The 241,231-nt window shown below is 36.8% G+C and overlaps 25 protein-coding genes and 2 pseudogenes across 36 annotated transcripts; 15 read left to right on the top strand and 12 right to left on the bottom strand.

The window, feature by feature from the left end:
- Positions 1–1,174: 1,174 nt before the first annotated feature.
- Positions 1,175–7,262, bottom strand: LOC133870453 (glutamate receptor 3.3). Of its 4 annotated transcripts, none has more exons than XM_062307579.1 (8): positions 7,053–7,262; positions 6,733–6,774; positions 6,148–6,541; positions 4,673–6,015; positions 4,304–4,581; positions 3,328–3,359; positions 2,823–3,226; positions 1,175–2,326 (listed from the first exon to the last, which is right to left on the bottom strand). In XM_062307579.1, exons 3-8 carry the CDS (start codon positions 6,410–6,412, stop codon positions 1,889–1,891), a joined length of 2,760 nt encoding a protein of 919 aa, XP_062163563.1. In that variant the 5' UTR covers positions 6,413–6,541; positions 6,733–6,774; positions 7,053–7,262; the 3' UTR covers positions 1,175–1,888. The 4 variants fall into 4 exon arrangements, with proteins under 4 accessions (XP_062163563.1, XP_062163565.1, XP_062163562.1 ...); XM_062307581.1 differs by having other exon boundaries at positions 7,072–7,262; XM_062307578.1 differs by lacking the exon at positions 6,733–6,774.
- An 8,677-nt stretch (positions 7,263–15,939) lies between these two features.
- On the top strand, positions 15,940–20,234 carry LOC133870808 (probable protein phosphatase 2C 27). 2 transcript variants are annotated; one of them, XM_062308033.1, is made up of 5 exons: positions 15,940–16,077; positions 16,455–16,815; positions 17,295–17,489; positions 18,000–18,205; positions 19,365–20,234. In XM_062308033.1, exons 2-5 carry the CDS (start codon positions 16,615–16,617, stop codon positions 19,921–19,923), a joined length of 1,161 nt encoding a protein of 386 aa, XP_062164017.1. In that variant the 5' UTR covers positions 15,940–16,077; positions 16,455–16,614; the 3' UTR covers positions 19,924–20,234. The 2 variants fall into 2 exon arrangements, with proteins under 2 accessions (XP_062164017.1, XP_062164018.1); XM_062308034.1 differs by having other exon boundaries at positions 15,976–16,077; positions 16,488–16,815.
- An 859-nt stretch (positions 20,235–21,093) lies between these two features.
- Positions 21,094–23,908, bottom strand: LOC133871013 (uncharacterized). The gene is made up of 9 exons (XM_062308348.1): positions 23,726–23,908; positions 23,609–23,635; positions 23,442–23,521; positions 23,097–23,169; positions 22,586–22,643; positions 21,965–22,016; positions 21,772–21,796; positions 21,572–21,663; positions 21,094–21,355 (listed from the first exon to the last, which is right to left on the bottom strand). The coding sequence occupies exons 1-9, from the start codon at positions 23,822–23,824 to the stop codon at positions 21,304–21,306; spliced, it is 558 nt and encodes a 185-aa protein (XP_062164332.1). The 5' UTR covers positions 23,825–23,908; the 3' UTR covers positions 21,094–21,303.
- Positions 23,909–29,830: 5,922 nt separating this feature from the next.
- On the top strand, positions 29,831–33,116 carry LOC133871064 (F-box/kelch-repeat protein At5g42350-like). 2 transcript variants are annotated; one of them, XM_062308417.1, is made up of 2 exons: positions 29,831–29,978; positions 31,020–33,116. In XM_062308417.1, exons 1-2 carry the CDS (start codon positions 29,914–29,916, stop codon positions 32,773–32,775), a joined length of 1,821 nt encoding a protein of 606 aa, XP_062164401.1. In that variant the 5' UTR covers positions 29,831–29,913; the 3' UTR covers positions 32,776–33,116. The 2 variants fall into 2 exon arrangements, with proteins under 2 accessions (XP_062164401.1, XP_062164402.1); XM_062308418.1 differs by having other exon boundaries at positions 29,849–29,978; positions 30,939–33,116.
- A 2,209-nt stretch (positions 33,117–35,325) lies between these two features.
- On the bottom strand, positions 35,326–40,664 carry LOC133870476 (U-box domain-containing protein 43-like). The gene is made up of 4 exons (XM_062307610.1): positions 40,326–40,664; positions 38,795–39,366; positions 38,374–38,683; positions 35,326–37,182 (listed from the first exon to the last, which is right to left on the bottom strand). Exons 2-4 carry the CDS (start codon positions 39,347–39,349, stop codon positions 35,606–35,608), a joined length of 2,442 nt encoding a protein of 813 aa, XP_062163594.1. The 5' UTR covers positions 39,350–39,366; positions 40,326–40,664; the 3' UTR covers positions 35,326–35,605.
- Positions 40,665–46,752: 6,088 nt separating this feature from the next.
- LOC133871148 (uncharacterized) lies at positions 46,753–49,261 on the top strand. Of its 2 annotated transcripts, none has more exons than XM_062308523.1 (6): positions 46,753–47,013; positions 47,442–47,559; positions 48,044–48,181; positions 48,291–48,448; positions 48,718–48,805; positions 48,970–49,261. In XM_062308523.1, the coding sequence occupies exons 1-6, from the start codon at positions 46,843–46,845 to the stop codon at positions 49,062–49,064; spliced, it is 768 nt and encodes a 255-aa protein (XP_062164507.1). In that variant the 5' UTR covers positions 46,753–46,842; the 3' UTR covers positions 49,065–49,261. The 2 variants fall into 2 exon arrangements, with proteins under 2 accessions (XP_062164507.1, XP_062164509.1); XM_062308525.1 differs by having other exon boundaries at positions 46,757–47,013; positions 48,393–48,448.
- Positions 49,262–50,066: 805 nt separating this feature from the next.
- Positions 50,067–62,605, bottom strand: LOC133870339 (uncharacterized). 3 transcript variants are annotated; one of them, XM_062307431.1, is made up of 13 exons: positions 62,101–62,605; positions 60,190–61,195; positions 58,134–58,358; positions 57,815–58,041; positions 56,861–56,935; positions 56,088–56,159; positions 55,903–56,001; positions 54,691–54,762; positions 54,493–54,607; positions 52,931–52,999; positions 52,441–52,759; positions 52,231–52,315; positions 50,067–50,734 (listed from the first exon to the last, which is right to left on the bottom strand). In XM_062307431.1, exons 1-13 carry the CDS (start codon positions 62,245–62,247, stop codon positions 50,255–50,257), a joined length of 2,991 nt encoding a protein of 996 aa, XP_062163415.1. In that variant the 5' UTR covers positions 62,248–62,605; the 3' UTR covers positions 50,067–50,254. The 3 variants fall into 3 exon arrangements, with proteins under 3 accessions (XP_062163415.1, XP_062163416.1, XP_062163417.1); XM_062307432.1 differs by having other exon boundaries at positions 52,231–52,312; XM_062307433.1 differs by having other exon boundaries at positions 58,140–58,358; positions 62,101–62,604.
- A 1,110-nt stretch (positions 62,606–63,715) lies between these two features.
- LOC133870104 (putative pentatricopeptide repeat-containing protein At5g43820) lies at positions 63,716–67,837 on the bottom strand. Of its 2 annotated transcripts, XM_062307154.1 has the most exons (6): positions 65,813–67,837; positions 65,383–65,612; positions 65,073–65,157; positions 64,721–64,775; positions 64,423–64,561; positions 63,716–64,151 (listed from the first exon to the last, which is right to left on the bottom strand). In XM_062307154.1, exon 1 carries the CDS (start codon positions 67,615–67,617, stop codon positions 65,914–65,916), a length of 1,704 nt encoding a protein of 567 aa, XP_062163138.1. In that variant the 5' UTR covers positions 67,618–67,837; the 3' UTR covers positions 63,716–64,151; positions 64,423–64,561; positions 64,721–64,775; positions 65,073–65,157; positions 65,383–65,612; positions 65,813–65,913. The 2 variants fall into 2 exon arrangements, with proteins under 2 accessions (XP_062163138.1, XP_062163137.1); XM_062307153.1 differs by lacking the exon at positions 65,073–65,157.
- On the bottom strand, positions 64,047–65,288 carry LOC133871721 (uncharacterized). Its single transcript, XM_062309135.1, has 5 exons — positions 65,259–65,288; positions 65,073–65,157; positions 64,721–64,775; positions 64,423–64,561; positions 64,047–64,151 (listed from the first exon to the last, which is right to left on the bottom strand). Exons 1-5 carry the CDS (start codon positions 65,286–65,288, stop codon positions 64,047–64,049), a joined length of 414 nt encoding a protein of 137 aa, XP_062165119.1.
- A 2,086-nt stretch (positions 67,838–69,923) lies between the features above and the next one.
- On the bottom strand, positions 69,924–73,446 carry LOC133870974 (putative inactive disease susceptibility protein LOV1). 2 transcript variants are annotated; one of them, XM_062308290.1, is made up of 2 exons: positions 70,417–73,446; positions 69,924–70,261 (listed from the first exon to the last, which is right to left on the bottom strand). In XM_062308290.1, exons 1-2 carry the CDS (start codon positions 73,108–73,110, stop codon positions 70,256–70,258), a joined length of 2,700 nt encoding a protein of 899 aa, XP_062164274.1. In that variant the 5' UTR covers positions 73,111–73,446; the 3' UTR covers positions 69,924–70,255. The 2 variants fall into 2 exon arrangements, with proteins under 2 accessions (XP_062164274.1, XP_062164273.1); XM_062308289.1 differs by having other exon boundaries at positions 69,924–70,222.
- Positions 73,447–75,152: 1,706 nt separating this feature from the next.
- Positions 75,153–82,654, top strand: LOC133870975 (uncharacterized). The gene is made up of 2 exons (XM_062308291.1): positions 75,153–75,244; positions 80,249–82,654. The coding sequence occupies exons 1-2, from the start codon at positions 75,232–75,234 to the stop codon at positions 82,531–82,533; spliced, it is 2,298 nt and encodes a 765-aa protein (XP_062164275.1). The 5' UTR covers positions 75,153–75,231; the 3' UTR covers positions 82,534–82,654.
- Positions 82,655–88,215: 5,561 nt separating this feature from the next.
- Positions 88,216–114,816, top strand: LOC133870650 (uncharacterized). Its single transcript, XM_062307814.1, has 28 exons — positions 88,216–88,589; positions 88,949–89,033; positions 89,753–89,828; positions 90,553–90,617; positions 90,714–90,758; positions 90,868–90,968; positions 91,053–91,194; positions 91,785–91,846; positions 91,925–91,998; positions 92,086–92,156; positions 103,592–103,679; positions 103,776–103,848; positions 103,951–104,046; positions 104,223–104,328; positions 104,940–105,033; positions 105,128–105,211; positions 105,292–105,448; positions 105,669–105,859; positions 106,631–106,675; positions 107,208–107,236; positions 107,327–107,448; positions 107,682–107,729; positions 110,656–110,780; positions 110,889–111,181; positions 112,010–112,943; positions 113,104–113,175; positions 114,021–114,137; positions 114,223–114,816. The coding sequence occupies exons 1-28, from the start codon at positions 88,232–88,234 to the stop codon at positions 114,265–114,267; spliced, it is 3,798 nt and encodes a 1,265-aa protein (XP_062163798.1). The 5' UTR covers positions 88,216–88,231; the 3' UTR covers positions 114,268–114,816.
- A 272-nt stretch (positions 114,817–115,088) lies between these two features.
- On the bottom strand, positions 115,089–119,425 carry LOC133870649 (disease resistance RPP8-like protein 3). The gene is made up of 2 exons (XM_062307813.1): positions 115,431–119,425; positions 115,089–115,277 (listed from the first exon to the last, which is right to left on the bottom strand). The coding sequence occupies exon 1, from the start codon at positions 119,324–119,326 to the stop codon at positions 115,436–115,438; it is 3,891 nt and encodes a 1,296-aa protein (XP_062163797.1). The 5' UTR covers positions 119,327–119,425; the 3' UTR covers positions 115,089–115,277; positions 115,431–115,435.
- Positions 119,426–122,857: 3,432 nt separating this feature from the next.
- On the top strand, positions 122,858–125,447 carry LOC133870652 (uncharacterized). The gene is made up of 3 exons (XM_062307816.1): positions 122,858–122,979; positions 123,052–124,278; positions 124,333–125,447. The coding sequence occupies exons 1-3, from the start codon at positions 122,967–122,969 to the stop codon at positions 125,424–125,426; spliced, it is 2,334 nt and encodes a 777-aa protein (XP_062163800.1). The 5' UTR covers positions 122,858–122,966; the 3' UTR covers positions 125,427–125,447.
- A 5,669-nt stretch (positions 125,448–131,116) lies between these two features.
- LOC133870651 (disease resistance protein RPP8-like) lies at positions 131,117–134,065 on the top strand. The gene has a single exon (XM_062307815.1). It carries the CDS (start codon positions 131,169–131,171, stop codon positions 133,749–133,751), a length of 2,583 nt encoding a protein of 860 aa, XP_062163799.1. The 5' UTR covers positions 131,117–131,168; the 3' UTR covers positions 133,752–134,065.
- Positions 134,066–134,699: 634 nt separating this feature from the next.
- LOC133871719 (probable disease resistance protein RXW24L) lies at positions 134,700–138,310 on the top strand (annotated as a pseudogene).
- Positions 138,311–142,091: 3,781 nt separating this feature from the next.
- LOC133870659 (HMG1/2-like protein) lies at positions 142,092–143,936 on the bottom strand. The gene is made up of 8 exons (XM_062307821.1): positions 143,775–143,936; positions 143,637–143,690; positions 143,256–143,378; positions 142,937–142,994; positions 142,789–142,833; positions 142,627–142,707; positions 142,431–142,529; positions 142,092–142,344 (listed from the first exon to the last, which is right to left on the bottom strand). Exons 2-8 carry the CDS (start codon positions 143,681–143,683, stop codon positions 142,327–142,329), a joined length of 471 nt encoding a protein of 156 aa, XP_062163805.1. The 5' UTR covers positions 143,684–143,690; positions 143,775–143,936; the 3' UTR covers positions 142,092–142,326.
- A 5,303-nt stretch (positions 143,937–149,239) lies between these two features.
- LOC133870658 (uncharacterized) lies at positions 149,240–151,407 on the top strand. Its single transcript, XM_062307820.1, has 2 exons — positions 149,240–149,918; positions 150,943–151,407. The coding sequence occupies exons 1-2, from the start codon at positions 149,641–149,643 to the stop codon at positions 151,238–151,240; spliced, it is 576 nt and encodes a 191-aa protein (XP_062163804.1). The 5' UTR covers positions 149,240–149,640; the 3' UTR covers positions 151,241–151,407.
- Positions 151,408–152,732: 1,325 nt separating this feature from the next.
- LOC133870654 (pentatricopeptide repeat-containing protein At2g01860-like) lies at positions 152,733–154,852 on the top strand. Its single transcript, XM_062307818.1, has one exon. The coding sequence runs from the start codon at positions 152,956–152,958 to the stop codon at positions 154,483–154,485; it is 1,530 nt and encodes a 509-aa protein (XP_062163802.1). The 5' UTR covers positions 152,733–152,955; the 3' UTR covers positions 154,486–154,852.
- A 610-nt stretch (positions 154,853–155,462) lies between these two features.
- On the bottom strand, positions 155,463–157,588 carry LOC133870657 (uncharacterized). The gene is made up of 5 exons (XM_062307819.1): positions 157,341–157,588; positions 157,041–157,224; positions 156,618–156,824; positions 155,834–156,025; positions 155,463–155,745 (listed from the first exon to the last, which is right to left on the bottom strand). The coding sequence occupies exons 1-5, from the start codon at positions 157,421–157,423 to the stop codon at positions 155,608–155,610; spliced, it is 804 nt and encodes a 267-aa protein (XP_062163803.1). The 5' UTR covers positions 157,424–157,588; the 3' UTR covers positions 155,463–155,607.
- Positions 157,589–162,866: 5,278 nt separating this feature from the next.
- On the top strand, positions 162,867–168,627 carry LOC133870653 (uncharacterized). Its single transcript, XM_062307817.1, has 9 exons — positions 162,867–163,349; positions 163,912–163,948; positions 164,070–164,148; positions 164,243–164,288; positions 164,374–164,472; positions 166,505–166,573; positions 166,657–167,005; positions 167,141–167,289; positions 167,706–168,627. Exons 1-9 carry the CDS (start codon positions 162,933–162,935, stop codon positions 168,486–168,488), a joined length of 2,028 nt encoding a protein of 675 aa, XP_062163801.1. The 5' UTR covers positions 162,867–162,932; the 3' UTR covers positions 168,489–168,627.
- A 2,365-nt stretch (positions 168,628–170,992) lies between these two features.
- On the bottom strand, positions 170,993–173,641 carry LOC133871718 (putative disease resistance RPP13-like protein 3). Its single transcript, XM_062309134.1, has one exon. It carries the CDS (start codon positions 173,639–173,641, stop codon positions 170,993–170,995), a length of 2,649 nt encoding a protein of 882 aa, XP_062165118.1.
- A 10,575-nt stretch (positions 173,642–184,216) lies between these two features.
- On the top strand, positions 184,217–187,682 carry LOC133870092 (putative disease resistance RPP13-like protein 3; annotated as a pseudogene).
- A 12,382-nt stretch (positions 187,683–200,064) lies between these two features.
- Positions 200,065–202,193, bottom strand: LOC133871942 (glycosyltransferase family 92 protein Os08g0121900). The gene has a single exon (XM_062309416.1). The coding sequence runs from the start codon at positions 202,042–202,044 to the stop codon at positions 200,209–200,211; it is 1,836 nt and encodes a 611-aa protein (XP_062165400.1). The 5' UTR covers positions 202,045–202,193; the 3' UTR covers positions 200,065–200,208.
- A 9,511-nt stretch (positions 202,194–211,704) lies between these two features.
- On the top strand, positions 211,705–215,221 carry LOC133870846 (putative disease resistance protein At1g50180). 2 transcript variants are annotated; one of them, XM_062308089.1, is made up of 2 exons: positions 211,705–213,718; positions 215,007–215,221. In XM_062308089.1, exons 1-2 carry the CDS (start codon positions 212,158–212,160, stop codon positions 215,024–215,026), a joined length of 1,581 nt encoding a protein of 526 aa, XP_062164073.1. In that variant the 5' UTR covers positions 211,705–212,157; the 3' UTR covers positions 215,027–215,221. The 2 variants fall into 2 exon arrangements, with proteins under 2 accessions (XP_062164073.1, XP_062164072.1); XM_062308088.1 differs by having other exon boundaries at positions 211,705–214,815.
- An 11,289-nt stretch (positions 215,222–226,510) lies between these two features.
- Positions 226,511–229,966, top strand: LOC133872068 (disease resistance protein RPP13-like). Its single transcript, XM_062309577.1, has 2 exons — positions 226,511–229,502; positions 229,718–229,966. The coding sequence occupies exon 1, from the start codon at positions 226,914–226,916 to the stop codon at positions 229,494–229,496; it is 2,583 nt and encodes an 860-aa protein (XP_062165561.1). The 5' UTR covers positions 226,511–226,913; the 3' UTR covers positions 229,497–229,502; positions 229,718–229,966.
- A 5,085-nt stretch (positions 229,967–235,051) lies between these two features.
- On the top strand, positions 235,052–238,223 carry LOC133871717 (disease resistance protein RPP13-like). Its single transcript, XM_062309133.1, has 3 exons — positions 235,052–235,522; positions 235,572–237,653; positions 237,822–238,223. The coding sequence occupies exons 1-2, from the start codon at positions 235,052–235,054 to the stop codon at positions 237,645–237,647; spliced, it is 2,547 nt and encodes an 848-aa protein (XP_062165117.1). The 3' UTR covers positions 237,648–237,653; positions 237,822–238,223.
- The last annotated feature ends 3,008 nt before the right edge of the window (positions 238,224–241,231 follow it).

Here is a 241,231-nt window from a genome sequence, read left to right as displayed (position 1 = left end):
GCCTTTTAAAAAAGGGGACGAAATTGGGGTGTTTCAAGTCTTTTTGGCCTCGTTTTGGATCCCATGCATAGGGTGCAATATGTGCAATGGCCAATCTTAAGCGAATGACACTTTAGGGCATTTGAGCCTCAGCTGGTTTGAACAGATGTCCAGATAGCCGGAGTAAAATAAGGCTCGGGTGCTTGAGGTACAAATGCACCTACCCGAATAGAGTGGGGCTGAGTGTCCTCTCACATAAGATTACTCATTGCAATGGATAGCTTCATTGCTCTCAACTCAATCATTGTACATTAACTATTAGTATATATGGATTAGCATTCTAAACCCGCAAAGAAAACATCCCCTAATTTGGCAAAACTTTTGGGTACGCAATGATTCTAGCTAGAATGTTTTTGTGTATGCCATTAAGGGCTCGAACTACTCCTTACACTCATACACCATGAGAAGTATAGTATGCATCAACTTTTATACGACAAAAAAAAAGGATTTAGATTCTCTGGAATTCACCATTAAAATTCTAGAGAATTTGAGCCGAAATCAGAGAGGGGTGCAAGTCCTGGGTGCCCGAGCAAGTCTCCAAGCTGCTCCAAGTGCAGAGCCCACCTATTTGGATACCTTAGGACCCGCACCTCCTTTCTCATTTTCTGTCCAAATTCCAGAGAATTGATAGAAAAACAAAAGATCGACCACCATCATAAATAATCTCGATCAGATTCGACACCATGACCAAATGCACCATGGAAATTTACAGATAGTAGAAGAGACATACCCTGTAGCAAGCACCGGCATTTCTACATTCTAACTGAATTTAATATTTTTCAACATGAACCTTCTAGTACTATTTATTCAAATATTCAAACTTCAAATTTGAGCAGGAATATTTCAATTGTGGAAAGCAAATTGATGCCAAATCCAATAGTTAGGACCATGCATACACAACACCTCAAAGGAAAGGCATAAATAAAGGACTAGAAAAAACAAGGGCATTTGAATATCTACTGCGCGCAACATTTATATGCCGTGGGTGTGTGCATATGTAAATGTCTGTCTGTACAAATCCACTTATGAGTGTGTATTTACATATATACACACGCACGGATGAAGAGTGATATAGTAGGTCGTAGAATTAACACACAAAATTCCCAACTCTTCTCAAAACCAAAAACACAATCAATGATGTGAGTCAAAATAGGAGAAAACTAAACCTCTGAGTGTTTTTCTTTTTTCTTTTTCTTTTTTTAATTGAAGAAAAATAAACATGACATGCAGCCAAAGGCGTCATAAGCGTGTTTATATAGAAAAACAATTCAAAACCCTAGTAGAAAAGCAAAATAAAATGAAACTGTTGAGTCGCGTCCAAATAGATAGAAGTTCCGTTTGAATAGAACCTCGCAATGAAGTCCCGCGGTCGAATAAGCTTCAACTGGCTATCGATGGAACATGTCGGTTTGTCAAAAATTGCAACATTCGGTCGAACGAACGTCGATAGTCACTTGACCGAGCCTCTCAGTAAGTCCCTACAGTCGAACGGAGATCAACAAGTCATCGACCACACAACACACACAAAGTCAGGAACTCGATATAATGTAGATAGATCTTGGACAAAAATGACAAGGTCAGTAATATGAAGTATATTTCATCGTCAGCTTCACATTGGCATTGAAATCCATTGACATGTATAAAACAAGATCTTGGAATAAAATATGCTTCCAGCACATATTCCTACAAAATAAAGGACTTTTTTTTTGTTGTTCTAGACAAAAATAACCGATACAAGCGCATTTAAACAGTTATAATCTATATATATCACGGACATGTAACGTTACTATTAAGGATGGTAAAACAAATGAGTTAATTGCCTGAGTTGATGTAGATCCCTGCAGTCATTTTAATTTGTTTGTCTACTGGGATTACTCCCCAACTCCTTATCATTGTCGGATAATGATCTTTCCACTTTCCTTCTTTTACTTCCACTATTTGAGTGGTCTTCCTTCTCGTCCATTAATGATATCAATCTCCGAACGCGCCCAGAAATTGAGCTATGTGAACCAGGTGAAACAGATTCAGAAGGGGCAGTACGGCATAACTGCAGCATAATCTGCAAGAAATATATGAAGAGTGCAACGAAGCAAGCTATCCCACAAATAAGGAAGAGGCCCCAGAAGCTTTTAAGCTGAAGCTTATCTGACTCAATTTCAGTATTCTCTAAACCGCAAGTGCTTCGTATCAGCCACTTATCACGGATCCGCTGGAGATCACCATTCTCAGACAGTTGTAGAATCGCAGTTGACATGTCAACTGCTAATGGGGAGTCTCGTGGAAATGCCTATCATGTGAAGGACAACAAGAAGGGGGGAGGAGAAAAGAAAAAGAATAAAAGGTCATTTACAATACGCTAAAGTCTAAAAAGAAATTTCCTAAAGTACATCTATCTTTAATCAACTAAATAATACATATCATTTACCATATGCCCTTTCTAATTTTTTCAACAAATCTCATACTACTTGATTGAAATATGGTCTAAGACTAATGCTATATACTACATTTTTATCTTAAAACTATCTCACAATGTTGATGTGATAGAGTCCCAACCAATCCTTGAATTTATTTATTTTTAACGACGACTGATCCAAAAGTTGGTTGAGACTGCCACATCAACCTTGTGGAATAGTTGTGAGATAAAAAAGTAGTTTTTAGCATTACTCTTATCTAATGGTTAGTTGGGATTGTCGCAACAATATTGTGGGATAAAAATATAGTTTCTAGAATGAATCTTTATAAAACTAAATTCTAATAAAGACTCCTGGAAAACAGATACTCACAAAACCCCAGCCGCTTTTGGTGAACTCTTGACCTACAACCCTGAATTTGCACTGACTTGATAGGAAAAGTTCTACATACGGGCGTTCGTCAACAATTGCAGCAACACCGCCTTTTTTAGGACCAAGCTGGAGCGCTGAAGCATATGCTTCAGGTGATCCAAGGGCAACAAGCCTAGATTTGGATATGCCAAGTTCCTCTAAATAGTGTTCAGCAAAAGAACCCACTTGGTACCCAATTCGCTCATCGCTATTCTTTAAGCTGTCAATCCCTTTGATATGGGAGGACAGCTGTTGCACTGTGAGGATTGATGTCAGACTCGCAGTGTAGCTTGAGTTGATTATCAAAACAACAAAGAGCCATATGAGTAGCACCATACGACCGAGGGTGCTCACAGTATTCTCTTCTGCACAAGGAATAGGGAAAGCAACTCAATAAATTAAAAACACTGCATTATGCCCTGCTATTAGCACAGTGTTTACAAAAAAGGACCTGACTTCTACTTACTATGGGCGAAAAACAGAGTTGAGAGGCTAAACCTGCAAGTTTAACAAACAGAAGATGCGTTAGAAACAAATTACTTAGAATATGACGCTGGGCAAAACTAAGATTATTCTGACGGCGTATGATAGCCAGTAGAAACAAAGAATTGAAGATTGAAAAAAGGAAATTCAGAAAGAGAAAAAAATAACAAATAAGGAAGAGAAAGACCTTAATTACCCCAAATAAGCAAACAGAGAAATAACTCTGGAAACTTAATTGTTCAATTGAGTGTGTATCATTTATATAGGGAAAAAACTAAACAAATACTAATTGGAAAAGGAAAACCTCAATCCTTAATGGAAAAGGAAAACCCAATTCTTATTGAAAAGGAAAACTAAAACACATGCATAATTGGAAAAGGAACACCTAATCCTAGTGGAAAATGAAAACTAAAAGACACATGCATAAATAAAATAACACTAATGTCGGTCTTCTCCTGCATCAGAATACTAGGAATATGTTCTATTGCTTTAGAAGGTGACTAATCTAAATACTCTGGTAAATTATGTAACATGATTTAGTGGCCACTTAATATACCTCAACTGGTATTAACAAAAATATGACTAGCAATTTAACCATACAGTAGGAGGCAGGTTAAAGAAAAGAAAAACCAGTAAACCCCACTTCCAACCGCCAAAACATCAACACATTAAATTTCATAATATTTTCCACATGTCAGACCTTGAAATTTTTTAATTTAATGAGCATTTTGGCATGATTGACGTCTCTGCATCTTATCTAGCAGATAAATGTCAAGCATACTACTTATTGCCTGTGGAATCCTTAGTGCATAGGGAAACGATCAAATATTCTGCCACTAACAATCCCCTGCTATACCGCTATTGAGAGCTGTATTATCCTAGTTAATTATAGTCTTTTATGTGCATGTACATTATAAACTTATATATTCTTGAAGTGAATGTATCACTGAATGACTCACCATACAATGGTTATAAATTGTTTCCTAGGAGGGCCCCTGAATTCATCATTTATTCTATGCTCCAGAATCCATACGACTATTCCAATAAGAAGAAAGAAACAAGCAGTGACAATCCACATAAATTTACTAAATGGCCGCAGGAAAGCCCAAGCACCAGAATTCATTTTCTTAAATGGGGCCACAACAAGAAGTCCAGATGAAGCATATGGCTGGGTAAAATCTACAATTCTTGTCCTATTTGTAATAATTGCAATGTCACCGACAGCGGCATCAAACTTCTGTAACAAGGAAATGAGAGATTTAGCATGTGTAAAATAATAAACTTTATAATTTCAAAGTTGAAAACCAAATTTATAATGTAGTACTCACACCCGATATGATCCCATTTACAAGCCCTGTGTAGCTTGGGTTTTCATGACCATCTCCAAAGGGAACAAATCGGTATGGAACAGCATAAGGTAACAAGTTTACAGCTGCTGTAAATACATCTATGCAGAAACCCTTGAACATATCAGTCCCTCGCACTTGTGATACAAATTCCCGGAAACTAGCTCGATTAGGTACACCAATTATCAATACCTTCCCATTGTTTGGAAAAACCCATCCACGGGGCTTCAGTGATGTATCTCCTGGCCAGATAACATCGGTCAGTTTCTGGTTTGCACTTGAATCATTAGGTGGCCTCGCATAGAGCATCTCAGGAGGCACAACTGATAAACCAGAATAGTTTGACCAGTAACCAATCCGTCGATAACCAGTTCCAACCACGTTAATAATATCATATGCAGGGAGAATAAGAGACCTATCTGAGTTAAATTTTATAGGACCTGCCAAGCCAACAAGGTTACTCTGCAAGATGTTCTGCAACAGGAGCATTCCATCATTAAAAATGCTCATTGCTTCAAGGTGGAGATTACCTCCTCCTACAGAATGCAACCTAGAATCATTAGAAAATGAAATTACTCCTCCCTGGTTAAAAAATGCATCAATAGCATGAGCAACCAGCCAAACAGAATCATAAGCATAAAGCCCATACGAATGCAACCCCAGAGAACCACCAGTAATCTTTTTCCACCTAGACAAAAACGCTCTTTTTCTATCTGAATCTGGTGTATGTTGGCGCAAAACAAGAACTCCTTCCATGGAATCCATGGTCTCTGACGGGAGAGGAGAAGAAGAATCTAAAACAGACGAGAGCCAATCTGTAGCTATCCATACATAACCATTGCCCATCATTCCAAGATAGTGTGCCACAGAGAAAAACATGAATCCAGAATCAGGATTTACATGCAGAACAATAATCCGAGATTCCATTAATGCAACCTTAACCAGAATATCCATAATGTCACCCCGATTAACTCCAGACCCAGGGCTAATTCCCTCCTTGTAGGAGATCCTACAGCGCCTCTCCGCCAGTTTATCATCTAATGCTGACACACCATTCCGTCCATAGTCATCATCAATGAAAATTGCAATTACCTCCTTCCAACCATAATAATCAACAACCTCAGCCACTGCCGTCATTTGGTACAAATCACTATGAGTTGTTCTAACAAAAAACGGGAACTGAAGGGAAGCAAGAGTGGGGTCTGTAGCCGCAAATGATAATAGAGGAACTTGGAGTTCATTTACAACATGGGATATAATATGGGCAACTACAGAAGATTGTGGGCCTATGATAGCGACTACATCAGTCTCCATAAATTGCAAAGCTGTAATTCAACATAATAATCAGTATATCTAATTAGGATTGTTGGATTCTTTTAAGAACAGAATTCTTGCCAAAGATAAAGATACACAAAACCAGCAAGCAACTTACAGTAAATTGAGGAAAAATAAAGTACCTTCAACCATGCCCAAAAACCCACTGCAATTGGAGTCTGTCATTTTTACAATAAGTTTTGTTCCATGGAGAATGCTGGAATTGGAGTTGACATCTTTCACAGCTTCATCAATGGCAATCTTGGCAACTCTTCCAATGGTAGAGTTTAACGTAAAAACAGCTCCAATATTCACAACCGCAGGTCTTGAAGAAACATTCTTGCTAAACCCATTTGGGAACAACCCGAAGTGGAGAAACAGTAACAAAATAAACCAAATAAGATTCATTTTGAACAAGTGGAACAGTTATCTTCACCTGCCGCAAGATAAATCTGACACAAGGTTTCCGCGATAAAATTTGTGCAGAATTGAGATCAAAGAATTACCCATCAGAGCTCAGCATAAAGAACCCCCCATCTGAAAAAATAAAAGATAAAAATTAGTGTGCAAAAACCATATGAACTAGTTCAACAATGATGCTTAACTGGTTTCCAAGAGACAGTAAAGGGAAAAGAAGCTCAGTTTTTTTTTTTTTTTTTTTTTTCTCAAATCAAACATTTTCCCTTATTTGGGACCCAAAAACACCACAACTCAACCAGGCGCCGTACTGATACTTGGGTTGCTTGGCATAGGTTTCTTTGAGCTTCCATCTGAAAACCAAATGCTTAAGAATTTCTCATTTATTTTCTTCAGTTTTATCATCAATCAATAATACAATAAGAAAGCAACAAGCACTTAAAATGAAAGCTAGCATCTTATAGCATAAACTAGAATCAGATTCTCTCTTCAAATCAAAGCCTACAGCCCATATATTTCTGGGAATATCTCGTCCTAAAGCCAAGTACTATAATCCTCAGGAAAAAAAAAAAAAAAAAAAAAAAAACCAAAGGAATAGAGGCGAAAATAAAGACCCAGATGACTAACTTACCGGAAAAGGCAAAACTCACATGTAATTAGCCATTAGGTGGACTGAAATCATAAACCTAACCTCCGTGAAGAAAGATCAGCTATGTGGGTTAACTAAAAAGTTCAATAAAAAAGGCGCATTGAACACTTAATAAAGATTAAAAGGTTAAAACCCGGAACAGAACAACAAAACGAGATAGAGGAAAGGAGAAATCCACGTGGGAAGCAAATGAAAGAAATCCACGTAGCGTCTCTGGAAAAGAAACAGACGCTACCATACTGGAAAATGATAAAACTATAACCTCATCATAACTCTCTCACAACCCTACTCACAATAGTGTGAGGTCCATATATGTGAGCTTCACACCATTATAAATAAAGTTTTGAAAAAGTTGTGAAAAGGAATTGTGAGCCAACTTTGACAGTTGACACGACGAGACAACTTTGGACTCGGGGGTGCCCGCAGACGTGTGCTCGTGATCGGTGTGATGCGAGGACTGTACAATGACTTCTCTGTTTCAGTGAGTCTTTTCACAGTGTGCTTTGCACGTGGAAATCACTTGTCTTCTATTTATCTTCTTTTTCAGGGTTCGTAATTTTTTAATTTAATAAAAAATTAGCGTATTATTGGTTTATTCTTTTAATTATATATATATATAATTTATTATATAATTAGAAAATTAAAAGTGCTGAGTTTCTGTTCTGTTGGAGATAAATTTCACTCAACCTGATCCAAGAAGGAGATAGACATTTAGCAACTACTTCAAAAAAATCAGGTATCAATTATCTCAGTAAATTAAGATATGACTCTAATTAGTCCAAGTATATTTTGATCAATAGTCCTATCCCTAGTGGAATTGGGATAAAATTTATGGTCCAATCAGATAAGAAGAATGATTAGATCAAAAGTCTAAGAAGATATCAGATTATAAGTCTAATAAAGGATCAGAGTCCAATTAGAACTCTGACATCAATTTTAGATCTCGATTAGAACTCTGACAGCAGTTTTAAATCGACAAGAAACAAGAATTCTAATCCAGCTTTGACACCACCTCTTTACCTATAAATATGCTCATATCCCAGGTATAAACGAAGACTCGGTTTTTATGCATAAAGCATTATTTTTTTACATAAGCTAATTTAGGCATCGGAGCGAGATCCCCGGAAGTGTCCCTAGCTTTTGTTGTTTTGCATAATTATTGAGAAGAGTGAAGAACATAGAAGAGCGTGCAGATTTACACCATACCGGAAACTGTACCAACAGTTTAGCGCCGTCTGTGGGAATGATTATTTGTTCCTCATAAAAGAAAAGAAGATCTAGCATGGTGGTAAACACACGTTCCGGAAGCCAGACCAACCGAAAGCCCATAGTCCGAATGGAGCCAGTTATTCAGAATAATCTGCAGCCTCCACCGGTCCCTCCCCCGGGGGGTGGAGACCAAGATCGCATAGCAGCGTTAGAAGCCCAGATCGAATCCTTAACACAGCAGAATGCCAAGTTGCTGCGCAGGAAGCCAAAACAGCCCAATCCCGAGATGAACAGGGATGAGCGTGGGGAAGAAGATCACAACAGCAACACTAATCCTCGGAGGGAGGATGACCGCCAAGGAGATTTGAGCAAAGTTATTGCCGAGCTGGAGAGAAGGTGCACGTACATGGAGACGGAAAGAAAGAACAAAAGCAGATCCGTGGTTGTGGATAAGCTCCTAGTGGGTACAGACTCACCCTTCACCAGACGAGTGGCAGACTATCAGCTACCCGAGAAGTTTAAGGTACCCCAAATTCTAAGTTATGCAGGAGACGGAGATCCCCTAGATCACCTAGAGAATTTTCGAGCTCATCTAGACCTTCACGGGACACCCGATGAAGTAGCGTGTCGGGCCTTCCCCATTACTCTTTCGGGGAATACCCGAGACTGGTTCAGAAAGTTGCCCTCGAATTCTGTTGATCAGTTCAAGGAATTGTCCAAGATATTCCTAACAGAGTTCTTGGCTTTCCGGACAAGGAAGAAGCCTTCGGGATATTTGCTATCATTGCACCAGCAAAGCAACAACATCTTAAGGAGTTCATGGCTCGGTTTAACCAAGAGAAGGTAACGGTCGAAGATCCGACCGAGGATATGTCAAGGAATTTCACCCGAGGAGCCTTTGATGAAGAAATTGGTCCGGAAGCAACCGAGTACCTTGCAGGGCCTCATAGATAAGGTAGAAGAATTCATCAATCAGGAAGAGACGCTGAAGTCTATGGCCAGTTCTAGGCTACCTCGAGAGACTGCCCCAAAAAAGAAAATGAAAGAATTCAGGAAAGCTGATGAGGAAGAGCAGAGGCAGGTAAATAAGTTCAAAGATTACAATTTTACACCTCTCAATGCCAAGATATCAGAAGTCCTTATGGAGATAAAAAAAAAAAAAAAAAAAGACCCGACGTTTCGGGAACCACAAAAGATACCAGGTAATCCTCCTTACAGGAATGTAGGCAAGTATTGTGATTTTCATAAACAAGCAGGTCATTACACCGAGGGGTGCGTAACCCTAAGGTTGTTAATAGAAGAATTCATAAAGAATGGTAAGCTGGTTCGATTCTTGAGAGAGCAACTAAACCAGCCAAGAAATAACAGGCCTCGGAATCATCGGGACTGTCTGCCCCGAGATCAGCAGCCACGAGATTATTATCCCCGAGACCGTCCTCAGCCAAACGAAATGGATCAGGAGAATGATCCCCGAGAAGACATAGAAAGAAGAGAGGACCGAGGAAGCAAAAGCCCACGGCGTAGAGAGCCGAGGCAACAACAGAATCTGCCCGTGATCATGTAGAAAGGACTCTCGGGAATTTCAGGCTAGACTTTTATTTTTAGTATTTATGTTTGCAAAGAACTAGACATTTATTTTTAATTCAGACTAGTTATAATAAAATATAAAAAATTCCCCAGATTTTGGGAATAAATATTTTCAGAATAAAAGAATAGAGCTGACTTTAGCATTGGAGTGTTCTCGGTCCCTAGACCAGGAACCCGTTGATGTCGCTTATTTTGCAGGTAAAAAACCTCTCGAATCAATCATAGCCGAAAGCAATAAAAAAGCCTCTCGGATCAGTCATAGCCGAGAGCAAGGCAAAACCTCTCGGATCAGTCATAGCCGAGAGCAAGAAGCAAAGCCTATCGGATCAGTCCTAGTCGAGAGCAAGGCCAAGCCTCTTGGATCAGTCCTAGCCGAGAGCAAGAAAAAAGCCTCTCGGATCAGTCCTAGCCGAGAGCAAGGCAAAACCTCTCGGATCAATCCTAGCCGAGAGCAAGAAAAAAGCCTCTCGGATCAGTCCTAGCCGAGAGCAAGGCAAAACCTCTCGGATCAGTCCTAACCGAGAGCAAGACAAAACCTCTCGGATTAGTCCTAGCCGAGAGCAAGGCAAAACCTCTAGGATTAGTCCTAGCCGAGAGCAAGAATAAAGCCTCTCGGATCAGTCCTAGCCAAGAGCAAGGCAAAACCTCTAGGATCAGTCATAGCCGAGAGCAAGAAGAAAGCCTCTCGGATCAGTCCTAGCCGAGAGCGAGGCAAAGCCTCTCGGATCAGTCCTAGGCGAGATCAAGAAGAAAGGGGGGTCGGATTTAACCCTCGGGTTTTACAGGTTTTTCAGGAGTTAGCCATTCCAAGAGACAGGAAGAAAACCCAAAGGAAAAACAAGAAGGTAATGGGGGGTAAGATTTAACCCTCAAGTTTTGTAGGTTAGCAGGTTTTCAGAAGGAGACAAAGCTCGGGTTTCCTTAAACATAGAATTCTCATTATTCAAGCAAGCTTCTGATAAGGGAATTGGGGGTAACTGTTAGGGATAAATTCCACTCAACCCGATCCAAGGAGAAGATAGACATTTAGCAACTACTTCAGGGAAATCAGGTATTAGTTATCTCAGTAAATTGGGATAGGACTCTAATTAGTCCAAGTATATTTTGATCAGTAGTCCTATCCCTGGTGGAATTGGGATAGAACTTATGGTCCAATCAGATAAGAAGAATGATAAGATCAAAAGTCTAAGAAGATGTCATATTAGAAGTCTAATAAAGGATCAGAATCCAATTAGAACTCTAACATCAATTCTAGATCCCGATTAGAACTCTGACAACAGTTATAGATCGACAAGAAGCAGGAATTCTAATCTAGCTTTGACTCCACCTCTTTGCCTATAAATATGCCCATACTCCAGGTATAAACGAAAACTCAGTTTTTATGCACATAACATTATTTTCTTACAGAAGTTAATTTAGGCATTGGAGCGAGATCCCCGAAAGGGTCCCTAGCTTTTGTTGTTTTGCATAATTATTGAGAAGAGTGAAGAACATCAGAAGAGCGTGCAGATTCACACCATACCGGAAACTGTACCAACATTTTCGTTTAGAAAACATAAAAAAAAAAAAAAAAAAACTATTACATTGAGCTTTTTTAAAAAATTCTCTTTATTTAAAGAAGGAAATAAGTTTTAAATAGCATGTTGCTAATGCTCTAAAATTACATATTTTATAATTAATTGTCTGAATCATACGCTTTATATTGTGTCTACTAGCATAGATGGCCTATAGTCTCCCTTTTTGTGAAAACTATTCAGATTGAATAATTTTAAGAGTAACTTAAATGTTCATTAAGTGTCAATCAACAAATGAGATGACTTTTAAAATTATTATTCGATCAAAATTAATATTTGATTAATTACACGCCCAGTGATAATTTTAAAAATTACCTCATTTTTTTTATAGACGGACACTTTAATGTACTCTTAAAATTACTCATTCAGATTATATGCCTCGTCCAATTATAAGGAATCCTTATTTAAAAGCACGTTTATATATTTTTACACAATTTCATAAAACATAATGCATAATTTTTAATGGAAAAATATGCGAATTAGTCGGAGAATGTGAACCGCTCAAGAAAGTTGAGGAGGGCAGAGGGATGAGGATAATAAACAGTGACATGATCGATGATTCGATCACGTGGAAGAGGCAGGAATACCACGGCACGAGATGCGACTGCGTGAAATTTGAGTGATTTGGCGAAGCAAAGAATAAAGTGGGGCATAAGATGCGACTGCGTGACAACTACAGCCCACCTACTCTTCAATTCAAGTGCATAATCTTTTTTCTTTAATTGACCTTTTTATTACATCGAACAGTCTCTGTCCCGATTACATTGAATTCCTATTGCATGTGGGAGTCGATTATTTCATGTTCTCTATGAAGACGGTTTTCGTTTTGATAAACAATAGAAACATCAATTTCATAAAATCCTCACAAATTATGTACTTATAGATAGATTAAACCTTAAATCCAATATTATTTGAGGGAGAAAGAAATAGCAGTAGACATAAATAAGTTGAATGAAATGAATCTGAGTTGTTTTTCTCGTCTATATATATATGGGCCAAACACTTGTAGAGAATATGATTATTATTGCTTAATTGCAAAGGATAATGATTGTTTGCTTTGAAATTCAGACATCTTTCTTTAATAAAGCAGCATTCCAAATTTGAACCCTACAGACGTACTCCTGTGATCCAACTTATTTGGTGGTCATCTCAATTTCTTTATCTAAAACCTATATATGGAATGGACGGACATAATAAAATTGGTGGGGGTGTTCAGAGACTCAAGAATTGATTAACAATTCAATGAAAATAAAAAAAAAATAAAAAAAAAGAAAATAAAAGGAAGAGGGAGCAGTTTTTTTGCCATTTATTTTAAGCTGGACATATCGTAAGACCCGAATTTTCTGGTTGGGTTTGGGTCCACCTTGGCCCAGTCTAGCCCAGAGCGACGTGTCTTCGTTACCTGGATCTCGTTTTTTCCCGCGCGTATAAACTGTGCTAACGTCCACACCAAGGAGTAAATAATTACCGAAAGTCCATGCAACTTGAACGACAAAACCACCTCAACTCCTCAACATTAACTATTCATAAATAATAGTTAATAGAAGAGTTACAATCACATGCACATTCAGGCAGTAAAGTAACCAAATCAAAACACTAGATCATAAACCTCTATTTTTACAACATCAAATCATTATCTAATTTATCTCCCATTTAACGAAATACATCAAATTTTGAACAAATAGGGGCGGAATTAGAAACAGGCTTTCCGCTTTCCTTAAGTGGTGTCCTCTTATTACTGTTTTTACGGAGGTTATTCTTGCATGTCATTCGCTTTCAAAATGTGTGACGCAAAGTTGAATAGAAGCATCGGAAGATATTTGAGCTTTGTCAAAGATAAAAGTGTTTCATTTTTATCGAATAGACTTTTTGTTTTTCTTAACCGGTGTCCTTTGACTACTTTTTTATGAAAGTCATTTTTGCGTGTTCTCCACTTTCAAAATGTACGACGCAAAGTTGGACAGAAGCGCGCGCGGAAAGAGATTTGAGCTTTGTCAAAAACAAAGGTGTTTCATTTTTATCGAAAATCATTATTCTTTGTCTCTATTATGATTTATGGGACCAAGACCCTTCATCTTTGTCTCAAATCTAGGACAATTATTGGACAAATAATATTCAATGAGCAAGACAGAGAGCGAGATGAATAATCGAACGAATGCAATGACCTTTTTTAGCGGGATAGAAAGATAGAGAGCAAAACAAAGAGTTTAACGTACGGCGCATTGGCATAAGAGGATGAAGGTTATGCGTGAGGTGGTGTGCTGTCGCAGGCACCCAAAAATAAAACCTTACTTGTGAAAATATATATATAGCAGTGGAAGTAAGGGTCGATCCCACGGAGAGTAATTAGCCGAGTTTTATGCTACGTGAACAAGGATGGGGGGGTTTTGAGTATAAAAATAATTTTAAGAAAAATAACTAAGAAACAATTCAAATTAAAATATTAATCAAGTAAAGAAACATTGGTCTAAGTCAACTTCCACCATCGGAATCTGGCAACTGATCATCGATGCAAATATATATCAATTCATGCTTGAATATTCACCGTTGGAACTATTTTCCTATCTCTCCTTAGTCGTAGTTAATTAGTAGACAAGCGCTCTAATTAACCCTAACTACTAAACAACCTAAGACAAGCGCTATAGGTTTAATCTAGTAGCAGCCTTAAGAATTAGAGAGATCGATGAAGCGAAACAACACAAGCACAAGCGGTTGCATTTAATTTCGTCAAATGTTCTTCCTAAGATTTAATAATCACTGAGAAGCAGCAAATCATTAAATCTTAGTTGCTTCATAGATTGTAGGGATCAAACAATTACGGATTTGATATCCAACCCAGCAATAGATTGCAACGAATAACAAACTAGTAGACTTCCTAGCATTTAATGATCGCCAGCGCGGAAACTCAGTCAAATCATTAAATAAACTAGTTGGCTACTAGTGGGCTTCCTAGGATTTAATGATCGCCAGCGCAGAAACTCAGTCAAATCATTAAATCTTAGTCATTAAACGAGACAATCATAAAAATAAGTATAGAAGAACATTTGATACTCAAAGCATAAATCGAACAATGAAAACAAATTAGATCTCACAGTTTTATTGATTCCGAGGCTTCCGTTTCTTTCGACCAATTATGAAAGTTTAGCCACGCAGGGCCATGACTAAAATTTAGAGAAGAGGGGAGAAGATGGAAGATAGAAGATGTCTTGTGTGTCATGGTTCCCCCTTTTTATACACGTTTCATCCCATATGTTAGAAGCCTAGGAAATCTCCTAAAGAAATACTATCCTAAAATAACAATACACAAATCTAATTTATTAAGGAAAGTATTAAACATAAAATAAAGGCTAGGATAACTAGGAAGGTGATGATTTCAATGTGGACTTTTGTTGCCATATACTTTATCGATTCTTTCCTTGTTTAAGTCCCCACAAATCAGCCAAGTATGGAGAGAAATCAAATTGCCTTGTCATGGAAAGAGATGCTCCTTTTATGTTGTCTTCTTCCACGTGGTCCCCACAAATCTCTTCTTTATTTTCTTGATCCTCTACACATCTTTTCCTTCCTTTTCTTCCTTTTGCTTGACTTTGTATTTATTGCTTGGCTTGGCTGGAATTGATTGGATGATTATGAAAAGTCTCAAAGTAAAGAAATTTCCATATCTGAAAACTTCCGCAATTAAACCGCATCAGAACGTCAACTTCAAGCCCGATTTTGACCTTGATTCATCCGGTATCTCTCAAAACACAAAACATAAAAGTTGTAGATCTTTTTCTTGGTGTTCCACAGCATATTGAATCATCTCAATCGGAGATTTTATGAGAGAGTTATGACCAGATTACGAATTGATGTTGAAACTGTCCAAAATCGCCCAATTTGCTTTGTTTTGCATTTAATGCCTCAATTTGTATCCTAAATCAAAATATAAGAATAATAAGTATATTTAGGCATTAAATAAGTATAAGAGATTAAATATTAAGGGGAAAAATATGACATTTTACATTCTTATCTTATCATGAGGCGTTTTATAATTTTATTAAATATATTATTGATTCATTTTGTTTTTTCCCGTTTGATCCACCTTTTTAACGGCATTGTAGACGGTTCCACGGGACACAATGTGGTCATGAGTACTCTCAACTATTGCCCAGCCCCTACTCAAAGAAGTGGAGAATTGGGAAAGTTAAAAAAAGGTGGAGCTTCTATCTTAGCCGAGAAAACTACTTCCTCCCAATCGCAAAGCGACACGTGCTCCCTGAGAATCCGAGGCGGTCGTTTCTTAACGGCGTTTAACTAACCTGACCTCTCACAGTCTGGAAGGGACATCGAGTACAGCGCTGCACCGTCCATTTCCTGCTCCACAGATCGAACGGCTGGGACGCTCTGGTGGCACCGATCCACGAACTAACACGAGGAGCCAGAGCATCCACCAACTGCAGACCACCACGTGTCGGTTCCCCATCTCCACCCCTACAGCTACGAGATCCACTTCGATTACCTGTAATCCCCGGTGGCCAACCACATACCAATAAGTTAGTTCTCTCTTTCTTGCAGAGACCTTTTCTTAGGGTTTCTTGGATTGTATGACAGCGAAGAGAAAGGCAAAGAAGTCACAACCATCATCGTCGTCTCCACCTGTGAGAAATTCTTGAGCTTGACCTCGTTCGGTGTTCAATTCTCGTTGAAGATTTTAATTTTAATTTTTTTATAAAAAAAATTACTGTGATTTTTCCGTGACATTTTGGTAAATTATTGGGGTTAATTGGTTTGATTTGATCTGCTAGTTGATTTTCGGTCTTGTGGTGTTTTGGAGATTTGGGAATTAGTTGGAAGCTTGAAAAGTTCAATTTTTGAGGGTTGCTTTGTGATTTTTGATAGCTTAAAGGAACTCTAAACTGAAAAAAAGAGAGATAAAAAGGTTGATTTGGGCATTTTGTGGAGCGTTTACTTTGCTTGGTGGATATTCTTCTTTCTCCTGTTGTTTGATACTTGAAGGGAATTCTATTTCTTGTAGAGTGAAGTTGGCAAATTTGTGTTGTTTGTGAAGCTTCCGTTTTGGACAGATTCAACTCATTATTGTTGAAGTGGGTTCTGCTTTTGGCTCGTCCGAGACTTGGGTTATTAGGGGATTATTGAAAAGGGGTTGTTTGTCTGAGTTAATTTATGATCTGGGTATGGCTGCGGGTATGGATTTTTCACCTCCGATTACCCTTTTAGAAGGTGGTTGCAATAGGGATAATGTATCAACCATGGAAGATCAGAGCTCAGAGAATTTGAATAATTTGAAACAAATAACAAATGGCAAACCTCCGCGGCACCTGTCGATTATGCGTCATAGTGTGAGCTCTATGAAGCTGCAGGCCACGGCTGATTTGGTAAGTTCATCTGGTCTGAGCCAGCCCTTATACATAGGATGCTTTTAAATGGATGTATCTTCAGGAAGTTTATTCTTTAAATTTTCCATTGTGATTTTAACTTGTGCTTAGTTTTGCAAATCATTACGATTCTGGAGCATGTAAATGTGTGCTCAAAATTTAAGACGACTTAGACTTGTTCTCATTGCCAGGTTGCTTATAAATATAAAATTTCGCCACATTTTTTAGGGTTTTTTTTCCCCTTTAACTGGAAGTTGTCTTTGATGAAAGTTGTTGTGAGATATTATTTGTTAAGGATTGCAATGCTCATCTTGATTGAGTTATGATAATTGTGTTGTTTTTTGCTTTGTGCTGTCACAATGAATGTGGAGAGGAAAGTCAAGTTTAGAACTTCTATGCAACTGCAGTATATATTTTTCTTTCTTACTGCATTTTGGCGAATGAACTTCAACTAGTTTTTCCTTTTTATCCTTCTGCAGGATTTGGATGTCGGTATTGTTGGCAGTAAATCACCTCCTGATGAAAAGTCAGATTTTTTACCCGTGTTCCGCTCAGGAAGCTGTGCAGAAAGAGGACCTAAACACTATATGGAGGATGAACACATATGTATAGATAATCTTATTGAACATCTAGGTGCAACTGCAGACTTCCCTTCTCCTGGGTCTTTCTATGGGGTAAGCATGTTGTTTTTTTACCTTACGTTTTGTACACCTGTTCATTGATTAGAGGATTAGCTTACCAATGGATCTCCTCTTCCGTGAAAGTTATAATTGTTTTGCATATATCTATGTCATTCCTTTAGACTACATGGCATAATTGCTGGTCAATACTCAAAAACATGTGATCCACTTGATGGTCACTCCATCCAAACCATTGTTAAGTTGGATTATGATGCAGTAACATTAGTGCAATTGTGCGGAAGTTCCTTAAACTTCTGAAAACAGCCAATGTTCCTTCAGGTTTCTCTTATGCCACCGAGTAATCGGCTGAGTTTCTACCTCTCTGTTTCAAAATGCTTTCGTACTGTGCTGTTAAATGAAATTTTAGTAGGATAATGGACTATTGAAATAAAGTGGCTGAACGAAGGGAGGTAATAGATATACAGTGAGTTGGGAGGTCGTTTATTTACCACCACCTTAAGCTGGCCATGTTCATGACTGATTTATATTCCTATATTTGGACAGGTGTTTGATGGCCATGGAGGTACAGATGCAGCTTCATTTATTAGAAATAACATCCTTAGATTCATAGTTGAGGACTCCCATTTTCCAATTTGTGCGGAGAAGGCAATTAAGAGTGCTTTTGTGAAAGCGGATTATGCATTTGCTGATGCTAGTACTCTTGATATCTCCTCTGGCACCACTGCTCTAACTGCCCTTATTTTTGGCAGGTAAGTGACCAGAGCTGCTTTTATTTAGTTTTTCTTTGGAGTTTAGATCCAAATACTGGTCGTGCTTAAAATTTTCGTTGGAGTTCTTTTTGTTGTCTTATTTAGGCACAATGTGCAACTCCCAAGTGTCAGACATCCAGCATATTGAGTCAGTGACCTGTAAAGATTGTGTTAGAACATGGCATAATAGCATCATCAATTGTACTTGATTATAGTGTGCTGGGACATGATAATTTAAGACAGATTGCTTCTTTTTCTGTGTTATGGACAATTTTGTGAGCAAAAGTTAAAGAGTTGCTTGAAAATTCTTATTTGCTGTAAGTTAGTCAGATTTTTTGTTGTGTCAGACATCCAGCATATTGAGTCAGTGACCTGTAAAGATTGTGTTAGAACATGGCATAATAGCATCATCAACTGTACTTGATTATAGTGTGCTGGGACATGATAATTTAAGACAGATTGCTTCTTTTTCTGTGTTATGGACAATTTTGTGAGAAAAAGTTAAAGAGTTGCTTGAAAATTCATATTTGCTATAAGTTAGTCAGATTTTTTGTTGTGTCAGACATCCAGCATATTGAGTCAGTGACCTGTAAAGATTGTGTTAGAACATGGCATTATAGCATCATCAATTGTACTTGATTATAGTGTGCTGGGAAATGATAATTTAAGACAGATTGCTTCTTTTTCTGTGTTATGGACAATTTTGTGAGATTAAGAGTTGCTTGAAAATTCCTATTTGCTGTTAGTCAGCTTTTTTGTTGTGTCAGACATCCAGCATTTTGAGTCAGTGACCTGTAAAGATTTTGTTAGAGCATGGCATAATAGCATCATCAATTGTACTTGATTATAGTGTGCTGGGAAATGATAATTTAAGACATATTGCTTATTTTTCTGTGTTATGGACAATTTTGTGAGAAAAAGTTAAGAGTTGCTTGAAAATTCCTATTTGCTGCAAGTTAGTCAGATTTTTTGTTGTGTTAAAAGTGAATAGAATCACCGGATTTAGAAGTTTGTTACTGGACTCCAGGTCTACTATTCTGTCACTGTTCTTGAATGGCTGGAAACATTTTAATCTAAGTTTCTTAGTCGTACGCTTTCAAATGCTTTGTGCTTGGGAATCAGCAGGGGATTATCTCTCACAACGTGTTACTCTTCACAGGACAATGATAATAGCAAATGCTGGGGATTGTCGAGCAGTCCTAGGGAGACGAGGTAGAGCGATTGAGATGTCAAAAGACCATAAACCCAATTGCACATCTGAAAGAATCAGAATTGAGAAACTTGGTGGTGTCATTTATGATGGCTATCTCAATGGCCAATTATCTGTGGCTCGTGCCTTAGGAGACTGGCACATGAAGGGCCCCAGAGGTTCTGCCTGCCCTTTAAGTGCAGAGCCTGAGTTGCAGGAGACACACCTGACTGAGGATGACGAGTTCTTGATAATGGGATGTGATGGCCTGTGGGATGTAATGACCAGCCAGGGTGCTGTGACTATGGCGAGGAAAGAATTGATGCTCCACAATGATCCTGAAAGATGCTCGAGAGAGCTGGTCAGAGAGGCACTCAAGCGCAACACCTGTGATAATTTAACAGTTATTGTTGTTTGTTTTTCTTCAGACCCTCCCCCTCGGATAGAGATACCTCCGTCCCGAGTTAGGAGGAGTATATCAGCAGAAGGGCTGAATCTACTCAAGGGTGTATTGGACTGTAATTCGTGAAAAAGAAGGGTAACGGTTGAGAGACGGATGTACATACATTGGGGTGACAATTGGTTCAGGCCTTGAGAGCATTTTAGCCCTCAAGCCCCTGCTACTGCCATTACTTATGCTGCTGCCACTGCCATTACTTGTGCTGCTGCCACTGCCACTTGCCTTGCTGTTATTGTTGTTGTCCCCTTTTTCACGGCTGCCATTCAGCCTCATTCATGGAAATAATGTTATGTAGGATTTGATTTTCATTCCTTTTGAGTTTTAAATCCTGTACATCTGAGAATAGTTATGTTGTATCAATTGGAAGAATTCATTGTTTATGTTGTTCCGAGCAGGACGATTAGTTGTTTCATTTGGCCCATTCTCCATTTTTTTTAGCATAAAACCTTGAAAAATCATGAGCTACCGTGGGAGCTCTACAAAGGTCTTTTAAGGGACTCTTTTGGATTTCCAAATTATGACAAAAAAATAAGTACGTATATATATATATATGAGGTAGGAGTATGTGTCAGTACCAAAGTTTTCATTTAAATTGGATTTTATTTTCGACTCAATCTATTAAACTAAAACAAGTATTCAAAGTGAATGTGAATTTCGTTTGTATTTTTAATAGAATATGAACGTCAGTTTAATAGTAAAAGAAATTCTTTTTACCCAATTTAGAGTAAAACTATTCACAATCATTCACGAAAGCATGTGTTCCCTTGGAACCATCAGGACGTTGATGGCCGTAGAGTTTGATGAATGATGGTGAATGGTTTCTTCCCAAGTCGCAATTCTAACATTGGTATGGAACAATTCTTAATGCATTTACTGAGACATTGATCGAGGTTTTAGAAGGTGCCATAAATATGCAGATGAACGTAGCAGTAAACAGGGATATTTGATAAAAAGCCACATTTTATCTCATCACTATCACACTGCTAACGTGACAGTGTCAAACAATGACTAACTGATACTGCCAGTGCCACAACAGCGTAATGAAATAAAAGTATAATTTAGCATTACTTGTAACTAACATGAATTAAAATGGAAAATACAATAAACGTAGAATCCCAAAAGCAGAGAACGACCAGCAAGTTCAATGCCAGTAGAGAACATTACAAAAGGAAATGGACCAAAGAGGTCCAGTCCACTGGAAGGGTCGCTAATGAAATTAAAATGATAAACCAGAGAAGCTTTAAAATGGGAAAATGATAATTATGATTTAGAAGCAATCATCGATTGAGTTACTTTGACTTGTATGAAGTAAACACGATGGTACATCCAGCCAGCGGAATAATTTGAAGCAAAATTTGTTGGGTTACAAGTTAAGCATAACTTAGTCAGTCTGAGTAATGATCCGAATTTAAAGTATTAAACTAAGGAAATTTTTTTCTTGAGAGTGAATCAGAGTTCTCCATCAGATCCATGATCATTGGCATCCACCTGCTGGGAACCACTGCAATACATATGAAATTCAGTGATTAAGTCTCCCTCTGTAAGCCCCACTTCTAGGCATTCAATGTCAAAGTTTCAGTTCGTAAATAGGTTCAAACTAGAGGTGGAATAAGAATACATCTACAAGCTCATGCAACTTTTTTTTCTTTTTCTTTTTCTTTTTTTTTTTGAGAAAAGAAAAGGTGGGTTGAATTACAGGTTTGAAGTTCAAAATTACCTCGTCTGACTGCAGTGCTTGCTTAAATCTTGACACAGAACCTTGGTTACACCTCCAACTTTAACAGATCCTTTTTTTATCAATTCCGCCAACTGCAGGAGAACTTATCATCAGTTAAACTGAAATATCCATATGCAATTCATGACCAAAAGTGACCTTCAATTGAGGTTAAAATCAATAAGCAGAGCATTGAAACTTACATCATCTTCTGTCTCCTCAAGTAACCTGTCCCATTGTAAAAACAGGTCAGACTCAGAGATTCAGAATACCTAAGACACTAAGGGGTGGCATAATGCCCTCATTTGTCAGTAGAGCAAAGGGCAAAAAGCATAGAAGTTCAAGGTTGACTTTCGGCCATAAAAGGAGCTACACTGGATCTGTTTGATGTCTCACCTTCCACAATAAGTTGATATAGCTTTTGAATATGCTCGAGCTTCTTGTTTATCTATCATACAAGAAAACAAACAATTGTTCAAAAAGCTTCTAAATTTTTCAAAAGTGCTGAAATAGATTTTAGAAACTAAAAAGAGTGGAAACTTCTGCAGTCTTTGCAAGTGCTATTTCATTAGTTAAAGTAAACACAAAATTCATCAAAAAAAGGGCTCCATATTAGGAAACCAAGCTCTTATCTACAAATTAATTATTTACTGAAATCTTTCCGGCATCCAAAGGATGAGAGGAATATCAATCATCATGCACATCAAGATTCCACATTTCAAGTGAAGATATTAATATAAATTAAGCCTTTTTCTCTTATTGTTCACTTGAAGTCGGAATGTTTGTCCAGATTGAAAAGCAATGAACATCACAAAATGCCTACAGCAGTACACCAGAATCCAAGAGTTTTTAGTTTAGACATATCAGCCAGCAAATAACTTATTTTAAGCAAATACCATTCTTAATTAAAAGGATGACCACCATGACCACATAAGCACAAACCATATTGGATGCTACCATATTAGCAAGAGTGAAGTTTGAGCTTATTAACCCAAGACATTATAGAGCAACACATACCCGTTGTGAGGTCATCCCAGTCATCCACTTTGATCCACTCTTGACCGGTTGAATGTATCTACAAAATGAACACACAAAACTAAACATACTTGCAGCTGCAAATCTAAACATGTCGTGTTATTGCAAGATATTGACCGGCCAATTAGGACAAAGATTACTTCCATTTCATGGTCATGATTTAAAGTTGGTGTATCTAATAGTATAAATGATGTCATATTATTTAATTTTTTTTGAAAGACCAGCCAACATTGACATTATCTACACTATTAAATGCATCAACTTTAAATCTTGACCATAAAATGAATTCTATCAATTCCATTTGAAATGGAGAGCATCCTCTTCCGGCCAAATAATGGCGGCCAGCAAACCTGAATATTCTTACGCAGGAACTAATGCCAATGCCTCAAAGATAGTTTATATACCAAACAAGTGAATATAGTAAGCAATAATATAAGAAAGACTTTGAAAACATGTGTAGCCCATAAAGAAAACGAGTCAAAGTAGAAACTACCTTCTGAAGAGTGTAATCTTGCATCTTTTCGCAAAGGCCATCGAGGAGTTCAACAACTCTGAGCTCGCTGACCCTAATGCAAAATAAATTGCACAACTATGTAGTCAGACTCTGCCACAAGTAAAAAAAACTACAAAAAAACAATAACTTTTACAAATGATCATATATGGAGACGCATTTTTTCAACAAAACTTTAGACAAAAGCATCCATTATGTCAGATTTTCACTCAAACATAAAGATCTAAACCAAAAACTCACAATTCAGTACAATTTCCAAGAGACCCATCAAAGTAGATAATAGGACACGAATTCCAAATGCCACGAAATGGAGATACGAAGCTGTACCTGTAATCAATTACCTTTCCTTTACGTTGACCTTTAGAGTCAAGGCGGTGTCTCATATCTAAATGATTCCTCGGTTTTTCCTGCAGAAAGAGAACACAAAATCATTATTGGTTTCATAAAAATCAAAATTACAATGTACCCAAGTGATGAATGCAAAAGATTATTACATTGGAAAGCCCAATCTCAAGCTCCTCCTGCAAAACCAAACCATAGTTAGAGAGAGACCCAAATCTCAGTTTATGTTCGGAGAAAAGGGATCGTCAAGAACAAAGAATTGAGACTACCGCGACGGCATTGCAAGCTGCGCACTTGTCGTCGACGCAAGAAGCGACGGAGAAGACGGCGAACATCGTCAGAACCAGCCACGCCGTGGACTTCGCCATCTTCTGAGATTTTACAGTAGAATACAACTCCGTTGGTTTTGGCGACGACTTTCTTACCACGAGACCGTTAAGTAAACGCGATTTTACATAGTCTAGGACTGTATATTATATAATATAGACGCGCCTGCCTGCTGATGTTCTTCTGGGCTGGGCCTTGGATCGACTCCGGCCCATTTCGGATGTGCTTCATACATTTATGAAGCTATTTGTAATGTTTTCCCAAACTATCAAGAAATTTCAAGATACCATTTTGTCCAGAAAAGAGACAAAGTAAATTGAATAAAAAAAATTAAAAAAAAAAACAGACAAAATAAATACTCCTATAAATTTGATGAGAATAAGAAGAAGAAAATAAGCACAATAAAGACTCACGACCGCTACTGTGGGCCTGGTGACCCACGGCGAGTATGGGTCTTGCGAAGACCCCCGACTGCTGACAGCCATAAGTTTTTTATTTTTATTTTTATTGAATTTTTTATTAAGATCATTTTTTTGTCACTTGGTATTTTTCTAGGAATATCATAAGAGTAAAGCTTTGGCGTAACTTTGAGGATACTTATCCAAACTCAGTTAGTCACTTTGGTCCGTTTGGATCGTTAGTTTCAAAACATGAGATTTAAAAAATAAATAAATAAAGATTTCAAACACATGAGCATAGTTATATATTTTGATAGAATCGCAAATTGGCTTTGAAAATCACAATTTGTCGTTTAAAATCACATGTTTTTAAAAATGCATTTCTTATAACACCAACATCAACTTTTCTTCAAATGTTTCTCAATTTAAGGAATTAACTTACTTTTTGTTTCCCTATTTAAGTGCACTCCATAATAACCTCCCTTATCATTTCCTTATACCATTTAAATATTATTGAAATTAAATTATAGGAGAAAGAGAGATGAAACAAATAAATGCTAGAGCTAGGAATAAGAGAGAAAATATAAAGTTTTTTTTTTGTATTAAAATAATGTTAAGGGATCCATTTTGCTTTCATAGATTTAGGGTAAAACTTCTGGTTCTCTTGGTGTTTCCTTAGTTTATAGAACAATAAGAGAATCTGATTCAATGAGTTTTTTTTATGAGTTTTCCCTACATCTAAAAAAATGAATGTGATTTAAGGAAGCTGCTGCTAATTCTCTTACATTTGATTCGAAAACGCATATTTTTTTAAATTTTTAAACCACAATTATTTATTTTTTATTTTTTATAAATGCATTCTGAAACAATACACTTCCGCGATTTTAAACAAAATCACACTTTAGCTTGCAAAATTGCAGGGCCAAACAAACTCTGAAACTCCCCCTTAAGGTTAATTAACTCATATAATCATATGTATTTTTTCTCTTGATATCAATACCTAGACAAAACTATGATAGTTTTAGGCCAAAGTTAATAAAGATAATGTGGTCCGAACCAACCAAAGTTCTCCATCATTATTTTAGTTAAAATAGTATACCTGTGTTCCTAAATTCATAATGTATCCACATGCAACCTTTCTTTCATACCATCTCTTTAGGAATTTTATGATGAGTGAACCGATTATTCTCTCCATCCACTACTTGAATGTTGGGTATAGTTTTACAAGCCCATGATGATCATCAATAGCACGATTTTCTTTTTTGTTAAAGGTAGCTGCCAGCGAGAATTCGTCAAAAGGTTGGTGAAGTAATAAATCGACCAATAATTAAATCTTTGTATGATTCCATTTGTATGTTGGGTTCTACAAATTTAAAAATAATTTTGAAACTTTGTTGTATAAAGATGTATAAGAGATATATATTTATTATTTTTATTTTTATATATATTTAATTCGGACATTATTGTAACTCGGAAGTTGAAAATAAGTGTCGAGGTTTATGATGAATACTAAAAACAATATGGTAGTAGTAAAGAAATTGAAAATGCTCTAAGAGCTACATCTTTTACTGTAACTTTTTACAGAATTATATGACAACTTATATAACATTTATCACATTAATTACTTGTTAATTAATTTGACATGTTAGAACAACCTCTTAGCGCGCTAAAGATTGAACCACTCATGATCCTGAATACAAAGACATGGACACCTTCTACCACCACTAAATCACAACCGCCGCACGATCATCCATGCCACCATCAACTACAATATTTGAATTTCTACCGAAATGTGACCATTACATTAACGTTAAAGCTTTTTATGCCAATTAATCCCAAGATTATAGGAAATGGTTTGGCCAACTATTGATTTAGGATGGTAGTTGGGGGTGGTTTAATCACCCTTAAATCGGCTAAAAGGATGGCCGAACCACTCAAAAATAAACTTTCAAGATAATCACGACACTTTGTAAGTATCATATGTGAACTATCATGCAATAAATTTAATTATTTAGCAATGGGCATCATAAATATCAATTTGTAAGAAAGTTGTGCTAAAAATTAGAATGCTCCTTCCTAACAGCATGCAAAAAAATTTACCAGTTGACTACTAAAAGTCTAAAAGAGCCAGCGATAAATTTGTGGACGTTTCAACGTCAACCTCGCCTTCAGAAACTTATTATGGCTCTCTTTTTATCTCGACGTTACAAAATTTTATGCAAAATCGGCATAGTCGATACGGCATGATGAACAGCTGGCGTCACCACAGGTACCATTAAAACGCATGCGCCACATCATCATCCGCTCATCATAACTAGTGAGTTTTAAATGATTTATCTGGAACCATTAATTTTGAAATGAAGAACAGTTGTGAGGTTTATGATTGAAATGAATAATGGATATGAAATCTGAATGTATAATAATGATCGCGAAAAAAAATCACAGTATGAAACTATTCCAGTATGATTCAACTACGAAGAAATAAGAATATATATATATATATATATATATATATATATGCGAAGAAATAACAACACATAAAAATTCAAACGAGTATCCCATGCCAATCACAATAGTAACTGGCGTGTCTAAATTCTTTGGAAGCAACACGTGCTAAATGTGCTATGTCAATTAAAAGAAGGGATTTTTATTTTTTCAATTCGAGTTGATTTTTTTTAATCTAATTTATTATATTGATATTTATCGTTAGCACGGTCACTTGCATTTCTAACATGTTCTAATGGCAAATGTCGCATAATTGTTAATTTTATTATAAATACGTGTAAGAATTACATGCTATAAGTAGAAGATTAAGTTAAAATGATTTATTCCAATTCAAAATGGAGGAAGCTTTATTTTTAAAAAGACTATAATTGTTTTTTGTTTAAAATAAAAATAAAAAATAACTCTTCACTTCTAGCATAGCCGCCGCCGCTGCTACTGCCACCACCTTCCTCATTGTCTCCCATGCTTTCCTTGCCCTTTTTAGTGTCTCAATCCACGATGGGTAAGTGGAGAAAAGACAAATTGTTCAAATTAGTAATACTTGTGGGTTAAGTCTTATCCATAAAATGTGCGTTCGCCAGCAAAGATCTAAACCCAATAAAAGCATTAACTGTCACTACTGTAACAAGTCACACAACGCTTGCTCTCTACAAACTTTTAACTTTTCATGAATCAAATTGGATCATATTCTTATCTACCAAACTATAATGTCTCGTATTTTCGTATGAGACAACCCATAAGCTTATTCTATCAAGGTCTATGTCTACATTGGAAGCATTTTCACAAGATTCTTCATTATTTTCTCCATCCAGTTCAAGAGTGAGAAATATATTTCTTCCTTATAATCCTTTTTTCAACGGCATAAATTTTTTTTTTTAAAAAAAAAAAAAAGAAAAGAAAAAGAAAAAGAAAAGGTCAATGTCCACGGGAATTCGTAAATGGTTAGGAGTAATGCTACATGTCATACCCATGTCCTTCTTGTGTCCCTCTAAAAATGATGTGGCTTTTAAAATCACCATTGAGCTTGTGATTGATCAAAATTGAATTTTGATCACATGGTGATTTTAAAAGCCACATCATTTTTAGAGGGACACAAGAGAGACATGAGTATAACGTTTAAAATTACTCTAACTTTAGAGTTCAGTATACGTATTGTGAAATTGGAATCAAGGTTACTTGTTGCTGTTAAAAGAAGTGGGCAACCAAAAAGGTAGAGTATTTATGGTTTTAGGACCACACCACGTATAGGCCTATAATTAAAGACCACGTGGTCCAACCCTATGGTAACCACATTTTCTTATTGATTGAGAGCTCTATTTCATAAGTTTCCAAAATCATAATGGCATTGGTATTGGCATGTGCTATATTAATTTCGCCCTCATCTACCTCAACTACAAATTTCCAAAATTCTATGCTATCCACAAATTTGTGGGCATTGTCTCTCGTATCAAAAATTAAAACAACAATAATGTTATAAATTATTATTATTTTTTATTATATAGGCTCAGTTATAACTATTTTATAATATTGACGTGTCATTTTCATTTAACTTTTTTTTTATTTTTTTTTTATTAGAGATTGATAAAAGGGATGGTTAGAATAATGAGTATTGTGAGATAATTGTTAGAAAAAATTTCAAACATTATTCTAAAAACGCATTAAAATGATATAGTCAAAGTCGAAATAAAACCAAATTGCCCAGATTAAATTCATAAAAAATCAACCCATATTTCTTATATTTTTTTAATTTTTTAATCCAAATGACACATGTCGTAATATTATTGGTACTAACATGACGCATTAATGGATTTCATCAAATTTACAAACAGAAAATGCATTCAAGAACCTATTTATGTTTTTTACTTACGACATAAAATTTTCAGCTACTTTTTAAATCTTAGAGAGTTATTTGTAACTCACTTAAATCACAAATATTGATTTTTACATTTTTTTTTCCCCTTTTAAAAATGCATTCCCTTTGCTTCTTGCATAAAAACTTATTTATTTTTTAACTTTTCCAAACTGTATATTTTTTTTCAAACGCACTTTTAAACAATATATTTTTTATAATTTTGTTTTAAAAAATAAGTTTGGCCTAAACTAATAGAATAAGGTATTAGATACATATCTTTATAATAAAACATACATCGAATCAATTTGGAATCTTTCTTAGCAAATTTTATGCTATTCATACAGGATGAAGCCAAAATTTTGATATAAGAGAGTATCATCATTAATAAAATCTTAAATTAATACTATTTTTTTTTTTAAACGTCCTTAAAACATATATATATTTTTTTTAGAAATTTGAAGGATTAGGGCTCTCCTTGACCCTGTTAATTCGTCCATACTATTGATACATGAAATTAGCCCATTTCATATAATAATAATAATAATAAAAATTTGGAGTATTATAATTTTTATTATAATTTATTTATAAATTTACGTGATTGTCTATATTTTATGAAAATGAGTATTAAGTAATATGCCGCATGACAATTTATATTTGAGTGATTAACGTCATCAATATAATATAAACTGTCATGGTAATTTGTAAACATAATTATGTAGAGAAAAATTTATTAGAAAAAAAAACGTAAAGATAATATTTTTTTTTTCAAAATAAAATATATACAAAGAAAGTGGGGAAAAAAGAGTAAACGGAGTGTGGAAACAGTCTCCATCAGGCATCATCCACACTGAAATAGGAAGTGGTTGGATTGCATAATGCCCGCTGGACACGCAGACCGTTAATGGGTCCACCCTCTCTAACTACCGAAGAAAATACACTGCCGCTCTTCACACGTGTCACCCCCACTCGTGCCAGCAAAAGCGCCAATCTTATCAAAATAAAACAAAAAGAGCACCACAGGCTCCCAGCCGCTGATTCATCGAGACCCGAGCCCACACTTGAAAAACGAGACGACACCTCGAGATCCCGCAACTGAATCCAACGGCCCAAAATTTATCCATCAGAAAAACCATCAAGCTCGTGCTTGTACCCAATCAGAATCCTGTGAAAGAGAGACAGAGAACAAACAGGAATGCCAAATGAGTCGCTTTTCAAGCAGTGCTCACGTCGCTTTACTAAATTCCAACCAAACCCATTAAATATATATATATATATATATTTCTTTTCTTTTCTTTTCCTTTTTCTTTTCAGAAAAAGACTTTTAAGGTCTCTCGATGATCGATCCCTCTCTGGCCGTCCATTCCTCTGAGCTCCAATGATCGAATCTCATCTCTCAGATTTACTTCGATTTCGAAAGGCAGTTTCACATTGCTTCAATATGTGAGTTTTTGCTGATTTTGTGTTTGTTTGGGCTTTGAATTTCGTTTACGGAGCATTTGGTTGCTGAGGATTCGGAGCAAAAGAGAAAAAAAAAGGAGCTTAAATTTTTGTTCCGTGATGCTCTTTTTCTTCACTTCTCAACAACCAAACATGGCGTGGCTTTTGAATTGCTAGAGAGCTCGTAGAAAATCTTGTTGGGATTTTGATTTGAACGAGTTTGCTGATTCTTGTATTTGTAGCTCACGTAGAGGAAATATCTGCAACCAAATGGATTGCTATCGCTTTTGGTTTTCGTCTTGTTTTGGGTTAATCGGGTTTCCTTTTCAAGATTATGATTTGAACCGTACTGAAATTTGATGAATTAGGATTGGTACTTTTATCAAAGACGTTTCAAAAAATTTAATAACCGATTTTTTTGTGCTTTAACTATAACTTAATGCGGTGGATCTGGTGAATGGTACTGATTAATTTGCTAAAGATTTCGTTTTGGAATTAAATTGCCTTAACACCCATTTATTGTTGGTCTTTTTGTTTTTAAATAAAAAATTAAAAATTAGTGTGTTTTGTTGTCATTTCTTGGATTTGGTAATGGTTGATTCGTTGTTTGCCAGCCGAGGAAGTTGTAGAAAGTAAGGAAATGTTTAATTCTGAATGAATCGCATGCTTAATATGGTTTTAGTCCGTTCAATTCAATGAATAATTCGCTGGCTTGTTGAAATGCCGGAACTAGTTAGTTTCTCTTAGTGCTTGATTTTTTTTCCTTTTCTCTGTGGCCAAATGAATCTGACTAGGTTGCGCGTCTGCTTAGTGCTTGCATATTTTTTATGTGCTTTGGTGTGCTTGAAGCAGATATCGTTTAGGCCATAGTCTTAATTTCAAAGCTAGGTCATATGCCATAGCTTTGAAATTTATGCGTTTCTTCTATGTTGGGTCTAATATTTCTTGGTTGCTTTGTTTTAGATGAATGGTAGAAACCAGGATTGGTGATGGGTATAAGTGCAATTTTCAAGATAGTGATTAGGTGTGTGCTTTTGCTGGCAGAGAACTAGAGAAGACCATGTTTTCTGAGAGACTAGCAGGAGAAGAATCTATTTGTCAAGATTTTGAGGCTTTGAGTGTGTCGAAACGTCTCGTCAGAAGTGTTAGCCAGAAGTTGAAGAAGAAGTACAAAGGTGGAGGAGAGGAAGAGGATGGGGTGCGAGGGGTTTCTATGAGATGTCTTACTTTTTATGGTAGAGGTGGGGGTTGCAAAGTAGGGGCTGACACTGGTGATGAATTTGGGGATCCAAGTAGCAGGAGGCGATCAAGTTCCAGTGAAGAAGGAAAGGGGTACAAAATGATTTGTGGCACTGAGGAAACTGGAGTGGATTGCTTCTCATATGGGGTGAAGGAGAGATTTTGGAAGAAAAATAATAGGAAGGAGTTTGAACTTGAAGAATCAGTAAGAAACAGTAGAATGCACATATTTCTTCCTGATGATATTCTGGAAATGTGCTTGGTGAGGCTCCCGCTGACCAGTCTTATGACTGCCCGCCTTGTCTGCAAGAAATGGCGATACTTGACTACCACTCCTCGGTTCCTGCAGATAAGACGGGAAGGTTCCCATCAGAATCCATGGTTGTTTCTGTTTGGTGCTGTTAAAGATGGCTATTGCTCTGGGGAGATACATGCATTGGATGTTTCTCTAGGCCAATGGCGTAGGATAGATGCTGATATTCTGAAAGGGAGGTTCATGTTTTCTGTTGCCAGTATGCAGGATGATATATATATTGTTGGAGGTTGTTCTAGCTTGACCAGCTTTGGGAGGGTGGACAGGAGCTCATTCAAGACGCATAAAGGGGTGCTAGTGTTTAGTCCCTTGACTAAATCCTGGCGTAAAGTTGCTTCTATGAAGCATGCAAGGTCACTGCCTATTTTAGGGATTTCTGAGGTCAGTTCAGATTTTCCAAGCTATCAGAGTCATCAAAATCGGCAAGATAGACGCTTTTCTAGATCACGGATTGGTGGGGTGTCAGATGTTTATGAGGATCCTCACAGGCTTTCACTAAGACGACAATACAGAAATGCTTTTGATGAAAACGACGCATCATTGTTGCCCAATAGAAAGTCATACAAGTATATTAGACAAAAAAGTGATCAGTTGAACACAAAGGGCTGTAGAAGGTTTGTGCTGATTGCTGTCGGAGGTATTGGATCCTGGGACGAGCCTTTAGATTCTGGAGAAATCTTTGACTCTGTATCAAATAAATGGACAGAAATCCAGAAGGTGCCTGTAGATTTTGGAATAGTTTGTTCTGGTGTTGTTTGTAATGGGATGTTTTATGTTTATTCTGAGACTGACAAACTTGCAGGATATGACATAGAAAGGGGTTACTGGATTAGAATCCAAACGACTCCCTTCCCATCCCATGTTCATGAGTACCCTCCAAAACTTGTATCTTGTAATGGGCGGCTGTTCATGCTTTCTGTCTCCTGGTGTGAAGGAGATGGTCGAATAGGCCGGAGAAACAAGGCTGTTAGAAAACTATGGGAGCTAGATCTCATGTATCTTACTTGGACTGAGGTCTCTGTACATCCCGATGCTCCAATGGACTGGAATGCAGCATTTGTTGGTGACAGAAACCTGATATTTGGGGTTGAAATGTTCAAAATATTTGGTCAGGTGTTGGATTTCTTGACTGTATGTGATGTGTCTGATATGGAGGCCAACTGGAGCCATATTTCTAGAAATCATGTAACTCATGAACTGGATGCTTCTTCCTGCATGACTAAATCACTGGCAGTGCTACATCTTTGAAGTCCGTTGCAGAAAATTTAAGACATCCATTCTACCTCATGAAGTCATTTTGAGCAGACATCAAATTGGTAAAAGTTCTGTTTTGAATTCTTTGGACTTATAATCCTGGGGACTACCTCTGGTCTCAGTTTCTGACTCCGACAGCTATTGGAGGTATGGTTTGCTCATGTATAATTTGATGTAATTTATTCACCACCATTCATAAAATTTATTATGTATTGCTTTTGTCTATTTTGTACCTTTATAATTTATTTCCTGTTAATGTCCAATTTGTGGATTTTGTCCATTGAGGAACATGGTTGCATAAATTTTTGAATGTTTACGTCCTTTATATTTTCGAATGTCAACCTTTTTTAACTTTGAATAAGGTTAGAAATCACATTTTTATCTTATAATTATTTTGCAATGCTGACATGTTAGTCTCTATTATTATTATTATTATTAATTTTTTTTTTTTTTTTTAAAAAAAAATTGATTCGAGGTTGATTAGAACTCTTGCATCAGCAGCAGTACTCTTTTAACTCAAGCTCCTTGGAATTAGTTTGGTCACCTTTTTGGGCACGTTTGAAGTCTCCACCAAAATTCAAACACAAGCTCTTCTTTTAGTCTAACTGTCTAAGCTTTAAGCGTTCCAGAAAGTTTATGTTTTGTTAAGATATGAAGAATTTAATTAGTTTCCTAAATCTTGAATTAGCTTTTTTCTTTTACCGGTTGTAAAATGGCAGAGTTTTTGAGACAATATATTAAGATGAGTAATGCTATAATCCATATTTTTATTTTACAACTATTTCATTATGCTAATGTGGCACTGTTAATCCATCTTGAATCAGCTTTTGTTAAAAAATAAAATAAATAAATAAAAATGAGTTGTCAGTACCACATTAGCATAATGGAATAGTTGTGGGATTAAAATGTGGTTTCTAGCATACACTTTTAGCATACTATAATGTAAGATACTCGTAACTACACTAATGTTGCTAATCAAACAATCCTATTATAATGCATAAACAACATTTGTTTAAATTACTCCTTCAATTTAATATTAAACGAATATGAGAAATGTTATAAATCATATTTTTATTACACAATTATTAGTCTCAATCAACCTTTGATTTTTTTTTTTTTTTTTGAAAAAATAAAATAAAAATAAAACAATAACTAATCCAAAGGTTAGTTGGGAATACCACATAAGTATTGTGGGAAAAAAAAAAAATGCAATTTCTAGCATTATTCAACTACTATTGCTCAAATTAAAACTAATCTCAATAACAGTTCATTTGAGTAGATACGTTAGGTGGCTAATGATTGACAAACGATTTGTCACTTACCAAATACTTACCAAGTATTTGGTAAGTGTTTATGATCCCGGTGGGGCTAATTTGGAGTCGGGCGTTAAATTGGACATGCCTAATATGGAACAGGTTAAGGGTCTGATTTTTCATATTCTATCGGTTGTGAAACTTTTGGCCTAACTATAAACAAATGACCAATAGTTGGACCCAATTGAACGGGTAGTGGGGTGGACCAAATGAACGACTCCTCCTGATCCTTTTGAGTCAACAGGGTTTGATATCGAAGTTCAGTGTAGAGAGCCATGATAGGAAGCATTGTTGAATCAAAAGTGAGCAGTACAAAGCAAGAATGCCCATCAAGATTATATAAAAGAGTTAAGATTAGGTAGAAGATTTGTTTCTGTTGTGTAAACATATCGTGTCCTGTAAACAAGAGAGTTAAAAAGAATAAAAGCAACAAAATAAAAGGTGAACTAGACTGGAGATTTTGATTTTGGACAGCTCGAAATCCGTCATTCTGAGTGCCGGAATTGCGCACAGCCATGTCATGATGAAAATCTCTCTCTGTTGGAAGAGTTCGCTTCCTCGCAACTGGGTCTCTTTTCCTCAAGAAATTGAAGTCCTGGCACACATTTAGAGTTATTTTTTTGTTTATTGGTCCCAACTAACACCCATCCAATACTTAATCAGAAATCGGCCTCCATTCAACTTCAAAACCAATATCATATAGGCCTTTACGACTGCAACCTTCAGTTGCAACAAGTTCATATATGCACAATCACCAATCTCACACCTATAACAGAACAATAATAATTTTCTGTTTATTCACCTCCAAGCTATGGTTGGTAATTTTTCATACAATCCGATTCGAATTCAATACAAAATTAACGAGTTAAATTTAAAAGGTTTGACACGTTTAATTAAATGAATTGGGTTAGAGTTAATTTACATAGTATTATACCCATACCTTGACACAACTCAAACCCAACACACGGCATTTAAGACTGACAATTTTTTATACAACTTGTAAACTTGACACTAAATTAACATGTTAAGATTAAGGGATCTAATCCATTTAATTGAATGAGTCGAAATTAGATTGACTTATATAATTTTATACCTATACATCAACGCGACCAGAACATGACATGCGAATACAATTTGCCACCCCTCTCCCCTCATTTCTCTAAAAAAAAAAAAAAAAAACTTTATTGCTTTATATTACCAAACAACTTTATTTACTTTTTTCTTGCAAAAAAATTATAACTTCTTTCACATTTATATCACATCAATCAATTCTTTCATCCTTTCTCGTCTCCAAACTCTTTCTCAAACACACCCAGTAGGCCAAGTATCTTTAAGAGCAAATCAGCGGCTTTCAAAACCCTCTACAAATGGGAAATAGATAATCTGTATACAACAATATCTACCTTCAACTTGATGCTTTCGAGACCATCTATAGAATGCTGGGGAGAAAGAAGAATCACATACATGTCCTTGTAGATATCAACTTGAAGAGTTAGCCTTTTTGAAGAGGCCTATCCCCTGTTGGGAAAGATTCCAGAGAAGTTTGGTATCTTATCAACATGCTTTAGGGCATGCTCAGCTATCTGCCGGGTTCGATAGTCGCCATGCTGAAATGCATCAACAAGTGCGGTACTCACATTTGGATCTCCAGAAACTTCATAGGCTATATCATCAGTTCGCAAAATTCTCTCAACTGCCCAAACTGCCCTCCTCCTTAGATTGTCCGTTCGTTTCTCGAGTAAAACTTCGAGAATAGGTTTGATTCCCTCAACCTCACAGAGGACCATTACTCCTTGTTCAATATCAACCCCATCCTCCAGCAAAGTAGATAATGCTGCAAATGCTGCCTCAACCACCTTCTCATTTGTGTGGTCTAACAGAGCTACCAACTTTTCCACCGCCTGTCCTTCCAGAAGACAAAAGGATTCTTTTAGGGAACACGTCCCCCGATGAAGCCTACACAATCCAGTTATGACAGGTGGTTTGCTAAAACATGGAAAGATTGAGGCACAAAAACCAGGTGCTGGCAACTCGGGCAATTTTGTTAAATTTTTGGACTCCAGGGACAAGTTCTCCAATGCTGTGGCAGCGACCAGCTGTACATTTTCTAGTCCATTAGCCTGAAGCAGTTCAATAAACAATGCAGCAAGACTGTGATCGCGGCAGAGTGCAACGCAAGTAGGTTCATCTGCCAAAACAAATGTAACCCTTGCAAGTACCCGTACAAGCCCTTCTAGGAATGGCGTGACAAAGCGGCTGCCCCTCGTCTCCCCTCGCTGGATCCTGACCACTCTAGAGATGATCATCTGGAAGGCACCCTCATCTTGTATCTGCCTGGTAAGGCCCAAGTCCCTCTCAGGGAGATCAGCTAAAAGGCCAACAGCTGCAGACTGCTCTTCGTTGATTCCTATATTTTCTGATATGACTTTAATTAGGCTGCTGAGCTGGCCAACCGACCCACGTAGGGCATCAGTCAGTTCCTGACCCATGTGTGGGGAAAGGTTCTGGAGAAGCCTGATGGAAGCTACACGCAACTCTTTCTGTGGAGCCTCAATAAACTGAACCAAACTGATGGTAGCACCAGAGCTTTTGATGGCAGAAACAACGTTAATCACGGTAGTTTGAGAACTAGTGAGCCCTACAAGAACCTGGAGAAGCTTGCACTCAATTGCTGGACCAGTGTTGCTAATGAGATGTAGTAGGTTATGGACTATGTCTTCTGAGACAAGAGTCTGGTCCTCAGGTCCAACAGGGATAGAATCAAAGTCATAACCTGAGTTCACAACATTAGCAAGAATTGTTGCAGAGACCTCTTTTAGTCTCATGGGAAGCTGATTGCCACCAACGGTGAAAAGATCCTTCACAAGAGGGGGAAGTATCCCAGCCTCTATCAACACTTTGGCACTTGCCTCATAAGATGAGATCTGGTTTAGAGCTTTTAAAGCGGCTTCTCTTGACTGAATATTACCACTTCTCATGATATTAATCAAAGATGAACCAGCGGTTTTAGCCACAAGGACTTTTACATCATTGTTCAATACAAGCTCACCAAGGTATGCAGCCATGGGCAGTTTGGTTTCTGGTGGGCCTGCAACATCACAAGGGAACAGCGTTACTTGCATAACATTAACAGCAGGAAAATAGTTTTTCCTCATCGAGTGAGAACAACAACATATAAATTTAAATATCAAAGACAACAAAACTAAAAAGAAGTATAACTCAAACTTGTACAGCAAGCCCAGTGAGAAGATCACTTTTTTTTTTCCCAGGTCTGTTAACACGCCTGGTTGGTCTTGAGCCAGTAACTTCACCTTCCACCTTGTTCTCATGAGGGGAAGGTGCCATTATAGCTAGAGGGTGCCAATAAGCTCTCTACAAAATGCTGCCTGCCCCAGCCCCCAACCCATTCTATTCAGTAAGAAAACAGAAAGATATTGTGTATAACGATTCATAAATCAATGATGACTAATGATGATTGTAAGAATCAGCATTGCAGATCTCTTACAAGAAATCCTCCAATTCTTTTTCATAATATCATGTTCAGAATTTGGAATGTCCGATAAAATTTTCAAGCCAAACGTCAACAATAATTGCAATCAAAAGATGGAAAAACCAAGAAAAGGAAGAAATACAAAAGGACTTATGTTTTATCATGTGATACAACAAAATTGTCTTAGATTGAAATAACAAAATGAGAAGTTAAAAACTGAGCTATCTTATTTAGCTATTATTTTGCCAATGCATACGAGTTTGGTTCATTTGAATCAAGTTATTATTGACTTGCACTTTTGAATACACATTCTTTAACAATTAATTTCAGCAAACAAACAGAATATTCCATGCTCCAGCCCAGCAAGAAGCAGTACGTCTCAATGACACTGACCTACATAGTAGTAAGATCGTGGAGGATACTTGCTTATGATGGCCAAAGAAGAAAATGAGCAAAAAAAATTTAAACTCCACAATTTCTTTAAAACCATGAAATCTCAAGATTAAGATATGGATTGCACAAATCAATTGACCCTATTTTGTAAAAGGAATAATACACATGTATATATGTATGTCTATATATATATGGATTTCAAGCAAATTTAGAGAGCATAGTAATCAACAGGTTGGTAGAGCGAGTTCCAGACATGGTTTGATATAAATTCTACTTCAAGCAAACATGACAAGCAACATTTTTAATGTCAAGTTTTTTGGAGAAGGAAACAAGCCAAGGAGTACGGTTGTGTTGCAACAAATTAAGCAAGCATAAAAGAAAAGACAGTGCAAGCACCTTCAAGGAGTTGTGTCAGAAGAGGCCGCAATCTACCATTTTCAGCCATCTGCCGCACATTGTTCTCACACTTCTCCAGATTCTCCAGTGTTTTATCAGCCTTCTCGACAGTTAAAAGATTCTCTGATTTGCTGCTTGCCATTCCAACCAATATAAGAATTGCTCCATTGACTGAACCAATCTTCTCACACAACATTTCAGATTTGGAGAGCTCATACAGCAAAGAGACAGCTTCCTCCCTCTCTTTGGAGAGCTCGTGAGACAAGAACTTTACTATAGTGCGCACAGTATCTCCCTCAGCCAACATTTCCTGCAAAATTAATAACAATAAAAAAAGAGAAATCATTAGCAAGAGGCTAAGCCCATTTATTCCAGCTGAATCCTTAGAAGCTACATAGAGAATCACAAAACCTGTGACAACCTTATTCTCAACATCATCCTCCACCACAATTCGAAGAGTTTCCAAAGTTATACACCGAACTTTACGGCTGCTGCTCTTCAACATGTCAACAATCAAAGGTATCAAGCCTGCATTACGTGCAATATGCTTATTTGATCGGCTCTTTTGGCAGACATACTGGACACACTTCAAAGCCTGCAGAACATCACCATCTGAACTCCCCAGATTCAATGACCTACGAGCCATGTCAACCTGAACAGCTTCATTCCTAGCAGTCCACTCTTCAATGGTGTTCCGCAAAGCTATACTAGGTTTCAGGTCTGTGCTTTTCAATTCTTTTAGCGTTAATGGGCAAACCAGCTTTCTTCCACTCTCTTTGCATTCCTTGAACCACTTTTCTATTGCTGCTCGTTCAAAAGTTTGTCCATTTTCTAAGGTAATAGGATCACGCATAACTTGCTTTGTCAATGGGCAGACAAATGCATCATAAATAGGCTCAAGGTACAGTCTTTCAAAATGATTGCTCTCATCTGACTGGCTGCCAACGTCATAACTCCCATCCCAGCTATCAGCCATCTAATCTAGATTAACCCCTGCGACAAAGTAGTATTGCAGAAAAGATAAGGCAGTGTACCAATAGCCCTACAGTTAACAGTGGTCAGAGAAGTAATGCAAGAAGATAAAACAAAATCATTTGTGAAAAAAAAAAAAGAAAAAAAAAAAGAACGAAGCTTCTTGACAAGGAAACATGCTACTTGAGGAATGAAACATCGGTGCATGTGAAAGAATACCACAATCTTCATGCTTCATTTTGTAGATGTGGATGACAGTGACCCAAATTAGTTGTAGATGGTTTTTTCTAGTATTGACCCTTCCATATATGCCTAGGGTCCAACAAAGTTTTTCTTTCTGTACATTTTGCAGTAAGCGTGCATAAGTATATACGGAAGGGTCAATAGACTCAATACTCAATAAGATGCGCATTAAGCATGCATTAGCAAGACACCAGAAAGCGTTCATTTCAACCAAAGACCATGTTGGATCCAAACTTTGAGACTTGGAATAAACCACTCAAAATTTCCCCTCCTTTACTAGTCATATACCTGGCAGATTATTCAAACGTCAAACCCAAAACAAATCCTATGATCCCCTGAGTTGCAAAAGTCATTTCAACTATATAAAAGACTGCCAAAGTAAGTCAAACTTTGCCAAAGTTATTAATTCCATTCAGCCACCAGAACAGGTGCTAATCCTAAACATTCCAGTCTAAATTAAATCCCAAAATTTTGTAAATTCAATGAACCACCCCTCAAATATTCAACACAAAAAATGATGGCCCGTTGTTAATCCTAACCAATCCAAATTTAGCTAAAAGCAACTTTTTTAATCTCAAACAATCCAGGCCAAGGTGCCTTCCAGGCAATTCAGATTAAACCCAACCCTAATTTGTTTCTCTGCTTCCAAAGTGACCATGAACAATCCAGACAGCCTCTAAAAATCAAAAAGAAAAGAGAAATGCTAAAAAGCACTAAGAAGGGTACCAAGACCATACCTTTCTGTGAAATTCTTGGCAGACAGACAACCTCCAAGGAACCCCCAATTCTAGTTTGACAGTTTGGCAACAATCTCTTCTAGGTGGAGCTGTTGAGCAAAGAAGAACCCAATACGCAGCTCTGGTTCCATAAATAAGAACTGAATTTATCTCGCTGAGAAGAACCAGAATTAAAGGCTGTTTCTTTGTTGAAGTGGGATAGGGTAGTTTAAGACAGAAGAAAAAGAAAGGGCTTATGGTCGATCAGGAAAGCAACAAGAGCAACAAAACAAAGCAAGAAAAGTAATATGATAAAAGAGGTAAATATCGCGGAAGAGAGAAAAGGTTGACCCAGATGAGAATAGTCACGGCTGATGCAGAGTGTGTGTGGAGCTCAGACACACCCTACGTTGACCCCACTAAAGCCAGGCTGGCTGGCTGGCTGTGGCTGTTCAATGAAAACACGATGATGGAGGGAGACAGGGGTGGACCCTAGTTCCTCGTAGGCATGTGCCAACAACCGGTTATCCGATGAAAGAAAGACAAACATATCATATCATTATTTTGTAGCCCTTTTTCTTTTTGGCGGGTAGTAAGATGTTGGATCATACCTCCAAAACGGTGCGTTTAGGGTGTTGCAATAGGCAAATGACAGCTCAAACAAACCCATACCTTATTCTCGTCGTGAAATTGTACGGACACTTGCATGAGCTGTCTTCTTTTTTCTTTTTTCTTTTTGAGCTGACATTTGCATAGAAAGTCTATAAACCCATATGACCATATCCTAAAGGATATATGATAGGTTTAACAACAATTTTTAATCTGTCGGTGGCTATGAATGACTTACGTGTTATAAAATAGATTTAATGGTTTGTTTGAACAAAAATTGTTGAAGTTGTATAAAAATTATGTCAAGAGTTATACAACAATCATTTATCTATTTGTTATCACATCGTGGAATTATACAAAAAATTAGATCAAGCCTCATTAACATGAAAAAAAGAAAAGAAAAAAAGAAGATAATTTGATGATGCGTCGATGTCATATAAATATGGTGAGATAATGGTTAGATAATAGCGTGGTATTATCTCAAAATTTAATTAAATAATGTTATTTAGTAGACAATTATATAATTGTTATACGATTGTGATATTATGGCAGTGAAAATCAATCAACATTCAAAACATTCTTTTTACATGTTATTGTTGATTTTGATTCAAATGTTGATTTTTTTTTTTTTGTCACGTCATCCCAATTTGTAAGACAGTTGTGTAATAATACTAAAGAACATTAATCTATTTAATTTGGAGTAATGCTATGAGGGAATTACTATTTTGCATTTTCCTAGCATTCTCGATTGACGTGGCATACTCAATCCACCCGTAGATACATTTTAATTAAAAAAAAATTAAAAAAAAAATCAATGGATTTGGAATTGGATTTTTGTAGGTTAAAATAAATGAATTTTGTATTAAGGATTTTTGGGTGCCAATGAGGTTCATATTAAAAAAAAAAAAAAATGGACGATTTGGACCCAAACTGTCTAGAACCAATTTCTGGATGGTTTGGGCCCAAACCGTCCATAACCAGTTTCAGATAGTTTTGGCCCAAATTGTCTGGAACTAATCCCAGACAGATTGAGAAAACTGTACCTAGAATTGGTTCTCGACGGTTTGGGCCAAACCGTCTGGAATTGCGGACAGTTTGGCCAAAACCATCCATAACCCGGGCCCAAACCATCTGGAATTGCGGACAATTTGGTCCAAACAGTCCATAACTCGGATTAGCGACCCATTTTTCTAGACAACAGAAAAAACCGTCTGGACCTTTTTCTAGACGATTTTTTCCAATTTTTGGACAATTTCAAACCGTCCAGAATTCTTGATTTTTTTGTAGTGATGGTGAATTAAGCATGTTGCATCAGTTGAGAATGCTGGGAGAATGCAAAATAACATTTTTCAATATTATATACAGAGACAGATTTAGGGGGGACGGTATAGGCCATGGCTCCCCTCAATTCCAAAAAAGAAAAGAAAATTAGGTAAAAAATAAAAATTTAGCCTACCGACCCCTGCCAACAAATTTTTTTGCCCTTGACCTATGCCCATAAGAGTTTTTGACTACATACTATACCCCATTCTACCCATATCCCATCGGATTGATATGGTAGCGTGATATTTATCGTATTTTCACTTCTAAACAATTAAATTTAATTGTAATTCATATGAGAATAGATAAGAAAATTTATGTAGTGCCCCCCAATTATTTCATTTTAATTTTCTCCAAATATGTCTTATCATGGCTGTGACGTCTCACATCGCTTAGGTATGGGAATAAGGATGTGCTTAGATGTATATTTACACAATTCTTGACACAACGGGTTTTAAAAATGTAATGACTATGAACATATCAGAACTTTGCAGTTAAGTGTGCTTCTGCAATAATAGTATCAAGATTGATAACTTTCTGAAAAATCTGGTTAGGAGGAGCAAAAAATGAACAATATTTTATCGTTGAGGGTGAGTCATTACAATGGCTCATTTAGTCATTTGGGTTGGAATGTCAATTTCAAGGAGGACAACCACATGTGTGTGTGTGTATATATATATATATATATATATATATATAATATCCTCTTCTTTCTTTTTCTTCTCTTTTTTATATTAAAAATTCCTTCAAAAAGTATGGTCACTTCGTATACCCGTCTTTGTCAAATAAACTTAAAACTCCTGCCTAGCATCCCTCTTAGCATGAACCGGTTGAGTGGCACGCTGCTTCGTCCTAGATTGCACTCAGTATATATTTTCCATTTTGTTGGATAAAGAGCCCTTCTATGAAAGAGAGAAGTATATATTTTCCATTTTGTTGGATAAGAAAATTTTGTACGAATTGATGCCAACAACCCAGCAACCCAGTTAGCAGCGCTCATCGATCAATGGCCAACAACCAGTATTTTCCTTTTCTCATGGCTAAGTCAAGTACCAATAGAATGCTTCTTTTGGTTGTGGCTCCATTTTTCTTGAAGGTACATGGGTCACTCCTCTCCATCTTGGCCATCAACAAATTAAAGGTCACCTTTATTCGGACCGGCCGAGTGCCCCTGTTATTGAAGATTGTCTTTAGCAACTCAACCTCTTCAATGTTTGTACCGCATCTAATGTCTTTAGATATGCCAACTTCCGAGCACATTTGATTGCAAAATGGGATGCTTCTCGCTTAGTATTTGGAAGCATTTCTGAAAGCACTCATTTAGTCATTTCTTAGCTTCTTAAAGAATTAAGAGTTGCAAAACTCCTCCTTTTATGTAATAGTTTGTTTCCCTTTTCCTTAATGCATGCGGCCTCTTAAGGGTGTTTCTTAGTATTTAGAGTTGCTTCTCTTTTGGCTTTGACTACAAAATCCTTTGCATAAGCTTTATAAGCTTCAAAGAATATGCTAACATCAAAGAATATGCTAACAACAACCAGATACTTTAGCATACAATAACTTCAGAGATGATCCGAGTTAGACTCGGATTAGGTACGAAGAACATGAGTTCGTACACAAATGAAAATACTGGAATTCTATTCAAAACAACATTTTTTATTATTTATTATTATTATTATTATTATTATTATTATTATTTTTTAAGGTAAGTGCTGAAACTACTAATATTATATGGACTGTCACATCACTTTATAAGTCCATATAACATTTATCACATTAACCATTAAATAATTAAACTTGATTATAACCGCTAATGTGCCAATGCAGCATGAATTATAGATCAGTTGTAATAATTCACAATATAAAGCGTACCATCAAGGTCAAACCATTCTCTTAAAGCATTCTCATTGGATTAGCCAAAGTTTATTTTGGCTAGCCTTGCATTTAAAATTGACAAAAATCAATAATCATTTCTATTGCTAGTCAATTTAGCAAAAAAGATGGAAGATGGGTAGCTGCTATAGTGCTAACCAACTTTGGGCAGCACTCCAGCTTGGATAAGGATTCTCAATAATTTCAAAGATAATTATTAAATTATGTCAATTCAGGCCCTCTAGCTCAACCACGTATAAATAAACTAATAAAAAAACATGTATGATTTTATCGCTTCCTTAAGTACAGTAAAAGTGAATAAAGAAGGGATATGTTTACATTAGTGATGAAAATGTTGACGAATAATAACCGCTCACATATATTATATGCACATATCCGCTATGCATTATATGATATACGCATACGCGGATGTATTTAGCAAAAACTATCATCTGCATATGTGGATGTAGATAACGATTTTAGGATATGCATAATGTCTTTTTGTATTTACCAGAAGCAAGAATTATAATTTCAAGACTTAAAATGCTCATTATCTTTTATGCGAATAGAGGATAATAACCACTTTTAATATCTACAATAACTACACAAATGAGAATAATAATCGCATGATGCAGATATGAATGCAAACAGGGACGAAACCAGAAAGTATTTTGAGCAAAGGCCAAGCCGTCAAGATATGAATTAGTCAGAATTACAAATATATTAAAATATGGATAGAGGTCAAAGCATGAATAATAAATATATTAAGATTAAATATGAAATAAATATATAAAAACGAAATTAGCATCAATTCAGTTTTGACAAAAAAAAGAAAAGAAAAGAAAAGAAAATATACAAAATAAGTTTTCATAATATATCAAATTTCAGCCAAAACACATATCGAAACTCGTCCTTTTTTTGAATCCTAAAAATTATCTATAATTGAATCTATACCAATTGTTGCATCAACTTCTCTTTCGATGTACACCATTAAAAAATTCATCAGAAACTCAATTTTAATTTTGTTGCAAAGCTTAATTTTGACAATATTCATGACTAAAAATACTCATTTTGTAGTTGCGGTAGAAACAAGAAGAATAAACACAAATACAATAACTCATAAAAAGAAAAAGAATAAATAAAAAAGTTAATAATAGAGGGTAGTGATTGGGAGGACCATTGACTGGCTTTCTCTCCCTCCTTTACATTAAAAAATTCACTTTTAATCCACTTTTTATTTTTTATATTATTTTATTCCTTTCTTTTGGATTAAAAGTGGATCCCCCCCCCCCACCCCAACCCCCCCCCCCCCAATTCACTACCCAATAATAGATAGTTGATTGATTATCCGCTTAGATTTTCCTTTGCAAGTCTTTTCAAAATTCTTCGAGTATCCAACTGTAAAGCAACATAGAGTAGCAAATGGCAATGAGTCCTTCTACACATGAGTCTCTCATCCTCCTTTCATCCTCCTTTGCTAATAAAAAAATCGATTTTTATTAAAAAGTTGTCTCTGATGTGACATCAGAGACAACTTTTTCTTTAAAATCAATTTTTTTAAGAAAAAGAGGGTGATGAAGGGAGGATGAAAGACTCATCTTTAGCATTTCTCAATGGCAATTGTAACTCACCAAGCTTTGCAAGTCTTTTCAAAATTCTTCGAGTGTCCAACTGTAAAGCAACATAGAATAGCAAATGGCACTTGTAACTCACCAAGCTTTGCAAGGCACAAGAAGACGAACTCAGCCGAATTAAATAAGTAGTTATACCTTGGCTGTTTGCCGTGCAGCCAAAACCATAGGAATAATCCGTTCATCATCTTTTTCCCTTTCACCGTATAAACGAAAACGCACCTAAGAAGACGAGATTCACCAAGCAAAATTCTCTAGCACACCTAAAACTTTCTCAAATGAAGAATCAAATAGCATTGAAATAAGGCCAACCTCGTATGGATGGAGACTCATAACTTCCCAGATCTCCTCGCCAACTGCTGGATTTGCAGGTATCAACTGTAAAGAAGGAAGTAAACATGTTCCTAAGGCCTTCCTCTATCCTCTTAATACTCTAGCTACTTACCTACTCATGAAAAACCAAGACCAGCCAATCATTCTGAGCTCAAAAGTAAGAAAAAAAACATATAAATAATACTATCATCAGAATATCAGAATGAAACAATGCACCTTCTGAAGCAATATAGTATCAAGGTAAAGATAAAGTCCAGCACAAGCCAGCTTCTGAAATAGCTCACTGGGAAGAACAATAAAAGACCCACGAACTGATGAATTTGGTGTGGACAAGAGGATGATGTATAACATACACATCATCCCTTTGTCTTTCTTTTGTCATCTCAAAATTGATGTGGCTCTTAAAATTACCATTGGATCAAAATCCAAGAGTGATATATCAAAAATTTAATGGTGATTTTAAGAGTCACATCAATTTTGGGGGGACAAAAAGAAGACAAGGGGATGATGTATAGCATTAAAAGCGATAAGCATTATGGCAGATATTACTAATAAACCATCCCCATTTACATTTTTCACCCCTTATTTATATAAAATAACGAAATAGACACGGAGAAGTAAGTATTTTTAAAAAAACAGTCGGTAAAACTACGAGAGCGTGGTAGTTTGCGTCATGAAATGACAAGTCAGTCCCCAAAGGCATCTGAAATTAACGGTAAACTCCACAAAGGCACAGACCGAGGGTGATCGCGTCGTGTTGAAGAGCTGAACCTTCGATGGAAGAACAAGACCAAACACAGAGCTCCGTAGAAGTAGAAGCAGAAGCAGTAGAACAAGAACAAGAACAACAACGAAAACGATTGGAGGAAGATAACGTAGTGCAATTTCTAGATTCGTTGGATGGCTATGTAACCCTATTAGATTCGTTGTCTTCAACAATTCGCCAGGTACCTAACCCTAACCCTAACCCTATGCATATTCCCGTTCCTTCTACTTGCTTGTTCTTAATTGTTCTTCAAAAAAATCAATGATAAACACAGAAAGAATTCAAAGAAAGCAGTCAAAATATAAGATTTTGCTAATGGAGAGTGTTTGTGTTGTAAATCATACCTTTAGATGTTAATAGTTGATGATAGAAGGCTGGCAATGTGATTGGTTTTAGCACAATTTTCGGAAAGCAGAGAATTCATCTCTGAAACATGTTCAACATACAATTGTTATTTTGTGATTCTCATAATTAGCTTTTTGAACTGCTTAGTGAGAAACCTGTGGATTACTCTTGGTTCTGTGCGAATTCCTTTTGGATTTTATTGATGCGTGAAGTGAAATCTCCGGCATAAGGTTTTCGTGACCATCCTTTTATGTTTTTTGACAGGGATGGATGGAGTTGGCCAGTGCTCGACATTCTATGGGTGCGTCACGAATCAATGGTGCTTTTTTGGACATGAAATTTCACTCTGCAGCTACAACGGTGCAAGTAACTGAGCATGACGGTAATTTTATTTCTGCACCTTTCCCGTTAAAATCATTTCTATGAGTGGGAAATTTCAGCTATTAAGGGTTTCCATAAATTGAACTGAGACGCATTTGTAGTATTGCTTGGACACTGATAGTTTAGGGTCACTTGGCTCCAAATTCTTATCAACAAATAAGAAAGGACATGGAATCTAAATGGTTTTGTGGGCAGTTCTATACACATAGTTAAGGAGGATGTACTGGCACGTAACTGATGAATGGTGGGATATATTTGATGCCTTCTGGTGTCACCGTCTATAATATAATATGAACAAGGTTTATGACTTGGCATTCCGACGGAAAATTCTAGGTTTATAACGGCCCCAACTTGATGCCCCAGATTGTATGATTTTTATTTATGCATGCGCACTCTCACACATACATATAGAATTAATGATTTACTCATTTGCATTACTTTGTATTTATGTCAAAGTAACTTTCGTGATATATGATCTGTTGTAGAGCAACCGCATTTTGCATTGTGCAAATGGGCATCCTCCAAGAATGGAAAATGCTGTTCTGGAGAAGAAGAATTTGGGGAGGACAAGTTGCAGATGATATCTGATGGTCCCCAGCTAAGACACCGTTCCCAGTTTTCTGGTATAGTTTTGTTGTCCCTGTATGAGGGGAGGATACAGTTTAGTTATCATTTTGACCATAATATAGTTTAAGCGGGAGCTCCTACCAACCGTTTTACTGTGTATACCAGATAACCAGAAAATGTCTTTTGTATTGCTCAGCTACTTCTGCCATGACAACTCTGAATTGAGCGTATGCTGTTTTAACTTCTGGCTTTTCTATATGTGTAAAGGAACTTTGGGGAAAACTCCAGCAAAAAATGGTACTCCTCTTATAGTTGACGATCAAGTAAGTTTCTTGCAATCAATAATGTTTTCTGATCTACCATGACAAGGAGATTTGTATTTTAGCATTTGCATTATTGGATTCTTTTTCATGCGCTAGAACCCTTCTTTTGAAGTGTGAACCACCTAGTGTTAAGTTCACTTAATGAATAAATTCTAACAACTGACTTTAGAAGGATCCTGGATACACTCTTCAAAATGTGCAATCTGTGAAATTTGAATGAAGAGAAGTGTAAATGGAGTAACTTTCATATCTTATCCCTGCTGTTCTAGGTTCAAAAGGAGCGATCTAAATCACTATCAATGTTTGGGACTTTGGTTTCCCCAAAGCTTCGAGCTGCCCAGCTTTCATTTGAGACAGGTGCATAACTCTCTCTCTCTCTCTCTCTCTCTCTCTCTCTCTCTCTGTGCAATAATATATTTTACAGCATTATATTTTTGCTACTTGTATATCAATTTGGTTTTCAATTACATGTTTTTGGAGATGCTGGGAGATGACTCACTCCAAAAATTACTTCCATTCAGCTCTTGAAACACTCGTAGAAATCGCAAACATGCGTTCAACAATGCTATCTACTTATGATCAAGTCCGGAAAGACTTGGAAGGCACAAAGGGATGACAAGAACAGGTATATACAAAGATGGTGCCTACGTGCATTTTTTTATGGTGTTTATGGAAGAAAAAGAATGACAGAAGTTTTTGAGGATCGAAAAAAGTCGATGGATGAGATTTTATCTTTATTCTTTAGAACATTATATGTGTGGACAGTTGCTTATGTAACTCTTTTGTCAATTAGTTATAGCGTTTTCCTTAATCTTTTTGTTTCTTCTAGTTAAATGTTTCATTTTGTATATTTCCTGTGTACTTAGGGGTGCCTTACACGTTTAATGATATTGTCGATTACTTTTATATATATATATATATAAAAGAAAAAGAAAAAAAAAGAAAAAAAAGAAAAGAAAGAGACAAGGTCTATACAATCTTATTTGCATGAAAGTCAGATGTCTTCCCTCCAACAAAATTGTCATCTTAAGCTGTGGGTAGGTTTTGTCTGAAGGTTTAATTTGATCAATGCATTATGGACTTGAGATTCCACACAAGGTGAAACAAAATCTTTTTGTCATGTCCATCATGAGTACTGACGCGTTGAAACTTATGTTTGTGCACTGAAATGAAATCTTCTACGTTTTGGTAGTCTTACTACCTACATACCATTAAATTTACTGCCTGAACTCTGGGATCCAGTCCGTACTTGGAATCCAATGTAGATCTACCATTTGTGGCTTGACCAAAGATATGTTACCGCTAAAAGGCTGTTAGAAGAGAAAATTTTATTTGGGGAAATATTGGGACTAATGAAGCAAAATACAATGTAGTTACTTGTCTGAGCCGACCTGCTCAGACAAGTAAATTTAATAAGGACCTTTTCTCAATTGGCTGCAATTCTAACTGCAAGGATCTCGATCCCTTCCAGAAACCTTCGAGAAACAGCGTGATAGTGCAAGTCAGAATGATTTGAAAGATCCAAAGTGTGATATTTAAAAGACGTGCTTTTTGCTTAAAAAAAAAATACAAGCTCTTTTTTTTTTTTTTTTTTGCCTAGTGCTTTTTCAGGCGCACACGCTCAACAAACCAAAAATACATTATCCTCGAAATAATACAAGAAGACCATACCATACAAACAATACAACTGTCCATATTTAGTCTCAAGCTATACAGCACAATCAAAAAATGACTACCATTAAACACCCCGAAACAAAAAATGGGGAAAGGGAAAGGGACCAGTGGAAAAACAAGTTAAATTGCAGGCTAGAAAGCACTCCAATTATCCGAACTTTTCTTTGGAGTTTGACTCTCGGATGAGACCTTAAAGGGGCCAGAGGAGCCGAAAGGATCGGTGTCATCAAAAGAAAATGCAGCGCTATGGCTGAAATCTTTTGTGCTGTTTATGGAATCGAACCTCGTAAGTCTCTCACGGCCGTAGCCAAAGTCTTTGCTGCTGTTCATGGAATCAAACCTTGAAAACCTCTCCCGCGGGGAGAATGCGCCGCCTTCGTGTGTGCTGAAGGAATCAAACCTTGAGAAGTTGTCAAAGAATTGATCCCCTGCCTCACTGTACCTAGGAGAGTTGCCAAACTTGGACATCGGAGTCCCGGGAACAGAGTCTTCAAAAGCAAATGGGCTCTTCGTCTGAAAGATGCTTTCTGCATGTGAGGATCCTGTTCGTACTGGGTTTATGCCAAAGTCACTAGATCCAAAGGTATCTTTGTGCCTCTCAGTATCCGAGTCCTGCAGAATGAAATCATAGATGGGGAAATCAAACATAGTGCATTAAGATTGAAAATGCTTGAAGTATTGCAATTTTTCCTATACTTCATTATTTTACTATTTTTTTTTATAAAAAATAATCGAAATGTCATTAAAACCTGGGTACATAGGAAGTATACGAGAGAAACACTTAGCTAGAATCAGAAAAATGAAAAATGAAATCGTGAAAACTAAGCACCATAGGAGATAAAAATGTAGCTGTCCAAATATAAACAATATTAAAAAAATAAATAAAGACCTAAGCATCACCATCGTCCTAAATTGTAAATATAAATGTCACTATCACTGTAATTGTTAATACCACTTAAAATATAACATCAATACAAATTTGAGAACGAAAAAAAAATAGCAATACAACTATTAATGTGGTTTTTCCAACTATATTTAGTATCACATATGTAAGGATCATAGTGGGGATCGCCACTATTAGATACACTACTCAAATAACTTAAATTTTGATAATTAGAAAAATAAATTTCTAGTTCACTTAGAAAAGAATGATCATTGTCAATCTCAATAATTTGATTTTTCAATATCAAAATATATGAAATAACTGTCCCTATTTACTAATTATGGACTGTCATGACAATTTGTAGAATAACTTGTAGTAGAAGTTATAGTAATCCTAACAGCACTCTTAACAAGATACAATATGCAACAAAGTAGTTTGACAGCAAGTACTCATTTTATCAATATAAAGCTATGCAAAGAGTCATTCAAAAATAAAAAATGTGCCTAATCTGTTCATAATCTTTGATGGTCTAGTGATAAAAGAAGCATTTTCTCTCTCCTAATGGAATAGATAAAGAACCTTGAGACTATTCTACAGGTTCTACCAATAAAATTTCCCAGTCAACCATTTATCAAGTGGTTAGTTTTCATTGAGCTCAAACGCTCCCTCATTGGAACATTGATATTAATTGGCCCATAAGTTGGGCCAAATGACCAACACAACTAAATTCAAATTCCAGTAACAAGGGCTGAATCCCGTGATGCAATATATAGCAAGGTAGGTTTTTCTATCCATCTTGAACTGTGGATAAACAACCAGATGTCTTACTGAATGGGGTCGTATATTGGAGGGTAGCATATGTCATGTTGATTAGGATAAGGTGGTAGCATATGTCATGTTGATTAGGATAAGGTGGTAGCATATGTCGTGTTGACTAGGATAAGGTGGAAACAATATAGGCATGAGATCCATCCACGTCTGAGGAGTTTAGGAAACTAACTTATGGCTAAGCCTATGTTGTTGTAGCTGTCTGAGTTGTTCTTCCATATAATAAGGTGGAAACGATTTTCCATTGGACATTGCATGCCTTACGGGGCAATTTATTGTTACTACATAAATTCACTGTAAAATTCGATAAATTAACAAAATCCTAGAGAACTTATTAACAACACCTATTAGGAAAATGTCCAACATATACCCATGTGCTTAAGAGGTTTTGGCTCACCTTGGTATGGCTAGGGTTAAATCCCCAAACTGAGTCCACATCATCGTTATTGTCAAAAGCACCCCAGGTCGATTCGTCAAAGCTTCTGTCACCGTAGATTAAATGATTTCAGCGTCATTATTATATAGAACACGGTCATGAGAGAGAGAGAGAGAGAGAATCACGAAGCTGCAAAGTAGGTGAAAAAAAGAAATGAATCAACACCTATACCTATGTGTTTCTGCATCTGCTTCAGAACCTTTTCCATAATGAACATCTGAAAAATCTTGAGAAGGACTCTCTAAAGCAGTCCTTCCTGCCGGACTGTCATGAGGGCTTCTGGCCAATTCATCTTCACTGTGGGAATATGCAGATTCACTCTCAAAGACAGGTTCACTAGTACCGAAAGAATTCCCTGGCTTTTCATTAGCATATGAATCATGGGTTGAATTATCATCACTGTAAACTTGTTCATTGTGAACAGATGCAGATTTTGGTTTTGAAGAGACAGAGACATTTTTCGCATCAAGAGTGAGATCATTAACAAACCCTGAAAGATTTAAAAGGTATACCCACATAAATAAATAAACATATTTCTTAATAGCTCTGTATTTCTTAAACTGGAAATGCAGAACTGACAGCATTAACTGGAGACAGCAAAGCAAAAGGAAGCATTAACCCTTGTTCTTAAATAAAATAGGCTAGGAAGCATAGAGCATACCTTCGTCTTCAAACTTATCCCATTCTTCATCCCAAAGAGCTGCTCCCACTTGAATTCCAGGTTCCCAACCTTTAAAATCAACAATGGATATTGGAAAATGACCATATATGCTTTGCAGTCTGTGAAAAGATCAGCATGCCCTAAAGTACAAAGCAATGGTAATAAACTGTGGCTACCACTACCATAACCCAACCCCCAAAATAGGAACAAGAAAGCCATCCTGTATCAGCGATTGGACAGCAACACATGACATTTGAGTCCTCATCATATTAGGTAACATTACCAATACACAAGTATTCACTACTTTTTACCGTCTTTCGAAGGTCCGTCATGCATATGGTCTATGAAATAGAAGGTCGTCGTGTCCAAATCCTCAAACGCCCATCCTTGGTGAAGGTAGAATTTAATCCTAGATCTCTAGCATGACCCAGGAGAGTTTGCCAATTGAACCAGCTAGGGAGAAACAGAGGTTTCCTTAAACGGCTATTCAAGCGTGCGTTTGTGATCCAAATACTGATGTGAGAAATGAAATCCTCACACTTAATGTAGAAAAACCAACAGTCATTGTTGTTCTGGATGATTAAGGCTTTAAGAGCATGCATGGGATTGCGTTAAGGAGCTTAAAAAATTCTTTTAGTACATAAAAATGGGTCCATTTGGTAAAAGAACTTAAAAAGCACTTCTGTGACTTTCTTGCTCTAAAAAAGTCCAAAACTGCGGTTTTGGGGAAGCTTGAAAATTAAGTTTTTTCTAAAAAGCTCTTTCAAGCTTTTTATATAAACATAAGCTCTATTTCTTAATACAATCCCAAACAGACTCTAAGCAGGGCAATGAAATCATTGAAATGTAAGACTTTCAACTCTCTAAATCAGGTAATGTTTAAATTAGATGAGGGATGCTAGGTGTACCAAATTCTTTTACCAAAAGATGAGTACCAAATGATGTGGAGCTTATTCATTGGAGATGATCAAAACAATTAATAAAAAGAAATGCTACAAGTACCAATGAATAAACTCCACATCATTTGGTACCCATCTTTTGGTAAAAGAATTTGGTACCCCTATCATTTCTCAAATTAGATAGCCTTCCTCAAACCACTGATAAAAGAGACACGTGCAGAGGAGTAAAGAACAAGAGGAAGGGCAAAAAAAACAAAAGGCAACCACCCCCCCCCCCCCCGGCCCCATTCCTCCTGCTCCTCTTCCCTCTTCCCCCAAAACTCCACCTAGGATACAGTGGTTGATTGTTAATATGCACTTTAAGCAACATTATCTGTTTCAAAGTCTTTCAAGTTAGACAATAAATGAAAGTGGTGGGACCCTGACCCACTCAATGCTTTTCGTTGGAATAAATAAACAACTTAAAAAAAAATATGAGTGCTATCGCAGGTCTCAAGAATTTGGATCACTATGGTTACATTAGAAAAGGAATTGCATATCTCAACACTGCAGGTAAGTGTTCAAAAATCAAATAGCAAGACATTGAAAAGGGCATCAAATTGTATTTAATAGGAAGCCACATGGATGAATTGAAACAAAGAATTAACAAGGGACTAAAGGTACCAATTGGGAGCTCAATCAATGCAGCCGACTTAACATCTAATCCATGTTTCTTGCTGCGTTCAGTTAGAGCCTTCAGTAGCTCCTCAACATCTGATTGAATGCGGTCAGCTCGGACCTACAAAAGCAGCAACATAATGGTGTTGGACAAGATTCAATGGAATCTCCATGGACTCATAATAGCAAATTGGCAACATGTACCTGAAGGATACCATCTGCACTGCCTCCATGTTCCATGTTAACAATTGCTTGATGCAACTCCGTCTTCCTCTCCTAAAAACAAAACAAGTAAAATTCAAAATCACAAAACAAATTTCCTTGAAACAAATTCAAAGAATGCCAAGGTTTAAAAGATCATGTAATCAAAGGCTTTAAAGGATCTCTGAAGTGGAATATATTTTATGTGCAGGACCTTCGGCTTTCACTCTTGAGCAAAGAAAAAAGGAGACAAAAAAATAAAAATAAAAATTGATAAGGAGGTGAACAAGTGGCAAGAGAAAGCAGAAGAAAGTTGAAGAAAAATCGATAAATTAATGATAGATAACAGGATGACTTCCACTTTGGCAAGAAATTGATGTTTTAACTATCTTAAAAAAAAAGATTAGAGGAAGTAAACGGACAATTCATGCTACTTTCAAGTCAAAGAAACTATTATATAGAGTGGGGGGCCCAAAAGACCACCAATTGTGGTGGGGGAAACATTAACACCAACCATTCATATATGTTAAAGTGGTCCTACATCGCCAAGAGATACATGACTTGGGCACTTTATAAGCCATGGACACCCCTTTTCTTTCAAGACATCTTTTGAGAGTAAAGCCCATAGACTTTTACATGGTATCAGGGCGGGTTCGTTGAACTTTGTAGGGCGACTCTTCCTATTGGTCCACGTGTTTGGCCATAATGCCACACATGAGGGGGCATGTCAAAGTATCTCATATTGCCAAAGAGATCATTGTCTTGTGGGCTTTATAAGTCATGGGTATCCCTCCTTTCTCAAGGCGTCTTTTGAGAGTGAGCTAGGCCCATTGGACTTTTACATGGTATTAGAGCGGGTCTCTTACAATAATGGGCCTTTCCCTCCCGATGTTGAACACGTGTTTGGCTAAAAAGTTGTCACACGTTAGAGGGCGTATTAAAGTCTCACATCGACAAGGTTAACTTGACCTGAACACTTTATAAGCCATGACACTCATCTCTCAAGGCATTTTTTGAGAGTAAGGCCTATGGACTTTTACAATATACGCGAAACTATGGCTCTAATTGAGCAATGAGGCAAAAACAAGTTTCTGTAGTATCACATATGTTCATAACTACACTTTCCTGGGTTCAGTTGGATCAAAGAAATCTCAAATACAAGAAGTACAATCAACAACAAAAGTCCTTGGATATTCTATAAGCTCACTGCCTTACCTGAATATCACGAAATCTAGCCTCTTCAATGGTTAACTTTGATGCTATTTCTCCCACTTGCTTGTACTTCTCTTCATACTTCTTAGCCAGAGACTCTGCCTGCAATAAAAATTGTTGATTTAAATACAATAAAATCTAATTCTTGTAAATGAAAGTACCACAATTCTTTACATCTTAGATAATACCTCACGCTTATCAGCAGATGCCCTTTCAGTGATCTCGTTTAGTTTATTATCACATCTGCTTTTATAGAGAACCTGATAACCAGAGAATAAAAATGAACAAAGAAAACTAAAAGAAAGAAAAAGAAAACACAATGAGCTTCACAGTTGCACCGTTTAAGGGGTATACCTATCCCTGGTTACTGTCCACGATCAAATTACAATAATGTTTTCATGACTAGCCATTTCATGATTGAATTCCAATAGTAACTTCATCAAATAAGTTATATTACCAGACTAGTCAATACAGCAAATAAGATACCATGCAGACTTAAAGGTTTTACTAAGGTTAGAAGGAGGTAATTGTATGCATTTAAAATGCAATCTTTTGGGACTTGGAGAAACTCAAAGCCTGAAGAAAATTACACTGCTTTGTTTTTTGGTACCTTTATTATTTTATCAGAAAATCTTGTTTTCATGGTTCCTTTTTTTTTTTGGTAAGTATTTCAATTTTTTCCTCATTATTCCCATTGAATTTGTGATAAATATCAAACTTGGTACAGAATCCCTGAACTGCAAATTGGTCGGGTGATTTTTGATAAACTTCTTTATTTACCCTACACTGACATTCTAGCATCACTAACCACTCCACACATAAAGTAAAGCAGCATGCCTTTCCAATTCCTAGTAGGCCTAGCCTGAGCCAGTTACTAACCACTATTGTACAAAAGAGTAAAAAGGGTTTAGTATTAATGAAAAAACTAGAAGCAAAAGAATAGGAAACAGAAACTACTCACAAGTTCCTGCATTTTGGTGCGGTAGAACTCAAGCTTCTCTCTAGAATCCAATATCACATTTTGTGTTTCTTCAACCTACCATGAAAAAGAAAAGAAAATATTTCTGTATCCCATGGGAAAGTACAAGAACACTCAAAAAGTAAACTTAGTAACTAACAACCCTCAGAAACATAAAAATAAAATCAATAACCGGTGATTTTAAAAAGTTACAGAAGTCAAAGGCTCTGTAAATAATTATCTTGAACTCAACCATCTTGCAAGAAAGCAATAGATATAGAAAAAATAATCACTATGAAATGAACTCTACCATTGCATTTTTTCAGTCTCTTCGAGCCAAAGAAATTTCACTCTTGAAATGGATAAATGAAACTAACGGATATATGGAAACTAAGTTAAAAGCTTTAAATACATATAGACACAAAGATACACATATGAGATCTGACAGGAAAAAAAAAAGCGCACACATACAAATATGTAAACAGTAAAGATAAAGATGCCCGTTTGTATAAGACGGAAAGATAAGAAAGTCAAGTGAATAATGACATACAACATGAGCACTTTATAAGCAAGAAAAGAGGGGAATGGAAGTTTCTTAAAGATGTTTAAAGAAAATCTTAAAAAATCTTTTTGAAAAAAAAAAAAAAATCTGTTTTCAAAATGAGGAACCGGAAGAAAGTAAAGTGCGCCTTTTTAAGAAAAATTATTATAATTTATCAATTTCCAAAAGTAATTTTTTGACAAATTCCATTTACATACACATGCTCGCATGTCATTTTTTCAACATTTAGAAGGTACCGTTTCCATATTTATTTAGTACATTAGGCACCGAGTACTATTCATTTACTTGCTTTTGTCTTGCACAATATTCCCTATAAGGTATGAATATTGTATACCAAACACCTATTCACAATTCAATCAATTTATGGTAAGTGAAGCAAAAGAGAGAAAAGATGCCTTTTTCCCAGCAGTTGTTGCCACTTGAGGCATTGAGTTTGCTGAATTCTGTCCTCCTGTATCAAGTTGGTTTCCAAATGAATCCTCCAATGCAGGTGCTCCCGACTTTTGCTGATTGGATTGCATTGCACCATCAGCCAGGAGGGCACCTACCTGCATTGGTGGCCTCAAACCAGTTGCAGGTGCAATTGGCCGGGTACCTGGCATCCCGGGCTGCTGTCCAAAACCTAATCATAAAGAGAGAAAAAAAAATGCTTCATCAAGAAACATAAATTTGGAAAGAGAGAAGGAAATGAGAAGTATTAAAAGCAGATCTGACCAATACCAGGTCTGGGACCCCAAGCTGCATTTCCATATGAGACTTTGGGTTGACCTGTCATAGCCAGCAGTGTCTCATCAAACATGACATTTGGTGGCAGTGCAGCTGGAAGAGGGCGACCTTCCCTGGATCTTTCCATCAAATAGAGAGCGAAGCAAAATTCCCTCAAAGAAAGCATACTATCATTATCCTGGTCAGATAAGTCCCACACCTGCTTTAAAACCTCTGAAAAAGGCCAACAAAGACATTGAGCATACGCAATCCTAGAACAAAACAAAGGTCCCAAGAAGCTTGCCCACAAGAAGAAGAAGAAGAAGAAATTCCAAAGAAACACAGGAGTGCACCTTACTTCCATAACAAGAACACAATACTCAAAGTGCAGTAAAGAAGAATTTAGCTAAAAAGATCATAGTTAATACATTCTAGTGACACAATACACAAGGTGAGACACATGTCTTGGCAAAAAGATGAAATTTGGCCATTCCTAAATCTCCCTTCATAATAAAAAAAGTTGAAGCTTCATATAGCAAATCAATTACCATGCTGTATATAAATGAAAAGGCAGTATTTAAATGCTGAAAGATAATAGGACAGTGAATTGCATTAACCAAATACCTGCAAATGAAACTAAATCTCCAGAGATATTCACATATCTTCACGTCCAATTTTAAATGTTAGAAATCTAATGATATAGTTTGGTCCAAATCATCATTTCACGGATTAGTCACTAAAAAATTTACTTTATCATTATAATATGACCCAAATCATTTTTGAGGGATAAGCCAAATATAATTCCGAGCTTTAGATTCTCCAACACTATGCACTACACTTGAGGTTGAGTAGAGAAAGTTTGGAATGGCACAATAAGCCCATGGAAACCTATGCTCATGCAGACCTCAGTTGGGAACTCTTTAATAAAGCCCAGATGCATTCTGTTATATAAAGATACATTAATCACAAAGGGAGAACAATCGATTAAGATTATCCTTTATTAAGACTTCAGATGTTATATTCCTAACATTCTCGTTAGAAATATAACAATTTTTTTTTTTTTTTTTTTTAATAAATAATTGAAATATCATTAAAAACGTAAGGTGCTCCCAAGTACATAAGAAGTATACAAGAGAAGCAAATGTGTTAGGAATATAACATTATAGTTAGGAATATGATTAGGACGGAAGGGTAAAAGAAATATGGTGTAACAGTTGTTTTAATTCCACTGCCATTTATCACTTTGGATGCTATATTCCTCAGAAGAATTCTCTTTACACTATTTATCAAAAGTATATGATCCGCAGGAGGGGTAAAAAAAAATGATGCAATAGTTGGGTTTGTTTACAGCAGAATTGCAGGATTTTAGAGAACTTAGAGCATCCGATTGGAGACTGGAAGAATGTTCTGATAAGACCTGCATATTTGTAGCTGTAAGCATGTTGTGATCCTCCTTTTTGTATTTTTCTGGATTTCATGTGCTAGGCATCGACTAGATAAGGAGTTCATAAACTTATTGGTCAGTCATGTTTAAATAGCAGTTGGGGTCTGTAAAAGTTTATAGGCCTTACTCACTCTCAAAAGACGCCTTAAGAAATGAGGGTGTTCATGGTTTATAAAGTGCCCAGGTCATGTATCTTTTAGCAATGTGGGACACTTTAACACACCCCTTCACGTATGGCAACTTTTGGCCAAACACGTGTTCAACATTGGGAGGGAAAGACTCATCATCGTCCAAGGAACCCGCTTTAATACTATGTAAAAGTCCATGGGCCTTACTCACTTTCAAAAGACGCCTTGAGAGAGGAGGGGTCTCAATGGCTTATAAAGTGTCCAGGTCATGTATCTCTCGGTAATGTGGGATACTTTAACAGGGTCTCATCTACCTCTTCTGATAAAACTAAGAAAGCATACGGTGCAACACAGAATATTGATGACTTCACCATGTATAATGACAAATTTAAGAAAATAAAAATGAGAGTGCAGTTTCAGAATCAGCCAACCTGGTAATAGACAAAAAAATCATAGAAACCACAGCTAAACTTCCATACAGAGGAACCCTTACCTCTTGGTAATCTCCAACTCAAAAATAGATTCCGTGCCTGCTCACCACTGATTATCCCATCTCTGTCGGTGTCTACTTCCATAAACACTTTTGTATACTTCTGAACATCAGATGGTTTCATCTTTGGCCAAGGAAGCTGCATATTTTCAGAAGTAGAATTTCCAACTCCAACTGAAATCCCAGATGTTGCAATTGAGGAAGAACCTGGAGCTGAAACCTGTTGACTCGGGTTCAATGATGACTGAGTCCGCTGAAACTGACCACCAGCAGGTTGCATTGAAAATGCACCTTGCAATGAATCAAGTGAACCCTGCTTACCAAAAGTTTGAGGCCCACTAGTAGCAGGAGTGAAGGCCAAAGAGTTGGGATTGCTACTAACAGAATGACTTGGTCCAGAACCAAACCCATTTCCTGAAACAGCTAATGCTTTTGGCTGGGAAGCCATAGAGACTGGAGCTTGCGGCTGTGAAGTAGGCAAGGGCATTGATGGACTAATCCCTCTGGGCCCATTAGGAGCTGCACCAGTCCTTCCACTGAGCCAATCATTGGAGATGTTTGAGTTCTGGACATTGGGACCTAACATATTACCTCCCCTAGTGAGTTGTGGACTTGCAATACCCTGTGATGGACGGGGAGCAGTGACAGCAGGCATGGGTTGAGGTGGCCTCAAGGCCTGATTTTGCTGAGAAGGAACATAATGCTGGTTCATACTTGGGTTTGGAACTCCTTGTGCTCTAAAGCCAAGATTTTGTGATGATGTTGGTGCAATGGCACCCATCTGTGGAGCAGACGATGCACCCATTGAATTCAATTGAGGTGCAGGTATTACTGTAAGATTAATTTGTGGTGCAGGAATTTTAGCTGCAGCCGGACCATATAGTGCTGCCTTGACCATATCTGGGGTTAGTTCTCGCTTACTCTGTGCCACAGTTACAAGTTTGAGAGCATTATAAAATTCTGTGCGACCGAGGAAACCAGTTTTATTCTGATCAGCATGCATCCATATCTGCAAGTCATATACAACATTTTGATTAACATGCATTCCAGTGTCATGCTCAATCAAGTCTTAAAATTCCTTGCAAGAAAAGAAAAATAAATAAATTTACTTCGAAGATATAATCACCAACAAACAAGGACTATAAGATAAAAGATGCTAAAATATAACTTCCACATTGTGCAAAAAGCACAGTAACAATGCACAAAATGAAGTAGACAAACTTAAGAAAACAAATTCAAAGACCGTCTAAAGAATCCTGCTAAAGATCACAAACTCAAAAGTCTGAGATCTGAGACTCTGCTCCCCTCATACTGGGATACGCCTCATAAGCAGTTCAAATGCTTAATGCCGTTACAATTACCCCCAAAACATGAAATCAACCACTTGGAATCATCCTTGAAAGTCTTACCTCTGGCAAATCATTCAAAATATTCATCAATAAAGACATATCTAAAACCTACTAATTTAATTTTTAAACTATTATGGCATCCTTATCCCCCAAACACACATTTACCAGCATAAGCAAACCAGACCATCATAGTAGTGTGCAAGAACATCTACAACACTAAGCAACCTAAATTTATACGGCATATCTCAGATCAAGCAGTGTAGACACTTCCTCTCAATCATCTTTATTTTCTTTGCTTGACAAAACGATAATTACACCAACGACGAGCAATTGCATCTCCAAGATTGATCACAACCCTTTCAAGTCTACTTAACGAGAAGAAGTCGCCAAAACTTATTCAACATATTATCATCAGAAGCACGGCTTTGACCGAAATCAGAAACAAAATACTTTCATCGACCATGAGATAACACGTAAATAAAGCATATCCATCATTCGTTCAAACAGTTTATTTATACAAATATAATATAAAATGGAAATTGGAGGTGTGAAAACTGTGAGGAACCTGAGCAAGGACTTGTTTGGGAAGATTGGATCCTTGAAAGAAACCAACAGCTTCGGCTCCACTGATCCTGCCATCGCCGTCCAAATCCGCTCTCCTAAAGTACGCTTCGAACTGATCCATATTCGGCCCTTGATTTTGCCCCGCCATTTCCTTTTTAATGATTTTCCAAGCACCTCTTTTCGATTCAAATTCCCGCAGATCACAAATTCGCAATTCTATCGAGAAATGAGAAATTTTGAGGAAATGCCAAAATCGAAAATAGTGGTAGTGGACGAATGGGTGTACGGACGAGCTGGGATTCGTTTCGTCGGATCGAAGGATTGGTTGAATTGGATGGTTAGGTCGAGGTGAGACACAGGGAAAGTGTGAATTTTATATGAACTCGGAGATTTTGGAGCGTTGAAACCAAAAAGAGAAGTGAGGGAAGGGAGAGCCTTCGAGCCTTCTCTTTCTTGCAAAAAATGCATAGGATATCGCCTGTTCTGACTACCGTCCGTCTCGATTGGAAGAAACGGAGGCTATAACGGGAAATACCGATATACAGTTTGACATTTATTTATGATTTTCATAATTAACCGCGTCTTATTCTCAGGATTAAAAAAAAAAAAAAAGGAAGTGTTACGACTATTTTTATTACAAACTTATTTTCAAACGGATGAAAGTCTATAATAGGTGAAATAATTAAGTAAAATGTATAACTTATCAATTTTTTTTTTTAATTATTGCAGTAATTATAAATTGTGATATTAATTTATAATAAAAATTTTAATACGTCAGGAATTTTTAATTAAAAAAAATGAAGCATTAGAATTATCAATTATAAGAATAAGACATGGTTAATTATGAAAATAATAACTCAAACTCGCATGTAAATTAATGTTCTAAGTTTTCTTTTATCATACTTGTAATTTTTTACCTTTAGTTTTGAAACCTATATGGATAGGACTTTTTTTAAGAAGAGTAATGATACTTGTTGATACGTGTTAACATATGTTTAGAGCTGTGTCAACTACCAAAAAAAAATATATATATATATATATATATATATATATATATATATATAACACATTCTAATCACATATGCTGACAAAAGTCAAAAAAATACCTAGTTCTAGCATTTTTTTTTTTTTTAAGAATTATCAACTCTTTTTAAGTGATATATTTCAAACTCTTTTTTTCTTTTTCTCTCTTATTTATTTATATGCTGCACTTCCCAAAATAGGACGGAGTTCAACTATTGAGCGGTTCAATTCAGACATGGATGGCTCTATACCCCTTCGTTTTTTTTTTTTTTCACCACAAAATGAGACTAACCACCATGTCATAAAAGCTCTAACAAATATACACCAGATTGTGCCAACAAATAACAAAAAAAAAAAAAAAAAAACAATGCAGATTCAGACCACCAAAAAATTAAAAAAGAAATTGCAAAGATATTTGCGGAACTGTCCTGGACCTGCCCGAAAAGAAAAATGCTCAACACCCAACGGCACCACAACAGACTATTGAGCCATATAGCAACATTTCGGAATGCGAATATCGCTATATCAGATTGCAAACATGTCAAGGACCTTAATATTTTCAGCCGCAGAGGTAGCATGATTGCAGCCCAAAATTCATGATAATAATTGTGGTTTTATCGATATAAGAATTGTTTTTTAAAAAATTATTATAAGATATCAGAGAAATGTTTAGACAGACAAAGGATCCTCAGCAACCAAGAGGCCTAAGCATGTTGTTAGAGGATAATGACAATTGCCAACCGAAAACCCTCATTACTCACTTCAGTTTATCTGACTAATAATGGGTTTGCCATCCCGCCCCTGGAATCACACGACTGTCACGACAGCCTTCCATCTCCAGTAAGGTAGAGATCAGAGAGCATGTGCTCTTTTTATATTTGAACAGCCACAGAACAGCTTCTCAACCAATAAACATGCATGATGTTATTCATCAACTTTTGCAGGAAATTCTGTAGTTTCTCCGCTATAAGTGGCAGCACACAAAGCCTTCCAGATGGGAACCAACAGTTTCACCGGTGGTTGTACTGCCTGCAGAAGAAGTTTTCATGATCCAGTAAGGTAACATAATTTTCCAAATTTCACAAAAATGAAGAACTTCTAAGACTTCAAAGCCAGTTATTATTTTTAACTGTTTAAACAGGCAAATAGGCCAATTATTCACGATTCTTGCCAAATTTCTGTCCATGTGGCATCAGAAGTTTTTAGTGCCTTAACAAGAGATACATTGAGCTCTTTTTAGTTAGGTTTAACAACAATGATATCCAGCTATAAAACAGAACAGCCATGTGACACGTCTTACCTTGAATGCTAACATAAGTTCTTTTTTGCCACGGACAAGCAAAGCCAGGCTCCAGTAACAAGTGAATGGAGTCACATTCTCATTCAGGACAGGTTTCAGTATTTTGTCAATAGGAATAAAGCTACGAACAACTCTCCCACTGTAGATTAACAATAAAAAATTTATAAAATGAAAGGAATAGAAGAAAATGATCAATTACGAAGGGATGAACTATGCGGCCATCTTTTCATGTTTCTTTCATGCTACTCAAAAATGTAATAATACAATTTGTAAGTATCATGTGAGATGAAAGAACTACCTCCAGTATTGAGCTTCCAGTTGCACGCCAAATGCAGGTATAATTACAACAGACTCTGCGTTTGAACAACAATAAGCAGTGAGTGCATGGGACAGCTATATCTACATGTTGATTTCAAATAGTTGGATGCCACCATAGGATTTTAGAAAGTTCAAGAAATTTAAATATTTTTAATTAGTCTATATAAAGCCAGCAAGCAATGCAGTAATTGACTAATTGTTAAGCTAAAACTTTAAGGTGATACTCTTTTTTCTTCTCTTTTTTTTCTAAGCAAAACTTAAGGTGCTACTCCTCACTTTATATTATAGTCCTATATATGATGCGTATACAAGATCAGCCCTTAGCTTTTCACCTTTCTCAATACGAGTCCCATAATATGATTTGACAAGGCAAGCACTGAAAAGAATGAATAAAAGGAAAATGGTACCTAGCGTTCCCTGTCACCAGAAATGACATCAAGTTAAAAATTAACATGCACCAGAAACGTTCCAACAAATTATGTGTATTTTAAAACCATCCCCCCATCAAACATACAAACCGGAAATAGCACTCGGTTGCAATTATGCATATTCAATTTCACTTAGTTCTATCTAGATAGCAAAATCAAGGGAAAAGTTAGGAAGCTAAAGAAGGAAAATGGAGCAAAGTGAGAAATCAATTACATTTATAAAGCAGAGATAGAAGGCCATTGTGAACAACAAAAGAACAAAGAGGTAGGCAAGGAATACACAAGCATAATTCCTTTGGATGACAATATGGTGAATGTCCAGCTGATGAGGCCCTTCACAGCCTTCATGCATGTATCTATAGAGCGGATTGACAAGTTGGATTTTAGTCATTTTGAAGCTAAAGCTGGCAAGCATGTCTCATATAGTCCAATCACAGGACACACCTGCACACAATGAAACCGTATAAGCCAACCTTAGATGATGAAAATGAATGTACCACTGCAACAGCTATTATCCTAGTAAGATGCCCATATATCAGAAAACAAGTTTCTCAAACCAGAAAGAAAAATTATTGCATGGAAAATGTGTTAAAAGTAAACACCAGGTGCTATGGTAAGCGATTAAAAGAACAAGGAGCACATACTTATTAGAAGAATTATTTCACATAGCATCCATGGAACCAGCTGCAAGAAAAGCAAAGCAGGGGATAAACAAACTGCACTTGCTGCCGACAAACGTGCCAGTTTAAAAGTGCCAGCCATTAGCATGCCAATATCTCCTGGCATTGTCATCACGACGAGCATCTTTTATCTTCAAATATAGCTTGTAAGCCCTCTCTACTTTATCTGAAGCCAATAGTTTGTTATTTAGTTTGCTATATATAAGTCTGCCTGGGCAAAAACCTTTACGCAAGCACTCCTCCATAACAAGTACAGCATTTTCAAGATGCCCTATGTTGCAAAGTCCGTTGATGACATATTCATAAACTTCCATATCTGAATAATAACCAGATTCTTGCATATCATCCCAAACATTTAACAACATTCCACATTTACCAAACCTAGAAAGCCGCATAAGCAATAGCTTATAAGCACTAAGTGATATTCTACATCCAACTTTTCTTGCTCTATTGTAAATCATCATGGCAGCATGGGGCGGACCATAGCTGCATAAAGGTTCGATGAAAGAGGTTATAGTCCCTGTACTGGGAACAATCCCACGCCCTAACATCTCATCAAACATTTCAAGTGCATCCGCCACTTTGCGGGCCTTAAGGAAAGCAGCAATTAATTTGGTATAAGTAAAAATATCTGGATCACATTTATTACTCAACATCATCTTATAGTATTTCACAGATTCATCAAAGTTTCCAACAGATATAAAGTTAGATATCATTGCATTGTAAGCTCCAGCGTTTGGCACACAACCTTTCTCTCTCATGCCCTCAAAAACCTGAACAGCATCATCAATCCGACCAGCCCTTCCTAAACCCTGTATAAGATAACTGAAAGTCAAGCAATCCGGACTAAACCCATCTGCTAACATTGCTTCCAACAAACTCTCAATTCCGCTAATACTACCAAATTTCGACCACCCACCGACAATGATATTATACGTCATACTATCAAATGGTATCTTCCCTTTAATTGAATTGAAAAATGAATTTGCAGCAGCAACATGGGATCGCAGACAGAGACATTTTAAAAGCACATTCAAAGACTCGGTGTCACATTTCAATCCAAACTCTTCTAGATTCCCGAAAATTCCTACTGCTTTTGACATGTGATGAGCCCTAACAAAGCTGTCCAACACAATCGATAGCGTCTCCAAATCAAGGCTAATGCCTTCGGTCCTCATCTCACGCAACATTTCCATCATAAATTTCAAGAATTTTCTTCTCCCTAGCGCTTTCATAATCACACGGTAACTACTAATGTCCCTAGGTATCGCCGGCTGCTTAACCGCCCAATTGAAAAAGATAACCATTGCTTCACCACCTAAGTTCCCTCTGTTCACTACTTTAGCAACAACATCAAGGCTCAATTCAACCCCAACGTTTGTCAAAGCGTGCTCAATTGCAGCTTTACCCCTCAGTTTCTGAAGGAAAACCCCTCGTAATTTCTCTTCTGGCAACAGAAACCCATCAACTGCCCTAACTTGTGCTGCTTGTTTTCTTGGATTACAGTCTCTTAATAGGTTCGGAGCGGAAGAGTTACGAGGGATTGGCAAGAGGTCAGAGAGTTGCTCGAGAACGAAGCGTTCGTCGAGATCGGTTTCGTTCTTGATGTGATTCCGTGGTGACTGGTCGTCCAAGGTGTTTGATGGAATATCTAAGGTTGAAAACGGAAATGGAAATAACGAATTTGCTGAAGAGAGGTGGAGCGACTGGTACCTGGTTGTGTTGAAGCGCGCGAGAAGCCCTGGACATCGCTGGGATAGAAACGCCATGATAAGGCCCGCGAGAGAGAACCCGAGGCAAAGAGTGAAGAGAGACTGAAATGGTAGCAGCGTCGGCAAGCTGCGAGTCTGCGACGCCAGTTAGCGTGTGAAAATTTTTGTAGCAATTTCGAATTGAATACTAGCGTCAAAATTTGTTTTCTTGAAAGACCAACGTCGGACGGTCGACCCCCCTACTGTTGCAGTGTCCAAATTTCCTTTAACTGACATGATTATCGGCTTCCCTTTGCCCATATGAATTTGAGAAAGGCTTGACATTCAAGACTCCTTTTTTTTTTTTTTTTTCAGAATTTGGTTTTAATATGATGTATTACAATTTTATAAAATTATTATATATTTTTTAAAATAATAAATTTTGTAAAATTGTAACACATTATATTAGAACCAAATTCTAAAAGAAATATTTAAATATCTAGCATTCTTCTTTTTTTTTTCTAGAAATTGATTCTTAAAATATGTGTATTTTAGAAAATGTGACCCCATCTCCTGAAAACCATTTTGGAGAAAAAAAATTAAAAGGTTGAGCATTTTCTTTTTTTCTTTTTTTCTTTTCTTCTATGTGAGCAAACTTGACCGAAAGCCCACTTCAGAAAAAAAAAAAAAAAAACAAACAAAACAAAACAAAATACAATACTTGACGGAGAGACCTAAGTTGGACAAAAACTTGAGAGAGACAGTATATATCGTTAAAATATTGATTAAACGATTAAATTTATTCATTTCTATTCGATTCAAATTTTAAAATAAGTAGTGATTTAACATGATATCAGAAGTCTTGAATTTAAATTCTAGCTTTGTCAACTCATCTCATTTAATTAAATATTTTACATATTAGGCTCCATCTATTGAAAGAGTAAACCCACATATGAGATGGAAAAAATATTAATTAAATAATTAAATTTATTATTTTATGTCGTCTTTAAGCTTTTAAGATAAAGATATCACATAAAACCTGACCATTTATCACTACAATATAAATAGCAGTGAAATCTAAAAGGTAATCGTTAATTTGGTTATTGTATATTTGAGACAGATCCAGCACAATTTTTTGTGGACAAGTTTTTTTTTTTCCGGTTCAAATGAACGGGAGAAGAGCAGTTGGTTAAAAATAAAGATAAAATTATATTTTTCATATTTTTATAGTAATTTTACCTTTTGGTTCAGAAGATCTAAATGCACTTTTCGTGGATGAGATTGCCGGTGGGCCTGGCGATGTGGAGGACGCTGAGAAGGACAGAGTGGCGGCTGGCTTAGGTGCCCTTGGGCCTTGCCTACGCCCAGGCAGCCCAAGAACACCTAATTTTAGTCCTGTCTTTTTATGGATTCGTTTAGTATACGAATAGCATTGCTGTCCATACAAATTTATAATATTTTGCAATGAGTATTATCTAATGGGCATTTAATAGGTTAGTGGGCCATTAATGGGTCTATCAAGTGGGTCTGTTAGGTTAGGGTCCTTTAATAGTAGTAGTCTTACGTTTTATTTGTAATTGTAGAGAAATTATTATGCGTTTTGATTGTTAGGAAACAGCCTGTCATGGGCTTGTTTGGGGAGAGTGAAAATTATAACTTTATTTTCACTTTTTTTTAGAAACAATTAAATTCAAAACATTATAATTTTATATCACATCAATAATTTTGTATTATTATTTAAATAAAAAAAATTATTACAATATAAATTTTTTTTATTTTTTCATACAAATTAATTTTACTTTATATTATATCTACTACTTCTTACTACTATTCCAAAAAAATTCAACTCACACTCACTTGCCAAACATACCCAAACAGGTTGTAACCGATTGGGTCCATAAGAATTCTTGGAGATACAAGTGTACTTGGTAAAGATTGTTGAATTGATTTTTTTTTAGTAGTAGTAAAAAGTGATTGATGTGATATAAAATAAAAATAATTTGTATGAAAAAGTAAAAAAAATTTATATTGTAATAAATTTTTTTAGTTGAATAGTAATAAAAAAAATTATTGATGTGATATAAAAAGTAAAAAAAAATTAAAATAATTTTAAAAAAAGTGAATAAATAAGAAAATGGTGTGTTGCTTACCAAACATCCCGGCAACCTCAAATATGTATCAACGTCATCTTCGATACATATTTCACCAAATATCCATTTCAATCATATTTTCATACACAAATTACTAAAAATATATATAAAACTAAGAAAAACCCATTACATATTTTCTCTCCCCTCGCTAGTAACTTTGTTAGATAAATCATAAATGCATGTCATCAGAAACGTACTAATCTGAGAGAAATTTCAACTGCTAGAGGATTATTTTGATAATATATTAATACTGCTTCACCGAAAAGGACATAAATGAAGTCTCATACAATCACACGAGAAACAAATCGAACAATCACTCAATGTTCCTAACAAAATAAAGAGCAGGGCTGTCTTAACAACCATGAAAACACAACAGCAGCAGCAGCAAGAACAAGAACAAAATCATTGCAACATCAATAGCAACGACATAAAACAACAATTAGCAAAGGGGGTTCGATCGGGTGGCCGGCCAGCGCGCAGCTCCTTGAGTGATCAACTAGTCTTCCAAGCTTTTAACACAAGCCAGAAATCTCCTGAAAGCAAATAGATGAGTGACCGTACAAGCGTCAAACCTGTAATTAATGTCAGTAAAAACTTTTCTGTGAAAGAATATATTTTTTTCTCTTTCTTCTTTTTCAAGACTAATAATTAACTACATAAAAGAAGAGGGGAAATGAGAAAAGCATTCAGGCAATCGCTAGTAAATGAGGGATTAATGGATCGAAACCTGATTCACATCATCCTGACAGTGACATCGCACAGCTCGCAATTGCTGAGTTTCGAGGATGCTCGAGTATTCCTTGGGAATTTTGGCTTGAACATTGACTAAAAATTCCTTTTGCATGTTCGTTAAAATTATTGTGTCGATGTAGCTCAGATCTAGCTTGCCTGGAAGCTCCTTCAGCTTGTGACAGCATCGGACTTCCAATTTTTCGAGAGACTGCATTGCTCCTTCCGCCACTGTCCACGTCTCCAATTCAACTAGCATCCAGAGCTTCAGAATTGTAAGTGATTGGAAGCCGCCACGCGGGCACACCATTTCCTTCCCAGTGTAGGAATCGGCCAATAGCCCAAGGAAATAAAGTTTTGGCAGCTTCGCAAGGATTGGCATGGGATCTTCCTTCAGCTTTGATACCGACAAAGTAAGAACTAGAATACTCGGCGGAAAGTAGTCATCATAGAGCTCCGGTAAGTTTCCAAGCAAATACAGGTTGGTGAGATTCTTTAGGCCTGATAGAGGCTTTAATTCGAGCTTTGAAGGTCTACCATTCTCGTTCTTGGATCTTAACCTCAAAGATTTAAGGTTTTTCAGACTTCCAATCCACTCATTTAAATTATTTAATTCTTCAACGGAGTCTAAATGAAATGTCAGACCCAATTTCCTGAGATCGGTTGATCTATCCAAACCATTCTTCACTGGAATCTTCTTGTCCACAAATAATCCCCACAACGTCTGGAGCCCAATAAGAGAAATACCGTGCTTTCCCACAGGCTTGTCAAGGCGTATCTCATTAAGACACAGATGCCGCAGGTGTTGCATCTTCCAAATAGAATTGGGTGGAGAGCTTATATTGGTGTGCTTGACATCCAAGGTTTCAAGGGAGGGCAACTCACTAACAGAGTGTGGAAGGGTATCCAAGAAGGTCCATCTTAAACCCAAGTACCTTAAGAGATACAGTTTCCCCAGATTATGTGGCAATTTAGGTTTGTAAACACGTTCTAGATCAAGCACCTTGAGCATTCCAAAGGCTCGATGACCAATAACTTCACGGAGAAAGTTGTATATTTCTTCCGCAGGCGTATCTTTGTTTTGAGTGTTGAAGGACAAGTAAGAGCGCAGATGTTGCATGTGCGAGTCTTTACTGGAATACTTTTTGATGTCACCAGAAACACGGCGAACACCAAACTTGGGAGATGGAGATGCTGCCCGATCACTACTACTTTCGTGATGTGGCGTAGTTGGGTGGATGTGGAGAAGGCCAAATATATCTTCTGCTTTTCGCAAGCAGAGATCATGTAGGATGCCAAGCATTCGGCATGTTTTGGGACTCCCGTCTTTTCTCCATGCTATTTCAATCATCCCTCGGTATGCTAGTTCATCCAGATACATTCCCGCAGTTTGCTCCGGATCCCATTCCAGTGGATCATTTACAGTTGGTTCCCGTGGATCAGTAAGAAGCCCTTCTACAAGCCATAAACGCAATAACCTTCTCACTGGAATTTCGTATCCTTTTGGGAAAAACCCAAAATAAAGCAGGCAACGCCTCATCCCGAATGTCATATCACTATTAATGAAGGCCAGGGTGCTTGAGACCGAGACTTCATTTTGGTTGTCAATTGCATGCTCAAGAACTGCCAATCGTTGTTGGTAATTTTTTGTCGATAGAAAACGTCCAAGCACCACGATTGCCGAAGGTATGCCTTCGCATATATCTCTAAACTTTCCTTTCAACCGGGGTATTTCTGAATCAGAGAACTGAACATTATCTGGTAAGCGTACATTTTTCGAGAACAAATGCCATGCGTCCTCATCGTTTAACGGCTCCAGCTTACAAGGCTTCACTCTTGCATCGCCATAGTCGTTGTAGACGTATCCCCGAGTAGTCATTATCAACCTGCTACCATTACCTTCGTCTGATCGTAAGTCAAAACGTGCGAATATATTGACAAGACCTGACCTCGCACCATCGAACACTACCAGGCACCGTTTCTCCTGCAAATTCTTACGGATCTCCGCTACCAATTCTTTTTCGATAGATTGCATATCGGTATCATCCGTTGAATCTTCAGTGATCGGCGGCGCCCAAATGCTCCGGAAGACATTGCCATTAGGGTCTTCAGAGGCAGAAACCCACTTGCAGAATTTAAAATGACTTTGAATCTCACTACTTTTCCATATTTCCTTTGCAAGGGTAGTCTTGCCCGAGCCAGTCTTGCCTGAGATTAAGAGAAGCCCAAGATCTGCGACGGAAGTGCCAGTTAGCCAAGTCACCAGATTTCCTTTGTCCTCTTCCAAGCCAACGACGTCTGATTCTTCACGTGGATGGCTTTGTCTGCTCACACCTAATTCCTTAATCTTGAGGGGCTCAATAATGCGATTGATCTTGACTACGAACTCCCTCATCTCATGGCCGAAGTCGACTTTAGCGTTCAAACTCAACCTCAGGAGGATGTAAATGTACCTCCTAGCGAAGCCGATTCTCCTTAAATGCATTCTCCGCAAGAAAGGCTTGTCAGCGAAATCCTCCATCTTGTAAACAAGACCAAGAAGATCTTCCAACGACTTAAGTTCATCGTAGCTGAAGACATTTTTAATCCGTCTTAGAGCTTCTGCGACCGCCTCTACCTCATGATTTATCTGATGAGCTTTGAATTGCGTTATGATTGCAGAAACGACTTCCACAACGTCCACAAAATCCATTGATTTTCTCCTGCCACGGAGCTGCCCGCCCCTACAAAAGTTTTGAGAACAAAACTTCTACAAGGTAGCTTTTTAATTTTTTAGGCCTAGCTCGACCGGCTCTCCTTTTTTTCTACCGAGACGTACGTCTTGCCCTTGCCCGCCCCTACTCGTCTATTGAAATTCTGAATTAACAAGAGGTATTCTGGAACGGAGATGTCTGATTTAGGGTTTATTTCAGAAGAAAGGGAGAAGATGAATAGAGGATTCCAGAAGCAAAGCTTTCGATTCGGTAAAGTGAAGAGTAAAGCGTTAAGTTGAAGACCGAGCACGCAGTTCGAGTTTTGTTAGTTTGAGAGCAACTCCAGCAGTGTAGGAGCACTCTTTCTTTCCAGCATATTATTAGCTTTAAAATGCATATTTTTGCAGGATCAACATCCCAACCATTTCAATAAAATTATATATTTTCAAATTACGTGAATTTATATTGTTTTTTTATCTTGAATAAATAACGTAAAAAATATTCTTTATTAAAAAGGTAAAATCATATATTTTAATCAGATGCTTGCGTTTTCCGTCGTAAAGAAATTTTAAACAAAAAGTTGTCTTTTAATTTACTAAAGAATAAATATTTCTTTAAAAGTAAAGAAAAAATATTTTAAAATGATTTTTTTTGGATGCCTTAGTAATTTGTCCAATCTAATTTTTATTAAGTAAAATTTTTCAAACTATTCAATACAAAAAAAAAAAATTAAATTAAATTAACGTAATTCATATATTTACAATTTCAATAAAATTGCAGGACATTTATCGTATAGCAGGTATGTGGACCCAACGTAGCAGGTATGTGTCTTCTCTAGTTTTAATGTATGTTTCAGCTTTTTTTTCTTTTCTTTTTTCCTTTTTTTTTTCTTTTTAAAAAATTTTCCATTTGGTTTTTTTTTATTATTATTATTATTTGCCTTGGTGAATAGCATTATTGTATGGAGAATGGTTGTTTTTTTTAGTCATATGTTATTTATGATACTTCATTGAGAAATGATTAATAATAATAATAAAATATTTAAAAGCAAGTAGATAAGAAAATAGAGAATTTGTTAGATTGAATTAAAAAAAAAAAAAAAAACCAAAATTTTCTCTTAGAAATTTATTCTCAAATGACGTTTTATAAGATTTACTTATTTTGAAAAAGGAACCACTTTTAAAAAAAAAAATCATAAAAATATAGCATTTTCCTAAGAAGAATTCGGTTGTCATGATTATCACGTGCGTGGAATTTTTGTTTTGGCTTTTAGACTTTTCTTTGAAAAGCGATAGCTTTAGATTCGGTTGCCTGGTTGAATGAGGCTAATTGCGGTGGACTCCACACACCATGTGATTGAAACAAAGGAGTCAAGGAAAAATCAAATCAAGTAGAAACTGATCATATTTTGACACTAGCACTACAGAAGTCTGTCTGTGGTGTCACTACCAAATCAATGGGCCGCTAGACATCATATGGTAGTGGAAACCTATGATGTTTTTCTTTCTTTGTTTTTTTCGTTCCCTTTACGGAGCGAAAAGATAGAGCTTTGGAATCATTCCGTTGGCGGGTCGAATGTGGCCAATTGTGGTGGATCCCATCCTGTTGATTAATGAATGTTGGCCAATTGTGGTGGATCCACACCATCTTATTGGATTAGGATTCAGAGAACAATAAAAAGTAGGAAACATTTTTTTTACTTTTATTATTTGACAGGGAAAACTTGAAAGGGAACTTGTACTGAAGTCTTTGGAATCACCTTGCTAGTGTGCGTACCAGCTATTATTGTCATCCAAAAAGAGTGGAATAGGATGCACTCTATTTCAAGTTGAATAAAGAAAAACTAAATTCTTTTTTTTTTTTTTTTCTATTCAATATGCAAAAGGGGAAAAGAGAAATTACATGAAAATAAAAAACAAAAGTGACAGAGCATTCATAAGAGCAATCAGAAATGGATCAAATAAATAAATCCTTATAAACCCCTACACCCAAATTAATATTTTTTTTTTATCCCTAAATTAGAACAAAGTAATACTCAAATAATTGGTCTATTTCTTGCTCCATGCCTGAATTTCATTCCCAAGAAATGCAGTTCACAGATCACAGAAGCTGAACTGAGGATGCTACTAACAGGTAATGCTCCTTCAACCACGAAAATTCAATTACAGTTTATGTTTATGAACTTTTTTTTCTTGACATTAGCAGTTATGCTCTCGACAAATTATTAAATATGGTGTTCTTGCCGAAGTGCATGTCTTTACTTGTGTTGTTTGTTTTCAGTTTTGAGCCGTTGGCTTTTTGTGGACAAGAGGAGACTCGTTGAAGTGTTCCCGGAACGGGTGCGGAAACTATAGGACGATTGGGAGCTACGAATACTGGTTCTCATCAGCCTCAGCTTGCAAATATTACTGATTATGATGGGCAACCGCAGAAAGTACAATCCAAGAGCTTGGCTCAGATAGTGTATTTGGTCAGCCTAGCTACCTAATGGCAGACTGGGTGGCAACTGTCGCGCTTGGTGTCCTCTCCAATAAACAAGGAAATTCCTGCATCTGTGCTGCATCGTTAGTAACCAGTACCAACGATGATGAGCTCATGGCATTTTGGGCACCATTTCTGCTAGAAATTAATCATTAATTTGGTTATTGTATATTTGAGACAGATCCAGCACAATTATTTCTCATCCTTGTCTTTTTATCCTGTGTTCTTTTGATCCCGATGCCAATGTCGCGTGAGACAAATAGATAAGTTAACCATTTACCAAAAACAAAAAGAAAAAAAAAAGTGAATCAGGAGGAGGCAAGTTTTTCGTGGTCAAGGCTCTTCTCCGGTTCGAACAAACGGGAGATGAGCAATTAATTAAAAATAAAACTAAAAATGCGACATGTGTCATTCATAATATTTAATTAGAGTATTTTTCGTAGACTCCTCAAAATGGTTATTTTAGCTATTTGATGAGCCAAATCATTAAAAATCACAAAAATTTCTCCCCAGTAGCCTCATCAAAATGATGATTTTTGTCTAGTAAGTACTATTCACTCACAAAGTATAAAGAGTAATAAAATTTATCTCTACCCGTTTTTTTTTTTTTTTTCTTTTTCCTACTCAAAGCAAACGTTTATTTCTCTTTCTCTATTTGTTTTTTTTTTTATTATTATTTCTTATCCTAATGTTTGTTTATATTGAAAGGATTTTTTAAAAATATGACCATTAGAAAAAAAAAATGATTGTTAGTATAAAACAAATATTTCAAAAATATAATCGTTAAGACAAGATAAATATTAAAAAATAAAAACTACAATCGTTAGAAAAAATAAAATTTTAAACATATGACCATTATAATAAGACAAGTATTCAGAAATATATCTATTAGGAAAATACAAACATTCAAAAATATAAATGTTATAAAATGAGTATAGAAATCTTTGAAAAAAACAAAACATTTAAATGAAATAGTGAAAGTGGATAGCAAAAATAGTAAAGTTGCTGTGGTGGTTTTAAAAAGGGACATAAATTTTCTACAAACTGATAGATAAAATAGTGAAAGTGATTTTGACAAATAAAATTTGATGAGTATAATAAGAATGCTCTTAAGTGTGGCTTTAGTTGAAAATAACAAATAATTTGGTGTTTTTCGTTTTTTTATTTTGATTTTTTTGTTCCAAGATCATTTGTGTCATCCTTTCATTAGAGGAGACAAAAATACCTACTCTGTATCAGGTCTCTATAGAAATTATTTTCTTAAAATGTTCTTTTTATCTACTTTTACTACTGTCAAAGGAAAGAGTTCTTTTTATATCTATTTTTACTATTCTCAAAGAATAGAGATAATTAAATTGTTTTTTTTTTTTTTTTTCTTGGATACAGTAGGAGCTCAACAAATTTTTAGTTATTTTGATTAGTTGAATGTAGAGCTTTATTAAAAAAAAAAAAGTGCTCAAGGATTAGCCAATATATATATATATATATATTATTATTTTTAGCTATTTTGATTGTTCCAATTTCATTGAGGGATCGACGTCGGCAACTTTTATTATACCAAACTACTATCCACCAATTGGCCGTCCCTCAACGTTTTAAGCATGTCGTGAGGTCAAACATGTGAAACTCCATTGTCATTTGATTGACACGCGCTTCTCAGCTTTGGTCATCGAGGTCTTATGGTCTAGCAGCTCTAGCTATTGGTTACTATGGCTGGAAAGATGGTGTTCGGCGTGTAACCTTCACGCGCCAAGGTTTATTGTCATTCTGGGACACGCGTGAGGGCCATGCTCTATTCCTTTTACTGTGGTTCAGTGGCGTCCAGCGACTTTTGGTGGTTGATGTTGATGGGGTGTCTTCCAGATATGGCATGTGTGTTACACGCGCCGTTTCGGGTGGTGTTCTTATTTTTTGTTTGTAGCTTTGTCTGGGTGGCATTTTTATTTTTTGTTTGTAGCTCTGTTTGGGTGGTTTTTCTTGCTTATTGATATATTGGTATGAGCCTAGCTCAGCTTGGGGTACACACCTTAATAGTGTTGTTCTGTGTACACTTGTTGGTGGTGATTTGTATATATTTTAGATAATTAATAAAAGTTCTACTTTCGTCTTAAAAAAAAAAAAAAAAACAACTATCCACAAACAGCCAGCCCAAAAAATATTAACAAACAGTTGCAGAGTCGATAATCACAATTTTCAGAATCTTGTTAAGATTTCTTCACGTGAAGAGCATGTGTTTAGGTGATAAGAGACTTTCTAGATTCCGACGGTCAATTTTGAGAATAAAATATAAAGTGGGTGTCTTTATCCCTTGTTTGAGGTGAAAAATCCGTAAGAATCTAGCTTCCCGTTTAATAATCTCCTTCCCTATTTTTTATAGTAGAATTTTTTTTTAAATGTGAGTAAAGAGTGATTGATGTGATATAAAATAAAAAAAAATTTATATGAAAAAGTAGATATCTTTTGTAGTAAATTTTTTTATTTAAATAATAATAAAAAATTATTGATGTGATATAAAAGATAAAAAAAAGTTAAAATTGTTTTGAATTGATATTTTTTAAAAAGAGTAAAAATAAGAAAAGCAAGAGGAGAGGGGATTATAACGGCCCTAATCTCTTTTCACTAAAACAATAAAACACAAAGCGGGTGTCTTTATCCCGGAAAATGATAGTAGGGCTAACTTGTCAGCCCCAGCAGGTTTTTTTTAATAAAAGAATAATTTTTTAATGAAAAAGCAAAAATGATTTTTTAAGAATCTTGCTCCTTTATCCCTCGTATTTGTTGGGTTGGGTGCAAAAACGAATGATTACGTCCATAACTTCTGCACCCAAAAAAATATTAAAAAAGAATTTGTAAAAAACTAAAAAAAGTCGAGTAAGTTCAATTTTGAGATTAAAATATAAAGTGAGTGTCTTTATCACTTGTTTTGACTTTTGAGGAGAGAAATTCGTTAGAATCTACGAAGTCTCTTTTCACCAAAACATAAAGTTCAATTTTGAGATTAAAAAAAGACACAATTATATTTGAATTTGGACCAGCTATCGGCTGTTGCTCGGGAGCATTTTCACATTTCCCTTGGCAAATATTTAATTAACATTTAGCAAAAGTACAAAATTTTTTTTTTTTTTAAAAAAATAATTATCCATATTTTCAAAGCCCATAATCCAGCTCAACATTTTAACTGTTGACTTTCATTTTTTTTTTTAAATAAAATAAAATTCTACAAGGACTACATAAATCTGACTGAAAAAATCTTAGAGCAGTCTAAATAGGCTCACAAAAATAAAACTTGTACAAATGGAGCAATGTGATATGTTTTAAGTGTTTTTTTTTTTTGAAGTGACTAATAAAAAAAGTCACTCAAAACACAATACGTTAGCTGGGAAAAAAAGAGGAGTAATGCTATAAGAATGACTTATGTCCTCTTTGAGTCTTCCCAAATTAATATAGCTTTTTAAATTAGTATTGTCTCAAAAACTTAATAGTGATCTATCTCTCATTTAATGATGATTTTAAAAATCATATTAATTTTAGGAAAAAATGTAAAATTGATCCATGCAATTGACCTAATTTACGTTCAATTGAGAACTTAATCGGTTGAAAACCACGTCTCATGAAGCAAATGTCACTAGTTCAGAGCCAACAAACTCAATACTAAATCCAAGGAAGAACTTCAACCGAGTATATATGAAGTCGGAAGAAACAAAAGAGAATATTTGGTCATTTTTTTCTATAATGCAGAATACACACGGAAGACGTTTGTATTTATACCAATTTTGTTGTGACTTTCCTTTTTTCTAGATGGGTAAGCAATGAAAAATTGAAACATATCTTGGAGTTAGGAACATAGTGAATGGTGACTTTCCTTTTCCTGAGCTTCATAATTGGATGGTGATTATAAGACTTCTGTTTGAATTAGTTCTTGTCTTCATTTGCTTTTAGCTTTAGGAAGGAGTATATGTTTGCGCTCTTCTGGGAGCTCGAAATCATAGAAGTTCCTGAATGGCAACTAGAGATGCATGGACTCCCATGGGCTTGCAAGAGGAAAAAGAGGAGACGTCAAAACGAGAGATGAGTATACGTTCATTTTTTGTCAATCTTTTTTTAAATTTGACATTAAATATACGGGTGCACATGTATAATGACCCATCTCGTACGACACAAAAGTTCAGACTAATTGATTACTCTGACAAACGATAGATATGTCCAAAACTAAAATTGCTTTAAGTGTTGTTCAAACCCATTTGTCCTAGAGATAAATCCTTACGCCCAAATTAACAATTTTTTTATCTCTAATTTAGAAAATAGTATTACAACTAAGGCCAAATTAAATTTATTGTCAGCAGTAGGTAGCGACAAGCGAGTTTCTTTTTAAGTTCCCCTTTAGGTCAACAGTAAAGCATTTCGTTTCAAATAGTTGGTCTGTTTCTTACTCCATGCCTGAATTTCATTCCCAGGAAATGCAGTTAATTCACAAATCACGGAAGCTGAACTAGCTGAGGATGCTACTAACAAGTAATGCACCTTCAACCACGAAAATTCAATTACAGTTTATGTTTTTGTACCAAAACATAGCCTTTGATATTTATTGAACTTATTTTTCTTGATAAATATGGTGTTCTTGCCGAAGTGTTTTTACTTGTGTTGTTTTGTTTTCAGTTTTGAGCGGTTGGCTTTTTGTGGACAAGAGGAGACTCGTTGAAGTGTTCCCGGAACCGGTGCGTAAACTATGGGACGATTGGGAGCTACGAATACTGGTTCTCATCAGCCTCAGCTTGCAAATATTACTGATTATGATGGGCAACCGCAGAAAGTACAATCCAAGAGCTTGGCTCAGATTGTGTATTTGGTCAGCCTACCTAATGGCAGACTGGGTGGCAACTGTTGCGCTTGGTGTCCTCTCCAATAAACAAGGAAATTCCTGCACCTGTGCTGAATCGTTAGTAACCAATACCAACGATGATGAGCTCATGGCATTTTGGGCACCATTTCTGCTGTTACACCTCGGCGGCCCAGACACAATTACTGCTTATGCTATAGCAGACAATGAGTTGTGGATAAGGCACTTGCTCGGACTAGGTGTCCAGACGGGCGTGGCACTGTATGTCACTATCACGGCCTGGAGTGGAACTTGGCTCTCCTTCCTCACCATTCCCATGCTTTTTGCTGGGTTAGTAAAGTATGGAGAAAGGTCATTAGCCTTGAGATCTGCAAATCGTGAACAGTTTCTTGATTCCTTGCTCGATCCTCCTGATCCTGGCCCAAGTTATGCAAAATTCATGGAGGAATTCGCTTTGAAAAAGGAGGAGGGGTTTAATGTGTTGGCTGATGAGGTGATCGAGGTTTCTCACCAGTCCGATGGTCGCAATGATGGTAACAACAGTACCACTGATACAGGGAAATTATTGCATGATGCGAACAACTTCTTCCAGAGTTTCAAGCGGCTCTTTGTGGATCTGATTCTTAGCTTCCAGGACCGAGACAAGAGCCAGTCCTACTTCCAGGAATCCACTAAATGGGAAGGTGCTTTTACGTTAGTTGAAATAGAACTTGGATTCGGGTATGACGCTTTCTATACCAAGGCACCTATTACATACACTAAGTGGGGATGCATTTTCCGCTTCATCACTTCCTCAATCACTATTATAGTGTTTGTGCTGTTCCTGATTGTTGAGAAACGCAATCACCTGCGGACTGATCTCATCATTACTTACATATTGCTGGCTGGAGCTATTATTTTAGATTTCTATGCTGTCATTTTGCTATTACTCTCTGACAGGACAAAGCTATGGTTGAGTGAGCGGAAATCTCAGTTTTCTCGAAACTTTTGCTGTTTTCAGCCCATGGTTTCCCGATTGATATATTGTTTTCAACCGATCATTTCTCCGTTAATTTCTTGTTTTGGAAACACTGTCTCTAAACTAATCCCTTCTTTTCTACCTTCTGACAAAAAGAGGTGGTCAAATTCCTTGGCTCAGTACAATTTGCTAACTTTTTCCCTTAAACGCAACCCCGTGCCTTTTCTGGATGATAAATGTGCCCAAAAGATTGTGAAACATTTACCACTTTATGAAACATTGGAGAAGCACTGGTATAAATACCGTTGCGAAGAAATCTCTAGCGATATCAAGAAGTTGATCTTCCAGCACTTCCTGAAGAAATCAAAGGACAGCAAAGAAAAAGCGGAGGTCAAGAAAGAAAAAGCAGAGGTCGACAAAGAAAAAGCAGAGATCAACAAACAAAAATCAGAGTACGACAAGAATATCGCGTCTTTATGTAGTGCCAGAGGCGGTCTTGTTTTCAGAGAAGAACAATATAAATGTTCCTCCTCATTCGATTGGAGCACTGAGCAGGTGGAATTCGACCAAAGCATTCTTATCTGGCACATTGCTACTGATCTCTGCTATCACTCAGATGGCGGGGAAGACTTCGCTGCCGAAAATCCGACTTGTCAAGGGAGCAAGAACCTATCGGACTACATGTTGTATCTTTTAGTCTTGCGTCCTTTCATGTTGCCAATTGGGATTGGGATGATCAGGTTTCGAGATACTTGTGAGGAGGCCAAGGAATTTTCCAAGGAAAATGGTTTATCGTCAAAAAATAAGGACAAACTTCCCACAATGCTGCTTGAGGTGTGTACTGAAGTTGAACCAACTAAGGTGAAAGGGGACAGGAGCAAATCCGTGCTATTCGATGGGTGTATGCTTGCAAATCAATTGCAGAAAATGGTGGAGAAAGAGAAGAAGTGGGAGTTTGTTTGTAACGTGTGGATTGAGATCCTTGGTTACGCTGCTAGTCACTGCAGAGGATATCATCATGCTCAACAGCTTTCAAAGGGCGGGGAGCTCCTCACCCATGTCTGGCTTCTTATGGCGCATCTTGGCATTACCGAACAATTTCAAATCAACCGAGGCCATGCCAGAGCCAAGTTGGCTGTGAAATGACTGATCTTTTCTTTTTACATATGTTTTGCATGTACTCAAGTGTTTTGATGTAAAGAAAGACGCATATTGCTTGGATTTAGTAGGTTTTACAACTAAAAGAGTACTGCAATAAGGAAGATTAGAGCCTTCTTTGTGTTCTCTCAAATATCATATGTAACTTTTAAAATTATAATTTGATCAAAATTTAACACCGTTGAAACGCGACGTTGAAGGTGTTCATGAACTTACATCTGTCTCCTCGTCTCCGGATAGTGCCAGGGTGTTGAGCCAGTAGTTTTTTATGAGGTTGATGCATCAGAGACGCAGAGGGTGTAGAGCAGGGGAGCAGTCTACGCCATCAGAGCCTCAGGTTAGGATGTCTATCAGGGAGCATTCGTCCATCAACCAAATACCGTGATTCTAATTATATTTTGTTTACTGGTGAGGAGAAGTCAAAGATATTTTAGGAAATACAATCTCGTAAGGACAAGATGAGAGTCATGCAGAAAGAGATTATTAATTCTTTACAGAAGAATGACACTTATGGGTCGGTAGAACTCAAAGACAAAAAGACGTTGAGAAACAAATGAGTGTTCCACCCGAATAAAGACGATGAGAAGTTGTTTAACTATTTCATAGATAATGTTAGATTTCACAACATTTAGGGGCTATGTGTTATTTATCTTATCACGTCATTTATTTATTTTTTAAATAATGTGACATTATTCTATACACCGTTAAATTATGTAAAATTTAATACCAACTATAAAATAGTTTCGCTCTATTTCACTTAACATTGAAAAGATCCTATTATTAGAGGGGTGTACATTTAACATAATTATTAAAACTAGCATATAAGCCTCGTTAGGGCGAGATTTTACGAATTAAAAAGTGAAAATTTGAAATGAATGTTGGAAATCAAAGTCTCAGAACTTAAACTAAGAATATAATAACATTTTTTGATATTTATTTCCAGAAATATATATTTTGCAAACACGTTAAATAGGCTGTTTATTGTTTGACATTTTTACTATGCTTTTTTATATTCCTTTTATCTTACTCAATAAATAATGAAAAATCCTACTCACTACAAACTACAGAATGAACGATCTGATTCACTGCGTAAGTTTGGCTACATTTTTTTTTATTACTATTCCATCTGTTGAGATGTATAAAGAGAGATTGAAGCGTTTTCCTTTGATGTAGATTTGCATTTATACTGAGATATATATATATATATATATATATATATATATAGAGAGAGAGAGAGAGAGAGAGAGAGAGAGAGTTTGAGATGAAAAGAATGAGGAAGCGTTCGAAGAAAAATGACGGTCATGGCAGAGACTGTTGGTCATGCATGTAGTTTGGATACTTTTTTTTTTTTTGTTTCTTTTTCTGCAATTGAAGTTTTACGAGTGTTTGAACAATATGAATATTCACACAACCAAACATAATAAACATAATCAGAGAAAAAAAAAAAAAACTATCTAGAATCATCCATCCCGCTATCCAATAAACTTGACTCTTTAGACAGATTAAAGAGAAATGATAGAGCATCTCCTTGTCTTCCCTTGGTATTCTTTTATAATAGCATAGATGTAATTTTTTTTATTAAAAAATTGCATTTGTATTCTGTGCCATCCAAAATGACATAGATGTAATTTTTTAATTACATATATGCCATTACAGGAGAACACCAAAAAAATACTGAGAGATATTCTAGCATTTCTCCATATTAAAACATAACTGCACAATCTCATCATTAACTTTTGCCTCCTCTGTAAGAACATTGTCATCAACCTTCATTTCTCCAATAGAATTATCTCTTCTATGCTAGTTCGCCAATCTGAGAAAAAAATTTAGTGTTACTGTCCCTTCTTTGAGCCAAACTGCCTTGATTTCTGTCGCCAAGAATGTATTCCATCTTGGACAGTCTCTCTAATTATGATTTAAGCTCTTCCCTTGTAAACCGCTTCTCTTGATGAATCTGGGTTATGTGTTGGTGATTCTGGGCCGTGCAATCTGGATCAGATGATGTATAGTGTGTGGTGTATGATCAGTCTTCAGCAATTAATCATCTCTAAATTGTGTTTTTGATTTCAGATATTTGGTTCACACATTATAGTTACGAGCATGTAACCCGTGCAATGCACGGATTGTTTTTAATTTTTTTTATTATTATTTTCAGATTTAAATTTACAAAAAAATAACAAAAATAATATACTTAACAATAACCAACCTTTTTCTAAATTGTTAAACAAATTAGACCATGATAAATTATTTGCGTATAACATATATTGTTTCCCAAATCTTAATTTGGTATGAGACTAAGAAATCATTAAATGATTTTAGATATGTCTATTTCAATTCTAACGTACCAAATTATTTTAAAGGGATAGTATAATTAATTTCATGAAGAACTGCCAAAAGTTTAGCATGGTGCTGGATAAGAATTGCAAACGAATAAGACTTCAAAAGAAATAAGTCTTCTAGGTCTATTAGGTTGCGTTTATGAACATCGCCAAACCTTAAGAGTTTGGGAATTAAATAACTTTGAGAGGAATCAGACTATGAAAGTGAAAAGACTCTAATTTTTTCCTAAATAAAGATCAAATTCTATGTATTTTTACTTTTTAAACAATAATAAAATATAATATATGTAGTTTATTTTTATCTATCGCCATCATTTCGCTAAATTCAGTGTAAATTTTATAGAAAGAATGAAAAATAAGCAAGTTGAATTAAAAATAATACATAAATTAAAGGAGAAAATAAGGATAAAAAACGTAAATAGAATAACATAACCACGGGAAATAAAGACAAACCACCAAAAAAAATGGAAAATGCTAATACAATAAAAAAGAATTGTATTTTCTGTATATTTGTATGGTTCTAATGAAACCTTGAATGCTAGTTTTGTTAAGCACCTAAACAATTTGCATTACACAAAGTAAAAAGGAAAAACTACTCAATAAACAGTGTAAACTAAAAAATCATTATACCTCGTACAAAAAACAATCATAAGAAACTCTCTGTTACCATCATTTTTCGGGATTTGGTGTAAAATTTACAAAAGATAAAATAAGCAATTTGAATGAAAAATAATATATGTATTACATAAAAAAAATAAGGACAAAAAGCGGAAACAGAAGAAAAGAATCATATAAAATATAGACAAAAAAATGAAAAATACTAATATACTAGAATAGAGTTATCTTTTATGTATACTTTTATCGTTCATATGAAACCTTGAAAGTCAATATTATCTATCAAAAAACAAAGTGATTTAAATTTACAGTTTACGATTTAAACTCACGGTTTACTTAACGGACTCTTCTTATAAAAAAATAAAATAAAAAAATAAAAACAAAAATAAGGACAAAGGATGGAACCGTAAGAATTATGTTTTTTGTATATTTTTTCCGGTTTGAATGAAATTGATAAGTATAGGAAGAAGTCTTGCCAGAATGAGATTTTTTTTTTTTTTTTTTTTTTTTCTTGAGAGAGAGAGACCTTCCTTCACATATATATCATAAAATAAAGAGTAATGATTCACTACCACCTAAATATACAACTTTTCACCACCTTGCCTATGTGGCAAGGTGGTCCCCCACTACTTTTTGAGTTTTTTAATTTTTGAGTAATGATTCACTACCACCTAAATATACAACTTTTCACAATCTTGCCTATGTGGCAAGGTGGTCCCCCACTACTTTTTGAGTTTTTTTATTTTTTAAAAATAAATTAAAGTGGGGGACCACCTTGCCACATAGGCAAGGTGGTGAAAAGTTGTATATTTAGGTGGTAGTGAATCATTACTCTTAATTTTTTAAAAATAAATTAAGGTGAGGGACCACCTTGCCACATAGACAAGGTGGTAAAAAGTTGTATATTTAGGTGGTAGTGAATCATTACTCTAAAAGAAAATACTTTTAGCACAAAAGTCAATAATAATATATAAATTAGAACATAAAATAAAGACAATAAATGAAAACAATATACTCATATTATAAAAATAATTGTCTTTTCATTTTTTTTGTATGTTTTCCCCGATTCCAATGAATTCATAGCCTCATAGGTATAGTAAGAAGTTATGTCTAATAGAGATTTTTTTTTTCCCGACCATCCTTTGCATATATAACGTTTAAAAAAAAAAAAAAAACTACTTTTAGAACAAAAATAAAAATAATATATAAATTAGAACAGAAAATAATGACAAAATATGAAAATGGACAACATACAAAAACTGGAAAAATACTTCTATAATAGAAAAAGAATTGTATTTTTTTGTATATAAATTAGAACATAAAATAAGGGAAAAAAAATGAAAACGGATGACCAACTCAAATAATAGAAAAAGAATATATATTTTATATTATATTTCTTATACCGATGGTGTAGAATATTTGTGAAAACATGCGTTCTATTCGGGTCAAACAAAATTTTCAAGTAGTGCTTAGAAACAGCTATTATTTTGTTGTTTGCACGTACGGACCCTTCTGCACATGATTTGTAGATGGTAGGAAAACGAATTCCAAGGGAAATTAGAATTGAAGAAACGGAGTGGGAATATGTACTTGTTGAGAAGGCGCATCTGGGTTTGTTGCAAAAAAAAAAGTTTTGACACAAAAATAAGATACAGTTATTTTAGAGAAATGATCCCTACACTCATTTCTCATAACAGCCCCACAACAAGCTGACGTGGCTGGTAATACTTTATTATTTTTTTTGTTTTGTTTTGTTTTCTTTTTGTAAAAAAATAATAAAATATTACCAGTCACGTCAGCTTGTTGTGGGGCTGTTGTGAGAAATGAGTGTAGGGATCATTTATCACTATTTTATAGGGAGAAAAACTGTTTTTACACAAAAATAGGTACATTTGTTAGTTTAATGGAATGCCACTTTTCTGAATATTATGCTTTTACACAAAAATTGGTGCACTTGTCATTTTAATGGAATGCCACTTGTCTTAATATTATACATTCCTCTAAATGATTCCTCTATTATATATATGAATATATATGATTATACAATTATTTTCTAGAAAAAAAAAATTGCTTTTACACAAAAATAGGATACAATTATTTCTTAGGAAAAAAATTGTTTTTACACAAAAATAAAAACACTTGTCAATTGTATGAGAGGTCACTTGTCACAATTATAAGCTCTTATCTTATTAATTCCCTTATATATATATATATGACATTCTCATTTTACTTGGTTGACGTGTTACCGTGATACTGTAGGAGACTAGGAGTGTCAACTAGCTATTCTTTTTGAACACGTGACACTATCATAATTGGAAAATGTTAAATTTACAACACCAATACAACAACCACACAACAACCACACAATAACCCCTCATATGAGGGTGAACCCCACACACTGGAGCCCACCCTCATGTAAGGGGTTGTTGTATGGTTGTTGTAATGGTGTTGTGTATGAATCAAACCCCATCACAATTTACCAACAGTTTAACTGCGAGATCAAGGACCAAAGCAGTGTAGAAGGACTTAAAAAAAAAAAAAAAAAAGAAAAAAAAAAAAAAGAAAAAAAAGAAGAAAAGTAGCGGTGTAGAAAGGAATTTACCGCCTTTATCAAATCTCACAAATCCGAATTCCCGCCAAAACACTCCAAAACCTCCCAAAACGTTCAGTCAGATAAACAATCCCGCTGACAAGCCATCTTCTTCTAAAGATCTTCTTCAGAACACCCAGAAATGGTCTCTGCAACTCTAGGACCAAACCCTAACCCGAAAACCCCCAAAAATGTGTACCACATCGGAGGCATCCAAGTGGAGTTCCCGTACCGGCCGTACGGGTCGCAGCTCGCGTTCATGGGCCGGGTCATATCGACCCTGGATCGCGCCCAGAGAGAGGGCCGCTGCCACGCGCTGCTCGAGTCCCCGACCGGCACCGGGAAATCGCTCTCGCTTCTGTGCTCGACCCTCGCTTGGCAGCAGAACTGTAAGTCGAAGAATCGGTGTGCAAATCCTTCTCACTCGAAGCCTGCTCCGGAGGCGATGACCGATCCTCTGGCTTACGGCGGCGGATTTGTTCCAGAAGTGGAGCCTTCTGGTAAAGGAAGTATTTAAATATTGATTTAAATCCTAATGCATTAATCTCGGTTCTTTATTGGGCAATTACAGTTAAACTTATAGTGTATATTTTAGGGTTTCGAAGAAAGTGAGAAATAAGTCAATAATTTAAAACCTAAAGCGTTAATCTTTGGATCTAGGTTTGGTTATTTCATAATCATAGGAAAACAACATAGAGAAGTCTGCATTATGAATTTTGGTAACAGGGGTTTCTGATTGACGAAGTTTGATAAATGTAGTCAAATTTTTGGGATGGCCAGACAATTCCTTAATCAATGTTTCCATTTCACCATTTGGTCCACCACGCTTCTGACATTGCAGTTTTTATTGGTAATCCAGGGCCAGAAAATTTGGAGCCAGCTCAATCTGCAGCAAACAACAAGAATCAAAAGAAAAAGGCAACACCAACCATATATTATGCATCGTAAAGTTTTATCCTAATCTCATAGCAATTGGGAGCTTCTATTTCTTTGTTTGTGTTGATTGTTTAGTTAGGTAATATGTTGTGGAAAGTTGTGATTTTAGATAGACATAGACTATTGGTTTATAAAGTATGCATGAATGTTTTAGCAGCTCACATAAGCACTGGACGGCTCTCTTCATAAAGCCATATGTTTAGTGAGAACAAAATATCTTAATATTTATTTATATACACCGAAATGTAATAGTTATAAAGTTCATGTTAAAAAACTGCAGTTTATGCCATTAGAAGCATTGTAGTTTTCAACTAGAATTCCATATATTAGGGTGCTCAATTAGTTATTTAGTAGTAATGTTTTGTTTCTGACACTTTTGCACTTCGATGTCAAGATAAGGATTGCCTATTTCTCATGTAAAGTTATAGTTAAAAAAATTTCATATTACAACTGATTCCTTATCTTCTGAATTTCTAATTTGAAATTGTTTGTGAGTTGATGCCAATTTTTTCTTCTGATCATTATTTGAAATAATTTGAGTTGAAACTAAGAATTATAAAGAATTTCAGTCATGTGATGTCAATCATTTTTGTAGTTTCCATAGAATTACTTGAGAAGTTTGACGGAAGATTTTACGAGCTCCCAAGAATCAAGACATTGATATTTTGTGTTGTCAAATGTCGAAGTCATTTCTTAAATGGTTATCAACTATTTTCTGTATTTTAAGGAGGACGCATTCACAAATTTCTCAAGTGATTCGTGAATACCGGAAAACTGCTTATCGAGTGCCAATGGCGGTTTTGGTATGTTTACCTATTCCTTGTCATTTCATGTTTTACAACTTCCTAGGAATTGTACAACGGGAATTTTTGTTAGCCCTCCTGGTAGCTTGTTGTCATCCCAATTTGGAGGGCATGTTTAACGATGCACACTAATGGTTAGCATGTTATATGGATGTTTCCCATGCCTCGCCTCTTCCATGCATTTTTGTAGATAGGTCCTTGCATTTAGCAACTAAATAGGTATTTTTATTGCTTAACATATGTTGGACCATTCGGATTTGTCCAATTTTCTTGCTTTATAGGTCATCGCAGCATAGAGTGCTTGTCTCCTCTCCTTTTATTATCCATATTGCAGCCAAGTGTAATTAACAGTAAAGGTGAAAATAATTCCTAATCATTTAATCATGAAACAAGATGTGTTTTTCATTGGTACAGTTGTTGAGTGAGCATTTATAAAGGAATCTTTTTTACTGCAAGAAAATTTCTCAATGGTTATTAAGTTATTATTGGATATGTGGGTGGAATTTGCACTCTTCTACTCCATGAGGAGGTATATAGCTGTTTGAACAGGAACCTTTTAAAATAATGCCTTTTTCTTGTATTCTTGCTTTTGAATAATGTTCTGTTCTTGTGTTTTTTCTTTCCTTGTTCAAGCTTATAGTGATTGCATACAAATTCTCTCTCTCTCTCTCTCTCTCTCTCTCTCTCTCTCTCTCTCTCTCTCTCTCTCTCTCTCTCCTTCCAGGCATCACGGAAGCATTACTGCACAAACAAGCATGTACGCGGGAAAGAGAATATTGATGAAGAATGGTGCACTTCTGACACCTATGGCTTTTCTGTCCTTTTGTTTTATAAAGAATATTCCTTTCATGTTTCATAGCTGAAAATGGTTTTGGAAATTTCCAGCAAGTTGCTTTTGAGTAATCGAGAAGTAGGATGCCCAGAATTTAAGTGAGTTATATCTCTTGTCCTATATGCTCTGTTAATCTTGGTTATCTTTGTTTACACTATGATGTATTGAGTGACAGTAATAGCAATCATATGTTTTTATTGCCAACAGAAATGTACATAAAATCAAAGGTCATCCATCCCTTCAGAAAGGAGGTTGCCATGAGGCCCATGATATAGAAGATCTTGTAAAAGTTGGACAAGTTGTGAAAGGTTTGTTTCTTTTATATTTTTTTTTTCTGAGGCCCTGTGTCATGGTGCTGCAAACATAATCTTACAACAATTTTCTTCCTTTAGGTTGCTCATATTATGCAGCACGTGCTATGGCAGACGATGCACAATTGGTTTTCTGCCCATACAGCTACATCATCAATCCAGTCATTCGTGGAGCTATGGAAGTAGATATTAAAGGAGCCATTGTGATTCTTGATGAAGCCCAGTATTTTTCACCATCTCATTTGATTAATTTTTACTTTTTTATAACCTTCTCTTTGATAAGTTTACAGTGTTTTACCTAGACTATTAATAAGATTTTTGATTGATAAGTGGTGAATTTCTGATTTGTGAAATGTCATCTTTCCTCGCTGGTTCTGGAAGCATATGCAAGATTGGATTTTTGATTAATTTTTGTAGAGTGCAAAGTAGGTTGCTCATTTTCAACTCTTTTTTTTTTTTTTTTTGCCTGATATATATGTACATGAATTTCATGAATGATTTACTGTGTTGGCACAACTTTTAGGAACAATTTCTGTTTAAAATTTATGCTGTTTTTGAAAGCACAATGTCGTTAATGCAATTTTATTTATTTAAGAACCAGAAATCTCCTTTTGGATCTCTGCAAAAATGATATATATGCTATAGTTAGGGGACATAATTAATTTTCTTCTTATAAGATGTATTGGAGTCAATTCTGTTTTTTTTAGAACATGTATTATAGGATTACCTGAATTAGTTAGTTATTAAGTTTGGATTTCTTTTTATTTTTCAGATCAGTTTATCTGCTTTTAAAGTCAGTTAACTTGTTTGCAGCAACATAGAAGATATTGCTCGAGATGCTGGCAGCGTGGATGTTGAAGAAGATGTTTTGCAAAGTAGGTTATGGAACCATTACCCCTTCTGTTTCATAATTTTTTAAGTTTGTTGCTTATAATTTGTGATACTTTTGAAAGAATTGCAGATGGAACTAGAGCAACTGTGTGTGGTTGATGTTTTAACTTATCAACCTTTATATGAAATGACACAGGTAATTGTTTCAAGCATACTGACAAAAGTTTGTTTAAAAAATTCTTGATGATTAAATGGTCTAAATGAGTGCTAGTAATGTTGTTAGGACCTTATTAATTGGATAGAGCGGAGGAAAAGTACATTAGAAAAGCGTGGATTTCAGCGTCATGTCTCCTGGTGAGTTAATTTGTTTTATGCTTCTATAAATCTTGATTTCTGAAATTGTTCATTTCAAGGTCTTCAAGTTTCTTCAAAATGCTTGTGATGTTGCGTAAGTCCTCTACAAGCTTAATGAGCCATGCTAATTCGGAGCATTCTATGTTTTGCCATAGAGGAGCAGTTTAATTAAAGAATTGATTGGCCCAAAAATTGTAGCATACTTGGTTTCTTTAAGAGATATATTCCATTTTTCTCTATTGAATTCTTTGGACTATTAGAGAAAGAACATTGCCATGGTCTCTTTAATATCATCTGAAGAATAAAATGTTGTTTATCACATGTCCTTCAGTTCAGATATAGGCTGCGAGGATGTTTGAATTTCATAATGCATCTTGGTCACACATAAATTAGCAATTTTGAGAGGTTGGAATGTGTCAAGATTAGTGTATTTCATCACATAATAGAGGCCCGTGATATATATTTGGCACTCACAATCCATGGCTATATATAGGAACAAATATAATATTTTGGAATATGGAGACCTTGCCATATGACATCTCATAGGGGACACGTCACCATAGCCTCATAGGGGCATCTTACCACCTTTTAGAATAGGGACACTTGTCCCATTCTTTCTAACATTCTCCCCCAAAACTGACGATCATATGAGCCACCTTGTAACAAATGAACTCTTGATGACAAAAAGACTTTGAAATAATCAAATTGTTCGAAAACCAAGAAGAATCAGCCAAACACACCACGCAACCGGCCAGAAAGCCACTGAATCATTAAAACGAATTGAACCAGCTGAAAAACTATCAGAACTGGCCGCAACGACACTAAAACCGGTCGAAATATCACCAAACTGGATGAAAAACAATATTAACTGGCCGAAATGTCAACAAACCGTATGAAAAACAATCAAAACAGGCCAAAACATCACCAAACTGAATCGACCGGAAAATGTTTGAACTGGCTAAAATCAACCTGCATCAGCCAAAACACGACTAAAACCGGTTGAAAAAGAACATAACCAGTCTAAATTGCTAAAAAATATCCGGTAAATATTGAACCGACTGGAATCTTGCCAGCAAATAAAGAATCCAACTGAAGCACATCAGAAAATACCAATGCCATTTGAAAGTTTATGGAAAACACCATCACCGGTTGAAAACTCCTTGGAAAATACCAACATCAGGCGAAACTTGTTGGGGAATACCATCACAGGTTAGTAAATCGCCTAAAAACCACTAGAACCAGCAGAAACACGCCATAGAATCATTGTAACTAGCTGAAACTTGTAGAAATCAGATGTAGTGACCGGGTGGATTCATATTTGAATTGAGTATAGGCTTGATTTGGGTGAATAAGATTTGGGTATTGTTAGGGAAATTTATAAAAAAAAACTTTTGGTGACCCCGGACAAGCGCAGAGCCCAACGGCTATAACAGGGAAAGTCCGGAGAGGAAAGGAGGAGCAGTGAAACATTAAATGAAGGCTTTAATGGGGATATCACTTCATAAAAAGCAGTGATCCAGCTGGTCAAAGACAACCGCCGCCATCCAGAAAAGCACGAACTGCAGCGTGAGATGACCATCTGAGACCGTCGAAGGGAATTAATGGGGAAAAGATGAGCATCTCAGAGTAATAAATAGCAGTACGGACTAAGAAGGAAAGGGGATAAGAAGTAACAAACAGAAGGGAGAAAGTAGAGAGAAAAAAACACTCCCAGGTTCTCTGATCTAAGAGATTTTCCACCCTCCATCTTTGAATCCATACTAATTTGACTGTCGGAGGGGGCTCGGCCGGAAACCCCTCCGGTCCTTTTGTTTTGCAGGGTGCGGAGAAAATCGTTCCAAGGTTTTTCGCTCTAATCAACTCGGAGTCCGGAGACCAGTCAGGAGCTGACACGTGTCACATTCGAAATTTGACATTAACACTTTGGCGTCGTCTGTGGGAACGACGTGGTCGCGTGTTCCCGCCAACACAAGCGTGTTTAACACCTCTCATGGTGAGTACGCGGTTAACTCGAAGAAGTATGACTGAAGAGAATATGCGTGAAGAAGCAGGGGCCTCACATGACCCCCAGGCAGAGATAGCCCGCCTGAACGAAAAGGTAGCACGACTCGAGAGGGAGTTGCAGGAACGAGACCGCACGGAACGGCAGGAAATTCAAGAAGAAATGCCGCAGGGCGACCGGAGGAACCTCGAGCGTGATATTGGGCATCCGGAAGGAGCAGTTGGGGATGAGAGTGAGGCTGATAGTGATGTTGAGCTTGCTAACCTTACGAAGGAGGGTGAAAAGGTGAAAAAGAAGTGGGTAGAGAAGTTGGCTAAATTAGAGCAGCAATGTGATTATTTGATGGGTTCCGCTCAAACGGGAGTAAAGGGAAAAGCTTTGTTGACCGACAGTTTATTTTCTACCGCTGTGTCCCCTTTTACTGAACGTATCATGTCGTGCCAACTCCCAAGCAAGTTCAAAATGCCTGAAATACCAGTGTATACGGGATTGGGGGACCCCATCGAGCACTTGGCGAGTTTTCGTGCGCATGTGGCGCTGTACGCTACGCCGGATGAGGTCGCATGTCGAGCTTTTCCCCTTACTCTGGCGGGGAGAGCCAGGGAATGGTTCAGGACCTTGCCACCCTGCTCGATCGCGAATTTCGAAAGCCTTGCTAAAAAGTTCGCGTCTCAATTTATGGCTGGCATTGTCCGTAAGAAGCCTGCTCAATAGTTGATGACCATCAAGCAGGGCCCTCAGGAGTCATTAAGAAGTTATTTGCTCCGCTTCAACTAGGAGAGGTTGGCCGCCGAAAGCCAAAACGAGCAATTTATTCACTGTGCCATCTACCAAGGTATAAGAGAATGGCCTGGCGGATGCCCTTTCGCATATCGGCTCGGGTACAGACCCGGCAGTAACCGTACGAGGCTACAAGATTTTGGTTAAAGCCTGCCCAACGATATCGGCGGATGCAGAAGTGATGCAGCTAAACGAAGCAGAGCCTGAATGGGGAACAGAAATCGTGCGATACTTGAAGACGGGAGAACTTCCCCCTGAGAAGGCGGAAGCGCAGAAAGTCATCCGGAATGTGGCTCGCTATGTCCTAGTCGGGGGGATACTTTATAGACGAGGATACTCTCTGCCCCTGTTGAAGTGTTTGCCGAATGAAGACGCAAACTATGTTTTGAGAGAAGTACATCACGGTGTGTGTGGGAACCATTCAGGAGCGAAGGCGTTGGCAAACAAGATTGTAAGGGCAGGATATTATTGGCCGACAATGATCAAAGATGCGAAGGAAATGGTGAAAGTGTGTGACACATGCCAGAGATTCACCCGCTTGACGAACAGCCCCCCAGAATATCTTCATTCAATTACCTCGCCATGGCCGTTTGCAAAATGGGGAGTTGACATCGTCGGACCCATGCCGCCAGGCAAGGGTAATCGAAAGTTTATTGTGGTTGCGGTCGACTACTTCACCAAATGGGCCGAAGCTGAGTCATTGGCCGCAATAACAACGGAAAATGTTATAAAGTTCCTCTGGAAGTCCGTGATATGCAGATTCGGTATCCCATATGCCATGGTGACCGACAATGGAAAGCAATTTGATTGTTATCGTTTCTGAGAATGGTGTGCCGATCTGGGCATAAGAAAAAGTTTTTCGACCCCCGTATTCCCTAAATCCAATGGCCAAGTTGAGGCCACCAACAAGACGCTGGTCCAAATATTAAAGAAGAAGCTCGGCCCCAAGAAAGGAGCCTGGGTCGAATATCTCCCCGAAGTGCTCTGGTCCTATCGAACTACTGTTAAAATTGCTACAGGGGAGACCCCTTTCGCTTTAACTTATGGAATGGAAGCAGTAGTCCCTGTGGAAGTGGGGTCACCGAGCTTCAGGGTAGCACACTATAATCCGGGGTTGAACGAAGATGGGATAAATCTGCATTTGGACTTGCTGCAGGAAAGGCGCGAAGATGCCCGTGCAACGTCTGCAGCATATCAGAGCCGAGTAGCTAAATATTATGATAAGAAGGTGAAGCCTCGGTCATTCGGGGTTGGTGACTGGGTCCTACGGAAGGTAAACCTAATGACTAAAGAGCCGACTGACGGGAAACTAGGCCCAAAATGGGAGGGGCCGTACCGGATAGTCAGTTCCAGCAAGAATGGGGCCTACTGCCTGACCACAGGACAAGGGAAAACAGTGCCGAGGGCCTGGAATGTAGATCATCTTAAAAAGTATTATTTTTAAAACTCTGTGTCCCCGTAAAGTAATTATTCTATTTCGGCGGAAGTAAAGGCAATCATATGAATGTCCGATCTCGGACTTGACCCCCCTAGTTTCGGACAGGGGGGTGGAAAGGAGCCCGCCCTTAATAGGGGAATAACGGGAGGATGTCCGATTTCGGACTTGGCCCCCCTGGTTTCGGACAGGGGGTGGAAAGGAGCCCGCCCTTAATAGGGGAATAATGGGAGGATATCCGGTCTCGGACTAGGCACCCCCCTAGTTTCAGACAGGGGGGTGGAAAGGAGCCCGCCCCTAAATAGGGAACTAGCGGCAGAACGTCCGACCACTTGGTTTGAATGGAGTGGACTCACCCCTTTCCAGTAACAAATCCCTCCGTCCCCTTTCATCGGGAACGCACAGATTTAGGGGGGAAGAGTAAGGGTAGGTAACCCCACTCCTTGTAGTGTTCGTGCACTTTTATTTGGTTGCGATAGTTAAAGGTGAAAGTGCTCGAGAATAACAGAAGAATAACCTTTAAAGGAAATATTTTGAGACAGAAAAAGAACATGCTTATTGACAGAATACACAGTTACACGTTGCAAAATATTTTAGCCTGGCGTACATGAAGGCAAGTCGTACGCCCACCGGTCATCGGCCTCGTGCCTTTGAACAGCTGGGTTCCCGTCTGTCTGGCGGTGTGCCCAATGCAAAGTTGGAGATTGGTGGCGGAGTCAGACGATGGGGTCCACTGGATGCCAAGGCCGACGACGAGGCGGCAGTGGTTTAATAGAATTTGAACTTCAATGATTTGTATTGATGTGTAGTAACGTATATATAGAGAAAATAGTTACATGATCTTTTGATCAGTTAAGAAAACCTATCTAAAGTTTGAATTTCAAACATAAACCTTATCTAGCTTATCTAGAGTTTGAACAGAATTCAAACTCTCTATTTTAAATATACATAATCCTATCTATTAGTTAGGAGTCTACACTAGAGAGGAGTCTTCACTTGAACTTGAACGAGATTCTGCGGATGCTGAGGTGGCAGCAGTGATATGTTTTACATGGTTGACAAGCAGTGGAATATCTCCGGCGTAAAGCCGGAGATCGCGCCTCCCTTACTCGATAAAGCCGAAGATCGCGCCTCCAGGTGGGTCAAGGTGCTTGAATTGGGGACTAAAGCGCGAAAATAGGGCGCTCTTAGCTCCATGCCTAAGTGCTGGAATCGCAAGAGCATCGCGACCCCAGACCCGAGAAGGCAAGTGTTAGAACTTGAAACGAAAATATGATGGTCAGGGGAGGTCTGGGAACACATATATATACACGCAAAGTTGTTTAATGCGTTCGCGATTCCCGCGATGGCAGGTATACCTAATGCTAAAAAGCTGGATTGGAAATGAATTTGGGCCGGTAGCCATTAATGGGTAAGGCCAGATGAGATGGTTATTAATGGCGGCAATAAATGAAACATACGGATCCCCTTTTCATTGAAAAATGATAAAGTAAAGCAATACATTGACATTTTCAAACAATACATTGATATTTTCAAAAAAGAAAGAAAAAAGTTATCAGGGGTTGCCGGGGGCGCAGCTGGAGGAAGGAGCCCCTTCTCCTCCCGGGTGGGTGTCCCCTCTCTCCGGAGACGGTGCCGCTCCGGACGTAGAGGAAGTGGACCCTGACTCTGAGTTTCCTGCGGGAGCGGGTGCAGAGGTTTTCGGACTTCAGTCGGTTACGTGAGGGAACTGGTCGACTCCTAGCTTGGCCATGGTCTCCAAGGCCTCGTCCGGAATCTGGATGGTACTAATGTCGAGATCCTTGAAGGACTCGTCACCGAGAGGGGCACTTCTGGCGACACCTCTGTAGTGTTCGAAACCCCAATTGAAGCCCACGGCCCATGATGCGTCTCGGAGCTCCGGAACCCGAGAGAGCTCCCTTGTGAGCTCAACCACTTGTAGATGAAACTCTTCTATTCTCTCCACCGCTTCTCTCCTTTCCTCGAACGCACTGATCTGAAGGTCGAGAGCTTGCTTTTTATCAGCGATGGCCTGTTCGAGCTCCGACTTAACCCGGTCCCTAGCGGTAAGTGCTATGCCCTTCTCGGACAACGCTTGATCCCTTTCCCCAGCAAGCTTCTCCTTGTCGAGCAGGGCTCGGTCTTTGGCCGCCTGGGTTGATTGCAGTTCGGATTTCAACGCCGAATTTTCGGCTTGCAGGGACTGGATGGCCGCCCGCAAAGAGCCGGAAGATTGAAGCTCGACCTCTAGTGTAGCCTCAAGTTTGGCCTTCTCGGAAAGTGCGTCCTTTAGGCGAGCTTGGGATGCGGATAGGTTGCTCTCTAGGGCCTCCATGTTGTTGACCATTCTCTCGCAGCTGCTCAGGGTGCTCTGTAGCGTGCTTTCTCGGAGCTCAGATAATTTTTGAAGTCTTAGCCGATGCTTCTCGGACTCAGCCAAAGCCCTCCTTTGCCCCCTGGACTCCTCTTCCAACTCCTTTACGCGAACCTCTAATGACCGAATGGATTCGCGTTGGTCTTGCTCGGGGTTGCGAAGACTCCTCCAAGATGTGGCAACGTCCACGGCGAACTAAACAAGAATATGGCGTCGGCACGTGAATGGAAATGGGAGATAAAGTAAAGCCCAAGTAAAGATTGTCAGAACCACGTACCTGAAGGATCTTTTCGGTAAGCTGTTCGGCGTAGCCTTCCATTGGGAGCTGCCCGAACTGGGGACTATAGTCCGGAGTGACCAGGGAGCTCAGAGCTTCCAAAGGACATCCCGCCAGCCCGTCGGTTCGGAAGTCCTGCCGTCGCCCGGAAGCAGCAGGGGCGGCTGGAAGAACGGAGGTTGAAGCTTGGGGGACCGCGTGGACCGGAACCGGGGCCGGGGACTCGGGCCTGATGGATGAAGCAAGTGACGGCGAGACCTGTTCGAGTGCCTCCCTTTCGGAGGCCACTTCTTCTTGTAATTTATTAAACTCCTGAGAGAAGGTGTCCGGCTCTTCCCTCAGTGGTGAGTGAGTTGGTGATCCACTGAGAGGAACTTCGCCCCCCACAACGACATCAACTCCGGAGGTCGGTTCGGCTTCCGGACAAGCAACGGGATCGACTGGAGGGGACACCGGCGTGGTAGGCGCAGGAAGGGACGTAGTGGTCGGAGGGTTATGGCTGCTCGGGGGAGCGTAAACCTTGGCCATGGCTAAAATCCGGCCGACCATGAACCCGCTATCCCGTTGGGCTCGAAGTTTTTTGGACTCAGGACCCTCATCGGCCCCCGGAGCGACCCTCTTCTCTTTCTGCTGGATCAGGGGCACCTCACGTCGCATAACCGAGCCCTCTGCAGGTTGTGAAGGAAGGTTGGAATCAGTTGGAGAAACGGTAGAGCGCCCGGCCACTTCAATGGGAGCAGCAGCAGTGACCACGTCTTCGACGACATCCTCAAAAGAAATGGGGGGCGAGCGGGCGCTTAAGCCGGGGGAAGAGGGACCTGCCCGAGGGTCTCGAGGAAGGATCTCTATGGCTGGGGAAGAATTCCCCTCCTCTCCCTCGGACGAGGCCTCGGCTACTTCGTCGATCTCCCTCATAATAGAGTCGTCAGAACCGATTGATGAATCAGAAGACGGCCTGTCCGGAAGGGCCTTAGGAGCTCGGGAAGCCGGGGCCTGTGGTTGTTGAACCTTTGAGGCGCGTGTTCTCCGGGGAGACTGATCGGCCTGCCTCCCTGACGTACTCCCTTTTTGGGTGGCCTTCTTCGGAACCTTGCCCGAAATGGGCCTACTAGTCGTTACGGACCACCCAGCTATCGGGGCCCCCCGCTTGTCCGAGATTACTTTTTGCTCCGGGATTTGGTACCTGAAGCACTCGTTCAGGCTTTGAACTGAAACGAGATTTTCGTAGTCGATCGACGACTGGACTGCCCTGGCCGAAAAGGAGAGCATGGTGTTGACTTCTTTGACTTTAGCGATGCTCAGCGTGGGTAGGATCCGTAAGTCGTCGACCAGTGGCCTCCATTCTCTGGGCACCCGTTGGGAGTCCGGAATAACTGACTGGGAAGGGCATTCCCATTCCCCGGAGACCCGGAAAAACTGCTCTCTCCAACCTTTGTTGTTCCCGTACTTGCACTGATCGAGGTAGATGAATATCGGATCTTGGCGCACCCGCAATTCAACGGCCCCGTCCTTGAGTAGATGGACGGTATATGCTGAAGAACTGAGCGGCATCCATCTCAGTTCCGAGGACCTGCCGCCATAGGATAGACGACGCCACTACGTACCTCCAGCCATTCGGTGCTATCTGGCTGGGGGCTACCCCGAGGAACGCACACACCTCGCGAACAATCTTCGGAAATGGAAGTCGTACACCTGCCATGAGCATTCGCTCTGTCAGGGTAACTTCGCCACCGGCAATTCCCAGCGATCCGGGCTCTTGGAAGAAGACGTTGACGGACGGGTCGATGTCGTAGGCCCTCCGGAGGGTCGACTCCAACCGGTCTTCCGGCGGTACCAAGCGAACGGCCCCAGATCTGGTAGTCGGAGGTGGAACAATGGCCAAAGGAACGGGTTCACCGGAGGCATCCGCGTGGCCCCTAATTATTGAATCTCCTCTGCGAGTAATAGTCATACGGCGATCGAAAGAAGTAACGGAGAAATGAAGCTAAAGAAGAAGACGAAAACGGGATAAGCGATGGAAGGGATGACCGGAATCGAGATCAAAAGGAGATATTTATAATAAGGCTGACAGCCTCTGGAAGGTGAGAGGACGTGACTGTCTGACTGATGGCGGCGGGCGTCCATACTGTCAGCACAGTAACCGAAAAGGTACACTTCAGTCATTGAATAATTGCTTATTTTAGGAGCCTCACACTTAAAGGCTGAGTACAATTAACCAGCGCGAAAGCACCCCAACGGCCGTCCGTTTCGGGCGATCGAAATTCCCCATGGTAGAGGGGATGTAAATGCCCACTTTATAGCAGGACAGTGGACGGACGCATCGCTTCCTCATGCAAAGGGGGAGTGGGTACGATACCAGCGAGTAATTGGGATATCTAAGACCCATTACCCGAAATTGCAGCACTGAGGACCTAATCCTCAGAACCCAAGTGTCGAAGAAAGATCAATGTAAGGTCCGACCTCTAGATGTTTCAGAGAGCATCGCCGGAATTCCCGTCTCCTTATGAAAAAGGAGAGAGAATTCGGGGGGTAATTGTTAGGGAAATTTATAAAAAAAAACTTTTGGTGACCCCGGACAAGCGCAGAGCCCAACGGCTATAACAGGGAGAGTCCGGAGAGGAAAGGAGGAGCAGTGAAACATTAAATGAAGGCTTTAATGGGGGTATCACTTCATAAAAAGTAGTGATCCAGCTGGTCAAAGACAACCGCCGCCATCCAGAAAAGCACGAACTGCAGCGTGAGATGACCATCTGAGACCTTCGAAGGGAATTAATGGGGAAAAGATGAGCATCTCAGAGTAATAAATAGCAGTACGGACTAAGAAGGAAAGGGGATAAGAAGTAACAAACAGAAGGGAGAAAGTAGAGAGAAAAAAACACTCCCAGGTTCTCTGATCTAAGAGATTTTCCACCCTCCATCTTTGAATCCATACTAATTTGACCGTCGGAGGGGGCTCGGCCGGAAACCCCGCCGGTCCTTCTGTTTTGCAGGGTGCGGAGAAAATCGTTCCAAGGTTTTTCGCTCTAATCAACTCGGAGTCCGGAGACCAGTCAGGAGCTGACACGTGTCACATTCAAAATTTGACATTAACAGGTATAGATCGGGCTTTGAACTTGGTCGGAAAAGATTGGGCTGGCGTAAAGGTAAAACTGGAATAAAATAAACCTGAAATAGGAATAACCAAGCAAGGAGATATTCCTATTTCATAGTAGGGATAATGTGCACTAGTAAGCAAACAGGGACCTTTGTCTTTGAAGCAGGCCAGAGATTCACTGTCGGCAACCAGACGATGTCAACAACCGCCACAAGAACACTAACAGACCTCATTGAGGTAGAAATCTATGTAAAATCACCCCCAAGTGGACGACAACCACAGCCAACTACCGGCCACCACCTCGACCACCAAAGGTACTATTGACCACTCCTTTAGAGGTGGCCGACCACCACATACGATGCCACAAACAACATAAACGGCTGAAAACTCCACACAGTACCACGATCACAAGAAAACCACTGTCGACAATCACAACTGCTGAGTAGAGTTTTTTTTCTTTTTTCCATCTCTCACAGCCACTTACTAATATTGATGAGGTTGATGCATGAAATCGTCATTGACCTCCACACTGTTACAGACGGGGGGAAACAAGAAACAAAGAAGAAAATGGCAAAACAAGGGGAAACCAGACCTCTCTCTCTCTCTCTCTCTCTCTCAATTTTTAAGCTCTGATACTAAGATTAATGTATTTCACAAAATAGAGAGGCTCAGGATAAAGATTTGGCCCTTCCAATCCATTGAAATATAATATATTTGAAATATGGACGCCTTACCATATGACAACTCATTGGGGACACCTGACCATAGGACAACTTATCACCTTCTAGAATAGGGATACTTGTCCCTTTCTTTCTAACAATATTATAAGGTACATGGCAGATGAGGTGCAAGCTTTGATAAAATGTGGCTCAGTTACTAAATTTAAATGCCCAGGTTTTCCATTATCATGGTTTTCACTCTTGCTGCCTGAGGGGGTTATTGTTGGTTTATTGTAACATTTTGTTCTTGGTTCACCTGATTCTTGCTAACTTATGAACAAAATTCACTTTGCCATTTCTACCTTGTAAAACAGGAAATGCTTGCATACTTTTTAATTGTGCTTATTTAAGTATTTGCTTTTATGAATAAAAGCAACTTGTTTGCTTGTAAGAATTAGTCTTAAACTTAACTGCTAACCTTGAAATATCAGAATATTTTGCCAGGCAGCAACTTTTAAGCAGAATTCCACATGAAACATTTGTACCAAGTAGGTTAATATGCTACAAAAGAATGATAATTAGTTTTTTTCCCCCAAAATAGTGAGTAGATCATGTGACGTAATCCTTATAAAATTTTTCTTGTGAAAAATAGTCCATTTATCTTGTCTTCCTTTCACCATTGAAATTATGGGCACTGGGTTCAAGTAAGAGTGATCAGCATAAATGTTCCTTTTGAGATACCAATAGTAAAGAAAATGAAAGGGTATTTTAAGTATTGATTTGTTTATTTTTATTTTGTTAATATTTGTCATAGTTGGACTGGTGATAAGGCTTTAAGAGAGCTCCAAGAAGCTAATATTTCGCAACAGTGCTTTCCAATCTTGCTAGAATGTGCTGTAAAGGTATTTTCAGCATATGAATTTTTTTTTTTTATCAATTTTGTTTTGATTCTTATAATTTTCTGTTGAAACTTATTTATTTATTTATTTTTGTTTTAGGCAATCAAAGCTGCTTCAGATACAGATTCAGATGTAGCACATTTAAGTGGGCTGTCGGTGATGACCCTGGAAGGTACAAGCTTCATATTTTCATGTTTATGTATCCCTCAGCTTATCTATTGTCCATTGAAGCTTTTACTTTGGTGATTGACTTTTTTCTGATAATGTTACACAGGGTTATTCTCTTCTCTAACTTATTTTTTCTCGAGAAATGGGTGTCACATTTTTGATTATCAGCTTGCTTTACAGCGATATATTAAAAGAGATGCTGGTAAGTGGAGGCGATAATTCATAGATTTTTTGAAAGGTTAACTGTAAAATGATACAAAAGTTTGATAAAATAATTGGCTAATGCTGTAGTGGTTATTGTTTGTCTTAATCACTTTGCTGCTCTTATTGCCATGAAGAGCTTAAAGCAGTTTACCATTGGTTTTGTTATTGTATCAGGAAAACTTAGCAATTGGACACATACTTTAAGTTTGTGGTGCTTGAATCCAGCTGTTGTTTTTAGAGATATTGCTGATCTTTCTTTGTCAGTCGTATTAACATCAGGGTAAGCATACCGCTTCACCACACCTAGGCTGCTAACAGAACTTGTTAATTACTATTGCACAAAGTGGGTTATGCCGCTTATACAATTTGTTCACAACTTTTTGAGAAAGTATGTCCATCAACCAAATGAACTTTATAGTGGCTAAAATTACCTCATTTGGCCTATCGTGGTCATGTTCTTTCCAATAGGGTGATCTTAGTAATCGCATGTTTGGGTGAAATCTATCTTTCAAATACTGTTTTTTAGAAGTCAAATTCTATTAAGATTTTATCCAACTTTTTCTAATTTTGTCTCAGGTTTTCTCCATCCAAACATAATTTCAAAAAACAAATTCTCTCGGTATTCGCTATTTTTCAAAAAATTAAACATCCAAACGAGCCATTAATTTAGTTAGTGTAACCAATGTCATCCAAAAATTCACTTACCTTTTAGTCTCTCCCCAGAAACGTTGACATACATGATGTCTCATACTGTGCTAAAACCTGGGACCCCGGGGGGGGGGGGTTATATTTGATTGTGCTCTTGTTCAGTTTCTTGCAATTTACTCCATTTCCGTGCCCTAAAGTAGGATTTTCATTTTACAATATTGCTCACCTAGTTTGGTGATTTAGGACATTGTCACCAATGAATTCCTTTTCATCTGAGCTTGGAGTTCAGTTTGAAACTTGTCTGGAAGCTCCGCATGTAATTGATGTTGAATCACAGGTTCAAATAACATTTCTTTGTTTCTATAGTGTTCTTTGCTTCATTTTGGTTCACCAGTTGTTCTAGGTACAAGTTATCAACCTTGTCTCTGCAGGTATGGCCTGCTATAATCTCCACTGGTCCAGGTAACTATCCACTGAATGCAAGTTATAAAACAGCAGATGCATATGAATTTCAGGTACTTTTGCATGTTATTGATTTTTAATTTATGATGACATCTCCTCCCACCTGTGCATAAGTTATTGTTTTGTTGTGAAGGATGCACTTGGGAAATCTTTGGAGGAGATTTTTAAGATTGTTCCAGGTGGTTGTCTAGTCTTCTTCCCAAGTTATAAGCTGATGGAAAAACTATGCAATCGCTGGCATGAAACTGGTCAATGGTCACAGCTTTATGCAGAGAAGTCCCTTTTTGTTGGTAATACTTCCTTTTTTTCCCTCATGCTTTTTTATCTCATAATTTGCAAAATTCTTTGGAAATTTGTAATGACAAATGTTAAGTCCCTGTGTGCTCTCTTTAGTGTTGATGCTAAAGTTAGTTCATCTTACTTGGCATTTGTACTTGAGTTGATTTTTATTGTCCCTTATCAATACTTTTAGCTATATTGAGAATGCTTATTTCGCATTGGTTAGTGCAGAGCCAAGAGGAAGCCAGGATGAATTTGAGCTTGTTTTGAAAGGTTATTATGACTCAATTCACGAGGGCAATAAGCCTGCTTTTGGGAGAAAGCGACGGGCTAAGAAAATAAAACTTAGTCACTTCAGTGCAGCAGAGTCCCCAGAAAATTCAAAGAAAGGAGCTGCATTTCTTGCAGTTTGCCGAGGAAAGGTAGACTAATTATATTTTATTCTGACAGTAGCCTTTTATTTAAGTTATAGCTTCACTCTGGTAATAGGAGTCTTAAGCAATGGCTGGCATTGTCTTCCACCCCACAGAATTTCTTTTGGTTGGCACACCTGTTTTTGTATTGGTAATAACATGATAGTCTTGGGTCAATTTGATCGTCTGCTTCGTTTAATTACTGGCATAATATGTGTTTGGGGGCTATGATGCACATATTTACGCACAGAAATCAAAACCAGAATTTGAAATTACACATTTTATTAAATAAATTAAGAATGGTACTTCTAGAATGAATTAATGAGAAAAATAAAGACTTAGATAGGCTAGTATAGACCAAGAAGAATCCCGACCAGAATCAGATCAGTTTGCATGGGCTGAATGGGTTAGACTTGACCTGGTGTGTAGTTTGCAGTTAAACTGGAGTTTCAGCTGGAAGAGGTACTGGGAATGGTATTGTCAATAGTGGTCTAGTCGCTAGATGCCTTGGCAACCTTGCTCAATAGTGGAGTGGTATGTACTGAGGTACTACATGAAATTTAGATGTCGAGAGATAGGGTTTCATTGAAGAAGATTGGTTCCCGGGGATTCTGGTGCTGTTGTTCATAAAACATACTGACAACTTTTTCTATTTTCAATGACATAACGGGACCATGCCATTCTATCACTATAACGGACAAAGTGCAGTGTTATAAATAATAACTCAATACGTCCTGTTATTGAGTCTGCATATGCTCAATCATTAACTTATTCTTGCAGGTTTCAGAAGGAATTGACTTCTCAGATGATAATGCCCGGGTGGTTGTATCCTTTTTGCCCCTTTTGAAGCCTTATAGGCTAAATTTTCTAATTTTTGGGTAGTTGTCTATTGCCGCTTCAGCCCACAGGATATTTCTACTAGATAGTAGTGGAGAGCCATTAACTAATACTGAGAACCACCTAGAGGAAATACAATGAGCTATCCATGAGCACCATTTTCCCCCAAAGTCACACTTTCTCATCCAAAAGCCTTTGTATCTTTGGCCAGGCTTTTGTGTCCCCACTGTCGCTTAATTTTGTCGATTTTCTTGTTCGTTTTTCTCTTTCTAGTTTTGTGTTTCCTTTTGTATACTTCTGGTGTACTTTGGGGCGCCTTACGCTTTTAATAAGACTAATTATTACTTATAAAAAAAGAAGAAGATAGTAGTGGAAAAGACTAAACAACAGCTGTGGTTCAGTGTCTTTGTAAATAACTGCTTCTTTATTGAACTAAAAGCATTAATGTCATTAAGAAGCTTGTCTGCTGTTAGCTTTTATGATTGTAAGGATTGACGACGTATGTTCTTAACTATCTCAGATAATTGTTGGAATTCCTTTTCCCAACACGTAAGAGTTTTTTCCTTTCTTGAATGTTGTGCAGAAGAAGTATCCTATTATATAACCCATGATTTGCTGATTGATTGAACTTCTTATCAGAAATGATATTCAAGTTGCATTAAAGAAGAAATATAATGATACTCATAAATCATCCAAAAGCCTTTTAAGTGGGAATGAGTGGTACTGTCACCAAGCCTTCCGAGCTCTAAATCAAGCTGCAGGTATGCCCTGATAGGGTTCCACTTTGAATGTGCCTAACTGGCATTTGATATTTTTCTGCTGTTGAGGGGTATGAGGTGTTTTATTATTTTATTTAGCTATCATATTTTGCGTCACAATGCTCTTGTATAATAATGCAGATCTGATAATTATTACTCTTGTTGATAATTCAGTATGATGGTAACTGCCTTTTACTTTCTATTGGATGTTGCATAACTGCCTTTACTTTTTATAGGACGTTGCATACGGCATAGGTTTGATTATGGAGCCATCATCTTATTAGGTAATCGTTCTAAGCTTACCGATTTTGTTTTACTCTTACTTAGCTTCATTAATAATTTTCTCTACCCAGATTCTATACATCCTTGAAAAATTAGCTCCTAGAAATATTGGCTTTATTTGGTAATGCAACACCCCCAGCCCATTAGGGCTGGGTTTGTCTACTTGTTCTCACAAAGGCGCAAAGCATTATAAGGTTTACTAGAGCAACTAACTAAATGCTGAATAAAATGCATGTTCAGAAAATAGTGACAAATTTAAACATTAGTAAATGCATAAACATTTGGTCTAAACCATATTGAAAAGTCACTAAAGATGATTTTTGTGCTAGAGCACTAATTTAAAATAAACACGCGTTCAATGAGATGGTTTCTATTGCTCTCCTAAGTCCCCATCCCGGCTTCCTAAAGTATGCTTCTCTAGGTCTGAAAACAAAACATAGTAAAGGTGAGCGAGACAAGTTTAGTAAGAAAATCCCCAACTATAAATTCAGTTAAGTTAAATTCATTTTCTTTTTAAAATCGCATGAAATCATAAATACTGCTTCTCAACTTTTATGTACATATAAATATGAATTCATTTTCGTTCCAAATCATTTCCCGTTTCACTCCCTTAGAGCAAATTTATTTCGTTTAAACATATAGGTTTAAATACCCTTTCTTAAACTTTCTCTTATATGGCCATATACACAATTTCCCATGTGTATTGGAGTTGCGCGTAAATTGCGTAATCCTGAAGGACACCTTCTCACGCCCGCGGTTAGGGGTGAGTGAAGTTGGGCCATAAACCCAAGTTATAAAATAATGTGTTGTCACTAAAATCCGAGTTATAGTATTCCAACAATATGACAGCAGGACCTTTGCTGCTTAAAAAATTCATAATTAATTCACCTTAACTCCAAGTTGCTTCAATCCAATTTTGTAACTTTCCTGACTCGAAGTAATTTCCTTAATAAATTTGTAAAAACCCAGAGATAATTGACCATCTTAAGTTTTTGTCGAAATATTAGGCTTTTCTGCTGCACAACCGAAACACTCTAGATTCTCATTCCTTTTTAGAAAATTCATTTGACCCTACCCGAGCCTATAAAACCACCAAACAAATTCTGATCGATCCCTTAACCGTTAATAATAAGTCCACAAAATTTCCTGGCATAAATCCAACCAGATATCTCTCAAGAAATTCGAAAGTACTCACTGATCAATGTTCTCTGCCAACCCAATGATAGAATACTAATCATAACTTTGAAATTTCGAAACCCATATCAAACGACCTCCAACGATCATGAAATTTTACACACTTATTCTATTTGGTATCAAATAACATTATCCTGAATTTTGTGATTTTTTTGGCCAATGACCTCTGCCCTACACAAATTTTTTAATCTTCGTTGTTGTTGTCAACCCAGAAATTCAAGGTTTACAGCAGAACTCAATTTTGTTATCCTCTAAAACTATACCTAAAACTCACTCAAAAATTAATCCCTTCGAATCTTGAAAACCTAAGACATCATAGGACAAGATTACACTTTTGTTTGCTAAGACCAGTGTCCTATAAAATCCGAAATTCCTCTTATTATCTAGCCAGTGCAGGAATTGTGCAGTGTGTGTTGATACGTATGATCCACGTGTTCTAACTATTATCTTACCTTCTAAATGTAAGTAAAACGACCATATGCAATCCTTAGGGCATAAACTATCATGATGGGCATGTTTGAACATAAAATCAACAAACTTTTTGAAAGAGAAAGGAAGAGAGTTGAAATACTTACAAAGTGTGATTGAGAGAGAACTTGGAGTTCTTCTCGCAAAAGTTTATATGGTTGAATATGAAAGGAACGTTGTGGCTGTTCTGATGGGTATTCTAGCTTCTAGGTTTTCAATTGTTTAAGGGGATTTTGAGAGAACTTGAGGAGAAGTGAGAAAAAGTGAAACTTGCTGGAATAGAGTTTGTGAAAAAAATGAGAGGAGAATTCGTTTTGATGAGAGAACAAAACTGCCATTCAGTTGAGTAGTGGGCACTAGTTGTAAATGTGGGCTTAGAAGTTGGCTGGGATTTGGGGAGTTGGAAGTTAACTAGGAGGGAGGGAGGGAGCAGGTGGTGTTAGTTATGGTGCTGGAAGGGCAATGTCTATGAAAATACTTTTCTGTTTTTGATTTTTTATAAGTAAGAAGTCAAATTTACACTTGCTTGTGTTTTCTGAAAATAAACATGTTTAGGGTGCGTTTGAGATTGCGATTTCATAGACCAAAAGTGCTATTTTAAATCAAATCGCAGAAAATTAATCATTTGGAAATTGCGTTTTTAAAAAATTGCGATTTAAAAACTTAGAAAATTACTTTTTCAAATCGCAGGCAACGGGGCATTTTTTTAAAAATGCATAATTTTAAAGACTAACCTGCGATTTTAAAAGTCAAACTGAAGCGATTTTGCCAAACGCTTAACTATGTTTATAAAAATCACTTTTCAAATCGCACATTTTTAAATCGCTATTTTTAATCGTACTTTTTGGAATTGCAAACCCAACGGACCCTTAGTATTTATTTCTTTTTTTGATAAGTGACCCTTAGTATTTATTTCTTTGAAAACACAATCAAACAATTTTCTTAAGTGGATCCCACAAAAAACATTTTCTCAAATATGAACTCCACCAAAAATACTTCTCACCAGTATATTGCATCAAAACACTCTTTCAAGCAAAAGACAATAAACACTTTCAAAACCATTATTAAACATACCCATTATCTCTAGCCTGGTTCCATGTGTTCAACCAGGCTACTCACCTTCAACATGAAGCTTCTATAATTTTTTTTTTGTTATCTTGGCTAGCTCATGCTTAAATTCAGAATCTCTTCAACTTGTCATGCCAATTTATTCTCTTTTCCATCCAGTCACCTTTGACTTTGAAGGTATTTATTTTTTGCAAGCAGATGAGCGTTATCGGGAAGAAAGGAATAAGGCATACATATCAAAGTGGCTGAGGAAACCAATTAGACAATATGACAGCTTTGAAATTTCAATAGAGGGATTAAAATCTTTTTTCAAAGATGTCAAGGTCTCGTATATGTTGCCATTGTTGGTTCTTAAATACTCCATTTTCTTTTCCTTTCATGATTAAGTTGTTTGATGAGCTATGTATTTTAAGTGGTTAACTTGCTTGCAGGAAAGGATAGGGAAGAATACAGTAAATATTTTAAAGAATTTTGACATTAATGAGGAAAAGTCTGAAAGTATGATCATTATGGGTCAAAGTAAGGGGTTTAGAAGAAAGGAGAATCAGAAACTGAACAAGTCTGATCGAGAAGTAATTTCTGTGTCCAATTATGATGCTTCCCTTTCCCTACTGAAATCTCAAGGTGATGTAGAAGTTCAGGCATCTTTGAGAATGGATGAGGACACTAACAACTGTATAGAATATATTGATGACCCTGAATGCAGTTTTCAGAAAGAATTAAGGTAACTCTGGAATTCCATTGTTCATCATTTTATTAACTATGGTGTTCTAGATAATTGGACTGGCCATTGGTCTTCTGCTAAATGTTTTGTTAGCTGCTTCCTTCTGAAGTTTCTGGATCAAAATTTTGAGTTTCACTACTTATAAGATATGGGCAGTGGAGCAGGAAACTAGCCTCTGCGGTAAAAGAACCAGAAAGTGGTAATGGAACTGAAAGCGAAAAAGTAGAACATATTTAAGGGAGTATAATGTTATGTGATCTGTTTTAATTTTGTTAAATCACTAGTTATCGCAAAAGCGTAAGTTGATAGGAAGAGATGAATTTAATCATTTAATTTATATTTTAGCACTCCTATTCACATGTGGGCTTAAACTCTCTTTTAATAGGTGAGACGGACCCAACATGTAGAATTTTTAATTGAAATTTTGGGGGGGGGGGGGGGGATAGTGAATGAATAAGACAGGGTTCAAACTTAGAACTTATGCTCTGATATCATGTTAAATCACTTCTTATTTCAAAAGCTTAAGCTGATAGAAAGAGATAAATTTAATCATCTAATTTATATTCTACCAAATTTCTTCCTTGTTATGGCTGGATCATGTTAGCATAGTTCATACAATTATCCATTGTGTATAAAAATTATTGATCCATCAAGAGGAGTTTTAAATTTGTGTTTTCAGGCCGCTGACTTGCTTTTCATCATCTTCTATCTAAATTTCAGTCTTTTTAGTAATTAGCTTGATATTTACAAAATATCTTCCTGCCTGGTGTCATTATAATTATTCAGTTACAAGTCACCATGACATGGTAAAAGGCATTTTTTTTGCAGGTGCCCTGAGACTTTATCCATGACATTCTCCCATGAAGATCCAGAGGTATCTCTTGTCAAGGAAACCCCGTATATTACAGCTAGTCCAGGATCCTTCTCGAAGGATGATAATTCTAGTTCAACCATAATTGATGCTTCTACTGAGTTTCAAGATCAAGTATTGCCTAGTTCAATTTGTTTACCTAATCCAGAAAAAGCTCTTTCTGGAACTCAGTGTCCAGTAGTAGTTACTCCTGATAGGAATATCACTATGAACACCTACAGCCTTATGCCAGAAATGGAATCATCTTTGAATTTGAGCGTTAATTCTCATACTCAAAAAAGGAGAAAGTCCATGGGATCTCTGGTTATTGACCTTACACAAGATGAACAATCTGATGTCCCATGTGCTAAATCTCTTGCTTGTACTAGTTTAACGAGAAGCTCAATGGCCAACAGAGATGCAAATCGCAGAATTGAATTTGGTTTTGAGTCTAATTGTGCAGAGCAGAAATCCAAAAAGTCAAATGTTTCTCAATCTCACTCAGAGAATGACTATGTTGCTTCATGTGTGTCTTCTATTCCTGTTATGGAGAAAAGATTACAAATTTCTTGTTCCCACTGCAAAAGCCCATTGGGTCTTCCTGAGAACCATCTATTTGTAATGTGCTCGTTAACTTCCTCATCAAAAGTTCACCTAGCATCTCTTCTAAAAGAAAAATTAAAACATGATGTGGATACACCAAGCGTTCACGTTGTCATGACTGAAACTTCATCTGTTCATCCAGAACTCTGCACTAGAACTATTGAAAGTGCTCCATCACAGGGTATTTGGTGTGAAGAAGATGGATGTGTATTCAATACCATTTTCTGTCCTTTCTGCAGTGACCCCAACAATTTTCTTGGTGTGCAGATTATGGCAACTGACGCATCAAATGTTCAATTACTTAATAAGGTATCCCACTTTACTCAAACTCAGAGGACATTTTATTGTGCTTGAATCTTGCACTTGTTTGATGCTCCAGATTAATGGTACTTGTCTTTTATGCCATTTATCTTGATTTGTTAACTCTTCCCAGTAGAATTTTATTTTTTCTAACTAAAATCATGCACAGATATTGTTTTACCGTGAGCATTTGGAAATTAAGAATCTTGAAGCATCAAGGGAAAAGGTTTCAAATGAAAAGGTAAGTTTGTATCACATGATTTCTCAGTCATTTCCATAATGCTTATATGGGTTAATATTTGGCACAATGCTGAACAGAGAAATAAGGAGAAATTAAAGTAAGGAAGATAAGGAGAAATTGAAATCATTGACTGGTGTATGATGGTAGAAATAGGAAGGAAAGAATAAAAGTGACACCGACTATGAATTTGAAATCCACAAACTCCTGTATCAGGGGGTGTTTTGTCTTGCCCTGTAACTGATGGCTAAGTAGTGTATAGCCAGATGCTGGCTCCTAGAATGTTTGATGAGGAAAAAAAGGTTCCTCGGCTGTTTATTAGAATAGTGATGAAGATTTATTTCACTATTGTATCCAAGAAATATTTTGTTTCCTAAGTACATTGAACTATAAATGCCACAATCCCCTTGGAAAATAGGGTTGTACAGGAGGTGGTGATTAGCAGTTATTGCCTCTAACTGCTAATCGCACCGCTTTAGGTGGTTAGTAGATCTGAGTATCCGCCGGTTAGCAATTATTTATGCCCAAGCCACATTGCGGTAACCGCCTGTTAGGTATAGGCCTTTGGGCCTATTTTGGTGTTTTGAACCTATTTTTACGGCCTGTTTTAGATGGTTTTGAACCTATTGTAGTATGAAACGCTATACCAAAACGACGTCGTTTTGCTATACTATTTTTTTTAAAAAAATATATATATATATATTTAATATATATTACATATAAGGGTAGGCCACTAACCGCCTACCCTACCACCGTCCTAGGCAGTTAGCGGTTATTAACAGTTAATAATTGTCCGCCTGTACAATCTTATTAGAAAGGAAAAATAACATTTCTCAACATGATTGTAGAATTTGTTGCCGGTCAGAAGCTCAAGCATAGAGAAAATAGCCATCTTGGATTCCTTTGATAAATTCTCATACTCCCCAGAGCAGAACTCGGGAGGCTGGAGGACTACAAAATCAAAGGTTAAAAATTAATAGATATTTTAAGCTCTTGATTATGTGACATTTACATGGCTAGAAGCTACATTTTATTTTTGTAATTTTGCAGTTAAGACTACCGAAGAAAGACTTGCTTTCTAGTGCAAAGGGTTAATGCTGAAAGCATACAGGCCTTAGATGGAAATATGATTTTATTGCACATTATCAGATTGGGAAGATGTGCTTCTCCACCCAAGATGTTGCTTCTGGAACTTGACTTTCCAGTTTATGAGCGTCCACTGCTGGCTTGCTTGTGTAGCTTTTGGAAGCTGAGGCATTCGTTTACTGTGTAGTGTGTTTTCTGCTGCCCTGATTCTGTGGTTTTTTAAGTGGAACAACTGGTTACCTGCAGCAGCAGCAAAGTAGCAATCTTCCAATGTCCCTAGAGGGGAGGCTATTTGAGCTTACATTTCATGAGAAGTTGGAGCCAGTGGGATCGGATAAACTGTGGTGTTTCTGATTCTAATTTAAATACTTTTCAAGGTCTGAAATGGGCATGCTCCCCATCTCTGGTTATGGCATTAAATTTATGTTTAATGTGGCCTTTTGCTTGTATCAACAAAAAATAGTCTATTTCTTCCGAGGCATTGGTTTTGTAGCACTTTGTAATTAGTTTACAGTTTAAGATCTTCAATCGCAATGAAGATAAGAGATTGTAGTATCATTCCTATCACATGCAAGTAACGGTGAGGAAACCCAAGAAAAAGAAGTGACAGTCCGGAAAACTTTTAATATTGTAGGTCATTGTGAATGCCATCTTTATTTTTCAAGGAAAACTGTTTGGGAGCTATGTTGGAAATTGTTTTTTGTTTTATGCTTTGAAATGTTTTTAAAAATAGGGGGGCTATATTTGAAAAGGTATTGTATGTGAAGTCACTTCAAAACTCGATTGGATAACGATTTTGATATAGATAAGTCTGGTACAAGAACATGAAATAAAGCGAACAATCGCGCAATGTTTCTAACATGACATAGAGTAGCTCTCTTAACAAATAACCACGAAAACACAGCAGCAGCAGCAACAAGAACAAGAACAGAAAACAATTAGCAAAGGGTGTTCGATTGGGTGGCAGCTCCTTGACTCAGTTTGTCTTCCTAGTTTTTAGCGCAAAGCCACACTATCTCCTGAAATCAAGTAGATGGGTGACTGACCAAACAAGCGCCAAATTGGTAGCGCATGTAAAAGCTTCTCAAGTGAAGATTAACTATTTAAAAGATACGGAGATTAATATGACAAAAGCGGAGCAATTGCTAGTAAAGGAGGCAATGGACTGAAACCTGCTTCACACCGGAGACTTTCTGGTGGTGATTATTTTTTTCTTGTGCTCGTCGGCTTGAACATTTTCTGCAAATCCCTCGGGCATGTCCGTTAAAACTATTTCCTGAATGTTGCTCAGATTTAGCAACTTGTGTGGAAGCTCCTTTAGATTGTGACAGGATCGGATTTCTAATTCTCTGAGATTCTGCATTGCTCCTTCCTCCACTATCCATTTCTCTAATCCCTTCAGCATCCAGAGCTTCAGCACGCGAAGTGCAGTGAATCCTTCACGACGGCACTCCATTTCCTCGCCAGTGTAGGAATCGGCCAATAGCCTAAGGACAGAAAGACTTGGCAGCTGCGCTAGGATTGGCATGGGATCTTTTGCCAGCTTTGAGACTGATAAAGTAAGAACTCCAAGCCTCGGAGGGAATTCGTACCTATCATGAAGCTCCGGTAAGTTTCCAAGTAAATACAGGTGGGTGAGATTCTCAAGGCTTGACAGAGGCTTTAATTCCAGCTTTGAAGGTCGACCACTTGCGTTCTTGGATCTTAATCTCAGAGATTGAAGACTTGCCAGTCTTGCAATCCACTCATTTAGTTCTTGAGCGGAGTCCAAATGATATGTCAGACCCAGTTTCCTGAGATTGATTAACCCATTCAAACCATTCTTCACTGGACTTCTCTTGTCCACAAATAATCCCCATAACGTCTGGAGCTGAGTAAGAGAACGGTGATGCTTTTGTACAGACATGTCAAGGCGTATTTCATTCAGACAGAGATGCCGGAGGTGTTTCATCTTCCAAATAGATTTGGGTAGAGAGCTGATATAGGTGTGCTTCACATCCAAGGTCTCGAGGTAGGGCAGCTTACCAACAGAGCGGGGAAGAGTATCCAAGAAGGTCCATCTGAGACCCAAGTACCTTAAGTGATACAGTTTCCCAAGATTCTCGGGCAATTTGGGTTTGTATACACCCTCTAGATCAAGCACCCTGAGAAATCCAAATCCTCGACGATCAATGACTTCGTTGAGAAAGTTCCCTATTTCCTTGGCGGGCATGTCGTTCGTTTGAATGTTGAAAGACAAGTAAGACCGCAAATGTTGACCATATGATCGTTTGAATGCCTGGTCACCATGCTCAGCAACCCGGCGAAAACCAAGCTTCGGTGATGCACCCGTTTCATCATCTAAAATAGTTCGGTGGGTGTGGAGAAGGCCAATAGCTTCTGCTTTTGACAAGAAGATATCGTGCAGGGCACCAGGCATAAGGCAAGTTTTGCGACTCCCATCTTTTCTGTGTGTTTTTATTTGAATCATGTTCCGGTTTACCAGTTCATCCAGATAGCTTTCCACCATATCCTCTGGAGTCATCGCCGGTGACTGCTTTACAAACCCTTCTGCAAGCCATAAACGCAATAACCTTCTCACAGGAATTTTCTTTTCTTTTGGGAATAGCCCAAAATAAAGCAAGCAAGGCCTCAAGTGGAAGGGCAGATCATAGTAACTCAAGGCCAAAATTTTTGAAAACTTTACTTCATTTCCCTCAAGCTGCCAACTTGGGTGATCAAGAACTTTCGACCATTCTTGATAGCTTGCACTTTTGGTCGACAGAAAACCTCCAAGCACCACGATTGCCAGAGGCAAGCCCTTGCATCTATTTATAATTTTTTCTTTGAGCTCCACTATTTCCACATAAGAGAACTCAACATTATCTGGTAAGCGCACCTTTTTCATGAACAAATTCCACGCATCCTCATCTTTAAGCGGCTTGAGGCGATAAGGGCCATAAGGCCGTGGATCTGCAATCTTAGCGACGTCTTCGTTGCTAGTAGTCAACAGCACCCTGCAACCATTACTTTCTTTTGGCAAGGCGTCACGCAAGTTTTTCAGTCCATCTCGTGTCTGTACATCATCCAACACCACCAGGTACCGTTTGCTCTGCAAATTCTCACGGAGCTTCTTTGCCAATTCTGATTGAGTAGATTCCTTATCAACCGTTGAATTGTCATCAGTCTGCTCCAGAATGCTCCGGAAGATATCTGTAAGGTTATTAGAGGCAGAAACCCATGCGCGGCAATTAAAATGATCTTTAATCTCATTACTGTTATATATTTCCCTTGCAAGGGTAGTCTTGCCAGAGCCAACCTCGCCTACAATTGGGATGACGTCCAGATTATGTCGATAGGAAGTGTTAGTTAGCCTGCTCACCAGCCTTCTGTTGTGCTCCTTGAAGCCAATGACGTCTGATTCTTCATCCACAGAATAGCTAGAACTGGCTTGCTGATTCTGTGTTGGCCCTCCATCTTGAAAGCTTGAAAATGCATCTGTTTCATGATCCAACGTATTTCCGTGGATGTGGAAAAGGCCAGTATCTTTTACCTTTGACAAGATGAAATCGTGTAGCTCGCCACGCAGACGGCATCTTTCGGTACCCCCATCTTTTCTCCGTGTTGTTATTTGAATCATCTCTCGGTTTATAAGTTCTCTCAGATATCTTTCCCCCATATCCTCTGGAGCCCTTTCAGATGACTGCTTTACAAACCCTTCTGCAAGCCATAAATATCTTCGTAAGGTTCTCACTGGAATTTCGTGTCCTTTTGGGTGATGCCCAAAATAAAACAGGCAAGGCCTCAAGTGGAGGGGCAGATCGTCGTAACTTAAGGCCAAGATTTTTGAGAACTGGACTTCATTTCCCTTAAGCTGCCAACTTGGGTGCTCAAGAACTTTCAACCATTCTTCATAGCTCGCAAGTTTGGTCGACAGAAAACCTCCAAGTACCACGATTGCCAGAGGTAAGCCCTTGCATGTTCTTATGATTTTTCTTTTGAGCTTGACTATTTTGGAACCAGAGAACTGAACATGATCTGGTAAGCGTACCTTTTTCAGGAACAAATCCCATGCGTCCTCATCTTTTAGTGGCTTGAGCTGATAAGGCAATCGCATTGGATCTGCAATCCTAGCGACGCCTTCTTTGCTAGTTGTCAACATCACCCTGCTACAATTAGTTTCTTTTGGCAACGCGTCACGCAGGTTTTTCAGAGCGTCTCGTGTCTGCACATCATCCAACACCACCAGGTACCGTTTCTTCTCCAAATTCTCACGGAGCTTCTTTACCAATTTTTCTCGGGTAGATTCCTTATCAACCGTTGAATTGTCGATCTGCTCCAGTATGCTCCGGAAGACATCTGTAAGGTTATTAGAGGCAGAAACCCATGCGCAGCAATTAAAATGACCTTCAATCTCACTACTGTCATATATTTGCCTTGCAAGGGTAGTCTTGCCAGAGCCAACCTCGCCTAAAATTGAGATGACGTCCAGACGTCGGTAGAAAGTGTCAGTTAGCCTGCTCATCAGCTTTCTTTTATCCTCCCTGAAGCCAATGATGTCTGATTCTTCATCCACAGAATAGCTAGAACTGGCTTCCTGATTCTGTGTTGTCCCTTCATCTTGATAGCTTGATGGGCCGCCCACAGTTGAATATTCCTCAATCCTGGGGGGCTGATCACCATGGTATGATTCCTGAACTCTCTGCTTCCAGATATGGCCAAGCTCCCCGATCTTTTTCTTGACCTTCTTCATCTCATTACGAAGGTCTGTACCAGCCTTCAACTTCTTGTGAATGAAAAAGCACCTCCTTGTGAAGCGTATACTCCTTATATGCATTCTCCAGAGCACAAATGTTTCAATGGCATCCTCCACCTTGTAAACAACAGCAAGAAATTCTTTCACCCACTTCTTAACTTCATCGTCGCGTTCTTTTTTATCTTCCGCATCTATTAACAAGTTTTGCATCTGTCTTAGCCGTATTCTGATCAGCTCTACCTCATCAGTCTCCTTGTTGAAGATGGTTGATTCTTGTATGAGCAGGTCTGTGAGTTTCCGTATGACCACAGAGACAACTGCCTCAACATCCATTGATTGTTGTATCCTGCCTCTGCTTTTCTTCTCCTCTTTCTCCTTACCCCAACCAAACCAGGAAATGGTGCTTCGTTTGTTTGACCACCAGTTGTTGATGAGTAGAGCCTGGCTCTTTAATCGGGGCTAGAGCAACCAATGCCTTGACCAATTCGAGCTCGCAAAGGTACAATTTTTTTTTTTATTTTTTTTATTTTTAAATTTTTTTCCTATGTATCCCCCTCCCCTCTGATGTTCTGATAATTCAGCTTGAGATTGATGTCCTGTAGTTGTACCGAATGCCCATGCTGGTGCCCATTCTTAATATATACCTAACCCGCAACTCTTTCTTAACTCACAACACGCATTCAGATTCATAGCTATAGAAACAAACTAATACGATCAAAATTGACTCAACTACAAAGAATATTTCAATTTGTGCTTTGAAAAATGTGTTTAGAATAGTTTAATTATGTACATATCTACTAGTACCATACAGGATCTCTCGTATGTCATCAATTAAGGCCACATGAATGGGTCAATTAAATTTAAGGTAAGCAAGTGGCAACAGTTTTTGTCTATTTTGTCCCTTAATTTTCTTTACGTTGAATCTCCAAGCATATCGGACAATTGACGTTTCTCAATTTTCACACTCCTGCAAGATGTTAGTATATGCCTAAATTCTATTTCCAAGAAACAACCCAACTTATAAAACGAAATTTCAGTTATAACCTTTGATATTTGTGGAACTTCTTTTTCTTGTCACGAGCACTGTCTTCTTGCCGACGGAGACATTTTATGGTTAAAAATTTTATTTTTTTGAGTTTAATAATTTACATAATATCGCGTCTTTTAAAATTTTGATAATATTCATAACGTAACATTATTAGATGCTCTGAAATAAAATCTTAACATAGAAAATGAGATTTCCTTGGTCTTTATTTATTATTTTTATTATTTTTTTTGAAGTAGGTCTTTTTTTTTTTTTTTTTTTTGAACACTGAATCACTTCTTATTAATAAAAGATGGCTAAATAACAGTCTAGAGACCAAAAAATCTCTATGAGATTCAACAAAAACAAAACTAGGCATTTCCTCAACCTAACAATTAGATAAACATTTTGAGGAAGCCTCTTTAGCTAAAACATGGGCAACATCATTAGCTTCTCTACAACAATGAATCCAAGACCAAGAAGAAAACTCAGAAGCTTTCTGTCTAATTGTCTCCACATAATGCCCAATTCGAAAAAAAAAGAAAGAGAACCTGGATCACAAATTCCTTTAATCACTTGCAAAGAATCACATTTACTTACAATTTTAGAGAATCCCATTTCCATACAAAAATCTATAGCAAGAAGGGCAACCATTGCTTCTGCCAACAAAAGACCCGCTTGTACCTTACATGCACAACATTTAGCACCCACAACCAAGCCTTCATCATTCCTTATAACACACCTCAAACCAACAATACCATCTCTCAAATTTAAAGAGACATCCCAATTAACCTTCACAAACCCTACATCAGGAATTTTCCAAAATTTACTTATGTTTAAATTATCAACAACAAGAGTTCTTACTAATTGTTCCTTCATGTTAAACATTTGAAAATCCTCAATATACTTAGAAGCTTCTGTGAACACCATCAAAGGAGAAGAAAATTGCTCCTTAAAAACCGTTTTGTTCCTTCTCAGCCAAATGCTACGAAAAACAGTCACCATTAAACTCAAAAATTCATCATTCAATCTATTAAAACAAAAATGAAACAAGCTCCACTATACCTGTAAACATTGAATGACATTTCTGAAACATAATAGGGCCACAATCCCAAACATCTTGAGTACTAGGGCAATTCCATAAAGCATGGATGATAGACTCCTCCTGAATTTTGCAACAAGGACATAGATCATCCTCCATCACTCCTTTCCTCAATAAATTCTGCTTAGTTGGAAGTAAGTTTTGACAAGCTCTTCAAAGAAATATTTTTGAAGAATTAGGAGCCTTAATAGCCCAAAGTTTTTTCCAGAACTCCTCTCTACTAGAACTGGTGGAACATTCCCCCTTTTTTTACTTCTCATCAAATCCAACCCCAAATGATAGGCACTTCTAACAAAAAACATTCCATTAGATGTACCATTCCAAATAACTTTATTCGGAAGCAAGGAAGGGCATAAAGGGATGCTTTTAATTATCTTTGCCTCATAGGCAGAAAAAGAACTATCAATAAGAGAGCAATTCCATCTCAAAATAGAGACATCAATAAGATCCGACACTTTAGCATCACAATGAAGACTAGACTCAGGAGAAAAACTCAAGGAACCAATATTAGGCAGCCATTTATCTCCCCAGATTTTAATTGAAGGCCTATCTCCAATTCTCCATATGATTCCATGAGAAATAAGCTCTTTTACTACCATGAAACTCCTCCAAATAAAAGAGGGTCTTTTGCCTAAATCTGATTTCAAAAAAGAAGAATTAGGATAATATTTGGCTTTAATAATATGAGAAATCAAAGAGTATGGATTCTGAATTAATCTACAACACTGCTTTGCTAAGAGAGCTTTATTAAACATAATCAAGTCTCTAAAACGAAGCCCCTCAGCAGTTTTCAATCTTCCCATTTTTGACCAACTCATCCAATGAATTTTAGAATCATTATTTAAATACCCCCACCAAAAGGCTTGCATTAGCCTATTTAATTCTTTACAAAGACCGATAGGAAGAAAGAAAACACTTGTAAAATAAGTAGGAATGGCCTGCACAACAGCTTTTAAAAGAATTTTTTTACCCGCCAAAGTTAATAATTCGGTCTTCTAATTATTTAGCTTCCGAATAACCCTCTCTTTAATTTCTTTAAAAGCATAATACCGGTTTTTACCCACCAAAATAGGTGGGTTTATTATAACTTCTATATAATAATCGCAGTGACTGGGTAAAAAAACATATGCTTTCTTTTTCTCCCCATGCATTCCCTCTGATATGTATCACTGTAGTACTGCTTGAGATTGATGCTTCCCTAGTTGTTCGGTTTCTTAGTCTTTCTTTACGACATGGCAGATGGGTTTATTATAGCTATTATATAATAATCTCAGTTAGTTGCAGTAATCAAATCCCAAGTTGAAACATGTGACATTTCGGAAACTTAATCCAATTGTAACTTAAAACTAATTATTTTTTTTTTGGAGTGATATTGTATTTGTAGCTAGCGGTCCTCGTTATAAATCGTATCATAGCAACCCTCTAGGAAAATAGAATATTAAAAGACAATAAAATAAAAAACAATAAATAAGAAATGAGAATACTGACTAATGCAGATGGTTTTATTCAAAGTAGATGGCCAGATGGGACAACTAGTAAAGCTTTCTTGAAGCAAACATAAATTTAACACGCATTGACATTTATAATTATATAACTACAATTGACCGACAATAAAGGCAATTTAACACATCTGCGAGTACCGTATCGGATTTTTAGATGGTTATTAAGGCCAAATTAAATTTCTAAGCAGAAACTAGCAAGTCTTTTTCTTTTTCTTATTTCCCTTTTCGGTCAACGACAAAGCAATTCCCGTTTCAAAGTTCACGCTCTTGGGTCTATTTCTTACTCCATGCGAGAGTTTTATTACCGGGCAATGCAATTTAGAGATCAAAGAAGCTGAACTGAGGATGCTACTTACAGGTAAGTAACCTGCAACTAATGTTATACAGTCTTCTTGCCGAAGTGTTGTAATTGTGATCTTCTTGCTTTCAGTTTTGAGCGGTTGGCTTTACGTGGAGAAGAGGAGGCTCAGCCAGGTGTTCCCGGAAGGGGTGCGGAAACTATGGGACGATTGGGAGCTACGAATACTGGTGCTCATCAGCCTCTGCTTGCAAATATTACTGATTATGATGGGCAACCGCAGAAAGTACAATCCAAGAGCTTTGCTCAGATTGTGTATTTGGTCAGCCTACCTAATGGCAGACTCGGTGGCGACTCTTGCGCTTGGTGTCCTCTCAAATAAACTAGGAAATTCCTGCACCTGTGCTGCATCGTTAGCAACCAATACCAACGATGATGAGCTCATGGCATTTTGGGCACCATTTCTGCTGTTACACCTCGGCGGCCCAGACACAATTACTGCTTATGCTATAGCAGACAATGAGTTGTGGATAAGGCACTTGCTTGGACTAGGTGTCCAGACGGGCGTGGCATTGTATGTCACTATCACGGCCTGGAGTGGAACTCCGCTCTCCTTCCTCACCATTCCCATGCTTTTTGCTGGGTTAGTGAAGTATGGAGAAAGGTCATTGGCCTTGAGGTCTGCAAATCGTGAGCAGTTTCTTGATTCCTTGCTCAATCCTCCCGACGCTGGCCCTAATTATGCAAAGTTCATGGAGGAATTCGCTTTGAAAAAGGTAGAGGGGTTTACTGTGTTGGCTATTGAGGTAATTGAGGTTGCTGAGCAGCCCGTTGCTGAGCAGCCCATTGCTGGCAGTGGCGAGAGCAACAGTGCCGCCAATGCAAGGAAATTGTTGCCTGCTGCGGACAGCTTCTTCCAGAATTTCAAGCGGCTCTTTGTAGATCTTATTCTTAGCTTCCAGGACCGAGATAGGAGCCAGTCTTACTTCCAGAATTCCACTTGGAAAAATGCTTTTACGCTAGTTGAAATCGAACTTGGATTCGGGTATGATACTTTCTATACCAAGGCACCTATAATATACACTATATGGGGATGTATTTGCCGCTTCATCACTTCCTCTTTCACCATTGTAGTTTTTGTGTTCTTCCTGATTGTTGAGAAGCACAATCACCGGCAGATTGATCTCATCATTACTTACATATTGCTGGTTGGAGCTATTCTTCTAGAAGTCTATGCTGTCATTTTGCTACTATTCTCCGACAGGACAAAGCTATGGTTGAGTAAGCATAAACTCAAGTTTCCTGGAAATCTTCGTTGTTTTCAACCCATGGTCTCTAGAATAACCTCTTGCTTTCAACCTATCATTTCTTGTTTTAAGCCATTGTTTTCTAGAATAATCTCTTGCTTTCAACCTATCATTTCTTGTTTTAAGCCATTGTTTTCTAGAATAATCTCTTGCTTCCAACCTACCGTTTCTCGATTGATCTCTTATTTTCGACCGATTACTTCTCTAGTAAGCTTTTGTTTTCGCATTATTTGTAGACTGGTCTCTTCTTTTCTACCGTCTAAGGAACAGAGGTGGTCAAATTCCTTGGCTCAATACAATTTGCTAAGCTTTTCCCTTAAGGATAAGCCCGTCCCTCTTCTAGATGATAAACCCGACCTTTTTCAAAAGATTGTGAAACGTTCACCTATTTATGACACATTTGAGAATCGCTGGTATAAAAGCCATTGCAAAATCTCGGACGATTTGAAAAGGTTGATCTTCGAGCACTTCCAGAAGAAATCAAAGGTCAAGAAAGAAAAAACAGAGTATGGCAAATATATCGCGTCTTTATGTAGTGCCAGAGGCGGTCTTGTTTTTAAAGAAGAAAAGTATGAATGTTCCTCCTCATTCGATTGGAGCACTGAGGTAGAATTCGACCAAAGCATTCTTATCTGGCACATTGCTACTGATCTCTGCTATCACTCAGATGGTGGTAAAAACATTGCTGCCCAAAATCCGACATGTCAAGGGAGCAAGAACCTTTCGGACTACATGTTGTATCTTTTAGTCATGTGTCCTTTCTTGTTGCCAATTGGTATTGGGAGGATGAGGTTTCGAGACACTTGTAAGGAGGCCCAGGAATTTTGCAAGGAAAAAGGCTTATCATCGAAAGAGAAGGAAGTCCTTCAAAACATGTTGCTCCAAGTGAGTACTGAAGTTGAACCAACAAAGGTGAAAGGGGACAGGAGCAAATCCGTGCTATTCGATGGGTGTATGCTTGCAAATCAATTGCAGAAGAAAATGGTGGAGAAAGAGAAGAAGTGGGAGTTTGTTTGTAACGTGTGGATTGAGATCCTGGGTTACGCTGCTAGTCACTGCAGAGGATATTATCATGCTCAGCAGCTTGCCAAAGGCGGGGAGCTCCTCACTCACGTCTGGCTTCTTATGGCGCATCTCGGCATTACCGAACAATTTCAAATCAACCGAGGCCATGCCAGAGCCAAGTTGGCTGTGTACTGATGATTATGTTTTTCTTTTTTATGTTTTGTAATAAAGTTGTTCTTTCTGTTTACTATTTCGATCATAAATTTTTGAGCTTTACACCTTCCAGCAACGGGCACAAAAGTAGTCAGTCAGTTTATTTGTAGTGCTTGGATTTACAGAAGCTTTTCGTACCGGAAAATTCATCCAAATTTCAAATTCAACTGTATTTGTTTTGGGGTTAAATTTATAATTGATACACACGGTATACTTCTTTATTAAGAAGTACCCGAATTTCAAAAAAGTAATAACATTAATACCTGTACTTTACAAATTTATCATTTTGATACCTTCTTCTATCTACAGTCTAAAACTTTATCGAAAATTTTGCTGTGTATAAAAGTTACGTAAGACCAATAAAATGTTATGTGTATAAAATGTTGTCGGGTCGTGTTTTGGTCAAAACGAGTTAAACGTGTTGCTTTTGAATCTAAACAAATCAAATGAGTCGACCTATTTGTGACTCGTTGATTATTAAATAGGTCAAATGAATTATATCATGTCATTGGCAGGTCCTCTTTAAATTGATCCTTAATGGATTGACCTAAATCCGACCTACCAACCCGAATTAGGGTTGCTAATATGAATTTGATTTTTTTGTGTTGCTAATTGACGTTTCAACGGTTAGCTTGTTATCTTCATGGTTTTCTATCGGATATTCTGCTCGTTAAAGATTATTTTCATACTCCAATTACAAGTTGCAGTGTCCTTTTGCGAAATAAATCAAACTTGTTGAATATTGGAGTTGGACACAGCAACGCAGGCTTCAATTTGTAGTGATTCCCAGATCTAATTCACATTGTACCAACAACGTTAGACATTTGTTAATTCTGGTTTAAGTTCACAAGTAATTTTTAAATGTCCATCTTAAACAATTCTAACTTGACTACATGTGTGAATACAGCAATTGACAATTTCTCTTTGGGGGGTTGTTACATCATATCTTAATATCTTTAATGCACGTTTTCATTAAAATCAAATTATTTATGGGATAGAGCTTATAAGCAGTTTTATTGTCTTAATGGAATAAGTTTTGGGTTGCTTGCTCGTCTGTTTGGACATGTGAGCTTGAGGAGTAATTCTATTCATCATTCTCCCAAAGCTTATGTGGCGTGATTCTTTAACTAAAAATTATCTCTATGTACTAAATGTTATGAGGAACCACGCTACATAAGCTTTGGACGAATAAGAGACCAAAGATAAGAGGGTGATGTATAATATTACACTCAGGCTAAAGCTCTCTTATACTTATTGTTCGAATTACTATATTTAAATCCATATTTATATGTGCTATTGTTGGAATTCAAAATCAACTATTTTTTACAAAATAATTATACTTTTCACGCTCATTTAATTGTTGTATTTATTTATGTATAAAAATTAGTTGGTGTGATGTAACTATTTTTTATTTTAATTTTTTTTTTGGTAAGGTTTATAAGAATAAAATTGGTGTAATAAATATAGTTGAAGAGGAGCCTTACTCATGACTTAAATAATCCATCTGACAAAAGTTATAAATGCCATTGAACTGGAAAACCATGACGTTTAAGCCAAACGTCATGGTTTTCCGGTTTTAATTATTTGTACAAACATTAATTGAGGTGTAGAAGCCAAAAAACGTTCAAAATCAATGGCATTATTTATAACTATTGTCAGAGGCATTATGAATTGGGAAATGATAGAATAACAACTAGTGCACCAGTTATGCACCAATTATTCCCCGAATGAATTCCCAGTAGAGCTGATAAATAATTGATTTTATTGAAAACGTGCATTGAAGATACGATGTAACCCCCAAATAAGGATAAGAGTGAGTGTTGGGTGAATGGGATACAGCCTTTTAAATTAATTATTACTTACTCTTTGTTTTAATTAAATATATTACATGTTTGAGTTTTATTTATAGAATATTGAAATATTTATTTTATTAATATTTTACTTTGGAAGAGAGCAATTTTTTGCTTGGGGGTTGGCTTTAATTTCTTTGTTTCTTACTTTATATGTTATTTATTTCTTTTAATTGCCGGAAGGAACTAACAAAAGGACTACGCGTGGATAAGATAGAGCTGATTCTTCAACCAGCGTACAGGTAAATCAATCTAAGAGCAATGATTGACAGGTAAATTTGTTTAATAGTAATTAAAAAAGCCTTGCTAGCTACCAAAGAATTTTTTTACTTCAACATGAGGGTGTCGTCATATATATTTTCGAAAGCTAAAATTCAACAAACGTCATCTTTTGTCAAAAAAATTTAATATTTTGAAAGGGAAAGAAGGGCCAGGATAGAAATTTCACGGAAGACTTGAGAGTCAACTTGGCTATGTCCAACTCCAAGAAATTGACTGATCCTTTTGCCACATTTTTTTATAGGGAGAAATTTCTTGGAAATTCATTCAGCCGGCCAAATCGTGTCAAGCAAATCTCACTGTTCATGAATTTGTGAAAAAATTCAATGAAATATTGGAAAGAGCGTCATCTTCGTTACATGTGTACGTACAAGCATGTAAATTTTTTTTTTTTTTTTTAGTAGCAGAATTTAGCATTGATTGAATTTATTGTGAGAGCACCCTAATTTCAAACAATGAGATTGATTGATTTTAAATTTTTATGTGACTTTTAAAATTATTATTGGATTAAAATTTAATAGTGATCGATTTATCTCTAAGCTAATGGTAAGTAATGTTATAATCCTCTTAAAACTGATGTGACTTTTAAAATTATCATTAGATCAAAATCAAATAATAATTTATCTCGAAGCCAATGATTTCTATCATTACTCATTATGTATATATATACAGTTTTAATCTTTGTATTATATAGAGGCCAAAAATAACTTAACCAAGCAACCACCACAGTATCTACAACTTATCGAGAACCTGAAGCTTGGAAAGTTTTCCTAGAACATTGATGAGACTTCCATTTAACTGACTGGGGAATATAGATACAACTTGCTCAAGAAAGAGAGTTTTGAAAGATCAGATACCTCTCCACTTATACTATTGTTTGATTTGTTAGTAAACATTTGCTAAAAATATTTCCCCGTTATTTCCCGGTTATTTGCTAAAAATGCCGAGCAATTACTCAGGGAATAGGTGGTTTTGGGAAGAGATTCACACCACTCTGAAATTTGTAGTTTTGGGAACAGTAACCCCCTTCAAAACCCTTTGGGACGGTAACACTCTTCAAAACCCGCCGCTTTCAAAACAGTGTCTTCTATTTGTTTCATGTTTGATATGATTCTTGAACTAATGCTCCGTTTGTTTCGACGTAAAATATTTTTTGTCATAAAATATTTTTCGGCGTTTGGCTCGAACGAAAAAATCACCAACAACGTAAAACAGAATTTGGCAACCGCCGCTGGAATCCAGCAACATCAGGTCGCCATCGTTGGATTCTGGCCAAACTGGCCGAAAACTTGTCTGCCATAATTCGGCAAAGTTGCTGGATTCCGGCATAAATTTTCAGATTCTGGTTAAACAAAACAGCCGGAATCTAGCTGTACTGGATGGATTCCGATCGTACTAGTCAGATTCCGGATACTTCGCCGAATTCTAGCCAAACTGGTCGGAATCTAGAAAAAAGGCCGTAATTTGACTGTATTGGTTAGATTCCGGCTAGTTTGACTGAAATATAATCTGCAAACTGGCCAAAATCCCGAAAAAATGTCAGAATCCAGCTGTATTAGCTAGATTCCGTTAGTACTAGTCAGATTCCGACAATCCGATACTAAAATTCTAAGATCTTCGGTGGTAGAGTTGGGTTATCAACAAATTCTAGTGTCCGGCGGTGGCGGATTCCCACAAACATGCGTGCAAGAATAAATAGTTTAAATCCAGAAAACGATTTACGGTTTTGAAAACCATAAATCAAAAAATTAAAGAAGATTTTATGTCAAACTGAAAATGATTTTCGTTGATCATTATTTTCGTCCCTACCAAATACCGAAAACATTTTTCGAAAAACATTTTACCCCAAAACAATTATCGTGACTTTGTGAATTCTTATAAGAAAGTGAGGCTTGGGGTGTTTGTATTTTCTTGGTTATTTTTAAGAATAAATCAACTTTGGAACCTCTCACATTTTTTACTGGACACGAAAAAGAGAGCCTTTTTTATTTGGGGAATAATCCTTGCACAGTTATGCCATTGTTGTGCATCGGATGTGTTTTGTTTTGGCATTTTTTGCTATGTGCAATGTTTGGCTTTTATGTCAATTGACTAGATTGATTTCCCTGTACGCTGGTTGAAGAATCAGCTCTTAGGACACCATACTCCAAAAGAACAAGTACACGTGAAAGAAGGACGATCAAAAGCAAAATTGGCTTTGAGTTTGAGGTGCATTGAATCGCTACTTTTAGTTTTTAGGAAGATATTCGTCCTCACTCTATTAGAATTTGCTACCAAATGGCTACAATTTTACTCGTGAACTCTAAAACTGAGAGAAAATTTAAGTCAGAAATATTTAGGAAAAATCCTTTAACTACAGATTCTAAGATATGTTTGGTAAGTAATTGTGTAATGAAATATTTTTTTTGAATGATAGTAAGAAGTGATTGATATAATATAAAATTTGAGAATATTTTATAAAAAATTAAAAAAAAAATTGTTTTATAGTGAAATTTTTTATTTGAATAATAATAATAAAAAAATATTGATATGATGTAACAAGTATAAAAAAGTTAAAATATTTTTTATTTGACTTTTTTTTTAAGAAAAGTGAAAAATGTGCTGAAAATTTTAAGCTCGCTTGCTAAACAGCTTCCTTAGATTTTAGAGTGATACTTGTGAAAAGTCTATAAATTGACTTTTCAAGGTATGTTATGCAAAGTAAGTAACTTTTCACCAAAAAAATCCGGTATTGAATAAATAACTTTACACAAACAGCTCACATGTTTATTATAACTATAATTAATTATTAAATAGAGAGTGACAGTATGAAAAGTAATAACATTTCATAATTAGACACCCACACCCAATTATTATTAAATAGAGGGTGTCATACTTGCTGTATCAAGATTGGGATAATTATTTTTTAAAACAAATTTTCAACAAATTGATTTGTAAATTTATTTTTTTTTACAAATTAGTATTTAATAGTGACATGTATCCTTACCATGTAAAAAAACTAAGTTAAATGACACATTTCGCTTTTAGAAACTAATTTATAGAAATTTCATAAAAATTAATTTGTAAAATCGGTCACGTGCAAGTCACGTGACCGTTTAAGATAGAGACCCTCCCCAAGTCACGTGACTTGCACGTGACCGATTTTCCGTCCAAACAAACGGTCGATTGGACGGAAGGTTGATTTTGCCACACGTTGGCAAGTTTGGGGGGTCATGTACCAATTTTGATACATTAAGGGGTAAATCGCCACACCGTGGATAAATCAAGAAAATTAAGTGTAATTATCCCATAATTATAATATAAAAATGTAATTTCAAACCTTACTCTTCTCACTTCCAGTGATGGCTTTGGAAGGAGTCAATCTTACTAAAATATATGTATATATATATATATATATATATAGCTAACCGTGACAAAATACAACTGGTTTTATTCTATCCAAGAAGAAAAAAATAAATTGAATAATAAAAAATGAAAGATGTTGACTACAAACTTAGAAACCTGAAAGGGCATTTACAAAACTTAGCTACAGTTTGTTGAAGTAGCAGCACGCGCGTAGACTCATTGCCGCAAAGGAAGACCGATACCAGAAAAAATGGCGGACAGTGTTGTTTCTTTGCTCTTAGAGACTCTGAATCAGCTACTAGACCAAGATGCTGACCTGCTTCTTGATGTGGAGGACGAGATAAGGTCATTTCATGTAGAGCTGGGATTGGCAAATGGCTTTATCAGGAACTCTGAGGGTCAAGGGAATGCCGAAGCGGTGAAAGAATTGGAGAAGGAAATCAGCAAAGCAGCTTATGATGCAGAGGGCGACATCGACACGTTGGCTGTCAATGTCGCCAAGCAAAGGATGAGAGGCAAGTTTGGCAAGTTTTTTCATCGCTTTGGCCACAGAAGCAGGCTTAACGATGTTTCGACAAAGATCAAAATCATCACGAAGCGAGTCAAAGACATTTATGGCAAGAAAGTCTCAAACAACAACCAACCCGGCACCGGTAGCAGCCAGTCATTTTTAACAGGTGACCGGAACATCAAGGAAGTTGATCTGACATGCTTTCCGGAAGCGCTGAAGACTTTGTTGGATCAGCTGCGGAAGGATGACGGGGCGCGTGAGATTATTTCAGTTGTTGGAGAGGTCGGCATCGGCAAGACTGCTCTTGCCAAGAAGATCTACAACGACATTTCGGTTCAGGGTCACTTTGAATGCCTTGTATGGGTTCAAGTATCCCGGGATTGCAAAGCTGTAGAGTTGCTGAACAAAATTTTAGAGCGTTTTCAGCGTCCGGTGAGTGCCGGAGAAATGCATGACATGAAAGAGGAAGATTTGCAGAAGAAGCTGTCTGATTACTTACAAAATAAGCGATATCTAATTGTCATGGATGACTTGAGGAAAATAGATGGATGGGACAAGGTAGAACAAGCCTTCCCTGATGGTGGGAAAGGAAGTAGAATCTTGCTCACTTGTCGACCTGAGTATAATAAGGATCCACAAGGAAGGCCAACCAATTATTCCCTTCCACTTAGTGTGCTCAATGAAAAAGAGAGCTGGATTTCCCTATGTGATGGAATCTTCCCTGCAGGAATATGTGCTCCGAAGTTTGAAGTACCCGGCGAACAGATGGCACAAAAATGTAAGGGTTCACCTCTGTCCCTTGCATTTTTAGGCCATTTGTTAGTAATGCAGCGGCAAAATGTTGAAGCATGGTACAAGTTAGCAAATTATTTAAATACATCATCTACTGAGGGTAGCGAGCACAGCATAGACCTGCTTCTAAGCTTTGTCCATGAAAATTTACCCAATCACTTGAGCCTCTGCTTTCTCTATTTTGGTATGTTCCCAGAAGGAGCTGAAATCCCCGTGAGGCAATTGATCCAATTCTGGATAGCCGAAGGGTTTATTCGTCAAAAGGGTAGTACAAAGATGGAAGATGTTGGGGAGCAATACTTGGAGGAGCTCATCAGACTCAACTTGATCCAGGTGACTGCGAGGAGGACAGACGGTGGAGTGAAGACGTGCGGCATCCATGATCTTTTCCGGAAGTTTTGCATTTCCAAGGGCAGAGAAACGAAATATCTTGAAATGCCAGAGAATTTAAGTGATGCTCAGGAAAAGACAATTAGAAGACTAGCCATTCATGTCACCTCTCCGAAGGGTGTTTTCTCAAAACTCAGCCGGTGTTCAGGCGTCCGTTCTTTCCATTATTCTGTCATAGGTACTGATCATGTTACGCTTCCCACTGCTCGGTGGAGTACACTTTACGAAGGCTTCAACTTGATCAGGGTGTTGAACCTGGGGATGATAGTTGTGTCCGGCCTTCCCAAGGAGGTTGGAAGGCTGATTCATTTGAGGTACTTGAGGATAAGAGCTCCGGATATGAAGAATGTTCCTCCCTCTATATGCAATCTTCTAAATCTTCAAACACTGGACATGAGAGAGTCTAGCTTGAGCAACTTGCCGGATGGGATTTGGAAGCTGCAGCAACTACGGCATCTGTACTTGTTTCGGCTCCGTAATTTTTGTGATCAAGGAAATGATGAGAAATCTCTTGGGAACCTCCAAACCTTGTATTGCATACGTCCCCATAAAGGCATGAAGCGCCTTATGGTCAAGGCCAAGTTCCCTAATGTTAGAAAACTAAAACTAGATAGCCAAAACCGGGAGGAAACGGCTAAATTCCTTGAAAGCCTTGATCATCTATACCACCTCCAGTCACTCAAAATTGTTTCAGATTCTAAACTTCCTGATTCAAATGCATTCCCCTTGACACTCACCAAATTAACTTTGCAGGATACAACTCTTGGGGAAGATTGTGTGAAAACACTAGAGAAGCTGCCTAATCTTCGTGTACTCAAACTACTACAAAATTCTGTTAATGGAGAGGAGATCAACTTCAGTGCAGGTGGGTTTCCTCAGCTCCAAATCCTCCAAATGGTGGAACTGCATATAACTACATGGGCACTAGGAAGAAAAGCGATGGTGAATCTTCGACATCTGGTCATCAGTAAATGTGATCATTTGGAGAAAGTTCCAGATGACCTGAAGAGCTTGGCTAATCTGCAAATAGTCGAGGCCCTTTGGCTCTCTACAAATCTGAGAGAGACCCTTCAAAACATCCTGGGTAAGGATGGGCCTAAGATAATGATAGTACCAGACATGTCTGTTGCATCAACTTGAAGATGTTTGTTACGTGGTCAAGTGGGAGACTAGAAGCTGGCAGAGTAGGAAGCAAGTCGTGCAGTATTTGTATTTGTTTTGGGTCTGTTGTTTTACTAGTGTTATTTGGTTGGGAGACTTATGGATAGCACTGTATTGAGTAGGAATAAATATTTATCTCACCTTGGATGAAGATATACAGCTTATGTTATGTTAGAATTAAGTTGAGTTGTGGTCACTTTGAGGTTCTTTCACATGGGACTCTTTTCATTGTATGCTGTTCTTAAATACTGCACTGTTATGTAATAAAAGTATCGAACAAATATTTTATCAAACTTTGTGTTTGTTTAGGAGGTGAGAAGTCTTCTAATTTCTCTAACAAGGAGGTCTCAAGCAAGTGCCTTAGCCACAACTCATTGTCTGCTAAAGCATAATTGCCGTAATTGTGTCTGGGCCGGCGAGGTGCAGCAACAGAAATGGTGCCCAAAATGCCATGAGCTCTTCATTGATAGGATTAGTTTAGTTGGCAGCACAGCTGCAGGAATTTAATTTGGCCTTAATAATAACATTAATGAATCCTACATGGTACTGGCAGATGTGTACAACTGCCTTTATTTTCAGTCAACTGTAATTATATAATTAGAAATGTCAATGCATGTCAGATTTAAGTCTGCTTCAAGAAAATTTTACCAGTTGTCCATGTACATTGGATAATAGCATCTGCACTAGTCAGTGTTCTCATTCACTTATTGTCTTTTAATTGAGCAATTAGGAAGCATCAATCTCAAGCTGAATAGTGATATATATCAGATCCTAAGGAAAATTGCACCTTTGTGAGTCCGAGCTGGCCAAGGCATAGGTTGCTTTGTCCAATTATTTATCCGGTCAAGCAGGCTCCATAAATGCTCTCTTACAATCACCTGTCCGAATTTGAGATTCTCAAATTCGAACAGAGAATTTGAGGGGATCCTTATCCCTCATCAACAACTGGTGGTGAAACAAACGAAGCACCATTCCTGGTTTGGTTGGGATGATTAAGGAGAAAGAGGAGAAGAACAGGAAAGGCAGGAGACAATCAATGGATGTTGAGGCAGTTGTCTCTGTGGTCAGTAGGAAACTCTGCTCATACAAGAATCAATCATCTTCAACAAGGCGAGTTATGAGGTAGAGCTGGTCAGAATAAGTCTAAGACAGATGCAAAACTTCTTAATAGATGCAGAAGATAAAAAAGAACACGATGATGATGTTAAGAAGTGGATGGAAGAATTTCTTAATGTTGTTTACAGGGTGGAGGATGCCATTGAAACATTTGTCCTCTGGAGAATGCGAGGAGAATAGGCTTCACTAGGAGCCACATGTTCTTCCCCAAGAAGTTGAAGGCTGATGTAGACCCACGCAACGAGGGAGAGATTAAGAAAAAGATCAAGGAGATCAAGCATGAGATAGAGGAGATGAAGAAAAAGATTGAGGGGATCAAGAGCGAGAATGAAGAGCTTGGCTATAGCAGGGCGCAGAGAATTCGGGAATCAAACCATAGTGAGCCCCTCAGGATTGAGGAATATTCAACTGTAGATGAAGAATCAGACGTCATTGGCTTCAAAGAGGATAAAAGAAGGCTGGTGAGCGAGCTAACTAACACTTCCTACCGACGTCTGGAAGTCATCTCAATTGTAGGCGCGGTTGGCTCTGGCAAGACTACCCTTGCAATGGAAATATACAACAGAAGTGAGATCAAAGGTTATTCTGACTGCCGCGCGTGGGTTTCTTCCTCTGAGAACCTTATGTTAACAGTTGTTGAGACAGTTTCCGGTAGGTGACGTGTCGGTCAGATGTTGGACTAAGTTGCTCCCGGTTGTATCTGGTTCACCTGAAAAGTAAAGCTGCGTCGGGGGGTTCCGACAACCCCGCTCCGATGCCTAAGTAAGTGTATGGTTCTGAGAATAAATGCGCAGAATAATGCCAAAGAGACTGATTAGCATGTACCTTAGCATCTGAAGTAGTTCTTGTATTTATAGAGGCTGTGGAGCAGTTCTGTTAACTTCACAATTCGTGCACGAGGCGGTTGGAGGAGACGTGGCTCCACGTAAACAACTCTTCCTGGTTCCGTAGATCTCGGTGGCATCATGGGGTCCCACGACATGCATCGTGTCCCTTAGGTTCCGGGTACTGCCGAGACGCATGACTTCCATGACGTGCATCGTGTCCCTTAGATTCCGGGTACTGCCGAGACGCTTGCAGATGCGGATACCAACTAGTATTTGGATCTCCAACTCAGGCCAGTTGCAACATCTGACGTGTCGGTCAGATGTTGGACTAAGTTGCTCCCGGTTGTATCTGGTTCACCTGAAAAGTAAAGCTGCGTCGGGGGGTTCCGACAACCCCGCTCCGATGCCTAAGTAAGTGTATGGTTCTGAGAATAAATGCGCAGAATAATGCCAAAGAGACTGATTAGCATGTACCTTAGCATCTGAAGTAGTTCTTGTATTTATAGAGGCTGTGGAGCAGTTCTGTTAACTTCACAATTCGTGCACGAGGCGGTTGGAGGAGACGTGGCTCCACGTAAACAACTCTTCCTGGTTCCGTAGATCTCGGTGGCATCATGGGGTCCCACGACATGCATCGTGTCCCTTAGGTTCCGGGTACTGCCGAGACGCATGACTTCCATGACGTGCATCGTGTCCCTTAGATTCCGGGTACTGCCGAGACGCTTGCAGATGCGGATACCAACTAGTATTTGGATCTCTAACTCAGGCCAGTTGCAACAGACTTGGGCCCAAGTGGCCTCAATGGGCCCGGGTAGATTATGCTTCTTACGACATTTGGGCCTGGAAGGGTGGATCAGAGAGGGCCCATATCCCGGATTGGGCCCAACATCCGAGAAGATCTATATTTGTCCCAACAACAGTATAAAGACAGCACCAGAAACAGTTTCAGAAATCAAGCATGCAGAGCATACAGCAGTAGCTACCAGAAATCACGCACAAACAGCAGCTACAACATCTCCAGAAATCACGCATGACAGCAGCCACCCTTCTCCTCATTTCAAGCTTACACTCCCTGGTCCTAGTCTCGCAACCAACTGCTGCACAGCCACACTAGTTCTGCCAGCAGTAGCTAGGATTCCTTATATTGTAGTTCTTTGCTTTGTTTTTCTCACTTGTAAAGTCCCTCTGATAGTTTCCTTTTCACCTTGTATTGCACTGATTCGTTTGTAACCATTGTACAAAACTCTGAGCTCTTTTTGTTATATATACACATGAAACTACTCTGCTTTGGTATGCTTTCCAAAACAGAGAATTCTCCAAACTCTTCTTGGAGAATTCTCTGTTTTGGTATGCTTTCCAAAACAGAGAGTTCGCTGGGTTGCTGAGCATGGTGACATCAAAGACAAAGAGTATCCCTGTAACGAATCATTATACATTCAATATCTGCACTCTTAGCCTCTTAATTGTCCTTCAACATTCAGAAAAGAGATATGCCTGCAAAGGAAATAGGGAACTTTCTCCTTGAAGTCATTCGTCATAGAGGCTTTGGATTGCTTAGGGTGCTTGATCTAGAGCGTGTTTACAAACCTATACTGCCTGAGAATCTGGGGAAAATGTATCACTTAAGGTACTTGGGTTTAAGATGGAGCTTCTTGGATACCCTTCCCCCCTCTGTTGGTAAGCTGCCCTACCTCGAGACCTTGGATGTGAAGCACACCTACATCATCTCTCTACCCAAATCTATTTGGAAGATGAAACACCTCCGGCATCTCTGTCTGAATGAAATACGCCTTGACATGCCTGTGCAAAAGCATCACAGATCTCTTACTCAGCTCCAGACGTTATGGGGATTATTCGTGGACAAGAGAAGTCCAGTGAAGAATGGTTTGAATGGGTTAATCAATCTCAGGAAACTGGGTCTGACATATCATTTGGACTCTGCTCAAGAACTAAATGAGTGGATTGCAAGACTGGCAAGTCTTCAATCTCTGAGATTAAGATCCAAGGACGGAAGTGGTCGACCTTCAAAGCTCGAATTAAAGCCTCTGTCAAGCTTTGAGAATCTCACCGACCTTTATTTGCTTGGAAACTTACAGAAGCTGCCTGAGAGGTACGAATTCCCTCCGAAACTTAAAGTTCTTACTTTGTCGGTCTCAAAGCTGGAAAAAGATCTGATGCCAATCCTAGCGCAGCTACCAAGCCTTTCTGTCTTGAGGCTATTGGCCAATTCCTACACTGGCAAGGAAATGAAGTGCCCTGGTGAAGGCTTCACTGCACTTCGCACATACTGAAGCTCTGGATGCAAATGAAATTGGAGAAATGGACGGTGGAGGAAGGAGCAATGCAGAACCTCCGAGATTTAGAAATCCGATCCTGTCGCGAACTAAAGGAGCTTCCAGACAAGTTGCTAAATCTGTGCAACATTCAGGAAATAATTTTAACGGACATGCCCGAGGGATTTGCAGAAAATGTTCAAGCCGACGAGCACAAGAAAAAAATAATCACCACCAGAAAGTCTCCAGTGTGAAGCAGGTTTCAATCCATTGCCTCCTTTACTAGCGATTGCTCTGTTTTTGTCATATTAATCTCCGTATCTTTTAAGTAGTTACCCTTCAACTTACTTTCAAGAGATAGTGTGGCTTGTGCTAAAAGCTTGGAAGACAACCTGAGTGAAGGAGCTGCAACCCGATCGAACGAACACCCTTAATTTGCTAATTGCTGTTTTAATGTCGTTGCTATTGATGTTGCTATGTTTCTGTTCTTGTTGCTACTGCCGTGTTTTCGTCGTTGTTAAAGAGCGCTGCTCTATATCATGTTAGAAACATTCAGTGATTTTTCGAATTGTTTCATATGCTTGTTGTATCAGACTTCATTTATATCCCTTTCAGTGCAACAGTAAGGAATGCTTTTTCTTGGAAGCTGAAACTTAAATTCTCTAAGATTAATTTCTGATAACAAGGAGGGGGGAAAAACATAAAGACATTTTTTCTTTTTCTTTTTTATGAAGCAATGCTATACATATACAAACGAATCCATACAATGAAAGGACTCCAAATCATCGGCAGAATATGACTGTCATAAACTAGAAGACCTTTATTTTAAAGAAAGCTCCCCCATTCAACCATACCGTCTTCCCCGTATTAGAAAACGGAAAATGGTTGGGCGAACGGAGATTTTAGATCTCACTCGTTAACGGTGCTAAAACTATCCTCTGAATATGGTTTCATACTAACCTGTTAAGGAGATGGCTTATCCTTAGCCATTGCACCCGAACCCAATCCTCCTATCTCCTTTCCCTCCAAAGTCCAACAGTAATCAAAAACCGCAAAAGTACCAAGCACAGAAATGTTCACTTGGGTGCTCTTAGGGTGCCTCGGTGTGGGCAATTGCACCTACGCCAGCCGCCTCTCTGACCTCCTCTGTGTCCCCACCCTCAAGGGCCAAAACTATTTATTTATTTTTTTTTTTTTTTTGGCCTTTTGGCTCATGAGGTCGAACCACCTTAAGGATCACGGAAGTGGTTTAACTATTCCCATGGTAGAGGGTGGCTTAGGTACCCCTTTTCTTTTTTTCTTTTTTAAAAGTTCTAAATACTTTTAAAAATATATATATATATATATTTTTTTTTTCAATTATTTCTATTAATTTTTAAACTCTTTATTTTCTGTTTTTTTTTTTTTACATTATGACACGTGTTTATTTTAAGAAGTTGACACGTGAACAATCATTAGATTTTGGACGAAAAAACTAACGAAAACAATAATTCAGCCTTTTCCCAAAATCAGATACCATATGTGATACAAATTGAAGCACAAAGGGTAAAAAAAAATAAAAACTCTAAACCATAAGTACTAAAAAAGTGTTTAACCCTAAGTTTTATGATATTTGTTGGCCTTTGCTCAACAGCTATTGCTGACACTAGAGAAAGAAGAGCACCAATAGAGAGAACATCCTCCTCACCCGTTCTATTGTTATCCAGAAGTTCTACGTTGTTATCATGATTACCAGCAGTGGCGAGAACAATGTCTCAAAGGAAATACTTGCAAAGTTGGATTTGAAAACAAAGAAACAACCATCACCATATAAGATCGGGTAGATCATATGGGGCGGTTAAAGTAAAGGTAAACGAAGTTTGCCGAGTCGCGTACAGTATTGGACTATTGGTATAACTCATGTTGTGGATACGAACCCCTGCCTTATTGTCTTGGGGAGAACATAGCAATTTGATGTCAACAGCGTATAAAGGTAAGAACAACGTTTACATTTTCTTCAGAGATGGTCTGAAAATTATGTTAGTCAATGCAAGAGGAAGCGTCGTCTACCACACCCACAAATGAAGTGATAAAACCAATCCTTTTGACAAAGGAGACTCAACACCATCCTCAAGGGTCCAAAGCCAAGTACAGCTAAGGTGCAAACAAGCAACGGACAACAATGCTTTACCAAGAATGGGACTTGGATCGGATTTATTTGCACAAGAAAGCTTCCAGTGGGCACTAACCACAAATTGAAAAAGTATGGTCTATATTAAAATCTCAACCCAAACGAGTTCTTTCCAAGTAGACTACAGTAAGACATGCAAAACACAGTACCGGACGAGCGCTCAACCAGCATTGCAAGCACAATACATTAAGCACCGAGTAGATTGGTAGAGAAGAGAATTGAAGATGATATACTGAAGCCTCAAATTTGAGTGATAATAGTCTTTCAAATTCACTCACGTTATTGGTAGAGAAGGCTATATGCCTTGCAAAACCTCACCATCACCAATCAATCATAGAGATATCAATCAACATAACAAAGGATGTGCAAACAAGGTTAAAAGAAAGATCTCAAGTCTATATAAGATCAGGCCAAGCAAGTAGCACCAACCGGTAGTGGGCTCAGAGAATCCAAATTTTCCATTACCAAATCCAACCAGAGACCTGACCATACATAATCAGTTATATATCAGGTAAATCATGCAAGCCCCATTATTGATTAACCCAGATATTTACCTCACTAATACCAATATGTTAACAAACTTCCCTACCATGCGTAACTAATTACCAGTATAAAACAAATCTTAGCACAGAATTAACCCCATTAGATATTAACAAAAGCGCTTAACATGATTTAATTACCACAATGGTATAACAACTTAAATTTTGATCCCAGTTTCATATGCAAATCAATTCGAATATGGCAATTCTCCATCAAGGACAAGAACCAAGTTACCAGAGCCCATTCACAATCATCTCCTTCAAAGATCATTCGAGCCACCCACTATTCACCATACAGACCACGCTGATGCTCTTAACACTTACCCTTCCGAACCATCTGTTTTAGCGCCCAAACCAGCAAAAATATTTCACTCACAGCAGTTCCACAAAACTAGGACGATTCTAGAAGCACAAGATAAGGATGCACCAATAAGGATGAATGTTAAAAGTCATGGCTTAGTGACTACAGTAATTTTCACACAAATTTAACTTCAGAACTATATTTAAAATTTCAAACCAAACCAATAACCCAAGCCAATTAGAGTGAATTCACAATAAAGGACTTACAAAACAGAGCCTATTACATTCTATCTCTAAGATATTTAATTTAGAAGGCATTGGGCAGCACCTTATAGTGCACCCATCTTCCAACATAGGTACTCAAGACTCCCAAAGACAGAAGCTCCCTCACTTCTCTAATTCCAAATGCATAGGCCAAGAAATTTACATTAAGGACGAAATTTCTCCTAAAAAATAATCAAAATGCCAAATGCATAAGAGAATAACCAACCAGAAATAGAATCATAAATGTATGAAAGCCTTCCATAACATGAATCCCAACCACTGTCAGGACATTGAAAACAGAACAAGATGAGTGAAAATGAAGTATTATACCTAACCTGCAAGGGCTTGTAAGAGAAAGAATATACAAAACGTTTAACACACTCCAAAACGAAAATCCCAATTAATGAGGATCAGCCTATGGTTCCCATCACTTAATCAGTCAGATACGTATTCTTTTCAGAATGTTAATCTATAACCAAAAAAACATTGAACCAACATCTAAAATATCAAGACATAAAACCAATATGCATTTTCTCCATGATGCCATTTTGCATCTTCAGCCAAACAAGCGTAGAGACTACCAAATCCATGATGGTACCAATAAATCACAGCTTTCATATGGACAATGCTTGTCCACCCAAAAATGAAAAGAAATGTCCAAACAACTCTAAAACATCAACAATCACAGTAACAAACACCAAAGAGAAAGGTCCAGACATCTGGAGAGAGGGAGTAAAAACAAACAAAATTAATAGAAACACACATAAACAAATAACTACGCATTATAATCAAAAGCTAAATCAAGGGGATAAGCTGCTAACATTCTACAATAGATGAAACACGTTTGCTAAATCATTAGGTTCAAATAAAAGTACAAAGAGAAGGCACTTCCAATCTATGACTACCCATTTTGAGGAAGAGCAAAATAAATTGACAGGGGGACAGGGATATATTTTCTTGGAAAAGGGAACAAAAGTTTAGACATAAGATCATCAAACCAGTAGCATGGGATGATCAGAAATTTTTTGACAGCCTAAATGACTATCCTATACTTTGTGCCATTGGCTACTCATCATCATCCTCCTGCAAACGAGAGAATAAAAAACAATCAATTAAAATGAAGATTCAAACCTTCTTATACAGAATCACACTAAAGAATTCTGACAAACCTCATCACTGCCATCTTCATCTCCTTCATCCTCATCATTCACCTCAGACATTGACTTCTCAGACTCAACTTCGTCCTCTGCTGCATTGGCACCTTCAGCCTGATTCAACCAAAAAACCAAGCAAACCAATCATTCATTGGTTACATAGATCCACAACAAAACAAACAAACAAAGTATAATATATATAAGGAATTACCTGCTTCTTGTTATAGGCTTTCATGTTCTTCTCATAGTCAACCTTCCTTTTCTCTGCCTTAGCTACAAATGGTGCCTTCTCCTGAAATTAATTGTGTTCTTTAACTCAAAACCACTTATTGTTTAACATTAATCAATAATTTCAATTTTGGGAGACACTTACAGCATCAGACATAGACTTCCATTTAGCTCCAGCAGCTTTACCAACCTGATAATTATACCATCAACAATAACGGATTCAAACTCATGAGAACTACACCATTTACTTAACTACCCATATCCAAAAAGGAATAGATCACATTAAGACTTACAGCAGAGACTGATTTATTGTCAGGGTGATCCTTATTGAACTGCTTCCTGAACTCCTCCCTGTAATCATCAAATTTAGGAAATTAAAATAAATAAATGAAAAGGCGAGATATAGATTGATATAAATTACAACTTGAGGTAACAAACAAGCCTCCGTTCAACATGTACTTCTAACTTGTTGGTAAAAATAAAAATCATATTTGAGTCTGTGGGTGTGTTACGTGGACTTTCACTTTCTTTTTTCTCGGGAAACATTTATTTTCCGGTAAAACAAACAAAAAAAATTGAGAAACGAGATTGAAGGGTAACAAGAACAGCTACATGAAAACGAAGAAAGCACTGGCGGGCCTTTTAGGCTTGTTAGGGTCTTTCGTGGCCTTTCCCTTCTTAGTCGGTGCCTTTCCAGCTTTCGTGGAAGCACTGCCTTTCTTATTCACAGAAAGCCTACCACCACACACAAAACCACACGAAAAACATCAATACAAAGATATTCATATACGTATACATGTAGATATAGATAGAGAGACAGAGACAGAGACAAAGACACGCACGCGCACACACACACACAGAAAGAAAAGAAAAAAGAAAAAAAGAGTTGTTTTCATCATTTTTAGATCTAAGATCTGAGAGACCATGATCAACGGGGTTTTATTCGGATGGCTAAAACAAGGAACAGATTTTTAGAAGAACAATAAAACTTACTTGGGATCAGCTCTCTTCGACTCAGACTTGGCTTTCGTTCCTTTCATGGCGAACCTGCAAAAAACACGATCAGATCAGTGAAAATCGTTCAAAATACGCGAAAATTCGTCGAAAATCGATCGGAATCAACGGACTCACAGGTCTGGTGAACTCGAACTAGGGTTAGGGTTAGGGTTGGGGCTAGAGTTTCAACGCGGAAAGAGAGAGAGAGAGAGAGATAAGTGGGATTGATTGTGAGGGGGCTCGAGATGCCGAAAGGCGGAGATATTAAGTTCAGGGTTAAATTGAAATTCAATTGCGCATGAAATGAAATTTGGGGGTTTAGGCGGGATTTTAAATTTTATGCCATGTCATTGATCCGTGTGCTTTCACGGTATTGGCTGCGTAGATCTTAAGCGTCCTTTCGATCTTCGCCCCTTTGTGTTTTCCTTTGTGTTTCTTCTTCTCTCTCGGTTGGTCGGTCAACGACTCTCTGGTGGACTCGGGTTGGAGGTCAGCGCAGGCCCAATTCCAATGCATTTTCTTTTTGTGTGTAAGAGAGTTTCACTCGGAAAAAGCCCATTTCTAATGAACTCCACCCAATCTCTCAGTGACCCAAGCCCAAATTATGTTCGGCCATGGCTAGGTGCATCAAGCCTCAAGGTGACCATAACGATTAACGACACTTCACTGCATTCATATTTTTCATTTTAGTGCCACCTTTAATTATGAAAGAAAATTCCAAATACTCATCTTTGGTACGGTTTTTATTCTAAATTCATATTTTTATTTTTTATTTGATAATGTCCATCGGCTATTAAGTTTTTTTTCCTTTTTAATAAAGATTAATACAAAAATTGATGAAAACGACTACATCAATCCAATAAAATAAGAAAGATAAATATGTAACGTTAAATGGACCGCCTATGTATATCTTGATCTAATAAGAACTTCTTAGAGTAAGACAATGGTCAATCACCCCGTCATGATGGTTGAGGGACTGAACCGATCAGCTTGAGAAAAAAAAAAAATAAATAAATAACACTAATTTAAATTTCTAATCAACAAAATATCCATTCAAAATAACAAAAAGATATACAAAATAGGACTTTACGCATTTATTAAATGTGAGACAATCTAAACGGTTGCCTAAACAATATACTCATTGGATTTTTACCATTAAGATTCTTTTATTTATTATCAAATTATTCAGTTCAAATAAAACGAAAGCATAAAGGGAAAACAAATGGGTCAAAATTACAATTAAAAGAATGATAATTATCACAAAATGATTCGTACAAACACACTAACGAGTTAACATTAGGCTCTAGATTGCTTTTAAACTCACAATTTCACATATAAAATTGGCCCAATTGTTCCAAATTATTGATACTTAAAGTAACGTTATTTTATTTTGATGGATTTAAAATCAAAGAAAAATTACACTTTACCTTCTCAATATTTTACTGCTTTCTCAATATTACCTTCAAAGTAAAATAAATAAATTGCAATGCACCCTAACTAAATTTTAAAAAATTTCAATGACATTCATCTGTTACTTAAGTTTGTCATTTTTAAGAGCATTTCTTTCGGAAATATTATTTTTAAAAATAAATAAGTAATTATGGGTGACTCAGCCACTCTCATTCAGTAGGCCTAAGGTGGTTTGGCCAAATAGGGGTGGTCGAAACTACCACAAACCCTTAGGGCCACCCCCATTTGGCTACATGAGGGTGGTTGAATCACTTCCATGGGTCATGGGAGTGGTTCGCCACCCCCTAGGCCTAAAAAAGAAAAAAAAAATTAGCCGTTTTTCTTTTTTTAAAAAAAAAAGAAATTTATTTTTTTAGGGATGTTTTCAGAACGATTGCTTTTAAAAATTCACTTGAATCGCATGTGAGTCTATTTTCATCAAAAAGTACAAACTTAAGTAACGGAATAATTACATTGCAAAATTATGAAACTTGGTTGGGGTGCATTACAATTTTTTTTTTTTTCACTTTTGAGACAATTAAAAAAAAAATATAAACCATTGAGAGGTAAAATATAATTTTTTTCAGAAATCAAATATTGCAAGTACGAAGACTTTGGAGTCTGTGTAGCAAGTCAATGCTGATATTTGACGAGGGCTAAATTGCAAAGCAACTTCTCTTGATGGAATTGATCGTTTCACAACCATTAGGACATCAATGTGGTTTATTATTATTTTCTTTTTATCAAAAGTTCAAAAATAATTTAGTCTATTAAATTAAAATGAATCTAAAATACAAGTCAATATTGACATTTGACAAGGGCTAATTCAGCCTTTTTTTTATATGCATTTTTAAGTCTCACATGAATATCATTTTGAATATATATCAATTCAATATTCTAATTTTTTTATTTTTTTTTTAAAAAAAAATCCTCTAACCTAATTTTTTTTTTTTTAAAAAAAAAAACCTTTAAGTTTGATTGATAATACTCTTTAAATTTAATTAAATCATTAACAAATAACTTCAAATACAAAACTACTTCTATTTTACATCACATCAAAACATTTTTTTCAACGAAAAGAAAAAAAAAAATATAGAAAGTTTTATTAAAGGAAGCCTTTTTTTTTTCCTTTTTTTTTTTTTTTTTTTGGTCTTTTAGAAAGAGGAAAGGGGTTTTAAAGGCCACCGGGCCAACCGCAACTCAAGGATTTCATAAAGCCTGTGTTTATGGCAACTAGCTTCAAAGGCCGAACAAAAAGTTATAAAAAGGTTCACACCAGTCTCAAAGCCCAGTAGACTCTACCCCCATCCATCCCATTATCGTTTTCAAGGGTGTAGGGCTTTACTATTTATTACACCATTCCAATCCAAAATGGTTGAATTGTGTACGATTATGGTTCGCAGTTATTGAATAAAATCGTTAACCGCAACTACCTAAGATAATTATTGAATTTTAACAACTACAATCGCCTCCGCATAGACGGTTAGCGGTTTTTCTTATAACCGCTGGTTAGCGATTATTACGTTTATAACTTGTGATTTGAAAATCGCATTTTAATGTGGGCTTTAGGTTGACTTTGGGCCGATTTTGGTATGGGTTTGGATTGGATTTGGGCCGATTTTGGACTGGTTTTTGTAGATACAAATCTATAACCTTAGTACAAAAATTACAAAATTACAAAATCTAAATACAAATCCAACACATTATAAATCCAAATACAAATCCAAATATCAGTACATTAGAAGTTTAGAACTCTAAAACCAATCCAAATACAAATCCAATCATCAGTACATTACAACTCTAAAATCAAACCAAAAGCCAAAAAAACACCAACATTTCAAATGACAAATCAAACTTGCATGAAGCCAAATCCAAATAAACGCCAACATTTCAAGTGTAGACTGTGTAGGGCAGTAGGCAATCAACCTTTAAAAAAGATTGCTTCCGGAAAAATCTCAAACTCTTGTATGGGTAGAGATTAGAGAAAACAAAAAGTGTCAAACTGTACCCACCACAAGAATCAAAAAAATGTCATAAACTCTAGCGATTGTGCCAAATCCAATAGTGATCTATCATAATTTCAATGGTGATTTTAAGGAGTAATGCTACATATCACCCCTTGTCCCTCCAAAATTGATGCGGCTTTTAAAATCGAGTAATGCTACATATTACCCTCTTGTCCTTCTTTTGATCCAATAATGATCTATCATAATTTCAATTTTCAATGGTGATTTTAAAAACCACATCAATTTTTGGGAGATAAAATTGAGACAAATGGGTGATATGTAGCATTACTCTCATCTCTCCCTCTCATCACTTTTGTTAAGGGACTGCATGGAACAATTACCCAAATGGTAATACTTTCTATCCCCGTCTTTAAACGTTTTGTTTAAATGATTGAAGATGATGACTTGGGGTTTTTTGTTGGAACAAAGATTTGTTTTCTTGAGAATTTATTTACATTGCATATGGAAGTGTCAAGTGGGTTATGATGAAAAATGTGTACAAGTGCTAATTTTTAAAACTAGTCATGTTTAAGTGTTTAATAATAGGACTGGATTTTTTTTTAAAAAAAAGGTGTCAAAATCTTGTTTTTGCGCTTGTAGATTGCAATTAACTGCGTGTTGGTTTTGGGGATGGATATGAAACACTATTCTTTTGGTCCAAATTTCTGTCTCTGGAACATGGTATGATTTTGTTACTGTCTGCAACTTTGCTAATGCTTTATATCGTTGCTGAACATTTATCCCTCTAGTTCCAAGCTGGGAAATTGGCAAAGACGAAGATTTGATCTTTGACCATGCCCGATTTCTTGGACACTGACTACTCTGTGTCACTGTATATGTGTGAGCGCATGCTTAACATTGCCCATAAAATTGGGTATCTATTGGCAGCCTTCTCTTGTATTCAACAGTTCATATGGGGTTTCTTTGCACCCGATAACTACGGGTTGAAGTGAGTTTATTGAGCGGTGTTTAATTATGACATGGTAAATATGGTTTTGCCCACCTGTAAATCCGTGTGACTGCTCTAAGTATGGCTGGTAATTCTGTCTGCTTACTCATGGGATAAGGTTTCGTGGTTTTTTGGTTTCTTGCTCTTTTTATTATACTTAATACAACCCTAGTTTTGACCCTCTCTAGAGAACACCCCCAGGAATGCTTGCTTGCCGGGGGAGGGAGGCTGCCTTCCTCCCCCGGCCCCTTTGTGCCCCTTAGTCATCTTGGACTAAGGTGTCTTTTGTTCCCTCCCTGAGTTTTTTTTCAGTAGAGGCTAAATTTCTTCCAGCCTATAGGTTGTGGAGCTTTGTTCCCCCCTACAAGTCCGATGGTGGCTGTTTTCCCCTAGCCTCTAGAGGCTATGGTGGCTTGTTTTTTGTGTTAGTTTTTTTCTTCCTTTCTTTTGTCAGGCAGTAAAGCTAAAAGCATGGTGCCTAACGCGGGGATATGGTGGCGTCCGTGTCTCCTAGCGGTGGTTTTTGGCCTGTTTTTTCAAGGGTTTTTTCGATTTTTTGGAGCCAGATCTACTCAACCCCGTTGTTTTTCTCAAGACACGCGCCCCTCAACCTTGTTCTCCGTCGCCGTTTGTTCCTGCTGCCGGAAGCACGTGTCACGTCGTTCGTCGATGAACGGCGCGTGGCCTGCACGCGCCAGAGAGGCCTTTGCTCTTTGGTGCGCGTGAAGGCCACACTCCACCATTTTCTGGCCGTGCTCGTTGGGGATGGGGGCTACGGTGGCGGATCTACGGCTGGGGGCAGCTGGTGATGGCACGTGTTTCCCACGCGCCGCCGTCTCCGGTGGATTCCGTCTCTGTCTCCTCTGCCGGTTGCTGTGTTTTTTTGGTCTTTTCTGCACTGTGTTGTTGTGTATCCTCTTGTTTCTATGTACAGTTTGGCTGTGTATTACTCAGATTTTAATAGAATTTTTGTTGGCTAGATGCTAGATCGGCCCTCTTTTATCTGAGTGTGAGCGTTAATGTAAGAGAGGCCCAAATGTAATTCTAGTAGGGTTTGACGTTTCTGCACAGACAGTTGTTTTTTAAGTCAGATCCTTTTGACTTAGAGTTTAGGGGTCTTGTCCCTTTATTTCTCATGATGTATGATTTGCAGCTTTTATAATAGCACATGCTATTTGTTCGTTCTAAAAATACAACCCTAGTTTTCCTCATGTACTGGTAGATGTGTCAACTAAACTTTTTCAACTGTTGTTATCTTCTTAAGAAAAGAAAACGTTGTTAGTTTTAGGTTGTTCAGGAAATGTTGAATTACCATGATGAGCTTTTGGCTTGACAACATATGTACATATATATGACTAATGTTAATTATGTACAAGTGATCATTGAAGCGAGCATCTTGCATCAGAGCTAGCTGCTTTTTAGAAAATGCGGTCTGCTTCATGAGAGACTTCTGCACTCGTCATATGAGCCAAACGTGAGCATGAATTCTACACTAATGTTTATACCAAGCTGAGGCTGATTTGTTGGAAGGTGACCTGAACTGTTGCACTGAAGTGTTCGACAAAATTCCTGAGAGAATAGAAAACAAAACGGTACAATGGGAAAGCAAGGAGGGATTAAGAAAGCACCAAATCTTAGACATGGATTTCAGAATCCAATCTCGCTGAGAGAAGAATCCATCGGGAGAAAGCAAACCAAAGGCGGGTCCAAGAATTCCGAGTCCATGCTAAAAGTTAAGCACTTGCAGAAGCTAGCGGCATGGGCCAATGGGGAGGCTGCTATTCCTTCTTTGGGTGCCTTTTTTGGGCACCGTTTGGCTACTGTAACGGAGGCCATGGGGGTACCGCCTGACTCTTCTCTGTTTTCATGCGAGAGGTCTGTCCGTACCTTCAATTTGATGTGATTATTTTTGTTGATTGATAATTGTTTCTAGCTGTCTGCGCAAGTTTTGGGGGTTGTTTGATGGTTAGGTTTCGTACAGTTGTATATATATTTCTTGCATCCCAGATTCACCTAAAGATCAAAATCTTTCTTGCTGTTGAATTGTCAACTGTTTCAGTATTTGTGTTTATTGTAAAGTAGTGGAAAGACTAAGAGAACAGATTGGTATGTTTTGTTGACAGTCTTGTTTTCTTTACAAATTTGTTGTTTGTTTGAATTGTGAATATCTCCTAAAAAGAGAAGTCAGTAATGCTGTGTTTAAAGAGCGTAGAGTAGGCTGAATTGTAAAAGGGAAGAAACATGTTTGGTTCAAGTTGGTGTTCTATGTATTCGAAGTTAGGATGGAGGAATACTACGAAAAAAATTGGCATATCTTGCTGGGTGGCAATCAAATAGGGAAGCAAATGTGGATTCATGCAGGCTTGCTTTTTGCTCCTTATGGCTTATACCCTCTGCTTACTGCAGAATTATTAGAATAGGTGTGTTACCACACTTCATGGTTTTGTTAGCACATGTGATTTGACTAGAGAAATCTTGATTGGTTTTCCTTTCTCAGGTCTTCAATATTGCATTAATCAGCTTGATTAATGAAATCTAAATAAAATATTGGCCTCAAATTGATTGTCAAACACGATGCAGTAAACAGAGTTCTTGGAACAGTTGTTATTATGTGTCAGTTGTCTTGCTAGATATCCTTAATAACTGTAAGATTTTGAGTTGCAATTCATGCCTTAGGACTTTTTTGATAATTTTTTTGTTAATTACCTATTTACATCAAAGCAAGGACCACATATTTTACTTGGTAAAAGGATTTTTGTCACCACTTTTAGATTGCACTAACAACGGATGTTTATTATGAGTTGGTTATAGTGGCAAGACATGCCATCAAAATTTGCTTGGATTATTTGCTGGTTTCATTTATGTAGCTTGTAGGACTTTAGAGTTCAATCTTATACAGATGTGAAACAATTCTTCAGCCCGGCTTCAACTGTACTGTCCGAATTGAAAAGAATAGGGCAAAGGCAAGGCGTAGAAGGAAGAAAACTAGTAATTTCACCCAGAACAATGTGGTGGTATACAAATGTCACTTCTGTTCACATTGGAATCTGAAGAGAGGGACCCAAAAAGGACATATGAAAGAGATATGTCCCTCAAAGACCAAAACATCTTCAAAATCAGAAACTTCAAAACCCAAGGTTCAGAAATGTGCCAACTTGGAGAAGAGCTCCAGAAGCAAAGATGATATCCGTTGGTGAGAAATGACTACTTTGTTGGAGGCGAAGAGTAGAAAGAGAAACCGATCAATATCCAAGAAACCAAGCAATTCTACCCCAATAGATGTGGAAAAAGCTGTGAGCACGTCAAGTAAACGAAGAAAAGAGCATGATAGCCGGAAGATCACTAATTTGACAATCCCTTTTTGTTTATAAACGGAACTTACTTTTTAGATTTCAGTGTTATTTTTTTTTTTTTTCGATTTCAATGTTAAATCTTTTAAAATTACAAAAATATATAGCTTATAACATTTTATAAATGAAATATTTTTTTATTCTCAATCATATTGAAATGTGCTGGGGATGATAGATATAGAGTAAATAGAAAATGATAGGTAGGGGACAAACAACCGTCTCCATCATTTTCTTTTATTTTTTTTAAACAAAAAAATATAAATTTATTCTGTTTATATTTTTTTGTTTAAAAAAAATAAAAGAAAATTATGGAGACAGTTGTTTGATCTCCATGTATTACTGCTCAGAGTAAATATAGCAAGCATACTTAAGATGAAAGTTTTTGAGTAATATAATATTCTCAAAAAAAAAAAAAAAACCTTCGTAAGGTGCTGTTTAAACATAATTCCTCTATGTATATTAAAGCAAATCATTGCCTAAAACTGAGGAATCGAAAAAAAAAAATTGAAAAAATTAAACATGTGTTTATGCGATAGTGACAGATAATGGAAAACAAAAGATATATTAAAATACTACACCCACAAATAATTAATCATTCTAATATCTTAAACGATTTTAATATGTGCGATTTAAAAATGTAATTTTTTAAAAACATAATTAAACGTTTAGTAAAATCGCAGTTTATCCTTTAAATTCATAAATTAGTCTATAAAATTTTACGTTTTTAAATTACAATTTTTAAAAACGTAGTTCTCAAATAATTTATGTTCTGAAATTTGGTTTAAAATTGTTCTTGTTACGAGATTACAATTTCAAACACACTTAATTGTCCAATATATATAATGTGCTTTTATGTTGGTAGGATCGGATCCCTTACGATTCATATGATGCTTAGCACTTTTATCAATCTAATATTTAATCTCATTATTTATCGACAAATTATCGTAATTTTCCCACTTTGAAGATGATAAAAATTTAATCATTTAAAAAAAAAAAAGAAAGATATAAATTATACATAATATAATATCTTAGAATTATACGATGCTTACTGCTTAGCACTTTTATCAATCTAATTCTAATATTTGTTGTTCGGGTGGTCAGCTCAGCAATTCCAATAAATAACAAAATAAGAAAAACTTCATGTCTTTCCGTAAAAGGTTGCTATCTCTACGCCAAGAGCTTCTTTTATCATTTGAGATTTATCCGTTAAAAAAAATAGAAGACAAAATTCATCCTTCGGCTCAGAATCAAACCGCGCTTCTTTTCTCTTTGCCGACCTGCTACTTCTCACTTCTCAGGTACTCAGTGAAAATACGTGTTTTCATGCTTGTTTAATGTTTTTTTAGGAAGCTGAAAAGCCTAACCTCATCAAACTACCAAAACTGTAGTTGAGCGGTTCCTGAATATGGGAAATCTACTTTAGTTTCTCTATTTTTCTCTCATTTTCTCCGCAACCAAACGGCAGACCAGATGTTTGATGAAATTTCTGTTTGACACTGAAATGCGTCTCAGTAACATTAGCACATTTTCGAACTCACAGACGCCAACGCCCAGTTGGAGCAATGGATTGCAGAGTCTCGACCATTACCTTGTGCCCCATCCCATTGGAGAGAAATTTTACAACAAATGGAAGGTTAACTTTGGTGGTGCATTCAAGTACTAGGAGAAGGCAACCCAAGTGCATTCGTTATCCACGGCGCACAAAGAGTCCGCCGGACTTTGGTGTCAATTTATTCTTGAAGAAGACAGGCATGAACTCCATAGACCCATCACTAACCGATTTGATAGATGATAAAAAATCTCAGTTAGCTGAAGAAGAAGAAGAAGAAGACAAAGAAGAACAAGAACAGGACGAAACTGAAGGAGTAGGAGAAGATACTGGTGTTGCTTGGGATTCAGATGAGATTGAAGCGATCTCGTCCCTTTTCCAAGGGAGAGTCCCTCAGAAACCTGGAAAGTTGAGTAGAGAAAGGCCGCTACCACTACCTTTTCCCTACAAACTCCGACCTTTGGGGCTTCCTACACCAAAGAAACATGTTAAATCAACTTCTCCAACGGCAGTTTCTTATCGTGCTTCCCTATCAAAACAAGTGTACAAAAACCCCAGAGTCCTTATTGCTATAGCCAAAGAGATCAGAAGCCTCAGTTCAGAGGAAGATGTGTCAGTAATTCTCAACAAGTGGGCTAGGTTTCTGAGGAAGGGGTCCCTGTCATTGACAATTCGGGAATTGGGTCACATGGGTCTTCCTAATAGAGCTCTACAGATATTCTGTTGGGCTCAGAAACAACCTCAACTTTTTCCTGATGATCGGATTTTAGCTTCAACAGTCGAAGTCCTGGCAAGGAACCGTGCGCTGAAAATGCCATTCGACTTGGAAAAGTTTACTGGTTTGGCAAGCCGCGGTGTGATTGAAGCAATGGTGAGAGGGTTCATAAGAGGAGGAAGCTTGCATCTTGCCTGGAAGCTTCTACAGGTCGCCAAGGATGGTAAAAGAATGTTGGATCCCAGCATTTATGCAAAGTTAATATTGGAGCTTGGGAAGAACCCAGATAAACATATGCTTGTTGTAGCCTTACTAGATGATCTTGGAGAAAGAGAAGATTTGAATTTAAGCCAGCAGGACTGTACAGCTATCATGAAAATCTGCATTAGGCTTGGCAAATTTGACATTGTAGAGAGTCTGTTTAATTGGTTCAAACAATCTGGGCATGAGCCAAGTGTGGTAATGTACACTACTCTGATTCATAGCCGCTATTCTGAGAAGAAATACAGGGAGGCATTGGCTGTGGTCTGGGAAATGGAGACTTCTAATTGCCTCTTTGATCTTCCAGCTTTTCGTGTGGTAATAAAGGTTTTTGTTGCTCTGAATGATCTCTCAAGGGCTGCAAGATATTTTTCAAAGCTTAAAGAGGCAGGGTTCTCTCCAACTTATGACATATACCGTGACTTGATTAGAATCTACATGGTTTCTGGGAGACTGGCAAAGTGTAAGGAGGTCTGTAAGGATGCAGAGATTGTAGGATTCAAGTTGGATAAAGAAACAACTTCACAGTTGTTGCAGTTTGAAAGAGAAAAAGGGTTCAGTATGTAGAATTACCATGACTTTGTGTAAATATTGATGCTCCTTTTTCTTTTAATTTTTGTTTGAAGGGCCGAGGAAGAGGGGACTGTGATGTTATCTTATCAAAGACAAATAGATATCAAGGATATTTGCTCTTTCTTTCAAATATCATCACAAAGTTTGGATCTAAGATTTGGGACAGTTTAAATTGATTGAAAACAACCCTTGACGAATAAAGACATCCACACATTTGAAGAACACAACTGCAGCTACATCAATAGTGTATAATATAAAGTGGCACTGGATAAATGGAGGGAAGTAAAACGGTTTCATAGTGATTTGCATAGTATAGGGAATGAGTTTATCAAGCTGCGTTTGAAAGTGTGTTCTATTGCATTACAGGATCGCAGACTAGAAGTGCATAAAATATCTATATTTCTTTCATTACATTTGGTTGTGTTAAAGGATATAATCCTCTAATCACTTCATTCTTGGGATGATCTGTTTCTCAAGTTACCCTAGAAGCCTAGTCATAGTATTTGGCTGATTCCTTAGTTTCTCTTTTCTGTTTCTATCGATTTTGAATTTGAATAGTTTGTCACTCTAAACAAATATGGATGTTATTAGTTTGTTAGTAATGGCAGGAACTATCAAATGCATAGGCACTTCTTGAATAGGTTGTAGCATCAGAAGAGGTTGCTCGTTAATATAATTATGTTGCATCAAATGGCTTATTGTCTTAAAGTAAATTCATTTTATCTGTAACTACTGCATTTATGTAATCCATTAGATACCTTTAGTTCGTTATTCAAAATCTCTTGGTGCAACAGATCTCCTACCATAGTCTCAACCCAATCGCTATTGATCATCTTAGTTTATCACTTCACTTTCTTATTAGAGTGAGTCAGTGTTTCCATATGCACACTTCTGCTAGTTAGGCCTCAGAAGGACATAAGACGCGTGATTGATTGCCTTTTAATTTCATTGTTTTTTTTTTTTGGGGGGGGGGGGTCTATGTTATGATTTAATGTGCCTAGTTAGGCTTTTTGGCATTTATAAAATACATCGACAAACAGCTTACATGGATACATGTAAACAAATAGATGAGTAGTCTCTTATTCCAGCACTGGCTTTCAGTTGCCTTATCTCTATCTATGACTTCAGCCTCTGAATACGGTAATTCACAGTTTTTTCCTTCCACGTCTCCTTGTCAAGATATATCTCATAAAAGCTTACTTCCCCACTTGCTTTTATGGCTAATGCAGCAGTGCTCCTAGTGCCATAAGGTCCCTGTACATCAGAAAATAGGTGGATAAATAAAATTACAGATCTCAGAAATTTCCATGGGTGCAAATAGAACGTAGCTAATAATGTTTACCAGTGGGGTATCAACTTCAACGAATATGGAGCTTAAATTGAACTCCCAGTCGAGGGAACAAATACGAGGTAATTTGCTTTCCTCTGCCTTAACTGTGTCCTTCATCAGCCTCCCAACCATCTCTTTCACAGGTATTTCACCCTTACCATATTTACCAAGCTGTTCCTTAAAACTCAGTCCTAAGCGCTGGGCCTACAGGAATAAAAATGAAAGAATTAATTGCTTATTTAGGTGGACACATATATATGCATACTCGCACATGGAGGATGAAGCCTGCTGGATGAATCTGCTGAAATATACTAAGCAGATTGAAGAAGTGCTCTGTTTTTGTGTTTTTTTTTTTACTGGTCCACTGGAGATTAATAATGAAACACGAAAAATATCCCATCTGCATATAACTTGTGTTTGAGTTGGTTACCTTTTTTTTTTTCTTGGTGGGGAGTTTTTAATAAATGACTAGTTCGAGTACATTTTCTTCCTCGTCCATCGCACAAAAAATGGAATTAGATCTCATGCAATATGCTACTTTATGCGAGAGCCTATTCAGACAGATGTTCAGGCTTTTTAGGCCCCATCTGTTCAGACTGTCTGAGCAGGTGGAGCCCAAACTAGCTCTCTTATGGGCTGCCCACTTGCAGTGCAATAAAAGTAAAACTATCTCATTGCATGAGATCTCACATTTCTTAGTAGCCAACTTTGCATTATGATTTATGGGCCTTTTTGTCTTTCTGTTATGTTTCGTCTATTTCGAATATCATGCAGAGTGAGGAGTACATATTCTAACCTTGTGCCATGGGGAGTCGAGCTTTGCGTTCGAAAGCACATGAATGCCTGGAGAAACCTCGTGAATGATAGCGGGTTCTCCTTCCGGCCTGTTGGAGACATAAACCATGGATTTGGAAGGCACATCAGCCACAATGAGGTTAAAACCATTATATAGATGAGCGTCTTTAATCAATTCCTCTGCGAACTCTTTGGGAGTCTTTTCGCTCTGCCATCATTCCATGCAAAGATTTAAAAGTGAACCAACTATATATAGAATTGAGGCAACAAGAAGAGTGAACCAACACACTATCAAACGATATAATTTTTGCGATTTTGTTTAAAATCACACTTTTAGCCTGCCAAATCACATGGCCAAAGGTTTTATCTTTGATTTTATTTATTAAAACAAAAAATTATCTCATGTAGACCATTATATATATACCTCTAAGAAAAGCACAGCAAGGTCTCCGCGGCTCTTTGCGTCCGGGAAAGAATCAAGTTCCAACACGTTGGTTAGAAAAGCCACCCTCCCTCCTCTTGAACAAGCCAACCACGTGCCTCCTGCAACCTCATCTCTCCCTCCCAGGATCTCACGACCTTCCCACCATGCCACTGGCTTTGTAGGCCTTCAACCACACCAAATATATTTGCGAACACCCATTAATATTATATCAATGAAATTTCAAACCAGATATAAAGGAAAAAAAAATGAAAGACCAATCAAAATCATTGATCAGCTTGCCTGTTGTGATATTCATCTCTGTTCTGCAAAAGAATGAAAGGGAAGAGCGGGTGGGCTTGCCAAGCAAACACGGCTATACACATTGTTCTGATGAACTTGACGGTCTGAAAGCTTGGCCTACTGAAATAATGAGAGAATCGTTATGGCAAGCAAGAATTATGGAACAATGGAATCGAGACATACGCGCGCGCACTTGACAGTATGTCTACTGTTTTGGCTTAATAATGGTCCAGAGAGTTGTTCTTACTTTATAGGCTTCTGAACTCGGTACAGCATCTATGAGGTACATATTGTGGTACACTGGTATGTACAAAACAGGTGGCCATGGCCTCCCTAGCAGTTAGCACGGTCACCTCCATTTAAAAAAGAAAAAAATATAAATTTTTAGTCGGTGAATAATTGCGCTATTTCAATTTGCTCTTGGGGTCTTAAGAGTTTCATTTACGCCATGCGATTTTGCTAAGTTTTTAAACATAACTAAACTGTAATATTAAAGGTTAAACTGTTATTTTATCAAACATTTAATTGTATTTTAAAATTCTATGTTCTGAAACTACAAACCCAAGTGGACCCTAAATTTACCTTTTAACTCTTCAAGTATTTTGCATTTTTCATTAAAGAGAAATAAAATTGACGTGTGTCTCTTTGCATGTGAGAATCACATGTTTTTTTAATAGTATGTGCTTCTCGCATGCTTTTTTAATAGTATTAATAAAAAAATATTTGATTCTCACTTGTTAAGGGACACATGTCAATCTTATATGTGGGTTATATGAAATTTTTTAGAAATTAGTTTGTAAGAAATTTTTGTCATTTTTCATTTAAATCCTTTCCTCCAAAACTATCTAAACACGCACATGGTATTAACCCTATAATTCCATGTAACTAGTTTCGCCATACCACTTAAAAAACAATTTTTTATTTTATTAAGAAATCGAAGTTTTTTTTTTTTTTTTTTTATTTAAAAAATAAAAATAATAATAATTGACCTATTGACAAGGGGGCAATCAAATCATCCAAGAAAGAGTCTAAGCAGAAATAGGTAATTGGCACAGCCACCCCAACATAAGAATGACTTTTATATTTGGTACTTATCCAATTAACCCTCATAGATAAACTCTATACAAAAGACAATTGTGAAATGATCTACTTGATTTTCTTTTAGATGTTTGTATATTTGGTTCTTATCCGGTTAACAAAAAGAAATGACAAATAATCCTTTTGGGGGTTTCCTTTCCTCAGTGATGAAATTACAATCTGCTCCTTAAGTAAAAGATAAATGAATCAGGGAGAGAGACAGGGAAGAGTGTCTAGAAGTGGGCAAGTGATAGCCCACTCAGATTTCCTTTGGGTGACGTGGCCAGGTTACTCTTTCGTGAGATTACCATTGCTCCGGAATATGTCAAGAGAGTTTAAAATTGATAAGAGCATTTAAAGGAGACCGATGACCGGCTGGGAAACGAGAGGCGCCGCCACTTCTAATACTCGCCTTGAATGCCTGCAAAAGTATTCATACTGCCTTTTTAGTAGTAAGATTAAATTTGATAGATTTATTAACTACAGTATATTCTCGTAAATAATGTTACACGTCGTCTCATTATTCTTGGTCTCTTTAGGATCCTAACCAAAATACCAATTTTTATGCATCATTTGAAAATTTTAAATAACATGGTATAATGTACCGTTAAATGCAATTTATCTTTGAATAATTTTAAATACGCATCTCACATTTTACTAGATTGACGGACACTGTCATATTAGACTAATAATTTAAAAGTAGGATAGGAGATGATTATAAACTACCATATCAGTCCAATATATGGGAGTGAGATAAAAAAATGAGCATGCAACATCACTCATTCATCTCCTTTTCACTTCAAATGAAGAAAGTCTTGATCCGTTTGAGCTAGAGGTAGGCAAAAGTCAAAATCAAATACAATCGAAATAGTTGGAGTTGGGTCAGGGTCGAAGATGGAGATTTCTTTATCTTTCACAGATGAAAACGTAGAGATCGTCTCTTCGTTTTTGTCAAAATTAAAGATAGCTCGCTGACCAAAAAGATTCAACAGAGGTGCACTCAGGTGGGATTTAAACAAATTTATAGCTTCTTCAAAATGATGCCATTGTGGACTTTAATCAAAACCTCATCAATTTATAATAATAATTCTTTTTAAATAAAAGTCAGGTCGGGTAAAATAAAAATAAAAAATCTATTAGATTTTCCGATGCTTACTCAAACTTTTGTCAATCTAAAATCAAATCCGGCACTACCTCAGCCCACTGTCGAAAGCCGATTTGCACCAATCGAAATTAGGTTGACGGTCAGAAAATCTGTGGATTTACGCAGCCCTTCTCCAAACTGTTTATTTTTTCTTTCACTCCACGTGGGAGTAAATTTAAGCCTAGGACGATTATCCCTCTCTGTTGGTTAGGCCGATAAGTACACGCCCAATCTGCAATTGATTCCTAGTTAAGTTCTAGTGTTAGTTCAATCCATTTGCTTCTCTTTGTTGGTTCTCAACCCTAAAGATTTTCTCCCCCCTAATTTACCGGTTTTGGGTGGCTTTTAATTATTTGCTTAAGTTCAAAGCATTATGGTTGACACAAAAAGAAAACCACACAATTTATGACATGTAACCAATTTTGGATGCTTGTACTAATTGCTCGGCAACGTTAATGTTTAGAAAGCTCTGTTCCTTTTAATGTTGATAAAAGTTGTGAGATATCTGACTTGTCATGATTGAGCTTGTTTTTGCCTCCATCCAATTCTCAATCTCTTGTTTAGGCACCACTGAACCCATAATGGGTGATTTAACAACATACCATATCAAATGTATTTTGTCTTCGTCGTTGGCTTTCAATTTTTTTTTTTTTAAAAAAAGAAAATGATAATGATATCATTAATTATGAATAAACTTACTCAGCGAGTATAACACCTTAAATAAAGGAAGGACATTTTCCTATTCAGACCGTGTCTAACAACTGAGAAATTACTACTTTAGCTATGCGATGGGCTACTGTATTAGCGTCCCGTCAAATTTGTTTAACATCAAATAAATGAACGCTGTTAAGTTTATGTTAGATGCCTTCTATCAATTGATCATAATCACTCCAACAAGAGCCCTCTCGCCTCAGAGTGGATATCACTGTCAAAAAATCACTCTCCAGAACCACACGTTGAAGACCTAGATCACAGCAGAATTGTACAGCTGCCAAGCCACCACAGTTTCTGCGAGAATCGGGTCAACAATGTAGGACACCACCTTAGCCAGAGTTGCCTGAACATACCCAGAAGAATTCCTCACAACCACTCTCACTCCCATCTTTTTTTTTTTACGACACATCTACAGCAGCATCCCAATTAAGTTTCATCCAACCATGGACCGGTTTTTGCCAACTATAAGATGGCATCTCCCATCCGCTGTCACTAGGAGTAAGACATTGTGCGGGCCGAGTGAACTACTCCATGCTCTCTTTCGCATGGTGCGCTAGCTACACGGGAGATGTGAAATCATGGACAAATAAGTAGGAGTTCCTGCGCAACCAGATTAGTCTAACCAGAGTTAAAGCTTGAAGCAACTCCTCTTCCTCCAGTTTTGCAAAAAAAAACCTTCACCAAGCCCCGGCCATCATTCTCCAAGATGGACATCTTTTGGACACGTCTTCCACATTCCTGCCAGGCTGCCTCGGAGGATGGACAATACCACAAAATATGGCACAGTTTAAATTAAGTATTTCGCTTAAAGTTTTAAAATAAATAGTGATGTAACACTTTCTTTAACACAAAAAATTATGTAAGAATGATGAGCAAAGTAACTGATGATACAATAAATAATTATCCTAGGCTCACTCAAGCAGCCTCTATATGAAAAATAATATGAGAGCTATAAGCCTGCCATGTGGCAAGCATCAAAGGGACTACCCCATATAACCTCCTCAGATACGTATATCGACCACCAGGGGCGGAACCAGCTTTTAGACTTTGGAGGAGTCAAATTAATTTTTTTTTTTTAGGGGGCCAAAATAAAAAAAATTAGGAATAAAACTTATTATTATTTTTTTTTTGAGAAAAGCTTGGGGGGCCATGGACCCCTAAGCCTTCATCTAGCTATGCCCCTGTTGACCACCTCATAGAGCCTTCTTAGGTACATACATTCTTTCATCTCCCAATCTTTTCATTTAGTTTTCTATGAGAGTACTATTTATTGACTTAAGCATTAGAAACTTTCCTAATCCTTAAGAACTGATGATTTCCATTGACCTTTTCCCTTATTTGGTAGGAGCCTCATCTCCAGTTCGGCCAACAATAAGTGTCCTTTAACAAAAAATAATTTGTTTTCTTCTTTCTCCTTTTAACCTTTTTCATGAATGCTTTCAGGATTTAGTTAATTGCATCGTAAGAATTCACAGAGGACATGAAATTCACTGCCAAAAGTAAAACAGAAGAATTTGAACTTATAAGCATTGCACGCAGGCAATCTTTTGTTCTTTTTTCCCCTGTGAATTCGATTCATGCACTCTAGTTTGCCTCCTGGATTGACATTGAGCCTGTTCATGTGGCCGGATGGGAGAATTCTGTTCAGAGATGGGCCGAATCACGCAGACAATTTTAGACAAGTCAGAAAAAAGGCAGCATGAATTAAAGTTTGCCTCATGGGTTCGGCCCATTTACATTGGAGAATCCTATTCGAGCCAGGCCCAACTACACAAATCATTTTATAATCAATTGGGTCCATTTGTACTTTAACAAAATAATCATTTTCTTTTTTTAAGAATCTCCAAGAGAAAATATAAAAAAGATGCTAATAATATTCATGTGAAAGAAAATAATTCAAAAACAAAAACAAAAGGCTATAGTCTAATATTACAAGTATGTCCTTGGTTTGTATGCTATGCTATAAAGTATAAACGACACAAGCTCAAGTGCCACACGTCCTCAATTTTTGATGCAATACCTCCAACTCGCGTCATGTAGCATAGAAGACATGATGCAACTCTTATTCTACAGATATAATGTTAGAAAAGAAAAAGTTCCAAAAAAAAAAAAATCATAAAATTTAGGGACCTTAATTTTTTTTTTTAATAAGGTAATATTAAAAATTACATTTTTATCTTACTTTATTAATGTAGTAGTGTAGATTATTGATTTGTTTTTCTATTTTAATCAAGTTTGATGCAAAAATTAATTGATATTATTACATAAATAAAAAATAATTTCTAACATTATTATTTTTTTAATTATTATTATTATCCCTCGACTCTCACAAATCATATGCGGCAACACTGTTATTTAGGACCTTACGTGGGCATAAATATTAGTATTAGGAATGGAAACAACTTTTTTTTTTTTTTTTTTTTTTCTTAAATGGCAAGGCACAAAGGCACCAAAATTCTGTCACGTGCCGTAGCCTTCGTTTCACAACTTTCACGTGACCTAAACTCCACGTCAGCACGCGGTTCGTGTTCAACCAATCCCAACATCGCAAAATGTTTCATTAAGCGAAAAAAAGAGGCTGAAAAATAAAAAAATAATTGAGGACCTGTTTGGGGAGAGAGAAAAAGCAAGAGAGAGAGAGAGAGAGAGAAATTACGATGGGCGAGATATCAGAGACGACGATGACGATGCATCAGGAGCAGAAGAAGAAGAAGAAGGGTCGCCCCTCTCTCTTAGATCTCCAAAAACGCTCTCTAAAAGAACAACAACAACAAAACTCTAATTCTTTCAATTTGAGCGCTAACCCTAGCCGTCGCGCCACTCGCCGGAACTCTGACCCGGACCGGCCGGAGTGTATTTCCGGCGTAGAAGACGACGACGAACGGAAAGAAAAGAAGCACAAGCTCCTACTCGGTCTGAACCCCCATCCACATTACACAACAGTGTCGCCGAATTCCTTGTCGATTGGCTCGAGTCCGTCCGGCTCTGATTCGAATGCGGATGTCGAGGATCCCGAGGCGGCGATCAAGAGGCGCAAGATCAGCGCCGTCCATCTCGGAACTGACGCAATAACGGTGATGATCACCAATTTATTCAACGAATAAAATTCTCTCTCTCTGTGAAAGTCATTTTCTGAAAACGTTTTAAGAAACATATATACTGCTTCTGTTGCCGTTGCGTTTTGAAAAGTAATCGAGTAGCTTGGATTGCGCGGGCAATTTCGTTGCTTTTGGTGTTGGTGGGCTCGTTGGATCAACGAGTGGATGGACGAGTTTGACTCGGTCTAAGTTAGTGATATTCTTTAGTTTTATTGAAATTTGGGTGGGCTTTTCAGTTTTTTCTTTATTATTATTTCCTAATTTAAATCTTCAATTTATTTATTTGTTTTATGTTCTTATTGTATGTATTAATACACACAGAAACACACCCTTCACGTCTGGAAAAGCTTTAATTTGTCCCTTCCTTTAATTATTTCCGGGTTTTTCCCCCACCTGTACTCTTGTTGCCTTTAATATTACTTTCCATGTATTTTTTTTTTCCCCGCTTTCTAGTAATGACTGAAAGTATTTATTCAATGCTTCTTTTTGTTTAGTTTTTATTTGGATTTTCCCCCATTGATATTGGATAATTTTGCAGGGCGAAAGGGTTTGGAAAGCGACAGACACCATACATGGTATCGAACTGTCAATCAATCTCAATTCTTTGCTGAAAAGGCATTGTGGGGAATTTTCATAGTGACTGATTTTTGTTTTTTCATAGTGAATAAATTTAATTATGTCATTTTATATGGACAGGGTCGCAGGTGGAGTCCGGTCCCACGACACCTTTGCCAGACAAAAAGTTGCTGGTGTTCATCCTTGACAGGCTTCAAAAGTGTGTTTTGTTTTTAGCTTCTAAGGTTTTATTTTTTATTTTTTGTTTACTTTTTTAACTGGGTTTTGATCGGTTTCTTCCAACTCGCTCGCAGAAAGGACACTCGTGGGGTATTCTCGGAGCCTGTAGATCCGGAAGAGGTGCATATTTTTATGTTGAGTTTGGACTTCTGTATGATATTCGAATACCCGTTTCTTGATTTGTTTTAAATTTATTTCCCAACAGCTTCCTGATTACCATGACATCATTGAGAACCCAATGGATTTTGGAACCGTGAGGAAGAAACTAGACGGGGGAGCTTATGCCAACTTGGAACAGTTTGAGGTTGGTTTGAGAATGCATTTTATGCAAATTTATAGACAGACATATAATTCTGTAACCAGAATTGCAGACGTACAGACACTTATACTGTAACCAGAGTTGCCTAATCGTCAATCTGTCTCTTGATATAATTCTGTTTTGACTATTTCATAGGTCATAGATTTTCTTCGTGTTATCTTATATTCTTGCCTGTGTTTGTGCACACGCACATGTACTTTCATGCCTTCACTCCTAGGTTTTCTTTTCAAGTAATGAATTTACTTGTGACTGCTGGGTGCTGCTCACTGAATCCTCTGTCTTTTTTATAATAATCTTCTTCATGACCCACAATTTCATGCATTCAGCTCGCTTTGTTTTGGGAAGTTATAGCTTACTTAGCAAAATTGTTGTTTGCTTTTAATTTTTGGCTGAATTGAATATTAAATTAGTCTTGATTTTCCTGCATTAAAAAAATTGTATGAACAACATCGCCACTTGAAGGAACCAGGGCTTCAATTCAAGAGTTTCGAAAATTTGCTTTGGTACTTGTATTTTCTAAGAAGCAATGGGCTTCAATTCCTTGTTGGTTGATCGTGATTGTCCCATCTAGGAAGTCCTTTCGGCTGTAATAATTAAAGTCATATACTAGGTTTTATCTTGTGAGGCTCCCCAGGGTTAAAAAAAGGCAGATGAGAATCTTAGAAACCAAGACCTTGGTTTATGAATCCGAAGAAGTTCGGTCCTGAGATAAAATTAATTGAATCTATCAATATGGATTTGTTCGCTTTCACTAAGAAAATGATTAAAGCAAGTTACTCTGCCACCGCTTTTGGAAGGGGAGTTTGTGATGTTTTCTTCAGTACTTTATATGGACCACTTACTGTGTTTGTGGGATATGATTTGGGATCTCCAGCTTCGTAGTTAAAATATTTGGTCCACTACCCCTACCATGAAGGGAAAAAAAAAATGGAATTTAAGTATCAAACCTATGTGAACTTTGGCTGAATGATCTTTGGCTGTCAATAATTCTTGCAGAAATTCCTGGCTTTCTAGGTAATATCGACATTGATATATATATATTGACATTGATATAACTTGAATGCAGCAAATATACTTCATCTTGTTTTTCCTTGGGCTAGATTTGTCACTGGTGACCTTTCAGCCTTCAGGTGTTGATTGATCCCATTTCTGTTAGGCGAATAATGTCTCTACTAATGGTTTTCATTGCCCTGAGACATTTACCATTTGGTAATTTCGGTCAGTCATCAAGGAACATCATTTGAAAAATGAGTGTATATTCCTTTGTTGAATGATTGACAACCGGTAAAATGAGGAAGAACTAATTTCATTCAACTTGTGGCTGCTCTGTGATGAAAGTAAAGCAAAAGGAACTTGAAACATGAGGACAACCTAGAATGTTTTGTCATTAGAACTTACTGGATGGCCTTACAGTGTCTGCGAACAAAAAAAAAAAAAAAGTAAAAAGAGAATCTGATCAACGATAGACAGTTGGAGGACAAATAAAGAACCATTGAGGAGTTCATTTCTTTTTTCTTTGTACTCTTGGACGGCTGCGTTCCTTGCCCCTTTAGTGATTAGTTATAATGATTTTCTTGTATTGTTTTCCTCTTCTTCTTAGTTGTTGTTCTTGTATATCCCTGTGTACTTGATCGCACTTTGTGCTTTTAATGAAATTTCTGTTACTCATCAAAAAAAAAAAATATGAAATGGTCGAGGCTCTTGAGAGTGTGAGGCTGTCTTAATTGAATGTGCTTGTACAGCATGAGTTAAAGACTCCAGCATCTTTGATAAATGACTTGTGCTGTTGCATACTTGCATTCCATGGTTTTTGTGGTATATTCTAGTGAGAATTATTATAAAAATGGCTTTGATCTTGGATCAGTTGACCAAAGGCGAGTCCACAACATGATATTTTGCAGTTTTATGATTCCTGACCTTGTAACAAAATGCGTTTCTACCTTAGCCTGTACACAGACAGTTGGTTTCCTGCTAAACTCAGAGGAATCTAAATCTTGTTACTATTTAACTTGTGCAGAAAGACGTGTTTCTAATATGTACAAATGGGATGCAGTATAATGCTCCGGATACTATTTATTTTAGACAGGTTTGATCATGTCTGAACTTGTATTCTCATCACTGGTTTGGGGTTCTCTTTATTGCATTATTGAAACTCCACTTTTTTCTTAGGCAAGGTCTATGTTAGAGTTGGCAAAAAAGGACTTCAAAAATGTGAGGCAAGATAGTGATGATAATGAGCCACAACCCAAAGTTGTGCGGAGAGGTAGACCTCCAGGAAAAAACCTGAAGAAGTCCCTTGGTAGATCTCCTTTTGAGCATGTTAGTCCTGAGCCTTCCTCAGATCCAGCTCTTGCCTCTGTAGGAGGTAATGCAGGGCAGTCCTATGCTTACAATCTAAGAAAAGCACCTACTTCAGACAAGTTGCCCCTTGCTGATGCATTGGTCAAGGTCTCCCATGGGTCTCAGAACAATGAAACTTGTACGAGTCGGCGGTCTGAATGGGAGAATGAATTTCCAGGTAAGATTTGAACTGGGTGTGTTGTTTGCTTTATATATTGTGTATGTAATTTTATTTTATTTTTTTTAATTTTATGTTATTTCAATTTTTTAGCCTTTTCTACAATTGCTGAGCCATTTTTCCCTTGGATTGCAGCTTCTGTTTTGAAGAGTGTTTTGAAGAATGGGAAGAACCAATTTGCTATAGATGAGAATAGGCGTGACACCTATAAGCACTCGTTGGATACTGGTCATGGGCTATCCATCTTGGCCAACCTTGAAGGAGAATTGAAGCAACTAATGGCGGTATGTATAAGTGTTTTTTTTTTTTTTTTTTTTTTCTCTATTGGTATTCTTCTATGTTTCTCTCTCTTGCTATGGGCTTCGGGAATTTGGGAGAGGAAAAGGGAGGAGGGGGGGGCGCGGTGGGGGGGGGATTATGGATTGTATTCTAGCCAAATTTCTTTTTCTGAATGCCATGTGCATCATCTGCAACAATAGATTATTGTTGGAAACCATCAATAATACGCATGAAGTTGGTGATGTGTCTTGGTTTGATGTATCACTAAGATGGTCTAATTGAATGACAAGTACTTATTTGTCCTGCCCCGAAGAGAAGTACTTATTTACTCATATTTATTATGAGTGATTGCTGTTTGTGGACTGGTTCTATATTGTTGCCTATTTGTAACCAATTTTTCTATTGTAAATGTATAAATCAGGTAGGTATACACTTGGAGCATGGTTATGCAAGAAGCATCACTCAATTTGCAGCAGATCTTGGGCCTGTAGTTTGGAAGATTGCTTCAAAGAAAATTGAAAGAGTTTTACCCGTCGGACTCAAGTTTGGTCCTGGATGGATAGGAGAAAACGAGGCATTAAAGCACCTGCAGTCTTTATTTACTGAGGAGAAATCTTCAGAGAGCTCAATACCATATGACAATACAAGCAAGCTTCTCCATCAGAGCACATCTGACTCAAACACTGTTTTTGCAAATGGATTTTTGTGGCAAGGTCGAGAAGACTTTGAAAGTACAGATTTAGATTCTAAAAGTGAGTTGATTTCACTGAAGAGTAGTATTGGTGGAAGAGAACCTGTGCCTCGTTTTGGGATTCAGCAGAAACACTCAATTTGCTCTGATATCAATGGTTTAAATGGTGGGTTTGGGTCAGATACTTCAGTGCCATCGCAAATGCTTGGTATAGATTCAAGTGGCAACACTACCATCTGCCCAATGTCTAGAAAGAATCATGAATCAAATGAAGCCGGGTTCCCTGAAACTGCAAGAACACATTCTGGAAATTTACTGGCCCTAGGCTCTGGTACGACATCAGAAGTGGTGCTTGGTGGGAAAGCATCTTGGCAGAGATCGGCAATGCACCATAAGAATGGTTCGTTTTCTTTTCCTCCCGACCTAAATGTGAGCTTTCGGCAAACAGGTTCACATAGTTCTAATGTCCAGATTGAAGCAGCTCAGCAGCCGGATTTGGCATTGCAGCTCTGAAGATTGGTTGGTTATATTTCTTTCAATTGACCTTGGGGTGGAGCTCTTGGGAATATAACCATTTTGAGAAAGCGAGAAGTTTTGTATAGATTAATATATCCAATTTTTAGGTTGAAGATGGAAGTTAATTTGAAACAAATTAATCTAAGGTGGAGACTTCTTTAGAGATTCAATGAAAATTTATACAGAAAATTATACCAAGTCTAGATACGTATTTGATAGTGTTCGAGAGATAATGACATATTGTACCCTTCCAAGTTCAAAATATAAATTTGTGACTATTTTATGATATATTTGTCATTTATTCAGTATTTTCATGGACATACAGTGTGATACACATGTAAAATGGGAATAAAAGAAGCATGTTGAGTAGAAAATTACAAGAAGCATACCCAAACATAGAAGAATAGAAAGCAGAGTAAGTAACAGTAAATTCTTTTATCTAAATTAGGGAATGATGACATTGATAATTTGTATTGCTCAGACAAAAAAGAAAAGAAAAGAAAAATGATATTGATTTTTAACGTTCAGGAAAAAGGAGACATTGCATTAATTTCGTCTGCACTATTCCGACCAGGATAAAAATTAAACGACAAGGGCTTGATTGGCATGTGAGGAAAATTTCTCTTACTTTATTTTTATTGTTTTTAAAAGTTATTAACTTCAAAATATTTTAACTTTATATTATATCAATAATTTTATATTACTATTTAAATAAAAAAAAATTATTACAATACAAAACTTTTTTTATTTTTTCATATAAATTCTTTTCACTTTATATCACATCTATAACTTTTTACTACTACTACCTTTAAAAATATTCAATTCACACTCACTTTCCAAACATACTTATTTGTTATCCATTTGAGGTACTTGAGGGTAAAATTATAAACTGAAAGTTATTCTAACTTCAATTTGCGGAAGACACTTGGGTTTAATCTATAGAACCATAGGACGGGTTATATATTTAATGATAATTTTAAAAGTCATATCAATTTTAAGAAGTTATGGTAAATTAGGCTGATACATTAACCAAATTTTAAAAAAATTAGATGTAAATTACAAATTGTCTAATAAATTGAGAGGAATAATTAAGTATAGTTTGATTAGTTTATGTAGAGCAGTTGATTGCATTTTGGGACATATTCTGATTAAATTGCTCTAGCAAGCACTTGAAAAAGTGATGTCTACTGTTAAAACGACAGTAGTTTTAAATATTGTTTAATTTTAGTGTCGTTTACTGTTTAACCGGCATTAAAATTTAATGTTAATTTTATTTATTTATTTAGTTATTTTTTATGAAACCTGATAGTCGTCAATTACTAAGAGTGCGTTTGAAATTGCGATTTCGTAGACAATAAATACAATTTTAAACCAAATGCAGAACATAGATCGTTTGGGAACTGCATTTTTAAAAATTGAGATTTGAAAACGCAGAAAATCTGTTTTTTTGAAAACGCAGAATTTTAAAGGTAAATTCGCGATTTTAAAGGTTAAACTGTGATTTTGCCAAACGCTTAACTGCGTTTTTAAAAATAACTTTTTTCAAATCGCACATTTTAAAATCGCTATTTTTAAAATCGCAAACCCAAACAGACCCTAAGTCATCATGATCATACTGTCATACTGATATATACATAACCAACTTCAAAACCTGAAATACACAAGTATAAGATCAAAAATTAACGACCATCATGATCGTATATATAGAAACTTCAATCATGGTGGCCGGCATAATTAACCATATATACGTTCACATTCCTTTCAAATGAAAATACGTCGTCATAGTCATAATGTCAAACACGTACAATTCAAACAGTGCGATACATATACATAACTTAAACTAGGGTACTAATGAAAGATATTGTAGCATTGTTTCATTAACAATCACAAATTAAAGTTCAAAAAACAAGCCGGACTTCCAACATGTACCCAAACCAATTAAAGCAATGAGCACATGTCTTCCCAGTTCTCCTCTTCAACGACGTCACTTAACGAACAAATGCAAATAAGAAATGAGAAAAGAATTCATGTTTAAATAACATATATATATATGCTTGAGAGATCGATCCTATCTCTTATTCATGCTTACAAAATTCTCTCTCCAGAAGGATTATCTGTACATTTTATAAGTTTTTTTGCTGCAGATTTATTCATCAAAAGTTATGAGTGTAGGCTATCTCCGATCCATTTGTGATCGTTAATTCTAACAAAACAAACACTTTATTTTAACAGTCTGCTCGGTGGCACACCTCGAATAAGCAAGAGTTCAGTACACAAACTATTAGAAACAACAAGAGGATAACAATGAAACGAAACCAACTGACCAGGAAATTAAATACAAACAATGCCTTCTCTGCTTCGAACTCGATCGTGTTATCCTCCCAAAACCGTGGGGGAGCTACAAGGGGATAACTTATTAACAGCAATCGAAGGAACACCACTTCTTGGAAAAACAAAAAACATAAAAAAAACAAGAGCAATTAAATTGTTTAGTAGATTTTTCATGCCGCAATTGGTTTATAAAAGTCGGCATCCAGAGGAGGATCGATCAATAGCTTGAATCCAATCTGCACCTGCAATTCCTTCTGCAATACCTTCTGCAATTCCTTTTCCAATTCCTTCTCCAATTCCTGAAGCATCTCTGCCAATTTTGGATTGCTCCATAATACCTCCACATCTCGCAAGCCCCTCAAACTCTTTAACTGCTCGTTAGGGACCATAGTCAACTCAATGCATTTTTTGATAATCAAATGCCGGAGCCGTGGCATTGCATGTTCCTCTTGTTTCCATTCTTTAATTCTCAAATTTTCCAATTGAAGGACTTCGAGTTCAAGAAATGAATATTTAAACACGTATAGCTTACCAGAAAGCGAACAACTTTGTAGTTTCAGTATCCTAAGAAAGGGAAGTTTCCCTAGATCTCTCAAGCCGCTAGCGACATCTAAGCGCACATGTCGTAAGGTTATCTTGGTGGAGAAGATTGTCGACAAAAGTGAGGTCGGAAGAGCACGCTCAGAATAATTTATAATTTTCAATGTTCGAAGATCAAGTTCATGGCCGAGGCTTTCAAAAACACTTGCTACTTCGATGTTGCTCACGTCGCTCGCAAACCATATTCCTAATTTCCTTACACAATTAGGAAGAACAGTTTGTGGGTTTAGAGATGCAGTGGAAAGGACTTGGAGGTTCCTCACAGCATCCAAGGACTTATTCTGAGGTAAACTCACTGGCCCAGACATGTACAGATTCTTTAAACGATCCAACTTCCATATCTCCTTTGGCAAACAATCCAGACAAGTACCCCTCATATCAAGTGTTTCTAGATTCCTGAGGTTGCCAATGGAAGCTGGAATAGCTTTTAGTGCAACGGATTCTATACGCAAGTACCTCAAATGGATCAAATTTTGTATCCTTGTGGGAATGGAGTAGATATTTACACGCCCAAAATTAAGCACCCGAAGTAACTTGAAGATTTCGAGGGACCATTTCCAGTGGTTTGGATCAAAGTCATATCTATCTTGACCAAGAAACAACAGAGAACGGAAACAGTGATGAGAGTGGAATGAAGAAATATATGGATCAATTCTACCCTCGATGGAAAGTATGCGGGATTTGTTCGTGGATAAAGGATTATCTTCCGTATGGACTTCCAGAAACCCAACTTCTGCACTCTCTGATATGCAGAGATCTCGCAGAAGAGCAGGGATACGGCATGTCTTTACTTCTCCATCTGTCCTCCTGCTAGCCACTTGGATCAAGTTTCGATCAATGAGCTGCTCCAAGTAACCTTTAGCAACATTCTCTAGGAACATATAATTGAGAGTGTGCCTCATCTCTACGCCTATGTAATTGGGAGTGTGCTGTATGAAACCCTCGGCTATCCATAGGTTGATCAATTGCCTTACAGGAATCTCAAAGTCTTCTGGGTATACACCAAGATACAAAAAGCATGGTTTCAAGCTTTGGGGCAGGTGGGTGTAGCTCAAGGCCAATATATTTTTGCATTGTGTAAGGTAGCGATTTACTTGAATAAATTTCGACCATGTTTGCAATTCTTGCTTTTCGTTTGCTAAAAGGCTCCCTAATTCCACAATTGAAAGTGGTAAGCCACGACAGCCTTCTGCCAGTTGTCTCGCCAGAGGCTCTAACTCGGGACGACATTCTCCTCCTCGAAACACCTTCTTATGAAAGAGTTTCCAGCTTTCGTCTTTATTGAGAAATGGGAGAATGTAGGGAGGAGTATGGCATACTGAAGTCACAGCTTTATTACGACTGGTAATCAATATTCTACTTCCATTAGAGTTATTAGGAAATACAAAGCTTACCTCAAGCCATAAATCAGTTTCCCAGATGTCGTCCATGACTACCAGGTACCTCTCCCTTTTCAAGTAATTGAACAGCGTCTTTTTCAACTCGCCCTCCCCCATGCCTTCGAGCATCTTTCCCAACTCCTCTGATATTGGCATCTCCTTGAAAATTTTAAGCAACAGCTCTCTAGTTTTGTCATGTTGAGATACATACACCCAAGCACGGAGGGGGAAGCGCTCCCTGAAGCGAGTAGTGTTGTAGATTTTACTTGCAAGAGTTGTCTTCCCCAACCCACCCATGCCGATGATTGAAATGACATCAAGCTCTTCACCGTTTGCAATAAAAAGATTCTCCAATGCCATTAAGTTATTATTGAAGCCCACCACGTCATCTTCTTCGACTTCTCTCCTACGTCTCTGCAGTGCCTCCTCGGACTGATCTGCATCTACACTAGCTTCAGCTCTTTCACCGGCGTACTTTGTGTTATTGGCGAAGATTTTATTGATTTCTTTGTTGAGACTTTCTATCTTCTTTGCTACATCGAGAAGCGTTTTTGCGTGGTCAGACCCATGGATTATCTTTCCCCCCGCTTTCCTCCTCCTGTGTTTTGAGGTGTTGAGGATGAATGTGTCGATTACATCCTCAGCCTCGTAAGCCTTCTCCCTGATTTGCCCGATTAGCACCTTCGATATGGCATGCTCCTCCGGCTTCTCCTCGGATATAAAACTGAGCCAGCTCTGAAGTGTGTCGACTTGATCCTTCAATCCACCAACGAGTCTTGGTTCCTCATCGAGTAGTTGGACCCAGTACTGTTCGACGGGAGTAAGGAGAAAGGTTGCCATTTATGTTATCTTCCCACCCTCAAATCTTTTAGGAACTCAGAAACTTTTTTTTTTTTTTTTTTTTACATTGTTAGAGGATGGTGAGGGGTGCGAGAGGAAAGAGGGAAGAGAGGAAGAAAGGAAAATGATGGATTAAGTTTGGTAAAACGCCATTGTTTACGTTTCGATTTTTGAAAGTCACTCACAAACTCTCTCTCTCTCTCTCTCTCTTTCTCTTTTTGGATTTTTTTTCTATTTGTTGGTTGAGGTGGTAGAGGGAAAGAACGGTGGAAGAAATATACATGACGTACAAAAAATGCAGATCTCAAAAATTAATAAGAAAGACTTGCTGGTTAGCAGAAGGTATTGACATCATCGCAATTATTGAACCAAAAAGTCTTTCTTTTTTATTGATTAGAAAAAGAAATCTCTGAAGCGAAAACCATTTCACACTCATTATTAGCTAAATATAACTGATACAAAAAAAATTTATCTAATATGCATGTAGGAGATGTTCTTAAAAACTGTCTGGGTGAAGTCCACGTAAATCACTCAAACTATCACCTTACAAATAAAGTCTGTTAAAACTCTTAACTTAGATGATGTTTCTCTTAAACTATCAAAAGTTGTTAATATTCTACAATGATGAAAATACTCTTAATACAATAAAATATTATTATTTTTTTTTTAAAAGAAAAATACATCAAAACAAGGAGTGGCCAAATTTAAAAACTAAAAGAAAAATTAACAAGTTTTTTATTTTTTATAAAAAAATTTTGCTTTTTTCAAATAAAATAAATTTTTTTTGGTTTTTTTAAATGTTAAATTGTTTTTTTTCTTTTTTTCTTTTTTTTCTTTTTTTTTTTTTAAATTTTTAGAAGTATTTTTGTCTTATTAAACAAATTATAAAGGTACTTTTGTCTTTTTGCTAGTCTTGGTGAGAGGTATTGACAATTTTTTTATAATTTGAAAGATTTGACGAATTGAAACTTCAAAGTTTAAAGGGAATACTATCAATTAGATGGTAATTTAAAAAATGAAAATGAACTTTTATCACTTTTCTCATATAATTAATACAATGAATTTATTTATACAATGGAGATGCTCTTAAAAACTGTCAAATTACAGTTCCACAAGAGAAAAGAGTTCTTTCTATATCTATTTTTACTATTATTAAAGAATATAGAGAATAAAATTGATTTTTTTTTTCTTGAACACGGTAGCAGCCCAACAAACTTTTAGTTATTTTGATTAGCCGAATGTAGAGCTTTATTAAACAAAATTGCTCAAGGATTAGCCAAAATAATTTTTTTTTTTAGCTATTTTTCTAATTTCATTAAGGGAATGACCTCGACAACTTCTATTTATAGACCAGACTACTATCCACCAACAGCCGGCCAAAAAAATATTAACAATAATTACAATTTTTAGAATTTTGTAAGATTTCTTGATAAATGAACGCTAAGAGCATATGTTTAGCTGAGAATAGTCTAGCTAGATTTCGACGGATTTCTAGCCTCAAAACAAGAGATAAGGTGGGATTTTCGTAAACAATAAATAAGATTTTAAATTAAATTACAGAACATAAATTATAAGTAAGATTTTAAATCAAATTGCATAACATAAATCGTTTGAAAATTGTATTTTTAAAAATTGTAATTTGAAAATGTATAAATCTGTTTTTTCAAATCGCAGGTAATAGAGTTTTTTTTGGAAACACATAATTTTAAAGGCTAAATTACAATTTTACCAAACGTTTAACTACATTTTTAAAAATTATTTTTTTCAATCGCATATTTAAAAATTATATTTTTTAAAATCGTAAACTCAAACGAACCTTCAAAATTTCTTGACTTGAGTAATGAAAACCTGACATGACAAGTGCTACATCAGGGTGTATAGATTTGAGAGTGAAAGTTGGAAGTACGGCTAGTATTACTCAAAGGAAAAAAAAATTCGCAAAACGACATGCTACAGTCTGAAAAAATTCGCAAAAAAGGTCCTTTAATTGAGATATATGTTATGTGTATGTTTGTGTAATTAGAATAATTTGTAGGAAATTATCAACTATCCCAATAATTAAGTTAATAAGAAATTACAAACTTAGTTATTTAATTAATACTATATATATATATATTCTGACGGCGTCACAGGCTGGACCTCCCCCTCACCTGATCAGGGTAGGAGTCAGGCCACTCCCCTAGGATTTTTAAGGGATTGCATCGTAACCTTCTAATTTCGCACAAATGCATCTTTACCCAATGAATCATGAATGTTGTTTACCCTTCTTGTTGCTCTAGTTTCAATTTGTACAGTCCATTTGCATTTTGCACAGCTTAACCTGAAATACTCTTGATTCAAGGTGGATAAAGAACAATGATTTAGTCATATGCGTTTCTAGAAGTCCAATTCCGTTTACTTGTGTGAGTATCTTCTACGAGATCTCCAAATTTTAACTAAATTTTAGCTAAAAATTTACCTTTGTTATTTTAACTACTACTTTTAACAAACTTCATACACCAAATTCTCCAAATCTTTTTCTATTTCAATTAAATATTAATTTTTTATTGATTTTAAGCAATCACTCATAACAAATAAGGAAAGAGAAAAAGTGAAAAGTGAAGTGAAAGGGGAAAGAAATGATAAAATATTCAATAACTTGTAAAATTTGTGAGGCAAATTTAAAGTGAAATCCTGACAAAAGCTAAAATATATAAGTTATAGAGAGTTTGTTGAAGTTGATTTTTTTTTTTAAAAAAAAAAATTTCACTAAATTTTGATGAAAAAATTGAAATAAAGAGCTCACTAGAGATTTAAAACATTTCACCAATTGGTGAAACTTCTCAAAAACTCATCTGCATCAAGCTTTCCATCATTTCACCATAATACCTCTTGTCAGAATCATTATCCATGTTTAACGCCCAACGAGCTCATGCTATTTTATTTTTTATTAGTTTTTTTTTTTTTTTTCACTCTCACGCCTTTCTTCACTTTCCTCTGCGTCTCTCTGTCGAGCTTCTTCACTGTGTGCATAAGTTTTCCTTCTTTCTCAAAACGCCCAAACTCTCTCTCTCTCTCTCTCTCTCTCTCTCTCTCTCTCTCTCTCTCTCTCTCTCTCTCTCTCTCTCTCATGGCTTTTGATATGGATTTTGATAGATGCATTGGATTCAAACAAATAATCACAAATATCAGAGACACACAGCCGACACCACCGCCATAATCCTCCACTTCTCTTTGTACAGTTCACCAAGACGAGCAAGAAGAGCAAGATTTTGTTGAGAACAAAAACTTGAGCCTCCTCTCCGACTCCAAGAAGTCCAAGTCTTCTTCTTATTGTGAAGCATCTGAAATCATTGCTAAAGGAAACCAAGAACTGGGTTTTGCTTCTGGTACTCAACAAAGTCGTGAAGTGCTAGGTTCCGTCATCTCCACTCGCAAACACCGAGAGAGTGTTGGGTATTTGGAGGATTTCCCTTCCCAAACGTGAGTTTCATTCTTTGTTTTCAATTGATTTAGGGTTTCATTTAAAAAAAAAAAAGAAAAAAAGATTTAGGGTTTGAAATTGTAGGTTTCAATTGGTTATTGAGTTGTGGGTTGGATTTCTAATTTGTGATATTTTGTTGGATGATTATCGGTATTTTGGGTTTCTGTTTAAGGCTTGAGAATTTGCCTTATTTTGGTCGATTCTAGTGAGAACTTGAATTCTCTATTGATGGCCGATGGGGTGGTTTTTGATGGTGTAATTTAGAGATTTTGGTAGTATTGTGTTGATGTTTGTAGTGACTGGGAATTGAAAATTTGAAATTTTCGATTATGTGGGTAGCCGATTGTGGTGTGATTGTTTGATGTAGGAAAATTTGACGTTCATACAATTAAATTGGTTGGTGTCAAAACTAATAAAAAATAATACATAATTAAAATAAAGAAATATTTAGAAAGTTTGATGTATGAAAATTTTCAAATGTGAGATAAAATCAAAAAAGTAGATTATTTGGGTTAAATTTTGTGAAATTTTTGGAGAGCTTGATACAAATGCTTTAAAAACAATAGCAAGTTAGCAACTACTCAAACCAAAAATATTGCAACCAAACATGTAACGCCCAAAAAAAAAAAAAAAAGGGTTTAGTATTAATAGTTTATATTTTTTTAAATAAGATGGAACTGATATTATATTTTAAGTGATTATATTTATATAATTGAAATAAAAAAGGGTTTAAGATAAAGTAATGAGATTAAAATAATAAACTAGTAAGAATAAGTCATAATGTATTAAATAATTAATTGTAGGGGACAAACTATAATTTGATTAAATAAGGGATAGGATATCAGTTAAAAAATGTTACAATTAATATGTAGTGGGGTATTGCAATAAATTATAAAGATGATCTCAAAATAACACGAGTATTTGTCATATTGTGGTTGGCTAAAAGAGATATCTTATCTCTTAACCTTGGTGAAAGTAAAAGTAAAAAAGTGAGTTTAAGCCCCTTCACATATTTTTTTTTGGTTTATTTTAATTGGCTACATTCCATTGACAAAAACGCTTCCAAAACAAGGATACCGCATTTCCAGAGGACTTCCATAACACTTATTGCAGAATGTTATTCGAAGTATGAAAATGGCTGAACATGGAAAGAATCTGCAGAGAATATTACTAAGAAGGAAAGACCTTATTGAAGGCAATATTTTGAAAACTTTATATCTCAAAAAAGTCGATTTTCCCTATAGACCATCTGGACGCTCAGATGCCAGAGTCTGGATGCCTAGCTTAGAAACTCAAAGTCCAATACATGTCCGGACGCTAGCAACAGATGTCTAGGTCAGTAAGTTCACGTATAGAAGAGCTCCGGACGGCCCAGTGGGAATTGAAGTCAGTAGGTTTCTGTATGCAACGAAGTTTGGACGTAGAAGTGAAGACTGTGGGAGGATGAGCCTTTTTATGCAACCGCCCGGACGCTAGGGTTGCAAATCCGAATGCGCTTCAACAATTTCATGAAGTTTCAGTTGCAAGTGTACAACATAGCATATCTCAATGTGAAATATATATATATATATTTTTAAGTAAATATCTCAATGTGAATTATTGCTTCAATTCATGGTCGATTTGGACAATAAAAAAGAAAATAATTGCTGACGTCAAAATTCAAGGTAGTGCGCATATTGCCTATCAGCTGTCAAGAAAATAATGGCAGAATATAAGACAAATTGGCGAGTTTCACTACACCTCATAATGTAAGGGAAAATGATTTTTACACAATAAAAATGTGTATAATATATACACAAGTGCCCTTGCAATTTGTTTCATAAGACAAAAATATCTCTTTAAGTTCAAAAAAACAAAGAGAGTATAAGTTCCATAACAAGCTTACCAATTCAAATACTCATTTAACGGATGAGATTTTCATCAAATTTCCTTAATTTATTACCTTAAAGATTAACTGTAGAACCTTGAGAAAAATAAAAAAAATAAAAAATAAAAATGAACAGTTAAAATATTGAGCTAGATTAAGTGTTTTGAAAAAATAGATAATTATTTTTTTTTAAAAAAAAAAATTGTACTTTTGCTAAATGTTAATTAAATATTAGCCTAGTGAAATGTGAAAATGTTCCCAAGCAACAGCGGACAGCTGGTCCTGGTCCAAATCCAAATATAATTGTGTCTTTTTTTAATTTTAAAATTGAACTTTATGTTTTGGTGAAAAGAGGCTACCTAGACACCCACTTTATATTTTAATCTCAAAATTGAACTTATTCAGCTTTTTTTTTTTAGTTTTTTAGAAATCTTTTTTAATATTTTTTTGGGTGCAGAAGTTATGGACATAATCAAAAAAAAAAAAAAATCAATTCGTTTTTGCACCCAACTCAACAAATATGAGGGATAAAGACACCCACTTTATGTTTTGGTGAAAAAAGACTAGCTAGATTCCCACTAATTTCTCGCCTCAAAACAAGCGATAAAGACACCCACTTTATATTTTAATCTCAAAATTGAACTTATTCAGCTTTTTTTTTTAGTTTTTTAGAAATCTTTTTTAATATTTTTTGGGTGCAGAAGTTATGGACATAATCAATTCGTTTTTGCACCCATCAACAAATATGAGGGATAAAGACACCCACTTTATGTTTTGGTGAAAAAAGGCTAGCTAGATTCCCACTAATTTCTCGCCTCAAAACAAGCGATAAACACCCACTTTATATTTTAATCTCAAAATTGAACTTATTCAACTTATTTTTATTTTTTTACAAAATCTTTTTTAATATTTTTTGGGTACAGAAGTTATGGACGTAATCAATTTTTTTTTTTTTTTTAACGGGAGCATTTCATTCATAGCATAAACGCCCAAAGGTAAATACAACGCCCGAAGGCAAGAACACTGTCCCAAATCTACAACGGAAGCCCAAAGGCTGGAGATAGTGAGTAGAGATGAAGAATCCCTAAACACTAAGCCAGGAACAAACCTAGCTTGAAGCAGCAAACTAAAGCAACAGGCTAAAATTACAAGAGCAAAACAATTGACCCTTTCTAAGACAATGAAGAACAACCCATCTCAAGTGAAAAAGTCTGGTCTAGCAAACATGCCACTTAAATGTCCAAGTAAAAATTAGCCCACTACAATAGCAAGCTGTAAAAGAAAGCTGGATTTGCACCCAACCCAACAAATATGAGGGATAAAGACACCCACTTTATATTTTAATCTGAAAATTGGCCGACGGAATCTAGCAAGTCTCTTTTCACCGAAACATATGCTCATAAATCTTACAAAATTCTAAAAATTGTAATTATCGACTCTGCAACTGTTTGTTAATATTTTTTGGGCCGGCTGTTGGTCGATAGTAGTTTGGTCTAATAGAAGTTCTCGACGTCATTCCCTCAATGAAATTGGAACAATTAAAATAGCTAAAAAAATAAAAAATATTTTGACTAATCCTTGAGCATTTTTTTTTTTTTTTGATAAAGCTCTACATTCAACTAATCAAAATAACTAAAAATTTGTTAAACTGATACCGTGTCCAAGAAAAAAAAAAAGAAAGGACAATTTAATTCTCTCTATTCTTTGAGAATAGTAAAAATAGATATAAAAAGAACTCTTTTCGTTGATAATAGTAAAAGTAGATAAAAATTACATTTAAAAAAAATAACTTCTATAGAGACATGATACAAAGTACGTATTTTTGTCCCATTTAATGAAAGGATGACACAAATGATCTTGGAACAAAAAAATCAAAATAAAAACCACCAAATTATTGGCTATATTCCATTGACAAAAACGCTTCCATAACAGGGACACCGTATTTCCAGAGGACTTCCAAAAGACTTATTGCAGAATATTATTCCAAGTATGGAAATGGCTGAACAAGGAAAAAATATGTAGAGAATATCACTAAGAAGGAAAGATCATGTTGATGGAAATATTATGAAAACTTTATACCCTAAAAAAGTCGGTTTTTCCTACAGACCGTCTGGACGCTCCTAGAGTCTGGATGCCTAGCTTAGAAACTCAGAGTCCAATACATGTCCGGACACCAGCAGTAGATGGCTAGGTCAGTAAGTTCATGTATGGAAGAAGTCTAGACGGCCAAGCGGGCACTGAAGTCAGTAGGGTCCTGTTTGCAACGAATTCTGGACACAGAAGTGAAGACTGTGGGCGGATGAGCCTTTTTATGCAACCGCCCGGACGCTAGGGTTGCAAGTCCGGACGCCGCCTATGAAAATCCGAATTTGTGTAGAATTAATATTCTAAAGCCTATTTAAATGGGCTTTTAGGCTGTATTATTGTAAGATTTCTAAATAGAACTTCAGTGTGTTAAAAGAAAAGTTTTTAGACAGAAATTTTTAGATGTGCTAATTCTCTTAGAGTTTTTGTATTGTAACCATTCAACCGTTTGAAGCCTAACTAGAGAGAGGATCTAGTTAAAGGGATCAATTGAAGAACTCTTCCAACAGGGTTTGGTAGAGAGACATTCAAGTATAGGTACTTATTAAAGTTCAAGGTACGACTACTACAAGGGAATTGTGAGTACGACTGTCTTGTAACTAGCTATTTCTTCTTGTAGTTGATTTATTGAGTTTGGCTGCTCCGGAGTGATTTTTTCTTTGGTGCAAAGAGTTTCTACTTTGTAATCAAATATCTATGTTTATTTCTTTACTTCTTTACATATTTGGTTACAAGTTTGGGTTGTTGTAAATTTAGGAGTCTATATTATATTTCAATTTCTTCCCAAAATAGGAATGCTATTGTGTATACCTCTTCTAACCCAGCAGGCTACGTGTACAAAAGAAAAAAAATTTGTAAAACGAGAAGCTACGGTTTGAGAAAAAAAGAAAAGAAAAGAAGCGGAGCAAAAAGGCCTTCACATTAGTTGTCTTCTTCACTAGAATATTGGGGTGTGTGAGTTCTACCTCGATGTACCTTAAAGTTATATGCAATAATTATATTTCAATTATACATGAATTAGAGCCCTTCTATATAAGCATTTGCCAAACATTTCCATTGCTTCAATTTGTGGTCGATTTGGACAATAGAGAAACTTATGTCGCACTCAAAAGTCAAAAGGGTGGGTCAGCTATGAGAATTATCATTTCTGGCGTAAAAGCATATTATAATATTGCATTAAGTCTAGTATACAGTGCAAATATTTGTCTATATGAGGGGAGAATGATTTTGAAAAAATAGACAGTAAATAAAATGCTAAATAAGGTTTTTTTTTTATTTTTTTTTATTTTTAAGAATGATTGCAGGATAAATTGTGGTATGGTATCGCTTAACAGGAAACCACTATTACTTGGCCATTGGCATTATCACTCTTAAGCACTAAATCTAATGTGATACTTACATTATAATCAAAATATGTCATGCCATAAGTTACATCTCCCGGTTTCACCATCCTAACTTCAAGTGGTGTAATGATATCAACCACCGAAGCCGAGGCAGCCATTAGGCTGTCTGAATTTTTAGATTATTCAAATTTTACAAAAGTTTAAACAGCCAAAAAGAAAGAGAGTTGAGAAGCCCATTTGAGCATATAAGTCTCGTATTTTTATTTAGAGAAAAATACAATTTAACCCTCTAAATTATCACTCTTATTTTGAATGGCCCTCCACACTACCAATGTTTTAGGTTTGTACTTTGACCTCCAAAACTACCAAAACTACCAAAACTTTTGAAAAAGATCAATTTGGACGAAATATCCTCATAATACTCATGCTACGTGTTATTTTTCAATTAAAAAATTCAAAAAATTAAAAAACTAGAAAAAAAAAACTAAAACTAAAACTATAATTTTTATTTTTTTAAAAAATATTGTGATAGACTGGAGGACGTACTGCTTCTTTTCAGCATCGTCGTTGGGCACGATGCACGCCTATAACTCGGCGAACTTGTCCCCACCTCTCGGAACTCGAACATGACTAATTTCCTATTCTTCGATGTCTATGATATTGATCTTTTGAAGATTATGAATGATTCCAATCTGAATTTTATTTTGTTACAAACGACAATCAAATCTATCATCGTTATGGAAGACCTCAATCGGTTTCTGACGGGGAAATCAACGCCACTCCAAACACCCAATTTTTTTAAAAATAAAGTAAGATATAAAATATTAGTTTATTTATTTAATTTTTTTTATTGAAAAATGACACTTGGCAGAGATATTATGTAGATATTTTGTCAAAATGTGTCTTTTTCAAAAGTTTTGGTAGTTTGAGAATTAGAGTACAAGCCTTAATAATTTGACAACCATCCAAAAAAAAATTAGTGATAGTTTGAGAAGTTAAATTATATTTTTTTTTTCTTTTATTTATTTAGTCTCGTAGTCTCCTTTAATCTAAAATTCTTGTAAAATTTAAACAACTTACCAATAAATTAAGGATCTTCCACGTAATGATACATGTATTTATAGTACACAACAAAAGTACTATAACAAAATACATTAGAGTGAAACTCATACATTAAATCACACCCCAATATATCTTATAATAGTGTAATTATTGTGCACTAAGAGTATTTAAAACATTTCTCCAGCACGAATCCACGATATCTACGCCTCATAAAGTAATGTGAATGAAAAATGCTATTAATTGTGTACAATTCTATCCCTCTCCTATCTCTGTATCTCATGCCATCCCAGCAGTTCTACCGCGCAAAAAGGCCTTCACATTAGTTGTACGTCTCCATTGGAACATTAAATTATATATTAGAAAAAGGTTAAAAAAAGGCCTTCCAATATCTAAAGACCACAAATGTCACTCACCACAGACGGTGTGAATAAAGTGGTCAGAAAATTGATGCGGAAGAGGGTCAGACTTACAGCAGAGAGTTGTAAAATTTTATCTAAAATAATTAATCAAATTTCACTTTTATTAAAATAAGTATTTTTACAATTAAATATTCTTTTAATTGTATAAGAAGACAAAAGGGAAAAGAAAAATGTGAAAGAAAAATAATAAAATCATTTTAAATATGCAAATAGTGCAATTTCACGTGAATAAAAAATTTATTCTAATTTTTATTTAAATAATTGTTATCCATTCTAACTTAAAACTGAAAATAAAATGGGAAAGATCTTAAGAAGGCACAGTTTGCTCACGTGAGTGGGATTTCTCAAGTTTGTCATCTATCTCTTCCTCTCCGCTACCGACTGCAAAAGTAAAAAAATTGAATCTTTTTTCTCTGTTGTCTTGTCGCCGGACTACTGCAAAAGAAAAAAATTTGAGAACTTTTTCTCTCGCTTGTCTCTCGCCGGACTCTCCCTACTCGCTGGAAAAGCACTCTCTCGCCGAGAGAGACTCTCTCTTTTCCGTTAGATGAACACAGAGAGAGTGAAAACAAGCATAAATGGCCAGCGACAGTGCCATCGGTTCCCTCGTACAGTACTTGCTCCAGCTAATCAATAAAGAAGTAGATCTACTTGTTGGAGTGAAGGATGATGTGGACTCACTTCAAGGGCAGCTCGAACAGATAAATAAATTCCTAGATGAATCCGGGGGAGGACGAAACGGTGAAGCGGGGAAGGAAGTAGTCCGGCAAATCAGGGAGGTGGCTTACAAGATTGAGGATGTCATCGACAGATACATCGTCAGATACTCACAATTTAGGAGGAGAAAAGTGGTGGTGAGGACTATCAGCATTGACTACCCAATTTGGGTTTCCGGTGTAGGAAAGAAGATAAAAGGTCTCAAAAAAAAAATGGAAAACATCTTGCTTAATGGGAAAGCGTTAGGCACTGAAAGAGCTGATGCAAGTGTAGGTCCAGCGGCTCGGGAGGAAGCACTGCACAGACGCAGGAGAGATGTCGAGGTAGAAGACGTGGTGGGCTTCGATATTATCTCAGCGACATTGGTGAGCTGGCTTACTAGAGGGAATTTAGAGCTTGATGTTATTTCAATCATCGGAATAGGTGGGTTGGGGAAGACCACTCTCGCCAAGAAAATTTATAATGATGCTTCCGTCCAAAGTCACTTTAACTGCCGCGCATGGGTGTGTGTATCTCAAGATTTCAGAGTCAAAGAGCTGATGCTTGAAATTTTAATGTCCCATATGCCAATATGGGATAGAGATGAGTTGACAAAGAAAATAGCAGGCATGAGTAACGATAAATTGCGAATCGAGTACCTAATAGAGCAGCTGGTCGAACACTTGAATGGGAAGAGGTACCTAGTAGTCATGGACGATATTTGGAGTGAAGAAGTCTGGGATCAGGTACACGGTGCTTTTCCTGAGAATCGAAACGGAAGCAGAATATTGATCACCAGCCGCATAAAAGCAGTCGCTTCACATGCAAGCCGTACTCCCGATCCCTACCTTCTCCCACTTCTTAACCAAGAAGAAAGCTGGAAACTCTTAAGAAAGAAGGTGTTTGGAAATAGACAATGTCCTCCAGAATTACACTTATGGGAGACAAATGGCAGAATGTTGTCGGGGGTTACCACTTTCCATTGTGGTTTTAGCGGGCATTTTGGCAAACAGGGAGAGGTCACTCAGGGAATGGTCGAGATCTGTTGACAATGTAAATCAGTACCTTAATGAGTCTGACTGCAAAAAAATCCTTGCCTTGAGCTACACGCACCTGCCCCGGGACTTGAAATTATGTTTTTTGTACCTTGGTGTGTACCCAAAAGACTATGAGATCCCTGTAAGGCAATTGATCCAGCTTTGGTTAGCCGAGGGATTCATACCGCAGACTGACGGTGGAGAGATGGAGGCTAAAGCTGAAGATAAGTACTTGGAGAAATTTATTGATCAAAACTTGATCCAAGTGGTTAGTAGGAGGACAGACGGAAGAAAAAAGACATGCGTTGTCCCTGATCTTCTGCTAGACATCTGCATATCTCAGTGCAAAGAAGAGATGTTTCTCGAGGTATTTGAAGATACTAACCTTTCTTTTCCTAACAAATCCCGTAGACTTTCCTTACAGGGCAAGACTCGTGGATGTATTTCTTCAAAACATGCCCGTTCTTTGTCGTTCTTTGGCCCAGATACATACAGCTCAGGTTCAAACCACTTGAAATGGGCCATCGAACACTTAGAATTAGTTCGGGTACTTAATTTTGAAGAAGTAAAGCTCTACTCCATTCCCACAAAGATAGAAAAGTTGATCTTCTTGAGGTACTTGAGGATCAAATCTGATGAACTGAAAGATCTTCCAGCTTCCATTTGCAACCTGGAGAATCTAGAAACGCTCGACATGAGAGGTAGTAAATTTCTGACTCGTTTGCCAAAAGGGATATGGAAGCTGCGACGGTTAAGGAATTTGTATATGTATGGGGCGGTGAGTTTGCCTAACCATTTGGACCCAAACATTACAGCTATGGAGAACCTTCGAGTCCTCTCCACTATATCACCTAACCAAGAAATTGTTCGGCGCATTTCCTCTGGTCAGATATTTCCTAATCTAACGAAATTTGGAATATGGTTCGCGTCCAGCGAGAACTACAGCGAACTAGTAGAAGTTTTCAATTGCCTCCAAGGTTTGCGTCGTCTTCAAACATTGAAAATTATAAATTGTTCAGAATATCCCATACTTTCGACATTTCCAGTAACAATCACCAAAATAACCTTAAGACAATCGTGCTTAAACGTCCGTCGAGACATGAAAGTGCTGGGCAAACTTCCTAATCTCCAGATACTGAAACTACGAAGTTGCGTGCTTTCTAGAAAGCTCCACATATTTGCAGGTTCATTTCGTCATCTTGAAGTCCTTCAATTGGAAAATCTTAGCATTAAAACATGGAAACAGAGGAAAGGCGCAATGCCATATCTCAAGCAGTTGGTTATCAAAGAATGCTTTTGGTTGACCGTGCTCCCCCAGGAACCACGTTTGACTACCCTGCAAGATGTGGAGGTCTTAAGGTGCAACAAAAAATTGGTAACGAAGTTTGAGAAAATGAAGAATAATCTTGGGTTTGAGCTACGGACTGAAGAAGTTATAGAACCGCAACAGGGCCGATGACTTCATCTCGCATATATGCTGGTATATATACTTTGATCTCTAACTTTTTCTTTCTATTTAACTTTGAGGGATGTGTAGTGCCAAAATGTATTTATCTTGATAAAGTTACTTATTAATTGCTCTTGTTTTTTATTTTCTACTGTTGTCAATTATATATGTGAAGACAGAACTTCATTCACACAAAACGGATCGAGATGGTGTTTCCTTAATTTGATCACTGATGCTGGAAGTGGAAGACTCCCCCATTTAATTGTTGTTATGGCTTGCGTGCATGGAATAACAGCCCCCAGCCCCACGGTTTTGGCAGGGATGAGATGGTTTTTTTTGTTTCCTGGTGTGTTGGCCGGTTTCGTTTCATTTTCACAAAATAAATGGTTTGATTTGATTCGAACAACTTTTTTAAGTTGGTGTTTACTTTCTAGTAATTTGTTGTAATATCTTTGATGATTTGGCATTGCCTCGATGCATACTGTTGAAATTAAAAATGTTGGTTTTCTAGTAGTAAATTGTGAGCAATCTCTAATCAAGCTTGGTTTTGAGATTCTTCAAAACAAGTGGATTTGCACTGAAAAACAGCATGATTTCAAATAACATAAATGCGCGTTCGCAATGTTTTGGTTTTATCATCAATTTTAGGACTTGTGACTAATTAGTGCGATCTCTTTAAATAAGGAATAATGCAAATTGTGGGAGCCTAGCTTGTGAATTATTTACGGTACTTTTTATTATTCTCTATGTGTATGGATATGTTCCTCTTTAATTATTTCGTACCTTTAAAAGTTCGGCCATGTTTAGTACCTAAGAATTGATCTAATTAAAAGTAAAATAGTTATTTCTATGGAATAATTATTCTATTGTTGGGATGTGCATCATTGCATGTTGAGAATAACTATATCTCATTATTTTATTCGAGGAACCGTTTTTATTTTTTTTTATTATTTTTTTTTTTAAAAAAAAAATCCCTCAATGAGCCACCCATGGTGATGAATTTTTTTTCTGAGTGCTCAGGAAATAAAGGTTTTCTAGAAAATGATTTTGAGTTAAGATATCTTAGGAAATTTTATTCACTTCCGATTAGAAAATGAAATTGGCCATTCTTTTGTTATAATCAAACGGAATAATAAAACAGTTCATTTAGCTTCTTGTATTCTTAGTAATAATCATTCATATTAATTCAAAAGGAACCAAATAAGGCTATACATCACCCTGGCCTCCATTACCCCAAAGCCTATGTGGCTTGGTTCAACAAAAAAAACTAATTTTTATGCATCAAATGTTATGGGAGACCATGCCACATAAGTTTAGGGAGTATGCATGGAGGGGCACCATTCCAATGTACCAAATTTAGACTTTATTTCTTCCCTATTTTAGGTTGTATATGCTAAGAGTACTAGTCAAACAAAATTATTTTAAAGGAAGCAAGAAAGTAGGTTTTTTTTTTTTTAAAAAAAAATAAAATAAAATTATTTCTTAAAGACTTGCTTGTTTCACATGCTCTAAAACAAGACGTGAATATTGATTAATGAAACAAATAAAATTAATGAGTTGATTAATAAAAAAAAAATCATAATTTGTACAAGAGAAATTGATTAATCGTTAGAATTCTAGTTGGAAGATCTACTAATATTGGGAGCATGGCTAGATTAATCCTATTCCCTAATATTGATGGTGTTATTAATTAATTACAAAATTGATCTCATTTTTTGGTTATTAATCTTATATTTTTAAGGAAAGATTTTTAAGGATCCGGCTTCTATGTAGTAGTGTAAACTAGCACCGCATATTCTCTGTACAATCCAATGATCAATTTATACACAAACTATGTCGTTGCACTTTAGGAATTAATGTACATAAATGAGATTCTGTGAATTGAATCATTTGTGGTAGGTGGTGTATGTGATTGGTGCATGTTTGATGGATAGCATGAAGCAAATCTGCTGCATGCGCTCCTTGTTTCCAAATTTTGCTTGATTTGTGTTTGGCGAAATGTGATCAAGAACCAAATCTGATGCGCTACTTGTTTCAATATGTTGCTTTCTTTCCTTAACGCTCGAGGTTTACAGAAAAGAGTTGAGAATTCCGTAACATGTATGCATAACCTCATAATATATTGCACCTTGAAAAAGCCATGTGAGAATCATCAAAGTCAAAACATTTTGGAATTCAAAGTGTTGCCATGTGGGAATCATTGTTGATTCAGAGAAGAGCAGGATTGCGAAATCAGAGCTAGCGTACATAATGTTGCCAGAGCTGAGGGCTGCTCCACTTCAGTATAATCTAATGGTGTTTCCTTTGACTGTCATTGCAAAACCCCGATTTAATTACTGCTATGACGTTTGTCCATGGAATAGCTTATCGAAGATATTGACATTTTTTTAGTAGTTTAGGGTTAAGTAATCGATTTTTAGAACTAGAATATTTAAATGAATTGAATTCAATTCTAATGAGAAAATTTGGCCATTCTTTTGTTGCCTCCAAACGAAAGAATAAAACATTCAATTCTAGATTTTTGCATTCCTAATAATACTCATTCCTTGTTGTATATGCTTTAGAGCAATCAAGAAAAAATATTTTAAAGGAAGCTAAAGTAGGGTTTTTTCTTTTTCACAATTATCTCTCCTAAAGACTAGCGTTTTTTTTATTAATAAAGAAGAAATCATATCTGTACAAGAGAAATTGATTAATCATTAGAATTCTAGATGAGAGATCTAGTAATATTGAGATCATGGTCCAGATTATATTTTACAATATATGTTATCACATCATTTACATTTTCAATGATGTAGCATTATGTTCACCATTATATGTATATGTATATATATATATATATATATATATATATATATATATATATATATATATATATATATATATATATATATATATATATATATATTACTGTAAAACGTATCCTCTCCATTTTGGATTCTATTCTCTAATATTGAGGGTGTTATTAATTAAAATTTTGATCTCATTTTTTTGTTATTACTCTTAGATTTTTAAGGGAATATTTTTTATAGCTTAAAAGATGAGACCACAGTGTTTATGGGAAAGTAATTTTAGAAATCACTCGTGTCCTTGTGCCCTTCTAAGAATGATGTGATTTTTAAAATTACCACTTGATCAAAATTTAATAGTGATCAATTACAAGTTTAATGATAATTTTAAAAGTCAATTTTTTTTTGAAGAGACAAAAATAATAAAAGAGTAATTGTTAGCATTACTTTTTAATTTATTTATGGGGCACCCGAACAACACATGCGCCTACGTTCGTGTATGTGTTGGCTTACCGGCGTCTTAAAATTATTCATCTCATGGCCCATTACAAGACGCTAAAATGGCCCGCCTATTACTTTCAGTCCGGAGCACGACCAAGTACCACATGTCCATAAAGGCCCAAAACATCTTATACTTCCCTTTTTTTTTTCTTTTTTTTTTTGGGACCATATGGGTACGTCACGCTTATAGTCAACATAATAAAAAGAGTAGAATAATATTAGAAATTACACATTTATTTTATAATTATTTCACTTGTTGATATGATAGTGTTAATTAGTCATTAGATAATTTATTGTTAAAAACAATTTTATGACTTATTAGCAATGCCACTTCGACAGAGTATAATAATAGTTGAGATAAAATGTGGTTTCTAGTATTATTTTAATGAAAAATAGTCATTTGCCTTTTTCACTCCATTTCAATATTATAATTAAAGATTAAATTTCATATATATAGTTAAAATTTTAAATGATGCAACGTTATGTACATGATTAAATGCAACAAAATAAAATTTAAACAGTTCAATTTTCTTTTCTTAAACCAATTCAATAATTGTCACCCATAAAGTGATGATGACATTTTGACCTCCATACATACGAATGTAATCGAGTTGAGCCGAGTTGAGTTTTAAAATTTTAAGATTGGCTCGTTTATGAGTCGAGCTTAAATAATTAAGCTCGAATTCGAGCCAAGCTATAAAATGCGTGTTTAAGCTCGGTTCGTTTAAAACTCGGGTGAGCTCAAGCTCAAGCTCGAGCTCGTTGAAAATAACATTTGAGCCGAGCCGAGTCGAGTCGAGCCGGGTTACTCGACAAGCTTAGCTCGATTAGAGCTCGAGATAAGCTATTAAATTTTTCAACTTGTGATCAAAGCAGAGTTCAAGCCCGAGTTTGTGAACAACTTCCATACTAACTATTAATAACTTAATATGTTAATTTAACATACTAAATACTATTATCAAAGTATTATAATTAATATGTAATAAAATATTTACTTAGCCAGTAGTATACTGTATGCTTATCTAGTGTGTGTATATATATATATTTATTTATTTATAAAAAAAAATGACCTATAACTATAGTCAACTATTATATATATATAAACTGAGAGGCTACGAGCACGTAGGTGATCAGTGAGGAGAAGGGTACATTTCTCTGAATTACTATTGAGGAGAAGGGTACATTTCTCTGAATTACAATAGTAATTCAGAGAAATGTACCCTTCTCCTCACTGGTCACCTACGTGCTCGTAGCCTCTCAGTGAATCAACTGGAAACTAGTTCAGCCATTGGCTTGCCTCTGGTACTTTTTTAGATGTATCTTATTTTCCTTAAAACCAAGGTTCTTATTTCTGGTGCGGGGGATTACCAGTTGAGCTAAGTTGAAATTCTTAAGGATCCATTTCCTCTAAATCCAAGAAAAGAGCGGGACCTCATGGACTCAGATGAAGTGCATGATGCGGAGGTATTGACCACTCACTTTAGATATTAGCAGAACAGGTTAATATAGTGAAAACGATCATGAGTTATCTTCTTTGTCGCATGGTAAACTATTATACTCCTTATACTACTATACTATGATCTGGTTTGCTAGAGGTGAGGAGGGTACGTACGTGAGTGGAGCAAGAGAATAAATTTGATCAATTTCCACTTGTCTTGGAAGATCACAGAGGATAAAGAGATTGAATTTTATGTTTCTTTTTTTTTTTTTGGAAATCATATTTAGAAGACAACTTTAGAGTTTATTCTTAATGCTTATATCAAAATCAGAATGGATAAATTTCTGTTTTCGCTTTCTCAATGAAGCCTCTATTGAATTGTTTATTTCTGAAATGATCTATTCTTACTCAATTCTGCAGGTAGGTCTGTCATTTAGTTGTTCTTGCCTCTAAGTGAAAAGTCATAGATGCTTCTGATCTAAGCAAAGCCCCCAAGAGTTTAAAAGTCATAGATGATTCTGACCTAACCAAAGCCCCCAAGAGTTTGAGTTTGCCAAGTTGACAATTATATGTTTATTTGGGGTTCAATCACAGCTAGCCTGTCAGAATACTAATATTGCCTTTTCATTGCAGTCATAAATTGAACATTATTTATATGCTTCGTTTCATGAAACCGGGTGGTTAGAATACTGAAAGAAAAGTAGGAAATTGATTAGAAGAATGGCAGTGCCAGTGGGTGAGAGTAATCATGTGATTCTAGATCAAATTTAAGTAGCTCGAACAATCTCATATCGATGAACCAGGAATTTTAGGGATGTTATGCTGCATATATTTTATTTGCCTGTCATGCATGTACATTTTGATACTTTTGACAACAGGCCCTTTCTTTTGGCGTTTTTGAACATTTCTGACTGAAGTACACCTGCTTCTTTTTTACTAGATGTGAACCATATATATCAGGTCATTCGATCCTTGGCTGCTGATCCTTTGAAGCAGGAGCCTTTACCTGTTGAAAATTTTCCTGATCCTCTTGCTGGAGAACAGGTAACTTGCATAAATTAGAAGTTCAAGTGTTGAGTTTATGAAGGTTTTGCCTCTTGAGCGTGTGTAACTACTTTCAGTTTGTTGCATTTCTTTTTGGTGGTCCGGGTTGGAGGAAAAGTTGATAGTACTATAACCAAAGATGGATTTTACAAGGTGGAGTCTTTTTAGAAGTTATAATTAAGGGTTTATAGCTTCACGCTCCAATCAGTGGATTTCAAATCTAAAAGCTGGTAGAGATAACCATTGTCATAATCCTTGGTGTAGCTTGTCTGCTTTCATCTTTTCACAGGGTAGCATAGTCAACTCTTTTTTACTGTTAAAATAACGGAAGTAGTGAATAAGTGGAAGACAACAGCATGGTTGTGTAATGGAGCTTTTGCAGCATCATAAAATTTATCCTAGTGAGAATGTAATAAACCATGTCATTATCCAATTTCAGGTTACTCTTACTGTTCCTTCAAACACTGTTTTTGTAACTGGATTTTTGTGGCAAGGTCGAGAAGACTTTCAAAGTAAAGATTTAGATTCTCGAAGTAAGTTGATTTCACTGAAGAGTAGTATTGGTGGAATAGAACCTGTGCCTCCTTTTGGAATTCAGCAGAAACACATAATTTGCTCTGATATCAATGGTTTAAATGGTGGCTTGGTGGGTTTGGGTCAGATTTTTTACCACAAATCAGGATGGTAAGACTTGCTACACTAACTGGAATGCCCGTTTCTGATGATACTTCAGTGCCTTCGCAAATGCTTGGTATAGATTCAAGTTGCAACACTGCCATCTGCCCAATGTCTAGAGACGATCATGAATCAAATGAAGCCGGGTTCTCTGAAACTGCAAGAACACATTCTGGAAATTTATTGGCCCTGGGCTCTGGTTGAAGTCAATCGGAACATCAGAAGTGGTGCTTGGTGGGAAAGCAGCTTGGCAGAGATCGGCAACGCGCCATAACCATGATTCGTTTTCGTTTCCTCCCGCTCTAAATGTGAGCTTTCGGCGAACAAGTTCACCCAGTTCTAATGTCTAGATTGACGCACCTTAGCAGCCGGATTTGGCATTGCAGCTCTGAAGATGGGTTGGTTATATTTCTTTCAATTGACCTTGGGCTGGAGCGCGCTCCTGGGAATATAAAGAAAAAAATTGACGGAGAAGTTTTGTATAGATTAATATATCCATTTTTAGGTTGAAGTTAATTTGAAACAAAATTTTCCAAGGTCGAGACTCTTTTAGAGATTCAATGAAAAATTATACCAAGGTAAGTCAATGAAAAATCACATAGAATACAAATTAGTTTGTAGCTAATTTTTGTCCAATCAATAATAACAAGAAACATACCCAAACATAAAAGAAAAAAAAGCAGTAAATTCTTTTATGGCGAGCTAATGCACAAGCTAGGCTCCCACAAACTGCATGCATTAATCACAAGCACAGGCATTAGAAAAACCTCATTTTTTTTTTTTTGATAATAATATCAATCTTTATTGAATAAATTTCAATCATATAGGGCATAGAGTGTTAAAAGATTTTATTCGTTTATTTAGTAATACCACAAATACAAATTGGGGTTTCTTTAACCCAAACTCTATCTATGATATACAAAATAGCTTTTTTGACTATAGTATGAGCGGCTAGATTCACATTCTACTTTACATATTCAATTCTCCAAGATCTCAATTGGCTCAACCCAACTTTGATGCATGCCATCTACAATGCGTCCAAACTTGCTTCTATTGCTTTAACTGCATTTACAATATATGTAAAGCGTCCCCTTTCAAATATAATATCTATAAATCCCATCTTCTTACATAACTCCACAACATGAAAAGCTGCAAATACTTCAGCAACTACAGGAGCGACCATGCCACATACAAATCAAGATCCTTACACCCATTAGAAAAACTAACATTTTATTTTAACGGTCTGCTCGGTGGCACACCTCGAATAACCAAGAGTTTAGTACAAATTATTAGAAGCAACAACAAGATATATAGCAAAGAAACGAAACCAACTGACCAAAAAAACAAACAATGCCTTCTCCCTCCTGCCCCCCAAAACCGCGGGGGAGCTACATGGGACAGAGGGATCCACAGTAATCAGAGGAACGCCATTTCTTGGGGGAAAAAAAAAAAAAAGAGCAATGAAATTGTTCAGTAGATCTTTTCATGCCGCAGTTTGTTTATAGAAGTGGGCATCCAGAGGAGATCGATCAATAGCTTGAATCCAACCTGCATCTGCAATTTCTCAAGCATGTTTCCCAATTCTTGATTGCTCCTTAATACTTCCACATCTTGCAAGCTCGGTAGTTCCAGAGGGAGCACCGTCAAGTGAATGCATTCTTTGATGACTAAATGCTTGAGGCATGGCATTGCGCCTCTTCCTTCTTCCCATTTTGTAATTTGCAAATTTTCCAACTTAAGGACTTCGAGTTGGGCAAACGAACTTTTAGTGACCTCGAGATTAGGAGAAAGCAAGCAATGTTGTAGTTTCAATATCTAAAGATTGGGAAGAGTCCCAAGCTCTAGCATGAAGCCACTGGCTCTTAAGCACACTTGTTCTAATGTTATCTTGGTGATTGTCGACGGAAATGAATTCGGAAGAGTTTGATCTGAATAATTTGTAATTTTCAATATCCGAAGCTTACCTAAATTGACGATGCTTTTCAAAACATCTGCTACGTCGTAGTTGCTTTGGTCGTGCTTAAACCATAATCCTAATTTCCTTACATTCGGGAGCTTTGCTTTGACAATGTGATTAGCTGTTCGTGGGTTAAGTGATACTGTGGAAAGGACTTGGAGGTTCCACAGAGTTGTGAAATTTGGCTTGCTTCCAACCGTCAGGTAATTTCACTGGCCCAGACACATATAGATTCCTTAAACGCCGCAGCTTCCATATCCCGCTCGGCAAAAACCTTATACAAGAAGCTGAATGGGTATATGGGTAGGTTTTGGTGGGGACAGCAGCAAAATGAGAGGAAGATTAGCTGGATGAGTTGGAAAAGGATGGGGATAGCGAAGGCAGGAGGTGGTTTGGGCTTCAGAGACCTTGAGCTCTTTAACCTAGCTCTATTAGCAAAGCAAGGGTGGCGGATCCTTCAGAATTCCGACTCTCTGGTGGCACAAGTCTTCAAGGAAAAATATTTCCCTTCTGGGTCGTTCATGCAGGCAACTTTGGGGAACTCCCCTTCTTACACTTGGAGAAGTATTTTCAATGCTAAGGAGGTTCTTGAAAGAGGTCTGATTTAGAGGGTGGGAAATGGTGAGAAGGTAAGGATTTGAGGGAATTGTTGGATCCCTTCTTCTTTCGACTTTAAGGTTCATTCTTCAGTGGCAATCCTAAATTCAGAGGACACGGTGAGCAAGCTCATCGATCAAACTCTAGGGTGGTGGAATTACCCGTTGATTCAAAGGATTTTGGTCCTTAAGAAGCTAAGTTGATCTGCAGTATCCCTATAAGTCCCCTAAAGAGTTCGGATTGTTTGATTTGGCGTAGAACCACCCATGGTTGTTTTTCCGTGAAGAGTGCCTACCATATGGAGGTTTCTCACAGAGCTCAGTTCCTGGGTGAATGCTCTAGGGCGGGAGAACAGATTGGTGTTTGGAAGAAAATCTAGAACCTGGAGGCCCCTGCTGTAGTGAAGCATTTTGTGTGGAAGGTGGGTCATAATCTTCTTCCTACTAATCCTGGCTCTAAAAATGAACAACCAGGATCCTACTTGTCCAATTTGCCAGCAACAGGTAGAGACAGTTTTCCATATCCTGTGGGAGTGCCCTTCATCTATGGCAGTATGGCAGGAAGGTAGTCGACGAATACAAAAGCTTGTGGTGGAATCAAATGATGGCCTAGGCTTAGTTCAACAATTATTGTTAAAACTTGAGACTGAGGAATTTGTAGAGGCTATGATGATGGCTAGATTTATTTGGCTAAGACGGAATGCTTTCGTTTTTAGGAATGAGTTCGCTTCACTAGTTTCTATAGTGATGGCAACAAAGGAAAACTTGGAAACTTATTCCTTGGTTCACAAAAAAGAGGAATTGGTGAACTCTCTAGGTATTCCTCTTGAGGTGTGGAGCAAATCAAAGATGGGATGGATGAAGTTAAATTGGGATGCAGCCTTGGACATTCCAACAAAGAAGTTGGGCCTGTGGGTGGCGGTGCATGATAGCTGTGGTGTTTTTGTGGCAGCAAAGGCAGCAGTTATCCCTTTTATTAGTGACCCAATTTAGGGGAGGCTTTGGCAGCATGGTCAGCAACAACTTTGGCTCGTGATTTGGGCTTGCAGAAGGTAGTTCTAGAGGGAGACTGTCAACCTGTGATAGCTGCTATTTCTCAGATTCTTTTAGCTGGAATAGTTGGGGTCAGATCATCTATGATATCAAGTTCCTGTTGATTTTTTTCACAAACTCACGGTATGTCTTGTACGCAGATCAGCCAATCAAGCAGCACACTTGTTGGCTAAAGCTGCACTTAATTTGTCTATTGATTGTGTCTGAATGGAGGGATGTCCTCCTTATATCCACGATGTTGTACTTGCTGAGCAAGTTTGACTTTCGTGATTAATGGAAAGTTTTCCTTGTTTCAAAAAAAAAAAAAAAAAAAAGATAAGAAAGGAAGATTATACTTTTACTCGATGATTTTCTCTGTACAATCCGATGATCAATTTATACACAAACTTTGTCTTTCACTTTAGGAATGTACATAAATCAGATTCTGTTAATTTAATCATTTGTGGTAGGTGGTGTGATTGGTGCATGTTTGATGGATAGCATGAAGCAAATCTACTGCATGCACTCCTTTTTCCATATTTTACTTGATATGTGTTTGGTGAAATGTGAGAATGTACTACTTATAAAAAAAAAAAAAAAGAAGAAGAAAAAGAAATGTGAGAACGTACCAAATCTGATCTCAATATTTTGCTTTCTTTCCTTAACACTCGAGGTCCACAGAAAAGAGTTGAGAATTCAGTAACATTCATGCATAACCTCATAATATATTGCACCTTGAAAAAGTCATGTGAGAATCCCCAAAGCCAAACATTTTGGAATTCAAAGTGTTTGCCATGTGCGAATCATTGTTGATTCAGAGAAGAGCTACAGGATAGCGAAATCATAGCGTAATGTTGCCTGAGCTGAGGGCTAGCTGCTCCACTTCAGTAAAATCGAATGGTATTTCCTTTGACTGTCGTTGCAAGACTCTCTGATTCAATTACTACTATGACGTTCGTCCATGGAATAGTTATCGAGGACATTGACATTTTTTAATAGTTTAAAGAAGATGGTCATTAAAAATTAGGTGGTAATTTGAGGTGGATATGTACGTACTTTTCCCAACAAGTTTTTTTGAGAGATGATCAATTTTCAGAACTTGGATATTTAAATAAATTGAATTCAATTCTAATGAGAAATTTTGGCCATTCCTTTGTTGTCACCAAAGGAAAGAATAAAACATTCAATTTTAGATTCTTGCATTCATAATAATACTCATTCCTTATTACTTGATAATAAGGAACTATCATTCCAATGTACCAAATTTAGCATTTATTTCTTCTATATTTTAAGTTGTATATGCTTAGAGCTAGGGGACGGAGTTAACACTTGAGATTTGGAGGGGAGTTTTTTTTTAGAAAAAAAAAAAAAAAAAAAAAAAAAAATTGGGGGGCAAAACTAAAAAAAAAAAAAAATAAATAAAATTTAGGGAAAAAATTTAATTAATTTTTTTTTTAGGAAATTTTTTTTTTTTTTTTGGAAAAAACCTTGGACCTTGCCGCCTTTGTAGCTCCGCCCTTGCTTAGAGGGGTAAAAAAAAAAAATTATTTTAAAGGAAGCTAGAGAGTAGTGTGTTTTTTTTTTTCTTTCACAAATTTCTTTCCTAAAGACTAGCTTTTTTTTATTAATAAAGAAGAAATCATATTTGTACAAGAGAAATTGATTAATAGTTAGAATTCTAGTTGGAAGATCTAGTAATATTGAGATCATGGTCTAGAATAGATACTCATCTAGAGCACTCACATTGGATCGTGTATATTTCAATCTAAAATAGCTAATCAAAACTCACTTTATCTAGTTTAGCTAATGGGTTTTAAAAGGCACACTCCATCCGATTATCTATTCTTAACTCTATACTCTTTTTTTATTCTTATTTTATTCTTTTTATCTCTTATATACTTTTTGTCATTTTACTTTTTTCACTTTTTATATATAAAAAACAACAAAATAATGGATAGATTGGTGAATAGTACAACTCCACATGTAGAGTTGCACTATTCACAAATTTACCAAAACTCTACTTTAGATTTAGGATAGATAATCCAATGGAGTGTATTTTTAGCATTTACATTATCTATTCTAGCCAAATATGAGTTTTACATAATCCAATAGAAATGCTCTAAGCAAATGCTTTCTTCTTGATGAAATTGACAACTTCGTTGATCAAGAAAAGGCCTCAATGGTTGAAGATTTCCCTACTTCTTGAAGCTTCTACCCAATACCCATAACAGTAATTGCAAAGAATATGACTAAACCTACCCAAATGGCTCACGGCGCCTGCTTAAGTTGTCCTATCAATAGATCATGTGCTGAGTCACAACTCTTCAATGTCAAAAAACTACTCTTGATCATTTTGACAGGTTCAAAAAGCTTGGTAATCCGTAATTGGATGCTATTGAATGTCAATTTGCCTAGATACGGGAGAAAGTAACAAATAAGGGGTATATTTAAAATTTGTTAATATTTTCTAACAAGCTCATGAATTTTTGCCTGACTTTAATATAATCAGTAAACTTTAAAAATTGCACTTTAACTTCTTAAGTTGTTCGTGTTCCTTCTGTCCGAAATTAATTAGGTAGTATTAAACCTATTAATACCATGTAAACAACATTGACACATCATTTTCCATATGTAAAAAATTTAATTAAATATATATTTTTTTAAAAAATAAAATGATGGGTTGAAGCCAGTTCAAAGCGGAGGCCAACTCCATGCACGGCGTGCAGGTACCGGAAAAAACGAAAATGAAATGAAAATGAGTCGGTTAGTCTTAAAAGAGGGTAAAATTGTTTTTATATTAACATTAAGACAATTTTACCCCTCATATTTGCAATTAAGACAATTTTACTCCTCGTATTTGCCTAATCAACTCCTTTTTATTTTATTTAAAATGAAGAGAATTATTTTTTGGTCGGAGAGGGTTCTCCCTTGAAAAGGAATAAAACATTTTAGAATCAAGAAGAAAAATCAAATTAAGAAAAATCTATCTCCACTACAAAACTATTTTGGTAACTCTTTCATGTACATTCTGACTCCGCCAACAAATCACCTTAAAACCGTCACGAAAATTAATCCAACAAAATTTGTGATTTGGGTTTAAAAACCTGAATTTGAATTCATCTCTGCCAAGCCATTTTTTGGTACCCATGTGGCGTTTGAGACCCAAACCACTTTTGCGTCAATAACTTCAACCGGTTATCCCTCACCTCGCAAAACTTTTGGGCCCACCCTTTCGGCTCAACTGGCTCGAACCCTAAACCCGGGGTCCTGTCCTTCGACATGGGGTTAACCGCTTGCGTCCAGTCCGCAACATAGGCCGAGACCCTCCTCCGAAACTTGGACCGAAATTCTGACCACGCTTGGTACTTGTAGTGGTTGACCAATGCGTCCTCCATGCTCATTGCCTTTGACCTGAAATTCTCTTTCACCTGAAAATGGTGTACCACGTTCAGCAACGACGAATCTACTGCGTCCAACAGCACGATAGACTTGTGCCGCTGCTCAATCTTTCTACGGCACGTGTACCCCTGCGTGACGCCCCCGATTGGATTGGCCGTCTGATTCGACGGTCCAAAATCGTTGCACTTAATCATGACTTGACCGATCCGACGGTGTGGTGTGGGCCCCGATGACAACGGCTTCGGTGGGGTCCTCGGCAGGAGCGATCTGAGCATGCGATCTGAGGGTTGCGTAGAAGCATGCCACGATGGACTGAAAACAAACTCGTCAACATCAACATACATCATCCAAGTGCACGAGTCCTTAGCGTAGATCGCAGCGTGGGAGAACCCAGCCTCCTGAGTCTTAGGCCAAATCCAAAACAGCGTCGTGACGTTATAGCCCTCTCTATTCAGCTCCTCAACAACTCTTACCAAGTCATCGTCGCTATCGTTGTCGTACAAGATGAACTTTTGGATGCCAATCTTGGAGTGGTACATGACCCACTCTTTCAAGAACTTTGCCACGTTGTAAACCATGGTACATGCGCACAATAGCGAATTCGGCTGATGTGGACTCGCTAAGCTGCGCCGGGGCGTGTAGTACGCAACCGAAGGGGCCACCAGGTTTTCGGCCACGATTTCGAGGGAGATTTTGATTCGCTCGTCGTCCCCGCCAGAACTAACCGCCGTTAAGTTCGGGTGAGGGCACCTGAACACCTCCTGGACAGAGCTCAAGACGGGAGTTTTAACGGCGCTTTCAGTTCCGTAACCGAATACGCACATGAACTCGTGTGGAGGCCGGTTCAATCCCTGGCGCTGATTCACGCCTTTAACGAACAAAACTACGTCGTCTTCGGTCGACAACGACTCGTACGCCATGAAAGTCCACCTGATCATGAGATTCGGCGTTGGCGTCGCAGCCGGAGATTCATTCTCCGACGGTTTTATCAGAACTGGCTGCAGGAACGGCCGAAGACGACGAGCGCTGATCGGCATGACGCACTTGAACATGTTCCGGTTCGTGAACGGGAGAACCCCGGAAAAACTCGCCACCGACGTGGCGTTGTTCTGGAAAAGACACCAGCGCTCCTCGCCGGAACCGGGCGAAAGCGTAGTCTCGGGCGAGACGATCACTAGGACCTTCCAGGCCGGCAACAGAATCGACACGGTCGAGACCGAGTCCCCGATGGAGGACACATGTCGAGTCCGGAGGTGGCCGAGTTCTTTAGCCTCATGATCGCTATGATTCTCTTGGACCGCGTAGTTGACAAGATTCGCGTTCTTGGATCGAGCCGGGAGGTTGGTCGCCGAGTACCGAATCTCTTTCTCAGAAATCGCATCGCGAGAGAGATGGAGAGAGACGAAGGCGAAGAGAACGATAGCAACGAAGCCGAACAAAAAGGTCGCTCGGACCCTTTTTCGCATGGTTTCTTGATGGTGGGAGAACGAACTCCAAGGGGAATTAAAATTGAAGAAACAGAGTGGGAATAGATACTTGTTAAGGAGGAGCATCACTGCATCAGGGTTTGTTGCAGGGGAAAGGTTTTATAAGAATTTCATGAAGAGGTAGAGTTCGAGAGGGAGAGGGAGAGGGAGAGGCGTTTTCTAATGCGAGCAGGTTTGTGGGTCTCTGTGATTGCGTCACAGACACCCCCTACTTGTTCGTAGTGAAGGCCTTTTATTTTTGGGGTTTTTCCTGAGCTGTATGACGGTATGCTTTATTGGCTTCTTAGTTTAACTTCTTAACAACCATTGAGGTTAAGAGATTTTTCTTAATTTAGGATTAAGGAATTTATAATTAATTCCTAAATTCAACAAGATACAGTATCTATTATCTAATATATACTTGTTATGGTAGTTTTTTTTTTTTTTTTTTTTTAATGTTTTTCTAAATTAAAAAAATAAAAATAAAAATCGTTGTTTGTTTTATAAATTCTGGAGTACCTAGGATCAAAACTAATGGGCCTGAAAGGCAGATCCTGCCTTAACTTAGAACTCGATCTCACAAAAAAGCATACACACCGGAATACCTCCCGGGCTGAGACTCCAAATGGAAACAAACTAAAGAACAATCAGTATTCGGCGATTCGCCTCATTAATGACTTGCCGGACAAAAAATCACAAAAAAGTAAAGCAACCAAGGCAATGAATCACAAAAAATGAAGGTAGCCGTTGGATCCTTCCCCCCTAAGGAAAGCCAACTACAACCTTGCTTTAAGAGACTAATTATCTCTCAAAAGCTCGCCCATTAATGGAATTATAAGATTGGCCGGGATTAGGATCATCTCCAATTCAATTGAAAATGACATTATTTATTTTACGATCAGAATTTAAAGTTGATACATATAATAGTATATATGATTTCATATTATTTAAATTTTTAAAATACATGCTAATATTGACTTTATATACACTTTTAGATGCATTTAAAGCATAACCTTTTATTTGAAATGAATAGTATCAATTTCATTAAATGAAATGGAGATAATCCTATTCTACTCCAAAGAGCATAAAAAATAAAATTGTCACATTTAATAAATGATCCCACGGCTGATACTTTTACTCATATCCAAGTTATGTACTTTAAAAAAAAAAAAAAATCTACTTCGATCGGTCTCACAAATTTAATTAAGAATAATAATAAGAAAAGGTGATAATGTTGATAAATTTGAGGCAAATTTTCAAAAGCTCATCCATAGAAAAAGGGACAATGTATGTACTTTTCAATATTTTGTTGATAGAATATTATAACCGGATGAGGAAATCAAAACTAGCTAGTTGCGTGTATTTTAATTTTATGATAATCATAGGTCTTTAATATATCATATATATATATATATATAAGCTTTGCTGTAAAAAAAATAACACATTGAAATATGTTTAAGGAATTAATTAATTGACATGAAAGAGACGGCTGGCTTGGATATGAGGTGTTAGCGTCGACTTGATAGACTTATTTGGTAAAGTAATTCATGTCAAAAAAAAAAAAAATAAATAAAATTTGGTAATGTAATTATTATTTAATGTGTTGTTATATATGAATTACGACGTCATTAGTTGTGTCGTGCACGATAGCTTTTGGCAAACAAATGCCCACAAGTCATATATATATCCTGCAAAGCCATTGGAGCAGCAGCCGTCATCGGCCATTTTCTAAGTACTCATATAATTATATTCACCAATTTCGTCTCGTGGCGTTGAATTCATGATCATCTTCAAATCAAAGCAATTCAAATTCTAAATATATATCCAATAACATAACAATGTCGTCTCATGGCTCGATCGGATTAAATAAGAAAAAGAATAATGTGAAATATTTTATAAATTTCTCATAAATAAAGCCCTTTTTCTACAGGAAAAATGCAAATCATACGAAACAGGATAAAGCTACATGTGAGTTAACTTTGGGAAGAATTAAAGGATATTATACCTTACGTGAAAATATAATAAAGTTTTTCAGGAATATATGAGCTTTGTGTGCATTGGAAGACAAACCTTTTGGATCGTACGTACGTGAGATCAAGAATGTAGGAGACCTAAGCTGTAAAGCCATCGCAAATTGATCTCCTTGCTTGCTGCGTATTTGATGTAATTTCGTCCGACACACTTGATTTAATCCCGTTTTGTAGCAGAAAATCGGGTTCTGAACCTGCATTAATTAAGAATCAAGAATAATTTAAAAAAAATCTCTCTAAAATCTTTTGAGCCAAATCGTGATGAATCTGTACTATGATGAGGGTCGTATAATACATGATCAGGAATTTGTCCCCGTTAGTGAACTCCCGAGGTTACATGAGATCAATTAGATAATGGGTCTTATATATATTAAATGTCGATCATATATTTATGAACATAATTAGCTGCATAGAGTTAGTGTTTCGCACTTGAGGATTTGTTTTTTTAATAATATTTTGTCATTTGCAATTACAACTTTATAAAATAAAGTAGTTATCTAATTCAAATATTAGCTTCTTTTTTTTTTACATATACAACAAGAACATAAGAGTTCGTTTTGTGTTACATGCATGCAATTTGGGTTAATTAACATACATGTTTGATCGTGTCTTCCACAGATCAACATTCAATGTATTAAATGGGCTTTATTTTAATAGTATAATTCTAGAATGAGTCAAGTCAATTTATTCTTCTGGTGTTCATCATAAATAATTGGGCCTATGATGGAATAACAAGTGTATACTTACGACGACTGTATGATATTGTACAATATTTTAGTACGTAGATTTGGTGAAAAATAACAACAAAAGCGACAGGGTCCAAGTATTTTTATACTATACATCTAGGACTTGTCCATTTCTAGAAGATGACATGGCATACCCAGGTTCTCTCAACTATATATAAAGAGCATATGGGTAGTTGCCTATCGTTGTCTTTTTTCCTTCATGAAGCCCAGCCCTACCAGAAAGTATGTCAATATTATTATTATTTCTCTTCTCGTTCTGTTTAGTTTTTTCAGTCATCTCCAGTAACTTTTACCTCTTCAGAAATTTTTTTCCCTAATTAATTGCTTTGATAATTTACTTTGAGGACCATACTAAAAACGGGCTTTTGCCAAGGGAACCTAAGAAGCCCCCAAGGGATGTCCAAACCAGGAAGCCCCCAAGAGATGACCAAATCAGCAAACTCAAAAGCATACCCGGTAGCCTCGGACCCGAGTATACAATTACTCAAGTGAAACGCTCCGTAGTTGATTCTTTAATTCATTGCTGTCCCTACTCAACTACCCTGCTTACACCACGTACGCAACCATTCTCAACTATTATGAGGAGGGGATCTTTACGTCAGTAATAAACTATTCGCAAGGGTCAGTAAAACCCTAGAAAGTTATGGCAGAAGTCATGAATCTCTATAAGGAGAGAAGGTCATTTCTCTCCCATAGTGATAATTTCTTTTGCATTATTTTTTTTTATTCAGTTTACCTCCCTCAGAGAACTTTTTCTAACTTGAGCCATCGACTGCGCTTGGTCCTCCGAAATTGGTGGTTTTCTAATGACTCCCCCTTCATTCTGTAGGAACTCCATCGCCAGTTCAACTATCTAAAAAAAAGCTTTAACGTACTTTAAGGAATCTATAGTATGCATAGGGGTTTATTTAAAATGATTTGTTAGCTAGGAGTGGTTATTTTGAGAGAGTGGATTTCACTCATTTTTTTTTTTCTCTTAAAACGTCTAAATATTTGTTGGTGAAGTTCTAGTTTGATGTTGTTTTTTTGTTACGTGCCAAATTACTCAAATACGTAACGGATTGATAAAAGTAATTCGAGGAACCCTAATACCTTCCAAATCAATTCAAGAGCTGAATATTAATAATCTTTTGATTTGCTTCATTTATTTATCAACCCAATAGGTTTATATAAAGTTACAAAGAAATGTGATAAACATAAACTACTTTCATAAAGATGTATCCTATCACTATTCACTAACATTTCATAGACATGTATCTCCTATATATGACGACTATCCTATCATTAAAAATTGTTAATAAACATAATAATAAAAATAATACACATACAAATACTTAGGGATAACACATATTATCCCTTTATTCTCTACTATTATCTTCTACTAGAGTCTTAATAGAAATAATACTCACATTACATAAATAACATCTCTTTCCATGAGTACTGTAGACTGGTAACATGTTCATGCTTTAGTGGCTTTTATGATTCATATATAATTTCATTTTATACTTTTGATGCTATTCTTGTAGTATTTTAGTGGTGTTTGCAGTCAAGTTGGTGGCCGGAAGGAGATTCAGAGCCTAGATGCTGAAGTAGATGAAGAAAGCAAACTATTTTGCATTGACGTTTGTGTTGATTGTGTGGAGTTTGAAGATAGGTTTTTGAAAGTTTAAAAAAATGCTTGCCTGCAGTCTGCAGATGATGATATTTGCCATCAAGAGAAATGACAGGTTTTTTGTATCTATGAACTCTTCTAAACAAGTAAATAAATCAGAACCTCTTAGATGTTCTACACATGTTTTGCCTCACAGACTTTTGCGGACATGAATCCTCTTTATTCCATAGTTTAGATTTTGTTTTATTACATTTAATTGTTTACGTGATGCTAGATCATTTAAAAAATTGAAGAAAAAAAAAAGCTCATATCTATTTCCCCCGAAATTGCTATGATCCTTGTGAGTGTGACCACGAGCGACATACAATTGCTAGAGAAAAACGATACTCGAATTAAATATAATGGATGAGGTGTTCTTTAATAGGTTGCATCCAAATCTCAAAGCAATGTGTTTTACTTTATATTTTCATCAAGTTACTCTTTACTCCTAAATGGGCCGTGCTATAGCGCCCATGAGAGGCCCAAAATGTTATGGGTTACGGGTTGGGGTTGGGTACCTCTACATTCTTGTTCTGGCAAGAAATATGGTAGCGTTGGCTAATGATGAATCACTGAATCAGCGCCATGTAAAATCCAAATGAATGGTGTTACAAGGGATGATCTAAAGCAAATTTTATTGTAAGAAAGTTGCGTCCCTTGGTCAGGTTTTTTTTTGGGGTTTTATAGTCGACTTCTCTCCTCCATTGGGTTTGGGAGAGCTATTTATGGCCATTTGTTGGAGCGTACGTTCTTCAGATTTTTTATGCCCAGGTAGCTTCTTGATTCTAGGACCTGTTGTCATTCTCGGTTGATTACTGTCTTTTGGGGCTTTCCAAACAGACACCTTTTCGAGTACGGTAGGGGTGTAAACGAAGTAAAACTATTCATAAGCTTGTTTAAGCTCAAATTGATAAATCTCAGTTCGTGCACAACTCGGTTATTAAATAAGTCACTCGTAGACACAAAACTATACTCGATTATTAAACGATAAAAACTCATATAAAACTCAATTTGCTCACTTATATGATACTAAATCTTAGAATTTATGTGATATACTGATATGGTATAGTGTATCTTCATTATATAATATAAATTATGTAATAAACATATGATTCATCATTCATATCAACAAGACAACAATACTTATTTTGTATGACTAATGACTAAGTATGATCTAATCATGTAAATTTTGTAATATGATCTAACAATTCAAATGATTATTATATATATATATATATTATTGTTAGAACAGATTCCGGTTTGGTGACTTGTCTATCTGCGAGAACCACTTAATCTACAAAAGAAAGAACTGCTTTGGGAGAATCCAACAATTCCACTCCGATGCTTAAGTCAGTATTATTTCAAATATATAGCTTTTTTAATCACACCTGCGTAGTTGTGAAGTATTTATAGACGGAGTGCCCAAAGTAGTTCTGTTTTTTCATTGGACCACATGTCGGGTCTGGAGCATTTGTCGACAATCCAGATCGTGGTACATGCCCCACGATGATCACGGAGTCGGACTTCAACCGGCTATAGATCGTGGGGCACCTTTCATGATAATCGCTATGATGCAGATTGTAGAGTCCGTTTTTAACCGATTCTAGATCATTGGGCATCTTCCATGATTATTGCCGGGTCAGTTAAATCAGGGGCTCGGTATTAAACCGACTCTAGATAAGATGACCTTGATAAAACATTATAATGAACTATTGGACTTTGCCGCTAACGAGCCCAATAGGTCTAGTTCTGGTAGTTTGTTGTTGGGCCTGGTTGAGCAAAAGCTCGGCCCATTAGCCATGGTCGGGATAATTTCCCAACAATTGTAAGCTTATAATGCTATAATTATAAATTATAGTTATCTAATGTCACATAATTCCTAAATTTTAACTCATAAGTATATAATTCATAGTAATGTAAACTATAAAGATTAGAAATTAATAGTAATTGGATCACTTTACTACAAAAAATTGGTATTTTTTTTTTTTTGCGAACAAAACTAAGTTTAATTTTTAAAACTCGTTATGAGCTCGAACTTGTGATAAATAAGCTTGAGTTTATGATAAATTTAAATGAACCGAGCTTGAAGATGCACTACTCACCCAAAGTCGGCTCATTTACATCCCTAAAACTATTGGAGGTGTGTGTCTCCGATATCATGATCTCTTCCTTTCTAGTGATTTTAACTCCGTGATTATTTCCTTTTCAGGCAAGCTTTTTGTTGTTATGAGGTCAGGAGCCGTTTTACGCAATATTTCCTAAAGACATGCGCTGCATTCCGTTGGTCCTGGTGAGACTCTTGGGCCGACATGGGACGCTTAATGAAGATATTCCAATACCGTCTTTGGGCTTGGGCTTTTTGTTGTCTTCCATTCCCTTTAATCATGGGTGTGGCTCAATGAAAATCGAGGGAGAACTCCTCCTCCATTCCAGTAGTTCTCAATTCCCCTGGGTCACGGGTGTGACCCAATGAAAATCGAGCTGGAACTCCTCCATTCCAAACGAAAAAGAATGTTCCGTAAGCAGAGTCATCTCGTCGTCAATATTTTTCCAACACTTAAAAGAATCGAACCAAAACTAAACGGGTAGCCTTTTTTGTTTTCCTTACTCCTTTTACATATGTCCTTTTTTCTGTTTTTTTTGAACACTTTTACATATGTCCTTGATACATGGAAGGTGTAGATCGATGTCATTTGTGGGAAGGGCTAGACAACCCACTGTTATAGGTTAAACTGGTTATAAATTTATTTCTCCAACTAGAACTGAGTCGGATTTGCTGGGTGTCAATCAATATATCAACTAGCTAGGAAAATTCTAACATAATGGAAAGCAAAGTAGACAACTTGGGATGATAAAAAAAAATTATAACAAAAACTCAGAAAGCTTAATACAAATGATTTTTGTAGTCAACAAAAATTAAAAAGATTGAGTTGCTGTCGGCAGTCAACAATCACAAGATTGCTCGGCCAGTCGAAGAAAAAATCTCCTCTCTTGATGGTTAAGATGAAAAGCAAAGAGTCACCTTCAAGCAAAACGGACGATCGAGTAGCCAAAAGACAGAGCCAAGTGAATACCAAGAAGGGCAGCTGTGGCTTCGATCACCAAAAGAAACTTCCATAGGCAGCATTGCATAATTAGATTAAGGTTAAAGGATCATCATAGGCATTGCAAAATTAAATTGAAGTTGATTTTCTCAGACGACTCATCCATGTTAATTGCACTATTCTATATATTTTTTCCTTTAGGTTAGTTTTAGACTCTTAGATGTGTTGTTGCTCATCCAATTTATGTTATTATTATTATTATTATTATTTTGAATAAGTGTGAAAAGTTCTTTTTATTTGTTCTTATTTACGGGTACGATTAAGACAGACTGCAAACATTTATTTTATGCCGTGCAATGAGTTTTGTTGTTTGAATGAAGAATATATTTTTCTATTTTCATTTGTGACATTTCAATTATTAACCGTCAACCGCACGTTAATCTTATAATTATAATGTTGTTGTATGTTTGTTTGATTTATTTATAATTTTGAAAGGTTTCTTTTTATCATTTTTCCTCAAAATCATTAGAAATGGGCAAGATAATTCTATTGTAGGGGTGTAAACTCGGAGTTGGTTTTCGATTATTGGCCAAAACCGGAAACCGGTTCTAGGGTCCCCAGTTATTAAAAAATCCTAACCGGCTCTACCGGGGTCCTCGGTTCACTGCCCGGTTAGTATCTAGATAACCGGATAAACTTGTGTTTTCAACCGTTAAACTTGCTATCCGCTCTATTTTCAGCTGATTTTGCAACTTTGAAAAAAAGAGTACTTCACAACACGACCCATTGAGCCATTAGTTTCTGTTCCCATTGAAAGACCACAATCAGAGATATCACTTAATCTTTCCTTAGAATCTGCCCTCATTCGATCAGAGACGAAGTCAGATGGTTATGCTAGTGGGGGCTATTCTTTTGCAAATGCGTTCATATGCATATATAGGGATGTTCCATGATCTCAAATCATTGTTACTCCTTTACAATTTGTTTTTAGCTGGAGAAGTCAGCTTTTATCTCATCCTAAAGAATGGATATCCTATATCAACGTACGTCAAAACTTCCCAAAACGTAAATAGCTATACAAATAGTAGAAACACGAATACTCCAAAGAGAAAGATTGAGAAGTAAAAAATCACCTGAGGTTGCTACTAATTAATGGCGTACACTGATCCTTTATTACGTAGTGAATGTCCTAGAGTAAGCTTGATTGAGGGTAATTTTATATTTTTTAATATATATATATATATATATATATACATCTAGAGTCGGTTACCCAATTATAACCGGATTTTTAAGATTTGAATAATTGGCTCTGGCTCCGACTTTGGTTGCCCGGTTACCCGGTTATAAATAACCGAGTACCAAACCGATTTCTCAATTTCTCGATTACCCGGAGCCGGTTGGTGCCTAGTTACGATTTCTCATTACACCCCTATTCTATTGTAGCTCCTCTTATTACCCCGCTTGGTGTGATTTACTTTGACCTAGGATGGCTAATTCTTAAAAATCAGGTAATGTTCAATGATTTTTGTTTAATTTCTGATTCTTATTTGACCAAGCTCTTTCCAATAACATTGGAAAGAAGAAAATTGAGGAATACAAATGCTCTTTATTAACTCTTTTGTTGAATTTCTGATTCATATTTGACCAAGCTCTTTCCAATGTTACTGGAAAGAAGAAAATTGAGGAATACATATGCTCTTCATTAACTCTTTTGTTGAATTTCTGATTCTTATTTGACCAAGCTCTTTCCAATGTTGAAGAAAATTGAGGAATACATGTGCTCTTCATTAACTCTTTTGTTGAATTTCTGATTCTTATTTGGCCAAGCTCTTTCCAATGTTGAAGAAAATTGAGGAATACATATGCTCTTCATTAACTCTGATATATATTTTACCCTGAAGCACGAGGAAAGAAATAATGCAATAATTTATGGTTAAAAAAATGTGTTTTTATTTTTTATAAAAAGCGGATGTAGGTTGTTGACCCACATAAGCGTAGGTTACGAATAGCTAATAGCCTAATGTTTGTGGTTATTTAAAAATAAATAACTGTCCAAACCGGTTAAAAGAGCATAAGAAAATAACTACCGCAACCGGATCGTGACTAAATTAACTGTTTTTCAGGAATCAGTCTTTTATTTTATTTGTCAGAAATTTCTTGCAAATAAGAAATTTCTGTCCTATTTTATTAAATAAAGGAAGCAACGTGGAAATAGTCTTGGAAGCTGCTTTCCCCGTTTATGTCTTTGGAAGACTTTTTTGAACACGGTGCCTTCTTCTTCATTTCTGGTTGTCTTTGCATGGAAGACTTGAGAGTCTCCGACTGTCGGTATGTATGTTTTTCTTGCTTCCTACCTTCTTAGTTCTTTCCTTTTCATACCCACCATCCGGATTCCAGAGTCCTGCATCAATATAAAATGGGTATTCTGTAAATCTTCCGAGATCGCAACCTGAGCTACTCCGATCTGCCTTCAGAACTCTGGGGGCATACGGGTCTATTTCCTCTCATCCCTTTCTTTCCTCGTATCTTTCTCTTCTATTCTCTACCACCCTAACCAAGAAGATTCCCAAAATCGAAATGTAAACAATTAACTTTTATCCATCATGGATCTGTTTCCGTTCATCCTTCCTTCCCTTTTTTCCTCTCCCTCCGGTCCCTCGCCACCACACTCAAGGGCGAAAAACACAAGTTTGTAAAAGATTCAAGAGAGGGGAGATAATTAAGCAAATATGGCCGACAGTGTTGTCACTTCCCTCTTGCAAAACTTGTTCGATCTACTCAAAGAAGAAGCAAATTTCCTTGCTGGAGTGGAGGATAAGGTCAAGTCACTTCATGATGAGCTCAGTTTTATAGATATCTTCCTGGAGGATTCCGCGGAAAAACGGAAAGATAAAACTGTAAATGAGGTAGTCCGGCAAATCAGGGACGTGGCTTATGAGGCTGAGGATATGATCGACCGTTTCATCCACAATGTCGCAAAACACAGGAGGACGAGCGCGATAAGGAGGATGCTTCGTTTACCTTCGACCACATTGATGATTCGAAATGTTGGAAAGAAGATAGAAGGCATCAAAGAGAAAATCGAAGAAATCTACAAGAATGGAGAAAGGTACGGCATTGAAAGAGTTGAAGCTTCTGGAAAAGCAGTCGAGGAGGAGGCAATGCACAGACGTAGGAGAGAAGTCGAGGAAGATGACGTGGTGGGCTTCTTTCATGACTCGACGACATTGATAAAGCAACTTACTGAAGGGGATCTTAAGCTCGATGCCATTTCAATCATCGGTATGGGCGGGCTGGGCAAGACGACTCTTGCCAGGAAAATATACAATAATCTTCTTGTCATGAGACACTTTAACTGCCATGTATGGGTATGTGTATCTCAAGATTTCAGAATTAGAGAGCTGTTACTTCAAATTTTAAAGGAGTTGGGATTGGGAATGGGAGTTGAAGACATGAGTGAGAAATCTGAGTATGAGCTAAAAGAGATACTATTCAGAAGCTTGCAAGGGAGGAGGTTCCTAGTAGTCATGGACGACATATGGAGAGCTGAAGTTTGGGATGAGGTAAAATCTATGTTTCCTGATAACTCCAATGGAAGCAGAATATTGATCACTAGCCGAAATAAAGAAGTGGCGTTATATGCAAGCCAAACTCCTCCTTACTATCTCCCATTTCTTAACGAAAATGAAAGCTGGGAACTCTTCCGTAAGAAGGTGTTCCGAGGAGGAACATGTCCTCCCGAATTAGAAACTCTTGGGAGACAAATTGCAAAAGGTTGTCGAGGCTTACCACTTTCGATTGTGGTATTAGCAGGCCGTTTAGCAAAAATGGATAAGTCACTGCACATATGGTCGAAAGGTGTTGGTGATGTAACTAGTTTCCTTAATAGTAACGAGGATACAACAATATGCCAGAAAATACTATCCTTAAGCTACACCGATCTGCCCCGGCACTTGAAACCATGCTTTTTGTATTTAGGCATATACCCAGAAGACTTTGAGATCCCGGTAAGTCAATTGATTAACCTGTGGATAGCAGAGGATTTCATACAGCGCACTGGCAATAGATTACCGGAGGATGATGCTGAAATGTACTTGGAAGAGCTCATTGATCGAAGCTTGATCCAAGTGGCTCGCAGGAGGAGGATAGATGGAGGAGTAAAGACATGCCGTATCCATGATCTTTTGCGAGAATTCTGCATATCGGAGAGTGCGGAAGAGAAGTTTCTTGAGGTTCATCCAGGTTACGAACATTTATCCACGAACAATTCCCGCAGACTATCCATCCAAGGTAACACTCGTCGATATTTGTCTTCAAACCTTCATGTCCCAAAAAATGTTCGTTCTGTGTTCTTCTTTGATACTGCTGATATATCGTATGATGACTGTGTTACCTGGAAATGGCTAGAAGAAAACTTCAAATTACTTCGGGTGATTGATTACGCACCAGTTTCAGTCGTGCCCAAAAGCGTAAAAACATTTATCCATTTGAGGTACTTGAGGATAGATGGTCATAATCTTGTTTTTCCAGATTCTGTTTGCAACCTTACGAATCTAGTGACACTTTACGCAAATGGCGTTGGTGGTTCAAATAGATATTTGCCGAAGGGCATATTTAAGCTGCAACGTCTTAGGCATCTGTATCTGTCTGATCATAGATGGTCGTTACCCTGGAATTCAAAGGGAGTTCTATGGAACCTCCAAGTCCTTTCCAGCTTAGCAATTAACTATGATCCTAAAAATCATAGGTTCCTTGTTGTACCGGAAAAGTTTCCTAATGTTAGGGAGTTGGTAATGTTCATTGATAGACCGTCGACATTGGAGGCGGAGCATGAAGAAGGTTCTTTTCCAAGCCTCCACCATTTAGCTCATCTTGAAACATTAGAAATTCAGAATTGCGGAATGCTTGCTGGATATTCGAATTCAATTCCATCGACAGTCACTAAGCTAGACTTACATTCTGTTGAAAGAGTCAAGGCCTGCGTGGCAGAGCTGGGAAAGCTTCCCAACCTTCGGATACTGAAACTAAGTGGAGATGAATCATATGAATATGTAAGCATTCACGTCATTGCACATTCGTTTCCTCAACTCCAATTCTTCAAATTGCGGGGTTTGAGAATTGAAGAATGGAAAAAGGAGACAAGTGCAATGCCAAGGCTTACGCATTTAGTTTTCATTCATTGCCGTACATTTACTAGCGTACCAGAACTATTGAGTTCCACCACTTTGCAATATGTGAAGGTGGTCAAGAGTCCAAGATTTGCTAGAATGCTTCGAAATATCCCGGGGGAAGTTGGGTTTGAGCTGATCATTGATGACGGAGGGATACCGGATGATTATTGAAAACGGAAGTTGGGTTTTAAGCTGCTGATCATTGATTAGAGACTGGTATTCGCTCCTTTCCTTTTTAGTTCTATTTTCATTAATTAGGATACGTTACTCTTTATATTTGCTGGAAAATTAAAAAAAAAATAATAATAATAATAATAATACAAGGTCGCGATTCTTCTGGTAAATTTATAATTAATTTAATTGCCCCTTTCATAACTTTTCTAAAAGTGTTTATTATGTCCTGACAGAGAACTTCAACGGAGATTGAAGTGGCGTTCCTTTCTATTGCTCTTTTACGAGGTTGTCCTATTCTAATGCTATTCTGAGTTACATGCGCAGATAGCTGCCCCATGCTCTTTGTTTCCTGGCCGGTTGGTTTCAAGTTTCACTATCTTTAAATATTTGGTTTCAAGTTTCCAGTAATTTGTACTTATAATATTGAAAACTATTTTATTTTCATTGAGTCCTTGGTGTTATTAAGCATTTCCTTAGTCTTTTATATTGTTCTTGCGTTACATGCATTTTGCGAAAGGCCTTCCGCTAAATAAACCTGAAAATAAAACTTAAATTTATTGATACCAAAGTAATTTATTTAAAATAATTTGTATGTTCTCTTTTTGAATATTAACAATTTTCGAAATGAACATAACAAGAAGTAAACACCTTAAGACTTATAATGAATTTAGAAAAATGCTTGGTTGTACACTTTCATCCCACTCCTATCCCACCCTTGGCTACGTAGACTAATAATGTGAGAGATAGTAGAGAGAGTGTAGTGGGACCCAAAATTTTTTAACAACATTATTGGTCTATGTAAATAAAAGTGGGATAGGAGTAGGATGAAAGTGTACAACCAAGCATTTCTCATGAATTTAATACTAAACGTTGTCCTATTTACATTAAGACACATTTTTCAGGAACTCTCTCGAATATGTGAGTAAAGAGCGAAGGAAACAGGGTCTCGTGTTGAGGAGGAGGGAAACACCAGCGGTTGAGCCAGGATTCTAAGGGTCCGTTTGGGTTTGCGATTTCAAAAAGTGCGATTTAAAAATAGCGATTTTAAAATGTGCGATTTAAAAAAGTGATTTTTAAAAACGCAGTTAAGCGTTTGACAAAATCGCAGTTTGATCTTTAAAATCGCAGGTTAGCCTTTTAAAATACTGCGTTTTCAAAAAAGTACCTCATTGCCTGCGATTTGAATAAGCACTTTTCTGCGATTTTAAATCGTAATTTTTAAAAAAAACAGTTCCCAAACGGTTCATTTTCTCCGATTTAGTTTAAAATCGCACTTTTTCTTTACGAAATCGCAATCCCAAACGCACCCTAAGTCAGGGTCAAGATTTTTTTTTTTATTGAATAAAAAAAAAAACTAAAGTTGAACAAAATTTAATTAAAATTTTTAACTAACGCAATAAATAAATAATTCAGCAAAATTTAATTATTTTTTAAAACATATAAATATAACTTACAATTTAATTCAGTTGTCCTCGACGAGAATAGTAATAGGCAATTTTTTTCCTATCACTAGAATGGTAATCGGCAATTTTTTTCCTTAAGCAAGGATCGGTTGACAGATTTGCTAAATTTACCTCAATACAAGCTTTTTTAGAATTTAATTGTAGCTCAATTAAATCATTGTTCTACATAATCTCATGCAACTACAATTATATATTTTATACAATTAAAATATGAAATAAAAATTATATATATTCATAAACAATTAAATATAAAAACAATTATCAAAAAGCAATCTAAATATAAAAGAATAATAAATTAAGAAGAACAATTTAAATATAAAAGCTTAAATCTTAAAGAATATGAGAGTTTATTATATACCTGAAACAGAAAAACTGAAAGGCTGAATTTTGTTTAGAAATTAATTTGAACGGTTGAACTTTGAATGAGAAAGGTATAGAAAAATAAAAAATAAAAATAAAAAAAAAAAAGGAAAAATGAAACAGTAAAACAGAAAGGGTCACATTGCACGCACATGGATCTTATAACTTCTAAAGCCACAACCCACAAGCACACAACTCTCACAAATTTGATCCATCATTTACAAAAAAAAATTAATAAAAAAATGAGATAATTGCATCGTTAGTTCTTGGAGTTGGCCATAATTATTTTTCACTCCATGTGGTTCAAAAAAATCATGGGAAGTCCTCGTAATAAACAATAATTACAAATCAGTCTCTGAACACATTTTTCATCCAAAAGTTAACAGATTCTGTTAGTCAGCCACGTCACACCCAATAAGAACTCAACACATGTCCATTACGATAATAGATATAAAATCTAATAAAAATAAAAATAAATAATATTTTTTTAAAAAAAAATACAAAGGGAGGGGGGGTGGTTGCACTTTGTTTTATTTTTTTTAAAAAAAATATATTTTTATTTTATATTTTTTTATTGTAATGGACATGTGTTGGCTTCCTATTAAGTATGACGTGGCTGACTAACGTAATCTGTTAACCTAGTGGATGAAAAATTGGTCCAGAAAGTGATTCTTAATTTTTTTTTTTTTTTTTTTTTTTTTTTTTTTTTGAAGGGAAAGTGTAAAGATTTCATTAATAACACCCCAAGGGTAACGAAAGTACAGATTACAAATAACGGGGACTTAGCATAATACAAATGCCCCATAACAGTTACCCAAATCACAAATTATATCAACAGCTGCTACTAATAATCTAAGCCTAGCCAACAGAAATGTGTCTCTACGTTGAGATATGAACCTCTACTTGCACTATGGAGTCGGTCACAAAACTGTGCTAAAAAGCAATGACCAGACTAAATCAACCCCAAAGCAAGCTGTTAAATACAATCTGTCCAAAGCAAAAAACACCCAAAGCAGGATCTGTCGTCGGAGGAAAAACCACAGGAGACGGCGCGTGCAATACACGCGCCGCCACCGAACAGCCCTTGCAACCGCCTAAAGCAAGAAAAACCCCCGGGCACCACCCTGCACGGCAAAGATACAAAACATGTCCATCACGCGCGGCCCAAGATACGAAGAACACCCTGGCGCGTGGAAGCCACGCGCCGGTCACCGCTGAGCTACCCAGCCGTAGAAGGCAGCGTCTGAACCAGAGGACGTCGATGAGCACAGCAAAGGGGCGCGTGTCGACTAGGGGGCTGTGGAACAGCGCAGATCTGGCTTTCAAAGGATGGAAAAAACTGTAAGCCAACCAAGATTACGCCAGCCACCGAAGCGACGGAATCTCCTCCTCCGACGCCTCTCTGAGATGTTTCCTGCTTACCGAATGAAACAAATAAAAAGACTAAAAAACTACCCAAACCTCCATAGTCCAAACGGACTAGGAGGACTAAAATCCAACACCGGACAAGTCCGGGGGATACAAAACTCCAGACAGCCCTAGTGGCTGGGAGACTAGCTCAAAAACCTCTCTAGCCCAAAAGGGCTAAGAGAAGAACCAAAACAAAACCGGGAGGAGGGAGGCAAGCCTCCCTCCCCCGGCAAGCAGCTTGAAACGGAGGGAAGGTCAGAAGAGAGAAGAGGGAAGAGAAAAAAAGGCAGAAGACAAGAAAGTTATTTACCACGAAAACCTCTTATAAACTTTTTGAACCACGAAGAGTAAAAAATAATTATAACCCACCCCAAAAACCTATGATATAATTATCCCAAAAAATTAAAAAAAAAAAAAAAAAAAATGAAATTTGATCTGCCCGAAAGAACATGGTTACTTCGTGACTCCCACGCACACCGACAGATATGAGAACTTCTACTAAAGCCACAATTAACCAATCATGGCACTATCTATTTAATAATAATAAAAAAAAAGCATTCATGACTTTTAGTCAAGTCTACAAGTCAACAACCACAGCTACAATTAACTTTCCGTCACTTTTGGATCAGATCAATTGACTTTACATGTTCTTAAAAAAAATAAATAAATAAATTGTGTTTGCTTGTTGCTTCAAAATAGTAGATCTGTGTGCGTGTGAGGCTGTGACCGTGTTCTTTTAGACGGATCAGATTTTTTTTTTTGGTAAACAACGGATCAAATCCGTGTGATCGAGTGAGTTGTGTGCTTTTTTCTTGTTCTCTTTGAAATTGTGAGTTGTGTCATGATTTCCTTTTTTTTTTTTTTTTTTTTTTTTTTTTTTTTATTCAGTGTCATGGTTTTTTTTTTCTTTTTTTAAAAAATAGTGTCATAATTACTTAATTGTGGCTTAGGAGAAGGTATCATGTCCGTCGGTGTGCGTGTGAGTCACGGTGTGACCGTATTTTTTCGGACGGATCAGATTTCATTTTTTTTAATTTTATTATTATTATTTTTTATTATTATTATTACTGTTTCAAGGGTTTTTTTTTTTTTTTTTTTTTTTCAATTTTCAATCGTTGAAATTAATTTTTAAACAAGATTCAGCCTTTCAGTTTTACCGTTTCAGGCATATAATAAACTTTCATATTGTTTAAGATTTAAGCTTTTATATTTGAATTGTTCTTTTCAATTTATTGTTCTTTTATATTTAAATTGAGTTTTTGATAATTGTTTTTGTATTTAATTGTTTATGAATATATATAGTTTTTTTTCATATTTTAATTGTATAAAATACATAATTGTAGTTGCCTGAGATTATGGAGAAAAATTATTTAATTGAACTACAATCAAATTCTAAACAAGCTCGTATTAAGGTAGATTTAATAAATTTGCCTACCGATCTTTGCTTAAGAAAAAAAATTGCCGATTACCATTCTAGTGATAGGAAAAAAAATTGCTGATTACCATTCTCGTCAAGGACAACTAAATTAAATTGTAGATTACATTTCAATGTTTTAAAAAATAATTAAATTTTGCTGAATTATTTATTCATTAAAAAAAAATTGACCCCCCTAACCTAAAATCTTAGCTTCACCGCTCTATTTATTGGAAGGGGTTTTTGAATCAACAAAAAAAAAAAAAAAAATACTAAAATTATCAGAAGAGTTTGCTGTGGGAGAAGAAATTATAACTGTTTTAGTCTGTTTGGAAGAAATTGAGTAGTGGTTAGAATTTTGGACAAAAATTTCTTACAAACCGGTTTGTAGGAAATTTCATACAACCCACGTATAAGATTGATATGTGTCTCTTCGCATGTGAGAAACACATGTTTTAATGAGAAATGCTCAATGTACTTAAACTTTTACAAATGAAGCCTTACTAACTGACATGAAGCTTATTCATTAGAGATGATCAAAACAATTAATAAAAAGAAATACTACGGGTACCAATGAATAAGCTCCACGTCATCTTAATAAAGCTCTCTTTGTAAATGTTTAAGTACATGCATTTCTTTGTTTTAATTGCATGTACTTCTCAAATACTTTTTTAATAGCATTAATAAAAAAACATGTGCTTCTTATATATTTAAATGACACATATGACTCTTATATGTGCGTTGTATGAAATATCCTACAAACATGTTTGTAGGAAATTTTTGTCCAAAAATTTTTGTAAGAATATCTACTAATTTTTTTTTTAGTAAAATCAGTGATCTTTATAAAATCAACTGGAAAATGCTAGCTTAGCAAGTACAACATCCTTGATAGATTCAGGACATATTCTATTCCAAACATAATCCAAAGAAATGTTCACTGCCAATTTTGCCAAACCACGAGCAGCTTTATTAGATGATCTGCCCACATGCCGGACTGCATACCTGTGGGAAACCAGGAGCTTTAGTCCGAATATCTGCAATCAATGGCCATAGGATTTCCAGCAAGGGCTCTCTCCATTCACAGCTTGTACCACCTCCAAAGAATCGCCTTCGAATTCTACTTGAGAGACTCCTATGTCACTGCATAGATTCACAGCCTTCCAAAGAGCTACTGCCTCTGCTACTGGAGGATCACGAAAATGGGGAATCACTTTTGCCATTGCTGCCACAACCTGACCCTTCTCATCTATTAAAATTGCCCCCACCCCCATTGTCTTCATAGAAATATTAAGAGTAGCATCCCAGTTCAGTTTCAAACAACCCCCAGGTGGTGGCAGCAAGAGATCGGCTGCTGTGTCGTGGTTGTCCATTCAACGGGAGTAGTTAACTAGACATAAGAGGCCACAAGATCCTTAGAGCATTCACAGTAGCTTTCTTATAAGAATTATGTTTCTTAAATTTTAGGAAAAATTTCAAGAAAGTCACAAAAAACCACCTACAGCTACTTTCCTATATTTTTATTTTCACTGAAAATGCTACAGTGTTTCTCTTTGCATAGAAAAACATTGTAGCATTTCCATTCATTTATTTATTCACAAAATACATTATCTCTCTTACTTTATCTTCTCTTTTCTATTTTTAGTTAAAGTAAAAGTATATATATATATGGAAAAAAATGAAGGGAAGTTATTACGGAGTTTTTTTTTTTTTTAAAGAAAAAAAGTGATTTTATTCTCTATGTATACGGAAAATGATTGAAAAACTGCTGACGATGCTCTTAGCTTGATTCATCAACAGAAGCGGTGAGTGAAATACCTGACAAAAACAAAAGAGTTTCGGCGAAGCCAGATGAGTCGAGGTATAGTCAGGGCTTCAAGAAGCTCTTCATCATCCATCCTATCCCTTGATTGCTGAAACAACCCCAGGCCATCAGTCTCCACCAGAACAAGCTTTTGTAGTCTTCTAGAATATCTGCTAATGTTAAGAGCATCATTTTTTATTTTTTTTTTGAGGAAATGTAAAGAGCATCATTAATTTGCACTTTTGATCTCATTTTTGGTTATTTTATACATTAACCTACATTTTTAAGGGGACATTTCTAAAAGCTCTAAAGATCAGGAGGCCCAAGAGATTATGGCCTACATGTGATTTTCAACCTTGGCCTTGATCAATAGGTACCAAGAGTCTCGGAAGAGGAGCCCCAGTCATGGGACATTGGGCCCAATATATCTTGATTTTTTTTATTTCTCTCTGGCCCATTAGAAACCAATCAGACTTATGGGCTCTACAGTGATAACAGTGTCCTCCTGCCTTGAATCCTTCTTTTGAGGTCTTTAGTCGGTTGACCTTTGTGGAGTTTGAGGATGATCGATGACTTAAAAATTAGAGTTTGAGATCTATTTATTACACTTATTTTATATTGGTGCTTAAGTGGTGTCTTTTAACTGGCTTTCTATGTCAAAATTATTTAAAATGCATCATATCTGTCGATGATAAAAGAATAAACAAGTTAAGTAAATGAGAATTTGGTGTGTACTTGTTGCCTTTTAGAGTTTGCAAGGTAAACTTCTATTTGGGATTAACGATGTGGACCAAGTGCGATTACTACATTAAAAAAAATAAATTGAAACTAAAATTAAATGGATAAGAAGTGTTCTTAATAAGTTGAATCTCATCGTAGGGAATAGGATTTTGTATTTCACTTGAAATCTCGAGAATCATTTCATAGTTAAGGTTAGATTTTACATAATTAATTATGTTTATGTCTTTACATTATCAAAATTTATCACGTTATTTAAAAAATTTAAGTGACAACTATCATGTATAACAACATTAAATATAATAGAATAAAATTATAATCATAAAATAACTCCTCGTCCACCTCAAAAGTCAAAGCTATGTGTTTCATTATATGTTACTGCTTCCTCTAAGGGGCCATTCATCTGGGCCAACATTAGGATTCTGCCAAGCGTATATTATGGACACCATTGATCATGGGCTTCTTTTTCAAAAGTCCAACTCCGTTGTCGTTAATGCCTATTTTGATGCGGATTGGCGCAATTGTTCGTATGACAGAAAATCAATTGGTGGGTTCTGCATTTTCTTGGGAAGTTGGGCTCAAATCCTGAACCCATGGTCCTGCGGTTTAGTATTGAGGCCGAGTATCGAGCCTTGGCCAATATTATTGTTGAGATAATTCGGCTTCAATCTTTAAGAACTTGGACTCACTATTCCTCAAAGCCCAGTTATGTGGTCTGACAACATCAAAACCACTTATTTGACAGCCAATCCGATTTTTCAGGCTCGTACAATGCATATTGAAATCTACTTTCACTTTGTATGTGATAAGGTTATTTCTCAATCTTTGTTTGTCCATTTTATCTCAAGCAAAGATCAATGTGTCGAGGTTTTTACCATGCATCTAAAGTTAACAAAAAGACAGAAATAATTCTAAAACAATTTTGATAAGACAAATATATCCTTATAATTGAGAGAATTTTTTTTTTTTTTTAAGATTGATTTCTTTTCTTTTTTTTAAAAAAAAAAAAGAGAAAAATGAAAATTCAAGGGCGTGGCCCAAACTAAAAATTATATAAAATGTAAAAAAATATGTATATTTTTAGTGTGTTGTTTTTATATAATTTTAAGAATATTTATAATTTTATGAATGATATTTTTGTCATTAGGAGACATTTAAATCGTTTGGTAGTTTAGAGTGGGACATTGACACAATTAGTAGTATATAATTGTCATATACATTTTTAATAAAATTAACAGAAGATATGATGTCTGTCGTGATTCTCAAATGCATTTTGGAGGAATTTTTTCCACCCGAGTTCAAAGATAAACTTATCAAACTTTAAATAACATGAATAAAGTAAAGAAAATCTGATGGTGACTAAAAATTAAAAGAAATACTATTGGTGTTAGCTATGAGAAAGATATTTGTAAGATATTCAACCAAAAGATCATTTGGACCCAACTAATTGTATATATTAATCCCATGAATGAAAATAATTCAATTTAGCAAGTGAAATTAGAGTCCAATTAAAATAATGAATTAATCAGTGAATGCATAAATTTTAATTGAGAAAGAATGGGCAAATTAGCCACATGAATCATGTGATATGAAATTGAGATGGGAGAGGCAAAGAAATCATGCGCATGGGAAGAACGATACTTATCAAACTGTACGACTGAATTAAGTTGGCCTATTATATATATATTGCTTTTGTATTTTGTATTTTTTTTTTTTATTGCTTTTGTATATTACACCTATTCACATTGCATTTGGTAATTGTGAATTTAGATTCCCATCAAATTTATATTCAAAATATAGGGGATTATGAGAGGCCTCCGATAAGAATCCTGCTAGGAGGGCTTTCACAGCTCTTTCTCTATTGCAGAGTGTAAGCAAAAATACGAGGCAGAAGAACCAATCCCGTAGGCAAGGGTATTGGTAAAAGTTCTGAGGGGATTCCTAATGTTAAGGGATTGATGATTGAATCCTCTGAATTTAACAAGAATCTGTTTACGGATGCTAATTGCGTTGCTGAGAGTGCAGTTGAATGTGGAAGCCTTGTGCATGATTGTATTGATTTTAATGGTGGATTGACGGATGCGGTGCTTAATGTGAATAATGATTCTTTAGAAATGGATTCTGAAATTGTCAGTGTTGATTTGGAGGAACAAGAAGATCGAGCAAGAGGATTATGACAAGAATTGTGATCCGATTACGGAGCCTCCAATGAAACCTATGGAGGAAGTAGATTGCCATGTGCCAAGGGAAGGAGCCAGACATTTTAACAGGAGGGGCCAAATATATATATATATATATATATATATAGCCAAATTTTAAGTAAATTAAACCTAACAAGACTTATAAACTATAATTATCAATATTCTTAATATTTAATACCATAATATCCAAATTACAATACTACTTATATTAGGAATTGACCTTAATTAGAAAATTAACCTCAAAAAGTGCGATTTGCGTTCAGTGATTTTGCACTGCTTCTGTGTTGCAAATTAATTATTATTCTATGTCGTAAAAATTAGATTAAATCAACAATTTTTAAAATCAAAATTTTATAATAGTGTAATGTAAAAACTAAAAATCACTGAATAAACCATTTAAGCTATTTAATAATCTTCATCCTCGCCTATTTTTTCTTTTTTAATTAATCCATTAACTCTACTCAGACCACTTTCCCAACTCCCAACTTCTAAGTCATCATTCACGAATATCATGGTTCAAAGAGACAAAACTCAATCACAAATCACAATATGACAAATTGAGAATGATTCCATTTTCGCAATTTTTTTTAAAATGTTAAAACTTTCTCAAATTTTAAATACCACTTTAAACACTATTATCAACACAAACGACCTTTATTTCTCGTCTTTTCTCTTTTCTCTAGACTCTTCCACTTTTCAGTGATTATTATTAAACAAAAGAACACAGAAGGAGATGTTTGGTGATTATTATTAAATTCCTCTTTTCTCTTCTTTACTTCTCCTCTTTTCTCTTCTTTCTAGACTCTCCCACAACCTTCTTTGTAATGTCCAAAATATTTTGTAGTAATTAAAACATGAAATTTAAGTAAATAATTAATAAAAGTTAAATTAATGTTAGTAAAAATGCAAAAGAATAGTTTTAAAGTCCAAAGAAATAGTTTTCAAAAAGAAAAAAAAAGTCTAAAGAAATAGAAAATAGAAATGATCGAAGATGGGCCTTTAATAACAATAGGCCAAGAATATTTAAAATATAGCCAAAATGCGAGCCAATAAAGGGCTAAATGCGCCATAGTTTTAGATCATATCTCAAAGGCCAAACAAATAGTGGGCCACCTATGAGCCGAAAAGAGAGCTAACTGTGGGTTGAAATGGGTTGAGTTTTAGGTAATACTACAAAGGTCAACAATTGGACCAACAAGACCAACACAACTTAGCCAACAAATGGCCTAAAGGTAGGCAACTTGGTCGATTTATTTATTTATTTTCAAACAAAATAACAAATAAATGACAAAATGAGCCCTACCAAAGTTAGCAACTATCAAGAACAAGACAAAAATAAAAGAAAACGAAAAATTCACAAGACTAGAACTATTGGATCGAACACCGACATTAGCAGCCTATAACTTTGATACCATAAAAGAAAAGATAATATATAAAAAATTAAAGCGGAATAATAAAATAGAGACAAGAGATTTTACGTGGAAGAATAAAACACAAAGGTCTATATTATATTCTTATTTGTCTTATATATTTATAATATACAAGACTCTCTTATTTATAGGAGAATTGTAGTAAATAAGTATGTGATTTGATTATCATCAAATAGGTAATCAAATCAATCTCATATATTCTATTATCATATCCAATCACAATTATACGGAGAATATATTCTCTAACAATATTTAATACCCCTTCTCAAGCAAATACGCTTTGAAGGGTAGGAAAGAAGATAGTAGCCATCAAAGAGAGAATCAACTATATTCACAAAAATAAAAGGGGGTTTCACATGCTGAGAAATGTGTGGATAATACAATCTCATTCAAATTCAAATTCCTCACGTACATACACACCTATTTGAATTGGTTCCACACCATCAACTCTTTACATTTTTTAAAAAATCAATCAATTTGATAACTTGCCGGTTTAAATTCAATCTGAACTTGAATCATAATTTTAAAAATTCACTCGATTATTAAGTGACACATTTTGATTAAGATATGTTATTTGCATAATTCTTACACAATAATTACCAAATATTAATGTGTAAAATATTTTCAAGAAAAAAAAAAATCGCAATAATAATTAAAAAAAAAAAGAAAAAAGAAAAAAGAAACAAAAAGATGGCAACCCGACAAACTTTAGCAAAGCAAAAGAAAAGATGCCGATAAGTTATAACACCCGCAAAATCAAATACACTTTTATTCATCGAGGTATATTGATTGTTCATTCTGCTTCTTGCAAAGCAATTACCTCGGTGATATTACTTTAGTCCTTTCTTTTCTGGTTGGACTTGTTTTTTCTTTTGCTTTTTCTTCCTTAGTAGATACGCAATGAAAACTTTTCGTTGAAAGTTTTCCGATCAAGTTTTCCTACCAAACATCCCTAATTCTCCGACCAAGAAAACCGTGTAATCATCTGAAAGTGTCTTTCCAAGATCGCAACATGAGCGCCTTCTGAACTCTGAGCGTCTATCTCCTCTCCATCGTTTCTTTCCTCTTAATTATATCTTTCTCTCTTTATCACTCCACCCTAACCAAAAAGACGAATAGAGCAACGAGAGAGAGAGAGTTGAGAAACAGTTTGTGTGTGGCTTCCCAAAATCGAAACGTAAACAATCGTCTTTTACCGATTGTGAATCTGTTACCTTTCATCCTTCCTTCCCTTTTTTCCACTCCCTCCCCTCGCCAGCACACTCAACGGGGAAAAACACTAGTTCATAAAAGATTCAAGAGAGGGAAGATAATTAAGCAAATATGGCTATCGCCGACAGTGTTGTCAATTTTCTCTTGAAAAACTTGTTCGATCTACTCAAAGAAGAAGCAAATTTCCTTGCTGGAGTGGAGGATAAAGTCAATTTACTTCATGATGAGCTCAGTTTTATAAATATCTTCCTGGAGAGCTCCGCGGAAAAACGGAAAGATAAAATAGTAAATGAGGTAGTCCGGCAAATCAGGGACGTGGCTTACGAGGCTGAGGATACGATCGACCATTTCATCTACAATGTCGCAAAACACAGGAGGAGGAGCGCAATAAGGAGGATGTTTCATTTACCTTGTAACACATTGATGCTTCGAAATGTTGGAAAGAATATAGTAGGCATCAAGGAGAAAATCGAAGAAATCTACAAGAATAGAGAAAGGTACGGCATTGAAAGAGTTGAAGCTTCTGGAAATGCAGTCGAGGAGGAGGCAATGCACAGACGTAGGAGAGAAGTCGAGGAAGATGACGTGGTGGGCTTCTTTCATGACTCGACGACATTGGTAAAGCAACTTACGGAAGGGAATCTTAAGCTCGATGTCATTTCAATAATCGGTATGGGCGGGCTGGGCAAGACGACTCTTGCCAGGAAAATATACAATAATCTTCTTGTCAAGAGGCACTTTAACTGCCATGTATGGGTGTGTGTATCTCAAGATTTCAGAAGTAGAGAACTGTTACTTCAAATTTTAAAGCAGTTGGGAATGGGACTTCATGAAGACATGAGTGAGGATGAACTAAAAAAGCAGCTAGTCAGATGCTTGCGAGGGAGGAGGTTCCTGGTAGTCTTGGACGACATATGGAGAGCTGAAGTTTGGGATGAGGTAAGATCTATGTTTCCTGATAACTCCAATGGAAGCAGAATATTGATCACTAGTCGAAATAAAGAAGTGGCGTTAAATGCAAGCCATACTGCACCTTGCGATCTCCCATTTCTTAACAAAAATGAAAGCTGGGAACTCTTCCGTAAGAAGGTGTTCCGAGGAGAAACATGTCCTCCTGAATTAGAAACTCTTGGGAGACAAATCGCAGAAGGTTGTCGAGGCTTACCACTTTCAATTGTGGTATTAGCAGGCCGTTTAAGAAAAATGGACAAGTCAATGCACATATGGTCGAAATTTGTTGGTGATGTAACTAGTTTGCTTAATAGTTACGAGGATACAATAATATGCCAGAAAATACTATCCTTAAGCTACACCGATCTGCCCGGGTACTTGAAACCATGCTTTTTGTATTTTGGTATATACCCAGAAGACTTTGAGATCCAGGTAAGTCGATTGATTGACCTGTGGGTAGCGGAGGGTTTCATACAGCGCACTAACAATAGATTACCGGAGGATGTTGCTGAACTATACTTGGAGGAGCTCATTGATCGAAGCTTGATCCAAGTGGCTCACAGGAGGATAGATGGAGGTGTAAAGACATGCCGTATCCATGATCTTTTGCGAGATCTCTGCATATCGGAGAGTGCGGAAGAGAAGTTTCTAGAGGTTCATTCAGGTTACAGAAACAATTCCCGTAGACTATCCATCATCCAAGGTAACGACACTCGTCGATATATGTCTTCAAACCTTCCTGTCCCTAAAAATGCCCGTTCCGTGTTCTTCTTTGGGACTCATAGATTGTATGGTAGCTGTGTTACCTGGAAATGGCTAAAAGAAAACTTCAAATTGCTTCGGGTGATTGATTACGTATCGGATTCAGTCGTGCCCAAAAGCATAGAAACATTTATCCATTTGAGGTACTTGAGGATAGAGGGTCCGATTCCTAATAACCTTGTTTTTCCAGATTCTATTTGCAACCTTACGAATCTTGTGACGCTTTGGGCAAATATCCTTGGTGCTTCAAATAAATATTTGCCAAAGGGCATATTTAAGCTGCAGCGTCTTAGGAATCTGTATCTGTCTGAGGGATGGTCGTTACCTTGGGATTCAGAGGGAGTTCTATGGAACCTCCAAGTCCTTTCCATCTTAACAATTAACTATGATCCTAAAAATCGTAGTTTCCTTGTCGTACCGGAAAAGTTTCCTAATCTAAGACATTTAAAAATGTTAATTTATAGACCGTCGACATTGGAGGCGGGGCATGAAGAAGATTCTTTTCCAAGCCTCCACCATTTAGCTCATCTTGAGACATTGAAAATTCTGAATTGCAGAATGCTTGTTGGATATCCGAATTCAATTCCATCGACAGTCACCAAGCTAACATTACAAAGGGTTGAAAGAGTCGATGCCTGCGTGGCAGAGCTGGGAAAGCTTCCCAACCTTCGGATACTGAAACTACAAGGATTAGGATATGAAAATCAAAATGTTAGCATCCACGTCATTGCACATTCGTTCCCTCAACTCCAATTCCTCAAATTGTGGGATTTGAGTATTGAAGAATGGAGAAAGGAGACAAGTGCAATGCCAAGGCTTACGCATTTGGTTATCAATCGTTGCCATGAATTTACTAGCTCACCAGAACTATTGAGTTGCACCACTTTGCAATCTGTGAAGGTGTTCCAGAGTCCAAGATTGGCTAGAATGCTTAGAAATTTGCCGGGGGAAGTTGGGTTTACGCTACTGATCAATGACTAGAGACTGGTATTCGCTCCTTTCCTTTTTTCATTAATTAGGATACCTTACTCTTTATATTTGCTGGAAAATATATATCTTTTTTTTTTTTTTTTTTTTTTATGAAAGTGGAAAATATATATCTATATATACATATACAAAGTTGTGATTCTTTTGGTAAATTTATAATTAATTTAATTGCTCCTTTCATATCTTTTCTAAAATTGTTTATTATGTTATGACAGAGAACTTCAACGGATACTGAAATGGTGTTCATTTCTATTACTCTTTTACGAGATTGTACGTCCTATTCAAATGCTATTATGAGTTACATGCGTGGATAGCTGCCCCATGCTCTTTGTTTCCTGGTGGGTTGGTTTCAAGTTTCACTATCTTTGAATATTTGGTTTCAAGTTTCTAGTAATTTGTACTTATATTGTTGAAAACTATTTTATTTTCATCGAGTCCATGGTGTTATATTTTAAGCATTTCCTTCGTCTTTTATATTGTTCTTTGTGTTACATGCATTAATTTTGCGAAAGGCCTTCCACTAAATAAAACTTCAATTTATTTAAAATAATTTTTATGTTCTCTTTTTGGATATTAACAATTTTTGAAATGAACATAACAAGAAGTAATTAAATAGCTTAAGACATATAATGGATTTAATACTAAAATTATCCGAAAGTCTGCTGTGGGAGAAGAAATTATAACTGTTGGGGAGAAACTGAGTAGTGGTTAGAATTTTAGTAGGAACATGATTATCTGCTAACGTTAAGAGCATCATTAATTTACACTATTGATCTCATTTTTGGTTATTTTAATACATTAGCCTAACTTAAAAAAAAAAAATACATTAGCCTAGATATTTTAAGGGGACATTTCTAAAAGGGAAAACTTTACTTATAACCCCTGATCTTTCATCACTTTTGAAATAAGATACTCAAACTTTAAAAAGTATCAATTTAGGGTATCCATCTTTCAATTTTTTTCAATTTCAACCCTCCGTTAGAAATTTCCGTTAAATCCTATCAAAATTCCCAAAATACCACTTTGTTTTGTTTTGTAAAAAAATTATAAAAAATTTCAAAGATTCAAGCATAAGCATTTTTGCAAATTTTGACCAACACCTAAATTCTTGCAATTTTTTTTTCCTAAAAAAATGGGTATTTTGAGAATTTTGACAGTATTTAAAGAAAAAATTTTAATGAATAATTGAAATTAAAAAATAAATACAGTAAATTGACACTTTTTAAAATTTAAGTACTTTATTTCAAAAGCCATGAAATATTAAGAGTTATATTTGAAGTTGTTCGTTTCTAAAAGCAGTAAAGAGGTGGCCGAAGAGAGTATGGCCTACGTGTGATTTTCAGCCTTGGCCTTGATCAATAGGTACCAAGAGTCTCGGAAGAGGAGCCCCAGTCATGGGACAATGGGCCCAATATATCTTTAATTTTTTTTATTTCTCTTCGGCCCATTATAAACCAATCAGACTTATGGGCTCTACAGTGATAACGGTGTTCTCCAGTCGGTTGACCTTTGTGGAGTTTGAAGATGCCCATTTTATACTGGTGCTTAAGTGGTGTATTTTAACTTGCTTTTTATGTCAAAGTCACTCAAAATACATTACATCTGTCGATGACAAAAGAATATGATAAATGAGTATAAAAAGTATCATTTCTCTAAATATTAACAGGATAATAAACAAGTTAAATAAATGAGAATTTGGTGTGTACTTGTTGCCTTATAGAGTTTGCGAGGTAAACTTCCATTTGGTATTATCCATGTGGATCAAGTGCGACTAGTACATTGACAAAATGATAAGAAGTGTTCTTAATAAGTTGCATCTCATCCTAGGGAATAGGATTTGTATTTCACTTGAAATCAAGAGTCATTTTATAATGAAGGCTAGGTTAGATTTCACATCATTAATTATGTTTATGTCGTTACATTATAAAAATTTATCACGTTATTTAAAAATTTTAAGTGACAACTATCATGTATAACATTAAATACAAAATAAAATAAAATAATGATCATAAAATAACTCTTCCGTCCACCTCAAAGCTATGCGATTCATTATATGTTACTACTTCCTCTAATGGGCCATACATCTGGGCCAACAAAATGCTATGGATTGCGAGTTTGGTACGGCAAAAGAAAGAGTTGTAGTAGTATTGATTATTGAGGGATCACCGAATCAACGCCAAAAGTTGAAATGACCCATACTCTTACACGTTGCGTACACGATGAGCACTACAAGGCCTGTTTAGTGGCCTTCTGGACTTTTTCCAAAATTCGAGAGAAACAAATTAAGTGATAATTTAAGGTAGTTATGTGAACTTTTTTCTTTTTTTTTTCTTTTTTGTTTTCTCGGTGTAAGCCATGCTCATGCAAAATGGACTTGTTCTATGTCAGCATCATATTATATTTGTGGCATTCTTCAATGGACCGACATGTTAGCTGGGAAGCCCGTTTCCTCCCCAATGTAAATGTCTTCCTAAAGCAAACAAAAAAAATAAAAATAACTCTAAAAAAGTTTCAATGAAGTAAATATATCCTTATAATTCAAACAAAAAAAAAAAAATCTAATTTTTTTTTTAAATTAAAAAAAAAACGATTTTTTTTAAAAGATTGAAAAAATAAATTTTAAAAAATAAATAAAAAACGAGAAAAATGAAAACTCGAGTGGCCAAATTGAAATTACATATAAAAAATCTTTAAAATATTTTTTCGGTTTTTTTCTTACATTTTTATTTATTTTTTTAAAAAATAATTTTTATTTTGTTTTTAAGAATTTTATAATTTTGTAAAGGGTATTTTTGTCATTGTGTGACACATTGGCGTTGTTTGGTAGTTTATGGGGGGTACATTGATACAATTGGTAGTTTAGAGAGCACATTGACAATTAAATGGTAGTTTAAGAAGAATATGTGTACTTTTTCCAAATAAAAATAAAAAAAATCTCAAGTCTTTGTTTGATTCAAGAGCTATATATATATATATAAATGGCCTCACATTTTTCATTAAATTATTGAAACAAAGAGTAAAATCATGTTTCATTAGCCCACTTCGTTTTTTATTTTTTTTGAATTAATAATGTAAAACAAAGAGTAAATAACAAAGACTAACTTTTTCTCTTCCAAAAAGATAGGATATTTTCTTTTTTTCCAGTTTTGTCTAGAGGCTCACTACAAAGAAAAAAATAAAATAAAAAAGGTATTTAGAGGCATTTTTCAAACACCGCTAAGCGCTAAGCGTAGAAAAAAAAAAAAAAGTTGATAACTTTTTCTTGGCGTTTTCATTGCGCCTACAATTTTTATGCCGGAAAGTTTATTTACCTAGTGCAAAGTGAAATGACAAGATATTTTTTAGAATTCTAAAAGACTATGAGATACAATTTTTTGAACTTTTTTGACTATTTTGTTTCGCTTGTATTTTTTATTCTTTTAAATTTGCACTAGTGCCAACATATTACGTTGTTAATATATCAATTTTAACACATTTTTATGTACTTTTATAGATGTACATTTTGCTAAACACATTATGTAATAAATTACTTCATTTATATTCTAAAATGTGTTTATCATATTTTTAGTTTGGCCCACAATAATAATTTTTTGACTCTGCCATTGCAGTCAATCTGGTTTTTCAAGCTCGTACAATGCATATTAAAATCGACTTCGACTTTACACATGATAAAGTTACTTCTCGAACTTTTTTTGTCCGTTTTATCTCAAGCAAAGATTAATGTGGTGAGTTTTTTAGCAAGCATCTTGTATCTCCGCGCTTCGACCGCCACCATGCAATCCAAACTCGGCATTCATGTTTTACCGTTGATATTTTGATACTACTTCTGTGACAGTATACCGTTTCTTTCCTCTTAACTGGACTTTTTTAGATATGGGGCGTATTGGGATTTTCCTTCGGTGGAATTTTCAAGCGATGGTTGCCTGGTGGGCCAAAATAACCATTTTCAAAATAGTCAAGAGATTATGATAAATGCCATATTTCAAGTGTATATTATTTTTTTAATCATTTAATCATGACGGGACCAACAAGGCAACAAATTAAAACATGAAAACCTTGAAAATTTGTGTTTGACTATTCTATGTGACGCGTTGATATCACTTGAAGCGGAAGTTCTTGATATTTTGACACTAATTTTGTGACAGATAACGTTTGTGGTTTGTGTTGGTAGATCAACTGTTGAATAGATGCTATTCTGGGCTGGAATTTTTTTTTCTATTTTTTGTTTTTATATAAGTTTATCGGCCTTTTAACAACTGCATAATCACCGGTTTTAAATTGCTAATCGGCCTAAAATAAATAACCGTCTACACTGATTAAGATATTGATTAAAAGAGAATAATCTAAACTGTAACTGTATGATGTTGTCGTTATGAAGGTGAAATTTTATAGCGTTTAGATGATGATGGCATTATTCATAAGCATATAATTCAATGAAATTCTTAAAGTTATTTTTACTGTAGTTTATCTTAAAATAGTCATCATTTAATTAAATAAAAATAGTTATAATTATTATTCTAATTTAAAGCGTTTTAATTATTTGTAGTAATGCAGTACAATTTTTAATTGAATCCTTGATTGAGTTGACCTCCACGTCCCTGTAAGAATTTATTTTCAAGTCTTTTATTTGGAGTCATATAATCTCCTATTTAATGAATAATTAATTAATAACGGATTAAGCAGATTTAAGACGGACTGCAAACATTTATTCTATGTCGTGCAGGAAAATAAGAGGAATGTTAAAATATCTCTTTGTGTTCTCCTGAAATAATATAGATATAATTTTTTTAATTAAAAAATTGTATTTATACCATCTAAAAAAACATAAATATAATTAAAAAATTACACATATATCATTCCATAATAACACGGAGAGATGTTATAGGATTTCTCGAAAAACAATTATAGCTTCATTTCCTCCTAACAACCATCTCAAACTTTTATTCAATGCCGTGCAGTGAGTTTGGTAAGAAATTTATTGGAAATAAGAAATTTTTGTCCTAATTTATTGAAGCAACGTGGAAATGCCCATAACAAAATCAAAGGAAGCAACGTGGAAATAGTCTTGGAAGCTGCTTTCCACGTTCGAAATGTCTTTGGAAGACTCAAGAGTCTCCGACTGTCGGTGACTCGGTATGTATGTTTTTCTTGCTAGTTGCTTCCTACCTTCTTTCCTTTTTCATACCCACCATCTGGATTCCGGAGTCCCGCATCAATATAAAATGGGTATTATGTAAATCTCTTTCTAAGATCGCAACCAGAGCAACTCGATCTGCCTTTAGAACTCTGGGGGCCTTTGGGTCTATTTCCTCTCATCCCTTTCTTTCTTCGTATCTTTCTCTTCTTATCTCTACCACCCTAACCAAGAAGATTCCCAAAATCGAAATCCTATAACCATCAACTTTTATCGATCGTGGACGGTGGATCTGTTTCCTTTCATCCTTCCATCCCTTTTCTCCTCTCCCTCCCCTCGCCACCACACTCAAGGGCGAAAAACACAAGTTTGTAAAAGATCTGATTCAAGAGAGAAGGGAGATAATTAAGCAGATATGGCCGACAGTGTTGTCACTTTCCTCTTGCAAAACTTGTTCGATCTACTCAAAGAAGAAGCAAATTTCCTTGCTGGAGTGGAGGATAAAGTCAATTCGCTTCATGATGAGCTCAGTTTTATAAATATCTTCCTGGAGAGCTCCGCGGAAAAACGGAAAGATAAAATAGTAAATGAGGTAGTCCGGCAAATCAGGGACGTGGCTTACGAGGCTGAGGATACGATCGACCATTTCATCTACAATGTCGCAAAACACAGGAGGAGGAGCGCGATAAGGAGGATGTTTCGTTTACCTTCTAACACATTGATGCTTCGAAACGTTGGAAAGAAGATAGAAGGAATCAAAGAGAAAATCAACGAAATCTACAATAATAGAGAAAGGTACGGCATTGAAAGAGTTGAAGCTTCTGGAAATGCAGTCGAGGAGGAGGCAATGCACAGGCGTAGGAGAGAAGTCGAGGAAGATGACGTGGTGGGCTTCTCTCATGACTCGACGACATTGATAAAGCAACTTACTGAAGGGGATCTTAAGCTCGATGCCGGCCATTTCAATCATCGGTATGGGCGGGCTGGGCAAGACGACTCTTGCCAGGAAAATATACAATAATCCTCGTGTCGTGAGGCACTTTAAGTGCCGTGCATGGGTGTGTGTATCTCAAGATTTCAGAATTAGAGAGTTGTTACTTCAAATTTTAAAGGAATTGGGAATTTTAGAGGAATTGGGAATGAGACTTGAAGACATGAGTGACGATGAACTAAAAAAGAAGCTAGTCAAATGCTTGCAAGGGAGGAGGTTCCTAGTAGTCATGGACGACATATGGAGAGCTGAAGTTTGGGATGAGGTAAGATCTGTGTTTCCTGATAACTCCAATAGAAGCAGAATATTGATCACTAGTCGAAATAAAGAAGTGGCGTTATATGCAAGCCATACTCCTCCTTACTATCTCCCATTTCTTAAGGAAAATGAAAGCTGGGAACTCTTCCATAAGAAGGTGTTCCGAGGAGAAACATGTCCTCCCGAATTAGAAACTCTTGGGAGACAAATCGCAAAAGGTTGTCGAGGCTTACCACTTTCGATTGTGGTATTAGCAGGCCGTTTAGCAAAAATGGACAAGTCACTGCACATATGGTCGAAATTTGTTGGTGATGTAACTAGTTTGCTTAATAGTAACGAGGATACAACAATATGCCAGAAAATACTATCCTTAAGCTACACCGATCTACCCCGGCACTTGAAACCATGCTTTTTGTATTTTGGTATATATCCAGAAGATTTTCAGATTCCGGTAGTTGAATTGGTTAGCCTGTGGGTAGCGGAGGGTTTCATACAGCCCAAAGGCAATAGATTGCCGGAGGATGATGCTGAAATGTATTTGGAGGAGCTCATTGATCGAAGCTTGATCCAAGTGGTTCGCAGGAGGAGGATAGATGGAGGAGTAAAGACATGCCGTATCCATGATCTTTTGCGAGATCTCTGCATATCGGAGAGTGCGGAAGAGAAGTTTCTTGAGATTCATCCAGGTTACGAACATTTATCCACGAACAATTCCCGCAGACTATCCATCCAAGGTAAGACTTGTCGATATCAGTCTTCAACCCTTCATGTCCCTAAAAATGTCCGTTCTGTGTTCTTCTTTGGTAATAGATCGTATGATGACTGTGTTATCCGGAAATGGCTAAAAGAAAACTTCAAATTGCTTCGGGTGATTAATTACGTACCAAATTCAGTCGTGCTCAAAAGCATAGAAACATTTATCCATTTGAGGTACTTGAGGATAGATTGTCATCATCTTGATTTTCCAGATTCTATTTGCAACCTTACGAATCTAGTGACGCTTCGCGCACTTGGTGATGGTGGTTCAAATAGATATTTGCCGAAGGGCATATTTAAGCTGCAGCGTCTTAGGCATCTGTATCTGTCTTATGCTCTTGGATGGTCGTTTCCTTGGGATTCAAAGGGAGTTTTATGTAACCTCCAAGTCCTTGACTGCTTAGCAATTAACTATGAGCTTAAAAATCATAGGTTCCTTGTCGTACCGGAAAATTTTCCTAATGTTAGGCATTTAACAATGTCAATTTATAGACCGTCGACATTGGAGGCGGGGCATGAAGAAGATTCTTTTCCAAGCCTCCACCACTTAGCTCATCTTGAAACATTGAAAATTTGGGATTGCGGAATGCTTGCTGGATATCCGAATTTAATTCCATCGACAGTCACCAAGCTAAGATTACAAAGGGTTGAAAGACTCGATGCCTGCGTGGCAGAGCTGGGAAAGCTTCCCAACCTTCGGATGCTGAAATTACATGGATTACAATATGAATGTCCGAATGTTAGCATCCACGTCATTGCACATTCGTTTCCTCAACTCCAATTCCTCGAATTGAGGGGATTGAGAATTGAAGAATGGAAAAACGAGACGAGTGCAATGCCAAGGCTTACGCATTTGGTTATCGTTCAATGCTTTCAATTTGCTAGCGCACCAGAACTATTGAGTTCCACCACTTTGCAATATGTGAAGGTGTCCGATAGTCCAAGATTGGCTAGATTGCTTCAAAATCTGCCGGGGAAAGTTGGGTTTGAGCTGATCATTGACTAGAGACTGGTATTCGCTCCTTTCCTTTTCAGTTCTATTTTCATCAAGTACGATACGTTACTCTTTATATTTGCTGGAAAATAAAAAATACAAAGTCGCGATTCTTTTGGTAAATTTATAATTAATTTAATTGCTCCTTTCATATCTTTTCTAAAATTGTTTATTATGTCCTGACAGAGAACTTCAACGAGACTGAAATGGTGTTCTTTCTATTGCTTTTTTTTTACGAGGTTGTCCTATTTCAATGTTATTCGATGTGTTATTTCTACATCATATTATCTTACATCAATTCTACATCAAGATACATTTGATATGTGACCCATGTATATGAGACTCATATGTATGAGTTTCACACCCTATGTGTCTTGGTGTAGGATTGATGTAGTGTATTGTGATATAGAAAAATCATTTCTCATTCTGAGTTACATGCGCGGATAACTGCCCCACGCTCTTTGTTTCCTGGTGGGTTGGTTTCAAGTTTCACTATCTTTGAATATTTGGTTTCAAGTTTCCAGTAATTTGTACTCATAATATTGAAAACTATTTTATTTTCATTGAGTCCATGGTGTTATATATTAAGCATTTCCTTAGTCTTTTATATTGTTCTTTGTGTTACATGCATTTTGCGAATGGCCTTCCACTAAATAAACCTGAAAATAAAACTTAAATTTATTGATGCCAAAGTAATAATTTATTTAAAATAATTTCTTATGATCTCTTTTTGGATATTAACAATTTTTGAAATGAACATAACAAGAAGTAAACAGCTTAATACATACAATGAATTTAATACTAAAATTATCAGAAGAGTCTGCTGTGGGAGAAGAAATTAACTGTTTGGGAGAAATTGAGTAGTGGCTAGAATTTTAGTAGTAATATCTGCAAATGTTAAAGCATCATTAATTTGCACTTTTGATCTCATTTTTGGTTTTTTTATACATTATAGCCTATATCTTTGAAGGGGACATTTCTAAAAGGTCTAGAGATGAGGCCCAAGAGATTATGGCCTACCTGTGATTTTCAGCCTTGGCCTTAATCAATAATAGGTACTAAGAGTCTCGGAAGAGGAGCCCCATTCATGGGACAATGGGCCCAATATATCTTTATTTTTTATTTCTCTTTGGCCCATTACAAATCAATCAGACTTTTTTTTTTTTTTTTTGAAGGGACCAATCAGACTTATTGGCTCTACAGTGATACCCTGAATCCTTTTCTTGAGGTCTCCACTCTCCACTCGGTTGACCTTTGTGGAGTTTGAAGATGATCGATGTCTTAAAAATTAAATTAGAGGTGAGATTTATTTATTACATTCATTTTATATTGGTGCTTAGGTGGTGTTTTTTAATGGCTTTCTATGTTAAAGTCACTTAAATTACCTTACATATGTCGATGAGAATAAATAAGTTAAATAAATGAGAATTTAGTGTGTACTTGTTGCCTTATAGAGTTTGGGAGGTAAACTTCCATTTGGGATTATCCACGTGGATCAAGTGCGGCTAGTACATTGAAAAAATAAAAATGAAACTTAAACTAAATAGATAAGAAGTGTTCTTAATAAATTGCATCTCATCCTAGGGAATAAGATTTTGTATTTCACTTGAAATCATGAGAATTATTTTATAGTGAAGGTTAGATTTCACATAATTAATAATGTTTATGCCGTTACATTATAAAAATTTATCATGTTATTTAAAAAATTTTAAGTGACAACTATCATGTATAACATTAAATATAATAAAATAAAGAGAAATGCTAAGGATACTTACAAACCTTTACAAAAAGAAGCTTACAAACTGATGTGGAGCTTATGTGCTATTTTATCATGAGAAATGATCCCTACACTCATTTCTCACAACAGCTCCACAACAAGCTGACGTGGCTGGTAATATTTTATTATTTTTTTTATTTTGTTTTGTTTTCTTTTTGTAAAAAAATAATAAAATATTACCAGCCACATCAGCTTGTTGTGAGGCTGTTGTGAGAAATGAGTGTAGGGATCATTTCTCTTTTATCATTTAAAAAATTTAGACACATAGGATTCCACGTAAGATTGATGTTTTATCAAATTAAAAAACCATCGACGTCCCAGCAATCCTGACCCAGACACCGACCACTGTCGACATCTTGGTCGGGAAACCATCGTTGCTTAACTCTTCGACAAAGGTTTTTGCGATTTTGGAAGGCCTTTGGGAAGACTCGGAAACACTGTCTAACAAGTGCTTGGGATTTTCTGTCATGAATCTTAACGTTTCTCACACTTTCTCGGCTTCCAAACAAGAAACAAGTGGGTTTCTCTGGTTTCCTGACCCAGATCCCGTCTCCACTGGCTCCCGACCCAGTTCCGTCAATGTTGTAGCAGGGTTTTCGGTGAGAGGGGAGAACTGCCAGTGAGGAGCTCCATTCACAACAGTTTTCGGACCCAAACCCACGCACACCAACGTCCAGCCGGATCTCTCAAACCTAGGCCTATGTGCATGAGTTTTCGATCGGAAACCCATGTGCACCGGCGTGGGTTTGAGATATCCAACCGGAAAACAGAGATCCACGCTAGTATTTGTCGCCGTGTCTGTTGATGGTCGGAGAGATCCATGTTGCCGTGTCCGTCGATGGTTGGGGAGTCTTCCCAAAGGCCTTTGTCGTTGTGTCCGTCAGTGGTGGTCGGAGAGACTTCGAGGGTCGGGTTTGAGAGATTGGGGCTTATCAGATTAGGTTTTGATTTTTAAATACATTTTTTTTAATTAATAAAATGCCACATAGATGCCATGTCAGTTTGTAAACTTTTATTTGTAAGAATATGTAAGGTGTTTTTGGCAACAGGGTTGAATCAAGATTATTCTTTATTCTTCTCTACTTTTTTCAAAAAAACAATTTATATTTTATTCAAATTTTTTAAATTTTATCTCACAAAGTCAAATTTTAAAATTTACACGGTGAATTAAAATTAAATTCTAATTTCAGAAAATTCAATTCCTAAACGCACTATAAGTACCCTAGCATTGCTCTAAAATAAAATTATGATCCAAAAATAACTCTTGGTCCTCCTCAAAGCTATGTGTTTCATTATATGTTACTGCTTCCTCTAACGGGCCATGTATCTGGGCCAACAAAATGCTATGGATTACATTTTTGGTACGGCAAAAGAAAGAGTCGTAGTAGTATTGATGATTGAGGGATCACCGAATCAGCACCAAAAGTTGAAATGACCCATACCCTTATAGACTCTTATTCATTGTGTACACGATGAGCACTACAGGGCCCGTTTTGCGGCCTTCGACTTTTCTCAAATTTCGAGGGAAAAAAATTAGGTGATTTTTTGCGGTGGATATATGAACTTTTTTCAAAAAAAAAAATTCTCGGTGCAGGCCATGCTAGTGCAAAATGGACTTCCTCTATCTCAGCATCATATTATTTTTGTGACATTCTTCAATGGACCGACATGTTAGCTGGGAAGCCCGTTTCCTCCCCAATGTGATCCAACCACAAACTTACTCAATTCAATAGTGCCTTTTCTGATCCAACACAATATTAGAGCATTGTGGGAGCCTTGTAGTACTTATGCTTCACTCGAACATTAGGATGCTGTCAAG

The sequence above is a fragment of the Alnus glutinosa genome, chromosome 6 (assembly GCF_958979055.1).
Source record: "Alnus glutinosa chromosome 6, dhAlnGlut1.1, whole genome shotgun sequence".
Classification (NCBI taxonomy): domain Eukaryota; kingdom Viridiplantae; phylum Streptophyta; class Magnoliopsida; order Fagales; family Betulaceae; genus Alnus; species Alnus glutinosa.
Note: the sequence above shows the minus strand (reverse complement) of the source record. Positions and strands in the feature narration are given on the sequence as shown.

Bases quoted from the DNA above. Each gene is read 5' to 3' on its own strand.
- LOC133870453 (XM_062307579.1), bottom strand. From the start codon at position 6,412: ATGAATCTTATTTGGTTTATTTTGTTACTGTTTCTCCACTTCGGGTTG. The intron at 6,016-6,147 runs GTACTTTATTTT...GTTGAATTACAG, and splicing joins GTTTTTGGGCATGGTTGAAG to CTTTGCAATTTATGGAGACT. The intron at 4,582-4,672 runs GTGAGTACTACA...TCCTTGTTACAG, and splicing joins TAAATGGGATCATATCGGGT to AAGTTTGATGCCGCTGTCGG.
- LOC133870808 (XM_062308033.1), top strand. From the start codon at position 16,615: ATGGCTGCGGGTATGGATTTTTCACCTCCGATTACCCTTTTAGAAGGT. The intron at 16,816-17,294 runs GTAAGTTCATCT...ATCCTTCTGCAG, and splicing joins TGCAGGCCACGGCTGATTTG to GATTTGGATGTCGGTATTGT. The intron at 18,206-19,364 runs GTAAGTGACCAG...TACTCTTCACAG, and splicing joins ACTGCCCTTATTTTTGGCAG to GACAATGATAATAGCAAATG.
- LOC133871013 (XM_062308348.1), bottom strand. From the start codon at position 23,824: ATGGCGAAGTCCACGGCGTGGCTGGTTCTGACGATGTTCGCCGTCTTC. The intron at 23,522-23,608 runs GTAATAATCTTT...CTCTTTCTGCAG, and splicing joins TTGAGATTGGGCTTTCCAAT to GAAAAACCGAGGAATCATTT. The intron at 22,017-22,585 runs GTATGTGTTGCT...CTTGTATGATAG, and splicing joins CTGGGATGACCTCACAACGG to ATAAACAAGAAGCTCGAGCA.
- LOC133871064 (XM_062308417.1), top strand. From the start codon at position 29,914: ATGATCGAATCTCATCTCTCAGATTTACTTCGATTTCGAAAGGCAGTT. The intron at 29,979-31,019 runs GTGAGTTTTTGC...TTTTGCTGGCAG, and splicing joins GTTTCACATTGCTTCAATAT to AGAACTAGAGAAGACCATGT.
- LOC133870476 (XM_062307610.1), bottom strand. From the start codon at position 39,349: ATGGCTGATAGCTGGGATGGGAGTTATGACGTTGGCAGCCAGTCAGAT. The intron at 38,684-38,794 runs GTTGTCACAGGT...TTAATTTTGCAG, and splicing joins AGGATGATGTTGAGAATAAG to GAAATGTTGGCTGAGGGAGA. The intron at 37,183-38,373 runs GTGCTTGCACTG...GTGATGTTGCAG, and splicing joins TCTGACACAACTCCTTGAAG to GCCCACCAGAAACCAAACTG.
- LOC133871148 (XM_062308523.1), top strand. From the start codon at position 46,843: ATGGAAGAACAAGACCAAACACAGAGCTCCGTAGAAGTAGAAGCAGAA. The intron at 47,014-47,441 runs GTACCTAACCCT...GTTTTTTGACAG, and splicing joins TGTCTTCAACAATTCGCCAG to GGATGGATGGAGTTGGCCAG. The intron at 47,560-48,043 runs GTAATTTTATTT...GATCTGTTGTAG, and splicing joins GCAAGTAACTGAGCATGACG to AGCAACCGCATTTTGCATTG.
- LOC133870339 (XM_062307431.1), bottom strand. From the start codon at position 62,247: ATGGCGGGGCAAAATCAAGGGCCGAATATGGATCAGTTCGAAGCGTAC. The intron at 58,359-60,189 runs GTAAGGGTTCCT...GGCCTTTTTCAG, and splicing joins GAGTTGGAGATTACCAAGAG to AGGTTTTAAAGCAGGTGTGG. The intron at 50,735-52,230 runs GTGAGCCAAAAC...TTCATTCTGCAG, and splicing joins TTAACCCTAGCCATACCAAG to GACTCGGATACTGAGAGGCA.
- LOC133871721 (XM_062309135.1), bottom strand. From the start codon at position 65,288: ATGCATAATTGCAACCGAGTGCTATTTCCG. The intron at 64,776-65,072 runs GTGAAAAGCTAA...GTTCAAACGCAG, and splicing joins TGGGACTCGTATTGAGAAAG to AGTCTGTTGTAATTATACCT. The intron at 64,152-64,422 runs GTAAGACGTGTC...CTTCTTCTGCAG, and splicing joins AACTTATGTTAGCATTCAAG to GCAGTACAACCACCGGTGAA.
- LOC133870104 (XM_062307154.1), bottom strand. From the start codon at position 67,617: ATGGCGTTTCTATCCCAGCGATGTCCAGGGCTTCTCGCGCGCTTCAAC.
- LOC133870974 (XM_062308289.1), bottom strand. From the start codon at position 73,110: ATGGATTTTGTGGACGTTGTGGAAGTCGTTTCTGCAATCATAACGCAA. The intron at 70,223-70,416 runs GTTTCGATCCAT...ATTTGCTTTCAG, and splicing joins GTCAGGATGATGTGAATCAG to GAGATTTCTGGCTTGTGTTA.
- LOC133870650 (XM_062307814.1), top strand. From the start codon at position 88,232: ATGGTCTCTGCAACTCTAGGACCAAACCCTAACCCGAAAACCCCCAAA. The intron at 105,449-105,668 runs GTAATACTTCCT...TGGTTAGTGCAG, and splicing joins AGAGAAGTCCCTTTTTGTTG to AGCCAAGAGGAAGCCAGGAT. The intron at 111,182-112,009 runs GTAACTCTGGAA...TTTTTTTTGCAG, and splicing joins AGTTTTCAGAAAGAATTAAG to GTGCCCTGAGACTTTATCCA.
- LOC133870649 (XM_062307813.1), bottom strand. From the start codon at position 119,326: ATGGATGTTGAGGCAGTTGTCTCTGTGGTCATACGGAAACTCACAGAC.
- LOC133870652 (XM_062307816.1), top strand. The intron at 124,279-124,332 runs CTATCATTTCTT...CTTGCTTTCAAC, and splicing joins AATAACCTCTTGCTTTCAAC to CTATCATTTCTTGTTTTAAG.
- LOC133870651 (XM_062307815.1), top strand. From the start codon at position 131,169: ATGGCGGACAGTGTTGTTTCTTTGCTCTTAGAGACTCTGAATCAGCTA.
- LOC133870659 (XM_062307821.1), bottom strand. From the start codon at position 143,683: ATGAAAGGAACGAAAGCCAAGTCTGAGTCGAAGAGAGCTGATCCCAA. The intron at 143,379-143,636 runs GTAAGTTTTATT...GTGTGGTGGTAG, and splicing joins TCGAAGAGAGCTGATCCCAA to GCTTTCTGTGAATAAGAAAG. The intron at 142,708-142,788 runs GTAAGTGTCTCC...AATTAATTTCAG, and splicing joins GGAAGTCTATGTCTGATGCT to GAGAAGGCACCATTTGTAGC.
- LOC133870658 (XM_062307820.1), top strand. From the start codon at position 149,641: ATGGGAAAGCAAGGAGGGATTAAGAAAGCACCAAATCTTAGACATGGA. The intron at 149,919-150,942 runs GTCTGTCCGTAC...AATCTTATACAG, and splicing joins TCTCTGTTTTCATGCGAGAG to ATGTGAAACAATTCTTCAGC.
- LOC133870654 (XM_062307818.1), top strand. From the start codon at position 152,956: ATGGATTGCAGAGTCTCGACCATTACCTTGTGCCCCATCCCATTGGAG.
- LOC133870657 (XM_062307819.1), bottom strand. From the start codon at position 157,423: ATGTGTATAGCCGTGTTTGCTTGGCAAGCCCACCCGCTCTTCCCTTTC. The intron at 156,825-157,040 runs GTATATATATAA...GAATGATGGCAG, and splicing joins TTGCTGTGCTTTTCTTAGAG to AGCGAAAAGACTCCCAAAGA. The intron at 156,026-156,617 runs GTTAGAATATGT...TTATTCCTGTAG, and splicing joins TCGACTCCCCATGGCACAAG to GCCCAGCGCTTAGGACTGAG.
- LOC133870653 (XM_062307817.1), top strand. From the start codon at position 162,933: ATGGGCGAGATATCAGAGACGACGATGACGATGCATCAGGAGCAGAAG. The intron at 163,949-164,069 runs GTATCGAACTGT...TTATATGGACAG, and splicing joins AGCGACAGACACCATACATG to GGTCGCAGGTGGAGTCCGGT. The intron at 164,149-164,242 runs GTGTGTTTTGTT...ACTCGCTCGCAG, and splicing joins ATCCTTGACAGGCTTCAAAA to AAAGGACACTCGTGGGGTAT.
- LOC133871718 (XM_062309134.1), bottom strand. From the start codon at position 173,641: ATGGCAACCTTTCTCCTTACTCCCGTCGAACAGTACTGGGTCCAACTA.
- LOC133871942 (XM_062309416.1), bottom strand. From the start codon at position 202,044: ATGCTCCTCCTTAACAAGTATCTATTCCCACTCTGTTTCTTCAATTTT.
- LOC133870846 (XM_062308088.1), top strand. From the start codon at position 212,158: ATGGCCGACAGTGTTGTCACTTCCCTCTTGCAAAACTTGTTCGATCTA.
- LOC133872068 (XM_062309577.1), top strand. From the start codon at position 226,914: ATGGCTATCGCCGACAGTGTTGTCAATTTTCTCTTGAAAAACTTGTTC.
- LOC133871717 (XM_062309133.1), top strand. From the start codon at position 235,052: ATGGCCGACAGTGTTGTCACTTTCCTCTTGCAAAACTTGTTCGATCTA. The intron at 235,523-235,571 runs GTGGGCTTCTCT...AACTTACTGAAG, and splicing joins AAGTCGAGGAAGATGACGTG to GGGATCTTAAGCTCGATGCC.